The 243,793-nt window shown below is 38.4% G+C and overlaps 2 protein-coding genes across 29 annotated transcripts in view; one reads left to right on the forward strand and one right to left on the reverse strand.

The window, feature by feature from the left end:
• RIF1 (replication timing regulatory factor 1) overlaps positions 1-10,748 on the forward strand; it is a 71,578-nt gene extending 60,830 nt beyond the window's left edge. For 2 of the 4 annotated variants that reach the window (XM_030325237.2, XM_030325239.2), the window contains exons 30-36: positions 1-664; positions 2,538-2,681; positions 2,995-3,072; positions 3,161-3,276; positions 4,365-4,518; positions 6,088-6,196; positions 6,673-10,748. The exon at positions 1-664 is cut by the window's left edge and continues 2,579 nt beyond it. In XM_030325237.2, the coding sequence (XP_030181097.1) occupies positions 1-664; positions 2,538-2,681; positions 2,995-3,072; positions 3,161-3,276; positions 4,365-4,518; positions 6,088-6,196; positions 6,673-6,887 (1,480 nt within the window). In that variant the 3' untranslated portion in view covers positions 6,888-10,748. The remainder of the gene's footprint in view (positions 665-2,537; positions 2,682-2,994; positions 3,073-3,160; positions 3,277-4,364; positions 4,519-6,087; positions 6,197-6,672) is intronic. The other 2 variants (XR_003970827.2, XM_030325240.2) reach the window with 2 other exon arrangements.
• A 10,483-nt stretch (positions 10,749-21,231) lies between these two features.
• On the reverse strand, positions 21,232-240,863 carry NEB (nebulin). 25 transcript variants are annotated; one of them, XM_030325694.1, is made up of 166 exons: positions 240,783-240,863; positions 240,078-240,162; positions 239,487-239,552; positions 235,836-235,877; positions 233,959-234,180; positions 231,835-231,942; positions 231,254-231,358; positions 230,447-230,551; positions 229,671-229,775; positions 224,401-224,505; positions 217,899-218,003; positions 217,161-217,268; positions 214,545-214,661; positions 212,576-212,680; positions 212,382-212,489; positions 212,180-212,284; positions 211,684-211,782; positions 210,524-210,628; positions 209,442-209,549; positions 209,243-209,356; positions 207,739-207,840; positions 207,530-207,637; positions 207,336-207,440; positions 206,237-206,335; positions 205,113-205,217; positions 204,462-204,569; positions 204,263-204,376; positions 201,384-201,581; positions 199,624-199,731; positions 198,045-198,143; positions 197,163-197,267; positions 196,967-197,074; positions 195,290-195,601; positions 194,984-195,190; positions 186,629-186,733; positions 185,825-185,932; positions 183,705-184,016; positions 182,398-182,604; positions 180,493-180,597; positions 179,306-179,413; positions 177,837-178,148; positions 177,063-177,269; positions 176,497-176,601; positions 176,235-176,342; positions 175,278-175,589; positions 173,935-174,141; positions 172,220-172,324; positions 171,112-171,219; positions 169,313-169,624; positions 168,966-169,172; positions 168,179-168,283; positions 167,091-167,198; positions 161,693-162,004; positions 161,302-161,505; positions 157,743-157,847; positions 156,213-156,320; positions 155,549-155,860; positions 154,905-155,108; positions 154,266-154,370; positions 154,072-154,179; positions 152,758-153,069; positions 152,264-152,467; positions 151,704-151,808; positions 148,672-148,779; positions 146,745-147,056; positions 144,103-144,306; positions 143,686-143,790; positions 142,055-142,162; positions 140,548-140,859; positions 139,677-139,880; positions 138,862-138,966; positions 134,163-134,270; positions 132,756-133,067; positions 131,207-131,410; positions 130,636-130,740; positions 129,568-129,675; positions 127,990-128,301; positions 125,788-125,991; positions 124,130-124,234; positions 123,881-123,988; positions 123,179-123,490; positions 122,257-122,460; positions 120,828-120,932; positions 114,954-115,061; positions 113,277-113,588; positions 112,273-112,476; positions 111,436-111,540; positions 110,737-110,844; positions 109,385-109,696; positions 106,452-106,655; positions 105,978-106,082; positions 101,797-101,901; positions 101,385-101,696; positions 100,593-100,697; positions 99,927-100,025; positions 99,630-99,731; positions 99,384-99,491; positions 98,658-98,969; positions 96,969-97,073; positions 96,772-96,876; positions 96,286-96,393; positions 95,385-95,492; positions 95,171-95,284; positions 94,557-94,754; positions 94,070-94,174; positions 93,271-93,375; positions 93,069-93,173; positions 89,817-89,924; positions 87,757-87,870; positions 87,262-87,459; positions 86,848-86,952; positions 85,873-85,977; positions 84,120-84,227; positions 82,630-82,737; positions 81,327-81,434; positions 80,673-80,777; positions 80,469-80,573; positions 79,728-79,826; positions 79,259-79,369; positions 70,657-70,761; positions 69,922-70,026; positions 69,554-69,658; positions 67,102-67,206; positions 66,834-66,938; positions 66,111-66,215; positions 64,982-65,086; positions 63,568-63,672; positions 62,840-62,944; positions 61,050-61,154; positions 60,561-60,668; positions 58,426-58,530; positions 56,478-56,582; positions 55,975-56,079; positions 55,206-55,310; positions 55,006-55,116; positions 54,186-54,296; positions 53,841-53,942; positions 53,627-53,731; positions 52,866-52,976; positions 52,021-52,125; positions 51,373-51,477; positions 49,885-49,989; positions 48,535-48,645; positions 48,008-48,118; positions 46,806-46,919; positions 45,957-46,061; positions 42,772-42,876; positions 42,125-42,229; positions 41,376-41,468; positions 40,037-40,129; positions 37,792-37,884; positions 37,209-37,301; positions 36,135-36,227; positions 34,338-34,430; positions 33,288-33,380; positions 32,635-32,727; positions 31,986-32,078; positions 30,144-30,236; positions 29,752-29,844; positions 29,331-29,423; positions 28,177-28,284; positions 27,887-28,070; positions 27,491-27,583; positions 26,429-26,593; positions 26,005-26,111; positions 21,232-22,004 (listed from the first exon to the last, which is right to left on the reverse strand). In XM_030325694.1, the coding sequence occupies exons 3-166, from the start codon at positions 239,520-239,522 to the stop codon at positions 21,831-21,833; spliced, it is 22,704 nt and encodes a 7,567-aa protein (XP_030181554.1). In that variant the 5' UTR covers positions 239,523-239,552; positions 240,078-240,162; positions 240,783-240,863; the 3' UTR covers positions 21,232-21,830. The 25 variants fall into 25 exon arrangements, with proteins under 25 accessions (XP_030181554.1, XP_030181529.1, XP_030181530.1 ...); XM_030325669.1 differs by lacking the exon at positions 62,840-62,944 and having other exon boundaries at positions 239,487-239,545; XM_030325670.1 differs by lacking the exon at positions 63,568-63,672.
• Between the last annotated feature and the right edge of the window lie 2,930 nt (positions 240,864-243,793).

The raw sequence follows: 243,793 nt of genomic DNA on the forward strand, positions 1-243,793 counted from the left end.
TGTAAAAGTGAGTGCTCAGGCAGAGATACCTGAACAAACAGCAGTTGGGGAATTAGATGAAGGAAGTGATGAATCTAGTCCAAACTCATCTGAAGAAATGAATGCTAAAATGGAAAATTATGAAGAGACAGTGATTAGTGAGGTAAATGCTGAAGCTGACCAAGTCAGTGAAACAGAGGATGGGGACTTGACTACTAAAATATCTACTAAGCTTGTACAGGCCAATACAAAGACATTGACTATGGGAATCGACAGCTTTGTTTACAATACACTTGAGATGAGTATTGAAGAAGGAAAGGTGGACTCTAATAAAACTGAAGCAAATATTGAACTTAGTAAGTCTGAAGAAACATTAGATGACAATCAAATGGTAGAAGGGAATGATGAAATTTTACAAGAAGTTCCCCCTACTTCAGAGAAAGTGGAGGAAACCTCACAGTCTCTGACATCCGAAACAGCCATCTCCGAACTAATAACAGAAGACAATAATGCATCTCCTCAAAAATTAAGGGAACTTGATCCTTTACTTCTATCAGCAAATGGCAGTCCTAGTGGCATGCAGACACGCTGTGTCTGGTCTCCTTTGGCTTCTCCATCCACCAGCATTTTAAAGAGAGGATTAAAAAGACCACATGAAGATGAGATATCGTCACCTGTTCACAAGGTAGGGGAATTGAGGTTGAATATTAATTAGCCCATATTTACTTTGAGTATTTTGGTCATACAGTGACACCTGTTGAATGACAGAATATTCGACCACTTATTTTGAATGTTTACCAAGGTGCCTAGGGAAAAGGGTAGGCAGAAGGAAAAGTGTTGATAAAAGGGGACTTAGATCTGTCTTTACTTGAGGACACTGAAGATTTTCAGCCATGTACATTTTTCACCTTTTGCAGAATTGGTGAGGATTTCTCATGATAGTTTTTTTGTTTGTTTTGTTCATAACATGAGGAAGCATTTAGAATGGTGGTAAAACAGCTTTAGTTAGCATTTACTGTGTGGTAGGACATTGTATGGTCTGTTTCACATTGAAGTGTTTATATAAACTCATTTCCAGACCTTACAACGAAAAAGTCTCAGGCTGTGCCTTTATCAGTTTCTGGATGGGATTGCATTTCTAATTTTATTTCCCCATCTTCACTAAAGTCACTTTTGTGAAAATCGATTATCTATGTATCTGATTTAGCTCCTGACCCTATAACTTACACATAGTTTGTTGATTGAATAAACTAAAAAAGGAAAAGTTACACGTGCTTACATAGCTGAGCTTGTCCTCTGCTTAGCAAAGGAGTTCTGAAAAGGTATGATGTGAGCATTCTTTAACTTTAAAATTGAATCTGCCATTTACTGCAGAATACGTGTGTTTATATATACAAACAAGACCTAAGATATACTTAATTTTGTCTTTAGCAAGGACATTGTGAAGACTTGTCAAATACACCAAAAATTCTTACACTGACAGTTCAGTTTTTTGGTTTTGTTTGGCTTTGCTTTTATTTTGAGGCTGTGTGTGTGTGTGTGTGTGTGTGTGTGTGTGTGTGTGTTTTGTAAGTATCTTAAGTTTAATTAAATTGTCCATAGAAGTCTTTGAAAAGCATGAAGATAGAATGCTTTTTCTTCAGTATAATTTATTTTTCTTCTGTATATATATTTTAGATTGGTGATAAAAGTTAACTAGTCATGTTTTGCTTGATAGTACCTCATATTTAATTTTTATGTAGGCAACAGTAAGACATTGTAGTTTCCTATAGCAAATACATACAGAATCTGCCCACTCTTGGGAATCAAGACCAGGAGACATATATATATATATATAGCTTCCTCACGTTATGAGCAAAACAAAAAAACTATCATGAGACATCCTCACCTATATATATATATATAGGTGAGGATGTCTCATGATAGTTTTTTTGTTTTGCTCATAACGTGAGGAAGCTATATATATATATATAATATATATATGTAGTTAATGGCATAAATGCTCTATTGTGTATTTATATCAAATAGCTGAATGAATGAACACATAAGAGTTTAGTAGAAGCTAAAATGACTTCATGCTGGGACTAAGAAAGACACAAATTGCCACTCAGTTGCTGTGATTCTGGTATCCTCAAAGAGTTTAGAGCAGAGGTTAGTAAGATGCACCAGAGCCCAGTTAGTACCATTTCTACCTCTTTACCTTATTTTTTTTAAGTTACTGTAGTAAGCCTACAAAGTGAGTAGAATTTGACGATACAATTTCAACTGCTGCATACAATTTCATTGTTTCTGCCACTGTCCCTGTTTCAGTCTTTGTTGGTATATATTATGTAGAGACCATTTAGAACATGGATAATTGGAATGATCTGTGGTATTAAGTAATATCTATGAAAGCAGCCATTAGGAAGAACTACAGCAATGTGCAGTTGGCTTCTACTGAAGTAAATTAAGCTTCTAAACCCACATTCTATTTCAGGGAGGCCTGATAATGAGAATTTATGGTGTGAATTTTTTTTAACTTTAATTATGTTAAATAAAAACATGACCTGTGTTTTCAGGTTCGCCGTGTCTCCTTTGCAGATCCAATATACCAAGCAGGATTGGCAGATGACATTGATAGGCGATGCTCTATCGTTAGATCCCATTCTTCAAATAATTCTCCCACAGTAAAAAGTGTTAAAACTTCACTTACACAATCTAAGGTAAGCTGTAGGCTTTGAAATATGCATATATGTATGCAGGCATAGGAATGAGTTAAGTATAATTTGTCTTAAAAATAGTAAAGAACAAAACTTCTTCGGTTTGGATGTATTGTTTTGTCTGTGACATGGTAAGCAAACACGAAGAATGGGAAGAGACAGTAAGACAGCAAGTAATTGATTAGGTAATAGTCGATTACATTTTTTCATTTTCTCAAAATTTTAGGAAATTACTGCAATCTAAGTAATGAAATTATAAAATTAGAGTTTCTAGGGTTCTGAGTGAGTTTTTTTTTCTCTTCTTTCTTCTGTCTAGCATAATGCCACTTCAACCAAAGGATTTCTGTCCTCAGGATCACGTAGCCCTAAATTTAAGAGCTCAAAGAAGTGTTTAGTAAGAAGTGCTTTAGTTTTCATGCAACTTTATTTTTCATGTTCAGTCAGGTGACCTCTGTTTAACGGCTTTTGAAATTTATTCTAAGATTACAGAAATGGCTAAAGAACCTGTGCCATGTCCAGCAGAAAGTGTTTACCCAGCTTTGGTGAACTGTGTGGCTCCAGTTGATATCATTTTACCTCAGATTACATCAAATATATGGTAAGGAGTTATTTATACTGGTCTAATACTTCAAGATGCCACTTGTTTAAGAGGAAAAGTTAAATGAGGTTCTCCTATTTAGAACTGATTTACATGCACTTTCACACATTTTATTTTAAAAATAAAAATTTATCTGGGAAGATGAGGCAGGGCAATAAGAGAAGCATCTATCATAATTAAGTAATGGCTAAGATAATTGTGCTCAATATTTGCCAGGTGCTATGCTGAACTCTTTGCATATGTTCTTATTTAATCCTAATTATAAATCCCATAAGGAGTATATTTATTATTTTCCACTTTATAAGATGAAGTTTATAAAAGTTAATCAACCAAAGTCAGGTAGCCATTAAATCATAATGTAGGTGAAATCTGACTGACACACATTGGGTTTAGTCTCTGTCCACTGCTATTGCTTAAGCTGGACAAACATGTCAAATTCAAATTTTGTTTTAACTTAAATGTACATGGGGCTATCCTCAGAGTGGGTTAAGTGTGCCTGTATAAATGCAGTTATGATTGAGCATAAGTCAGGAAATTCAACTGGATAGGCCATCACAAATAGAATAACTATAGAGTTGCCTGGGTGGTTTAGTCAGTTAAGTGTCTGACTTTGGCTTATGTCATGATCTCAAGGTTCTTGGGTTAGAGCCCCACATCAGGCTCTGTGCTGACAGCTCAGAGCCTGGAGCCTACTTCAGCTTCTGTGTGTGTGTGTGTGTGTGTGTGTGTGTGTGTGTGTGTCTCTCTCTCTCTCTCTCTCTCTCTCTCTCTCTCTCTCTCTGCCCCTTCCCCACTTGAGCTCTGTCTCTCAAAAATAAACAAACTTTGGGGCGCCTGGGTGGCTCAGTCTGTTAAGCATCCGACTTCAGCTCAGGTCATGATCTCATGGTTCATGAGGTCAAGCTTTGCATTGGGCTCTGCACTAACAATGCAGAGCCTGCTTGGGATTCTCTCTCCCTCTGTCTCTTTCCCTTCCCCCACTCGTGCTCTTTCAGAATAAATAAGTAAACTTTAAAAGATAAGTAAACATTAAAAAATAGCTATAAAACTATATGATGACACTTCTCCTTTTTCTCTTACCTCTTTAGGGCAAGAGGACTGGGACAGCTCATTAGAGCTAAGAATATAAAAACAATTGGTGATTTGAGTACTCTTACAGCATCTGAAATAAAAACTCTTCCTATCCGTTCTCCAAAAGTGTCCAATGTAAAAAAGGCTCTCAGAGTTTATCATGAGCAACAGGTAAACTTCAATGTTAATAAATCATGTATAGATAAATGATTTAGCAATACAATTACAGAAGTTTGTACTGTTGCTTAAAAACTCATTTTATGCCACCCCCCCCCCCCCGCCCCCAGGTAAGAGTAACTTAGAAGGTCACTTTATAATTTTATAGACAGAGTTGGCTTCTTGAGTTTGGATACTATCTTTGTGTAATGCATCTCTTTCTTCTTCAGTTCTCCTACCCCCTTGTCTCATTCGTTTCCACCAAATTCGTGATTGTGGTTCTGTGGCTGCTATTCCTAAAACCTGGTCGTTCAAATCTAAACATTATAATAAAAATCTTGCAAATTTGTAGTCAACAGTACTTTGGTCTTGATATCCAAGACAACTGGGACTAATTTTTCTTGCTCTTATCAACTTTTTGCACATATTTTGGCTTATAGACATTTTTGAAGATTCTCCACCCCCCCCCCACCCGCCCGTAAAAATATATACAGAAGATTCTGTATATTATTTCAGAAGGATTTAGATTGTACTGAAACCCATTCAGAGACCCTTTATGTGTCCATTGAGATTATGCAAAATTGTGAATAAATGGGGGGGGGGAGATGTTAAGATTGAAAAACCAGTGTTTATGTTAGAATTTCTGAGACTGCACCTTACTACTGAAGACTTCTATTTTCTTGAAAGTCTTTGATTTAAAGATTATTTGTGATCTTTAAAAACCTGTTAAAAAAAACAAACAAAGACTATATTAGTAATTTTCAGTCTCAAAAATCAGGAGCTCAGTGTCTGAAGTACACTCAGTGGTCTGTGGGCCCTGAGATTTGTCTCTGAAAATTAACATTTTTTAAAAGCGGTTTTATTGAAATACATTGATCTACTGTAAGGCCCATCCAGAGCACACAATTGATTTTTAGTATATTCACAGAGTTACACAGTTGTCACCATGATCTAATTTTAGAGCATGTATTACCTCCCCAGAATGAAATTCTGTATAGCCCTTAGCAGTCACTCCTCATTCTCCCCCCCCCCCCCCCCCCGATTTTTTTTCTCTATAGACTTGCCTGTTGTGGGCATTTCACAAAACTGGGTTCATGAAACCTGTGGTCTTTTGTGACTGGCTTCCTTGAGCATAATGTTTTCAAAGTTCACATGTATCAGTATTTCATTCTTCTTTATGGCTAAATAATATTCTATTGTATGAAAATATAAAATATTCATATAAATTCTGTATATTATTTAAAGTTTAGAAATCTCTTCCTTGGGTTTTCTTTTCCCATGCTTCTAAACTTGGGAAATATAATGTAATTTTCTTGGCTATCATGGATTTCTCTTAAGTCCATTAGAAAATATGAATTCCTAATCAGCTCTTTGAGAAAACACTTTGTAATCCTGTTTTTTGTGTCGTTAGTAGAACATAGTTTCTTAGTATCATTAGCTAAGTTAATAGTCCTGTGATAGGCTGGGAAACATACTGTGTCAGATTTTTTTTCCAGCTTTAGTGTTTTTTAGTCGTTTTAAAAACAACTTTCCAATTTGTTGATTTTGTTTTTTTTTTTTTACTGGCCTGAATGTATAATCAAGGTAAAGTCTCGTGGACTAGAAGAGATACCAGTTTTTGATATTTCTGAAAAAACAATAAATGGAATACAAACTAAATCTCTCCCTTCTGATGAAGAAAGACTTGCCTCAGGTATATTTTAACAAAGTGGGACAATTTTATTTATAGGACCAGCTAACTTGAAGAAATATTGTTATGGTTCTAGTTTTAATTTGACCATGCTCTGTTAATTTGACCAGTTTTTGTGTTGTTGTTGTGCTAGTGGCCAAGTGCATGAGAAAGTAACTGATTTGACTTCAAGTATGCCTAGTTGTTTTTATCTAATTGTTAACTGCTATTCCATCAAGGTCTTAAATAGGGATATAAACTAAAAATTGTGTTTCAGTTACGCTGTTAATAAAAATGAAATTGCCTGACCATTTCTTTAATGGCACAGAACAAACTATGGTAGATATTTCTGTTGGCCTTTTCCTTTTGAGGAGCAGGGATACAGCCTGCACTCCCAACTTAAATCCTAGGTACTTAAACTTTGTATTAACGTAAAAAGAGATATATACAACTTAATTTTTATCTCGGATAAATTGTGCTTTTTTTCTTTTTCTTTTTAGATTTAATTGATCCTGTTGCTTTAGAAACTTCATTACCTAAAAATCTTATGGCACAGATTAGTGCACTTGCTGTTCAACTGGATTCAGAAGATCTCCATAATTATTCAGGAAGCCAGCTGTTTGAAATGCATGAGAAACTTGGTAGCATGGCAAACTCAATAATAAAAAATTTGCAGTCACGCTGGAGGTCACCAGCCCATGAAAATTCCATTTAGTATCTTAAGAGAAAATTGAAGGTTTTTTGTTTTTTTTAACATCACTGGATTTTTTTGATTCATAAAATAAGTTCTGAAATACAGCACAGTTTCAGTCTGACTGTTTGCAAAGTTGATATTTCAAACCCTGAAGGGCTGTGACTTATTACGTAAGTTCAGTTTGTGAGTTCATATGTAAAATTTTTGTTCATACAACATTTTCTTGGCTGCTATGCATAGCTTTTTGAAAAATTTAAATACCTTGCTGAAACCTGAAAAGCAAAAACTAGAAACAAAAGCATTTTATTTTACACGTCTTAAACTCCTGGATATTCTGATGAAATGTTCATGTAAAATACGTTATTTTAAGTAAAATTGAACATTTCTATTTGAATTTTTGCTGAACTGGTAAAACTGTTTATACTTCTTTTTTTTTTTTTTTTAATTTATATTTGTTGTGCCTGAGGTTTAAGAAATTTGTTCTTTGTAGAACACCTCAAAGGAGATGCAGAAGAATTGAAATGTTTTTTCGCAGATGTCAATTTTGGACACATTTCAAAAAAAATCCCAAAAGTTGCAACTTTTGGGGTTAATATATTAAAGCCGAATTTACTAAAATTCCATTCATTTGCATTAGCAAATATTTGTGCAACAGCATTGGTGAAAATTTAGTCGTTTGAGACCTACCCCATTCATTTTAAAATGCATGACTATTTGTACATTATGTATAGATTTAAATGTTTTTAATTTATAAATTTCAGCCTTTGTTAATGGCATGAATTTTTCTGCAGCTACTTGTGAATACCTTTGTTTAATAGAAACCTATTTTGTATATATTAAATGCTGAGAGATCAGTATGGACAGTTAGAAGTGATTTGTGGGCTTGCTGCAGATGATTGTAGGATTCTGTATCTACAAATACAAATAGTTTTGTACTTAGTAGTGTTAGTAAAAACATGAGTTTATTTTCTAAAGTAACCAGAATGAGTTATAGAGATGAGAAAGTGTTACATAAGAACTTTGCTATTCATACCTATACTTTTTTTTTTTTGTTTTTGGAAGGAGGGTGTCCACCACTAGAAAACGTGCTTCATCACATTTCTTTTTAATGGAGAGTTAGTATGACTATTTTTGTTACAACTTGGACTATAAGAAATCTAGACTTTATCTGCTCTTTTCACCTACACCTAAAGCAAACTTGGAAGAAATTTGAAATTGTTCTTTTGAAATATGTATGTTTTGCCTAGTTTAAAAGAATAGGGTGTATATAATTAAAACGTTTGTAAATTTTACCATCTAGTATTAGTGCCTGACTTCCCACATTTGTTTCGTCTCTTCACAGTGAGAATATCTCATTTGCTCTCTGAATAGAATGAGTGAGTGACCTCAGTTTCATCCTTTATTCAGAACTTAACCAGATTGAAAAGGCACACATTATTCAGCAAGTTACAGCAAGTTTAATCCTTGTGTCTAGTTAATTCTTATAATACTCAGAAGGGGACCACCAGTCCGCCAGCAAAGTTGGTGTCAATTTCGTAATTATAAAATAGTAGTTTATATCGTCTCTCTTTTCCCAGATTCTTTTTTATAGTAAAGAGCACGTAAGTTTTTTTAGTTAACAGATGTTAAGAAGGTGTGTGTGTATGTGTTTGTTTGGAGAGTTAAAATTGGCTTATATCTTACTGTGTCTTAATGTTTGTGTTAACTGGTTGGTGAAATGAGTTCTAGGGAACATGAACAGTATAGCAGAAAATGTGACTAAAATGATTATCATTTACTTAAATCACTGAATTTGATACAAGCACAGCTATTAATTTGCAAATGTTATAGTTGCACAAGGATGTATTTTAAAATGTTATTTGAAGGCAGAAACCAGTTTGCTAAATCTTCATTCCTGATATAGTTGTAAGTGTATATTTGAGGCATCTTAATTTTATTATTCTTGCCTTAAATGTTTCTGCACATTTTCCCCTGAATGATTCCTGAATAGCAAAAAGTATTAACACTCCTTGATCAGTTTCAGTGTGTTGTTTCACTATTAAAATAACATCAGTTTTCCAGCTATTTTCTAAGGGTTAATATAACAAATGGCAAATATTAGTAAGAGAATCTAAATGTGATTTCTTATTTTATGCATTTATGAAAAGAATCTGGTTGCTTGCAGAAGCATAGTACAATTTATGTTCCAAATGGACTTTGTATAGTGGATTTAAATTTTCAGCATTGCAGTGAACCCATTCTCAAAATGCTGTGACATTTGAACAAGTTTGAAAGCCATTGTTGAATGATATGGAGCTTTTGTTCTAATTCCATATTGTCTAAGATGAATCGGGTTTTACACCTTGAAAGTAGTCAGGGATTCTGTTATATTTTTAAGAACCATAAAAATGTCAAGCAATTTGGATTATGTTTTGCCGAAAATAAAAGTGGCAGGGCAAGAAACAAAATTAGGGGAAAAATGGGAGAGGGGTGTGTGTGTGTGTGTGTGTGTGTGTGTGTGTGTAAAATTTACAGTTAGCATTTTTCTAAAAAGTTAAAAATTTTTTTAATTAAAATAATTAAAAATAAGTGCCGTTTAGAAAACCTTTCTTGGAATTTAACAGAAAATGTGAGTTAAAGGGGTCACACTTTCCCTTAATGCCATTCTTTCCAACTTGACTTTACAACCCAGTAAGAAGGGCCTAGTTTCCGTCTTACATTCTTTGTTATTGATTTTCAGGGAGATACTTTGCAGCTGGGCTAGGAGGTCATAAAATAGCAGCTATTGACAGTATTACGATTTTGGTGGAGGGGAGAGAGCTGTTTGCTCAATAGCACAACCCATGTCTGTTTTATTCCTAAGCCATCAGAAAGGTTATGTACATTGTATACAAACATTAAAGTTTTGACTTTTAACAGTGCTTCTCAAATTTGGCCTGTATGTATGAAAATGCAGATTATGATTCAGCAGTTCTGGGCTTGAGGCCTGATAGTTCATGGCCAAAAATTTCCACATGATCCATACAAATGCTCATGTCTGTGGGTAGGCCTAAGATGCTACAGGCTGCGAATTAGGTGATAATAACTCAAGCAGGTTTAAATCCCAGGAATTGTTGCTACAAAAGATAAAGGTTAGTATTTTTTAAAATAATTTTTTTTCAGATTTATGTTTGGGGGTACAGACTGGTCTTGAAGCCTTCAAATTAAAGTTCAAAGTTTTTTCAAGAGTTAAAGGTAGAATTTTGCCTCATTTGGAGCCTTTTTTAAATATGGAAGATTTACGGTATTGGAGAGATTTATGTTTTTAAGTAGGCAGTTCTATATTTCATATTGTAAAGAACCTTACTAAGTAGATTAGACGATTTGAACCTTTTTCATTAGTGTATGTGGATTATTTTCTCATTTTTCTAATATAAAAGTAAAATTTCAAATATTAGGAATGTATTTAGTCTCTAAATCTTGCCTTCTAAGTTATGGGGCTTCATATTTTACTAATAAACATTGAAAACAGACTACCCTTAATTAAGATTAACTTGGCAGTAAAGTTAGCAGTACCAAAATAAGTCCTAAAAGATGTGAGTTGTCATTTTACTAAAGACTTCTGGTTACTTTGCCATTACATTGTTGACAGTTTGTGTCATCTTAAAATGGTGCTTGAAAAACAAATAATTTTACCCAAAAAATGAGTTTCTCCGGGCATTGTTATGTTGTGTTTCCCTAACATATTTTAAATGCTTTTTGTGTGGATTGCACTCCTTCAGAGCACTTAAGAAAATGTAGCCAGAAGTTAGGTAATGGGTTTTTTTAATTGATTTATCAAAATTTGTTGATATTTTTTTTTTTGTTTGTTTAATCTGTAAAATAAATCTGGGCTTCGGTTTGCGATGGTCCAGTTGATGATAATGTCTGTTATATGCCAGCCTTTATATATTGCTTTTTTTTTTTTTAAGTTTTTTTAAATGTTCATTTATTTTTGAGAGAGAGAGAGCACAAGCAGGGAAGGGCAGAGAGAGAGACACACACAGAATCCAAAGTAGGCTCCAGGCTCTGTCAGCACAGAGCCCGATGTGGGGCTCGAACTCATGAACTCTGAGATCGTGACCTAAGCCAAAGTCAGACACTTAACTGAGCCACCCAGGTGCCCCTGTATATTGCTTTTTGAAAGTATGTATTAAAATCTGAGTCATGAGGATTTGAAGATCCTTAGATATTTAAGAGTAGAATTGAGTATTCACTCAGTTCTTTAATAGAATGTTAAATTTTATAACATGATCTTAACCATTTTTTTCTTTAAATACCAAAGAATATTTAAAACCAAACATGAAGTGCCAAGCTGTAAATGCTTACTTTCTTGAAGTATACCATTAGAAGAAAAGATAATCTCTCCCTTTACCTGAGAGTATAAGATTGAAGGCAATATTTTAAATCGATATCACATGGAATAAGAGAAGTATATAGCCTTTTAGTATAGGAACAGTCCTATATACTTTGAAAATAGCTGGTAGTTATCCTATATCCTATACATATAGTACCAGAACTGGTACTAATAAATACCCTGAATAATTGTTTGAGATCTACATTATTTATGGGTTACTCATCTGGCTCGGTCACTGGTAGAGCATGCAACTCCTAAGCTCAGGGTTGTGGGTTCGAGACCTATGTTGGGTGTACAGATAACTTAAACATAAAATCTTAAAATATATATATATATATATATATATATATATATATATATGTTATCTAATATTCTGCCCCCCCCAAAACAGTAAATAAAACGACTTCCAACAATAGGCAGAATCATTCCTTAAATGAATAAATTGGGTATAACTAGAAGTTCACTTTCAAAATAAAGTCATGGAATGGAAAATGGAATATTGTGTAATAGCTGTTTCGATAATTGAGTAATTAGATGTCTAAAGAAATTTTTATTTTTGTAGAATGGGAATTTTCTAAAAGAAGAATGAAATTAACAAAGAATTTGAGTATAGAAACTGAAAGATGTCAGTCCTAACCTAGTAAGTTTTTATGAACAGGTCAAAAAACTATAGCCTGCCACCTGTTTTTTATACTTCCTGAGAGGTAGGAATAGTTTGTACATTTTCTAAAAGGTTGGAAAAGAAAAAAGTAATATTTTGTGACACATGAAAGATGAAATTAAAATTTCAGTGCCAGTAATAAGGTTTTATTGGGACACAGCCATGTTTATCTACATACTGTCTTTGGCTGCCTTCCTGCTGCAACAGTAGATTGGAGTAATGTGACAGACTATATGGCCTATTAACACCTAATGTTCACATATTTGGCCCTTTTGCATAAAGTTTACTGTTCCCTGGTACAAAGGGTATGTTTGTTCATACATGGCATGTAAGTCCATTTGGTCATTTGCTTCTAAATGGCAAAATGGGGATCTTGCTTCCTTAAATCCTTAATTTATTGTTGTTACTTAGATTTTACAAAAATGTGTTCTCCTGATTCCACTTATATCTTAACAATATTGCTCAAATACATATATACTAGGAGGTACTGGTACTTTTTATGTATACTTTTTTCCTCCTACTTAAACTCAAATTATAGTTCTGTGTTTGCCATGGATGTTGAGGGGCGTTGATGTGAGGGAAAGGCATCTGACATTCATTGGTTCTGTCATTCCTGTGAAATAAATTGGGAGTTTAGGGAGTTTGCTTTCTGTGTTGGTGAGGAATTAATGCTTTCGATCTATCTTAACACTACCTCCTGTGGATAGACTTGACTAAATGCACTTAGACTGAGAGAAGCCAAATCAGTCATTTATTAGCCTATGATAATTTTTGTTCCCACCACTTGATAAACTCGAAGAGAACTTAGTTTTACATTGAAAATATTTATATTTGATGAGTCAAATGACTTAAGTTGAAATTTCACAGAAGTACCTGTTCATCACTCAATTAACTGCACTAGTATTTGAGAAATAAGGATGTAGTCAGTATTATTTGTGTAATGCTTTATACAGTGTTTGAAGCAGGTAGACCAATATTAAAAGTTTATTTTCAGGTTCATTATGATCGGATTCAAGGAGGGAGAATCTCTGTCTTACCCACCATAAAACTTTTCATGATCTATTGAGAGCTGTTATCACTTGCCAATTGAAACTGGATATTGAAACATTTTTAAAGAAATGCACTTTAATCTGAAATAAAACTATAAAAGCAATTCTGGCACTGTTTTTGTTTTGTTTTTGCTTTGAAGTTCATAAGATTAGCATAATCAACATGCATAAAGTGAACACTGTCCCTCCAGAAACACATGAGCTATTCATATTTTATGGCCTATTGTAGCCTTAGAAGAGGTTCTTTTTCTTGTCCTAGTTTTATAGGTTTCACACTTCTAGATAACATAGCTATATTAAAATTGAATAGACTTAATGATACTGAAAAATACTGTATTAGTTTACTATGGCTGCTATAACAAAGAGCCACAAACGGAGTGGCTTAAACAACAGAAATTTATTGTCTCAGTTGTGGAAGCTCGAAGCCTTGAGACCAGTTGTTGGCAGGGTTGGTTTTTTGTAAGGGCTGTGAGGAAGACCTCCATGCTTCTCTAGCTTCTGGTGCTTTCCTAGCAATATTTGGACTGGCATGTAGAAGCTTTGCTCTGATCTCCACTTTCATCTTCACCTGGTGTTCTCCATGTGTGTGTATTTGTTGAGACTTCTTTTATAGACATCAGTTCTGTTGGTTCTGAGCTCACTTCATTTTAACTACTGACTTTTGCAGGGACCCTAGTCACAAATAAGGTCACATTCTGAGGCACTAGGGGTTAGGAGTTGTGGAAACCTGAAGAACCCATAACGTGAATTTCACAAGAGTAGCCCTGAATAATAGTACCATGAGCACTGGTCATCAGGGGAACTGTGTGACTCCAGTATAACTTCATTCATCAGTTCCTCTCTTTATTATAGTTTCTTGAGGATGGTATGAACAGCTAGTCACTGAGGATCTTTGCAGCCTTAGGTCTTCACATTTGTGTAATTTGTAGGTGTCTGTACAAAGGACTTCCCTGGTATCACTGTACTGACAAAAATGGGGGTCTAGCCTTTCAAACAGGAGGCTAGAAATAGAAAGTTGGATGAGCAGGAAAGTTTGAACCCTGGATGTGGATTGTCTGTTTTAAGGTGTATCCATTGTGATTGTTTTAAGATGTGATTAATAGGATTCACTTTAAGGTAATGGAAGGAGGGCATTGGTAGGGTAGAGACAGAACAAGATTAGTCATGAATGGAAAACTTTTGAGGCTAGGAAGTGAGTATAGTTGGATTCTCTACTTTTGTATGTTTGGAAAATTTTCCAAGCTTTTAAATAAAAGCCCTAGAGTTAGGTTAAAATTGTTTATCTAATAGCAACTGCAAAGTGTGCTTTGGCAGTCTTAAAAAGTGAAATTTCAGAACTAAAACATTTATTATAACTGAGACAGCCTATACTTTGTTCTGGAAGTTGGAAAACCATGCACAATGGTACTGCTGTCATTTAACCTGGATTTTATCGCAGTTAAAATGAAGATTGAAGATGGGAGGAGAGAGTGGCTGTCTCGCCCACCATTACACTTTTAAGGCATGGCCTGCTTTTTTCACAGGACTCTTAAGTTTCATGAGGACACCAACTGTCTCTGGCTCATCACTCAAACCCCTGCATGCAGTGTGATCTCTGATCATTTCCACATGTGTGCATTCTGCACTGGTGTTCACTCTACTAGTGTGTGCCTACTGTGGGTTTCCTCAAGAGACAAGAAGCTTTGGGACAGCAGTTGAACGCCTTTCGCATGTGCTGTCAGCCCACAGCTGTGGATTAGAAAGATACCCTGCAGTTAGGATTCAATCCCATAGCTATTTACGTTTTTATAAGTTTAACTTTTAGCTTTGCTGTAGTGAATTTATTACCTATTTCTAAATTTAAATTAGTGTTTAAGGATATATATTTGTATATCAGGGGAGGCCAACTGCCTACTTTTCATTGTAGTTAGCCCTTCTCAGGCCACATTTCCCCTAAGTGGAGGAGCCAGAGGGAGACTACTCATGTTTAAAGCTTCCTCATTGTATGGGGTGCCTGGGTGGCTCAGTTGGTTAAGCATCTGACTCTTGATTTCAGCTCAGCTCATAATCTCAAGGTTTGTGAGATCAAGTCCCACATTGGGCTCTGTGCTGTCCGCTAGACACAGCACACAGAGTCTGCTAGAGATTCTCTCTCTGCCCCTCTCCTAGCTCTTTGTCTTGCTCTGTCTCAAAAATAAGTGAATATTAAAAAAAAATAAAGCTTCCTCATTTTCCATGAGCTCCCTGCGTAGACACCATTTTCCATGGTGCTCCCCCAACACCATGCAGTGCAAAAACAAGGAAGCAAGTTGTATTATTAAGCAAATAATAATAAGTTGGTATTGAAAGTAAGTTATATGAAGTTTTTTTTAGCTTTAAATTACAGTATAGTTAACATAGTGTTATGTTAGTTTCAGGTGAATAATATAGTGATTTAACAGTTCTGTACATTACTCTGTGCTCATCATGATAAATGGACCCTTAATCCCTTTTACTTCACTTAGCATTTTACCATATATATATATATATATATATATATATATATACACACACACACACCCCATATCTGCTTTATCCATTCATCTACCAATGGACAGTTGTACTCTTTTCCATAATTTTGCTACTGTAAATAATGCTGCATTAAATAGAGATGCACTTATCTTTTCAAATTAGCGTTTTCATATTCTTTGGATAAGTACCCAGTAGTGTAAATACTGGATCATAGAGTAGTTCTATTTTTAACGTTTTGAGGAACCTCCACACTGTTTTCCACAACACTTTGGCTACAATAGTTTGATTTCCCACCAGCAGTGTACAGGGGTTCCTTTTCCTCCACATCCTTGCCGATGTTTATTGTTTCTTGTGTTTTTGATTGTAGTCATTCTGAGAGGTGTGAGGTGATCTCTCATTGTAGTTATTTACTTAATTATATTTAATTTTGGAGAGGGAGAGAGGGCAGAGGGGGAGAGTGAAGATCTTAAACAGGCTTCATGCTGTGTGCGAGGTTCAGTCCCAGATGACCCTGGGATCGTGACCTGAGCCAAAATCAAGAATTGGGCACTCAACTGACTGAGCCACCCAGGTGCCCTTCTCATGGTAGTTTTGATTTGCATTTCCCTGATGGTCTGTGATGTTGAGCATTTTTTCATGTGTCTGTTGGCCATCTGTGTCTTCTTTGGAGCTACATCTGTTCACGTCTTCCTATTTTAATTTGGATTGGTTTTCTTTGGTATTGTATAAATTCTTGATATATTTTGGGCATTAGCCCTTTATCAGATATGTCATTTACAGGTATCTCTCCTATTCAGTAGGCTGTTTTTTTTTTTAGTTCTGTTGTTGCTGCCTTCCCTGTGCAGAAGCTTTTTATTTTGATGTAGTCCTGATAGTTTATTTTTGCTTTTGTTTCCCTTGCCACAGGAGACATATCTAGAAAAACGCTGCAATGGTCAATGTCAGAGATATTACTGTGTGTGCTCTGTTCTAGGAGTTTGCTTCACATCTCACATTTAGTCCTTTATTTATTTATTTTTTTAACGTTTATTTATTTTTGAGACAGAGACAGAGCATGAACAGGGGAGGGGCAGAGAGAGAAGGAGACACAGAATCTGAAACAGGCTCCAGGCTCTGAGCTGTCAGCACAGAGCCCGACGCGGGGCTCGAACTCATGGACCGTGAGATCATGACCTGAGCCGAAGTCGGACGCTTACCCGACCAAGCCACCCAGGCGCCCCCCACATTTAGTCCTTTAATCCATTTTGGTTTTTTATTTATTTATTTATTTATTTTTGTATGGTGTAAGAAAGTGATCCACTTGTATTCCTCTGCATGTAACTGTCTAGTTACCCAACACCATGTGTTGAAGAGACCATCTTTTTCTCATTGCATAGTCTTGCCTCTTTTGTCAAAGATTAATGGGTCATATATAATTGTGTGTTTGTTTATGGGCTTTCTATCCTCTTCCATTGATCTGTGTGTCTGTTTTGTGCAAGTGCCATACTGTTTTGTTAACTACAGCTCTGTGTATATTTTGATATCAGAGATTGTGTCACCTTCAGTTTTACTCTTTTCCAATATTGCTTTGGCTATTTCGGATCTTTTGTGGTTCCATACAAATTCTAAGATTATTCTACTTCTGTGAAAAATGGTGTTAGGATTTTGATAGGGATTGCATTAACTCTGTAAATTGCTATGGATAGCATGGACATTTTAACGTTATTTGTTCTTCCAATCCATGTGCATGGAATATCTCTCCATTTGTTTGTGTTGTCTTCAATTTCTTTCATCAGTGTTTAATACATTTTGGACTACTGGTCTTTCACCTCCCTTGTGTGAAGTTTATTCCTAGGTAGTTTATTATTTTGTGCAATTGTAAATGGGAGTGTTTCCTTAATTTCTCTTTGTACCTCATTATTAGTGTATAGAAATACAATGGATTTCTGTATATTAATTTTGTATACTGCAACCTTACTGAATTCATTTAGCAGTTCTGGAAGTTTTTTGGTGGAGTCTTTAGGGCTTTCTATGTATAGTATTCATGTCCTCTCCAGATAGTTGAAGTTTTACTTCTTCCTTGCCAATTTGGATGCCCTTTATTTCTTTCTCTTCTTTGATTGCTGTGGCTATGACTTCTAGTACTATGTTGAATGAAGGTGGTGAGAGTGGACATCCTTGTCTTATTCCTGACATTAGGGGAAACACTCTCAATTTTTCACCATTGAGTATGATATACGCTGTGGGTTTTTCAGATATGGTCTTTATTATGTTGAGGTATGTTTCCTTTATTTTGTTGAGGGTTTTTATCATGAATGAATGCTGTACTTTGTCAGATGCTTTTTCTTCATCTATTGAAATGATCATGTGGGGGCGTCTGGGTGGCTCAGTCTGTTGGGTGTCCAACTTTGGCTCAGGTCATGATCTCATAGCTCATGAGTTCAAGCCCCGTGTCAGGCTCTGTGCTGACAGCTCAGAGCCTGGATCCTGCTTTGGATTCTGTGTGTGTGTCTTTCTCTCTGCCCCTCCCCTGCTCACACTCTGTCTCTCCTTCAAAAATAAATAAAATATCCTCTTGATGTAATATGTCATGTTGATTGACTTGTGAATATTGAACCACCCTTGTATTCCATGAATAAATCCCACTTGATCGTGGTAAATGGTTTTTTAATTTTTTTTTAATGTTTTATTTATTTTTGAGACAGAGAGAGACAGAGCATGAACAGGGGAGGGGCAGAGAGAGAGAGGGAGACACAGAATCCGAAGCAGGCTCCAGGCTCTGAGCTGTCAGCACAGAGCCAGATGCGGGGCTCAAACTCACAAACCGTGAGATCATGACCTGAGCCGAAGTCGGACACTTAACTCACTGAGCCACCCAGGCGCCCCAGTGATTTTTTTTAATGTATTATTTGATTTGGTTTGGTAATATTTTGTTGAGGCTTTTTGCATCTGTGTTCATCAGAGATATTGGCATGTAGTCTTTTTATTTTTGCTTTCAGTGTCTGTCTAGTTTTGGAATCAGGGTAATGCTGGCCTCATAGAATGAACCTGGAAGTTTCTTTCTCTTTTTGGAATAGTTTGAGGAGAATAGGTATTAACCTAACCTTCAAAATGTTTGGTAGAATTCACCTGTGAAACCATGTAGTCCTGGACTTTTGTTTCTTGGGATCTTTTTAAATTACTGATTAAATTTCATTGCTGGTGTTAAGTCTTTTCAAGTTTTCAAGTTTTCTGTTTCTTCCTGATTCAGCATTGGGAGGTTATATGTTTCTAATAATTTATCCAAATCTTCTAGGTTGTCCAATTTGTTGGCATATAATTTTTTCATAATATTCTCTTATAATCCTTTGTATTTTTGTGGTGTTGGTTATTTCTCCAGTTTAATTTCTGCTTTTGAGTCCTCTGTCTTTTTTTGTTGATGAATCTGACTAAAGGTTTACCAGTTTTGTTGATCTTTTCAAAGTACCAGCTCCTGGTTTCAGTAATCTGTTCTATCTTCTTAGTTTCTATTTTATTTCTCCTCCAATCTTTATTATTTCTTTCTTTCTCCTGGTTTGGGGTTTTATTTGTTCTTTCTTTTCTAGCTCCTTTAGGTGTAAGGTTAGATTGATTGTTTATTTGAGATTTTTCTTGCTACTTGAGATAAGCCTATATTGCTATAAACTTCTTAGAACAGCTTTTGCTGTGTCCTAAAGATTTTGGACCCTTGTGTTTTCATTTTCCTTTGTATCTATGTAATTTTTTTTCTCTTTGATTTCTTGGTTGATGCATTCATTGTTTAGTAGCATGTTATTTAACCTCTATGTATTTGTGTTTTTTCCAGATTTTTTTCTTATGGTTGATTTATAGTTTCATAGTGTTGCGGTAGGAGAAGATGCATGGTAATATTTTGATCTTTTGAATTTGTTGAGACTTGTTTTGTGGCCTAATATGTGATCTCTTCTAGAGAATGTTCATGTGCACTTGAATGTGTCTTCTGTTTTAGGATAGACTGTTCTGAATATATCTGTTAGATCGATCTGGTCCATTGTCTCATACAGAGTCACTGTTTCCTTGTTGATTTTGTTTGGATGATCTATCCATTGATGTAAGTGGGGTGTTTAAGTCCCCTACTATTACTGTATTACTGTCAATTCCTTCATGTCTTTTATTAGCTGCTTTATGTATTTGGCTACTTCCCAATTTACAATTGTTATATCTTTTAAAAAAGTTTATTTATGTAAGTAATCTCTACACCCAACATGAGGCTCAAAGGTGCCCCCAATTGGTATATCTTTTTGTTGGATTGTCCCTTTTATGATTATATAGTGTCCTTCTTTGTCTTTGTTTTAGTGTTTTTTGTCCTACGTAAGTATTGCTACCTCAGCTTTCTTTTCACTTCCATTTGCATATAGGCGGCATCAAGATGGATCTTGCTTTTTTATCCATTCCATCATCACTTTATGTCTTTAGATTGGAACATTTACTCCATTTACATTCAAAGTAATTATTGGTAGGTATGTACTTAATTGCTTTTTTGTTACTTGTTTTATGGTTGTTTTGTAGTTCTTCTCTGTTCCAGTCTTCTCCTCTTTCCTTCTCTCATGGTTTGCTGGCTTTCTTTAGTGATGTAGTTGGACTCCTTTCTCTCTTTTTTAAAGGTTTATTTTTGAGAGAGAGCGCAAGCTGGGGAGGGGAAGAGAGAGGGGAACAGAGGATCTGAAGCAGGCTCTTTGCTGATAGCAGTGAGCCCAGTGCAGGCTCAAACTCATGAGCTGTGAGATCATGAACTGAGGTGAAGGCAGACACTCAACCAACTGAGGCACCCAGGTACCCCTGGATTCCTTTCTCTTTATTTTTTGTGTATCTATTACTGGTTTTTGATTTGTGGTTACCATTAAGTTCACATATAACATGTCTTTTGCACCTAGCAGTCTATGTTAAGTTGACCATTAAGTTTGAACCCGTTCTTTGGTTCTTGCCCTCCCCTCCCCGACATTTTGGGTATAATGGTGTCATACTTTACATTCTTTATGAATTTCTTGACTGATTTTTATGCTTAGTTTTACTGCTTTTGTGTTTCAAGTTTTCTTATATTATGGCCTTTCCTTTCCAAAGAGTCCCCTTTAATATGTCTTGTAGGACTGATTTTGTGATCATGAATTACTTTTGTTTTGAAACTCTGTCTCCTATTCTGAATGACAACCTTGCTGGATAGAATATTCTTGGCTGCAGGTGCTTATCTCTCAGCAGTTTGAATTATGTTATGCCACTCCTTTCTGGCCTGTGGAGTTTCAACTGAAAAATCCCCTGATAGCCTTACGGAGTTACTCTTGTATGTAACTTTTTATTTTGTTGCTTTTAAAATCTCTGTTAGTAATTTTGCCATTTTAATTACTGTTTTTTGGTATGGAACTCCATGACGTTGATTTTGTTGAGACTTCTATGCCTCCTGGATCTGAATTTTATTTCCTTCCTTAGGTTTGGGAAGTTTTCAGCTTTTATTTCTTCAAATAAATTTCCTGCCCCCTTTTCCGAGATTGCCAAGGGCATATTGGAGGGGGCAGGTCAACAGGAAATAGTGGCACAGCAAGTCCCACCACTACTGAGTTCCTGGTTGTCACCTGCTGATCCCATAGCTGTTTCTAAAATGTTATCAGCTGAGCCATAAGGGAAGCTTACTGAACACAGTATAGATCTGAGAAAGCCTATGCTTGTGCATTTTTAACAGTACATTTTTTTAAGTTTGTTTTTTTTTTTTTTTGGTGAAGTCTAATGTAATGGATTTGCTTTATTGAAATTTTTTATTTGTAGATCTTAAAACTATTAAAAAATAAGTCATCACATCAGTGGTGTTTATTGCAGAATTATAGACTTTATTAGTTACTAGCTTATCAACAGTTTATATCAACTGTCACCTTTATAACTTCAGAACTGGAATAGAATTAAAAGCATCAGCATTCGGTAAGCAAGAAAAGGGGAGTATTTCTGCCATTTTTTCCTTAATGTGTTTAACATGTTCAGAATCCTGGTATTAAATGTTAAACATTTTCATAATGGAGAAAGACTCTGGGTTGATACAGCAATAACATTGCATAGACTTTTAAAATGCCTATTCTATAATTAAACTTAATCCTATGGAAAATTTGCTAATGACAGTTTTAAAAATAATGAACCTATGGGTTTAATGTTGTCTCTTAAGTTTTATATCCAAGTCCAGAAAATAATGAAGTAAATCTAGTTTAATAATTGAACAGATTGGTGATATTAACATTTGTTTTCCTTGAAGAATTACTGAAGTTCATATAGAAACAAATTAAGGGATGGTATAACTATTAGTCATATTGACACAAAAAGATCATGAGGCAGCTTGAGTAACAGTGGAGTGTCTGAACGGAAATACTGACTAGAGGTTCTGCAGGTCCTCCAGACAGGTGCGATACTTGAAATGCTTAAATAGCCTCCACGTAGTTGGCTGGCAGCATGCCGGTCCTGCCGGTCCTCTGCACAGTGCCATACATCCAACCTTCATCAATCGCCTGAACATTTACAATAGCATCTCCGTCTCTGAAGGACACCTCATCTGCATCAGCAGCCATATAGTCGTACATGGCACGGAAGATTTTCTATTTGTGAAGATGAAAAAAGGTAAAAAAAAAAGATACATATTAGATTTGCAACAAGTACCCTAAACACCTAGTTTTAAGGTCTCTTACAACTTACTTCACAAATTTAAGTTGCACAAAATAGAATGAGCAACTACCACCAAGAAAGTAAAAAGACTAAAATAGGAGAAAATATTTGCAAATCATCTATCTGGTAAGGAATTACCGTCCAGAAAATATAAAGAACTATAATTCAATACTGATAAAAGGTGGGGGGAAGGGCAAAAGATCTGAATTCTCCAAAGGAGATGTACAAACAGCCTGTAAGCTCCTGAAAAAAATGTTCAAACCTTAGTAGTCATCAGGGAGAACCACAATGAAATACCACTTCACACACATGAGAATGGTGATACTCAATAACCAGTTTAGGGGAAGATACGGAGAAATTTGAACCCATATAAACTGCTGGTGAGAATGTAAAATGGTACAACCACTCCGAATAGAGTTTTGGAAGTTTCTCCCATCTTAAATACAGAGTTAGCATATTCCGGTCCTACGTAGGTAAATATGTCCACATAATAACTTCTACATCTGCCACTGATAGCAGCCCAAAAGTGGAACTAACCCAAATGCCTACCAACTGATGAATGAAGAATGAAAAGGTGAGATTTTCATACAATGGAATATTATTTGTTGATAAAAGGAAATGAATTATTGCTGTATGATACAACTAGATGAACTAAGACCATTAAGTTAAAAGAATCTAGTGGGGCGCCTGGGTGGCGCAGTCGGTTAAGCGTCTGACTTCGGCCAGGTCACGATCTCGCGGTCCGTGAGTTCGAGCCCCGCGTCGGGCTCTGGGCTGATGGCTCAGAGCCTGGAGCCTGTTTCCGATTCTGTGTCTCCCTCTCTCTCTGCCCCTCCCCCGTTCATGCTCTGTCTCTCTCTGTCCCAAAAATAAATAAACGTTGAAAAAAAAAAATTAAAAAAAAAAAAAGAATCTAGTCACAAAAGATCACATATTGTGTGATTTCGTTTACATGAAATGTCTTGAATAGGCAAGTAGAAACAAAGTACATTAGTGGATCACTTAGGATTGGATGGTGGGGGATGGGGAGTGACTGTTGATGGGTACAGGGTTTTTTTAGGGTGATGAAATATTAGGAAATTAGATTATGGTAGTGGTTGAAAATCACTGGGCCTGTACACTTCAAATGATGAACTTAATAGTATGTTAATATATTCATAAAATTGTATGAAAAAAGAATGTTTTATATATAGCCTTTTTTTCCCTTTTGAGGAAGTCAATCTTGTGTTTTGGAGAAGAAAAATTTGAAAAACCATAGCAATATTGCATGTATCTCTCACTTTCGGAATTTGGGAGCATGTTAGTAGTAAAAGTTGCTACAAGCTATCCTCCACATGTTAAAAAAACAAACAAAAAAACCTGTAACGTGGGAGGGGAAAATGGGGAATTAAAATCAACAAGCATAGAGTTTTAGTTAAGCAAGATGAATAAGCTCTAGAGATCTGTTGTTCTGGAGATCTCTAGAGATCTGCACACACAGCCTTGAACCTATAGTGAATAAGAATGTACTGAACACCTAAAAATGTGGTAAGAAGGGGGGGCTCCTGGGTGGCTCAATCAGCTCAGCATCTGTCTCTTGATTTCAGCCCAAGTCACTTTCTGAGAGAGAGGGACAGAAGGGAGGATCTGAAGCAAGCTCCATGTTGACAGAGAACCTGATGGGGGCTTGAACCCATGAACTGTGAGATCTGACCTGAGCCGAAGTCAGATGCTTAACTGACTGAGCCACCTAGACACCAGCACCACCCCCCCCCCCCAAATTTTTAAATGTGGTAAGAAGGTAGAGCTCATGTTAAATGTTCTTAGAATAGCAAAGTAAGATTTTTAAAAACTAACAATTTGGAGATAAAAACAAAGATTGAAAGTGCCCAAATTTTCTTGATAGGAACAGGCACTAATTAGTAATTAGTATATAACCTACATATTTTTTCCTAGCATCCTGAAATATACATACATATATTCATATTCAGCGATAGGTTTCCCCTTTCCCGCTGTATAAGTAGAACAATACTATAATACTTACTGTTCTTTCCATTTAATACAGCTTTGAGGTCTTTCCATATTTTAGTAATATCACAAATTAGCCAGGTCTATACCTTTGGTCTTTTTTCTTACACTAATCCCCAAATGTTTGTCTTCAGGCAAGTATTTTAGAAAAAAAAAAAAAAAAGCTTTTAAAGGTGAAAGGTCAAATGGTATGTGCATGTTAATTTTTTTTATTCACTACCATAATGTTCTAATATGCTACTTTATTTTAATTTGCATATTCCTGGTTAGCAATCATGGTGAACATCTTTTTTGTTGGGTGTTTTATTTCTTCTGCTGTAAGTTGTTTATTCATTTGCGTACAGGTCTTTCTTATTTTGACTGGAAGGGGAATAATTTGTCAATGAATTTTTGAGTGTTATGCTTTTTAGATATAAATCTTTTTGTTATGTATGCTACAAATATTTCTTCCAGTTTGACATGTTTCTTTTTGTTACAGAAACAAAGTTTTATGGTTAAATATATGTGGTCTTTTCTTACACATTCCTAGGTTCTAGAACTTGCTGAGGAAGGTCTTCCCCTGTCCCCAGTATTATAAAAGTAGTCTCCGCTTTTCTATAGTATTTTACAATTTTGATTTTTTTTCCCCCCTGCTAATCTGTAATTCTTTAAGGGTCCATTTCTGGACCTCATCTATTTTCACATCTATTCCCATGCTAAGATCCATATTTAATGACAATTTTATAGTATGTGTTGCTCTTATTTGGTTAATAAGTTCCTATTGTCACTTTCAAAATTTACTTGATTATTCTTGCATCTTTACGCTTTCAAATAAATTTTAGGATTAATATACAAAATGGTTTAAAATTCCTCTAGGATTTTGACTCGAGTTGCCTTGAATTTATGTATTTATTTCAGGAAAAATGACAACTTTACAAGATTCCCTTCCTGAAATATAATGGGTCTCAATACTTAGATCTTTATGGCTTTTAGTAAAGATAGTTTCTTCATATAAATATTTTTATTTCAACCCTAAAGAATTGATGTTTTTGTGATATTACGAATGAGTCCAGGGTTTTAAACTAACAGTTTTTTAAGTAATCTGGTGAACTGTAAACATGATTTGACTTATCTCTTCTTCAATGGATATTAACAAGGGAAATCTAAGATAATGACGTGTTTATATGTGTGACATGGGCACACATACGTATATTCTTCAAGAATGAGGGGCGCCTGGGTGGCTCAGTCGGTTAAGTGTCCGACTTCAGCTCAGGTCACGATCTCCGTGAGTTCAAGCCCCGCGTCGGGCTCTGGGCTGATGGCTCAGAGCCTGGGGCCTGCTTCCGATTCTGTGTCTCCCTCTCTCTCTGCCCCTCCCCTGTTCATGCTCTGTCTTTGTCTCAAAAATAAATAAACGTTAAAAAAAAATTAAAAAGAATGATTCCAAGCAGCAAATACAGTAAGATAGTGGGTAGGACCAATGAGCCCCAAATGATCATTTGCTTTAGTTTGTTCTAAATCACTGAATAATTCTTTTTAATTAATTTGAGTTTGGTAATGAAAGGTTTCTGATATTACTGGTAACATGAGATGTGTATTAAAAGCATTACATGGAAGGAAAAATAAGATAAAAACAGGGAAGGAAACCCTAAGACAGTCTCTTAACTACAGAGAACAAACTGAGGGGTGATGGAGAGGAGGTGGGCATATAATGGGTTAAATGAGTGATGGGCATTAAGGAGGGTACTTGTGATGAGCCCTGGGTGTTGTATATAAGTGGTGAATCACTAAAGTCTATTCCTGAGACCAATATTACACTATATGTTAATTAACTAGAATTTAAAACTTGGAATTAAAAAAAAAAAAAAAGACCAGAATAGCGATAATCATTATTGCACATATGAAAAGATAAGAATGATTTCAGTAAGCTCCTGATTGCTTACTTACCCCCGCGGTAGATGGGTGAGATGGGATAGAGGATACCGTTGTCTGTTGGGTGGCAACTGAAGACGATCGCTGTTGTGGGAGTTCCGTGGTTTTCGCATGTTTGTAAGCTACACGGTAGGGGGAAAGTAGTTTACGAGAAGAAATGGTGGCTAGACGTCATTTAATCAGTGTCAAACAGTGGAGCAGGGTTCTCTTTTCCCCTAACTTAAAAAGAACGATTTCCAAGAAAGGAGGCTCTCATAAAAGTTAATGAATGAAACATCTGGTTTCATGTGCTTCTCCACAGTTCTAGGCTTTTCTCATCATTAGAAATGATTTTTAAAAATCCAGATTTAAAAAAAAATTTTTAACTGAAAGCATCTGCCCTAGTAACCCAGTCAGCGGGCGGGCCGCGACTGTCCAGGGCAGGGCCACCCACTTGTACCTGTGGAGGTGGCCGAGAAGAAGACGCCGCCGTCGCTGTAGGTGGAGAGGCGCTGGTCGGCCGCTTCCGAGTGCTCTGACTTGTCCTCGCCGCCGCCGCTGACGCCGCTGACGCTCAGCGCGCTGGCCGACCGCGACTGCTCCCGGCTCCGGCGCTGCGCTTGCGCTGGGGGGCGGGGGAGCAGGCGTGAAACTTACGCGGTAGCAAAGCCTGACTGTAGTGAATCTTAGTTCGGTGGGGTGGGGGATTTGCGAAGCGTGGTTTTCGGTAGACTACCACGGATTAAATCCTCGAAACCCTTGTACATCATGTGGTTGTCATCCTCATTTTCCACATGACAGCTGAAGTGACTTACCAAAGGGCGCGTGGCTGCTAAACGGTACAGCCACGCTTCAAATCTCAGCCTGTCCTGGCCCACAACCCCTTCCCTGCACCCTGTCCGTTTTCCTGGCTCATCAAAATTCACAAACTCCACATTAAACTCCTCCAGAAAGCTCTCCCTCACTTCCAAATTAATTTAGGTCCCTTTCTCTGAGTTCCTACAATTTGTGTGCAGACCTTTAAAACTGCACGTGTCAGGGTGTAACCACTGATTTACTTGTCTCTCCATCAGGAGAATAGAGTGTAAATCCTTTAAGGACAAGCACTATGTATTATTCTACATTTTAACATGAACAGAAGACACAAAGGCATGTGGCCTGTCTTGTTAATAATCTTCCTGGATGACATAAGAATGTTCAGAAAGTTGCCAAACGTCAAATTCATTCTCTTCCCAGTGCCTATGTATTTTTTTCCATTATGTCTCCAATAGAAAGATGTACTACCTTTTTTTTTTCTTTAGAAACAAAATGATAATACTGGGGCCTAAGGAGATTTACATGGAGGCAGTGAGGCAATCTTTCCCTGATATAAATTTTCGTAGAAAATGATGTTGTCCCACCGGTCAGGGAGGTGTTTCTCTGCAGAATGACAACTGAGAACACTGAAGACCCTTGAGTTTCCTTGAGGTCACCGATACTAGCCCACTAAATGGTGACATTTATGTCATAAGCTATAACATACCATTAATCATGTGTAAGCTTCGTGATTGTATATTGTCTTCTGCTGGATCATAGTCAAAAACTGAGCCCGGATTAGTACGCCAGACACGTAAACCTAAGATTGAGCAAAATTAAGGATCAGAACAGATGTTTTTGGATGACTCCTGGTATCTTGGAAAGCAAAGCATGAGCTTAATTAACCACAGGACCACTAACACCAATTTAGCTTAGTTCTCAGAGGAGAACAAAGCAGAAGAAAGAAGGGAGATCAGCTTTGCAAGCCGTGAAATCAGTTTTCTTTTACAACTAGTGAAAACAGACTGAGGTCCCTTTATCCTTTGCCTTCCTATGGGTAATTCCACTCCTGTTCTTCTACCCCCTCAGTTTAGAGTTGATTTTCCTTGTAGGCCTCATATACCTGTAATAGTCTCCTGATCCTGGTCATTCCGTTTTTGTTCCATTTCTACCACTTTTCTCTGAATACCTCGGTAGTTAATGTCACTGAAGTCCTGTGTGTTCTTCTTTACTCGTTCAGTGATAGGGTCCGTCACCACTGGTGTGAAGCAACCCTTGTGTTTCTCAAAGTCTTCATGATATTTCACCTGAAATTTCATTAATTCACTTTGTAAAAATATGACGGTGTGATCATTTCCTTTTCCACCTGATCCAGCAGGCTGGCCCGTCAATCCTGAAGAATCCCAGACTCACCGTTGAGATGTGACGTTGGGTCTCCCGCACCCGTCTCATCTCTGGAGTGTCTAGGACATAGGCAGCTTTGCCTTGTATTTGTTTCCGGAAGCTATCAGAATAAAGAACCTGGTAGAGGAGAGACCATGAATTAAGTCCAGGTCATGGTACTGTTCTAATTCTGAAGTCTCAAAACTTTTCCAGCACATGGAGATAAAAGTAGCTGGGAAGGGAAGCTTGAATCAACTGAAAAGACCCAGTGATACCCTTGACTAACGGCTGAACAGATTAGCATGAGGACAAATAGGCAGGGCTCTCATCAGGAGAGAAAGGACAAGTTTTGTCTTTGAAAATGCAACTCTGATTTTCAAGGGAGACCGAGCACAGAATTTCAAAGAGGATCGGAAGAATTGGGTCTCTTGGATTTGTTGGGAATTGCAGCACCAGCAGACTGGATGGTATTTGGCACTAGGTGTGATTCTGACATTGAAAACAACTATCCTTTTAATTTTTTAAAAGTTGAATTAATGTATTATTTAATCTCTACCCCCAACACGGGGCTCGAGCTCATGACCCTGAGATCAAGAGTTGCATGCTCTTCTGACTGAGCCAACCAGGTGCCCCTAAACAACTGTCCTTCCAAACAAGTGATCATTTTCACAGGTTTATGTCCAGATTTCATAAACCCGTATGTTAACACAGAAATCAAGGTCCTCCAGACATGAAAAACCCAAAATACCAAAGCCAAAGAAGGCATCCACCTCAGAGTATTACCTGTTTCATAGAATACCTTAAAAATAAAGGAGAGCAGAAGATTGAGGCTGTTAGGAAGTCAATTTGTTACAGTTGGTTATGTAAGACTACCTAGTTGGTTATATAAGACTACCTTGGAGTAAAATAAAGGTAAGAGAAAACATTGGCAATTAACTTGTTATTTCTTAGTATGATCATTTGGAATTTAAAAGCACAGTTGTGTTAATTTTAATGTAAATTTTCAGTTGAATGAGAAGGTGCACATTTTTATGGTGTTAAAAATGTTATTTTCCAAGATGTTGCATTTCTTTTTTTTCATTTTAGTGTGCTTTCCAAGTGAATGAGAAAGGCGTGTTTCTATGATGTTAAAATGTTATTTTCCAAGTTGTTGCACTACTCCTGTGTTTAATCCTAGACAATACCGAGCTAATGTTTTCTTGGTTGCGCTTAGCTCGCTCCATCTCTGGAGTAACAGGTGTCGGAGTTGCTTTTCTCATATTCTCTTTGTATAATACCTAGAGGAGCCAAGAGAGCATCCAGACATCAGAAAGCAGAAAACCAGTTCTGAAAACCATCATCTAGCTTGTGTTACGGCTCAATTATATCACACTCTATAAGAAACGCATCAGGGAGATAAAGCCATTAAAATGTTATTGTATAAAGCCAGAGAAGAAGAAAGAATTAAATCAGTTTGAGCTGGAGGGGTTGGTTGGTTGTTTTTAAGTGGGTAAAGATGAACTTAAAACAAAAGTTCTGGGAAAAATGTGAGGTAAATTAGTGATATAACCATGATTGCCAGGCTTATTAAAAGGGTAACGATTTCTTTTTTCCTCTCCAAAATACCGAGCTAAAGTTTTCTTGATTGCGTTTGACTCTTTCCATCTCAGGAGTAAAGGGTGTAGGGGTCGCTTTCCCCAGGTTCTCTTTGTATAACACCTGTGAGATACAAAGTTGGACCCGAAAATCACCAAGAGGCAATATTCAGGCTATTAAATATAATGCGATTTGGGGAAGAAAACTCCAGGTTTAATCTACTACGTTAGTGAGAACGGCTCTCGAGAAGAAAGCTTAAAAAAAATAGTTAATGGCAATAATACATGTAGTAGGTCATTTACAGGAGATTCTAAAAAAACTGGCATTTTGCTGGTTTTTAACCTGGGATGGAGTTAGGAGCAGGCCAAACTGCAGGGGTTACTTTGCAAAGTTAAAAGCACTTTCGTTTCTCAAGACAATACCGAGCTAATGTTCTCTTGATTGCGTTTGACTCTCTGCATCTCTGGCGTGACAGGGGTTGGGGTGGCTTTCCCCACATTTTCTTTGTACAAAACCTACGTGGGTCCAATGGATCCAAAAAGCCAAAAAGAAAAAAAAAAGTTACAGTTACCAAAAGATTAAACGGAATAGATAATTTGTTATGAGGTTCAGGGTGTCAAACCATTTAGGCAACAAGGTTAGGCGGAAAGAGGTATGTTTCCAAAGGAAGCTGAGTATAGTTACAGCCAGACACACATTTCCAGGGTAGGCCCCTGCCCTGACATCCTGGCAGACCACCTGACAGAACTGCAGTGTGCCCCAAAAAGGATGAAAGACAGCCTTCATTTTCCTACTAGTCTATGAATTTCAAGCACCAGACAGATCATCTAGAAAGGACTGTAGGGGAATGTGCTTGAGTGACACCGAGAAGGCGGGGCCGGTCCCTACACAGGAGTGGGCGACTGCATGGTTGGTTGTGCAGCAACTCTGTATATAGACACATCCATACAATCCTGGGCCCACAAACAAGGATTTCTCCTACTCTTTTGTTCCCTGCTGTCATCCGTGCTCTGTCTCCTACTTTAGTTCACCAGCAAACTTCTCAGTAAGGAAAAATGTTCTCAGCGATTACATCATTAGCATCACCATAAATCCTTTACCTCAGTGTCTCCCTTCAGTGTCATTCATGGGGAATGGGTTTGGGAAATGATGTTCAAGAGAAGGAATTCTGTTCAAGTAATGGTTCTCAAAGTGGGGTTCCTGAATAGCAAGCTCAGCATCGCCTGAGCGCTTTGCTAGAATTGCAAATTTGCTGGCCTCACACCAGACCCAGAAAATGAGAAACTGTGGGGACAGGGCCCTACAATCTGATGTAACAAGTGCCCCGGGTGATTCTGATGCCCTGTGCTCAAGTACTGGAGAAACCCACACATAGCGCTGATGTGAGGGGTCGCAGGCTTCTTCCTTACACGAGCTAGTGTCCTCCCCATACGAATCCCAATCTCCGCTCCCCCACTCCACCAGTAATCACTAAACATATATAATATCACAGAGCACAGGCTTACAGGAAATGGTTTACTAAAGCTAACAGTTAAAGACCACGCTAAAGACAAAAAAAAAAAAAAATTAAAATTGGTAAAGCAAAAACAGTTCGAGTGACACTTTCCTTTTTAAGTAAATTGATAGTCATGTGCTGAAATCACTAGTGGATCTTAGTTTTTTCATTTCTATGAGCACAGTACCTCCAAACAATCACATGGGGATTTGAGATTGTTAGAACTCAGTTTTGTTGTTATCCAAGCAAACTAAAAGACAAGTGGTTGTTTTTTTTTTTAATATTTAAAAATATCCGATGGAATAGAAATGTCATTATCCTTGAAGAAGAGAATCAGGGGTTATTTCCCCAAGGTCTCTTTGTCTAAATCTGACAGGATAAATTAGAACCAAAAGTGATAGGTGCAAAAGCTGAAGAAGATCACAACTCCAATGTTCCAGAAAGAGCTCTCATACCTACCATGCCACCCCCCAAATTTCATGAGTGCATAAAACAAAGAGACCTTGAGGATAGTAGATAGAGAGTAAGTTTGGGGAGAGATGAGTGAAAGGATATTTTATTGGAAAATCTGTTACTTCCTGATATTAGAACTTTATGGATTAAAGCAATCTTGTTATTACAGGGTTAAAGCTAAGAGTAGCCTTCTAGGAAAGAAGGATACATGTGATAAACAAAATTCACAAAATTTAAGTTGTTTTTTAAAAGTAGGATTAATAAGTATTATTTTAAATCATTAAAGAAGTAGTTTTTGCTTTTCTTGCCAAAGTACCGAGCTAATATTTTCTTGATTGTGTTTGACTCTCTCCATCTCTGGAGTGACAGGTATAGGGGTTCCCTTGCCCATATTTTCTTTGTACAACACCTGTGTGATGAGAAAGCATCCAGAAAAAAAACAGCCGTCAGTAATATTTCATTGGTTTTAAGATTTTAAGGACGAGTTCAACTTCCTTGTTACCACATGACACAGGAGTTACAGGTTGACAATTTGCCACAAACTACTTTAATGGCAGCCAGTCTTGGGCTGGGGAAGAGGACTGTAGGGCAGCAAGGACCTCAGCTGCTGGGGAAAGGTTGTCAGTTATTCATGTTATTGTTCCATTTCTGTGAGCACACTGCCTCCCAATCACGTGGGGGTTTGAGATGGTTAGAACTCGGTTTTGTTGTTATCCAAGCAAATTAAAGACCAGTGGCTTAAACAAAAATATTTTAAAATATCAGATGGAATAGAAGTCAATTAACTAAAATTAAAAACTGAAGCCACAGTAACAAGGTAAAAATGCAAAAGTATGTCTTTTTGCTAAGTGAGGTATGTTAGAAACAAAGGAAGGGCAGTGGGTTTTTAAAAAGGAATAAATGTTAAATATCTATTTAATTATGAGGTTAAATGGCATCTTCTTTTCCCTTTCTTTCCAAAATACCGAGCTAAGGTTTTCTTGATTGTGTTTGACTCTCTCCATCTCTGGAGTGACAGGTATAGGGGTTCCCTTGCCCATATTTTCTTTGTACAACACCTGTGTGATGAGAAAGCATCCAGAAAAAACAGGCATCAGTAATATTTCATTGGTTTTTAAGATTCTTAAAGACAAGTTCAACTTCCTTGTTACCACATGACACAGGAGTTACAGGTTGACAATTTGCCACAAACTATTTTAATGGCAGCCATTCTTGGGCTGGGGAAGAGGACCGTAGGGCAGCAAGGACCTCAGCTGCTGGGGAAAGGTTGTCAGTTATTCCTGTTATTGTTCCATTTCTGTGAGCACACTGCCTCCCAATCACGTGGGGGTTTGAGATGGTTAGAACTCGGTTTTGTTGTTATCCAAGCAAACTAAAGACCAGTGTTTTTTTTTTTTAAATATTTTTTTAAATACCAGATGGAATAGAAGTCAATTAACTAAAATATAAAAAAAAATCCATAGTAGTAACATAAAAATGTAAAAGTATGTCTTTTTGCTAAGTGAGGTATATTAGAAACAAAGGAAGGGTAGTGGGTTTTAAAAAGGAATAAATGTTAAGTATCTATTTAATAATGAGGTTAAATGGCATCTTCTTTTTCCCTTTCTTTCCAAAATACCGAGCTAAGGTTTTCTTGATTGTGTTTGACTCTCTGCATCTCAGGGGTGATGGAGATTGGAATTCCAGTCCCCAGGTTCTCCTTGTATAGCACCTGTATGATAAGAAAGCATCCAGAACAAAAAGAGCAATCAACCACTTTCCCCCACTTGTGGAGAAGTGGGGAGTAGAAGGGCAAAGAGGAAGAGAATGAGTTAGAGGAAAGGAAACACCAGAAGCTTCTAGATCCAACCTGTACGAGCCTAGAGACATAAGTAAGGGAATGCAGGAAAGAGCAGCAAAAAGGAAGAGATAGGAAAGGAAAGTTTTGTTATTTTTGTTGTTTGAACAAATCCCCGTAGCACTGAGCAACAGAGTGCACCATGAAAGGGAAGGATTAGTGCCCCCAGTTTGTTATGAGGAAGAGAAAAAAAATTAAAAGGGTAAGAGACAAAAGGAGAACCCAGGAAGTTATTTTTGATTTGGAAATGTTATTAATAATCCACATAAGGGTATTTGGGTTTTAGAAACATTGTATATATGAAGATACCTACACAAACCTTCTTTTGTTGACTTTTCAAAAGAAGTCCAAGTATTTAATTTTTAGTTTGGGTGAACACATTGGGAGAATTACTTATTTTTAAAGCAAATGGAGAGCAATGACAAGATTCTAAAAAAGGAAACTTCAAAAAATCTGTACAAACACCAGTAGGGGCAGAGAAAGTTAGAACAGAAATGAGACCAACATTCTGATCTTTGCTAAATAAATTTTTATAAGCTTTACATTCAGATCAGATTTGCCAAAGCAGGATAAATGTGGGTGCTTAGACACTGAGAAGGTTATGTTTTTAAAGCCTGGGATAGAATACTGAACACTTTTTTGTTTTATAAGTCAAATGATTATATTAATACTTAACCAAAATGGGGAAATGAATTCATAGGAAATGGCAGCATTAAGTTGTGAACAAGACATGTCAAAGTTTTTATTGGGATAAGCTGATTAGATTAAAATTATAGCCATTAATTTTTGGTTTAAAAATAGTTAAAGGGATTTTTTTTTTCTTTTAAATACCGAACTAAAGTTTTCTTGATTGTGTTTGACTCTCTCCATCTCTGGAGTGATGGGAATTGGGATCCCTTTCCCGAGGTTTTCTTTATACAACACCTGTATGACACAAGAGAGCATCCAGAAAAAACAAAAGCAGTCAAAACAGCCCTTTCATCTGTCCTGTAGGGACCCTCGTACGAGACTACAGACACCAAACAGGAAAGACAAATTCACCAAGTCAACCTATCTCTTCAAATACAGATCTGGATGAGAACACGCTCCATATTTCCTTAGCTAACGTGCCAGTGTATTTGGTATTCAACTCAATATCAACTCATATTATACTGAATGTTTGTTCCTGTGTTGGGAATTAAGGAAAAAATTACAAATAATTTCATAAAGGCACTAAAGTGCTTAGTGTACAATAGAAAAATTATTTTTTAATTAGATTGACAAATACCTATTTTACCTACATAGAACATCTATTTTGCAGAATAATAGATATTTAAATCCCCAGGCCAAATTTATGCAATATAGCAAAATTGGTCTTTGTTGAGTAAATTCAAATTGTGGAGGTGGCCAAGTCAGAAAGGTAATGTTTTAATACATAGTACTATTTATTTCACACAGAATCTTGAAAGCTCTACGCACCACCGGACAATTTTGCCTAAATGCAACCTGTGTAAAAATGAACACAATGGTTATGTAGGAAAAAAAAATTGCCCAGTACTGTCAGGATCATTACGATCTCAGATATAAACAGTATACTTACTCTAACGTAGAAGAAAATAATTAAAATATAGTTTTGAAAATTAATGCAAACCTTAATTCTTCTAAAAGAAGAAATCATCATCATCATCATCATCATCATCATCATCCCCCCACAGGGAAAATAATGACTATAACATTCCAAAGGTAACATTAATTTACATTGACAATTTAACAAAATCGAAAGGTTGTTAGTGAATAGTAATTAAAAACAAAGGAAAACAAAACCAAAAGACACTGGGACCAAAGAAAGTTACTGATCTAATTATGTGGAAGAATAAAACTTTCTGAAAATATTTGACAATAAAAGCCACTTTGGATCAAACCTGCTCCCCCCAAAAAAAACTCCAGCTAAATTTTCCTGTTGACATTTGATTTTCTATCTCAGGCATAAGTGACTGTTAGGATCCTTATATAGCAGTTTCACAGACTATTACGGAATTTTTCAATAGCATTAATACAAGAAAAAATAACATTAAACATACATTTATGATTTGATTTGTATATTAAAAAAAATCAGAAGGTCTGGATCTGTATTCATGGAATAGCTTGTTCAGCACAAGTATCAAGATAAGATTGCTTTGGGTTCCAACACTGAGCTACTTTCTTTTTCTGTCCTGTGTTTATCCAGATAGGATCTAGGTTAAAGTAACCACTGCTCCCAAGCCAGAGCCACTAGTTCTGCATGTGGTCTCAAGTCCTATGTCTAGGACTTCTGCTAACCCAGAAGCATCAAATAACAAGAGTTCTGAGTAAATAAGAGCTATGGTGTTTGGGTTTTTTGGATATCAAGGAACTTCAAAAGTCCCAGCGGCAACATAAAAGTTGAAAAAAGAAGGAAAGGAACCAATTAAAAGTTTTAAGGGACTATTATAGAAGGTATAAAATGTTAGAATCAAATGGTAAGTAAAAGACGTGAAAACAGGATCCAATTGATGATATTAAAAAATGTTAAACTCATTATTTTAAAGGGACTAATAGTGAGAAGTTTGTTTTATAGAAAGTTGTTATTATTTTTAAAATATGGAATTAAAGGAGCTTTCTCCTGAATACCGAGCTAAAGTTTTCTTGATTGCGTTTGACTCGCTCCATCTCAGGAGTGACAGGAAGGGGGGTCCCCTTGCTCAAGTTCTCTTTGTACAAAATCTGTGTGCACAAAACCAACAATCACATCAGCATGGACCCATCTTTCAGGTAATTAACCTTCAAACTAGTCTCTAAAAGTATTTTTGTTTATTTTCATAATGGCATGAAATAGGCCTGACCAACTTTAAGAAATAGAACCAATCACTTTGACATTTCGTCACACACAGTAGGATGTCTGTCTCTAAGTGGCATTAATAGAGACACAGCTGCCAGGCTGCAGGCAGGAGTCACTAATATAGGTCTTCTCTCAAAGACAGAGGTATTAGGCCTGATCAAATAGTGTTCAAGTTCATTGAAATTAATATCCATAATGAGTTGTTGGTAATGCTAAAATAGGGAACAAGAGAGAGAGAGAGGTTGGGGGAATAAAATAAATATTAATAAGTATTAGAAGCTAAATAAACATTAGCTTTCAATAGTCCTTAAGCTATTCCAAAGTAAACCTCATTTATATCTGATGTGGTACACAAAGTAACTGAGCCACATTTCTGAGTTACTGTAAATTGTTCTGTCGTCTCATGAATGGAAATATTAAGAGTCACATTCTTCTACAAAAGGCTACAAACACAAAAAAATAACATCAAACAGAGCCAGAATAAGCACAAATAAAATTCTAATTAACACTGACCTTTTGAAAGGATGTTAGATTTTTACTTTTGACTTATGCCACAACAGTTAGAAACACTTATTGTTATTAAAGGAGGATTTGAGAGGGGAAAAACACAGAACACTGAATATTATGGGTTTTTAAGGAAGTGACCAATAGTTATGTTTTAGGGAAAACAGTTAAAAATTTCACACCAGAACTCAAGAAACTACTAAATTAGATTTGGGTTGAAAACTGAGGTAATATTTGGTATCATTATTTTCATTATATGAATTTAGTAATTTTACAGGGAGAAAAATCATATGTTTGTAATGTGTTAAAAATATTATTTTAAATAAGAATTAAGGGATTTTATTTATGCCCCTAAGAAATACCGAGCTAAAGTTCTCTTGATTGCGTTTGACTCTCTCCATCTCTGGAGTGATAGGTGTTGGGGTTCCTTTCCCCAGATTTTCTTTGTACAAAACCTGTGAGATACAAGAAAGCACCCAAAAGACATTCAAAACAGGCACAAAGATTAAGGAAGGGAGAAAATCAGGGGCAGGGAGTTGGTGTGAAGAGGGAATCTTTCGGTGAGTAATTAATTTAGTAAGGATAATGCTTTTCCTTTTTCTTCACCACTTTAATGATGAAGTCTACCATGCTAATTCTGGGGATGAAACAGTACATTGGTTATAGGAAATGAGTATAATGATGAGGGATCTGGTGTTAATTCTCCATACAGTAATTCAGACCTAAGTATCCACACTTGTCAGTCGCTAAAAATGTTAAAGTACCATCAGAAAAGTGAGTCACTATGTTTAAGTCCAGATGGTTTTGGTCAGGTAATAACACGCACACGCACACACAGGATTGTTAAGATGTTACTTTAAAAAAAAAAAAAAAAGGATAATGGGTTATTCTTGTAAATTTTTAAATGGGGAAATAGAGTTTCTTATTTGATATATTTGTAAATACCGAGCTAAAGTTCTCTTGATTGCGTTTGACTCTCTCAATCTCTGGAGTGACAGGGGTTGGAATGCCTGTTCCCAGGTTTTCTTTGTACATAACCTGTAGGAGATAATTAGCCAAAAAGGTAAAATGACCATGAATCCTTTAGATTATAGCCACATGTGTGGGCTGTGTGGTGGAAACCCCTAAAAATAATCTGCTTTCAGATAAGACACTCAAGGGATAAGCAAAAGAAACTCCACAAAATTTTATGTTCCCTCTTCAAAAGTAGTAATTTTACTACCTTGAAGACTACTTTACACACAAATGTGTAATTCAGTACACATTTTCTATAGTCAACACTTAATACAGTCCTAAAATTCATTAAAAACTGGTAATAAATTCAACAATGAGAAAAATCTAACCATTTCATGACATTTAGTATCAGTAGGTCCACAGTAGATTTGTACTTAATACATAGGTTATGTGGTTTAAAATCTTATAATCATGTGACACACTATTCTTTCAGGTTTATTGAGAATTTTGTTTTGTGTTTTCTACTGAAAATTCCTAGGCGGCACCTAGTCTGTAGGTGCCCTTAATATGACAAGATTTAAACAGTGTGTTTTTCAGAAATTCTTCCCTGGAAATTCCTACTGATGACTGTTGGATCATGTAAATTACTAGTTTTCAAACTGAGGGATGTCCCTATTTTTTAGGGGTCATATCAAAGGTCTGTAAATTTTAATGAAAAGAGTAAGGAACTTCTTGAGCCTCTGGCCTCCTTCTTTACCTTCTTCCCTCTTGATTAATGTTAAGAATTGTCAGCCTAAAGAAATGAATGAATTCTTTTTAAATAAATAGATCCTATGGTGTAGCTGAGCATGGGTGGGGTCAACATGAACAACGTGGGAGTTTGTGTCACAGATTAATTCTGAAAATACTGACAGACTAGTGGTGATATCTTTGTTTTGCTGAGAAACTTTTAGGGATCTTTAAAAATCTACCGTGTTAGACAAACTTGTGTCTCTTTACCCAGCAAGGCAGCAGACCTGGTCATGGACAACAGAACAAAACGTAACCAGAGAAAGACAGGAAGTTGTAATCAAAAGTGACTAAAGGAGTTTTCTTCAACTGGTGGCCACAAAAATCTGGATTGAAATTTGTACCATAAGGAAGCCAGAGTATAAGCAAAGAGTGAAAAGGGAGTGAGATCTAAATAGTATGAGCAGTTTGCAAGAGATATCAAGGGTCTCCTAATGGCAATGAGAGTTCAGTCCTCCAGAGACCAGCAGAACCTATAAGACCAAGGTCGTCACCTTTTATTGGCCATCAACTATTTCCCAAGCTCCACAGTGTCTCTTGCTAGTAGCCAGCTTTTGCTTAGAATCTGCTTACAGATGGGAAAGCTGAGGGAGTGAGCGTTTGTGCACGCGTGTGTACGTGCACACAGTGTTGGGAGGTGGGGAGGAGAGGCTAGGCTAGCCTGATAGAGGTCAGGAGAAACATATGCTTAACCTGATTATTTCAGGTGTGAGGGACCACCCCCATCCCTCACACCCTTCCCCCACAGATAGACACTATGCACAGGTGCCTGAAATTCCTATACAGAACATGCTTACTATATGTCATTGTGGGTAGATAAATGACAGCTGGCACCTTAGAGACACAATGCATTTGCAAGACAGCAGACGATACAGGGCAAGAGATCTTGAAAGGGAGAGGAGAAGGCTGCATAGACTTCACAAGTCTACCTAGAGTTTTCCTGGATGGGGGAGAATAACCTGAGGTGCATACTCACGCAAAGATATATATAAGAGGAACACAAAATCTTATATATATAATTTTATATATATATATTTTTATATTTTATATATTTATATATAAATATATATTTATATATATTTTATATAAAATTATGTATAATTTTATATATATAATACAATATATATGCAATTATATATATGTAATATTTTGTATTTTTATATTGATATCTTTTAACTCACTTGAAATCATTCTGATAATCTTATTACTGCTGGCACTTTTTACTTTAGAAACTGCAGGCATGATGATTAATCAAGAAGCCAAGTCCCTTCTGCTCCTTAATTATGTGAAGACAGAAGTTTCTTATCTAGGATGGAGGGAGGGAAATTCACACCCTCCTCAAGGCACGGGAAGCCCTTAGTAGGAGGAAGAAGGGATGACAGAAAGGTAGGTAGCTATTGGGAGGTGGCTGGTTGCACAAATGCATGCCCAACACACGGGCCATTACCGAGCTAATATGCTTCTGTGTCTCCTTGACACGTTTTACTTCAGGCAGGTCAGGGATTGGCGTTCCTTGTCCAATGGTTTCCTTATACTTCACCTGCAGATATAAAAATGGGAACATGTGATTGTGTTTGGTTAGTAGCTCCGCAGTTTGTAAAGTCACAATTTAAATAATACAAACTCTACACTTAGTGTGAACGGGGCCCCAATCTGATGCTGGGTCGGAGAACAATTATGGACAAGGACACTTGATCTCTTTCCTATCAATTAAGGGTGGGGTGAAGGAGGAGTCCATACTTAGACTGTAGCCCCTCATCTTTCCGTGCACTCCGATGTTCTTATGCCCAATAGTTCATTTGGCCAGGACAGATATATTCACATGTATGTATCTAGGAAGGTTGATTTTTTGACTTTAACATATTCTATTTTCTTACAAATGACAAACAGTCTCTCCTACACCAAACTTTAGTCAGGGTCCTCTGAATCCTCTTTCCAATCAGGCCTCAACTTTTGGACTTCCAAGTCTGTCTTTGTATTTGCCCAAATTTAGCAAGAATCCTTTAGCCAGAATCCCCCTACCCTTGGTATCTCATCACTCTTGTTATCTGACCAAATTCCTTAGCCCACCAGGCAAAGTCTGGTCCCCCTGGCCTGCTGCCAGCAAGAATCTGGTTAGGTAGGTTCAGCCAGAACCCTCCCTACCCCTGACGTTTTCTCTAAGTTTCTGTCCTCCCTCTGCCTCCTTACCCCCCTGCCCTGCTCCCACCCCCAAATATAAATCCTTTTCTTTAAAAAAAAAAAAAAAATTAATGTTTATTTAGTTTTGAGACAGAGAGAGACAGAGCACGAGCAGGGGAGGGGCAGAGAGGAGACACAGAATTCGAAGCAGGCTCCAGGTTCTGAGCTATCAGCACAGAATCTGACGCGAGGCTCGAACTCGTCAACCGCCAGATCATAACCGGAGCCAAAGTTGGGCGTTCAACCGACTGAGCCACCCAGGTGCCCCATAAATTCTTAGCTTTCCTTGCAGTGTTTGAAATTGAGCCCAGTTCTATACTCCGATCTCTTTCTCCTATTTTAACAGTCCAGACTAAAATCTGTTTTTACGTCTTGAACCAGCATCTAGCTCTGGTTTGCTCTGATACCAGCCTCTCCATCTCCTACGCATAACCTCCCCTCATGACACCTGCTCAGCACCGCACTGACTGTGCGACGGTGCTCAGCACAGGCACCCATTCCAGCAGCTCCTGGCGACAAAGGTTCTGAGGGCAGCTCAGCCCTCAAAGTAAATTATCAAAGGGAGGCAGAAGACACTGCAGGTGAGTTCACGGAGGCGTCCTTACCGAGCTAATGTGGTCCTGTGTTTGCTTCACTCTCATCATCTCAGGGGTCTTCCCGATTGCCGTTCCCGGAGAGACATCCTCTTTATATAAAACCTGGCCATTCACAATCAGGACAATGTTACACAGAGGAAAAGAAAGCCCAGCGATTCCTGGAGGAAGACTAGGAAACATGGCTTCTGTGAAAACAAAAGACCCTAGAGAATGTCCTTAGCAAGGTACCGGAGTATCTGACGATCTGACATCTGCATCAGCATCAGTAACTCCTACCATATATACAACACGGATAACTTTCCAGATCTTGAGGGCTCTTTTAAGATTACCGTACTGTATTAACACAGGATGAGAAAAACCAGAAAAATGTTGATTTAAAGAAAACCCTCCCATATGAAACACAAAATCCGTTAAAGAAGTGTGAAGTCAGTTATTCTGGGGAAGGAGAACAAAAGAAATCACAATGTCAAAAAGAAATCTATCTTCATGGAACAAGACAACACGTGTTACTCCTCTGGGATTAAAAAAATTAGGAAGAAAGAAAAGTTACTGTGTTAGCAGATTTAAGTTGTTATTTCAAATGGTCCCCGGCATGATGTTTTTAGAGCAAAGTATGGGAAATTCGATCAAATAACCGCTGGTATTAACTGGGGAGGTTAGATGTTAATTGTCTGAATCAACAAGAGGCTAGCATATTTCTACAGAGGAGAATGGAATTATTCGGTTAGCATTAAATGGAAAATAAATAGTAAATATACCGAGCTGAAATTCTTTTGATTTTCTTTAACACGCAGTATTTCTGGCGTGTCTTGAACAACTGTAATTTTTCCTTTACTGTTTTTAAGGTCACACTGGTATTGGAGCTATGAAGAAAGAGTAAACATCTTGTTAAGATCTCAACATCTTAAAATATATTTTAAATTGTCTATATTGTGTAAAGGAAGTTAAAATCCAAATTAAAAAAAATATGTATGCCACAATAATCATGGTCCGATAGCCAAAGGGAAATTCTTTAATAAGAATTTTATATAAAAAAATTTTAAAGACGCTAAAATTTGTAAAGTATCAAATTAAGTTTCTTAAAAATGCATCCCTTCCTGAATCGATTTTGAAAAAGACCAATGTCAGCACGAATGGAAGATGGAGACAGTTCACATGCAGTGGCAAGAAGCTACTAACACAGTAGCAGGTGGGTCTTTCACGTTATGATTTGGTACTGAAATATCAGGTAATCCCGGAGCAGAATGGAGCACACAGTTCCTGGGCCACTGGTGGGAGTTGTAAAGGGCCACCGCACAGCCCCACTGCAGGGGGATGGCCCAAGTGTGTAGGCCCAGAGGCATCCACAGTGCCGGCCTTATCCCAGGGATCAGTGGGCTGGGTCTTAGATTCAATAAAAACTTACAAGGCTGAAGTTCTTTTGGTTCTCCCGGACTCTCTGCATCTCTGGAGTGTCCAAAACAGTCTCATAATAGGACATGCACTTCTCTGCATCTTCCTTGTACTTTTTCTGAGAATAGATTCCAAGAAATAAGGATGGAGAACACCACAGGAATATGGGCCAATGGGACCTAAAACTGCCCTTCCTGCTCAGTCAGCAGAAGGAAAGTCCTTTGTAGGTTTTTGACTGTTCCTGGATATTAGGTTGTTCTAAAGCACGGCCCTCTCTGGTCAGTGAGTGCCATGCCTTTTCTTTCTGGGAGAGCTGAGGCTGGGCATCCAGTAAGACCCACTGTCACGGCAAAGATGGCAGAAGGAGGCCCTCACTGGCTGGCCCACCGAGGAAGGGGACAACAGGCTCCTGGCAATGGGGTGCCTACTGTGAACTGGATAGGAAACCAGCCAGGAGCCGGACTTCCACAGGCAGGGAGAGAAAAGCAGGAGGGTTAGGAGCCATCAACAGGCCTCTGTAAAGCTGGCCTTAGCTGGTGACAAGGAGATTTTTGCTGAGCTGATGTGTGGCTGGGGTTCCTGGCCACAGGATGCACCAGGCAGGCAGGACCAGCAGGGACTTCCAGAATGTGGCTCTGATGCTGCAGCACTGGGGGCTCTGCTAAACAGCATTACGACCAACTGACTGGCCAAGGCTCTGAGCTGGCCTTCACCTCTCTCAGGCTTTCCTGCCCCTGCCGAGCCTTTGGTTGGACACTGTGCCCACAGGTCTGCTCTTCTGCCAGATACCTATACAGTCAGTCCCTGCAACAGAACTGACTCACTTTGGTTAATCTTTGCAGCAGAACACATACTCTGCCTGAGAACCAGATTTTTCTTTTATTGCTTGTCACTAAGTCCTTTCACTTTTCTCTCCAGCTTTGTTTAGCTCCAGTTTCTCCCACTTTTCAGGGAAGTTTGGGTGTGGCAGAAAGGCTAGCTACTTTTGCAAGGGGATAAAACTATTCTTTGTACAGCTCTCTCGTCTAACTTGTACTACACACTCATTATGAATTACATTTATATGTTGAAAGATTTGATCTCAAAGATGATAGCTGTTTCAGTCAATAAGAGATTTCAGTTTAGATTTTTAACAGGAAGCCAGTTAAAACAAAGATTTCTGGAAGGAAAGAACAGTTCATCACATTCCCAGTTCAGGAAAAAGTAACCTGAATGAATTTTCTTAGTTATGCAAATGTAAGGCAAAGAGTTTTCTTTCTCCTGGGAAAGGGGTAAGACCAGTCCTTCTTTTTTCTTTTCTTTTTTTAACGTGTATTCATTTTTGAGAGTTAGAGTGCCAGCAAGTAGGGGAGGGGCAGAGAGAGAGGGAGATACAGAATCCAAAGCAGGCTCCAGGTTCTGAGCTGTCAACACAGAGCCGGATGTGGGTCTCGAACCCACGAACCGTGAGATCATGACCTAAGCCGAGGTCGGGCACTCAACCGACTGAGCCACCCAGGTGCCCTTTTCTTTTCCTCTTATTTTCTTAACATTGAGCAAAAGCTGCCTTAGCTGCTTGGCCAAGCTAGTGATGGTCACTAAGAGGGGTGATCAGTTTGTATTTGGAACTTGGGGGTGTTATGAGAGGCAAGAGTCCCAGATCCCTGGCATTAGGAAGTATTTAGTATATGGGGCACCTGGGTGGCTCAGTCAGCTGAGCGCCAGACTTTAGCTTGGCTCATGATCTCACAGTTTGGGGGATGAAGCCCCACATCAGGCTCTGTGCTAATGGCTCAGAGCCTGGAGCCTGCTTCAGATTCTGTCTCTCTCTCTCTCTCTCTCTCTCTCTGCCCCTCCCCCACTCGCACTCTGTCTCTCTCTCTCAAAAATAAACATTAAAAACAAAAATTTTAAAAAAAGTATTTACTATATTATCCTGAATTTGTGGGTCCATTTAGACTGTTTGCATTAACCCCCAAGTATGAGATTTAGAAGTTATAAAATATGTACTTTTCACTGGAAACCAAGAAGCAATTTTGTAGAAAGTACCAGCACTACTACATCACTGAAAGGTAAATACTAATTTAAATTGGGAGGGAAGTAACTTGTCTGGCCATATTTTATGCCTTGAGGAACTAGCAGAGGAAAGTCCCAGGAGAACAGAGTAAGTGATTTAATTCTTCCCTGGAAACGGCCTGCACTCTTGGGTTTTCTTGAAAGATCAGCAGTGTCAAAAGGCTCAAGGTTATACAGCTGGCAAGGCTCTCACAGCCCCAAGAATGCTGACCTCCCCCAATGAACACAACATGGTAGTTTGGGGCCCATATAATTTTGTTAATAAAATGATTCCCCACCCATCCCCAAAACAAAAGGTTTATTTCTCCCATTTGAATATATCTATTTCTTAAATAAACAATTCTCTAGTGATAACGATTTTTCATGTCTAATTTTACGATATAAAATCATATGTTGATAGTATAGGATTTAAATCCATAATTTCCCTGACGCAATTGGCCATTGAGAGATCACCTGTGACGACTGAAAAGAAACAAACAAATAAAAACAGATCTCCAGGGCCTACATCAGTCTTAGTAGCTTTAAAATTCCAGGGTGGGACTAGGAAAATTATATTCTCAGGTGTTTATAATGCATAGCCTAGTCAGGTCACGACAGCTTTATAACTCACTGCTCAGAAGACAAGCAAAAATTCTACCTTGTAGCTTCTTAAACAAATTGCAGATCCCTGATATCACTGAAAATGAAAACAAATGAGGGTATATCCTGGTCTATAAAAGACCTTCTACTTCCCTTCATTTCTGTTTGTGGGAAGATAGAGAGTTATCTCTCATGGGAAGAATTGGGGTTAGATTGCATGGTTGGTGTTGATGACCTATTTCAATCTGGTTAAGGAGACTGATAATCCAGATAGGGACTGTCTACTTTGTTTCTTCCAGATTTGCACATAAATTTTACATCCACATTATAGGAGATTTTACTTGTTAAAATACTGATTCATTAACATGGGTGGTACCATGTAAGAGTTTGTCAGCACCTTAAAGTTCCCTCCCATAATCTATTTTAATTTGGATACAGCAATCTCAACTTCTCTTTTGCTGGGCAAAACTGTGTTTTGAAAGAGGCTACTTAGGTACTCATGGAAAGACTTTTTTGTTCCTCACGCCTGGGGTCTATGAGTGATATTCCAATGAATGTCCTTACCTGGCTTGAAAGGTTCTTGACTTGCTGGGCATGAATGATCTCTGGAGTATCAACCACAGAAGTGAAATTGGCTTTTTCCATTTCTGCTGATTGCTTATACTTAATCTGCAACAGAGCACCCCAAAATTGGGTAAATGTTTACAATGTACATGTTTGTTGATTTTGTTTGATTACGAGGTGGTCAATATTTCTTTTCCAAAAGGATTCATTCATTTGAGATTCGATATTTTTTCCTATTGTGTTTATAGCTTTGTATGAAAGAGAGAGTCAGAAAGGTTGAGTCCTAGCTATTGAAAGACTTACTATGTAATTTGGCACAGGGGCTGGGGAGGGAAGAAGTAATGGGAAAGGAGCAAGATGATCAACACATAGTAAGGCATGGATTGTTTACATATAGAAGAGCTGGGAGCAGGACAAATAAGCAAAAGACAATGTGAGATGTCTAAAAACTACGTTTAAATTTAGGTCTTGAAAGGAGGAAAAGAAAGAACTCCCAAAATAGGCTAAACAAGGAATTCTTCGTGCTGAATGGGGGGAGAATTGCTGAACAAATATAACCAAGATGTCAGAATCTGCCCTAGCTCCAAGTTCCCCAAGTTCTACCCTTTGCTCTGAATGTCTTCTGTGGTTATAGACTCAGAAAGACAGACAAACCCTTTGCAGGCCTGGCATAGGGTTTCTGATTCTTATATTAGAATGGATTCCACCAGGCAGATGTTTAAAAATGCCACTATATACATATGACTGTTACTGACCAAGTAAGATAACAGAAGGACAATATGTGTTGTTGTAATCACAACTTTTTTTTTTTTTTTTTTTTCAAGATTGACCTGAAATAATGACACTGACCTGACTGGCAATATCAGTAGCATTCCTGGCCCTCATGAAGTCAGGAGTTTCATTGGCCATGGCATTCAGACCTCTTCCTTTGACTTCCAGCTCCAAGTCTCTCTTATATTCTTTCTGTAGTAGCATTAAAAAACAGTTACCTAACTTTCACGACTAGGTAGTAAATGTATAGCATGAAAATAAATCCACATAATATACCATTTCTGTTACTAGTGTTCACCTTCACCATTCCATGTGGTCAGAGGCAATAGTGACCACAGAAACCCAGAATAGGAATAGAATAGGAAACAGGAACAGAATAGGAAACTATTCTACTCACATCAACATGGAAGCCTTCCTTTTAAACACTTTTAGCATTCTCTACTTAGAAAATCGAAGTATAGGGGCACCTGGGGGGCTTAGTCAGTTAAGCATCGGACTCTTGATTTCAGCTCAGGTCATAATCTCAGTCATGAGGTCGAACCCCATGTTGGGCTCTGTGCTGAGCATGGAGCCTGCTTGGGACCCTCTCTTTCCCTCTCCCTTTACCCCTCCCTCGCACACACACACACACACACTCTCTCTCTCTCTCTCTCTCAAAACTAAATAAATAAAAAGACAACCAAAGTATAACAAAAATTTTAAATTTGGTCTGCTACATAACTAGTTTTGAACCTAGGTGCCCAACACTCCAATATGGTATTTTAATTTAAACAAGCTCACTATGGGTGCCTGGGTGGCTCAGTCAGTTGAGCAACTGACTTCAGCTCAGGTCATGATCTCACGGTTTGTGAGTTCGAGCCCAGCATCAGGCTCTGTGCTGACAGCTCAGAGCCTGGAGCCTGCTTCTGATTCTGTGTCTCCCTCTCTCGCTGCCCCTCCCCCACTCATGCTCTGTCTGTGTCTCAGGAGTAAATAAACATTAAAAATTTTTTTTTTAAACGAGCTCACCAAATGGATTGTGGTTAAATCAAATAGATCTATCTGTCTATCCATTTATCTATCAAATAGATATATAGATTATGATAGCCACTAGATACAAACTGTTATAATATCAACTCATCAGAAATTGAGATATCACTTATTTAATGGTTAATAACCATGTTAGATATGGAATTTGAAATTCAAAACTCCCTTTTTCTCTCTTCCTTTTTCAGCGTAACTTGGCTTGGAGGAAGAAGATGCTCTGTTAATTATATGCATGCAGTTGGCTATGGGCCTACCTCATTGAGGATCTGAGTGGCGTTCTTTGCTCTTAGCATGTCAGGTGTGTCTTCCATTTCACTGAGACCCTTCCCACGGATGCTTTCCTCTAGATCTTTCCTGTATTCTTTCTATATCACAAAATAAAAGCAACATCACTGACAAGAAAACCTGGATTGTTCCTCTTAAATAAAGAGCCAAAAAGAAAAAAAGAAAAAATACGCTTCCAATTTTAGATAGTTACAGTTTAGTGATTAAAGATATGCATAAAGACAGGGTATAAGCTTCATCGGTTAATACTAAATATCAGATAAGAAACTAGACATTAACAGGATGCTAAGGTAAGCATATTTTATTAGGTATTCAATTAAAAAATGAGAAGTATTAATGTGGGTAATAGATTAGATGGTAATACCAAACACATGTGAACCCAACTTGAAACCCGCGAAAGTTAGGTAGTGATGAACTTGCTAGAAGGAACATTGATGAGTGTCATTAGTGCAATTATTGGGATCAACAGGGAAAGAAAAGACCAAGTGGGCACTACCTCGCTGGCTATTTTGGTTGCATATTTGACATGTAATAAAGCTGGCGTGACCTCCAGGCCCGTCAGGTTTCTGCCTTTAATGGACTCTTCATAATCTTTCCTATATTCTTTCTAATGTGAGTAGGAAGGAAACACAAATTAAAAAAAGAATCTTTATCACAACTTATTTCTCAAACCTAGGAAGAAAAAAAGATTATAACATTGACCTTCTATGTATGGCCTTTTAACTGGATCGTGGTTTTGCTAACAGTCACACGTTTGAAATGAGTCTGATTATTCTGGAAATTCTTTGTCTACAGCAAGAGACTCAGCTGTTGAGAAGCCCTGTTGGGCTCCTTGTTCACTTGTCAAACGCTGTGACTCAGGCGGCCCCACTCCCTGCTTCACAATAGGGCAGGACAGCAGAAGGTCACATGCGCCATCAGACTCTGAATCCATTGTCATCTCTCCCCAGGCAACAAAAGATTTTACTTCTGAACTAGAAGTAAGTGAGGGGAAGATAACAATGCAGAGGAAGAAGAGCCTGAGGGCACCAAATGCAAATTTGGCCTTTTTAATTTTGATAGGATTTTAAATTTACAGAAAAGGTGCAAGACTAGTACAAGGAACTCCCACAAACCCTTTGCCCACATTCACTAATCATATGAAACTATGTTTAACTTTTGATTATTTGGCCTTCTATATACCAGAAAGCTCTGTAAAATGCTACTTTATTAACAACCATTTATCTTTATAGTTGGAGATATGCCCCATGGTGGGAGAGGTAAAATGCAATCCAAAATAAGTCTGTTTCCCAGTGAAAACAGACCTCCTAACATTCAAAATAAGATTCCATTCTTCTCTGCTATTGGTTAAAAAGGGAAAAAACAATGTTTTTTTTAGATGCTTCTGGTTACATTTCTAAAATAGGAAATATGGCATCTTGGCTTTTGCTGTTTTAATAAACATCTTGATCACTAATCTCTTGTTTGGTTGGGGTTTCCTATTAAGACAAGAGCAATCCAAAGCCAATGGTGGGTCTGTGCAGAGGGAAACTCTCATTTGTCAAAGAAAAATTCATATTACATTCAATATAATTTGTTTCAGAGTTAGGAGTAGTTTGCTATGCTCTAATGCTATGGAAATGAGGGTTGAAATAAAACATATACAATAAATGTTTACTATTCAGAATATTTGTTATAACCGAATCATAAGATTTCTGAGATGGAAAAATTTTAGTGACCACATGTCAATAAAATTTCCGTCATCTACAACTTTTGGAAAACAGAAGGCTGGACACATCTGAGGGCAGAGTTTGTTTTTAACAGCTTGATGTATGTTTGCTGTGTGGTGTGTTTTTGTAGAACTTACCCCACTTTGCATCTGTTGAGACTCTTTGGCGGTGATGTACGTTGGTGTTTCAAAGTCCAACATGGGCTTTCCTCGTTCCTTTTCGTACTTTTCTTTGTATTTCACCTAGTGATGAAAAGCCTTATTAGATATAACTCCTCTGATCAATTCACAGACAGAGGCCAGTTTAGGGATAGTTTGTAACTGATACATTAGTCCACCTGAGTGGCACCTCATTGCCACCCAAAACAGGTTCCTGTAGTGTTACAGATCTAGTACTTTTTGTTATTGCCTGGGAGAAAATACCATTACTGTCTGCAAGGCATAATAGGATTTATGTTCAATCCAAGGAGACAAAGAATCACTGCAGAAGAATTAGCTGAGAGAAATGTTGAGGAAGGAAATGCATGGGGAAAGCCACCCATAAGATGAAGGTTGGACAAGATCTGGTATGTGTAGATGTGAACATTTTAACCATAGCATCTAACCATATTTCTGAGAAATATCTCTAGATTTTCTTTCGTAAGGACTTTTATCAGAGACCTGGGGTCCTAATTTGATAGATAACACACACAACTTTATTTATATGTCAATAACTGGGTCGATCATAACTGGTCACATATTCAATGCAGTCAATATAAATTCATATAGAAATGAAAACTACTTTACATGTTGGATGACTTAATAAATTTGACCTTCACAAAAGACCCCTCTGAGCTATTTTACAAATACAATGTTCTCATCCTCATTACATGTGATTAGGAGTGGGGGCAGCCCATAGATATTCAGAAATTGAAAGTCAGAGAGACAGAGGCCCTTGTTCACAGAGCATCTTAATGGCAATGCTCAGTCTCAGCAATCTTGCTCAAAATAGAAAGCTGGGGATGCGGGCTGCTTCCCAGATGACACGAAGACACTTCCAGTAATTTAGCCCTCTTTGTGAATGCCCAACAAGAAACCTAAATAATGCCAACCTAAATAATTTGTGATATAGGAAGTCGTGTGACAACAAACTCCTTCTCTGAGTCCTTTCTTTTGAGAAACTTTATTTTACAAATTTTGCAATTTCTTAAATACCCTCAGATATTTCGGTGGTATATCTGATCAGGTCACTTCTCTGCTCAAAATCCTCCTCAGGCTCTCTATCATCATTGTAAGGCTTACATCCTTAGTGGGGGTGCAGACTTGTGAGGGCACAGTGGGGTTGGTGTGAGGGGTCCGTCCCCCTTGTAACATAATACGCATGCTTCCAGCCCCTGTCAGTAATCTGAATAACACACATTGCATACACCGGCACTGTGTCTCCAATACATGTCGATGCTCTTATTTAGAACATAAAGTTTTGTTTCAAAATGCCGCTAAATTCCAAGCCCCCTTATATCTTTGGGCAGTTTTCTCCAGCAATGGTTATTAAAACTGTAACTACCATTCTGAGGGGGAATCCATGAACATTTTTTGACACTGTGGCTGAACGAGCATCAGGACAGAAGGCGGTCTTGATTGACTTACTATACTCTGTAATTCTGTGGCCTCCTTTAGATGAAGCTGCTCCAGATTATCTGGTATTGTGTGGTAGTGGCCTTTACTCTTCTCATAATTCTTCTTGTACTGGTACTGAGGGGAAGGTGGCATAAAGGCACATTGAGAGAAAAACTGCTCAGCATTTCTGTTTTTCCTCTTTAGGTTAGACATTTATGCAGCAGCAGCATCAAGACCAAATTAAAACCAGCAAACAGTAAGTGGGCGGTTACGAAAACCTTTTAAAGGAGGAAGATCCACATTCTGTACTGCCAGTTAATACAGGATGGTAAATACTTTGGTTAAATGGCTTATTCAAAGTAGGTTTTAAAAGTGAAAAGTGAAAGAAATTATTCCAAACCATAATTCCATGTCCTTAGAAGGAGGGAAGGGCTTAGTTAATTGGGAAATAAAAGTTTAAATACTTGAAGAATAAAAGCATTTTTATATTCTGAGAGATGTTACAGTCAGTGGAGAATGGATAGACTAATGCTTAATTTGGAAGAATGCATTCAAACAACAGAAGAGTTTTCTAAATCTAGCATCTCAGGAGCAGAGAAGATGTGTGTGAGTTCAGCAAAGGAATTCAGCCACAAATGGGTGAAACATGCTGTTTCTGTAGCAAATGGCTGAGCTTACAGAACTGGCAAGCTGACTCGTATTCAGCACGTGATTCATTATCAGAGATTCCTTCATATCAGTCACAGGTTTGTGAAGTTTCTTCAGGTCAGCCTTATATTTAACCTGCAAGTCCAGGGGAAAGAAAGAAATCACATAAATAGGAAATGGAAAACAGTACTAATGGAAGCCATGCTACGATATCCCATATCCTGAAACAAGTGCTGGAGATGGTGATGAAAATAACACCCCTAGTTCACAGTAGCCAAATGGTGGCAACAACTCAAGCGTCCATCAACAGATGGGGAAGTAAAATGTGGTGTATACATACAACGGGATTATTATTTAGTCATAGGAAGAACTTCAGTTCTGACAAATGCTATGACATGGAGGAACCTAGAAAACATGGTAAGTGACATAAGCCAGACAAAAAAAGACAAATATTGTATGATTCCACTTATATAAAATTCTCTAATAGGCAAATTCATAGAGACAGAAAAGAGATTTATAGAGATTACCAGGGGCCTAGGGGGAGAGAGGAACGGAGAATTATTGCTTAATGGTTGTAGAATTTGTTCGGGGTGATGGAGATAACAGTGGTATGTGGACAACACTGTGAATGTAGTCAATGCCACTCAATTATACATCTTGTGTGTGTGTGTGTGTGTGTGTGTGTGTGTGTATTTATTTAAGTAATCTCTACACCCAGCGTGGGGCTTGAACTCATGACCCTGAGATCCAAGAGTCATATGCTTTTCTGACTGAGCCAGATAGGCGTCCCTCAATTGTACATCCGAAAATATTTAAAATGGAAAATTTCATGTTATATATTTTACCACAATTAAAAAAAAAACACACACACATACCTCACTTGCAAGATTGTTAGCATCTTTCATGACTTTGTAGAGCTGGCTGTCTTTTGGATTGTATTTTGGTGTTTTGCCCTTCTCTTTGTTGAAATTTTCTCGGTATTTAACCTAACAGGAAGTGCAAAACTCCAAATTATTTCTGAACATCAATTATTTTGAAAACTAAGAAATGGACGAAATATAAATACAAAAGAACATGTCCTATGTAAAGTGATCATACAACTTGTTATCCGAATAGGACACTTGGAAGCGTAAAGAAAAGCACAGCTAATAGTTATGTTCATCCGTTCATCCCCTAGTTCTTAGCCCAGTCATGAAATATACGGATGCTGAATGAAAGAATAAAGGTGGCTGCATCCGGGTGGGTTCTAGAAGTTCAAATGTCATTACTTGTGCCTGTTAAGTTCCCACAGTTGACCCAAGTATGAATCCCACCCTTGGGATGTAATCTTACTACCTGAGGAGAGGTGCCAGTAGGCCCTCACAATCGATGTTTCTCTTCCATGAAGATAGTTAAGCACACAAACATCTAGACACACCCACAAGTGGAAAAGTGGAGAATGAGAAAGGCCTGAGATGTTCGACACAAAGGAGAGAGAAGGTCCTTGGTACGCCTTCATGATACCACTTTTCCAAGCTCAGCACTTTTATCAAAGACTGAGGATCTCTTTTGTGGCTACTATTGCACTTTCATTCTGAGAACAACTTCCTCCCCCAGGTTTTTCACATGAGAGCTGCCACTCGCCCATCTGTATTACCTGGCTGCTCAGTTTGGCTGCCTTCTTGGCCATTTCAATGTCTGGGCGACCAAGCATGCTTAACCCATGGCTGCCTTCCTTACGGTGCTTGGCTCTGTATTCCACCTGAATCAAAGAAAACCAAGATGGGCGATACATTCTAGGGGGTGGGTGCCTTGTACTACTTGGTGGCAGTGACCTCTGGGGAGCAGGTACATTTTAACCACACCCTTACCTCACTGGCCTGTTTGGCTGCCTGCGTGGCCTTCTTGATGTCCGGCCGATCAGCCACTGTGGTGTAATGCAGGTTTTCCTTGGCATCTTTTTTGTAAGCAACCTTTGTTTGGAGAAAAAAGAGTGTTTACTCATTTGGGAGATATGCTACCTTTGAAAAAGTCCTCATTAAACACAAGGAAACTTTTTATTAAAACCAAGCCAATTTTTTAAGCTACCGTATTTTTTAAACTACCAGACAGAGAAAGTAGGGCTACCACTCACAGGAAACAGCTCAATATGCTCCAATTTAGGATCCACCGGCTCAACAGAACCCCTGAGAGTATAGAGGGGTAGGGGGACTTACATTACTCTGCTTCTTGGCCACTTCCATAGCATGTTTCACCTCTGGGGGCTCCAGCATGATGGAGTAGTTGGATTTCCCTTTCTCCTTGACAAACTTCTTCTTGTAATTTGTCTAAATAAAGACAGAATTATTTATGTGAGCAGAGGAGTCTGGGAACAGAACTGATTTACTTGAGGAACTGTGAGAAGACCTCTAGGAAAATCTGTGGCTTGCTATTTTGGCCTCAGTGTGGAACCTGGATCTCTGATCCATATTCTAGCTCTTCCCGGTCATTTCTGTCCTGGAACCCAACACTGGAAACACATAGCAATCTTTGGAGACCTGACTACAAGCCAATTAAGCTCTTTCATTTGCCATTTCTATCTTGGAAAAATACATGGAACCATATAGGGCTCTAAAAATATAACACCATGATTATTAAAGCATCACTGATAAGGACAAAGTGGGCAGAGATTACGGAGATACAAAGTGGTGATTTTACTTCTCTAAAATTGTTGAGCAGTTTAATGACTGGACAGGCCACTCTTAATCAGCAATGCTTCCACCTTTTATTAACGCTGGGTTACTAACATCTTATCCTGCAGATAACATGCCCTGTGGCAAAACCCACATTTTCTCTAGTTGCCATAATTGGAAACCTAATAAATATCAAGTCCTCCTTTGAAGCAGAATTGAAAATTCACAAATGGGCATCGATGGTAAGGGTGAAGCAACATAAAGGAAAGCCCTTGTAAGCAAAAAGGCAGCTTGTGCCGTATTTCCCTGGGTTCTACGGTAAAGTGGTATTGCTGTGCCAAGAGTTTTGGGGCTGGTCACTTACATCACTGACATTCTTGGTCACTTCCTTGACGTGAATAGTGTCCCTGGTCTCTGGCAGTGTTGTGTATGAGCCCTGGGCCAAGTGCTTCTTGACGTGGTCCTTGTACTTGTTCTGAGGGAATCCACAGAGAGCTTGTTAGAGTGTCTGCTTGGGGCGTTAGCCCAAGTCGGAAGGAGAACATATGGTTGCTAGAGGATTACCTCAGACACCAGATTGCTGACAGTCTTTGCCAGGAGGATCTGAGGAGTGTCAGGCACAGCATGGCAGGTTCCTCTTTCCTTGACATGTTTCTCTTTGTATTTCAGCTACAGGGGTGAAAAAATATTTCTTTAGTTAGTCTGGGTGTCCTGTATATATTTATTCAGTCCCCAAATCACTAGACAGAGCTGGGAAAACAGCACCACTGACACAGGATGAACATTAAACTCAATAAAAGATTCGATGTTTGGAAATCTTAGAAAATGTACAAAAGAGGTTCTTTCTCTCTTGCAAGTTGAGGCTTCAATAACAATCAAAATGGATTTCATGATGAATCTTTCTTTATACACCTAGCCTTAGTTCAAAGGACTTTCAAATATGTCATGTGATCTGCCCCCTGAATCCTGGGAGGCATTACTGTTTCTCCTTTACAGATGAGGAAACAGCAGCAGAGGAAGAATATGATCACACGAAAATGAATGTTTCCACATAGAATCCAGCCAGAACTTCAGTTCCCAATTCTTGCTGTGTGAATTATGTCGTGGTGCAGTATAAAACAAGAATGAACACCTGGATTTAGTGGTTTCCCTCTGCTGTGGCCCTACCCCGCCATGTGGCTGGTGTTCAAGGGGCAGGGTCGTATTTCAGGACTCACGCCTGAGCTCCTACACCAGCAGCCTTCTCTGTCGTTCCTTGGGTGTGGCTGGAGACTGTGCCACAGAGGACAGCCCCGAGTGAGGTGAGCCATCATGGAAGGCACCGGATACTTACGTCACTTTCTATTATAGAATTCCTCAGGGCCAAGACCATGTCTTTATCATCAGTGACAGAGAGCTTGCAACCCTTGAGGAACTCTCGGTCCAGCTTATATTCAAACTGAAACAGAAGAAAGGCAGAGGAAGAAGCGGGCATTTGATTAAATTTGTAAGGGATCCTCCTTTGAAGGGCACTATGACGACTTGCTGCTGGAATGGGGGCAGAGGCTTCCTGGCCCCTCACTGCATGCTGGGCTCCCCCTCTCCAGCCCCGTGGCCAGGACCAAGCCCTCCCAGCCTGCTCACCCCAGTTTCCAACCCCACCTGCAGGAGACCAGGCTCCACGGCAGCGGCTCTGCTTCCTGTACTTGCCTTCCACCCCTCACACTGCCCCTCCCCCCATCCTTACTGGATCTCAAGTGAACTAGGCTGACACCCGCAACAGTGGCTATTATGAGTAGTCTTTCATTTTTTCTGCCTCAGGCGTGTCATAGAGCCCAACCCTCTCTCCCATCTCACATCGCTCTGCTGCAGGGATGACTTGGCTGCCTGGATGAAGTCCGGTCGGTCAGGGGTCCACCTCCAGTGGGCTTTGTTGGCCTCATACAGTTTCTTGTAGTCCAGCTGTTTATAACAAGATGGAAATCAATCATTTTGGTCAGTGGACTGAATTCATAACCGCATGTGGCACAGAGGGACTCCTCTTGCATTTCAACAGACAACATTATCACTGTTCTTTATGCAAGAGAGAGCCCCAATTAACATTTCTGTACAATTTATGCAACTAGTCAGCCATTTAAAAGGTCATCTTGTGGGACCATTTGGTCTCAAAACAGGGGCTAAAAATTTTAAAGGCCTCCAGGTGAAATAATCCTAAATCTGCCAGTGCAGCTTTATCATCTTCAGAGTCAAGTACTGTTAATTTCTAGCTAAACTCAGGCTTGTCTTTTTAATTATTAAACTTATAGTATTTATTTCATGCCAGGCACCCTTCTAAGTGCTTCATAACTATGAACTCATTTTAATCTTTATAACAACTGCATGAAATTGACAGCTGAAGAACCGTGGAGAGGGCTAAACAACCTGCCCAAGGGGAGGCAGCTAGTAAATGGCAAAGCTGGGACTCGAACCTGCAGAGTCTGGTTTTGGAGACACTTGCACACTTGCTAGACTTTCATTTGAGCTGGGCAGCTGGTGGCCTGGGGCCAAATCTGAGGTACAGGTGCTACATAATTTAATTTTTCCTTGGAACAGCCCTCACTCTCAGGCACATTTCTTTCCTCACTCTTTTTCTTTTTAGTCAAGGTACCTTTTGCACATAATAAAATCTGCATGCTTTTGACATGAGGGTTGCTTTTGGTGCTATTCTATGAGGTTTCTCCCCATGTTATTATGAAATTTTTCAAATATACAACAGAGCTGCAAGAATCTGAGAGAATACCCACCCATCCATACATGCCTGGATTCTACAATGTACATTTTACTGCATTTGCTTTTTTACACACCCATCCTGCTACCTATCGCTCAATCCAACCTCGGGACACTTACAATACCTGCCAGCCCCTAAAGGTGTCTGCTGACCCTGATAAATATATGTTCCCTCTGGCACTAGTGGGCATTCATTGAGTTATTACGGTTTCATTATTTAACCATCTATATATCTTAAAAGTCAATACTCCTCTAAATGCACAAAAATGTTTCTGTGGTTGAGGCTTTAAGATGTCCCACCACAAAAAAAGTAAGGAGTCCGTGCAGGGAGATCTGAAAAGGAGAAAGGCCTAGGCCAACCTCTGACAGCCTCAAGTAACTGAAATGTGTGTGTGTGTGTGTGTGCATGTGTGTGTGTGTGTGTTTTCCAGAAGAAGCAGGTTCTAGGATTCAAGGCAGGAGGAGGATACAGAGGGTGGAGGGAATGAAAGATGCTGAAACACTTATTTCAGAATAAAATCTCCTATTCTTCAGCCACTTAGCACACAGGCTGAGGGGCGTGCCATCTGTCGTACAGGGTTAGGCCACCTGTGCTCTTCCCCGTCTCTTTTGTGACAACCAAAGGCAGCATTTAGATTCCAGCATCATTAATCACGCTGCTGGGGCCTAACTCTTTTTTTTTTTATTTATTTTTATTTATTTTTTTTTTCAACATTTATTTATTTTTTGGGACAGAGAGAGACAGAGCATGAACGGGGGAGGGGCAGAGAGAGAGGGAGACACAGAATCGGAAACAGGCTCCAGGCTCCGAGCCATCAGCCCAGAGCCCGACGCGGGGCTCGAACTCACGGACCGCGAGATCATGACCTGGCTGAAGTCGGACGCTTAACCGACTGCGCCACCCAGGCGCCCCTGGGGCCTAACTCTTGATCCAGACTCATTATAGCTCAGTCACCTGAAGAGATGTAAAAGGAGGTCATGTGTCCTGCAGAAGCTGGATAAATCCCTCATTAGACTTAGGGAAGTTTCTGGAACTTACATTGGTGTTGACCTTGTAGGCATCCTTGGCTGCTTTGATATGAACAGCATCTGGCACAATGGTGCAGTTGGACTTATTTCTTTGGTAAACTTCTTTGTATTTCAGCTGTGGGAGGAAACACAGTGACAAGGTTAATTTTTTTGGTGACCTAAGCATTTTTAAAAAATGACAAAAAATTAAAATCATGACTGTAATACATAATGCTTCTTAAGACAGAATAACCTGTTGTGAAGAAAGAATGTAGCCATGCACATTCCTGTCTCAGGTCTTAAAACTAGCTCCCCAGAATAGATGGAGTATGCTCACCAGGGTCACCGTAGGATTTATGTCCCCTAAACTTGGCTGAAAGGGCCATGTGTGTTTTCCTTTCCCCAAATCAGAAAATCCTGAGTTCAGCACATCTTGAAAACTGCTGATGGAAGAGAAAATCCCCCCACTAGCTTACCCAGATGTTGTTAGTCTTGCCTCCTTCTGTGCCCCCACACTTCTGGCTGTTACCTCATTGTGTTGTAATTATGTGCTTACCAGTCTATTCTTCCATTAAGTTGAACCCCTTGAGGACAAAGATTGTGCACCAGGTTTTGAAAAATGAAGGAACTGATGGGTGCTGTCCACTACCATAATTGCCAGAGCCACATCTAGCAAGTTGGGCGTGTGTGGGTTTGGATGGGAGAGAGAGAATGGGAAAGCTTAGCCTCTGTGGGCTCAACAGGTACTTGCCCATCCTGGGCCTGGTGTTTCTAGCTTCACCCACTTCTGCTCCTCTTAAATCCAGGCTCTGGGACACCCTTGGGGTCTTCCCACTACTTGTTGCAGAGGACTTTGGGTTTTAGTGTTCAGCCTGAAGTAAAACTGTTCTAAGGAAGCCCCTTATATCATATGATTCATGATATAAATCACGATCATCTGCCACTTTGCCATAGACCTAGTAAATCAGTATTTTTAGGGAAACATCCACATTTTTCATATCTCCGGTTATTGTTATAATCAGAAAGTTTGAGGGAATGGATACAGAAATGCTTCGTTTTTCTACAGTGAGAGGGAATGGACGGCTCCACACAGAGGATCTGATAAGTGTTTATGAACCAGTGATGTTCATGTTTGAAGTGCCAAAACTTATTTTCACATAAAAAACATTTTTAAAATGTTCTATACATTTCTGCCTTCATAAACAGTGCACTGGACGTAATTAACATTTTTCATGGCAACTCCGGGTCAGCAGTGTGAACACATTTATTTACCTACCAAAGAATGCCTGTGCACCAGCCATAGTCAAGGTTTTGGGGTAGGGATGAGCTATTCTACAGTTGCCTTTACTATTCTTTCTTGTGCCCATATAGCCATGGAGTTCTTTAAAAATTTTAATCTATTTTTTAAACTAAAATGGAGATAGCCTTCAACCACAGAATCTAGCTACATATCTGAAAATTTATTAATACAATTTCTCCTCAAATTCAGAGTGTTAGAATTTAATGGTTACCTTGTTCTTCTGTGTCAAGATAAAGCTTACAGAACATTAATAGCACACTGCGTTTATGGCATACTGCATTTTTCAAAATGGCTTCAACAATGCCACAACCCCTACCCGCACCCCCTCTGTGCTTCTCTGCAATGTGGTCGTGCCATTTGTTCATCCAAGGTGGCACTTATCTCTTCGTCCCTTGAATCTGGATATGCACCATGCCTAGCAAAATATGGTGAAAGTGACTCTGTCAATTCTAAGAGTAGCCCTTACCTGGTCTGGAAGTTTCTATCTCAGGCTCTTGGAACCCTTCTACTGTGCTTTGACATGTACAAACCATATGGAAAGGACACATACAAGGGTTCCTGTCTATGCAAGAGTCCAGCTCTTAGCCCATAGCCATCCTCAGCTGCCAGCTATGTGAGTGAGCCATCCTAGATGTCCTGGCCCACCTGGGCTTCAGCGGCCTGCCAACAGCACATGATGGAGAGGGTCCACTCATATGTGCCCAGTTAGTTCACAGAATCACGAGCAAAAAAAGACGATTCTTGTTTCAAGCCACTGAATTTTAGGATGATTGCTACACAGGAATAGGTAACTGGAAAAGGGTTTATTGTATCATGTTAGCAAGAGCCCAAGATAACAGGTGCTGCAAAGCCATTCTTGTACTTACATCACTGACTTCATCTTTGACCTTTCTGACATGCAGCAACATGGGTGTGTCGTGGATTGTGGTGTAGCCTCTGGGTTTGGCCTTGTTGTATTCCAATTTATAGAGTATCTGAAGGAGAAGTGAAAGCAGAAGGAGACAATATAGTACATCTTAATTTATAATACAATGTAATATAAAATATAGACACAATTTTTTTTTTGGATTTTTTTAGTGTACATAAGGGAAAGACAATTCTATAAACTCAACAGGTAATTTCATGCTTTCTGCTAAAGCTCCACTGCCTCTAAAACGGTGTGTCTGCCGATTTAGTTGAAATAATTCTTTATTACAAAAGAAGAGTTGTAAGCATACCAGGACATTTAACATCCCCGTCTCCCTCCCACTAAATGGCAGTAGAATCTTCCAGACGTTGTGACAATCAAAAACGTCTCTCCGTATTTGCAAATGCTCCCTGACTTTGAGAATCCATTCAGTGTTTCTTGCACTTACATCACTAATTTGTTTGTTGACTTTGGTAGTACGCAGGTGTTCTGGAGTATCCACAACTGAGGTAAATTTGTCCTTTGATTTTTCATAGTCTTTCTTGTACTTGATCTAAATTGTAGAAGAGAAGAACAAGTTAACTTGAAGTAGAATCAAGGGCTTTAAGGATCTAATTTTCTTCTTGAGAGAGTCCCACAGCAAATCGTAGGATTAATACATAAGTCACAGATGTGGGGAATGTGGGGCATGGTGTCATACTTTCTCTCTTAATCCTAAGAGAAATGTTTAATATAAGTCCATATTTGATAGTGACAGTGTAATGGAGTAGCAAATAATAAGTGACATTTTCTATATTTGCATACATGTGGAAACTCAGGCCCAGAGAGGTTAAAAGACTGAACTAAGGGACACATACAGAGTGAATCTCAGAGCCAGGACTGGACCCTTGTTCTCTGGACTCTGACAGGTAATGATTACTTACAATATGCTGCATCAAATATGTATAATGTCTTAAGGCATGTATCCATGTCAAAGATGAAACAGATATCAAATAAAAAAGGAGTATACATGGTATAAAGTAGTTATCATTTTTAAAAAGACACTCACTTTCGTAATTTCCAAGTCACGGGTTGTTTTCATGCACATAAGCTGTTTAAAGCAGTACAGATACAGAGAGCACAACAAAATTTCATGCACAACTATCTGCTGATCACATCAGGCAGGACACAGGAAAAAGTTCAGGCAAACAGGATTTTCTATGTAGACCTCATCCCCTTCATTTCACGTATTGATTTGGTGTCAAACGTAAGTGATAAAATGAGTTTCTAATACAAAAGACTGATTAAAAATTGTGTTTTTTGGGGGGAACAATGGCATTTTACTAACATTATATCTGGTAGTTAAGCAAAATTATCACTGTTTTTTGTTTTTTGTCTTTTGTTTCACTGCTTCAAATGTACCTCTCAGCATGTGATGGAAAAGTGGTGATGTGAGCTTCAACTGACCTTGTGGGAAGGCAATGTCACCAGAAACATCACTAACACGTGTGTGTGTGAGGACAGATATGTTGGAAATAACCTAGCAAATCAGCATCAAACGAGAGGCCATAAACGTGTGTAAGATTCAGAGAGCTGCCCTGCGGTCTTCATCCCTCCCAAATGGTACAGTTGTAGTGATCACTGAACAACAGGTATTAGATGATGAAAATATTATTCATATATTTTAGAAGCCATTGAATCTACTTAATTTCCTTAATCCATAAGGAACCCATTTCTTTTTTTTTTTAATTTTTTTTTTAAGTTTATTTATTTTTGAAACAGAGACAGAGCATGAACGGGGGAGGGTCAGAGAGAGAGGGAGACACAGAATCGGAAGCAGGCTCCAGGCTCTGAGCTGTTAGCACAGAGCCTGACGCGGGGCTCGAACTCACAGACCGCGAGATCGTGACCTGAGCTGAAGTTGGACGCTTAACCGACTGCGCCACCCAGGCGCCCCAGGAACCCATTTCTTGGGGAAAATATTTAAAAAATTGAAATTAAAGTTATACCAATTTAGAAATAAAGTTTAAAAAAGTCTCGTTAATCTTACTAGGAGTTACTAGATGATGTACAGATGATGGCTGCTGCATCATCACTCTTGGCCAAGCCAGAGTTCATTTATAAAGAGTGAATATTTATGCAGCTTAATCACACGAAACCAGTTTGGGCAGGGAGCCGGGGAAGGAAATCAAGGGAAGGGTAAAAGTGAATGCCTTCAAGGCCTCTCAATCTCTTCTTCACATCATTATCAAACATTACCTGGCTCCACATGAGTGTGTTGTAGAGGGCAGTCAACATATCTGGACGCAGAATTTCATTACATCCTTGTTTCAGAAGCATCTTGGCACTAGATTTATATTTTCTCTGTTCATGCAAAGAGCAGTGAAGCACAGAAGAGACTTATGAAGACAGAAAAGAACATGGCTCTATATCCCAATCACTTCTGAGTGAAGAGATGTAGGCACGCACACTTTATGTACTCAAATATACATGTGGGTGAAGACACTAAACCCATTATACTGCCAAGTAGAACGACCGCAATACTTGCAGTTGAGCATCCGCAGTCCTTGTGAATGGGAGGTAAGATAGCTCATCCCGCTAGCATTGCCTTACAGGAAAAGAAGACATTGTTGGAGTAGAAAACTCCACGACGATGTTCTGTCTTCTTTCCTTCCATGAATTTTTGTCTTTGTTTTTGCTTTTGCAACTCAATTTGCAGCTTACAATTAGACCCTCCAGAAAAATAAAGGTGAGGGGCCCCAGCTTTTCTTTTTATCTTCACCACAGCATATGTGAGGACACAGAGCATGGACTGGCACACTCAAATAGCTCATGGGCTCTTTGGGTGGCTAGACAGATATTTGAAACAGAACATCCCAATATCATAGGCAGAACCTATGACATCCTTGCAGCAGACGGAACGACATCTCATGAGAAATCTGGAGCACAGTCCTGCCTGGGCTGTCCAGCCAGCCCCATCACAGTACCTGACTTATCTGGTCGCCTGCGATCTTAGCCAGCAGATGTCTAGGCTCATCGACTACCAGGTGGTATTTATCTTTCCGCTGCTCATAGTCAGCTCTGTATTTTTTCTGCTCAAACATCATATCAAATTATAGCAAGAGTACAACTTCAAGGCTACACAGAAATGTCCCAAGATAAACACTCCAGAGAACCAGAAATAGGTCATTTCTAGAGGTGGGCTCCTAAGGCATCCAGGGTAGTAACAACATGGAGGCAAAGAGAGTCAAGTGAAGATCACCTAGAGAAGGGTGGGGCTTGGGATAGATATGACTGATGACACCAAAATTGGACTACCTTGTGCGTAAACATCTTCCATCTTTAAATATGATGCCATTAGCAATGTTAGGTTTTGTGGCATCTTAAGTGAGGCACTGATGAACTACAGGTTTACTATCTAAGGCTGTGAGAATCAAAAAAGCATATTCATGGGCAAATTCTACCAGTCTTCTAATGGTAGTGAATTTGATTATAAAAGAGACCCTAGAAATCTTTTGCAAATTATGAAAACAGAAAGAAAATATATCAGTACTGTCTTCCTAGGAAGCTATTGCAGTAATTCTTCAGTCATCTTGCCTGGAAATCTACTGAAAATAAACGATATCAAATTTAAAAATAACAGAAACAACACAAGATTCATATATTGAAATAAATATACTATTGGCTACATTTTCATTGTTGGATACATTTTACTAATTTTCTAAAATTGTTTTTTAATTTACATAAATCCATGGAAAATCCAAAGATAGGAAATTAAATATAAAGCCATCCAAACATAAGTTAATTCATAGCTTGCTCATTTTTGGCCATTTTAAGCTAAATTTAAATTATTGCTACAACAGTTCCAGAAAAGATTTGGGTGCAAATGGATACTTCTCTGCACCAATATGAGTAACAAATGGCACTACATCTGAATGCATGAATCACAACTATCCCTTTAGGGGTAGTTATTTCAACCACTGCCATTTCTGTGCCTTGGTAAGGGACTCCAAATGAACCTTGAGCTTCTGGGTCTCCCAATGCTCCACAATATCATTTTTAAAGGAGTTCAGCTGTTAGTCAACAAAATCCTTGACCTCCTCCCTCTTGTCACCTAAAGGGCTGTGCTGCCCTATGCTAGTGCGAACAGAGGCAATGATGGCTGTGGGACCCTTACACCACTCTGGACAGTCCCTTCACTTGTTTTATTTACTGGACAGTTTATTCCCTCTGCTTTTAGCAGAGCCCATCAGGTGGTGACATTATAAGAGCCCAAATCTTTATCTTGAATCGATATTTAAATGGACTTTCCTGTCATTTTATGTATTGGGCTTCAATCAAATAACTCTATAGACTTCTTAAGGGAACTGAATAGGTTGAACTGGATAATGTCATACATACCTCATTCATCAATTGAGTTGCATACTTGAAATGCTTATTGATTGGACAATCTGCCTCATACTTGAAATCTGACTTTGTCCTTTCAAACACCTCTTTATACTTATACTAGAGAAAACAGAACATGGTTACTTGATAGCAGGCTGTGATTACCTTAAGAACAAGACATGTCATTTATTTTATCATACAACTGAGACAATTTATTCAGTGGAGGCTAACAAGCAGTTACTGAACACTTACTTTGTCTCCTAAGGCAATGAAAAGTATACCCACATGGAAACCCTAAACACTAGCCCCACAAGACATACTTTATTGAATGGATGTCAAATCCATCTTCCATTCTAGGCAAAAATACAAATTAGTTTCTTCTTTGTTTCTATATATTATATTGATTATTATTTTATTTTGTTTTACTCCAGGTGAACTTGAGGGCATTTTTAATCCATTAATTTGAAATGATTTTCCAGTAATTAATCAGATAGTCATAATACTTTAAAGCAGAGGTGAGCTAACATCTAAATCACCATCTGCTTTGAAATGACCCCATGAACTAAAAATATTTTTTTAAAATAATTTTAGGGAATTATAACAAAGACTATGTGACAGAACGTGGTCCATAACATCTAAAATATTTACTATCTGGCACTTTTCAGAAAAATTTGTTGACTCCTATTTTAGAGTTTAGAGGAAGCTAGTCCAACTGCTTTATTTTGTAAATAGGAAAATGAGGACAGAAAAACCAAGTTATTTGCTTCAAGTCACACATCAGATTTGTGGATTAAAATAACCCCACTTTATATTTGCTAACATATCAACTATCAACTCTAACAAGGTAAGTCACTCAGAGACACAGTAATAGGGAGGGAATTCTGAAAGGGCCATGAGGAGTTATACTGAGATGACTTTTTATCAAATTCAAATAAATGATACAAATAAATGGCGACTACAGTCAGTGAAGTCAGTACGAAGAAACTTCCTAAGCAGAGTGAACAATTCACTATGCACTCTAGCTATAGGGTCTACAAACAGAACAGGGATGGACATATGAAAAGTTGTTTCTTCGGTACTAATTCTCTCTGTGGGCACTGGAATATGTTACATGCAGGTGGCTCTTATACTTGAGTAGACATACCTTGCTATAGAGAGTCTTGTTCTTTTCAGCCAGAGTGAAGTCAGGGGTATCATAGGCATAGCAACCAATGCCCTTAAGCCAGGTCAGATCTTCTTTATATTTTACCTGGGAGAAGAACATCATCAAAGAATTTTACGAACCTGTCTCCAAACAGCAGTAGGTTATGGTCAATACAGGTAGGCCAAATAGCAGCTCTGACTGCTGACGTATATTCAAGTATTAAGGCAATTATTTAACAGAAGTTTCTACTAATACTGATTTCTGCTCATTTTATGGTGTACTGTTCTACATGGAGATTTTATTTTTTAATACTAATTAAAGCAGTTCAAATTAAATGGGCATATTTTCCTAGAAAGTATATTACCTCAGCAGCTGTATTTTCAGAGAGAGAGCTGAAATTTCTTTCCAGATGAGCATTGTTATGTGTCTTCATTGATTCATGAAGTTGTTCATCAAAAGATCAAAAATACGCTATTTCTTAAATGAAGCATATCACTTCCAGTCATGTAATATGATTATTATGCAGGTAGGTTTATAAATTTGAATATAGATTTCTCTCTCCTAAGTTAAAGTTCAGTTATTTAGCAAGGAGTTTTAGGATTTAAACATCCATATAGAAGATCTAAAATCTAGCCAAGTGTTCAATTTTTATTCAGTGTTTAATTTTATAAGTCACATGGGAATATGAATTTATATGTAAAAACAGAAGATTTTAAAACTCACATCACTGACTGCATCAGTAACTGCCCGATGGTGGAAATGCTCTGGGCGATCAGGAATGGACCTCCAGATCCCCAACTGACTCATGTAGTTCTCCTTGTATTTCACCTATGGTAAAAGCACAAAGACAGCTATAAAGTCTTACCCAACTTTAATGTAAAAAAGTCTACTTTTCTCTAGAGAGTTTTAAGAAAGGAAGAATACTTAAAAAAAAAAAAAAAAAGATGGTAGATTACTAAGCCCAACACAAGTAGAAATAGTAGGGACATACTTTACTAATGTCATCTGTGACTTTGCGATGATAAACAATGTCCAGAGCATCCTTCACAGTGTGGTATTTTCCTTTGGTCTTTTGAAAGGTTTCTTTGTAGCGTAGCTGGAAAGAGAAAAAGCACACAGATTGTAAAACAAAACAAAACAAAACAAAACAAAAAACAAAAAAACTACCAAATTAAATAATTGAGTTCTTTTCAGCTTGAACTCTCTTGAGTCTTCTCTCTTGAATAAATTTAGGAGAGATTAAAAAGCTCATTTTCACATCCTGGAAGAGAAAAAGGACACTGGGAAAAAAAATTGGTGAAACCTGAATAGAGTATAGAATTTAGTTAATGATAACATATCAATATGAACTCATTGGTTGTGACAAATGTACAATGGTAATGTAAAGCATTAATTAACAAGGGAGAAAAATGGATGTAGGGTATATGGGAACTCTCTGTACTATCACTGCAACTTTTCTGTAAATCTAAAACTACTTAAGTTTATTTAAATCTGAAACAAACAAAAAGCTAATTTGGAGGAGGAAAAAAGAAAACAGCCTTGTTGAGCCCAAGACTTACTAATGTACGTGGAAAGAGGAGAAAGATTTAGTTTCTCTTAGTATTAAAATGCCTTCTCCATGAGGCAGTCTTAAAATTTTATTTTATAATCTTGATCTTTGTGGTATAATCTTGATCTTTGTGCTATATTATAATCTTGATCTGTCAACATCTCTTGACTTAAACCTAAGAATATCACACAAGATTCATCCCATTTACACAAGATGGGTACTTCTCTGAGTAGTCTGTTTTCAATCTCAAGTAAGTGTTTTCTTTTGCGGTAGCTGAGCAAATACGTAATTGAAGATGACTTTTCTCCTGACGTTGTAACTTTAGTTTTCAGATCTCATAAAATTGCTTAGCTCTACTTGTGCGGACAGCCACCTATACATAAGCCAAACTCAATGCCAGATACAACCCTGGTTACACTGGACTGTTTTAAAGGTTAGAGTTATCAGCATTGGTATGAGAAAGTTCTAGGGGTGGGCTGTCCATTTGGGGCATAATGTGCCCCGGGGGCCAATTTCACTGTATGACCACTCCCAGAGAGTGGTGATGTAGAGTGGGCTTGTTCAAATTCATATTCAACAGCTAACATTGAAGTGATAAAGATGAGGATGTCACAAGACGACTAAAAATACCCTAGGGGATAGATTTTGAGGGTAGTATATGACTTTCTTAGCTTATATTTTAAGCAAAATGTTCTGCCCCTGGACCCCTAGAGTGTAAAACCAGTGCCTTGGTATGTTGGTACGCTGCAGGGCTGAGCAACACCTAGGCCACTTCTATGGGCATTTTACCTTTAGTGAAGAGCATGCTAATTACTTTGGATGTTTTAGGAGGTGCTGGCATTAGATGCTCAGCCCATTTATCAGGCCATTGGATCTTGTGCAACTGTACACCAGGGGTGGGACCTGAGGTATCCCAAAGGGTCAGGAGCCAAGGGGCTAGTCCAGTTAGCAAACTCCTTTCAGCTCTAAATGAACTGAGATATTGTTTCAATTTGCTGTATCCTTTCACATTTCTGTTTAGAGATCACTGTAATGACTTTAAGATGCCTTGAAATCCTAGAGCAATATTCTTAAATTGAGGGCTTATAGGGTTGCTTGAGATTTTGCCTGAGTTTATGTCCCAATATGCCCAATCCTCCAGGATTCTGGTTCTGGTAATGGGTGCAATGAATTTGCAGATGGGCTCTGAGATACAAAACTGATAAGAACAGGTTACCTATGTTGAGCTGATTAATTTCCTATCTTTATTAACAGGTAATCCCATTACCATTAAAAGCTAGTCACGTCCTTGATCATGTGGCATGGGAAATGAAAATCTGTCCTAATTCTAATGAATGTGTCATTCTCATGACTTAGGTGGTCAAGAGAAGAAAGGGAACAAACGTTTTCTGAGTGTCAACTAAGAGCCCAGCACTGCACCAGGAATATTAGGTACATTACCTCGTTTTGTCTAATTATCCTCATTTCACATATAAGAAAACAGAGTCTCAGAGAAACTAAGTAAATAACATAGAGTCATACAGCGGGCAAGCGACAGCAACAGGATTTGAAACCATGTTTGGCTGATTCCAAGACCATGATGCTATGGATAAGTAACAATTAGTTGTCAAGTATCCCTGAAAATGCTACCAGAGAATTATTAGAAAAGGTCATAGTTTTGTCCAGAAGGGCAAGAAGAACAACGGGCTTTTAGCATCTCTCAGCATTATTCTTAAGTACTGTGCCTGACTGATACTAGTTATGCCCTTTTGTGGTTTCAGTGTTGTTGTTCTCATGACCCATGTTGTGGGCCAGGTCTTTGAAGTATGGATGACTGTAATATCGTCTGTTTCTTAGGTACGATGACCTGGGCTGTCCCTGTCATAACAGAAGAAAAGAAGAAAGGGATGCATACATCACTGGCATTCCAATAGGCCTTCTTGGCTCTGATGAGGATTGGCGTATCTGGAACGGGGGTGTACTTATCCTTCATCTTTTCATACTGAATCTTGTACTTGTTCTAAGACATAAAGATGGAAAAAAAGAGACAAATGTAAGTTCAAGTGTTTTTATCCTTCCCAGTTCATAACCACATCACAGATCCAGCCTAGACACATGCTGTTTCGGGCTCAATAAGAGAATAGCTTACCTTCCGTGTTTTAATGTTGCTGAGCACAATTATAGAAGTGTGCTCTCTGATCAGAGGCAGCAAGTGAAGGTTTTAAGGGAATACTTTTTTTTTTCTTTAACCCAGTGCGCTTTGGTGCCAAATTCCCAACTTACCTCACTGACCATGTCCTTTACATCTTTAGCGTGCTTCAAGGCTTTGGTCTGGTTTCCAGCATGGTGATGGGGTCTTTCTTTGGTGGCAAGTTCAACATACAGATACTAATCAGAGAATAGGGATCAGATGTGATAGAGATAAAACATTCATTATTTAGTATCCAGTTATTTTCACTCATTTCTACCCACTAAATGGGAGGGCCATGTCTACCTATTGTTGTCCTGGTTTTTTATTTATCATATATATTTCTGTTCTTTTATTTCTGTGTTTCACATTTGGAAATACGTGCACAACATGCTAGTTACCTAATACCCTTACTGTTGGGTGTGGCCCAATCTAAATCCCTGTGATAAAGAATGCCAAGGGGAGAATGAGAAGGTTCTGGCAAAGCCCTCAACACATTCTTTCCCCATTTTCATCTGAATGCATAAACTGTGGTTTCATTTGTCATGAACATCAGATAGGTCCTACTGAATGAATCAAGCAGTTTAGTCCATAGATCACTCATCCAATAACAAAAGTTGCATAGAACTTAGAAAAGTAGACATGGGATTACTTGTTTATGTAAAACACAACCACAGTTATGATGGCCCAAAAGAAAACTACTTCTTGAAGTTAAGGGCCATTAGGCTTTATCAAGGACAACCAAGTGTGAGGGGCTGCACTGACCTGGAGTGGTCAGCCACACATAACCACCCCCCGTGCTGCCAGCGCTGTAGGTTTATGAATCTTACCTGACTCTGAAGCTTCTGTCCTCGCTTGGCTCTTAAAAGATCAGGCGTATCAGGAACTGAGGTGAAGACAGACTTCTGCTTTTTGCCTGCAGCTCTGTACACCAGCTGGACATAAAGGTCATTACCGTTATTTCTGCTTCATTGACACATTATGTTCTCTGCTGAGAGATGCCTTTACTACCTACTTCATAAAGAAATCAGGGCCTGCCCCACTGCAACAATCTCAGTTTCTGCCCAATAAACCAATAATTTATTTACCTCCCTAGCCCTTTTCTTTTTCCCTCGTATCAAAATAAGACATTCTATAACCTGCTCGAGATTCAAGCCTCCTACTGTGTTCTTGGTCCTATGCTCGCCTGTTCCGTTCTAGAAGCCTGTGCTAGCAATTAATTATACCCTTCCCCTCTACACCTTCAACCTTCCTGTTTCTCCAGCCCTCCCCCTTCATCTGCTAACAAATTCCAGTCCCTTCCCTTTCACTAAGCCTTTTCCAATCTCTACTGATGACCTTGTTTCTGCCTTTCACAGCCAAGAAATACTACGTATTTCTTCTTTTTCTCTCTTTTGATTTATTTCTCAAGGCAACAGTTTGGCTTGCACCCAAACACGCCAATGAAGTCATTCTTATTAGGTCTACCAAAAACTTTACGACTGCCAAATACAGAAACAGTTCTCTGTAGCAACTAAAACTGCTCAGCAGTTTCATTCCCGAAAGTGTTCTTTTCTGCCTCCAGCATTCTAAGTGGCCTCCTATCTTTCAAGGCACTCCTTGGCTTCCTTCTATGGTTCTGCCCTAGCTGCCACTAGCTGGAGTCAGGGTTGGCCTCTTTCACCCTATGTATTTTCCATGCATAACCTCATTTGTATCTATGACCTCAATCATCAATTTGAGATTGAGGATTTCTAAATCTATATATCCATTATATTTCCTGAGCCAGACCCAAATTTTCAACAATGTCCTGAACTTACCATGTTCAATGTGGCATTCTTTATATTACCATCTCCAGCCCCAACCTGCTTCTTCACCTGTTTTCTCTACTTTGCTAAATGGCTCCTTGATCTATCATGTAGGACAGAAACTTGAGGAGTCATCTTAAACTTCTCCCTCATTCCCACAATAAATGGTCATGAATCCTGGGCTCCTAACTTTGTGATATCCTTTAAGTCTGATCCACTTTCTCCCTTCTCACAGCCAGTCCCCTAGTTCAGCCTCCTTTATCATTTCTTCTCTACACATCCTCAAGAGCCTCCTAAAACACCTTCCTAAGTCTCCCACTGGACCACTCCATATGGCTTATTCATCTTTCACAAATCTGAGAAGATTTTATTAATGCTCATAAATAATTCTTCAATGATTTTTTCATCAAGTCCAATATTAAGATAGAGCCCTGGAGTCTTTATAAGCTGGCTTCTATCCTATGTTTCCAGTCTCTTTTCCTAACATTCTTCTACACTTCCTTTGTGCTATTTGAAACTATTTCCAACTTCAAGAACTGATGATGGCCATTTTCATATACTGCCTTTTCTGCTTAGAATGTTCCCCCACTCTTATCTGCCTGGAAAGCTCCTAGAGTCCATACTGTCTTGATTATCCCTACAGGATATCATTTTCATATTGATGTTTGTTTCTTTTCACACATTATGAGCTCATGGAATGCAGGGGCTCAGCTCTATCTTTTTTTTTTTTTAATCACCATGTGTTTGGATAAAAGATCTGAAAGATAGTAGTCCTCTGATAAATGTTGAAGGAATTTAATATAATAAGGCAAACTGGGAAATAAATCTGGGACAAAAATTCAACTCTCCCATGCCATTTCTATAATTTTCTTTGTCCTTTCTTTCCCCTATACTTAGGTATGCATTGTTCATGCTTCTTGGGACAATATCCCTGCTTCCTAGTATTACAATGTATAAAAAGTCAAAAGTCTATACAACTCAAAGACAATTCAAAAGTCAAGAACTTGAACTTCCTTTGCCATCAAACTTTTTACTCAGACAATATTTATGAAATTTTCCTGATCCTAAAATATCCCAAAGTCCTTATTAAAACAGATTTATAGGTTCTACTGAAGATTTTCCAAATACAGAATAGTGGCTTGGATCAGTATTTTTTTTTAATTCAGTTTATTTAAACTATATATATATATATATATATATATATATATATATATATATACACACACACACTATTTAAACTATATATATATATACACACACACACACATATATACATATATATATACACATATATATACATATATACACACATATATATATATATACATATATACATATAATTTTTTTTTTAGATTCCACATATAAGAAAGGTCATATTGTATTTGTCTTTTTCTGAATTATTTCACTTGGCATAATGCCCTTGAGGTCCATTCAAGTTGTTGCAAATGACAAGATTTCATTCATTCCAATATTTGTGGCTACCAATTTCAGGACACCTCTTGGTCACTTGGCCCTGAAGGTCAGGGGAACTTGTGTTTCTGGTCCCATGGGACTGTTATAAGCAGGGTCACCCAGAAAGGAGCTCATAGCCTTTTTTGGGAGCCTAATCTTTGCAGCCAGGAGACACCTCTATACCATCTAGGTCTAGTGGCTGGTAGGGCCTACTCTTATTGGTCTCATAGGACTTTAACCAATGGAGAAAAAGTTCCTAAATAGCTACCATCCCCAGGCACAGCAAAAGACAACAGACCCAGGACCTCATTCTTTCAGTAAAGACTTGTTAGCTAATCATCATGACTACAGCTTGAGGGGCAGACTTCTAACTAAAAATGTATCTTGGAGCTGACTATAATCCTTTTCAGAGATCTTAGAGGGCATGTGCTACTTTATGCTCACCCTCCACTGTGCTTCAGAGCACCAGCATCTCCTGGAGGGAAACTTTTTACACAGCTGGTGCCTGGGTTTTGCAGCTGCCAAGCAGGGGACACCCCTTGACTGCCTAGCACTAGTAGCCCGGGGGGCTTGCATTCCTGGGTCCCACAGGACTATGACAATCAGAAAAACAGTTCTTGGTAGGCTACCACCCCAAGGGCACAGACTGAGGCATACTCCTAGTCTTTCTATGAAGAAGGCCTTTTTCCTTTTCCTGAATCTTTGGCCTGAGGGGTAGGTTTTAGGTTTGACACACACTTAGTAGCTTATAGAGCTGCTAACAAGGAACATAGGTTGTGGATGCCATATTGGTTCTCTACCTTTGCCTTGCTCCAGCTTGCTGGTTTCATTTAGAAAAAAATGTATATGCTTGTCTGGGGTCCCAGTTTCTATGACCACCAGCCAGGAGACAACTCCAGATTGTCTGGCTCTGGTGGCCAGCAGACTTTATGCTTGAAGTCCCTTAGGACTGTATGTATTTACATACATTTAAAAGTTGATGCCTGGGGGTCTGGCTTCCAAGCAGCTTAAATCTAGATGCTAAGATCCTTCCCTTTGGGACATTGGGTGGTGTTAGCACATCCTCAACTACTGGGAGCTATTAAAAAGATAATAGGCTACTTGCCCAAGCATGAAGGTTTGAGAGACAACCAAGAAATGAAACATGATTGAATAACAAGTTTCACTTCCAATATGAAGCCACTCCTTAAAGACTGGGAAAGGTAGTTGCTTCATTTATTGTATAGAAATTAACACAGTGAGTTGAACAAAATGAAGAAATAGAGAAATATATTTCAAATGAAAGAACAAGATAAAACTAAAAAAATAAAAACAAACCCAGAACAACTTAGTAAAATGGAAATAATTTACCTGATAAAGAGTTTAAATTAACAGTCATAAAGATGCTCACCAAATTGGAAAGAAGAATGAATGAACACAGTGGGAATATCAGCAAAAAGATGGAAAATATAAGAAAGTATCAAATAGAAGTCACAGAGCTGAAAAATATAATAACTGAACTGAAAAATATACTATAGGGGTTCAACAGCAGACTAGATAAAGCAGAAGAAAGAATCAGTCAATTCAAAGACAAGGCAGTGGAATTCACCTAATCAGAGCAGCAAAAAGAGAAAAGAATGAAAAAAACAAAGTGAAGATAGCCTTAGGGACTTGTGGGACAGCATCAAATGGACTAAAAGTTGCATCATAGGGCTTCCAGAAGGAGGAGAGAGAAATGGAAAGAAATCTTATTTGAAAAAATAATGGCTGACAACTTTCCTAACCTGGAGAAGAAAACAGACATCCAGATCTAGGAAGCTCAGAGAGTTCCAAATTAGAAGAACCCAAAGAAACCCACACCAAGACACATGATAATTAAAATGTCAAAAGTTAAAGACAAGAAGAAACTATTAAAAGCAAGAGAAAAACAACTTGTTACATACAATGGAACCCCCATAAGAGTATCAGCAGATTTGTCAGCAGAAACTTTGCAGACCAGAGGGAGTGCCACAATATATTTCAAGTGCTGAAAGAATACTTTACCTGGCAAAGTTATCATTCAGAAATGAAGGACAGACAGAGTTTTCTAGACAAGCAAAAGCTAAAGGAGTTCATCACCATTAAAAGCAGCCTTATAGGAAATGTTAAAGAGACTTCTTTAAACTGAAAATAAAGGGTGTTAATTAGTGATAAGAACACATGAAAAATAAATCTCAATGGAAAGGTAAATACATGGTAAATACAGTGAATTAATCATTTATAAAACTAGTATGAAGGTTAAAAGACAAAAGGAGTAAAAATAACTACAATTACAATTTGGGAAGGGATACACGTAACAAAAACATGTAAAATGTGACATCAAAAACATAAAACATGGGAAGTACTAATGTTGACCTTTACGATGAGATCAAACTTAAGTTGTCATCAACTTAAAATAGACTGCTATAAATATAAGTTGCTGTAAGTCGCCTCATGGTAATCATAAAGCAAAAACCTATAAGGAACACACAAAAGATGAAAAGAAAGAAAATAAGCATACTGTTAAAAGAAATCATCAAACCACAAAGGAACAAAGGAAGAGAGCAAGATGAGAAGAAAGAGAGAAGGAGGGACTATAAAAACAGCCAGAAAACAATTGATAAAATGTCAATAAGCACATACATATCAATAATTACTCTAAATGTAAATGGACCAAATTCTCCAATCAAAAGATATAGAGTGGCTGAATGGATTAAAAAACAAGACCTACTGGGGTGCCTGCATGGCTCAGCTGGTTAAGCATCTGACTCTTGATTTTTGCTCAGGGCATGATTTCATGGTCATGAGACTGAGCCACACATCTGGCTCCACATTCCCAGAGCAGAACCTGCTTGGGATTCTCCCTGTCTCCTCCTCTTTTTCTGCCCCTCCCTGCTTGTGCTCTCTCCCTCTCACTCTCTCTCAAAATAAATAAACTTTAAAATAAATAAATAAGATCTATCTATATGCTGCTTAATTTTATTTTTTAATTTTTTTTAAATTAATTTATTTTTTATTTATTTTTTAATTTTTTTGTGTGTGAGTTGAGTGTGTACACACACATGTGAGCAGGGGAGGTGCTCCCTGCTCAGCACAGAGCCTGGCATGCAGCTTGATCCCACCACCCTGGGATCATGACTTGAGCCGAAATCAAGAGTCAGATGCTTAACCAACTGAAGCATCCAGGTGCCCACAAGAGACTCACTTAATATGTAAGGACATACAGAGACTGAAAGTGAAGGGACAGAAGAAGATATGCCATGCAAATGGAAACCAAAAGAAAAGTGGATTAGCTATACTTACATGAGACAAAACAGACTTTAAAACAAAGACCAATAAGAAACAAAGATGAGCATTACATAACGATAAAGGGGCCAATAAGAAGATATAACATTTGTAAATATGCACCCAACACAGAAGCACCTAGATATATAAAGCATATATTAACATACCTAAACAGAGAGACAGCAATACAATAATATTTGGGGACTTTAATACCCACTTACTTCAATGCATAGATCATCCAGACAGAAAATAAATATGGAAACATTGGCTTTAAATGGTACAGTAGACCAGATGGATTTAACAGATATTTACAGAACATTCCATCCAAAAGCAACAGAATATACATTCTTCTCAAGTGCACATGGAACATTTTTCAAGATAGATTGCATGCTAGGCCACAAAACAAGTCTCAAATTTAAGGGGACTGAAATCATGTCAAGCATCTTTTCCAACCACAATGGAATAAAACTAAAAATTAATTACATGAAGAAATCTGGGAAATTCACATATACGTAGGGATTAAATAATATACTGAACAACAACAGATACAAAACAACAACTTTGACAATGGGTCAAAGAAGAAATCAAAAGAGAAATAAAAAAAAATATCTTGAGACAAATGAAAATGTAACATACCAAAACTTATGCATTTTTTAAGTTAATTTATCTATTTTGAGAGAGAGAGGGAGAGACAGAGAGAGAGGGAGAGAGAGAATCCCAAGCAAGTTCTGCACTATCAGCACAGAGCCCAACACAGGGCTTGATCCCATGAACCATGAGATCGTGACCTGAACAGAAATCAAGAGTTGACTGAGCCAACCAGGTGTCTCTGGGTGCAGTTGTAATCTGAAAGTTCATAACAATATATACCCACCTTAAGAAACAAGAAAAGTCTCAAATAAACAACCTAACTTTACACCTCAAGGAAATAAAAAAAAAAAAGAAGACTAAATGAAGGCCAAAGTTAGTGGAAAGAAGGAAATAAAGATCAGGGAAGAAATGAATAAAATACAAACTAAAAAAATAATGGAAAAGATCAGTGAAAGAGCTGGTTCTTTGAAAAGATAAACAAAATTGACAAATCTTTCACTAGACTCACGAAGAACTCAAAATCAGAAATGAAAGACAAGATGTTTTAACTGATATCATAGAAATACAAAGTATAAAGGAGACTACTATAAACAATTATGCACTAACAGATTGGACAATCTAGAAGAAATGGATAAATTCCTAGAAGCATACAACCTACCAACACTGAATCGTGATAAAATAGAAAATCTAAACAGACCAATTACTAGTAAGGATATTGAATCAATAATCAAAAACCTCCCAACTAACAAAAGTCCAAGATCAAAAGCATGCATGAATTCTGCATTGATGAATTCATTCTTCACTGATGAATTCTACCAGACATTCAAAGAATGAACACCAATCCTTCTCAAACTCTTTCAAAAATTGAAGAAGTGGGTCAATATTTTATCATTCCCACGTCATTCTTCTGGTGAGGCAAGTGTGGGAGGAAATGAACTACTGAAGAATATCTATTCTTTTTCCTCAGTGTTGATGCATAAGATGCAGAAAATCCCAATAGGAATTAGGAAAAGGAGAAATTAAAGTTTTAGATAATTCTGAATCCAAACAGCCAAGAGAAATAAAGGTATTTCAGAGATACCAATAAGCAGTTTAAGTTACCAAACTATGTTTTATTATGTGGTAGCTGGAGGACAGATGGGATACTTTAAAGCAGTGGTTTCCAACACTGACTGCATGTTAGAATCATTTTGGAGCAGCTAAAGGCATGCAGATGCCCAGACACAGACAATCAGAAAGTTTGCTGTGAGGCTGAGGAGTTAGAGCCCACTCAAGGGTAGTTTAGAAACATTTCCCAGGTTATCCTGATACTCTGCCAGGATGGAGAAGCACAACTTTGCTGAGACAGAAGAACGTAAGCATTCCTGGAAAAGTGCTCGTGCCGGGTGAAGTAACACAGGTAAGCTTTCAGGAAAGCAAATGCATTCAATGTAGCATTTGCAATAACTAAAGAATTAATCATCCTCTGTCTCTAGCTCACTAGGAGTGTAGGAAGCTGCACATCCCCTCCACTGAGGGCAACATTTGGTTTGCCAGGACATCTCAAGGTCTAAGAGCATAAGTGATTCCTAATTAGCAGCATCAGAACTATTGAGAATGGGGAGTCAACGAAGTGGCCTGACCGCTAACATGTGGCTTAGCTCGGTGAAGTCTGATGAGGCCACAAGACAAACTGAAAGTTGAATGAGAACAGCCAATTCATCTATAATAAGAAAAACCATTTACATTTGTGAAATGCCCTGATCTTTACAAAGCACATTTAGTCACTGGCAGCAAGGCACTATGGGATACACAACTAAATAAGATGGGGTCCAACCCTCACTGAACCAAGTATGCAGGTGAGAGTATGAGATATCTATGCACAACTGTTTATAATAAATCAGAAGTCTCAGTGCCAACCGAAAATGAAACAACATAGTAGTTTGGAATTTGTTGTGGGCAGCAGAGCAGGGAACCATATAAGACTTTTCAAATGGCAGTGCTGTGTTCAGAGTTTCTGATAGCAGGGATTAAAGAGATAGTTTTGAAATAAATTCCGTTTGGAGACTGCAACAATAGCATAAGACAGAAGACCTTTCTAATTTATAAAATCATGTGAACTCTCAGCAGCCCTAGTCACAGGTAGTCAAGTATCAACCGCCTCATCAAAAGGGGACAAAATCAGTTAATTGAGGCCAAATGAGGTCAGTTGACTTGCTTAGACATGATGGACATGTCTGTAATTAAAGGCAGAGTGGAGATTTTTTTGCCTAGTGTAGTTGCCTGAAAAACAGTCACCGGAAGAACAAGTCACTTATAGTGATAGGTTCAGCATCCTTACCTCACTCAGATGTGTCTTCAGTTCCTGTACTTTTCTGTATTCTGGAGTGTCAAGAACCACTTTGTATTTGTCTCGCATCTTCCTTGCTTTATCGGTGTACAGGTAATTAGACTTAGAGAAAAAAAACAATGGAAATACAAGTTAATTAGTCATTTAAGGAACTGCGTGTCGTGGTCATATAACTCTCTCTCAAATGCTGGTATGTGCAATGTGAGCAGGCCTTCCACGTGTCCTGGATGTCTTCCCGGGGAAGGAACAAAGATAACTGTCATTTAATTTAGTTCATCACCTCTTACAGAGGCACATGGCATCTTAAGCGGGTCATGACTTATTCAAATTGGTTAATGGTAAATTTACCCTTAAAAGTAGCTGCAGGCAAAGAGTCTTTCTGTCTAGGACCTTGAGGCTGGTAATGAGACATATGGAAGCTGTCCAGGGGTAGCCGTGTGTTGTGAAGATGTGCACTCACCCAGAGCTTGCGCAGGTGCCTGGAGCGGACCATGTCGGGAGTGTCATACAAGAAGCAGCCCAGTCCCTTGAGAATCTGCAAGTCCTCTTTATATTTAATCTGTGTCACAGAAACAGAAATATAGCAGGCTGTGAGTAAATGTAAACCAGGAACAAAGAAGATAGAGTAGTGACACTTTTTATATTGATATATCTTTCATTTTGGTTGAACGCATCTACCTGGTTGAAAACTCTTAGTTTGCGTGCACCCAAATGAATCACAGGTATTAAAATTTAATCTCTAATTCTGAGCTGAGGAGAGAACGGAGTATTATGTTATTATTATATTGATGGGAGAAAAGCATAGGCTGAATGGAGTGGCCTTTTAGGAGAAGGAAACATTTAAGGAGAAAAAAAAATGGTAGAAGGAAGTTGCTAAAAAGGGGAGAGTGGGGATGAGCAGGAGAAAGATAATATAAACAGGACCTAGGATCAGAGGTCATGTACGGTGAGGAGCTGGTAATGATTCAGTGTTGAATGCAGAATGGTGGTCAGCAATTTTTGTCATTCTCACGTGTTCCTCTTACTACTGTTTTCATAGCTGGAGAAATGTGTGGTCTTACTTCCACACAATTTTGCCTCCAAGTTGTATATTCAGTTTAGAAGTATTCAATGCAGAAGGCTGTTCAAAGACCAGTGGTGGCTTAAATGCAGACAGCCTCTTGGTAAGAGCCCGTCAGAAAGATCCCTAGGAGATGCTTACATCACTGGTGATGTCTCCCACGTAGCGGCAATGGATCACTTGGGGTGTGTATGGCAGTGAGATCATGTGGCCTTGCATCTTGAAGAAGTCTGATTTGTAGATCAACTAAAGAAAAACATACCCAGAAACACACATCAGAGACTGAATGGTTGACATTCCTGCCTGGGTTCCACAGCCTTTCCTCTCTCCTAAGAAAATACCCACCTCACTAACAGCCTCTTGTGTCTTCTTGACTTGGCGGATCTCAGGTGTGTCAGGAGTTGTATGAATCTTGTCTTTCAGTTTATGGTACAATTGTCGATACAGTCTCTACATTGGAGGAAAAACCATTCCAGTTATTTAGTGTAGGAAGATGAGGGCATCCATTGACTAATCAGCAAATATTTTACATAAAGAGCCGTGAGAGGGGTGATTAAGGACACAAAAAAGTGATTGGGATTAGGAAAAAAGAGAAAATGGTATTTATCGTATTTAGGTGAAGAATTTTGACCACCAAACCTTCCACATTCTATCAGATGATTGGATAGGATCAGATATACAAACCAATCATTTGTGTAGAAAACCAGGGTCATGAGTCAGACTAAAATGCAAATTTATTAAAGTTTTTTGTATATAAATGTCAAAAAAGGAATTAATTTGCATTATAATCTATAAATTGGATCTGTACAACGGCATCAGCAAATATAGGAAAATGTTGCCAATGGATACCAGTATCAAAATGGTAACTAAAAGGGCTCTCTTACTCCTTGCTGATGTGTGAATTTATAGCTAAAATATAATTAACTTTTAATGCATTTCAAACAAAGCCATGGTCTTTGAAACTCAGTCTTTCCCCAACAGAATCCGCATTCACAGTACCTCACTGGTAACATTGTTGGCCCTCCGGACATGGACAAATGGAACGTCATTGGGACCAAGTGTATATCCATTTGCCTTGATGTGTTCATAAACTTCTTTGTACTTGAACTGCAAAAGCAAAGTCAGAATGAGTTCACAGATGGGTAAGCACAGAGTAGCTTTATACTTCTCAAATAGAAAAGAGCGGTCATTTTCATTTGAAAATTACTCTCTAAGCATTAAGTATAAGGAAAAATCCTTGACAAAATTTCTATAGTAATTTGAATCTTGAAAATTATTTTGTTTGCTAATAAAGCCAGGTCCAGAAAGGAATAAAATTCAGTGTTGCCTAGATAAATCTGTTTATAGGCAGGAAAGAAAAATACAAGAAAAAACCCTGTATTTTTAGCCCTAGTACAGCTAGGAAATTAGAAAATGCAAAGAAGACATAAGAGACTACTTTTAACACTGATGAATGGCCTTACAGACTGACTTAAAAAATGACATGTTAGATTATTCAGTCTGTGACTCTGCTTTGGAAACCATATTTTTGGGCCCCTGGCTATTGGACCCTGCCCGGCCAGCAGGTTTGATTCCCAGGACTCTAAAGGGCAACATGGAAGAGACGGCTTATTCTTCAACTGATGGTTGATTTGTGTGTATGGTATGCAGGCCAGAGTCACAGACATAGCTAACACTTCCCTAGGCTTTGCCATAGGGTAAATGCATCACATTCCAATGTGGAACTTTTAAATCCAGGGAAGGTTAGTGTCAGTGACATGTGGGCAAGCTACAAGTGGTGAGAGCCTATTTACCCCTCTGAGCTTTTTTTTTAAGCGAGCACAGAAGGTAAGCAGTGGGGCAAGTATCAGAGCCAGCAGCAAAGCAAGAAGTCCTTTCTTTTCCAAAGGAATACACAGTGATGTTGTATCTTGAAGGTAATACCTTTGCCACACATCAGCAGTGCATGTACAAACTTCCATTACTGGTATATGGCTTGGAATAGTTCAGGATTCTTCTGTGCTAAAGCCAACAGAAGTAGACATATCCTAACAGCCATAAACCATGAGCTGAAGTAACTGACTCATGCAGATGCAATCCCACAAAAGCCCTATGCTAACCCACTGGGTTACACAGATACTGCTAAAGCAGGAGCAAGCCAATTCCATAGCAACCCTAGAAAACACACTGTCTCCCCTTCTCTAGACCCATCATTATATCACGTTGAGCATTCAGAGTATGACTAAGGGCATTAGGTAGGCTATTAATGAATATTAGTGCTCCCACCACCTTCAGACCCCATCTTAATGAGGAGACCACTCACATAACTGCTCATATATCGGGTGTCCTTGATGTGTTTGAAGTGAGAGGTGTCCACGGGAAGCCTATATCCAGTAGGCAGGGTGCGCCGGCCAGCTCCTCGGTATAGACCCTGCAGGAATGAGGAAGAGTAGGTAAATGACATCTACATGAAATAACTGATCTAAGTTAAACAAGTCACATGCAGTACACAATAGATTTTCAATTAGATACTTAATGTTCTTACAATCACCAAACTGATTTCAGGAAGAAATTAAGTAAGTTCTAAGAGTCAGGAAATGAATTAAGTCACTCTTAACTTTTGCTTTTGAAAAGAAGAGTGATGAGTGAAGGGGCTTATAGAAAATAATAATTCTCTGTTTTTGAATTTATGCCCCATTAGTTGCATGACAATCTAGCAAGAAAATGGGAAAAGTAGAGAAAACAGGCAGTCAGTGCTGCTTCTGTCATTAACCCCACTCTTAGATGCTATTCATATCACCAGCAATCCCTGAGACAGTCATAATTATAAGGCACATCTTTGGAATCCCATCCCCACCATAAACGTGGCATCTTGAAGTCAGGCTGTGAAGAGGTCAAGATACTCCTATCCCTAGTAGAAAAGGGAAAGGAGTTTCTCTGACTGTGACCTTTTAAATAGTCTGTCTTGGGGTGCCTGGGTGGCTCAGTAAGTTGAACATCCTATTCTTGGTTTTGGCTCAGGTCATGATCCTAGGGTTGTGGGATTGAGCCCTACATCAGGCTCTGCACTGAGTGTGGAGTCTGCTTGAAATTCTCTCTCTCTCTCTCTCTCTCTCTCTCTCTCTCTCTCTCTGCCCCTCTACCCCTCTATCCCACTTATGCTCGCTCTCTAATAAAAAACTATAAATAAAAATAAATAAATAAATAAATAAATAAATAAATAAATACACAAGTCTGTCTTTAAAGGGAGCTACAGGAGTAGGAGCAGTGTTTGAAATGTTAAAAACTAAATTACTTTTAACATTCAATATAGGAGAGTAACATTAAAGGGTGAGACAAACGTAGCATCACACCAGGTAATACAGAATAGGGATATTAAATATATGAGTGGAATCCAGTTTCTCTTCTGAATTCCAACAGCAATTTCTAGCTCTAGCTCTTAAGTGAAGTCTTTTATGATTATGTGTCTTGCCTTCGTCACCTTGGTTTTAAGTTTTTTAGGCAGAGAGAGTAAGTTGGCTTTCTTCATTGTATCTTGTAAATATTGCTCCAGAAAGTACCCATTGCTTGCTTGGTATAAGGACCTTGCCAGCCAAGAGGAAGACAGACTATGTACTATTTTGGTTTTTTCTTTGTTTTGCTTTTTAACTCATGTGAATGGAACAGCATTTATAAATGACAAGGTCAGGCTGAGATATATGCCCAAGCCTTCTAGATACATGCCCAAGTGGCTTCTAGAGAGGCCAGTGGCCTGGCCCTTTAGGTTGCATCTTGGACTTCTGCTGGGCCCTGTATTGGGTTCTAACTACTCACCTCACTCTGGAGCTTGTATGCATGGAGAGCCCGATCCAGATCCACAGTTTTCGTCGTTGGAGCCACTTTGCCTCTGACACTGTGCACATAGTCATGGTGGTAAACAGCCTGTGTGCAGAGAGGAGAAGGGTCAGCTGATTCAGACTGCAGCAGCCTTGTTGGAAAGAAGTAAATGGAAACCCAAGTCTCTCTTAAAAAATGAGAAAAAGCTAGCCTGCTTCCCTCTGCCTAGGGGACTGTATCTGATCTATTATTGTGTCTTATTAATAGGATCACAACCAGTGTGTGCTCCCCACACTGAGAGAGAAGTAGAACAGATGGCTCAGGCTTAGGAAGAGGAAGAGTGGGTATTTTACCACTATAAGTTTCAAAATAATAGGGTTTTTTCCCTTTGCATTTTTTCTTTTTCTTTCTTTTTTTAAATTTAAATCCAAGTTAGTTAACATATAGTGCAATAATGATTTCAGGAGTAGAATTTAGTGATTCATCACTTACATATAACACCCAGTGCTCATCCCAACAAGTGCCCTCCTTAATGCCCATCGCCCCTTTAGCCCATCCCTCCACCCAATGCCCCTCCAGCAACCCTCAGTTTGTTCTCTGTGTTTAAGAGTCTCTTATAACTTGCCTCCATCTCTGTTTTTATCTTATTTTTGCCTTCCTTCCTCTATGTTCACCTGTTTTGTTTCCTAAATCCCACATTTGAGTGAAATCTTATGATATTTCTCTTTCTCTGACTTATTTTGTTTAGCATAATACATTCTAGTGCCATCTCCATTGTTGTAAATGGCAAGATTTCATTCTCTTTGATCACTGAGTCATATTACATTGTATATATGTACTACGTATTCTTCACCCATTCATTAGTTGATAGCCATTTGGGCTCTTTCCATAATTTGGTTATTGTTAATAGTGCTGCTATAAACATTGGGGTACATCTGCCCCTATGAATCAGCACTCCTGTATCCTTTGGTAAATACCTAGTAGTGCAATTGCTGGATCATAGGATGGTTCTATTTTTAATTTTTTGAGGAACCTCCACACTGTTTTCCAGAGTGGCTGCACCAGTTTGCATTCCCACCAACAGCGCAAAAGAGATCCTCTCTTTCCACATCCTCGCCAACATCTTATGTTTCCTGAATTGTTAATGTTAGCCATTCTGACAGGTGTGAGGGAGTCAAAAGAATAGGTTTTAACATTCTAACTCACTGGTGGGATTTGACATTTACTTATTGACCTGGGAGGTTAGTTGAAGATAAGAAAGTACAGCTTTGTGCTGGGTTCATCTGCTGTTTTTCAGGCGTAATGGATATACGTGGTGTACACATAAGGATGCCGAGGCTCAGAGGGATTAGGGCTTTTCCCAAGCCTCACGAAGGATGTGTGGTAGTGACTGTCCACATTTCTGACTTCAGAGTTTTCTCCCTCCTCACCCTAGTGTCATTTGCTCTAATTTATTAGAATTCTTAGACAGTGAGACAGAGCTGTTGCTCTTGACACAAGGATACAAGAAGTAACTTTGGACACTCTAAAACACCAAGTATTTAGTAGGCTTAGATCCCTTACAACTCCTCACTGGGAACTGATTGAACACATCAGGTTTCAGAGAACAAGAGCAGAGCTGTAAGTACTTTCTAAGGTACTAACTCTGGTTTCCCAGTTAGAAAAGACCACTTTTTTTTTTTTTTTGCCACTTCTGCTTGAGTGGCAGTCTGTCTTTACTACTGTCCACACTACTTCCCCGTGCACCTACATCACTTAGTTGTTTCCCACTTTTGACAGCCTGCACATAGAGTGGAGTATCAGTGACCAACTTGTAGTCATTCCTCGTCTTCTGCGCATGAGCTTTGTACTTGATCTGTCAAGAGAAGAAAATAAACCTGTGTTAGACCATTCACTGTATCAGAAATTGCTGGTTTTCACAGAGGGTTTGATTGCTTTTAACTTTTTTCCCCCAAGTTTATTTATTTTGAGCAAGCAAGAGAGAGAGAGAGAGAGCACAAGTTGGGGAGGGGTGGAGAGAGAGGGAGAGAGAAAGAATCCCAAGGAGGCTCCACACTGTCAGTGCAGAGCCTGATGTGGGGCTCGAACTCACAAACCACAAGATCATGACCTGAGCAGAAGTTGGACACTTAAATGACTGAGCCACCCAGGTGCCCCAATGTTTAATTTCATTAGCACTTATTCAACTGACCAGGATGCATTTGAATTTTATGACAGTCTGTGTAATCAATGTTTATAGTCCTATAGAGCTTCCAGAGCCTTCTAGCAGGCTTGACAGCTGCTCTTCTAGGAACATTGGAGCTTTTTAACTAAAATCTTGATTACACTGTTAATTTGCCTAGCAAATCCTCTTTTTATAAATAGATCCTGTCTATAGCACCACAAACTCCTAACAAATGAGATTTTCCTAATATGCAAATCATGTGCTCAATATTTGAAATAGTCCAAATGTAGAGAGAAGAAAAGAGCCAGGGGTCCCTTCTCCACAAGAAGAGAGTGGGACAGCTTGACTGCAGTGTTTCATTGGAAAGCTACAGGCATTCCTGTGCAATGGCCATTCTCTGCTCCTTAGCATCTTTCTCCAGCTCAGCCATCCTCAACACCACTTACGACATACCTGGTCTGTGACAATGTCCATAACTCTCCCCCGACTTATACTATGTAGAAAAGGAAACATACTTTAAAAAAAAAGCCAAAAAACAAAAAAAAAACAAGGCAAACTCACATCATTACGTAGATCATAAGCATGTTTGGCATGAAGAATTTCAGGAGTGTCCCAGATGTAGCAGCCAATGCCTTTTAGCCAGTTGAGGTCATCTTTGTATACAATCTAAAGGATTGCAGCAGACAGAGGAATCAGACCAAAAAAAAAAAAAAAAAAAAAAAAAAACTGATCATAACTTTAAAACCCTCTGGACCCAGGATGACTTTATGGAGTGAAAATCAAAAGGCATTACGCTGTGAGGCTGAGGGTACCATGGAAACATGGGCACACAGAGCCCTGCTTCCAGGGACAGACCCATAGGTATGTAGGAAAGCGATAGTGGAAGAAGGCTGAGGGGAAGCAACAGGGAGTCTGCTTCTCCTCAGGATGGGATGTGGAGCCAGGGAAGGGGACCTTCAAAAGCAATGGGCTTACGTCGCTGATCTGATCTGTGACTTTTCTGACGTGGCTGTTGACTTGCAAGTCAGGGTGGCAAATCCACTCATGGAGGTGTAGGCGGTAATCAATCTCACTGACTTTCTTCTGAGAATCCTTAGCAGTAACCATCTCCACCATGTCAGGCACGATGTGGATTTTCATCTTGTTCTTTTCATAAACTGATTTGTATAGGCGCTATGAAGATAAAATAACATGCCAATTATACAGGAAATTGTGCAAGGTATCCTGGCAATACGTGCCTTTCTTATATACCAGAGAAGTCAGGGTAACCAACTTACAGCAATCAGGTGGGATCTGGAATTTTCTGACACTTCCTACAGATCCATGGGGGTGGGGGAAGCAGAAATAACACTTCCCTTCTTCACATATGCACAGTCAGTGCCATGTGCATTAATAGGAAATGTTCTGATCTATGATAGATGGCTATATTACTTGGCTTTGATTTGAAGGAAGGTCTTTGGGATTACTTACATCAATGTTAAACTTGCCGACTCTGAGACACCGTGCTGTATTTGGATCATCTTCAACGCTTTTTGGTAAAGTATAAAGAGCTTTGAATTTTTCATATTCTTCTCGATATTTGATCTACAGAGAGAAAGTACAAAGGGAAAAAAAGTTTTGGAAAGTAATGGATTTATATTGCTAAAGAGTACGGGACATAGTAGGAAGGGCCCAACCCTGAGATCCAGCCAACGTGGGGTCACCACTTCTCTGGGCTCGTCTCCTCATCTTTGCATAGAGGTGGACATACAGCACTAGTGCCTGCCACAGGGTGACCCTGAGAATTACATAAAACTATATCTGACAGTACTCTGTAAACTGCAGAGAGGTATAAACTTTTAGTTACTGTTTTAAAAATGCCCATACCGGGATGCCTGGGTGGCTCAGTTGGTTAAGTGTCTGACTCTTGATTTCAGCTGAGGCCATGATCTCATGGTTTGTGAGTTCAGTCACCATGTCGGGCTCTGCTCTGACAGCACAGGGACTGCTCCGGATTCTCTCTCTTTCTCTCTCTGCCCCTCCCCCACTCACATGCATGCATGCACATGTGCTCTCTCTCTCAAAATGAGTAAACGTCAAAAAAAAAATAAAATAAAATATAAAAATGCCTGTACCAATACTTCTGCTACTACAATTAATTCATTTTAAAGATTATGTAATTTTTAAATAATCTCTTTCATGATACTTGGATTTTCTCAACCATGAACGAAAGATGAAAAATGTGCTCAGTTCTTTGTTTTTAGTAATTGACAAGCCTGATGCTTAAGAGACATAGTCCTTGAATTTCAGTTTTTATGAGGTTTCCCAAAAATACACTGTAACCAGTTTCTATGGGAAAACCAACTTTTAATTCTTAAGACATATTGCCTATGAATTAATGCTCCATGATTACATGAACTAGGAGGTAAGGCCCTTACAGAAATGAAGATCCAATCTCCTAGCACATGATAAAATTTCTCTCATAACTCAAAGGCCCACAACTTAGTAAAACAAAAACAAAAACAAAACAAAAAAAGGAAGATGGATTATTTGTGTAAAAATTGCAGTGAAGCCATTTGCTGACTGGAAACCAACAAAAATTCCCAACAGAATTTTCCAGAACATTAATTCACATGCTTCTTACATCTAAACCATTCCTCAGTTATAAAGAAGATAGTATTCAAAGGCACCTTTTTTTTTTTTTAAGCTACTGTTGAAATCTTTCTTTTAAGGGATTAATTTCTCTGTGTCCCACCTTGTTCCAAAAACAAGTTGCTGAAAATTCTGCTTCTATAACTTTTTTTATGACTAAAGGAGCAAATATCTGCTGAGCTTTTCAATTCTATCTACAAAACCTCTCTTTCTAAATGAAGTTTGCTCCTTTGGGTTAGTCTGTTTGCAGTCTTCCAAACAGACTTGGGTCTGAGAAAATCACATATATTCGTTTTTCTTTCAGGTAAAAATTAAATTCCATATATTATCTAACAAAGTCCTTTCCTAATTACACATCTCTAGGTCCCATGAGAAGGTAGTGAAATCAATTTACTGGGTCATTAGCACTTAAATGAATAGAACAGAATTGAAATGATCAGAGTGCATTGTTTTTAGTGTAGCACTATGCTCTCTTCTGTAAAATATTTATGTCAGAAGGAACTGTAACTGTAAACTTCAGATGTGTGTGTGTCTGTGTGTGTGCGCACGTGTGTGTATGTATTTGCATGCTGGCTTGCAATATCAAATCAATTTCTCACTGTGGGTCATGGTTAAAAAAAAAAAGGTATGAGAAATAATGATCTAAAATGCTATGTAAAATGTTCACAATTAAGTGGTAAAAGTCTCTAGAAGAGGCTTACTTAAGTTTTAAGAACACTTTAGGCATAAAGGGTTCAAAAGACTAAAGATCTAAATAGATCATGTAATTTAGGATTTTCTTTTACAATATACATAACATACAACATAATCCATATGACACAACCAGAAAGATTCTAGGTGCAGAGAACTGGGGAAGGCAGATGGTGGGGGGAAGGCTATCACATTTGTATTTGACTTACATTGCTGGCCAGATGCTTCTGGTTCTTGGCATGTGTCAGGGACATAGTGCTGGTAGGCAGGATATAGCTGGTGGCTTTCACTCTATCCCAGGCCTCCTTGTACAGGTTCTGTAGGGGTTAAAAATCATCTTGTGAATACAGAAGGATGCATTCTTGTTGGCTCTTGAGGAGGGGATCTTTCCTGTATTTGTCCTTCTCAGAGACTCCTTACCAACCTCTAGATCTTCACCTTCACAAGGATCCACGTACCCCTACATGAATAACAGGTCTAATGCCATGACTATAATTTCACAGTCCATTATTTTGTTCTCTACCATAGTACTTATCACAGTTTGGCAGTTATCATGGGGTGATAAAGAACTTTTCTACATCTTGAATGCAGTGGTGGACATGTGACTATGCATTTGTAAAGCGATAGTATTATACATCACAAAGAGTGAAATTTACATAAATTAAAACAAAATTTTTGATGCTATATTCATTCTCCATCAGTCTAGGAATTCCTGGAGGATGAAAACCATTAACTTAAAATCTATTTATCCTTTCCTACTTTTTGGTAGCTGAGAGCCCCCAAAATATTTCCACTCCTAGGTATTTATTCACTCAAGGGAAATGAAAACTTACCTCTACACAAAAACCTATACACAAATGTATACAGCAGCTTTATTCACAATTGTCAAAAACTAGAAAGACTCAGATGTCCTTTAAGCCTGGGTGGATAAACAAATTGTGGTACATCCATGGAATGGTATTAAAAGAATAAACTACCAGTTTATATAGCAATGTGTGTAGTACATAAATGCATTTTGCTAAAAGAAGCCAGACCTGATGGCTACATAATTCTTAATTCCATTTACATAACATTCTGCAAAAAGGTTAAAAAAAATTTTTTTTCTTTTAACAAGTGCAGAAAATGCCTCTGTGGATGTCAAGGGAGAAAAGAGGGGAAGCAAGAGGGAAATTTTGAGGTGATACAGAAGTTTTCTGTATCTTGACTGTGGTGGTGAATACATGACTCCATGCCTTGCTAAAAGCCATAGTACTACATACCACAAAGAGTAATTTACAGTATGTAAATTAAAACACAGAAGCAACCAGAATGGGGGACAGGACTAAAATAGGGTAAAAAGTCTAACAAATAAATCTAATTGTGTTACAAATGTGTAACAAACTACACTGGAGGAAGTGAGAAAGAAAACTAATTTATTTTGGAAAATGGTATTTTGTCTGTAACCAAAATAACCACACAAGATACTGTACTCTAGTTATTAAATTTGTTTCCCACAGGAATATGGGTTAGCAGTTGTGAAAACATTTTATGTGCCTGTAAGAGTTGAACAAATAAGTACATGTATTGTAGGTCATGAGAGTTGGGCTTTCTGGAAAAATTTTAAAAAAGACAAACACAAGTTGGAAAAATAAGAAAAGGTAGAAGGCTAGAATGAACTCTGTGGTGTAGAGTTATATTGGAGACATCCGTAGGAACTCATGTTTTAAAACACAGATATGGTTAGGTAAGTATAGAATACAGATATGTATGCATATGTGGGTTAGTATACATATATTTCTAAGCTCTGTCCCCATAGGAGTCCTAGCAGCAAATGAGCACACCTAGTATTTTGATCTTGGTTTTGAAATGCCATTCTCTAATAAATAAACTAGGGCTCCTTAGAGAGGTGGGTCTAGAACAGGGGAAATACAAGATGAGCATGTTGTGGTGCCAGAAAGTAAGGAAGTGCTGGAAAACAATGATGGAGTATGTCAAGGCCTTATAGGAGACACCTTGAAAGAGCCCCCAGTGGTCAAAGGTAAAATAATTAGAGCAAGAAAATAAATAACATTATAGACTACATCCTATGGAATAAAATAAATATCCATGAGTCCATACTGATACAAATAAAAGAAACAAATGGTAGGAAGGAAGAGTTGTTTCTTACAGAATTCCAACTAATAAATGTAGAAAGGATGAAGGAAACAGAAAATCACTAACAGGCATATTCCATAGCAATAATTGTTTCAGGCAAGATCCATCAATAGATGCTAAAATATGTGAGAGAAAGTTTGAGGAAAGACAGGATACGTGCATAGTTCCAAGTATCTCCTCCATGATATTTCTTCATAACAAAGGGGAAAAGAGTAACCTTACAGTGGAAAAGCTCAGCAGACAGTGACCTAGCCAAGTTACCAAGGTCAACATCACCAGTTATTGATGTCATGTGCCACCTGCCATGATGCACTGAGAGAAGCACATCACTTTTGTGTTATGCTCGCCAGAACTGCACATTATTGATCTAATCATGAGAAGTCATCATGTAAAACCAAATTGAGGGACATTCTACAAAACAACTGGTCAGTATTCTTCAAAAGCGTCACAATCAGAAAAAGACAAGGACGAACTGAGAAATGATCAGATTGGAGGAGGCTAAAGAGTCACGACAACTAAATGCAATGTGGGATGATGGACTGGCATCTGAAACAGAAAAGCACACTAGTGGGAAAACCCTGGTGAAAAGTGGATGAAGTCTGTAATCAACACTGCAACAATGTTAATATTTTAGTTTTGATAATTGTATTACAGAGAAAAATATGCTGGAATTCTCTGTACTATTTGTGCAACTTTTTTGTAAATCTAAAATTATTTCAAAATGAAGTTTAGGGACGCTTGGGTGGCTCAGTTGGTTGAGAGTCCGGCTTCGGCTCAGGTCATGATCTCACGGTCAGTGAGTTCGAGCCCTGCGTCGGGCTCTGTGTTGGCAGCTCAGAGCCTGGAGCCTGCTTCGGATTCTGTGTCCCCCTCTCTCTCTGCCCCTCCCCCACTCATGCTCTGTCTCTCTCTGTCTCAGAAATAAACATTAAAAAAAATTTTTTTTTAAATGAAATTTAAAAAATGCTTGTTGAATTAACCAGTTCAGGGGAGGAAAAAGAATGTGTTTGCAGGCTGTAAGCTACTGGCCACCAGAGAAGTCAGGTAAGGACAAGTCCAGGGTCAATGTAGCATAACTTGAACTGCACTTGCCTGCAATAAGGAAGGAGCTCCTAAATTTGTGTCAACTGCATGAAATGGTGCAATATTTAAAGTGGGGCTTATTTAATTGTAACTAGGACTACTGATGAGATAGAGTAGGAATTTGAAGGTTCATGAAAAAAAACTGGAAAAACTTTTGGGGGTAAGGTGTCTATCCCAACTATTCCCTTATTGTCTCTAAAGGAGAAAAAGAGAACTCAAATACAAAGATGAGAAAAAGAACTCACACTGCTATAAAGATTCTTCAGGTTCTTGGTTCTGTCGTAATCCACTGTTTCTAGAACTGTCGTATATTTGTCCTTAATCTGATGATAATTTTCTTTATATTTCACCTACACACAAAAAAGATGAGTTATTCTTTTCTGCTGTTTGAAAATACATAAAGACAGTAATGGCTTGTCCTGGAAGAGTAGTACAAGGAAGACGCACCTCACTGGCATTAATGCCGCTTTGAAGGGCAGTCACGTAAAGTGGTGTATCTGTGACCAGGTTATAATTCTGTAGATTATCTTTACCTGCTGCCGTGTATTGTAGCTGTAAAGAAAAACAAGTGAGCAGAAATGGTAAAATTTCAGCTTTCACAGTTTGTGCCAATTTAGATGAGCCTTTATTTCTGGGTTTCTGCTTTCATACTAACAAAGAGGCTGTCATTCTATATTCCTGCCAACATCGTTTGGCTGTCAAAACTAATAGTTTGTCTTCACCAACAGTGGAGTTTGGCTCTTTGCCAGGTCCTCTTCTTTTTGCCTTTTCCATGCATGTACCCCAACCCTGACTACAGTCTCACAGCCTCGACCTTCCATTAACCTGCCCTATCAGAGCCCAAACATATGCTGGACAATTTTCCAGATACCTACTTTTTACTTCAGAACTTATCTACTTAAGGTCATAGCATGCATTTGCATCTTACTCTCTGCAAGTTAACCTCATCAACTTCAGGACAGATGCTTGAGAGTTAGTTCACTAGGAAACACCTCCCAGGTAACTTTTTCTTATAAACATCAAATGCTTAAGCCATAGGAGATACTAAAACTGAGAAGGTCCAACACAAGAGGAGGTCACCAGGAGAGGTTCTACTGGGCAGGGATCCTTTGGTTTCCTTGGATCATGCACTGTTAAAGCAGATTTCTCTGCCTGGGCACAGGGATGGCCTAGTTGTCACCCACGGAGAGCATTACAAAGTCCACGGATTCAGAGAGAGCCAGTCCTTCTAGGAAGATGCGCGCACCTGACTCTGGAGATCATAGGCTTTCTTGGCATGGAGGATCTGAGGTGTATCCCAAACGTAGCATCCAATGCCTTTCAGCCAGTTCAAGTCATCCTTATACACATTCTGCAAGAAAGAAGGGGTGATGAAAAGTGGCAAGTGCTAACTGAACTTAGAATTGCATTTTGATAATTTCCTATCAGCTGTTGGCTGTGCTCAGTGGTCATAGAGTGGGCCTCTCAACAGCTGGAGGTCGTTAATGCCCCGACCTAAAGAAACTCAGGAGGAGAGCAACAGCTAAATCAAATCTGGTATAAAAACAGATTAAATATCTAACATAGGTGTCACAGGACTCAGAGGGGACTCTTACACCAAAAAGTGGTTACCTGTGCCACCATGTTTAAAAAAAAAAAACCAGCCATAATACAGGGACAATTAGAGCATTGAAGGCCTAGGCAGGGTTGGGTGAAGCCTGTAACCAAGTCAAGCTTCAGAAAGGACATCATACATCACTCAAGATCTCTTGGGCATTTCGGGCCCGTATAACGTTGGGTTCCTCCGGAAGAGATGTCCACTGGTGGAAGTAGTGTCGATACTCCAGGTCACTGAGGATGTACTGGCATTTTTTAGCCAGCACGTGATTCATCATATCGTTGGGGATATGAACATTGGCTTTGGTGTCCTCATAATCTCTTCTGTAGTTCAACTAAAGAATAATATTTTTTAAAGACAAAAAGAAGAAAGGAATTAAAGTGTGAATTATTCAGATTGATCTCTCTTAGAGTCTAATCTCTACCATAGATCAGTACCTTTAGAATAAACAAAGATTAAAAAAATTATACTTTAATATATTCTTCTTTTTCAGTTTCCCATACTTTCATAATAGAGGGGTAAATAGTTACCTTGTCGTTTTCTCCTTTTTCCAAACAGCTACCTCACTGTGTGTTTGGTAGTGGAGGAGGAAGGAAGGGGAGGAGGCCCATAGCTATCAAAGGTACACAAGGCTAACTGGCAGGGGTGGGAACTCATTCCTCACACCCCATGCCCCTCTCAACCAAAGAACAGGCAGACTAATAGTACACTTAAGGGTACAAATCCTCCACTAAGGTGAGTTTTGCTTACCGCACTCCTCATCTTTTGGAAATCCAGACAGTGAACCACACCAGGGAACTCACTGATTTCTTTTCCAGCCAGATAATGACCCTTCTGCTTCTCATATGTCTCTTTGTATTTAAGCTGTGAAGTAGGTACAACATTGAGAATCACTGGGATTTTCTAACCAGCTTCCCAATCAAGAAAGACTCTGAAACCTATGAGAGGAAACAGTACTACTGACCTCACTGTTCACGTAGTCGGCATGCTTAGCTCCAACAATGGGAATATAGCGTTCATCCAAGGTATAGCCATAGGCCTTGGTTCCTTCCCATGCCCCTTTATACAGTATCTAGAACGAAGAAATGTGTGTCAACAAGTTTGTATTCAACTTCCTTTAGATATTGCTAAAAAGAAAATGGTAAAACCAAGGTAAAATATTTATGTTTAAAGGCAAAGCTTACGTCTTTATTTAGAGCCATGATCATGTCTACCTAAGAACAGGGCAGAGTCTTCTGGCTTATTGCAAATTAAATCTACAGACACTGAGACATTTTATAACAGAGTTTAACTAAGTTCTAATAAAAGTGAAAAATAAATTTTCACATAGGGAGAGAATCACCAAAGATTGCTTTCCATTGGGCATACAACATACACACTACATACACACAATCATCATTTAAATTAGCTGAATTAAAATTTGGAGGTCAAGTCTTCCATTTGTTGGCTACAGATATTTATACATGATTGTTAAAGAAGGACCAGCCTTTCCTCTCTTTTCCCTGTTGATAGATGCTCAGTCCTATGTGCACCTAGAGCTGGTACAGCACTTGTGACATTATTATCTATTTCTTTGGATGTCTGTCCCTCTCATTTGCATGGGCTTGTGAAGGAAGGACTTGTCTTTATTGAGCTTTAGCTCCTTAGTGCCTCCTACTGTCCCTGGCACATCACAGGAGCTCAAAAATACTGGCTGAACAGATACTACTTCTAATAAACCAGACTAGTTATTTCTAATAAACAAGACTACATACAATAAAAATAATAGATCTTATATGTTCAGTTGTTCACAAAATCAGCCAAGGATATGAATACTGACAAGAGCTTAAAATTAAGAACTGAGTTGTAAATTGCATAAAACTTACGGTACTATAGAGTTTTCCCATGTCTTTGGAGTGGGTGATATGTGGTGTATCTGGAGAAAATGTATACTTGCCCTTTATTTCTTTATTAAATGTTTCTTTATACTTTATCTAAGGAGAAAACAAGACAAAACAAAACAAAGCCTTTAGTTACTGTAAATGTGTATTTAAAGTTTCATGGGTTCTACCTAGCAAGATAATAATCAGTCTACATTTAGAGGTTAAAACTAACCAACTGGTTGAATTTCAGCTCATTTTTAGCTAATATAGCAGAAAAATTTGGACAAGAATACAGATATTATCCAAAAGTGAGTAGAGTATACATTCTACTAGTGACTTTTCAGACATTCCCACCAAAGATGATCTTACAGTTTCCCACCCCAATGTTCATTTTCTTACAAGCAGTTATCTGGAGTTATGCAAATGCATTCAATGGTGGACAGCTAACTCCCCAGTCCATGTACCTCATTATACACAAAGCAAACTTACATCACTTTGATTGACTGAATTAATCTTTGCCAAAACAATCTCTGGAGTATCCTCTACACTTTTAAAGTTAGGATAGTTGTCAAGAGCATCTTTCTTATATTTTATCTGCAAGGAAACAGAGATGATTAAGGCTGGGTACCTATCCCCACACAGCAGGCAAGGGAGTCAGGCATTAGGTGAGAAAAGGCTCTGTGTACCTGATTCACCATTTCCTGGTTCTTAGTAACCCTCACATAGTCCACAGAATCCAGGGGGATCCAGCCAATGCCACGGAGCCACTCCAGGTCAGCTTTGTACACATTCTGAGAGCAGGAAGAGAGACAATGCAGGTATAAATGACTCAGACATAGGATTACAGACAGCACATCAGAAACAACTTTTTCAGGAGCTTTTAAGGATTTATGTCTCATGGCTCTTGTCTCATTGATTCCATCATGATTTCATCTGCTTACCTGGGGAATATTTCTTGAGCCTGTTACTATGAGTGAGGTGCTGTGTTAGGTGCTTTGAGGGATAAGTATAGAAAGGAATCTAGTGTAAACAGAAGTCATTTACAAGGTGAAGGGTGGTAAGTGCTGTAAGAGCAGAAACATTCAAGTGCTGTGGGAATTACGACCAGGAAGCCATTATTTTCAGCAGTGAGCCTAAGGAAAGGTTTTACCAAGGAGAGTGTAATTTTAGATGGACTTGTATTTGGTATTTAGAAATATGTGGGACATTTACACTATACAAAGGAAATTACACAAGTAAGTGCTCGTGTATTATAGAGTAGGGGGACACATCCCTCTGGCCAAGCCTAGCTCTCCTCTCCCCCACCCAGTGCCTGGATTCTCTTGGGCCACCTCATACCAAAGGAGCTGCTAATCTGGTTAAAGGTCCACAATAGTCACTCTGTTGTAGCAACAATGAGGTGGGATGTTCAAATTCGGCACCTGTGCTACAGGTGGTCCTTCACTTCTTGATTCTGATTTGGTAATGAGAATATCAGGCAGGGTTAGCTCCAGGGTATACCCAAGCATCACTTCAATGCGCTGTGTTTCTATTCCTTTTTTTTTTTTTAATTTTTTTTCAACGTTTATTTATTTCTGGGACAGAGAGAGACAGAGCATGAACGGGGGAGGGGCAGAGAGAGAGGGAGACACAGAATCGGAAACAGGCTCCAGGCTCTGAGCAGTCAGCACAGAGCCCGACGCGGGGCTCGAACTCACGGACCGCGAGATCGTGACCTGGCTGAAGTCGGACACTTAACCGACTGCGCCACCCAGGCCGCTGTGTTTCTATTCCTTACAGACTGTTGGTGGTAGCTAGAGGTCTTGACTCAGGCTTCGGTGTCAGATGGCCTATGTCACGTATTCTCTACCCTAGCATTACCAAAGCTGCGCATGAGGGATTCTGGGCCCTCCTGTGCCTCATTAGTACTTTGTTTCCTTTTTGTTTTGATTCTTTGCAAGCAAGTCCTTCATAAATGCCTGAAGGAGTGAAATGCTCACAAAGCAAGAATGGGGTGTTCCCAGGTCCTTGATTACACGATCATCCAATATTGTTAAAATCCCAACTCACTCTCCAGTCTCACCCCAAGCCAATTGTTATTCTAAATCAACTGATAACTTTTCAGGCAGATGTGAGATGTTGCTGATGGCAAAGATGATACAAAAACAAATTTTTTTATTTGACTTTGAAAGTTATTCAGAAATGCATAGTCAAGGCAAAGCTGTCAATCACTGCCCACGGTCTTTCTCTACTTCATATCCAGCCTTATTTCCCTTCTGGGAACAAACTCAATATTTATGGCTCAAAGTTTCCAAGACTGGTGCATCCAGAGTGCTGCTTATAATTCTCAGAGTACACCATATATTTCTAGATAATTAAGAAACAAAATCACTTACATCACTCTGTAGGTCATAGGCCTTCCTTGCCTGGATAACATCATTTTGATCAGGATGACATATCCATTGGTGCAGGTAATTACGGTAATCAATATCACTGACAAGTTCCTGCCCATGCTTGGCGGCCAACACCGACACCATGTCAGCAGGTATATTGATTTTGGCCTTTGTTTTATGATAGTCTTCTTTGTATAGTCTGTCATTCTGAATCTGGCCTGCGTGCTCAAACCAAACCAGTTTAGGATCATCTCTCATCGTTGGAACACCAACATAATGACCTCTTTGCTTTACATGTTCAGCTTTGTATTTTAGCTGGTAGGAGAGAAAATAGAGATTCCATCAGTTATGACAAGCACTCAAGGCAAAGGGGGCTGGAAACATCAGCATTCAGCCCCTCAGCCTTTTGTCAACTGCCTCACTGAGACTAAATAACAAAAAGCAGTGAAATAAATAGATATGAAGAAACAGCAATTTAAAAATAGAAAAAAAATATTTGTTTTCTAATTCTGCCTATATTTTATTTGAAAGCTTAGAGATTTTAAGGAAGTGGGGGAATAGAAAAAACAATAAAGCATGCAAACAACAGCTTTTAAAGAAGCCAAAAACAAACTCCCAAAGCCTACAGGAAGGACTAGAAGGGAGCAGATACTCCAACCATCCCTAAGCCCGGCCAGGCCTGCTAAGCCAAGGAACACTCCGACGTGCACTCACATAAGGATAAATTACCTCGCTCTGAACATCACTAGAGTGATGGGCATGGACAAATGGCACCGCATCTGGAGGCAAAATGTAACCTGTAGCTTTTTGCCTCTCCCAACCTTCCTTGTAGAGATACTAAAAGACAGAGAGCCACAACAGAAGCTTAAGTAAGGAGTCACAATGAGGGATTGGTCATGTACATACATCTCCCACAGTTATATTATGGTCCTTTGTCTCCACACAAAGTACCAGGCATCTGGCTAAAATCCATACCTGGTCCAGAATCCGGGCTGCCTCCTGGGCAGTGTGCAGCAAGGGGGTTTCTGTGAGGGTGTACTTTGATTTGGTATCATTCCAATCTTTCCGGTATTTAATCTGGAAATGAGAGGCAAGAGGGTAAGTTACTTGATGTTAAGAAAATATAATGTCGTCCAAGCAAATGCAAGCATCATCTCAATGACTACAATCTGTATCTCAGACAATGATTGCATGCTGAGCTTAAGTAGGTGGAAAGCTTTGGAAATGACATTTCACGACTGGGCAATTTTAGAACGACAGCCATGTACTTACATCATTTAGGATCTCACCACTTTGTTTTGCAGTCACATAATCAACTCTGTCATCCACAGGAGTAAAGTTGAGAGTTTCTATTTTCGTGCGGTATTTTTTCTATGGGAAAGAAAATATCTTTCAAACAGTTGTAGTTTCTGGTCCTGTCTGAGCTGAGAAAGAGATACTAGACTTAAGGGTCCTTCTCTACTAGAAGTGTAGAGTGCCATATTTGAATGGCACCTTCTTGGCAATTTGGCCTTTTTTCGGAGTCTTTTATTTTTTAACAACTGAGTGGTTTCTCACACCTCCCACAGATTTTTAAAGTAGCAGGTTTGCTTAGTTATCAAAGTCATGTAATACAATACTCTGTGTATCATGATACTCAATATGTTTTTTTTCAACTGTGTAAACTTCTCCCAAGTGCGGTGTCATTGCTGACAAAAGAAGTTTTCCATTTACACAATTCTAAGCATCAGTGAGTGTACTGGACATTATATTATGGATGTGGCCCCATGATGAGATAGGGACAGTAGAGGATTGTTTTGGGACAAGATATTTCTGGCTTAAATGACAGCAATTGCAGTTATTAACATTGCTGATGGGGCATGACTTCATTTTGGCTTGTGTAATTTTGTCCAGTCTCCCAGGAAATGCACTAAATGGCCAGGTAAAATCTTGGAATACCTCACTGAAGATATCTGCAGCATGTTTGGCATGATTGACAGAAACGGAATCAGTCGGCATCCACCCGATCCCACGTAACCATTCCAAGTCAGCCTTGTAGACAGCCTGTGGGAACAGAGCCATGTGATTTCAGCAACTCTGGTCATATGGTCCTATTTATTCTATCTATTGATTTGATGGAAAAATACAATATAAAGATGACATACTCAAGCAGCTGGGAAGGTAACATAAGTAAATTCATTGGGAGGTCAGGAGGTATGAAAAACGGGGAGACATTTTTCCATTTAAAGGGGGTTAACCTCAATTCGGCTCCAGTTATTGTTGCTAGGGCGTAATGCATGTCCAGGAATTTGTTCTCCGATTTTTCTAAAGAAGTAGGGAATCCTAGATTTGTACTCCAAATTTCCTGATTTAAAAAACCTTGGCAACTTAATTCAAGATTTTTAAACACTATATCAACTGAAAAAAAGCCTACCTGTGCCTACATCCTTTCCACAGACTGCCAACGTTGTACCTTTGTTGCTACATAAATTCCATAAATAATATTTTCACAGTAGTTGTCTTTATACAGTCACAGTTAAGATTTATAGTCACACAACCATATATTCCTTAATACAAAATCTACATCTTTCACAGCTTTGATGATTTTTGACACCATACTATATCATGTAACTAAAACCAAATTCTTGGCTGTATAAAGACAGGAAGCAGTGATATAAAATTTAATGGCAAACTTTCTGGGAGTCATGAAAAAATGAGAAAAGAGCTCATGCTAAAATGTAGCCCACTCACATCGCTTTGCAGTTGGTAGGCTTTCTTGGCCTGAATCACATCGTTCTGGTCAGGCATGCACGTCCACTCGTGTAGGTAATTGCGATAATCAATGTCGCTGACCAGAGTCTGGCATTTTTTAGAGTGCAAGATGGAAAGCATGTCTGCAGGGCTTTGGAACTTAGTCTTCCATTTGGCCCAGTGCAGCCGGTACTCTCTTTCATTCTGAATCTTGCCAGCGATGAGGGCCCACCGGATCTTGTTGTCATCTCTGGCTGTGAGGGTACCCACGTAGTGTCCCTTCTGCTTCTCATGGTCAAGCTTGTATTTATACTGGAGATGGAAAAACAAAGCAGATGGGTCACAGTATGTGCTCTTGATGCACCTAGGATGTTTGCTTAAAAACTGAGAAGTTAAACAAGGCCACACTTACGTCACTGGCAATCTCCCTGGAGGCCTTGGCAGCCTGGATAGGGATGGCATCCAGCCGCACATCGCAGCTCATCTTCATTTCATCCCAACCTTCGCGGTAAATTTTCTGAAGAGGAGAAAAAAATAAGGTATCATTTTGGATTCAAATGTACCAATAACTTCAGCGGCTCAAGTAGAATTAATATCAGAGCAGTACAGTTTTGAAGTCCCAGAATAGGTTGAAAAGAGGATAGGTAAAAGAATAATTCCGCACCACGCTACTGGAATACGAAATTGTGTATGGAGTCCAAAGATCTGGGCTTGACAAGAGTTGTTTCTTTTTAATTTAAATCATGGCCTCTATGTAGTTATTCATAGTTTATATAATAGTGTTTAGATGCTTCTTTTTTTTTTTTTTTTTTTTTTTTTTTTTTTTTTAGATGCTTCTTGTATCAGTAGCACTGGGATAAGGTTATGGTCAGACTTAATGAGAAATTACTGGGTTTCTTTAAGTTAATAATTCCAATTTATTTAATTTTAAAATTCAACTCAATTCTGTCATCTTCAGAATTATACACTTTTTATATTTGTGGGGAGGTTTTCCCCAGGATGGTTTCTTAGATTTTTTTCATGTAGTTGATGATGCATATTGTTTGGGAAAGTTAGATATTCCTTCTGAAGCACAATTGTATGTTAATAGCCATTAAAATTTTTTTTTCATGTTTATTCATTTTTTAGAGAGAGAGGAGGGGAAGGGGCAGAGGGAGAGGGAGACACAGAACTCGAAACAGGCTCCAGGCTCCATGCTGTCAGCACAGAGTCTGATGAGGGGCTTGAACCCATGAACCGTGAGATCATAACCTGAACCGAAGTCAGGGGCTTAACCGACTGAGCCATGCAGGTGCCCCAATAGCCATTTTTAAAATGCAGTGTGTTTTTATTTATACACAGAAATTAAGGTAGTGATTTACAGATAACTTTTCAAATATATGTTCATATTTAAATGGACACACTCTGTGTTGATGATGTAAGACTCGAAAGTAACAGTAATTTAGGGGCGCCTGGGTGGCTCAGTTAGTTGAGTGTCTGACTTTGTCTCAAATCATGATCTCACGATTCGTGGGTTCAAGCCCCGCATTGGGCTCTGTGCTGATAGCTCGGAGCCTGGACCCTGCTTCAGATCCTATGTCTCCCTCTGTCTCTGCTCCTCCCCTGCTCGCGCTCTCTCTCACTGTCTCAAAAATAAACAAACATTAAAAAACAAGAAGTAACAGTAATCTAAATGTATAATTCAGAAATCATACCAATCAATGTGGAAGCTTTAAAAGTGCAGAAAGATGAATTTCAATTATTGACAGTTTCACGGGCTTTGCATATCTGAAATATGAGTGTAGACAAGTTTTGTATGAATTTTCATTCAAGTTTTTGTATGAATTTTGGGTAGGCCTATTTAACAATTGACTTTTATTTTTAGACAAAATAAAAGTGTTCTCCACATTTAAATGTAGAGTGTTCTCCCACATTTAAATGGAGACTATTTAATGCAAACTCGTCATGTTATTTAGAATTTGTTTTTATTTTATTACATATGTTATACTGTTTTTAATTATGTATTAAATTTTTGTTTATTTGTTCAAATATATTTTTTATTTGAGTTAAAAAAAAAATCAGGGTTTGAGACCAAAACTTCGTCTACTAACTTTGAGACACGGATCAATTCCTCATCACTTTAAGTCTCAACTTTCCCATCAGATAAAAACAAAATAGCACTATATATTTTATTCATGTGATTAGATTAAATGAGTTAATTTAACATGGATTTGCTGGTTACCTAGAAAATTATATACAAATATCTTGAAAAAGTTGTGCTCTCCAAATGATACAAACAGTTTTAAGTAGTGACTTTTATCAAGATTATAGTAATAGTGACACCATGTTTTAAAAAAATGTACCTTTTGGTTAGCATTCACATGGGAGGTTTGATTTCCTCCAAAGCACAAGCCATTCTCATTAATGTCTTTTTACTTTTAATTTTAGAGAGAGAGTAAGAAAGTGTGTACAATCAGGGGTGAGGGGCAGAGGGGGAGCGAGAGAGAATCTTAAACAGGCTTAACATTCAACACAGAGCTCATTGCGGGGCTCGATCCAATGACACTGGGATTATGACCTGAGTGGAAATCAAGAATCAGATACTCAACTGACTGAGCCACACATGCGTCCTTCATTAATGTCTTAATATCGAATATCTAAATATCTGAAGTTTGTAACTTTTGGTATAGTTTCAAATACTACTCTTGCTTACATCGAGATATCAGCTGTAGGATTCTGATATTTCCAGCTAAGAAATATATCATACAAAAAAGAGCACATGAGACTTTCCCTGATTGTCCAGCCAAAGGTGCCTCTGGATGGAAAAGAAGAGGCTGAGGACTTTGTTCATACTGCAGTTTGGTGATGAGAAAGCACTGCACCATAATACTATTTTTGTCTGAAAAAAATGTATTAACGCCCTAAAATTTCATTTTCTTCCCATCTCTTGGAAAAAACTAGCTCCCAAGTGGCCCATTATAATAGAATTGATGGTGTGGTTTGGCATGTGGTGAGGAATCTTTTCTGGGCAGGTTCCTTCTCTCACAAAGATTTATTATTTTTTGAAAAATGTCAAGTTCCAAACCATGGTGAATGACATTAAGGTAGTATACTTCTTCTAAGGTCATACTTTTTCTACTCACAAGAAAGCTCTATGATCCATGAAGACAGTACCTTTCTTGAGATTTCTTAAAGTATGTAGCTAGCCACTGAATTCTCTCATTTTATTAATTATACTCTTTAGTTTATTCTCTTCCTTTTTCCAGCCATAATGATTTATCCTGTAGGTAATGATAATTTTGCCTTTTTAAACTCAATATTTATCTCTTACTCTTATGTAATTATTTTGGCTTGAATGAGCTTACTCACTTAGCTAGAAATTCCAGCAAACATTAAATAATGGTGATGTCAATGAGCATCCTTGTTTCATTCCTAGCTTGAATGAGAAACTTAACTTACTGAGAATGAGTCTGGCTTTGATTTGAGATTTATTCTTTTAGTCACATCAAGAAGATAGTCATTTAACCTTATTTTATTAGGATTTTATTTTTAAAAATAATGGATATTAGATTTTGTCATATGCCTTTTCAAATCTATTAAAATAAAGATGTGATTTTCTCTTTTGTTCAGACACATTATTAGGTTTCTGAATATGGAACCCTCCTGGCATTCCTGAATGAACCCTAATTATTTTTTCTCATATCATATTCACATACTATTAAACTTTATTTGTTAACATTTAAGATTTTCTTCACTATTGGTTTACAGTTTTCATTTGAGGAACTATCTTTGACAAGTTTTGGAAATTGTGATGGCTTTCCTTCTTTCATTGGGCTCTATTATAGTTTGATTATTTCTTAAAGGTCTGAAAGAATTCTATGAAATCATCTGGATGACCCTGACATCTGAGAGGAGGGAGGAGAGTCTTTAATAATCCTCTTAATTTCTTGTTATATGTTTTTTTTTCCCCTTGGGCTCATTTTGGTAATTTATGATTTCCTAGAAAATCCCCTACAGATCCAGGCTTTAAAATTAGTATGTATAAAGTTTTGCAAGAATTCTTATAATTATTTTGTTCATCTGACTGTTGTTAATTCCCCTTTCTTGGTCATGTGTCTCTTCATTCTTCTTTAAACTTTCTGGTCCTTATTACCTTCTCCCTTTCTGTCATGTTGACACTGGCTCACCAGTAACTGGCCTTGCTGGGTGACTCAGAGCCAAGGATCTGCTCCTTTCCTCACTTTTTTTTTTTAAGTTTATTTTTTATTATGAGAGAGAGAGAGACAGAGAGAATGCAAACTGGGGGAGGGGCAGAGAGAGAGGAGAGAGAGAGAATTCCAAGCAGCTCCACGCTGTCAGTGTCAGCTAGATGTGGGGCTCAAACCCACGAACTGTAAGATCATGACCTGAGCCAAAATCGAGAGTCAGAGGCTTAACCAACTGAGCCTCTCAGGTGCCCCCTGCTCCTTTCCTGGTCAAGGACTTATGTTAAGGAGTCTTCCCCATCCCCACCCAGTCAATCTTTTCTCCCCTGGCTATGAAGAGTTCCCTGGGGATATCATAGCACCAGCTGGTGAACTTATAAACAAAAAGGGAGTCTGTGGAGGTACTTACATTGCTCACATTAAGAGCATTGGCTCTAGCAAGATTAATTTCTGGAGTATCCGGCATTATGTGGACTGAAGTTTTATCCTTGTCCCAAACTTCTCTGTACTTTGGCTATGGAAAGACCCAACAATAACAAAATTACTTTGCAACTTGTAATTTTGTGAGTTCCAGGGCACAACTTTCAACTTTTCTGATCTAAAATCTTTTCATATTAAGGAAAAAAAACTTCCAAAAGTCTTTCATATAAGTTACTCAAATTTAATATGAAATTGGTAATGGTACCAATTCATGATTACCTTTTATTAGTACTTTGAGTTTTTGTTTAAAGTTTATGAACAATAATAAAACAGCCCTATCAACATTATGGATTAAAATCTTTGCTATCATCAACATCATTATCATACAAACAGATTGCCAAGTTAATTATTTATCATTTATGAGCATGATTTAATTTTAACACAGAGGGGAAAAGTGACTTACAATACTAATATTTTCAGCATTTGACTTAGCAAGGACAACTTCGGGTGTATCGACAATACTTGTGTACTTGAGTTTCACCACAGGTGTCCGATAGACACTGTCTCGTAGGATCTCCTGGGCATTTTTGACTCTCAACACTTCAGGAGACCCTTCGGGCATCCAGCCGATGCCACGTAGCCACTCCAAGTCAGCCTTGTAGATGGCCTGGGAAAGAAAACAAAGTTAAGTAGAGGCAGTGTTTTTTTAATTGTGGTAAAGTAAGAAAGCAGTTTTAGGTTATATTTTACCTTCCACAAACAATAATTAAAAATGAGCATTGACAGACATAATTCCTCAAATGCACAGCAGTGTTCTGTTCTGGTTTGTTTTTTTGTAGCAGGGGCACTTTACACACTCTTAAAAAAGCAGAATGATGCAGAAGGAGCTCTCTGTCTGCGGGATGCATGGAAGATTTTGAGTTATATTTAAGTAACATCATACCAGCTCAGGTGGGCTTTAAAGCAATAATAATGGGCTATCCAGTAAGTTCTCCACACAGCAGCTGGAATGATCGTCATAAAGTTTACAAATCAAATCTGATGCACCACATGCATCCTATGGCTTCCCATTGGTCTTAGGACAAAGATCAAAGTCTTAACATGGACTAGAAGATGATGATAATCTAGCACCAGTCCTTACCAATTCTTCCAGTCTCATCTTATATGTGCTTCCCTTTAACCTATGCATTATGACCCCAATGGACTTTTGGTTTCTTGTTTGTATACAGACCCCTTTGCATATGGTGGTCATTCTGCAGAGCCAACTCCTACTCTCCCTTTATATTCCCACTCACTCAGTACTTCCTTGGTAAGTTTTCCTCCTCACTTTTTCATAGCACCATGGATCACTCTTTCTCAGCCATCTGATTTTTTTCTATTGATATTCTGTAGTTCACATCTGTTTCTTTGTTATCAGTATGAACTCCCTAATGTCTGGAACTTTGTCTTGTTTCTTCCTCTTCATTCACTGTTGTATCTTTAGTGCTTAGCACAGTACTTGGCACATGGTGTATTTTAAAGGGATAATTAAGGATTCAGTCCCACTGTGGTAAATAAGAAGTTCCCCAAAAAATTAAAAATAGAAATATCATATGATCCAGCAATTCTACTACTGGGTGTTTACCCAAAGAAAATGAAAATGCAAATTCAAAGACCTACGTGCACCCCTATATTTACTGCAGCATTATCGACAATAGCCAAGGTATGGAAGCGATCAATAGATGGATTGATAACAAAGGTGTGGTAGGTGTGTGTGTGTGTGTGTGTGTGTGTGTGTGTATGCATATGCATGTACACATGAAATTTTACTCAGGACAGAAAAAAAACCATGGTCTTGCCATTTGTGACAACACATATGGACCTATTATGTTAAGTGAAATAAGTCAGACTGGGAAAGACAAATACGCCATGATTTTACTTACATGTAGAATCTAAACAAATGAATAAATAAGCAAACAAACAAAAAGCAGAAAGAGACCAATCAATACAAAAAACAAAAAAAACCCCTAATGTTTTCAAGAAGGGAGGAAGGTGGGGGGATGGGTAAAAGGGGAATGGGAGACACAGGCTTCCAGTTATGGAATGAATAAGTCATAGGGATAAAAGGTACAGGATAGGGAATATAGTCAATGGTACTGAAATAGTGTTGTATGGTAACAGATCATAGCCACACTTCTGGTGAGTGTAGACTTGTTGAATCACTATGCTGTACCTCTAAAACTAATGTGACTTTATGTGTCAAGTATACTTCAATAAAAAAAAATAAAGGAATTCAATCCCTGGTTCCACAATTTTGATCTCAGTTGTTTTTTCTTTCTTCCATTTCCAAGATAGCACCTCCCTTTGAATTGGGATTTGCATTTTCTTGGTTATTCAAACCTGTTTTTTCAGCTATAGATAAGTGGTTAACCAGAAAAAATTGCTCTATGTTAAGCACCGGTTATTAATTTCATAAAAAAATCATTCTGTTTTTCAGAAATGGTATTTTAATAACCAGTTAATAGGATACAAATATCAGCATAAAAAAGGTAGTAAGAGGAGTGAAAATGCAGTAAAATTTCTATCTTAATGAAGAAGGACATTGTATATTTTAGTGTGTAAAGTATGATGGATACCCAAAATTCAGAAGGATTCTCAAAAAGGATTACATATAGATTTTGAAGTTTGCCTTCCTCATCCTTTAGGAACTTGATTCATATGCATTCCATTATATGCTAATGTTATTCAGGTTAATGGAGAGACTGAATTTCTCTAGAAACTGGCCTAAATCGACCAGTTGGCAATTCATTTCAAGTGATGGATACACTTTTCTATAACAAATTCATTCATCATGAAAGCATCCCTTGAAGCTTATGGGAATCAAGTTCAAATAATTTAAAGAAGGCATTCATTCTACATAAGAAATTAATACCCTAATGGAATCCATGATTTCTAAAAGATTGGATGAGCAGAAAATATGAATCGAAAAATACTTTAAGTAGACTAATGAAACACCATATTGTGAAGAACACTGAATTAAGGAATCTAATGAGTTTGGAATACACTGCTAACCTTTAAAATTAATTTCAAGGAAGTAGCCCTGTCATTCAATGAAGGACCATAGGAATTCTTATGTTTAGGAACTACAGACACAGCATATATTAAGGAATCTATGGAAAAAATCTGGTAGCACCACTAAAAGAAAGAAAGAAAAAACACTTTCTGAATAAGACCAGCAGTAAGGAAGGCAATCAGTAAACTTGGTAAGATGTTAAAGAGATGCTCATGTAAGGAGAGTTGCATTTTCCTGAGTCCTAGGAGGAATGACCAGGCAAAGCTCTGGAAGGTTTTCTCCCTGGGAAACAGCTCATTCCTCAGGCACCTCAGTTGGTACTCTGTGCACAAGCAACAACTTACATCACTCTGCAGGTCGTAGGCTTTCCTGGCTTGGATCACATCATTCTGGTCGGGAAAGCAAGACCAGTGGTGCAGGTAATGGCGGTAATCCACATCACTTGCTAATGCCTGGCCTTCTTTGGCAGCACTGATGGACACCATGTCTGCCGGGATGGAGATCTTGGCCTTGTTGTCATTGTAGGCCTTTTTGTACAGCCTGTCATTCTGCATCTTTAACACTTTTGCTGCCCAAACCAGTTTAGGGTCTTCTTTGGCAGTGCGACATCCAATATAATGACCTTTCTGTTTCTCATAAGTAGTTTTGTATAGATACTGGTGTATGTGAACAGAAGAAAGAAGAATTATTTTTCCAAACTCACTTTTTCTAAACAGCCTGCTCAAAATAACTCTATCTCCCTTAGATGAGCCTTTTATGGGCCCTGTTTTTAAGTCCATACTGTAAGTTTTATGATTCTTAACACATTGCTTTGTCTATGTCTACATGCATGAAAACATTGTGAGCACCTCGAAGGCAAGAACTGTGCTTCTGGATTATTCCCAATATAGGCTTATGTGGTGTTTCCCAAACTTCAGTCACTGTCTACTGCCTTCACAGGCGTTTTGCCACAATCAAGTACTATCAGTACTTCATACTTTAGTCTATCAACTAGATTCTTTGTTTAAATAAATTTAAAGTGTGAACTTTAAAATATTTTTGTTCTAAAATTTATCATTCTATGTAAATGGGGAAAATCAATACTTTTCTAGCACACATTAAATCATAACTTTTTAAAAATGCTTATCCATCAACTGCATAAAATTATTACAGGAACAACTTATGTATGCTGCACTTCAAGAGACAACAGAATTCTGGGGCTCCTGGGTGGCTCAGTCAGTTGAGCCTCGAACTTCGGGCTCAGGTCATGATCTCACAGTTTGTGAGCTAGAGCCCTACATTGGGCTTGCTGCTGTCAGCACACAGCCCACTTCAGATCCTCTGTCCCCCTCTCTTTCTGCCCCTCCCCTGCTTGCATTCTCTCAAAAATAAACATTAAAAAAAACCCTCAGAATTACTTTTATCCATTGAATTTTTATAACTGCTTGTAAATTAAATAATATTGACAAGATGCTGAAAAGAAAATAAAAATCTGTTCTCAAACATAAGAAGAGCCAAGCCCTGATGCAAAAGCATCACCAAACTGTTGTAAAAGTTATTCCTGAATTTGAGATGTTACAACAAGACACTAATCACGATGATCTCTATTCTACTTAAGTATAATTCCTTCGCAAATAAGTTAAAGATTAGACAAGTATTAATTTCTTGTGTGTTGTCTGTTAGCGTTGGTTAAGTCTGTGAAAGGAGTAGCTCTTACATCACTGGCGATATCCCTGGAAGCTCTGGCGTGCTGAATTGGAATGGCATCTTCTCGCAGGTCATAACCCGTCATCTTGACGTCTTCCCACGCTTGCTTATATTGCTTCTGCAAATGGAGATTGCAATGCCACAGTTAATCTGAAGAGGGAGCCACTGAGTCAGCATTACTGATGTGTTTAAGAGAATATGTTAAGTTACGCTGAAAATTAGTCTCCCCTTAAGATTTATAAAATAGGCTGGTTTCATACTGAAATTAAGTGCCAGTAGATTTTTAATGAAATTAATTAAAATTCATTTTTTTTAAAGAAAGTAATTTAGGAGACAGTAAATCATGTGCAAATGAGAAAATATATATATATCATTTTGCTTTAAGAGGAAAAATCAATGATGGGCCACTACAAAGAGAACCAAATATTACTATACTTGCATGTATATGTTTTTATGTTGTTTTTGGTGAAACTAGTGCATTTTTCCTTCCAAAAAAGATAAGGACACACATCTCTATTTATAAACACATGCATACACATACGAGTGCATTTGCATGTGTGTGTGCACACAGAGCACTTATCGTTAAAGACTAGAAATAAAAGGAATGGTAGGGAAATGCCTTTTGCTTAACTCCCTCTGGAGCGTATCAATTTAAGTTTCAGTTAGGCCAAAAATATTGTGTAAAGCAAATGGATGTATAGTTCCTTACATCACTGATCTGCATGGCATTGATTTTGGACTGCAGCATCACTGGAGTGTCAGCCGGCACATTCACATTTGCCTTCTCTCTTTCCCAGGCATCACGATACAATGGCTGGTAAAAATGAAAAACAAAGGGTGGGTGATAAGTAAATAAGTCCATTACTACGTGAATAAATTATAGGTACAATTAAAGGTTCTCCTTGGATGTTCTCAGGTAAAAACATAGATCACATTTTGTTTTCATTGCGTTTTTATTTAAAAGTTGCCAGTAGTGACTTCAACAAGAATATATTCTTGTGTGATATGATATAAATGGAAAATGAGTCAGAAACCTGGTAGTAAAATGATCCTTTCCCATTAATTCACATGTAATTACCAGGCAGGTAAACCCACAATGCAGGTAACTATGAAAATCCACATTGCTAATCAAGTTCTGGCTTTCTTGGCCCAAATAACTATGATAATATCTAATATTGGGGCCACCCCCCTGGACTTTTCAACTTACCTCATGATTAAAAATAAAAAGGTGGCAGTGATCATGGTATTGACTGGTGGACTTGTATTACAAGCAAGACCTCAAAATGTATTCAAAGTGTGTTATCAGAGTCTGTGGGGGTATGAAGATGTCTACCACACTTATGTTAACCAAAGAGTTATCTAAATAAATGAAATGTGGATACTGTTAATTGATCGACTATATGAAATTCTATCTGGATACATAAATGTTCAAGGTTCTAATGCTGGCATTAGCAATTTAAAGTTCACAATTAGAGACTTCTAATTAATTAAAGTTCACAATTGAGACGTCTCCACTATGTCTGAATGTATCATCAGCCCGGCTTACCTCACTGATTTGTACAGCATTGATCTTTGCCTGGATGACTTCAGGGGTATCAACAATGCTGGTAAATTTGAGGGCCTCAGGCCTTATACGATACAGCCTCTCATTCAGGAGATTCTGGGCATTCTTCACTCTCATCACTTCCACAGAACCCTCTGGCAACCATCCTATACCCTTCATCCATTCCAGGTCTGATTTGTACACGTTCTACATGAAGGAGAGAACCACAGAAGGCAGAAGAGTCAAATCTTCCCACAAGAACACAATGCCAGTGGGCCACACACTACCTCTAATCAGCTGGGTGGCCAATCCCATGAAACAGAAGGATCAACATTAATTGTTAATATTTGGTGTTACATCCCGGGCACACACTTCTGGGAGAAGTTCACCATATCCTACAGGAATTGGAACAGGACTGACAAATGACACTTGTAGAATGACAGATAGCAATGGCACTTGATTTTGTTTTTATAGAAGGTTGAGCTTCTGTGCTCACCATTTGAAATCTGCCATTTTGGTACTACTAGAATAACATCTGTAGGAATTTGGGAGAAAAAGGTCTTTAGATGCATATATAATGAGGAAAAAATATATACTTTTACTTATATACACCTCTCTCTCTATAAATATAAATATATATATACATATTTTTCCTATATGTGTCAGAGGAACTTAAAATCTAACATTTCCTTAAGTTCACATTTGTTTCTGAAATTTAGATATCTGATTGTACAACTGTAATGGGTTGAAACAACTGGGACTGAAATTTTCTATCTAATTACATAGAAAGAGAGGGTGATTTTTTTTTTTGTCTTAATAGGGCCTTGCTACATGAAAAGGAATCCTCTGTAAGATAGAGAATGTTCAAAATAACTCTACTACCATGAAAGGTACAGATTAAGTTAGGCTCTATTAGGATTACCACTTAAATTATGTCCCTAGGGAACACACTGTGATGATATACAGAGACAAATATCTCCCCAAGAGTCTGCTGATAATATACGCACATCGCTCTGCAGTTCGTAGGCCTTCTTAGCCTGGATCACATCATTCTGATCTGGCAAACATGTCCACTGGTGCAGATAATTGCGATAATCAACATCGCTAACCAGGACCTGGCATTTCTTGGCCTGAACAATCGACATCATGTCCAATGGTGTATTGTGAATTCCTTTAGACTTCTCATAAGCTTTCTTGTATTCTCTGTCACTCTGGATCTTGGCAGCATGTATAGACCAGACCAATTTGGGGTCATCTTGTAGGGTGCGGAAACCCACATGGTGGCCCAATTGCTTACGGTATCCTTCTTTGTATTTGTACTAAAGTTGTGAAAAAACAGACAAAAAAAATATGAAAATAATGTAGTAAGAGGACTTTTCATTAAATGTTTTCAGAATATTTTCCCTGCCTTAATGTAAATTGGCTCAACATCGGCAGTCATTACATATTTCAGTAAGGAAATAGGGCTATTTTTGGCAGTTTCATAGAGAATATGAGTAAATCAGGAGGGAAGTAGCATGGTGAATGAGAGTAATTACAAAAAATTATAGCTAACATTTACCGAGCAATTACTAAATGCCCAATACTATTATGAGTGCTTCAAATGTATAGGTTGATTCTTGTGAAATTGCTGAATTTTTTAGTTAAAATAGTTGAGTAGTAGCAACTATCATCTCAATCTTCACAACATCTCTGTGAAGTGGATACTATTATTATCACACATTTCAGATGTGGAATATAAGGTTTCCTGGAAAGTGGGATGTTAAGTCAGATCGTCCCCCAAGAGCACTGAGAGTACCTCAGTAGGAAAAAGTCATTTGTGTGATTTTGGAGACAGATAAAGCAAAAGGTGCATATTTCAGGAATGGAAAGCAAGGTCATTGGTGTGAATCAGATGACAACAAAAGGCCTGTAGGCAAGAGTTTCCATCTTGTCCACACTTGTCCTAAGTTTCTTAGGACTAGAGTAAGATAGCATCTGTTTCTTTTCTATATTTGGATAACATAGAAAAATTTGGATAAAAGGGAGAGAAAGAGAACTGGGAATAAGGCAGATACTATAGATTGGCTATTGTGTTTAGAGTTAAAATTGAAAAATAAGAAGGAACAGGTAGATATGGGAGATAAAAAATAGAGCACAACCCAGAGAAAGAGCACAGGGTTGCTTAAAGATTTGGAGCTGGGAGTGGGGGTAAGGGGCTTGGTAGGATAATTATTTTAAGTTTTTAAATTACTATTAAATAAATTTCACAAGGTTACTGAGAGCATTATACATAAACCTTCAGTATAAAATCTTATATATAAGGTGCGATTTCAGTCTTAAGTCTCATGTGAAACTTTCACCTGTTATCTACATTTATAGATAATGTCATAAATATTTGGGGGATAAAATGATACTGGTCAACAATCAGATGTAATGAATTCTCCCAAGAATTCTGCATAGTCTCTTTGTGTTATTTTACATCCACTCAGAAACAACTTAGAAATCATTTATACATATACCTCATCTATACTAACCTTAATGTGCTTCATTCCATTTTAATGGTTTTAAATAGGGTAAGTCTTTAGTGCAAAAAAAAAAAATGCAATTGTTTGCATAGATTTTTTAAACCCCCCAAATTCTTGAAAAATACTCTCCCTATTTGTTGTAAGAAGAAAAAAAACCACAAGGAAATAAAACCGTACCTCACTGGCAATATCCCTGGAGGCTTTGGCCTGTTTGATTTCAATGGCGTCTGCTCTTAAGTCATAGCCTTTCTGTTTGGCCTCATTCCAGTCTTTTTGGTAAAGATTCTATTGAGGATAAACACAGGTTTGTTTACAAGAATTGAAAATAAGTGAATATATTCGAAGTACTCAAAATAAGATTCGTAAGACATAATGTAAATAAAGACAGCATAAGACAAAACATTTCTTTTTTTTAATTTTATTTTATTTTTATTATTTATTTATTTTTTTTAAATATGAAATTTATTGTCAAATTGGTTTCCATACAACACCCAGTGCTCATCCCAACCGGTGTCCTCCTCAATACCCATCGCCCACCCTCCCCTCCCTCCCACCCCCATCAACCCTCAGTTTGTTCTCAGTTTTTAAGAGTCCCTTATGTTTTGGCTCCCTCCCTCTCTAACCTCTTTTTTTTTTTTTCCTTCCCCTCCCCCATGGTCTTCTGTTAAGTTTCTTAGGATCCACATAAGAGTGAAAACATACGGTATCTGTCTTTCTCTGTATGACTTATTTCACTTAGCATAACACTCTCCAGTTCCATCCACATTGCTACAAAAGGCCAGGTTTCATTCTTTCTCATTGCCACGTAATATTCCATTGTGTATATAAACCACAATTTCTTTATCCATTTATCAGTTGATGGACATTTAGGCTCTTTCCATAATTTGGCTATTGTTGAAAGTGCTGCTATAAACATTGGGGTACAAGTGCCTCTATGCATCAGCACTCCCGCATCCCTTGGGTAAATTCCTAGCAGTGCTATTGCTGGGTCATAGGGTAGATCTATTTTTTTTTTTTATATATCTATGAAATTTATTGACAAATTGGTTTCCATACAACACCCAGTGCTCATCCCAAAAGGTGCCCTCCTCAATACCCATCACCCACCCTCCCCTCCCTCCCACCCCCCATCAACCCTCAGTTTGTTCTCAGTTTTTAACAGTCTCTTATGCTTTGGCTCTCTCCCACTCTAACCTCTTTTTTTTTTTTCCCTTCCCCTCCCCCATGCATTCCTGTTGAGTTTCTCAGGATCCACATAAGAGTGAAACCATATGGTATCTGTCTTTCTCTGTATGGCTTATTTCACTTAGCATTACACTCTCCAGTTCCATCCACGTTGCTACAAAAGGCCATATTTCATTTTTTCTCATTGCTACGTAGTATTCCTGATGCATAGGGGCACTTGTACCCCAATGTTCATAGCAGCACTGTCAACAATAGCCAAATTATGGAAAGAGCCTAAATGTCCATCAACTGATGAATGGATAAAGAAATTGTGGTTTATATACACAATGGGTAGATCTATTTTTAATTTTTTCAGGAACCTCCACACTGTTTTCCAGAGTGGCTGCACCAGTTTGCATTCCCACCAACAATGCAAGAGGGTTCCCGTTTCTTCACATCCTCTCCAGCATCTATAGTCTCCTGATTTCTTCATTTTGGCCACTCTGACTGGCGTGAGGTGATATCTGAGTGTGGTTTTGATTTGTATTTCCCTGATGAGGAGCGACGTTGAGCATCTTTTCATGTGCCTGTTGGCCATCTGGATGTCTTCTTTGGAAAAGTGTCTATTCATGTCTTCTGCTCACTTCTTCACTGGGTTATTTGTTTTTTGGGTGTGGAGTTTGGTGAGCTCTTTATAGATTTTGGATACTAGCCCTTTGTCCGATATGTCATTTGCAAATATCTTTTCCCATTCCGTTGGTTGCCTTTTAGTTTTGTTGATTGTTTCCTTTGCAGTGCAGAAGCTTTTTATCTTCATGAGAGCCCAATAGTTCATTTTTGCTTTTAATTCCCTTGCCTTTGGGGATGTGTCAAGTAAGAAATTGCTGCGGCTGAGGTCAGAGAGGATTTTCCCTGCTTTCTCCTGTAAGGTTTTGATGGTTTCCTTTCTCTTATTCAGGTCCTTCATCCATTTTGAGTTTATTTTTGTGAATGGTGTGAGAAAGTGGTCTAGTTTTATTCTTCTCCATGTTGCTGTCCAGTTCTCCCAGCACCATTTGTTAAAGAGATTGTCTTTCTTCCACTGGATATTCTTTCCTGCTTTGTTGAAGATTAGTTGGCCATACTTTTGTGGATCTAATTCTGGGGTTTCTATTCTATTCCATTGGTCTATGTGTCTGTTTTTGTGCCAATACCATGCTGTCTTGATGATGACAGCTTTGTAGTAGAGGCTAAAGTCTGGGATTGTGATGCCTCCTGCTTTGGTCTTCTTCCTCAAAATTACTTTGGCTGTTCGGGGCCTTCTGTGGTTTGATACAAATTTTAGGATTGCTTGTTCTAGCTTCGAGAAGAATGCTGGTGCAATTTTGATTGGGATTGCCTTGAATGTGTTGATAGCTTTGGGCAGTATTTACATTTTAACAATATTTATTCTTCCAATCCATGAGCACGGAATGGTTTTCCATTTCTTTATATCTTCTTCAATTTCCTTCATAAGCTTTCTATAGTTTTCAGCATCCAGATCTTTTACATTTTTGGTTAGGTTTATTCCTAGGTATTTTATGCTTCTTGGTGCAATTGTGAATGGATCAGTTTCTTTATTTGTCTTTCTGTTGGTTCATTATTAGCGTATAAGAATACAACTGATTTCTGTACATTGATTTTGTATCCTGTAACTTTGCTGAATTCATGTATCAGTTCTAGCAGACTTTTGGTGGAGTCTATTGAGTTTTCCATGTATAATATCCTATCATCTGCAAAAAGTGAAAGCTTGACTTCATCATCGCCAATTTTGATGCTTTCGATTTCCTTTTGTTGTCTGATTGCTGATGCTAGCACTTCCAACACTATGTTAAACAACAGCAGTGAGAGTGGACATCCCTGTCATGTTCCTGATCTCAGGGAGAAAACTCTCAGTTTTCCCCCATTGAGGATGATATTAGCTGTGGGCTTTTCATAAATGGCTTTTACGACATTTAGTATGTTCCTTCTTTTTTTTTTTTTTTTTTAAATTTTTTTTTTCAATGTTTATTTATTTTTGGGACAGAGAGAGACAGAGCATGAACGGGGGAGGGGCAGAGTGAGAGGGAGACACAGAATCGGAAACAGGCTCCAGGCTCCGAGCCATCAGCCCGGAGCCTGATGCGGGGCACGAACTCACGGACTGCGAGATCGTGACCTGGCTGAAGTCGGACGCTTAACCGACTGCGCCACCCAGGCGCCCCATAAGTATGTTCCTTCTATCCCGACTTTCTCGAGGGTTTTTATTAAGATGCTGAATTTTGTCAAATGCTTTATCTGCATCGATTGATAGGATTGTATGGTTCTTATCTTTTCTTTTATTAATGTGATGTATCACATTGATTGATTTGCTAATATTGAACCAGCCCTGCAGCCCAGGAATGAATCCCACTTGATCATGGTGTATAATTCTTTTTATATGCTGTTGAATTCGATTTGCTAGTATCTTATTGAGAATTTTTGCATCCATATTCATCAGGGATATTGGCCTATAGTTCTCTTTTTTTGCTGGGTCTCTGTCTGGTTTAGGAACCAAAGTAATGCTGGCTTCATAGTATGAGTCTGGAAGTTTTCCTTCCCTTTCTGTTTTTTGGAACAGCTTGATAAGGATAGGTATTATCTCTGCTTTAAATGTCTGGTAGAATTCCCCTGGGAAGCCATCTGGCCCTGGACTCTTATTTGTTGGGAGATTTTTGATAACTGATTCAATTTCTTCACTGGTTATGGGTCTGTTCAAGTTTTCTATTTCTTCCTGTTTGAGTTTTGGAAGTGTGCGGGTGCTTAGGAATCTGTCCATTTCTTCTAGGTTGTCCAGTTTGTTGGCATATAAATCTTCATAGTATTCCCTGATAATTGTTTGTATTTCTGAGGGATTGGTTGTAATAATTCCATTTTCATTCATGATTTTATCTATTTGGGTCATCTCCCTTTTCTTTTTGAGAAGCCTAGCTAGAGGTTTATCAATTTTGTTTATTTTTTCAAAAAACCAACTCTTGGTTTCGTTGATCTGCTCTACAGTTTTTTTAGATTCTATATTGTTTATTTCTGCTCTGATCTTTATTATTTCTCTTCTTCTGCTGGATTTAGGCTGTCTTTGCTGTTCTGCTTCTATTTCCTTTAGGTGTGCTGTTAGATTTTGTATTTGGGAGTTTTCCTGTTTCTTGAGATAGGCCTGGATTGCAATGTATTTTCCTCTCAGGACTGCCTTTGCTGCGTCCCAAAGCGCTTAGATTGTTGTATTTTCATTTTCATTTGTCTCCATATATTTTTCAATTTCTTCTCTAATTGCCTGGTTGACCCATTCATTCTTTAGTAGGGTGTTCTTTAACCTCCATGCTTTTGGAGGTTTTCCAGACTTTTTCGTGCAGTTGATTTCAAGTTTCATAGCACTGTGGTCTGAAAGTATGCATGGTATGATCTCAATTCTTTTATACTTATGAAGGGCTGTTTTGTGACCCAGTATATGATCGATCTTGGAGAATGTTCCATGTGCACTCGAGAAGAAAGTATATTCTGTTGCTTTGGGATGCAGAGTTCTAAATATATCTGTCAAGTCCATCTGATCCAATGTATCATTCAGGGCCCTTGTTTCTTTATTGATCATGTGTCTAGATGATCTATCCATTGTTGTAAGTGGAGTATTAAAGTTCCCTGCAATTACCACATTCTTATCAATAAAGTTGCTTATGTTTGTGATTGTTTTATATATTTGGGGACTCCCATATTCAGCTCATAGACATTTATAATTGTTAGCTCTTCCTGATGGATAGACCCTGTAATTATTATGTAATGCCCTTCTGCATCTCTTGTTACAGCCTTTAATTTAAAGTCTAGTTTGTCTGATATAAGTATGGCTACTCCAGCTTTCTTTTGAGTTCCACTAGCATGATAGATAGTTCTCCATCCCCCTCACTTTCAATCTGAAGGTGTCCTCAGGTCTAAAATGAGTCTCTTGTAGACAGCAAGTCGATGGGTCTGGTTTTTTTTATCCATTCTGATACCCTATGTCTTTTGGTTGGAGCATTTAGTCCATTTACATTCAGTGTTATTATAGAAAGATATGGGTTTAGAGTCATTGTGATGTCTAAAACAGACATTTCTGAATTCTTCTGGTGGTTGGCCATTTACTTTATGGAGTGTAGGATACTTCTGACTAAAATTTTAAAGCTAAACATCTAGGTCTACTAACTTTGAATATTTGTCTTCATCACAATACGGTACACATCTGAAAATACCCACCACGCAATACATGAAAACTAAGAACCAACTGTGAAGCTAGAAAACCTTCATCAAGGTATCATGTAAGACCTGGTAAGACTTTTCTCCCCTAATATTTCCCTTTGACTTTTCAGAGGTCCCTGCTAAAGGGATGGGACATAGATATTTAAGCACATCTTGTTCTTTGGGTATAATTAAAAAATTATCTTTTGGCTTTTCTAATGGCTTTGAAATATCAAGCAAGAAAGTTCTGGATCAATAAAAAAAAACTATAAAGACAAAAGAGACTATTACCTCATTCTCCCTCATGTAAGAGAAATTTAACTAGGAAATTTCATTCTTCTCGATTAATATACGATGAGACTGAGCTATGGACATTGGATATAGCACAATGCTTTTAACGTTGAAAGGAGGAATCCAGTAGGATTCAGATATCCCAACTCTTGTAGTCCTGGGACCCACCCCTGTATTTAACATTTAAAAGAGAGAATTGCCATTCATAATGCATTGGGAATGGTACTAAAGAGAAAATGTCTAGCACCAAAAACTGTACACATTTCTAAGATAGGTAATTTGTCCATTATGCCACACTCCACACACTGACATATACTGTCCTATAAAGACATTTACACTTCATATTTATGCTCTTACATTGCTGATTTGCAGGGCATTAATATGAGCCTGCAGCATGACTGGCATGTCAGAAGGAATGGTGATGTTGGTTTTATCTCTATTCCATGCTTCTTGATATAGTTTCTGTGGAGAGAAGGGAAGTATTAATTTAATACAGTGATAAAAAGTAGATATCTGAAACATTAAGCCTTAAAAACCTGGAAAAATGTTTTTAATGTTTATGATGGTTAATTTTATGTGTTAACTTAGCTAGGCCACAGTACCCAGATATTTGGTCAGACTTTTTTTTTTAATGTTTGTTTATTTTTGAGAGAGAGAGAGAGAGAGAGATAGAGAGAGAGAGACAAAGCATAAGCTGAAGAGGGGCAGAGAGAGAGAGGGAGACACAGAATCTGCAGCAGGCTCTGAGAGGTCAGCACAGAGCCTGATGTGGGGCTCAATCCCACAAACCATGAGATCATGACCTGAGCTGAAGTCGGTCACTTAACTGACTGAGCCGCCCAGGCACCCCTGGTCAGACTTTTTATAGATGTTTCTGTGAAGATATTTTTTTTTTTAGAAGAGATTAACATTTTTATCAGTAGACTTTGGTAGAGTACCCTCTGTAATGTGGATGGGGCTTGTCCAATCAGCTGAAGCCATTAATAGAAAAAAGACTGACGTCCGCAGAGCAAGAAGGAAATCTGTCAGCAGACTACCTTTGTACTTGAACTGCAACTCTTCCCTAGGTCTCCAGCCTATTCTGCAGACCATAGATTTGCCAGCCTCCATAATCATATGGCCCAATTCCATAAAATAAATCTCTCTTCGTGTGTGTGTGTGTGTGTGTGTGTGTGTATGTGTGTATGTGTGTATACACAGATATAGGCTACAGAACTATCTACATCTCTCTCATAAACATATATGCACACATATATACATATATCTATACCTATACATATCTATATCTCCTATTGGCTCTGATTCTCTGGAGAACCATGGCTAATACAATGTTATACCATTTAAAATGCAGCATTATACTACAGATTTTTTTTAATGTTTATTATTTTTTGAGAAAGAGAGAGCATGAGTAGGGGGGGACAGAGAGAGAGAGAGAGAGGGGGCAGAGGATCCAGAGTGGGTTCTGTGCTGACAGCAGAGAGCCTGATGTGGGGCTGGAACTCACAAACTGTGAGTTCATGACCAGAGCCGAAGTCAGGTGCTTAAATGACTGAGCCCCCTGGGCACCCCAATATGCTACAGGCTTTAGTATTTGATAGGTGTTAAAGAAATATTTATTCTAATTTGCATCTATCTTTACCAAACTAGTCTTTACCAAACTAGCAGATTCTTAGAGTTGCTCTTGTTAGTAAGTCTTCCAAGAGGAACAGGCCACTTGCTCTGTTTGGGTGGCATCATCTGAAAACAGTCCCACAAAAGGAATGCTTGGTAACAGGATGGTTCTTACCTCACTTATTTGCAGAGAATTGGCTTTGGCCAGGACAACATCTGGAGTGTCAGCAATGCTAGTGAATTTCAAGGCTTCTGGCCGTGTTTTATAAAGTCTTTCATTCACCAGGTCTTGAGCATTCCTCACCCTCTTCATTTCTACCGAGCCTTCTGGCATCCAGCCGATGCCACGTAGCCACTCCAGATCTGACTTATATACACTCTACAAAGATGTTAGGCAGAAATTAGGTTCCACGGTTAGACACACCATCTCATAATTGAAAAATAAAGTACATGGGATTGAGGGGTTGATGAGCATAGTAGATGGTATTCAAAAAAAGTAGGATCTGAGATTTATAGGACTCCAGGGTTTTAATATCAATGATAGAGTAATTTGTAAAAGCAGAATTATATACACTAGCTGTGAAGAGGAATAAAATCGTAATGCTGAGTTTCATGATAATTATTTGATATTTCCAAAAAATTATAGAACTGAAAAAATTTTTAAAGGAAATTTTGTTGAATCTCATTCCGTTTTAATCCTGTAATAACTGACTGAAGGAAATTTTGTTTAATGTTTTAGATATAGCACAATAGTGGTAATTATTTCAAAAATATTCAGATAATTTATGTTTATCTGCAATATATTTTCATTGCCAGAAAGTATAAATGACATGAAGAAAACAGTCTGGAACCTAGGTCACAGAATAAAAGACCTGGCGTAAGTAGGGCTCTTCATCTATACTCTTTGATTCCTATGACATAACTCCTGAAGATGGATTATGTATTAAACAATGTGAGTGGTGTTCTCCTGGGGCTGTGCAGTGCACACTCTATGACTCTATCTGTCCATGGTGGGGTCTACCCATAGGGGCACTGCCTGGACAATTAATAAAGCTAAGTCCTCTCCTTCCATCTTTCCCAAAGTTTGTGTTACGTACATCACTCTGCAGTTCATAGGCCTTCTTTGCTTGGATAATGTCGTTTTGATCAGGTAAACATGTCCAGTGATGCAGGTAATTTCGATAATCAATGTCACTGACCAAAGTCTGACATTGCTTGGCCATCACGATGCCTAACATGTCCACTGGGCTGGAGAACTTGGTCTTCCACTTTTGGAATTCCTTTTTGTACTCCCTTTCACTTTGAATCTTCCCTGCATGTATGGCACACATAATCCTGGGGTCATCTTCTATGCTCTGGGCTCCAATGTGGTGGCCCTTTTGTCTCTCATATGCTTCTTTGTATTTGTACTACAATGAAAGAAATATCAGTTTAGAAACCAAGTTTGAAGACCGTATACACGCTGACTACAGAAAACATGAACATCCGCAAGCAAACGGATAAGAATTTCATATTGCAAACATTTTGGCATCTCTGAATAATTTTAAATTCTTTACACTATCATAAGCAAAAGTGTAGTATATTCATATACCTTCATTGGTGAAGCCCTTCCCTGAGCAACTCTAGCTACAACTCCAAACTGTACTATTCTTCTCTGTGACAACAAACAGAAAACGTCTTACAAAGTAAGAAGCAGGAGTGGGGATATGTGTGGAAACAATTGCGAAATGTGGCCCACCAGCAGCACAGTGGCTGTTCAGCAATGTGAGTCCAGAGGGGGTAAGATGGAGGGCACTTACATCACTGGCAATGTCCCTTGAGGCCTTGGCCCTTTTGATGGAAATAGCATCAGCCCTCAGATCATAGTCCTTCATCTTTGATTCATCCCATCCCTTGGTGTAAAGTTTCTGGGTGGAGGATGATACACAACAGAAAAAGAAAATTGTTTCAGGAAGTTAATAGGTCAATTCCAGACAGGAAAGTGTAAGGTGGAAAAGTATTTTGAGGAATCCTAGAAAGGCTTAAAAGACAACCAGGAAACCTCTTACTTGGCTAATATTGGCAGAGTTGCTCTTGGCCAGTAGGATTTCTGGGGTGTCCGGCATCACGTGGATGGAGGATTTGTCAGCATTCCAAGCCTCTGTATATAAATGCTATGGGGGAAAAGGAGTAAGAACCTCTGTTAGTGCCCATGTATTACAGTTGTTTTCAAATTTGACACATTTTACTGTAGAAAAGCATTTTTAAGGCTATTTGGAGGCGAGGGAAGCAAAAGGGTAGTGGGGAGAGTGAAAAATGACAATATTTAAACTGCCATATGACAGCTTCATAGCTAATATGAAGCTATATAGTGGTCTTAATTATTAATTTTTTTTTCTGTGAATCTCACCCTTACTCATATGACCTCCAAGGATGGAGCCTGCCTATAGAATTATGATGCAGCAGAAAGCCATTAACACAGAGTTAATCCCCAATTCAAGCCCAACTCCACTATGTCCAAGCTGTGTAATCTTGTGAAAGGTACATAATGCCTCATATTCCTCATTTCTAAGAGCTGGATAATCATATTTTTACGGAGTGCTTTTTGGTGTTTTTTAAACCTACTATTTTTTTTTAAGTTTATTTATTTATTTTGAGACAGAGAGAGAGCTGGGGAGGAGCAGAGACAGAGGGAGAGAGAGAGAATCCAAAGCAGGCTCCTCACTGTCGGGAACTGTGAGATCATGACCTGAGCTGAAATCAAAAGTCAGATGCTTAACCAACTGAGACACCTAGGTGCCCTTACTAGGTGCGTTTTGAAGATTAACCATAACATATGTAAAGTGTCTGAGTCATAGTAGGCACTCAAAAGATTTTACGGTGTTTCCTATTGTTATTATTACTGTGGTTGCTGTGATGGGTATGGTATAAAATAGAATTCCTGGAGTTTTAGTACTTCAAGCTTTGGAGTTCACTGAGAGTCAATTTCATATTCTGCACTGAGCACCCAATCTCACTACCCTGAATGTCTGGAAGATGTCCAGGCAAGTGTGGAAGAATTCAGGTACATTAAATTCAACCTAAAATGTGCACATTAAAGACCCATCCATTGGATAAAGAATGATCCCAGTATCAATAAATAGATTGCTAGACCTCTGAAAAAAAAAAGTGATTATTTATCTTACGTAATGATACTGAAACAGCAGTAGCAGCTCACTTCTCAAAGAGGTTCTCACTTCCACAATCTAATACGGAAGGGCAAACCAAGCAACTATTTTGAGTTGTTCACATTCAAAGAGTCAATGTGGTGCTGCTATAAACACTGTGTTTCCCAGACTTCAGAACAACATGCTAAAAGGCCATATATTCCTTGCAGGATAGACAAAGACAAGTCAATGGTTTGAGTCCGCTGTGCCTAGGAGAATGTACAGGGCAAAGTAATGTATGTGTGGATGTCTCCAGGTCACTGCTCAAACGAATGTGTCCATTACTCCAGAGAAATTACCCCAGGCTCTGCTTCCTCATGCACACAGAGAATTAGGGGACACAGTGTTGAGAAGAACATGAAGGTCCAACTAGAAATCAAGCAGATGCTCTGTTGAAGACGGGCATGAGAATCAGGCCCATTACATCCCCCTTCTCTGGAAACTCTTTAGGGCATTTCTCACTTTATGAGCCAAATCCATGGAAGGTATGACTCAGGAAATGGAAACAATTGCATACTCACTTTGCTCATCGTCAGGGCATTATTCTTTGCCAGGACAATCTCTGGGGTGTCTGTAATGCATGTGAATTTGAGCTGGTCTGCAGGCTGGCGGTACTTCCTTTCACTCAGGATTTCTCCAGCTCTTTTCACCTTCTCGACTTCTACAGAGCCAATGGGCACCCATCCAATGCCTCTCAGCCACTCGAGATCAGACTTATAAATAGCCTGAAAATGAAATAATGTCAAATATTTATAGAAGTTACCTAGACAGCCTGGTGTCAGATCTTGAGTTAACATATACAGATAATGTATAATTCTGAATCTTACTTATATGAATTTCTGGGAAGACCCACAGGATTGACTTACTTTGGTGTAGAATGGCTAGCCAAACACTTTGTCCCTGAAGGCAGCTAATGTTTTCTAGTTTAAAGACTCATAAAATCTGTGCTCACTTTGGTAGCACATATACTACCAAACCATTTTAAGGAAATTAGTGACTGCCCCCTGATAGAAAGTATTTATTCTCTGATTTGATTGCCTGTACCTCCTTGTGCATCAGTAATACTCTGTTAGAATACAGCTTGTTCCTGTCCCATTGGGCAGTGGCCTTCACAACCAGCCATATAACATAAAGATGAACACTACTGGTTGACTACATGTTGAATTAATGTGTTTTCTGGGGACAACAAAAAGGGCATCATTTGATTCTATATACATGCTTCTAAACAAAGAGTACACGTATTTTTACTCTTGTTTATCTTATCCTCAATTCCCTTTCTTGTGTTATAGTTCAAGAAGATATTTTATCCGTCTTTAATTTTTCTTCTTTGAATTTAAGTAATTGGCTAAAGGAGCATTTTTCTCATAAGTAAAGGTAACAATTCTTTTTGTTTGTATGGCTCTTTGGGAAATTTCCTTTTTACAATGCCACTATTTTTATCAGTCTTTCAAAAGTGACAGTTGTCAGAGCCTGATCAAAAAAACAAGGAGCTACTATACCAATGAGGTAGCACTTGAGTCCCAAGGACAATCTACTGGCTGACAACAAAAGTGCCTCACGTATTTCTAGAGAGCTATTGTTTTCAGCTTCTTAGAAAAATTGTCTCAATTTGTACAATTCATTCTTAAACTTCCTTGCACAAATAACAGAACATTATCAGAAAAATGATAATACAATCAATTCATTTGGAAAATTAGGTTGTATTAAACCAGCGATTCTGAACCTGGCATCAATGTACTTGAATAGAAAAACATACTATCTTTATTTTTATTAAACTCTAATTGAAATACAATATTTATTTTGATTATAAATATAGGCTATAGATCATAATAGCATTAATACTATATAAGACTTTGTCAGCAATAAAAATCACAAATATTTTCATATCCTATTACAGTTGTTGCAGACATCTTGAGATATTTATGCTCCTTCTTTGAAATTAAACTAGTTCTTATACCCAGTGCTACATTTTTTAAGTCTTGAAAATCATGTCTATTCACTACATCATAGATTGTGTTAAATATATATGTTTTTTATTTGAGAGAGAGAGAGAGAGCGAGCGAGCGAGCGCATAAATCTCAAGCAGGCTCTATGCTCAGTGCAGAGCCAGACATGGGGCTTGATCCCACGACCCAGGGATCACAACCTGAGTGGAAATCAAAGAGTCAGACACTCAACGGACTAAGCCACTCAGGTACCCAAAGTTTAATATTTTCATAACCATATTTCAATGTGATCAGTTTCTTCTGAAACATACATATGTTGCATTTTATGCATTTCATGACATTGCCTTGAGAAGTTGTCCATAGGTCTCACAGGATGCCAAAAGATTCCATGGCATAAAAAAAAAGTTAGAACTCCTTTAAAAAATCTTTTAAATGTGCTGATGGGTCAGCACCAAGGAAGTAATCTGTCACATGGACCTTCCCTACCCCCCAAAGGAAAAAAAAGGTAATTAACCTAATTTGACCTCCTTCCCTTTCCCCTAAGGGAAGGTGACCTTGTCTGAAACAATCCTTTCCATTCTTTTGCTAATAACCTCCTTACCTTTATCCTCCTCCCTATAAAAACCTTTTTTTTTTTTTTTCCTTACAACTCTGGAGTTACCCTCTACTTGCTGGATGGATTGCTGCCCCATTAATGAATTGTTTAATAAAGGCATTTAGATTCAAGTTAAAATCAACAAAAATAAACACATGCTGATGAATATTAGGCCCACTCACATCACTCTGAAGGTCATATGCCTTCCGAGCCTGTATGACGTCGTTTTGATCAGGCAGACAGATCCATTCATGTAGAGGATGTTTGTAGTCTATGTCGCTTACAAGGACCTGACACTTCTTGGCCAACACCAATCCCAGCATGTCCACTGGGCTGCTGAATTTGGTCTTCCACTTCTCAAAGTCCTTCTTGTACTCCCTGTCACTTTGGATCTTGGCCACATGGATGGACCACATTATCTTGGGGTCATCCTCAACATTTCGAGCCCCAATGTGATGGCCAAGCTGTTTGCGGTAGCCTTCCTTGTACTTGTACTAAAAAAAGAAAAAAGATATGAGTTTGATAAGAACATCTCATTTATATAACATTTTATAGTTTCATACACACATTATTTCTTTTGATTTTTCCTTTCACTAGTGTGAGAGAGAAAGGCTAATATTATCAACCCCATTTTATAAAGTAGAAACCTGAAACCTAGAGGAATTTTAGCTGATTTGCTCACGATCACAAGTAGCTGACATTCAAGTAGAGAGCTTCTAGTTCTTAATATTTTTCCATTCTATTAAACTATATTACCTACTTCACATTTGATTGCTTAACAAGGAAATGTAAAACATCTTGTACATTCTAAAAAAACATCTGCTTAAAGATGTGGCTTTTTCCTAAAAATGTATTAAGAATATTTTAGAATCTATCTTTTAGAATTTATACTGAATGTCCTGATCAAGAGAATGGGCTACATTTAGATGATCTCACCAGAAAATATCTTCCTGTTAGGTCACTGAACTTTCACCATGAAAGAGTCATGCCTTGGGTTACTGTTCCATACTTTTAGAATTCAAGAACAACATGTTATGATTCATCTTATCATAAGATGATCATAGTGTGGACTTTTCCAGCTGTTTTACAGCCAGAGAATGTTTTGATAATAGAAGGAATGAAGCCTAAGTCTAAGGCATGGAGCCCTCCCAGAAGAAGGAAAGCCTGGATTTGGGTCCTCAGGAGTCATGGTACAGAATAAGGGTGCCAGATACTCTCAGGAGATGTTTCGCATGAGAAGGAAAAGCTACAGAGAAGAGAACAAGCTTCTCTTCTCAATTTGTTCTTACAACCGTTAGGGGCATCTTCAGAGTTACATCTCACTAAAAGTTACAAAGGATGAAACAAAACTCTAAAACACATCTGTCATCTAGTCTTCCTTTGATGCCAGAATGGATGGAAGTAGCAGGAAAGAACTCACATTTATATTGACTGATGTACATGTTCTTTCAATGTCTTCTACAAACATCCACAGCATTTGCTGCTCAACTTCTAAGGCTCAAAAATATGAACCCATTTTTAGGGTCTATAAAACCCTCATTTTACAAGAAAATACCTCTAACCCCAACTGATTAACAGGTATCATCATGGACACATCATCTTGTGGTTTGCTTTGTTTTTATTGGCAACTTTGTACATGGTGGAATTACCAAATGAAATTGAGACTTGTAGGGACAACCAAAATTCTGGCAAGAAAAATTATAAAAGCTGCCATTTGGGAAAATCTCTAAGAAATGCCTCTTCCAAAAACATCAACTTACATCGCTAGCGATATCTCTTGAGGCCTTGGCTGCCTGGATTGGGATGGCATCCAAACGCAAATCATAGCCTTCCTTCCTGGACTCTTCCAAAGCAAGTTTATAGAGTTTCTGTAGAAAAGAAAGTCATTAATCATTATTCCTTTCATTAAAAAATAAAGCAGGTTATTATTAAATTTTCCCTGTCCTCATTTAAACTATAGAAAGAAATCCATAAAATCAAATATTAGGTGGGTTTCTACAAAATTGCTTTGTAGGTGCCTAAGGATTTTAAGGCACATGTTCTAAACTTGGAGGTTTTATTAATTGGTAAGTTTAAAACACACACACATGCACACACACAAATTATCTTGGGGGGAGATCAGCCTGTGGTTGCCAAAATTTTGTTTTACCGAACAAGAATATGTAAAAAAAAAACAACACTATTTACTATCACCATTATAATACAAAAGAAAACCATGTTAATACTAAACAAGGAGAAAGAATAAGGACATTATCTTCAAATTGAATATATTTGAATGTATGAAAAACTCAACGTGTTATATATATTTTTTATCATTTTGCTATGGACTATCATCACAGACCATGATCAATATGTAGAGCAGGGTTTCAAATAATCACCCTGATGAAAATACTAGTCCTGAGAGAGATGCCTAGAAAAATACTTGCAAAGAATTTGCTTAAAGGGTAATGCTTAAAGGGTAACCAGAGCATTACTGAAACAGCAGAATACCAGAGGGCATGACACCTCATTGGGTTCCAACAGTGCCTCCTAAATAGCTGTTTAATCAAATAATGGCTTGATACCCACACTGACCTGTAGGAGAAGACATCAGGAGTGTAATTCCCATTGAAATATTTCTCCATAAGCATTCCATTCCCTGCTACCCTGTTGCTACAAGGCTGGCTACTTTGTGGACCTACCACACAGCCCGAAATTGAAGCAAGAGAGAACTCTATTCTACTGACGTTACTTTGGAGTGTGTATAAGTCAAACCATGTCACTTAGGAAACCGTTACAATAGTTCATTTTTGCCTTTCTGTTCATTATATGATCAATAGTTTACTCACATCACTGTAGTTTATTCGGTTGAGTTTGGCTAGCATGATTTCTGGTGTATCTGGCATGACATGGATTGTTTTCTTATCATTGTCCCAGGCTTCAGTATATAAGCGCTATGAAGAAAGAAATTAGAAAAATTATTTTGGCATTCAAAGATGCTTTTCTTTTGATATGTGTCAGTCACCTCTCCTCTATACGAAGTAGAAATAAAATTACTTAAGTTGCATAAATTCCTACTTTTCATGTAGATAAATTACTATTTCCCAGAGTATTTAGCTTACTAGTTTACTATTTCATTGACTTGGTTGTTACTGTTCCTTATTAAAATTCTTTAGCAGTTCTGAAAAGTATAAATGGGTTGCAGTATTTAAAATATGTAATTATGAAATAATTACAGTGCATAGTATTTTTAACAGCTTAATATTTTGAAGTATTAAGTAACTATGGTATTATAATGGAAAAATCATTTACAAAGGTATCATAAATCCTATAGGAATTATAGGAATGCTGTAACATGTCAGAATTTTTACCTTTTTCGATGGTAATTCCTCTACCTAACAGTGAGGAATAAAAACTCACCTTACTCATGTTTATAGCATTGCTCTTTGCCAGCACCTGCTCTGGAGTGTCAGTTATGCTGGTAAATTTCAGGGTCTCCGGATGCTGACGGTAGATATTATCACTCAGTATCTCTGCGGCCCTCTTGGCTCTAACCACCTCCACGGAACCAATCGGAACCCAGCCAATGCCTTTCAACCATTCAAGGTCTGACTTATATAAATTCTGCAAATGAACAGATAGGAAACACATTTACTAATTAGAATTTTAGATTCATAGTCACAAAATGCCTATTAGGGAAATACAAAGTATTTGTGAACAAATAAAGCTCCCAGCATAGCTGATCACTCATTTAAAAGTATTATTGAATCCTGAGAATATTTTTTCCCCCTGAGCATTTTTTGGTACAGAGGATTATACCAATATGATAAAAGAACTTTTGTAAAATGTAGAAGACACCTGTCCTTGAGGGTAGTACACGATTTTTACACAGAAGTAGAGCTTCTCCAGCTCTGAAAAACGTGCTCTAACTGGGTGTTGTATGTAAGTGATGAACCACAGGAATCTACCCCAAAAACCAAGAGCACACTTCTCACACTGTATGTTAGCCAATTTGACAATAAATTACATTAAATAAAAAAAAATAAAAAAGAAAAATGTGCTCTAATAGCTCCCAGTAAGACCCCACACTCAGACCAATGCTGCTGCAGTCACAAAAACTCTTTTGCCTTTTTTAAAGGAAAAGAGGTGAAATTTAACTACAGTAATGAGTTTCAGCATATAGTAATGTTAACCTTTGCAAATCACGCTCTCACATTTTTAAAATGGAGATATAATTGACATGTGATATATTAGTTTCAAGTGTACCACATAATGATTTAGTATATATATAGACTGTAAAATGATCACAATAAGTCAACATCTATCACTACACATAGCTGCACTTCTGATGTGTAAAAAGAACTTTAAAAAAAATCTTTATTTCCGCCTTCAAAATCACAAAATATCAATTGTGTAATGTGGTGTTGTAAAGATAATATATATTTCTCTATTCATTTTATTTTACTATCACTAGTACATGGTAACTGTTAACAAGAATTAGACGATTGGTTTTGAAAAAGACAGTAATATATTAGTATTTCCCTGTCAGTAGGTAGAAAAAATGAAATGTTTGTTAAAATGATTTAGTATAATATACTTCTGTTCCCACTTTTTCCACCTCCCTCCATGCCAACATGTATTTCTCTCTCTTTAAGCCAAAAATATGCAGCTATATACTTCTGAGGACTAAGTTTCACCTAACTCATGCAAAGGAAGCCTGAATTACTAGGAAGAAATGTACCTATATATATAATTGATAATATATATTTTATTTCCTGTTTTACATATGACTTTGGGGGGAGAAAAACTGTGAAATAAACTGTAGTACTTCCAATAGGAAACTCTTTTTAAACATTTAATGGTATATTGTTTAAAATATACAAATAAATTCCAGTCTCCTGGCACTAGTCAGAATTTAAGGACATGTTTCAGATCTTTTAACATCAGAACCAGCATCAGGGATACTCACATCACTCTGGAGGTCATAAGCTTTCCGAGCCTGGATGATGTCATTCTGGTCCGGCAGGCAGGTCCATTCATGCAGAGGATGTTTATAGTCCACGTCACTGACTAAGGTCTGACATTTCTTGGCCAGAACGATACCAAGCATGTCCACTGGGCTGCTGTATCTGGTCTTGTATTTCTCAAATTCTTTCTTGTACTCTCGGTCACTCTGCACTTTGGCGATGTGGAGAGACCACATTATCTTGGGGTCATCGTGTACTGCTCGGGCACCAATGTGGTGACCCAACTGCTTACGGTAAGCTTCTTTGTATTTGTACTGAAAGAGAAACCAGTAAATAAGGAGGGAGCACCAAGGGCTATTTCCTGTCATTCTTTTTGTGATGAGGCTTTTCTATGAAATCCTTAAGACGCTAGGGTACATTCAACATGTGCTGAGATGCTACACATTGGAAAACGCTTACTTCCAATGAAAAGGATGTTGTGCTCATTTGCACATTTCTACAGAATAATTCCACAATGATCACTTTATATGATGCTAAAAATCTTTTTTGATAAAAAGAGACTAAAAAGTGAACTTTGAGTGAGTTCAATTGTAGTGATAAACAGTGTCTCAGAAGTTGGTCATATGGGTGGACTCAACTGAGATTTTCCTAATCTTTTTTCTAGGGCATTCTGAGAAATAATTTTCCTCTGCACAAATAGTCTGGGAGCAGTAGTTTAAAAATGGGTGAATTTTGTTGTTTGATAGGTTTAGAGTTTCAGTTTTGCAAAATGAAAAAGTTCTGGAAGTCTGTTGCTCAATAGTGCGAATACACTTAACATTGCTGAACTATGTACTTGAAAATGGTTAAGACAGTAAATTTTATATGTTTTTAAACCATGATTAAAAAGAAAAGCCTATAAAAATGGACAATTTCTACTATTCAGATTAATATTTAAGTTGTCCAGGAATCTGGTATCTTCACTTTTAAGGTAAAGGAATATGCAGACATATCTTTTTTGCTATCCTATGTCCTTCCTCGAATCAGGAGGGAGAACTCCATTAAATCCCGCTCCTTTCCTGGCATCTTTGTCTTGAGTGTATCCTGAGGAGAGCTCATGAGGTTTTATGAGCTACTAGCTCAACATATGTCCATCTAGCCTTAATGAAGGTACCCAATCTTATTAAACAAAGACCAAAGGACAGGAATCAAAGGAACTACATTCCAGTTCAGACTTTGTCTCAATGATGCTTGTGATCTTGGGCAGGTTACCTACTGTCTCAAACCCTAATTTATTCGCCTGTACAGTGAAGGCAGTTAAGGTGGAAGACTACAGATCCATGGATGATGACTATAGAGACATCCATCTGTGTTTCCCTGCAGAGGGCTGGCCTGTTGGTAGCAAAGGGAAGGACTTGTTCAGCTCTTACATCACTGGCAATGTCTCGGGAGGCCTTGGCAGCCACAATGGGAATGGCATCACTTCTCAAGTCATAGCCTTCTTTCTTGGCTTCTTCCATGGCCTGGCGATAGAAGTTCTGAGGAAAGAAGTAGCAACATTCATTCATTCATTCGTTCATATATATATATATATATATATATATATATATATATATATATCTTATTTATTTTGAGAGAGAGAGAGAGAGAGAGAGAGAGAGAGAGAGAGAGCGCGAGCGCACAAGCAGGGGAAGGGCAGAGAGAGGGGAGAGAGAGAATCCCAAGCAGGCTCCATTCTGTCAGTGCTGAGCCTGACACAGGGCTTGATCTCACAAACAGTGAGATTACCGACCTGAGCTGAAATCAAGAGTCAGACACTTAACTGACTACCTACCCAGGTGTCCCAGAAATAGTAGCTTTTAGATGTAATACTTTCACTCTAAAAATGTATTTTTGTCCAAAGAAGACTGCTTTGGATGCAGAATTAACTGCACTAATATGTTCAGCTTTAAATCTTAAACACACACACACACACACACACACACACACACACCCCTCTTTCTTTTACATTCTATTTATCCAAGCTATTTAAGCTGAGATTTTACATCTGGCAGGCTTTAACACTGCAAGTTCTCTTTACACAAATCCTTACAGCTTTTAGACATGAAATCAATAGCTTTCAAATGTGTTGGATTGTTCAGCCCTTGCTCTTCTCATCAAACAGCCAAGAAGTGTTGATTTAACTCCAAATTTGAGTTAGGGACAATTTTACTAGCAAAGAATATGATTACATAACAATACACAACACCACCTTAAATATGTATGTGTCTACAACCAAATAGTGCTGAACTAAGGATAATCTGTTCCTGAATGGCTTTGTTAATATTGATTTGCTCCATAATTAATTTTTTATTTAAAAATTTTAATTATAAATTGTTAATTTATTAGTTAAAAACACAAAACTAATTAAAATATATTTGATAATTTATTCTGTAAATTGGAAAAACACCCACTATTCAGTTTCTACGATAGGATAGATACACATAGAAGGTGGAATGCAGGTGCTGTGGGAACACAGTTTGAGAACCAGTACATTAAACAAATCATCTATACTAGAAGTCTTCATTCAGCATTTTTTGCTTGTGAGCCACCCACAAGAATTTGACCAAATCCTATATACTGTTAAGATAAATTTAAAATAATTGCTAATATTGTTTTTTAATTAATCAATAATAAAGTATGCATTGTGATAATTTTTAAACATAAAAAGTAAAAATTTATTGGATCTCTTAATGTTACTTTTGTGATTTATAGGAAATCACAGTACCTTGATTGAAAACCTTAAAAACGGTTTTGGTGGATATTAATGAATTAAATTGTTTGGCAGATTTTTTGTTTTTTTTAAATACACTCAGGCATGTACCACATTAACTGCTGGAACAGGTATGCTTTCTTTTTTTCCTCTTTTTAGAAATAAAATCTTTAAAAAATCTTATCTGGTCAAATATTTTAATGTATGTTTTAATATTTAAAAATGTATATTTTCCTTATTTTGAAAAACTTCAAACCTACAGAAAAGTTTTAAGAATAGTACAATGGGGGCGCCTGGGTGGCTCAGTCGGTTAAGCGTCCGACTTCGGCTCAGGTCACGATCTCGCGGTCCGTTAGTTCGAGCCCCGCGTAGGGCTCTGGGCTGATGGCTCAGAGCCTGGAGCCTGCTTCCGATTCTGTGTCTCCCTCTCTCTCTGACCCTCCCCCGTTCATGCTCTGTCTCTCTCTGTCCCAAAAATAAATAAAACGTTAAAAAAAATTAAAAAAAAAAAAAGAATAGTACAATGAACACCCAGCTACCCAATTATTAGCACTTTTGCCATATTTATTTTCTCTTTCTCTTTTATGTGTGTATGTTTGGCATGTATATTTGTTTTTTTAAATCTTATTTTCAATTATAAGAACCAATTAAGAGTAAATTGTAGACATCATGGCTTTCACTTTTAAATATTTAAAGCATATATTGCCTAAGAAAAAGGTCACTTTTATACAACCACAATATATTTATTAAATTTGGGAAATTTGATATTGACACAATACTCTTATCTAATAGACAGTGAATATTCAAATTCCACCAACTGTCCCAGTAGTGTCCTTTATAGCAATATTGTTTGTCTACCTAGAATCCAACTCAGGAGCACGAGTGGCATTTGACTGTTCTCGCAGATTTTTAGGCCTTTAATCTGTGCTTTTTGTTTGAAAGTTAAAGAAGAGTGGCTAAGAAAGAGGAAGTGGACACCACTGAGGGCAGGGCCCCTCAGGCAGGTAATTAGAAGAGTAGGGAAGGGAAGCCCTCCCTGTTAAAGTGATTTGTTTATAACACGGCAAGCCAGAGTACCCACTGGAAAGACTTTGTGTTACCTCAAGGACACCTGAAGTTGGAAGGTAGCTCATCTTTATACCCCAAAACAGAGACATAGTTCTTAAAGTGGTCTATGATGGACTAATTTAATCTTTAATTTCAGTTTCCTCCCTTTCCTCTTTTAAGAGAGTTACTGCTTCAGAGCAAGTAGATGCAGAACCTGTAGATAGTTCTGGAAAAGGATTTAGAAATTGCTTATGGTTTTAAGGGCAAAACAACAATGACCTACAATTCTTTAGGGCTTTATCTTTCTTCCTACTCTATAATGTTCAGTATTTTGTCACTGTTGAGGCTGCATGAAGACAAAATTTTAAATGTAAGGAAAAATTTTAAACATGTGGCAGAAATAGTGAAAACAAATTGCTTCATCATTACCCCCCATTCTCATGTTAGATTGAATTAAAAATATTGGAATAATGTCTGAATTTTAAATATGATGCAGAGATATTTAATTTTTAAATGACTTGGGTCTTAGAAGGAACTTATTACATGTTTTTAATGTAGATTATCAATACATGACAAATTACATTCTTCCCAAGATTTTACAAGGAAAAGCTGAAACAAAAATAAGAATAAACTGGATACATTTAAGCTAAAATCCCAAGGGCATTTGATCTTCTTAAAAAATTCTAAAATGTTTATTTCATAACTGGAGAGTCAAATAGTTTGCCTATTATATTTTTCCTTTGAGGACTCTGTCCTTCTGCAGAAGTGGAAAAAATGTGTTTAAATCATCTCATGTCTTTAGGCCAAACAAATTGATTTATTTCATTCTTTCAACATTTGAAAAAGATGCAGGGCTTCAAAGAAGATAACGCTTTTGGTTACCATCAAGACTATGTTTTAAAGCTTGTTTGGTAAGTAATTTACCCAAGAGAACTGGAACAGGTAAATGAGAATTTGAGAGAAAAAAAAAGATGTGGTTGCTTTGTTTTGTTTACATTTATTGAGTACGGAATGAAGGTACCAATTGGGTTGAGAAAAAATTCAAGTGAGCCATTATGAAATCTAATCTTCAGAAGACAGTCCTTAGGCAATTAACATGATCATGCCATTTTAAAGAAAATGAACCCAGCTGAAAATTGCAGAAATAAAAGCCTAATTTCCTCTCAGCAGCTAAAAAACAAAAACAAAAACAAAAACAAAAACAAAAACAAAAAAACACCTACCTCATCTGACCTCATTTTAACAAAAGGCAGAGGCTTAAAAGCGTCATTACAGTTTGGGGTAGAAACTAACTTCATCTGTCTGGGGTGAGACAGACCTCTTGGGAAAAGCTCAACGAACAGAGAAGCTCTGTGGCCAAGAGAAAAATTGTTCTTTCAAAAAATGACTGAAGCCAAGACCAAGCAAATACTTATGATCAGGCTTGTCCTTCTTTAGGGCTGATTATAAATAAAAGTAGTCAATACAGATAAAAGAATGAAGATGGTCAAGTCTTGAAAATGGGTGCTTAATTTTCCAGTGTTCTCAAACTGAAGAAAAGTCTCCCCCCGCCCTTTTTTTTTTAAACGAAGACACACAAACGTGTGAGAAAACAATCTCTTCTTGAATAAACCAGTAATTGTTGATTTTGGCAAGTACAACTGGGCAAGAAGCTGTCCCTGCAGCAGTATTTCTGGACTGCAAAGATATGTGATGACACGTTTAGTGAGGCTGGAGACAACACATAAAAAAATATATTTTATTGTCTTCAGGCAATTTTGAAATGGATGGACTTGAGGATTCTCATTTCAGTTCTTGTAAATAAAGCTCAAGTTATTTTGAGTATATTAAATAAATCTAATTTGCATGGTAACAGGAAGAAGTTAAAGTTTACTAAGCAACTATTTGTGCCAGGCCCTACGTTGGGCATATTATATATACTACCTTATTCAGCCACCAAGAAAATTCCTCAAGATAGGTATTTTTATCCCATTTTCGCAGGTGAGGTAACTGAAGAAAAACTCACAGAATACTGAAGTGTTAATCTGATACATAGCAATCATTATTTTTTAATTAAAATTATAATGAATTTCAATCATTAATAGTTGACTTTGATAGTTTTCTTTCTCCTCCTGAGATGCAGATATTTTTGTATTTATCTATTTCTGTATCATTTTATGTATCTACTTTTTGAAAAATGGCACATATATTCAGGGTAAGGTGACGGGCATAAAAAATCAAAACTAAGCCAACTGGTGCACATGAGAATTAAATCCATAATTCTAACGTTTTTACTACATCAACAAAAAATCAATGTGGTCAGACCAAGAAAACAAAACAAATGGTCTTACCTCACTGTAATTTATTTTATTTTGTCTTGCCAACATAATTTCAGGTGTATCAGGCATGATGTGAATTTGGGTCTTGTCTTTGTCCCAGGCTTCTGTGTATAAGCGCTGTGAATGATCAACAGGTTAATGAATGATAAAAACAATGTAAATAAGAGTTTCTAATTTAGAGTTCATGACAAAGTTGGAAGCCAGGCTCCTCCCTATCTATGCTGTGTACTTTATACCAACACTCCAAATCTCTTTGCTATTACAAGATATTTATTGCAACTAAATGGAAACATAGACTAAGATATGAAAAGAAAACCTGTGTGTGTGTTTTGTTACACTATCACCTCCAATTATAAGCAAGTATTTTCCAAGCATACATACCATATGCACTGTGGTTACATTAAATCCTTCCCATGGTTTTGTTTGTTGTTTGTCTGTTAATGGCAAATGTAACTGGATATGCCATTTCCAGATTTCTTTTTGATGAATGTTATGGAGATTCGCATTGACTTGCTAGTTTTGTACTCACTTAGATAAATACCCAATGGGAAAGAAACCTTATATCAAACCATGTATTACTCTCATTGACTTCAAACAAACTGAACACCAAACACCTGTCCTATTCTTAGCTCTGGCTCTTTCACAAGAGATGTCAAAGCAGAAATTCCCACATACATTTTTGGAATCCTAACGTAACTGAATAGAAAATGCAACTAAACCACTAAAGACAATATGGCAATTGTAAAACAATTAAAAGACTAAATTAACCATAGATATTCTCAAGGGCATATGGTTCTACTTTAGTTTCCCCCAAACTGGGGACTCACCTTGTTCATATTGATGGCATTGTTCTTGGCCAGCACCTGTTCCAAGGAATCAGGCACACTGGTAAATTTCAGCGTGTCTGGAGGCTGGCGGTAGATGTTGTCACTCAGTATCTCTGCAGCTCTCTTGCACTTGACCACATCCACAGACCCAATAGGGACCCAGCCAATACCTCTCAGCCACTGGAGATCTGATTTGTAAATGTTCTGGTGAGATCAAACACAAAAGCAAGTCTTAGTTAAGCTGTAATGACAGTTGATTTTAAAAATGAAAGAAAAAGACTGAAAAATTTGGGGTGCCTGGATGGCTCAGTCAGAGAAGCACATGACTCTTGATTTCAGGGTCATGAGTTTGAGCCCCATGTTGGGTATAAAGATTACTTAAAAATTAAAAAAAAAATTCTTAAAAAAGGCTGAAAAACTTTAATAGCTAAACATCATGTCTATGTCTTTTTCAAACATGAAGCCCAGGGGCACCTGGATGGTTTAGTTGGTTAAGCAACTGACTCTTGATTTCAGTTCAGGTCATGATCTCACTGTTTGTAAATTTGAGCCCGGCATCAGGCTCTGCACTGACAACACAGAGCCTGCTTGGGATTTTCTCTCTCTCTCTCTCTCTGTCCCTCCCCTGCTCTCTCTCTCAAAATAAATAAATAAACATTAAAAATATAAAATATGAAGCCAAATTAGATACACTTTCATGGGATCGTGTTCTCTCTAAAAGAAAAGCAAAGCACAGTGAATGAGAGGTGGAGAGAAAAAATGTTATTACTTCTGAGGGCTCTAACTAATCCTAGACCATTATCTATGTATCACTGTGTATTACCATCGTAAGCATGGTCACTGGTGGTATACAACGGGTCTTAGTACTCACATCACTCTGGAGGTCATAGGCCCGCCGAGCATGGATGACGTCGTTCTGGTCAGGCAGACACGTCCACTCGTGCAGGTAGTTCTTATAGTCCACATCACTGACTAAGGTCTGGCACTTCTTGGCCAGGACCACCCCCAACATGTCCACTGGGCTGCTGAACTTGGTCTTCCACTTCTCAAAGTCCTTCTTATATTCCCTGTCACTCTGGATCTTGGCCACATGCATGGACCACATCATCTTGGGGTCATCTTTGATGTCTCGGGCTCCGATGTGGTGGCCTAGTTGCTTGCGATAACCATCTTTATATTTGTACTGAAAAGTAGTCATTTAAAAGGCAAACATGTTAGAAAGGGCTAAAATCTTGGTGATTTAAAACATCATTATTTTAAATTTGGAACCATCTGAATACCAACTTGTTTCCTTATCCTAAACTCTGACTTGACTTCACAATACTCTAATGGGAAGACAGGGCCAACTACATACTTCTAAGGTTTTGCAGACATTAAGTCCCTGGAAAAAAAAAAAAAAGGCAGCAACACCTCCAGAAAATCAACTGGAAGCATAAACTACCTTTTCTTTATCTTGGGCCAGTGAAATCACTAACCCAGAAATTTTACATTTGATTTTGAGAAGGCTACTTCCCAGGCCACAGGTATCATATTACCTCCTCTGCCCACCCCTCCCACCTCCCAAATCTAGCTCTGTTGACTTTTCACCGCACCACCTGACTCCCTAAAATGGGCTGGCTTGCATTTTCTATTCAGCATACCCTGCTCTGTTGGAGATCAAATTTGGCTGGGGTTTCTTGGGATTCTTCAAGTGAGAAAACAGATTATATAACTACAAGAAAGCATTTTAGTGGTGGTGATGGTGGTAAGTGCTGAATGGATATTTTCTCTTCATTTTAGGAAATAACATCACACAAATCCTAATGTATATGTATAATTCTTCATCGAAGGACTCACTTCTTTCAGAGAGAGCAAGAAAAGAAATGAGGATCACCATTTTACTGTTTTTGGTTGTCTTTGTTTTTCTGTTTTTGTTTAAAAAGAGCTCAAAAGGAATCACTTAAGGTAATTTTCCAAAGAAAGAGTTGGCAAAGATCCAGAGCAAGATTAAGGAAAGGTACATTTTCCTAGACCTGGCTGAACCAGGTCTTTTTCTGATATTGAGCCAACACATGTAACCAAATTATTATTTTTTTCTCTTCTGGCATTTTCTTATTTCTATAAGAAATATCTATAATTGTAGATATGAATAACTATAGATTCAAATTCAATTTTATATTAAAGTTTAGGACACCACCTCCACCTATGGGACCTGAATATTAAAGTTTTTGGAGTTAAAAATATAAAAGAGCTTTTTCCAGTGAAAAACATTTTTTTTTTCATTTAAAGCACAATATGTGTGCTTTAACTGGCACATAGATTCATCTCCCTGCTGTACTAATGATCATTTGGTCCCAATCCTATCCAGCCATGTACATACATGGAGTGTGGCTACTCACATCACTGACGATGTCCCTGGAGGCCTTGGCCGCCACGATCGGGATGGCATCACTTCGCAGGTCGTAGCCTTTCTTCTTTGCTTCTTCATTGGCGAGTTTATACAGAGTCTATAGAAAGAAAGTCAGAGTGAAAGTAAAAGGTTTGACAGCAACAATTTAGAGATTATTAAGTGACATTCCAAGTAATTTTAAAAAGGAGAGGGTCTGTAAACAACTAAATTTCCAGCAATTTTGAAAGTAAATAAATTATATCTTACTGAAAAAACCCCATACACATAGCTTTAGAAATCAATGAGATCAATGGATATTTACATCGATTGATATTTTAATCCATCATATATGTTAAAAATTAATATATAGCATGTAGTTTGTTATATTATGCATATCAACATATATTCATGTAATCTAGTGGTCTAGATCAATTTACAGACCTTATCTATATATACAGACCAATTTCACTTATCTATTTCTAAGTGAAAAAGTAATTGCAGAACAATGTTTAATATTGTTAGTTTACATATAAAATATATATACTTACATACTTTTATTCATTTCTTTATTGCTTAAAACATTTTCCACAATCATGTAATACTTTATAATGTTTAAAAAATAAAGGTGGAAAAAACTGAAGTACAATTTAAAACAGCTAACTGGACTATAATCATGACTTTAAGATTCTAAATTTTGTCTATATCATATTAGTAAAACATGTGCCTAAAGTAAATTGCATTTTACTTTAAAAAACCCCAGTGCTGTTAATAGAGAACACTTCTTTCCCACACCTGAAGCTTTCTTTCTATAGAAGAAGCTCAATTATTTTTCTCTGACCTTTCTCCTTTCTCTGCCCCTTTACTCTCTGCCTGTGAATCACGGACTTATCGATTTATTTAACTAGCAGGGATGGGACGACTAGACACTTCCCACTCAGCTCAGACCCGCTCCCTCTGGGACTAAGCCCAGCTCCTTCTGTCTCTCTGGGCTCTAAGTCCTAAGACCTTACCCCTGAGGGGAGTGTAGCTAATTGCCCTTCTCTAGTGTGGCCTCTGACCAAATGGGAACCTAATTCTGAGGTTCAGTTAGGCTCATTTAGTTCTCATCCAAATGTATCCTTGAACTTAACTTTGGTTGTAAAAAATGTGAGATTTCAACTTCTATTCATACTCCTTTGTTTTACCTCTCAGTTGTACTGAGGATCCAGGTAGGTAAAAGTTACATATTATCAGAGGTCCCCTTGGGCAGATTGCCAGATTTAGCAAATAAAAAGATAGCAAGCCCAGTTGGACTTGTATTTTAGGTAAATGACAAATAGTGTTTCAGTGGAAATATTGGGTCACTAGTTTATCTGGCTATCCTACCCCCTTGGAGATGCAGAAAATACTACTCAGTCCCCTTGGCCCACACCAGCAATGGCTATAAACTAAAAATGCAACTTCAGTTTGCCCACGGAATCCTATAGCAGATAATATTCAACCTAGAAATAAAAGGCTAGATGGGCTGAGTGTTCACGTCACAGAGCCACAGGCACCATGATTGCTGTGGCACAGCAGCAACCTCCATAGAAGCAAGTACAGGAAAGCCAACAGTGGCAACAATAAAACATGTGGGGCCGCACCACAGGAGTTTGCCCTAACCTGGCTGTAGTTGAGCTGGTTCTGCCGTGCCAACGTGATCTCCGGGGTATCAGGCATTATATGAACTTGACTCTTGTCTTTGTCCCAGGCCTCTGTGTATAAACGCTGCCAAAGAAGATGTTGATAGAATACTATTTGAAATGGGAATTATAAAAAGTTAAGCATGATTATTATTAATCTAATTAGGAAAAACAAACCGAACTTGGATACAAGGTATTAAATTGGAGGTTTGAGTCTTAACACTAGTGACCAAAGTTAAAATTGGGAATAACAGAAATTAGAGGATTTCGAGTATATAATTTAGGAGACAAATATGACCCTACACACACTTCAATGGATAATTTTAACTGCACTAGTCGTTAGAGTATGATAGCATCTTTTGGCATCTTAGAGAAGCTTGAGGTAGCTGGGGCTCACCTTGTTCATATTGATGGCATTGTTCTTGGCCAGCACCTGTTCCAGGGAATCAGGCACACTGGTAAATTTCAGCGTGTCTGGAGGCTGGCGGTAAATGTTGTCACTCAGGATCTCCGCAGCTCTCTTGCACTTCACCACATCCACAGACCCAATGGGGACCCAGCCAATACCTCTCAGCCACTGGAGATCTGATTTGTAAATGTTCTGTAAAGACGAAAATGGAAGAAACTCTTCAGCAAGGCTTAAAAGATTTATGGTAAAAATACCAATGCAATCAGTAATAACGTACAATACTGGTAGTTGTCTTTTCGTGGAAAATAAGGTCATTGTGTTAGACAGACTAAAGGAGGCACTATGTTCAAAAATGACCCAGAAACATCTCCTAGCCATAACAAAAAGTGATCATATATTTCTGGTGGTAAGGACAGGACTGATCCAAATTACTGTCAGTTCAGTGAATGTTATTATAATGCCCATGTGTACAGGAAAACAATGCCAACCCAGAGTGGGAGAAACCACAGATACGTCCAACAATAGCCTACCAGTAAATAAAGGTGAGGCCTAGTCAAATGAAATTCTCTGCAGCTACTAAAAGTCTTATTTTAAAGGATATTGATGACTTGTACAAAGGTACTTAATATAACATTACACGAAGGAAAACATAACACAACGTATGTGGATAAATTACATGAGCAGGAGTGGGCTTTTTCAGTGGTTAAATTATGTTGGATTTCATTGCCTTCTATGTATTTTTTCTTATATTTCAAAATATCTGTAGAGCGCTTTAGAAATAAACAACAAAAAAAGAATATATAATAATGATGTAGAGCCCCTGATACATTGAGGCAGAAATTCATGGCTTTAACACTGTCCGAGGCTCAGGGCAATTGTTGATCATTTCATTGGTCCAAGGCCCCAGATTCTTTCCACCAAGTTCTCAGGACAAGAAGGTGGACTTCTTGGGGTGCCTGGGTGGCTCAGTTGATTAAACATCCAACTTTGACTCAGGTCATGATCTCACAGCTTGTGCGTTTGAGCCCTGCATCGGGCTCTCTGCTGTCAGCATGGAGTACACTTTGGATCCCCTGTCCCCCTCTCTCTCTTCCCCTGCCCCACTCATTTTCTTTCTCTCTCTAAAAAATAAACATTAAAAATTTTTAAAAAAAGAAGATGGACTTCTTTCCAGAGTTGTCTTTCCATACCTTTGTCTCTTGATTTGTTGTTTTTAAAAAAAAATCTGTGTTCTTTTTAAGTTTATTTATTTTTCGGGGGGGGGGAGGGGCAGAGAGAGAGGGAGACAGAGAATCCCAAGCATTCTCTGAGCTCACAGCACAGAGCCCAATGTGGGGCTTGAACTCCTGAATCGTGAGATCATGACCTGAGCTTTAATCAAGAGCTAGTATCTTAACTGACTGAGCCACCCAAGCATCCCTCTCTCAATTTATTTTACATCATTTCTCTGCTAAGGATTTTTGTTAACCCATTAAGTATTAACTACTTCACAGCAAAGGAATTGGACCTTTGCCCAACTCATTTGAAGGATTTTACCCATAACAGCAACTAAGAAAATACAGACTGATATTTTGCAGTCTACACAAAAAGCCTATTGGAATTGGCCTAATGGATTACTATGTGGATTGCCCCCTAAATAACAACAGCAAGAATGAAAGCAATAACATTGTATACCTCTGGAGTGCTTTTTAACTTTCCAATGACTGTTAACTTTCAAATAACCATTAAGGCCCCATCACAGTGTGGGGGAAATTGATTTTGAAGAGGCACTCAACAAATAGATGTAAGCAGTCTGTCAATGCTGTCAACTCCATGGGTGGCATTAACCATTTTAACTCATGTGCAGGCAAAGCTTTTCTTTTCAGACACAATTGCAAAACACAGGGTTCTGTATGTCAAAAACTACAGAACAGATGTGGGCATTTTCACAGGTGGGCTGTACAGTTTTTAGTAATGGCCAATTAATTTTAAAAATTAATTTAATTAAAATAATTAAACATAGATATAAAATAAATTAAAAATTAACTTTATTTTCCAAAATCCTCTAATGCTTAAAGAATCCCTTCAAACATTTGTAAACTATGTGCTGTAGGAAACGTGCTTTTCACACCCAGATTTGATATTAAAAGCAGCAGCACTAGCTACCATGTGACCCCTCTACAGAGAGCTGTGCTAAGAGAAGAAAATGTCAGTGAACTGATCCAATAGCTTACAAATACAGCAACTTCTTTTGTTTCATAATAATAACAATTAGCACCGTAACAGGCATTAGAATTCTACTAATTATAACCTTATCTGGTTTGCAAAGAAGCTAAAAAAATTGAGTATTTTTTTTTAATAAAAATGTGTTGTTTCTACCCCCTTAAAAGAATAAAAGAAAATGTCTCCACCTGGTGGACTCTGAACATTGCTTAATTCCAGTTTTGTTTTTAAAAGACCAAATCCAGTTTGTAAACTTCCCTTCCTTATAAAGCCTATTAAATGTACACATAATAAAGCAATAAAACTATACACTGATTCAAATCTCATTCACTGATCAATAAGTCCTAGCTTAAGTATACCAATGGGTTGCATATAAAGGATAACTTTTATATAGCTGAACACAGCTCTTTTATAGATGCTGTACTCACGTCACTCTGGAGGTCATAGGCCCGCCGAGCATGGATGACGTCGTTCTGGTCAGGCAGGCACGTCCACTCGTGCAGGTAGTTCTTATAGTCCACATCACTGACTAAGGTCTGGCACTTCTTGGCCAGGACCACCCCCAACATGTCCACTGGGCTGCTGAACTTGGTCTTCCACTTCTCAAAGTCCTTCTTATATTCCCTGTCACTCTGGATCTTGGCCACATGCATGGACCACATCATCTTGGGGTCATCTTTGATGTCTCGGGCTCCGATGTGGTGGCCTAGTTGCTTGCGATAACCATCTTTGTATTTGTACTGAGACAAAAACACACAAATGAGGTTTTTATCATAAGCCCTTGAAGGTCAAAAGTCTGTACAAAATCACCTTGCTTACGTCAAAATTATAAGTTGACTTTTTCTAATAAGCACTAACTCAAGCACTATCCTGACCTTTATGCTTGAAGCTTATAGAGCTAAGAAAATAGATGGAATCTGTATAATTGCAGTGCATATTCAAAATCACCTATGGCTTGGTAATAAGGAATAATTCTTGAGGCAGGTAGTGCTCATAGGGGGAAAGGCCATTTGAATAAGGGAACTTGGAGAAATGAATTTTAGGCACTAAAAGTATGTCAGGAAAGAGTAGCACTTGGTAACATGGTGTGCATAATAAGTCATAGAATGGGTACCTGGTTCCTAGAAGGATGAAGTACTCTATGTCAAGGACCTAGTTTAGTATTAGTATACTAGTTACTTACTATACTATCATAAAGTAATAGTATACCATTAGTGTACTAATATAATACTAGTATTATTATACTAGTAAAGCTGATATAGCAGTCCAACTGGTTAGAGCATGCTCCAGAAAATGCATGGGTTCTACCCCCGCATGGGCCAAGAATGTTTTTACTATTCCAAGTCCAATGATGTTGTCCTGGGATCTGAGCCAGTTATTCAAAACACATGCCTCTAGTCTCAAAGATAACTAAGTAAGAAAGTATAGATGGGTCAGCAGGAGGCGATATGGTACAACAGGAAGTAATGAGGTTGTCTGGAGTTTCAACTCCACCACCTACAAGGAGTTTGATTTTAGACAAGTGGCTTAAGCAACCCACAAAACAGGGATAATGACAATACTTACATCACAGGATAGTTATGAAGTGTAAGTAAGATAATGCATGTCAAGCTCTTTGCATAGAATTCTCAACACTTCCTAGTTATTCCTGTTATTATGGTTGACATAAATCCATTTGTGGGGGCAGTCCAACATACATACGCTAAAGGGAGTCACTAACACAACATCATGGGCAGCGAATTATCATATTCCAAAATAGTGGGCCTTGATATTTAGAGCAGTGGTCTGTTCCTCAAGAATCTTCTGAGGCACCATGAAAGGTTGATGGTTTTATTCAACCTGTGCTAGACAGCCAGGAGCTGTTATTAAGGGTGCAAGCTTGGGCTAGTAATCACCTCTGGTATAGATCAACTGCCTTCTTTTTCAATCTTAGAAGGGTGAATTATAAAGTCAAGTGTCATATGAATTTTGTGAATATTATATATTAAAATGTTATACAAAGACAGGACCTGATTCTCACTGGGAGTACTTAAGTTTATGAGTTATACTTTCTATAAGCACGGCGTTAATTTTTAGATCTCCAAGCTTGCAGCTGTACTCTAATAATTTCCATGAATGGATCTTTCTCTGATTTTGGTGGGTCAGTTTTCATTGAACATACTGTATCCTAAAAATTATAAACTGCTTTTTGAACATCGAATTTTTCACTTCCTTCAAAACTAGGTTTTTGAAAAAGCCCATATAAATACATTAGGACATATTTCCAAAGGGTGAGGAAAGTTCTTTTTGAAGATTTAGTTCAGTATAAGTGTCACTTCAGACTGATTATATACTTGGGGCAACACTGAAACTCACATCACTGGCGATGTCCCTGGAGGCCTTGGCCGCCACAATTGGGATGGCATCACTTCGCAGGTCATAGCCTTTCTTCTTTGCTTCTTCATGGGCGAGTTTATACAGACTCTAAATTTGGGCAAAAAAATATATAATTATACATCAGTTAGATGTTGACTTTCATATCCAAAAACTGACAGGGGCCTAAAATAATTCACTAAGTTCTACACAGCTAGGTGCCTATAATAATCTTATTCTGAGAGGTCTAAGCCTTTGCATTGTTTGCTAAAGACTTAAAAATGATACGTAAATAGAACACTGCAGCTTTGTTTTGTATTTTAAAACTTATCTTGAGTTAACGAAACATAAATATTACCCACTGTTTCAAAATTTTTTGTTACAACCACGAATCAGGTTTTTTTTTAAGTTTATTTATTTTGAGAGAGACAGAGACAGCATGAGTCAGTGAGGGGCAGAGAGAGAGGGAGAAGAGAATCTCATGCAGGCTCTGCAGTCAGCATGGAGCTCGATGTGGGGCTTGAAGTTATGAAACCATGAAACCATGAAATCATGACCTGAGCTGAAGTCAAGAGTCTGATGCTTAACCGACTGAGCCACCCAGGTACCCCCTCAGGAATCAGTTTTGAAGAGATCTAAAAAATTAAGCTGAAACTCATGGGCTTAAGGTGGCAAAATGTGGATAAGAGGCAAAGACTTGATCATGGAAATTAATTCACTCTACACCTATTCTGCCCCAACTGTGTGCTGTGAATGTGCTGGGTGCTTGGGAATCAAAGATGAGTATGAGGCCTCTCCCATCATCAGGGTTGCAGGGGGAAGTTATGGAAAGACTGATAACCCACAGAGGAGGCTACCAATAGAGGTGATTTAACCATATTATTAGCAAAGAGCTCCAGGAAGGAGTAATTAATCCTAAATTAAGAATCAGGAAAGTTCCTGCAGTGGGATTGATCTTTGCATTGGACCTTGAGTGATGAGTATGATTTCAGTAGACTGGAATGGGAGTCAGGGGCAGAGGGAGTTGCATGAATCAAAGCACAAGGAAGTGATGGTGCAGGGGTGTCAAAGGAAGGGGGGGGGGGAGCAGTGCCAGGGACAAGTACAAGAGAGGACTGAGAAGAATCTGGAGTTGGACTGAAGGCTTGGTGCTAAAATAAGTTTGTGCTTAATTCCACAGGAAATAGGAAACCATCAATAAACTTTGAGGGAGAGTGACATAATCAAATCTGCGTTTTGTCTTCCTATCCTCAATGAGATAAAAATTACAAAAGAATCGAACTAAGCCGAGAGAGAAAAGCCCAAGAAAGCAGATCAGGCAGGTTAGGCATTCAGTTCAGGGCGTTCTCCCTGGGTCTCTTCTAACCAACAGCACACTACAGCATCTCTGAACTTTCGCAGCAAAGACAGAGTCCAGAATTCCAGAAATGCTGAGTGGCTAGTTACAGAGGCTCTTTGTCTCCTGAGATTCTAACACATGCAATATATGCTTTCCTGTAACAGTACAGGACTTATATCATAGGTTTTGCTAAAAAATTCACTCCTTTTTGCTTTGCAAGTAGGACTGGATGTTTTTCGTTTCTGGTGACAATTGAGAGTTAGTTACGTAAGTGCTAAAATTATAGTTTGCACTCCCCAAAATAAAATGAATTAAGAGGGTGGCTCATCTAGCTAAATCCTCTAACTGATGTCATGCAGAAGAGTAATACATTGTTGACTTATGTTTTCAAATAAACAACATTTTCTTTGCTGGTAGCACAAAGCTGGGAGAAATAACTCATACATCAGCTGACAGAAAAATCAGATTCACAACAATCTCCACGGGCTTAAACCAATAGGCTTAATCTAAGAAGAAGAAATTGCACAGAGATAAATGTTAATCTTTGAACTGATTTTCAACTGAATTTAAGTTGCCAAATGTGTAAATTCAGGCTAGAGGAAACCTAGCTTAAGCCCATGCAATTGTCTTAGGGTTTCAGTCGATCCCAAGTTCCATGTGCCCTGGCAGTGATATTGCTGCCAATGTGCCCTGAGGCACAGGGCGCAGAAATGGAGGCCAAATGTCCGTAAGAGGCAATATGATGTCAACTATATTCTATACTTGCAGGATTTTGTTTGGTTTGGAGGGTCACATTCTAGCAGGAGTGTCATGTGAGGAATGCCCAGGAGCTGTGGATGTTTGGATGAGAAAGAGAACTTGGGGTGAGGTGGCGGGGGAGTCACCAGAGTAGCTATCCTCATCTCCATAGAGTTGGCAGAGATTGGTTTTGCACAGCCTCAGAAGACTACAGAAGTCAGCAGAGAGAAATCTTTGACTCAGTACATTACAAGCATCTTCTAATGGAATTTTTCAGAATGAACGGGCTGATTCAGGAGATAAATTCCTTGTCACTAACAACACTTAAGCAAAGGCAGGATGACAACCTGTTGGGTGGGGACTCTCGTAGAAGAGGAGCTGACCTCTTGGGTTAAACATCTGTGGTTCGGACATGAAGGTACATGGCCCCATGCTCACAGAGGGTGGAAAGGAAATGGACTCGCTGATATATGCCCTGGCAGATCCCCTGTTTCTGTTTTTTTCTCTCAGTATTATTTGATAATACTGTAATTTTAGTTCCTGACTTAATTTTAAACATTAAAAATCTTAAATTTTGACTTTAAACCACAATATGGAAAAAGGAAATCATATATGGAAGATAGATATAGCACAGTGATACAGCATTAGGAGGAGATAAATGTACAATCTATTGGTAATTTCCCAATTTAAACAAATTAATAAAAGAAAAAGTTTTGATTATTCTTATGGTTACTGCTTAAATCATTAGTTCTTATTATTGTCACTTTGTAAGGGATCATTTGCATTACTTGAAGTTTGATGTTTAGGATGAGGATTCAAAAATGCAGGAGTTGCTATTCACACCAAGCAAGAAAAAAGATTCTTTATACAATTGTTATTTAGTATTACATCACCTTGGATAGATTTACTGAAATCAGAAATCGCATGCAAACTTCATAGAATTAGTATCTGCTCCTACCTCACTGTAGTTGATTTTGTTCATCCTTGCCAACATAATTTCTGGTGTGTCTGGCATGATGTGGATCTGGGTCTTGTCTTTGTCCCAGGCTTCCGTGTATAAACGCTATCAAAGAAAATATGTAATGTCATCAGGAAAAAAATTCAGTGTGTAGTTAATAAGAATTTCAGGGGCACAAGAACTTTATAAACAAAAATAACAAAAAGGTTATACATTTTATACACATTATGTATGGTAGATACATCTTCAAGTAATCAGTTCATAGAACAGATGTTTGAGTGCCTTATGATAATCTGAAATGTATGTTAACAAAAGGAAATTGAGAATATCTTTTATGCAAAGATGATCTTCCATAAAAATGTCTTTTTCTCAAAACCATAAATTACTGAAGTAAATACTAAATATAAATGACACATATATCAGATAAATAGATACAGATGGATAGATAGATAGATAGTCTTTTGTTGATAAATGCTTTCTTTCTTTTCTTGATTATATTTCTTTTTCTTCAATTTTGCTGTCAGGAGTCCTGCCTTGGTTCTCTGAATTTGAAGCCTCACCTTGTTCATGGTAATGGCATTATTCTTGGCTAACACTTGTTCCAAAGAATCAGTCACACTGGTAAATTTGAATCTGTCTGGAGGCTGGCGATAGACTTTATCACTCAAAATTTCAGATGCCCTTTTGCATTTTTCGACATCCAAAGAGCCAATAGGAACCCAGCCGATGCCTCTCAGCCATTGGAGATCCGACTTGTACATATTCTGTTGACACAAAATAATCAGTAAAATTTTATCTTTGCATTGGGAAAATATTTTCATCTAAACGATATGAAATAAAGAATACTCTTGAAAATTCAGTTTAATGGACAGGCAGCATATCAGACAATACTCCTTTTTGGTCTGGAAGGTTAAATAATTAATACTCACAAGGAAAGAAGAAATGCTATTCCTGCCTTGCAGGAGCTTGGTTCCACCTATTGCTACCTTCTCCAAGGGGTGTTAATTCACTGATTTCCTACCTTTGCACATCATTATGATTCTTAGATACTAACATCACTCTGGAGGTCATAGGCCCGCCGAGCGTGGATGACATCATTCTGGTCAGGCAGGCATGTCCACTCGTGCAGGTAGTTCTTATAGTCTATGTCACTGACTAAGGTCTGGCACTTCTTGGCCAGGACCACCCCCAACATGTCCACTGGGCTGCTGAACTTGGTCTTCCACTTCTCAAAGTCCTTCTTGTACTCCCTGTCACTCTGGATCTTGGCCACATGCATGGACCACATCATCTTGGGGTCATCATGTATTGCTCGGGCACCAATGTGATGGCCAAGCTGCTTACGATAGCCTTCTTTGTACTTGAACTAGAAGAAGAAATACAGACAGTCAACTATTTTAGCTTTTAGTAAAAAGCAATTAGTAGGCCCCAATTTTCCTGTTCATTAAAAATATAATGATTTCCTCTTGAACATATACATACATGCACTTTGTAAACCGTTTAGAAAATAAAGAATACATATATGTACACAAAAAAAGAAAACAAAGACATTATTCTACCATTCAGTGAAAACCATTATAAAACTGCTTTTTGTAGTGTGTGTGTGTGTGTGGGTGGGTGGGTGTATTACAGACAGTAAAATTGAATAGGAGTCATATTGTATATACCTGCTTTTTTCATTTATTGCATAAGCATTCCTCTGTGTCATTAAATATTCTCTACAAACATGAATTTTAATGGCAGCAGGTATTACATTATGTTGGTATATGTTAATACTTTTAACCTTTCTCTGATTATTGAATACTTATTTTTAAATTATGATGGTTACCTTCCCGTATTTTGGAAATAAATATTTTTGACTTTATAGACTAATGAAATAGAAGGATAAACATTTCTAGAAACATGAGCCAAGCCATCACTTAAAATAAATATTGGCAACCAGTCACTGGACACAGAAGTAAACATATGGTACGTGTGGATGGACTATGAATAATGTGTCCCATTCCCTCAGCCCTTGTAGGTTCACTGGTTCATAAGGCATGTGTTTTTTATCTGAAGGAATCCTACAATGAGTTCAATTGTATATAAGAATATATCAGGTGGAAAAGCCCAAAGGATGTCTAACTATAGTCAAGTATCTAATGCTTTAATTCAGCAGGAAATGGACAATATTTTGAAATGCATCTATGGACTCAATCATACCTTTGTGTTGACAATTTCACTACCATTATTAAAAACTATTTACTTAGAAAAAAGACTGTTAGCAAGAACTTTAACCTCATAGCTTACTTGCCCTACCATATAACCAGGAGAGAGAAAGCAATCTTTGAGCCAAAGCCAAGGCAAAGAAATTTTCAGGTGCACTTACTTCACTTGCAATGTCTCTGGAGGCCTTGGCTGCCCTGATGGGAATGGCATCCAATCGCATATCATAGCCTTTCCTCTTGGCTTCTTCTAGGCCAAGTTTATATAGTTTCTGAGAAAGACATAGATCATCATAGGTTTGATTCGTAAAGTGCAGTATAAGCAAAATACATCACGTACCATGAATATATTACTTACCTCACTATAATTTATTTTGTTTTGTTTAGCTAGTAAAACTTCAGGGGTATCTGGCATAATGTGGACAGTGGTTTTATCTTTATCCCAAGCTTCTGTATAGAGGCGCTAAAACAAACAAAAAAGATGTGACTAGTACAGGCTAGTAATGAATAGATACATTAAAAAAAATCTCGTTCTTAATGAGAGTAAAGACAGTCTACTCTGTGAGTTGGTATTTTAGAAAAAAAAAATTTTTAATGTTTAATTATTGAGAGAGAGAGAGAATGAGTGGGGAAGGGGCAGAGAGAGAAGGAAAGGGAGAATTCCAAGCAGGCTCTGCACTGTCATCAGAGAGCTTGACACGGGGCTCGAACCAACACATGGTGAGATCATGATATTGACCTGAACTGAAATTAAGAATCAGATGTTTAACCAACTGAGCCACCTGGGCACCCCTGTATTTGTGACACCTTTAGGCCTAGATGTCTCATATCAGTAAGAAGCATACAGCACTTAAATACCACTTTAATATGAAGCAAAAGAATTAAATATGGTTTTCCTTTTATAGAAACAGATTACCATGTTTACACACACACACACACACACACACACACACACACACACACACTAATACCCCCTTCAAGTGAAGAAAAGACTTACATGGTTCATGGTAATAGCATTGTTTTTTGCCAAAACCATTGGGATGGAGTCCATAAGGCTAGAAAACTTGAATTTATCTGGATGCTGGCGGTAAACATGATCACTCAAAATCTGGGAAGCTCTCTTGTTCTTCTCATCCTCAAGAGAACCACTGGGTAACCAGCCAATGCCTCTTAGCCACTGAAGGTCAGCCTTGTACAAATTCTGAAATTATAAGTGACAAACCAGTAAAGCATAATTATATGCTCCTAAAGAAATAAAATTATGTATTATATTTTACTATACATTTTCATGCTTGAATTCTTGGGACATTTATAAATTTTGGTATGTCTTATGAATCGATGGAATATTCAGATTAGAAGCATATTTTAGAAAACATCTAAAATGGCAGCACAAAAAGAATGATCCAAATTTTCTAGATCAACATATCAGAGTCTTTAACCAAAGCAATGGGGGCTCTGCCAGCTCTTTCTCTGTGGGGTAATGGTGCCTCCAGATGTTTAGGGATTGGATAGGGTGTGGGCATTAATCTAGGGATATAGAACTCAGTTGTGTAAATTCAACTCCCCTTACTTTAGGGAAAATTTGATTCTTAGGAAAGCGGCCACGGTTTTTAGTTGGTCAAAGGAAAATCTTGGACTCACATCACTCTGGAGGTCATAGGCCTGCCGAGCATGGGTGACATCATTCTGGTCAGGCAGGCATGTCCACTGATGTAGGTAATTCTTATAGTCCACATCGCTGACCAAGGTCTGGCACTTCTTGGCCAGCACCAAGCCCAGCATGTCCACTGGGCTGCTGAACTTGGTCTTCCACTTCTCAAAGTCCTTCTTGTATTCTCTGTCACTCTGGATCTTGGCCACGTGCATGGACCACATCATCTTAGGGTCATCTTTGATGTCCCGGGCTCCGATGTGGTGGCCAAGTTGCTTGCGAAAGCCTTCCTTGTACTTGTACTAAAGGAAAAAGATAGGTCTTGAACCTTTCAAGATGAACTTATGTTGCAATTACAAAGCACATTAACTCCCAATATTTCACAAAGCCTAGAGAACCACAGGTTTAAGTTTTTTGATGAGAAATATTAAACGCTAACTCACGCTACAAGTTTCATTTATAATAAACTTCACACAAATTCCAGCTACAAATACCTTGAGTTTATTTTCATCCCACCCTACCACTCTGGGATCATTTTACTCTGCTTTAATTTGTTACTCCTTGGAAGATTCTGTTCAATTTAAAATTAAAGTGAGAATGCTTTAAAGTGATAAATTGCAATCAAATCAGTATAAACAGGGGATAAAGTCTTACTTCACTGGCAATCTCTCGAGATGCTTTTGCTGCTTTGATTGGTATGGCATCAAGGGGAAGATCGTAACCTCTTTTCTTCAACTCCTCATAACCCATTCGGTAGAGTTTCTGTTAAGAGATGAAAACCACTTTGAGAAAAACTGTTTTCCATAAACAACTATAGCAGAATGAATGCAACATGCTAAATATTTTAAGAATCCCCAACAATAGTATCTGCTCTAGAATACGCCAATGTAATTGGAAATTATGCCCATTGATTGCTACAGATCCTATTTTAAACTTTAAAGCTCTTCAATTACCCAGATCAACAAAATTAAATCTCAGCTCTTCCCAAATACTTCAGTGTATGAGGCAGAAGCAAATTGATAGAGAAAGGAAATAAAACATCATTTAGGTGCCATTTTCCAATTACCTTGGAGTGTTTCATTAGAAGTTTTTGTTAGAAAAGAGCAATGCTTTTAGTGGGGAAAAATTACGCCTGATGGGCTCTCTCTTTCATGTAGCTATGACATTGTAAGATATAGTCTATTTTACAACATAGGGCTGCCCGTAGCAGGATCCGCATCTGTAGGTAGGAAACAAAATCCTTCATAATTTTTTAAATCTAAGATTTTGGGGAGGAAACTTTAAATGTTGAATTTAAAAAGTATAAGTGAAACAATTTGTTTCTCCAGATTTGTTACATAATGAAACAAGTGAGAATTTAATGCATTTTATCCGGAAACCAGATTGTTTAAAATGCCTATTGATCTTGGAATGTGTTTATATTTCAGTGATCTGTGGCATTATTCTAAAACATTATTTAACGTTAAAGTCTTTCTATTAGAGTTTAGAATTTGTCTTTAAAATATTTAATTTTTACACCTACAGATTTCTGGAGATCATGCTATGATGATGATAAAAATAAAAATAGAATTCTCCTACATGGTTTTTTAATGCTTGTTCATTTGAAATTTCATGTATGTTGGGACTATACTAGCTAAACACTGCAGGCCCAATACCAACAACACAAATTGTCTCTGACTCTGAGAAATACCTGTCCACATATGGGAGAGCAATATAAACCATTACATTATGATGATATGTGTAATAAAGGACTACAAGGAACAGAGAGCACACACCCTCAACTCTGCCTGAGACAGGGAGTACCAATTAGATATTCAAGTTAAAAGCCACTAAATAAGAAATCTAAGTCACTTGTAGTTTATTAATTAAAATGATTCAGACATTCAAATTTACTTCCATATAAATTCAATGCCTTAGAAGCAATTAAAACTAGCTTTCTGGGGGCGCCTGGGTGGTTCAGTAGGTTAAGTGTCCAACTTCGGCTCAGGGCATGATCTCACGGTTCATGGGTTCGTGCCCCACGTTGGACTCTGTGCTGACAGCTCAGAGCCTGCTTTGCATTCTGGGTCTTCCTCTCTCTCTGCCCCTCCCCCACTCATTCTCGCTCACTCTCTGAGAAATAAAATAAATATTAAAAAATTAAAATGATCTTTCTGGAAATACATGCTGAATTTGGAAACTTACATCACTTGTATTGATTAAGTTTGCTTTAGCCAGAATAATGTCAGGTGTATCAGGCATGATGTGGATTTGAGTCTTGTCCTTGTCCCAAGCTTCTCTGTAAAGTCTCTAAAATGTGAAATAAGAGATTTTCAGCAGTTTTGTTAGATTAGTCAATGACATCGTTAACTTTAAACAGGATTACTAAATTCATCTGAATTAAGCATTTTAACTGACAGCATAAGCAGAAAATAGGTACAGTATTTTTTGATTTGTCTGGGGAATAACTGCCTTTCAAAATATAAAGTATGGATTACCTTTTCAAATTTACAAATAACCCTGCCCATTAGAAATCAACCCAAGTAATCAGAGTCTTTGCCAAGATCGTCAAATAAAGCAGAAATTCTCCATCTGATTATAAAAGTCTCCTTCGATGTTTAATTGGGAAATAGCCCTTCCCTTCTCAAAAGATGATGTATTCAAGGTATATCTAGAAATTAGGGAATTGCATTCTCTATGTTTTATTATTTATGGTTATACCTTATAATAATCTGGGGGGATTAGGATCCCAAAAGAATTTGGTATGGAATTTATCCAAAATCTCTTACATGTCCCAGAGCCATCCTCTTTCCTCAACAGAAGACAAGGGAACTCAAACAAAAATCTCATTGATTTACTAACACAAGGGAGTAAAATTTTGATGAAAAACAGGATGCCTACATTGTCAGAGAAATCTCCCCCAAGATACTTATCAATTCCAGAAGATAAAATGGTAATTTGACAGTGGAGAAACCTCGTAACACCATTTTAACCAAATGACCAAAATTAAAATGATCAGTAATGAGACAGACTGGTATCTTGTATCACTGGATATGACACATGGAGGAAGATACCACATGTGTTGTCCTGCTAAGTACAAAGCATGAATGTAATCATGAGGAAACAAAAAACAGACCCAAATGAGGGAGATTCTACAAAATGACTGGCCCATGCTCTTCTCCAATGTCAGGGATTTAGAAGGCAAAGGAATAGTGAGGAGCCAGTCCAGATGACAGGACACTACAGATAGCACAAGCAAATTTAGTGTGTGATCTTGGATTGAACCCTGGGTCAGAAAATAGTTCTTATTTTGTGTAAAGGACATTCGTGGTAAAATTGAATAAGTTCTATAGACTAGTATTGTTTCAACATTAATTTCCTGATTTTGATCGTCGCACTGTAGTTAGGTGAGAGAAATGTTCTTGTTTTCAGGAAATGCACACTGAAATAGTTAGGGATAGAGAGGCATCATAAAGCAACTTACATATTTATGAAAGAAAAATAAGGAGGGAAAGTGGGGGGGGGACGCAAATGTGATAAATGCTAACAATTGGAGAACTGGGGTGAAGATACATATATATACATAATTATATTTATATTCATATTTATGTATTTACTATATATATGTTATTTGTACTATTTTTGCAACTTTTCTGTATACTTGAAATTATTGCAATATACACAATTTTAGAACTCTCACTGGTTTTTTGGACTTGCCAATTTCCCCTTGAGGCATGCAGCGTGGGGTACAGGAGCTGGTACTTTTCTCCTTCCGGAACATGCTTACTACATAGTCCAGAGAAGCTGATTAAGATCTTCAGGACCAAAACAAAGCAAGGCTTGTGAATTTGCACATACGCTTATCCTGGTTATGCGCTAACCTTTCCGATTAAGACCAGAGATTCTCAGCCTTAGCACTACTGGTATTGTATACTGGAGGATTCCTGGTTGCAGGGGTGCTGTTCTGTACATTTCTGGAATGTTTAGCAGCATCCCTGACTTCTATCCACTAGATGCCAGTAGCATGCCACCCTCAAGTTGTGACAACGGCAATGGTCTCTAGGTATTGCCAAATGTCCCCTGTGGGACAAAAATATACCTGGCTGAGAACCACTAAACGGGACCATTTCCTCAATGGCATGTGTCACTTTCACCACAACCCCTGCCCTGATCCCTGAAAAACAGAGAAAATGCTAATATTTGTTTATACTGAGATAGAAGTATGGGTCTATTCAAAAGGACAGATAGTAGGCTCAATGATCAAGTGGCCCTCTTCTGAGGCCTGAGGGGATCAGTGTCTTAGCCTTCCTACAACCAGGGCACACTGTTGAAGAGGTCTGTTGTGAGACATTAATGTTGATAAACTTCATGACTGAGGGTTTTTCTCTTGGCCACCTTATTAGTTCAGAGCTCTATAAACAGCTCTGCTTCATGGAGAGAAAGAAACTTGGATTCCAAAAGGGGAGATGTTTTACATAAATCTGTTGCTTTATTAGCTTGCTGGATTCAAGTTGCCATCATAGGGGCGCCTGGGTGGCTCAGTCGGTTAAGCGTCCGACTTCAGCTCAGGTCACGATCTCGCGGTCCGTGAGTTCGAGCCCCGCGTCAGGCTCTGGGCTGATGGCTCAGAGCCTGGAGCCTGCTTCCGATTCTGTGTCTCCCTCTCTCTCTGCCCCTCCCCCATTCATGCTCTGTCTCTCTCTGTCCCCAAAATAAATAAATGTTAAAAAAAAAAAGTTGCCATCATAAAAACAGAGAGAAGAGATGAAAACTTGAATATTTATAATAAAACTAACAGGTTAGCATTTATTATAGATTTGGGGTGTAAACACTGTGAGTCTGTGAGGGGGTGATTGGGAAAAGAGCAGCTACAATTTATCAAATGCTTATTATAAACTAGTTATGAGTTTTATATAAACACTTATATGATATGTGTAAAATATATAGATATTGTAAGTACTCAGATTCTTCTAAGACCCAATTATTATATATAAATAAAAATTTTCTTATCAGTTCCAGAATCTCAGTGCACATAATTCAACTTTCTGTAATTTTCAGAGTTATGCTTCTCAATGAACAATGATGAGTAATCTTTCCCCTTCTTGGCATAGAATTACTCTACACTACTATCTTTCACTTATTTTATTCAATAAATATTGAGAGTTACATGCTAGACACTGGTGTCAGTGCTGGCGAAGGAAATAACTTGAAGATGGGATACACACACATATGATATGTATACATATATGGATATGTGTATGCATATGTATATGTGTATGTCTTCTTTACTTGTCTTGATTCGGCTTAACAAGATGCATTATAATCACCTGGCAGAAAATACACTCTTTTTAACAGTTCTACTTCGTTTGTGCAAAGTACTCAATATACTGCCCTCTCAACACTCTGTCCCAACAACAACACAAAATCTAGGTCTTTAATGCATTCAAATTTCAAAGAAAAAAAGTATGTTCAATAGTTTTCTCATTTTCATAATGGATGGATGGATGGATAAATAGAGAAAAGGCAAGTAAATAAGAAAGAAAGCTTTAGGTGACAAAAATTGGTACTAACTCATTTTACATGATCCAGTACAGGGTAGTTGATAATTCAAATGAAGCAACCAAGTATTAAACATTATGCTATGTTGTGCCACGCGGTATGCTATGCTATGCTAGTCTACTAATTAATTAAGCAAATGTTACTGAGCTCCTACCAGGTATCAGGTACTATAAATTTTCCTATTTATTTCTAAAGAGTTACTCACATCACTCCTATTTTTGGCATTTGTCTTTGCCAGAACTATGTCCATGGCATCAGGAATGCTGGTGAACTTGTTTCTGTCTGGAGGCTGACGGTATTTCTTCTCACTGATGATTTCTGAAGCCCGTTTGTTCTTTTCTGCCTCCAAAGAACCCAGGGGACTCCATCCTATGCCTCTCAGCCACTCAAGGTCAGACTTATACAGATTCTGTGAAAATACAAGGCACTCTATCAAAACCCCATCCTCATCTGGACCTACAATTCAAGTGATTCTATGTATTACAAACAGATGCACTTTAGATATTCAACAATAATTCCTCTTTTTACTCTCTGTCTCTGACTAAATAGCTACTCAAATGGCAACATATAAGCTATTGAATTAAAAACAAACTGACCTCACTCTGTAGTTGATAAACTTTTTTAGCTTGAATAACATCGTTCTGGTCAGGCAGGCACGTCCACTGATGCAGGTGATTCCTGTAGTCCACATCACTGACTAAGGCCTGGCATTTCTTGGCCAGCACCACTCCTAACATGTCCACTGGGCTGCTGAACTTGGTCTTCCACTTCTCAAAGTCCTTCTTGTATTCTCTTTCACTCTGCATCTTGGCTACATTCATGGACAATACAAGCTTAGGATCATCTTGCAGGCTCCGGAATCCAATATGGTGGCCAAGTTGTTTGCGGTAGCCTTGTTTGTATTTAAACTGAAATCAAAGGAAACGGTTCTTTTATTAGCATAAACAGAGGTCAAGTGAAGCTCAACAATTTGAGCTTAAAAACTCAATTTGCTTTATTTGCATGTTTATTTTCCAAAACTGAAGTGAGAAAAGCGATGTCCATGTTAACTTAGCAAGAAATATGAAAACTGACCTAGAGGCTTCTAAAAAAAAATGCAACATAGTTCATTACCAAGAGAGGTTAAGATAAAAAATTCATTCTAACTAAGGGCAAAAATATATGCCATGATATGCTAGACATTGTGTATATTGACCTCAGGGTAATATTTGTGATAAACAAAGGTAAAGCTCTTGTGATAGCTTTATGGAAATGATGGAAAGGTATGGGCTGAATGGCAGAAAAACAAGGAAGGTTCAGGATTTTATGAACAAGCCTAATAGCATAGATTAATTTATTAAGCAGTAGGATTTTTGGTGGTTTGCCATATGGTTATGTCCTATAAACTTGTCCTGTTCAGGATCCATATCTTCATGCACATGTAGCTAAAAATAGCTAAATATATTAGATTAGAAAGAAAACTCCACAAGACCTCAACATATTGCTAAGATGTGTCAAAATGAATTACATAAATTTAAGAAAAGTGAAATCCAGTATTTAGATCAATTGGGAAAAACCTGCATTAATGCTGGATGACAGTAGTAATAGTGACAATAATATGACAGTAATGATAGCATTTACTTGATGCTAGATGCCCAGCACACATTACATTTCATGGAGTTAGGTTCTACTCTCTTGGGTTCTACCCAGCTTCATGGTTATGTATATTAAAAACACTCAGAAATTTAAGTTGACTATAAGCTTGATATGGGCAATCTTATAAAATTTCTTATAAAAGTAATGTCATGGATTCTGTAGGGGCACAGATAAAAGCAGGTCAGAAACTCATTTACTGTGGGTATTCCTGGGTGGCTCAGTTGGTTAAGCTTCTGACTTCAGCTCAGGTCATGATCTCACAGTTCAGGAGTTCAAGCCCCATGTCGGGCTCTGTGCTGACAGCTCAGAGCCTGGAACCTGCTTCAGATTCTGTGTCTCCCTCTCTCTCTGCCCCTCCTCTGCTTGCACTCTGTCTCTCTCTCTTCCCAAAATAAATATTTTTAAAAATTTTATTTTAAAAAATTAAAAAAGAAGAAAAAAGCTCATTTACTCTGACCTGACCTCTTATAACAAGAAAACAACACTACATTTTGGGGCCCAATCTTGAGAGGGGTAATGAAAAAAAATATAATAAATCACAGGTAGAGTGAAGGACTTTTAAAGAATATTGAATATTCAGAATATTGTAGGACTTATAACTCTTAAACCAAAGGAGAATAAGAAACTTGTAATATGAAGAGATATCAGGTGGCAGAGGAAATAAGTTCCTTTGTGATGTTCCAGAACACAAAACTAGAGTTGGTTGATAACTTATTCAAGTTGAAAATAGGGAACTATATAATAAAAATTAGAGATGCTCTAACAAGGAAATGACCTGCCCTGAAGGACAAAATTCTTATATGTATATGTATCCATAGACCAGACGGCCATCTTTTGGAGATGGAGAGAAGGCAGGACACTGAGTAGGAGACTGAATTAAATAGCCTTCATGTTATCCTCTAACCAAAATCTATGATTCTAATTTATTAAATTAAGTATGCATAAAAATAGCTCTAATTTCCTTAAATTTTATAGAATATGAAAACCATTTGAAACTGAGAGGAGATATAATCTCTACAATGGGGGGAAAATTCACTTAAAGTTAATTTTAGGGGAAGATTTCAAAAGATTACCTAAGAAATTAGGTCCTATCAAATGTGTAGTGAGAAAATCACTGATGCTATTTCTTCAGTTTCTAAATCATCACCTAATGGGGAGTACATAACATTAAATGTTCCTGGGGGAACATTCAAGCATCATTATTGCTGTAGGTTCATCAGTATATCGATTCATTTAAATAAGGAATTGACCCGCAAGCCAATAAGTAATAATAAATCATCTAATTAATTTCTAACATTTCTGGAATGCCACAAATCAACTGATTTAAAGAGAGTCACTGGGTGTTACATGTAAGTGATAAATCACTAATTTCTACACCTGAAACCAGTTTTACCATATATGGTAACCAACTAGAATTTAAATAAAAACTTGAAAAAAGTAAACAGAATTTGCCCTTATATTCTTTTTTTTTTTTTTTTTTTTTTTTTTTTACGTTTATTTATTTTTGAGACAGAGAGAGACAGAGCATGAACGGGGGAGGGGCAGAGAGAGAGGGAGACACAGAATCGGAAGCAGGCTCCAGGCTCTGGGCCATCCGCCCAGAGCCCGACGCGGGGCTCGAACTCCCGGACCGCGAGATCGTGACCTGGCTGAAGTCGGACGCTTAACCGACTGAGCCACCCAGGCGCCCCTGCCCTTCTATTCTTAGAATTCATGGTGCTGTCTTTAGACATACTTTCTCCAGCCCAAATCCTTGTTTTGTTTTAAAGATTTTAAGAGGTAGTTCTTCCCTCTGAAATTCCAAATTTCTCTGGATTTTTTGAGGCTAATTCTTAGAATTAACATAATGACATGTTTATCTATACACAGAATATCTAAGTCAAATATTTATAAACACTTAATTAGTCAATAGGAATTACACCTAATTTATTTACCAAATTAACTACCTTTTCAATCATAACCAAAAGTGGCCTTGGAGAACAAATACCCAACAGAAAGTTAAGCCCTCTGGACCTTAAACCTAAATTCCTGAAACTTCCTGAATTTTCTATGCCCCTAGCTATTTTAGAATTATTTACATGCAAGAATGGGTTAAATAAAAATAACTGGCAGCTAATTTTTAAATATGTGCATATAAAAATTTATCAACATCAGGTTGTTGAGTTTGATTTATTAACTGGCACTTTGGATTTGTCTAAAATAGACAAATAGAAAACAGGAAATTGTTTTCAGGCAAGCAGGGGAAAACTGAAATCTCTGGTTTCTTTGTAATGTCTACAAACATAGCATCTTAGGATAATGGCTCTTTTTTTTTTTTTTCAATATATGAAATTTATTGTCAAATTGGTTTCCATACAACACCCAGTGCTCATCCCAAAAGGTGCCCTCCTCAATACCCATCACCCACCTTCCCCTCCCTCCCACCCCCATCAACCCTCAGTTTGTTCTCAGTTTTTAACAGTCTCTTATGCTTTGGCTCTCTCCCACTCCAACCTCTTTTTTTTTTCCTTCCCTACCCCCCCCATGGGTTCCTGTTAAGTTTCTCAGGATCCACATAAGAGTGAAACCATATGGTATCTGTCTTTCTCTGTATGGCTTATTTCACTTAGCATCACACTCTCCAGTTCCATCCATGTTGCTACAAAGGGCCGTATTTCGTTCTTTCTCATTGCCCTGTAGTACTCCATTGTGTATATAAACCACAATTTCTTTATCCGTTCATCAGTTGATGGACATTTAGGCTCTTTCCACAATTTGGCTATTGTTGAGAGTGCTGCTATAAACATTGGGGTACAAGTGCCCCTATGCATCAGTACTCCCGTATCCCTTGGGTAAATTCCTAGCAGTGCTATTGCTGGGTCATAGGGTAGGTCTATTTTTAATTTTCTGAGGAACCTCCACACTGTTTTCCAGAGTGGCTGCACCAATTTGCATTCCCACCAACAGTGCAAGAGGGTTCCCGTTTCTCCACATCCTCGCCAGCATCTATAGTCTCCTGATTTGTTCATTTTGGCCACTCTGACTGGCATGAGGTGATATCTGAGTGTGCTTTTGATTTGTATTTCCCTGATAAGGAGCGACGTTGAGCATCTTTTCATGTGCCTGTTGGCCATCCGGATGTCTTCTCTAGAGAAGTGTCTATTCATGTTTTCTGCCCATTTCTTCACTGGGTTATTTGTTTTTCGGGCGTGGAGTTTGGTGAGCTCTTTATAGATTTTGGATACTAGCTCTTTGTCCGATATGTCATTTGCAAATATCTTTTCCCATACCGTTGGTTGCCTTTTAGTTTTGTTAGTTGTTTCCCTTGCTGTGCAGAAGCTTTTTATCTTCATAAGGTCCCAGTAATTCATTTTTGCTTTTAATTCCCTTGCCTTTGGGGATGTGTCGAGTAAGAGATTGCTACAGCTGAGGTCAGAGAGGTCTTTTCCTGCTTTTTCCTCTAGGGTTTTGATGGTTTCCTGTCTCACATTCAGGTCCTTTATCCATTTTTGTGAATGGTGTGAGAAAGTGGTCTAGTTTCAACCTTCTGCATGTTGCTGTCCAGTTCTCCCAGCACCATTGTTAAAGAGACTGTCTTTTTTCCATTGGATGTTCTTTCGTGCTTTGTCAAAGATGAGTTGGCCATATGTTTGTGGGTCTAGTTCTGGGGTTTCTACTCTATTCCATTGGTCTATGTGTCTGTTTTTGTGCCAATACCATGCTGTCTTGATGATGACAGCTTTGTAGTAGAGGCTAAAGTCTGGGATTGTGATGCCTCCTGCTTTTGGTCTTCTTCTTCAAAATTACTTTGGCTATTCGGGGCCTTTTGTGGTTCCATATGAATTTTAGGATTGCTTGTTCTAGTTTCGAGAAGAATGCTGGTGCAATTTTGATTGGGATTGCATTGAATGTGTAGATAGCTTTGGGTAGTATTGACATTTTGACAATATTTATTCTTCCAATCCATGAGCAGGGAATGTCTTTCCATTTCTTTATATCTTCTTCAATTACCTTCATAAGCTTTCTATAGTTTTCAGCATGCAGATCTTTTACATCTTTGGTTAGATTTATTCCTAGGTATTTTATGCTTCTTGGTGCAATTGTGAATGGGATAAGTTTCTTTATTTGTCTTTCTGTTGCTTCATTGTTAGTGTGATAATGGCTCTTATAGGTCCTCTGACTCAACCTCTATTCAAGAAACCCTTTCTTTGATACTGGATCAGTAAGAAAGAAAAGTGAATTTTTGGTAAACTGAGAGGATAGGAGAAGATGAAGAAATAGTATTACATTTTGAAAGGTAAGGCCCATCTGTAAAAATAGTTACCAGCATTAAGGTACCTGATTCAGATAACATATCATAAAAGCCAAACAAGTACTTACATCGCTAACGATGTCTCTTGAAGCTTTGGCCATCTGCACAGAAATTGCATCAACTGGGAGATCATATCCTTTCTTCAAAGCTTCTTCCCATCCAAGTTTATAGAGTTTCTGGAAATTAAATAATTTAGCATTATTCAGTATATACTAAAACCCCAATGAATTACTGAATAACAGTTTACCTAGAGTAGACGTCAGATTCTATCATCTCCCTTATCTCTAAAGATATGGATAAAAACAAATGAAGCTGTTTTTATGAAGCACTGACTTAGCATTACAGGATTTTGCTTCAATTTTCTGACTCTGAGAATACACTCAGTTATGAGATACATATACAATTTTAGAGTTGCTTTTCTGTTCAGACACAATATGGGCATATCAAGTATATTAGGTACTTTCCTCCTGCTGTTAAGTACAGTCTGGGCTCACTATTTGAATCACAGATGTGAAAAAAATTGGTAACCAAAAAAAGGTAACAAAATTTTGATTATCTAAGTGATAAAAGTAGTAGATACTGAAAAGCCTTTTATGAGGCACAATAAATGAATTCATCTTTATGCATGAAATTTATTGAATAGATGCAAGGGGGTTAAAACTGGATAATAATAAAAATAGTTGTAAGTCATCCAGACCTAGTGTGTGTTCAACACAGGTACTGTGTGGAGACCCTTCCATGGAAATTTCTCATTCGGTCTTCACAGCAATTTAATTTAATGTCATAAGCATTATTATGGAATTTTAGGAATGAGGAAACTAAGGCTTAGACCCAATGTTATATAATTCATAAAAGCCAAAACCCAAAGCAGGTCTGTCTGATGCAATTTTTTTCTTTCAACAATTATTTATTGATTTCCTACTCTGTGCCAAGTACAAGGAGTACGGAGATAAATCACACGGGCACAGTGCCTCTCTCCATGGAGCAAAAGAGTCACGGCTAAAGCCCTTCCTTTTAACTGCCATATTTTGCAGCATCTCTAGTTAGCCAGTGTGAGTCATTCATTTCCATTCCTTCTGCATTTACATCAATTATTTACCATTACATCATTTAATAAGTTTAATTAGTTTTAAGCCAAATTTTTATATAACTTTACCTGGCTATACATAGCTTGATTCTGCTTGGCTTGTAAAATATCTGGTGTATCTGGCATCACATGAATCTTGGTTTTATCTTTGTTCCAGTCAATGGTATATAAGTGCTAGGAAGTTAGGGGGGAAAAAAGACATTTGAAATTTGAATAGCTTTTTAGGACCCACAGGAAAGAAAAAAACTTAACAGAGCATTTGAATGCACTCAATTTGAATTAGATTAATTTTAGTAACTAAAGTCGCTTATGATTCAGAAAAGACACTAAAAACAAATTCAGATTTTTTAAAAATAATATTGTAGGTCTATCTTCTAGAATGGATTAAAAATACTTAACATATAATAATTTTAAAAAACAAATGATTTGTAACTCAATAAGATTCAGGGGAAATGGGGCACCTGAGTGGTTCAGTCAGTTAAGTGTCCACCTCTTGATTTCAGCTCAGGTCCTGATCTCACAGTTGTGAGATTGAGCCCCACGTCAGGCTCTGTACTGGATGTGGAGCCTACTTAAGACTGACTCTCTCTCTCTCTTTCCCTCTGCCCTCTGCACTTGCGCTCATGCACTCTCTCACCCTCTCTCTCTCTCTCTCTCTCTCATAAAAACCCAAAACCAAACAGGGGAAATAAGAAGTCGGCAGAAGAAAATGATATAGGGACATGCTCTGGAACTGTTTGTCACTGCCCAGAAGTGGTGGACTCCAACCAAATTTCCCAAACAAGAACCAGAGGCTGCTAGCCCTGCCTTCCTGGGAGCTGTATGGAAGGACCTGAATAGAAGGATGGCTGCCTACCTTGTTCATGGTATGTGCATTCTGCTTGGCTAGAACCATGTCCATAGAGTCAGTCAGTTTCTTAAACTGGAAGTTGCTAGGATGCTGGCGGTATTTCTGATCGCTGGCATATTCAGTTGCTTTCTTGGCCTTCTCCACTTCTAGGGAACCAGCTGGACTCCAGCCAAGCCCTTTGTACCACTCATTGTAGTCCTGCTTATATTCATTCTATAAAGAAAAGAGACAAATTCTCCTTCACCTTATCAATTACTTTACCTTTGTCAGTTTAGACACAAAAGTATAGAAGACTGTGATCTCCATTCCTGGGCTAGGAATCCAACCATCACCCAGAAAGAAGAGAGACTTACATCACTCTGTATGCGATTCATATTCCTGGTCAGCTCGATGCTCATGGCATCTGGAAGGAGGACATACTTGTGAATCAAGTGCTTGTAGTTGGTGTTGGTGATGTTGGCTTGGGCATCCTTGGCAGCTGTGACACTGAGCATGTCAGCAGGAGTGTGATAGCTGGTCTTTGTCTTCTCATAGTTTTTCTTATACTCTCGATCAGACTGCATCTTAGCCACTTGCATGGAATGGACCAACTTGGGATCATCCTCAAGACTACGGAAACCAACCATTTTCCCCCTTTCCTTTTCATAATTGTATTTGTATTTATACTGTGAAAAAATTAGAATATTTGTTACAGCAGTTCTTTTGACTAGAAGCATTCTAGTGTCAATATTCTGTATGTCGTAAAAAGTGATACTTGTGTAGAGTTCTACAGTTTATAAAACACATTTTTCACATTTATTTGTGTAACTTGCTACTCACAACTACATGTCGTGAGGTAGATTACAAAGTTATTATTACTGCCCCAATGTTACAGGTGAGTAAGCTGAGACCCAGGGAGGTGAGTGGCTTGCTAAGGTCACTAAGTATTAGAACCCAGAGCCTGTGATGATATACCACACTGCCTTCCACACATACTCTGTTGTTAGTGTCAAAGAGAACTTCAGTAGGGCAAATGAGTGAAAAGAGCAGAATGTTCTAAGCAGTTTAATGCTGCCCTAAGAAATCATCAGCCAGCCTTTTACGGTTGAGAATAGGCTTAGTTATGGGATATCGTTTTAGAGTAGCTTTGTATTTGTAGAACTCCTTTTCCCTTAAGACTGGCATAATGGGGATGAAGTTTTATTTACCACTCAACTTCTTTCTACAGAGAGAGGATCCTGATACATGGAAAGTTTTTATTCTGCCTGTCTCTTGTGAGTTTGAGTGTGTGAGTTAGGGGGCAGGAGCTCGGGGAGCCAAATTAGTCCAGCATAATAGAGGGAAAAGAATTTGGAGATTTCAGGACAATGTAGTAGTGGCATCAGTATGGGCAGGTAGGAAAGATGAAGAGCAAGTATGTAAAATGAGAGAGAAAGTGTCATTGCAGGAGTGGCTAAGGAAAGAGTGCTCTGAAATGTGCTCTTCCCATTACCCCCAAATAACTCAGTGCTCACTGTGAGCAGATTTCTTGTGGAAACAACCAAATGAAAGAACTGAATTTCCCACAGGTGATGTGTTATGGCAATGGTGTGTTGGCACACCAGCGATTGGAGGGATAAAAGCCCTCATCTGCAGTGTTTGTCAATTTCTGTGGTGTAAATACTCCCACCATGGCTGATGTCAGGCTACCAAGAATTTAACAACTGGGTTGCAAAATTTCTCATTATTTAATAATCAGTTGTCATGAGTCCAAAATATCAGCACCCCTAGTATACCACACAATGAGACATCCTGTTAGGAGGACAGTTCCTAACAGGCAGGAAGCAAGAACAATCCAAGTCTTTCTGCAGGAAAGCTTGGTGAAGGGCTTTGGATTTCTACAGGCCATAGCCTTGGGGATGAAGTTCAAAGAAAATTCACCTAGATCTCATAAGCTGGGGAGCACAAAGATATGTGGTCATAATGTGGTTAGCATTCTGTTTTTTTCAGAAATACCAGAGACAAGAAAAGAGCAAACCTAAGAGGTACTCATTGAATAGGAGGCCATTGTTAGTAGGCATGCTTTGTTCCCCCCATATTTTATCCATTGAGTGTTTCCAAAACTCAGCCCTTATTATTTTGGTAAATTAGAAAACAAAACAAAACAAAGGTGAGTGTTTTCCTGCAGACTTACATCACTTGCAATATCTCTTGAGGCTTTGGCAGCTTTGATAGGAATTGCATCAGTTCTGAGATCATAGCCTTTCTTTTTAGATTCTTCCAAAGAAAGTTTGTAGAGTTTCTGTAAAGAGAGGCAAGGGAATAATTTTCTTCTAAATAGAAAAGCCTGGGCTTATTTTAAAAGAGTAAACACTAGTGCTGTGGCATCATTTTTATTTTTAAGCAGAATGCTTCCTTGGTGGTTCAATGGCTAAATGTTCTTACAAATAACAAAATTGTGTTTGGAAAAAGTCTATTACAAACCCAAACTTATCTTCAAGAAACCATCAGAAAAACAGCTAATGATCTCTTAGGTTGTAAATATGCTTTTTAAAACCGCTAAAGCCCAGCAGATTCTAATTGATAACGTTTTTATCAATTAAGAGTCAAGGAAAGACTACGAAACAACCATTCTCTTAGATCAAAAGAAAACTTCACTGTTTTGCAAGTGACACTTTTATTTATGTAATTGTGTGGATTTTACGATCCAAAAAGGAGTCATCAATCCTAAATCCTTACGGAATTCAAAGAGAAGAAAAAACACTGGTAGGATTGGAGATTTTCTAGCAACTATGGTTAGGTTGAGAAAGGAAGTGAAATAAAACACCTACGCATTTTCTAACACTAAGTGTGGAACATTCCTTGTTATGGAGCTTGCTCCAAATTCTTCAAAATGTTCATCTTCCCTTTCCATTTAACTTTCCCTGAGACCCCCCCCCCCCCTCTTTAGGACCATCTCAAAGGCTTGGTAGAGAGACTACAGGAACTGAGCCCTAGGATTTTCACTTCCTTTTTCTCTTCTGGGAGAGGGAGGGGGCAAGCCCTTCTCTTCCTGCCAGGTCTCTTAGTTTGAGGAGGCATACCCGCCCCCCCAAACAAAATCCAAGTGCCCTTCAGATTCCTAACTGCTGGGCCCAAGTCTCATTGACAGGCCTGCTCCAACTCTTAGCAAAGCAAGGTTAGAAAGAGAAAGATTGTCATTTGTGGATTCCTCTTATTTTCAAAACATTCATTCTTCATAGTTGAGACATTACTTTATTTGTTTATACTGGTTCAAATAAACCAGGGGGGATTACACTTACATCACTCATATTAATTGCATTTGCCTTTGCCAAAATAATCTGGGGGATATCAGGCATAATATGGACTTTGGTCTTATCAGCCTCCCATGCTTGTTTGTAGAGATGCTGGAAAATTTAAAAAAGAAAAAAAAGGAAAAAAGGAAAGTTAGTATTTACAAATCTTAAAATATGCTCATTTAATATATATATATATACACATACATATGTATATATGTATATGTATATACACACATCAATATTTTAAGTATTTTTATTAACTCGATTTTATTTTTTTATGGAAAAAATACTCATTCAAACAAGACAGTAGAGATTATGTAAGATGGAAAGTAAAATGATGCCAAGATGAGAATCATAGAAATAGCAAACGCTACACTGAGAGATATCTTGGTGGTCATCAGTTGAATCCTTTTGTTGCAGATTTGAGGAAATTATGGCCCAGAGAAGCAATGTACCTTGCCTAAAGACACACAGCAGGTCTGGGCTATAATTTCCCCAACTTTGCAATAAGAGGATGAAGATTCTTACTTTAGCATCATTATTCTGAAATGGTTAATAAATCATTAATGCTGAAAAAGAAATGAAAGGTTTATGTGAGCTTGTGAGAGTTTAAATACTAAATCTTAAAAGAGGCACTGAGATTTGTGCCTTGTCTTTTAGGCAAGTCCCTATCAAAGGCAACGGTCATCTTGACCAATCAGTTTTCTTTCTCAGAAGACTCCAAGGGATTTACTCAGAGACTTAGCATAATACAGCTCTCTCTAGTACAAGTAGAACCATAGTTTTATGCAACTGTTTAATGTTAAAGTCCAAATAGTTTTTTTTTCTCTTTTGCTAATCAATGGCATTTCAAATCGTGATCCACAACAATGCTGTTGCAATTATTTTATTATTTGTAACTTAGAGAAGTACCAGGCTGATGCGTTTGTTGGTCCCGATATTTATTATGGCTAACAAATTTTTAAAAATACAGTAAGCCTTTTCTAAAGGGTGGAATAATTAATGATCCAAGGGACTACTGATGGGAGAACAATTGCTCTCATGATTTGCCCACAGAAGGTCTCGGCTCCGAATGCTGCCATAGCCACATAATCTAAGAGTCTTCTTCAATTCCACTGAAGCAGCTAGGAAACAGGGTGGGCTGCAATACCCAGTTGTTATCAGGCAAACAATGTGCTGATTCAGTGTCATGAACTTCTACTCAACTTCATCTTAGACAAACAAGATTTTGTTACAAAATGTGCATGAAAAGAAACAATTCATATTTATTTTGTTATGTCTGTTGGGAAAACTGGTTCACTAAACATTTGGGAGGCCATGAATTAGGACTGACTTCTATCATTTTTTTTAACCACAAGTCCCCCCTTTTAAAAAATTTTTTATGTTTATTTATTTTTGAGAGAGACAGAGCATGAGCAGGGAAGGAGCAGAGAGAGAGGGAGACACAGAATCTGAAACAGTCTCCAGGCTCTGTCTGAGCTGTCAGCACAGACCCCAACTTGGGGCTCAAACTCATGAACCTGAGATCATGACCTGAGCTGAAGTTGAATGTTTAGCCAACTGAGCCTCCCAGGCGCCCCAACCACAAGTTCCTTTTGCGAAGTTGAATAAACATTCATTGTGATGCCCTAAAACTATTAGCAAAACCCATAGGTCAAATGTAAGAATGCCTGGCTTTTTCCCAGTGCTTAGGAACTATCACATTACGAATGACTTACTTCATTCATAATTTTTGCATTATTCTGGGCCAGAACCATGTTCATTGAGTCCATCAAAGTGGAATACTTCAAAGTGTCCGGGTGCTGGCGGTACTTCTTTTCACTGATAATCTCCATGGCTTTCTTGTTTTTCTCAGCTTCTAGGGAGCCCAGAGGGAGCCATCCAATGCCCTTCATGAAGTCAACATAGTCAGCTTTGTACTGATTCTGCAAAAGAGGAAAGGTTCATGGATGAGGAGAAACCCAAACTTCCAAGGACTATGAGTGGGTGTTTAATATTCCCTAAGTGTTCAACCAACAGCATAACAAACTTCGACTCTTTTTGTCCCCAAACAGTATCTTTTCACATTTTCTTGCACGAACAATTAAAAACAAGCAGTAGTATCTTTGTGATTTATTTTCCGCAATGCCTTCATTAAAGAAAAAATGCTAAGAAATACCAACTAAACTACTACATGACTATTCTCTCAAGAAAAGGAATGATGCTGGCCTTTCTTACAAAAATTCCCAAGTTCCCTTGGTTGACTGAGGACTCACTGGGACCCCGGTTCTCTCTTTCATTGTAAGTTTTGCTCACCCACCACTGTTACAACTCTCTCAGGTATGCCAGAAACCTCACTGGTACTCTGTGCAAATTTTTTGGTCCCCCCCCCCCCACCAATTCTGATATTGTCCTCTACAACTCTGCCATGGTTGGTTTTATATGAGCACTTAATTGCCAGGGGTGGGGTACATAATAGCTCAGCTCAAATATTCCCAAAAAGAAACACATGCTTGGTGTGGCCTGCCTTTGGTTTGTAATTTAAATTCCCTTCTCACAGCCACCAAATAAATGGCCTCTCTAGCTGAATTCTGTTCCTTCCTCACATTCATTCCAGGAGCTGCCTCAGCCCTCACCTCCTCAATGTTTCATCAGCAAGTTGCAAAGTTGGAAGGAGTGGAATGAAAGCTGGTTAGGAGTGAGGGGCAGGAGCTACCAAGTAATCTGACTTTCTGCCTTTCCCCTTACTTCTGTATCAGGAGCCATTTATGCTTCTGACTCTCTTTGCTAGACAGGTTTCCTTCAGCATGCTCTCTGCAACAAAATTTCATTTGCGATTGCTGGATCCAGCATTCAACAATCCTCACAGCAAGAATAGTGGAAAATAAGACTTTAGTTTCTAGAATTTATCCCCTTTTGTTAAAAGAAATAAATTCAATCTAAGTTAAAAATATATATATAAACAATCTGGTGGGAAATTACACATGAATTTCTTTCAGGATTTTCATAATGATTTAGGGTCATTAATGATCCACTTATTATCCAGAGTAAATGTTCTACAAATGATATGGCTGTCACATACATCACTTTGAATCTGCATCATATTTTTGGCCAGTTCAAAGCCCATGGCGTCGGGAAGCATGTTATAGGTATGGATCACATTTCTGTAGTTGGTGTTGGTGGCTGCTTCCTGAGACTTCTTGGCTGCCACCACACTGAACATGTCCACCGGGGTGTGGAAAGAGGTCTTGGATTGCTCATACGCCTTCTTATATTCCCGATCTGACTGCATCTTGGCCACCTGCATGAAGTGCACCAATTTGGGGTCGTCCTCTAGGCTCCGGAAGCCAATGTGTTTCCCTTTGGCTTGTTCATAGGCTTGCTTGTATTTGTACTGCAGATGGGAAAGAAAGCATGGTGATGAAGTTAGTGAAGGAAAGAGAACAAAATGTAATTCATTAGACGCCATGAGATTTGTCATAGGTGTACAGTTTTAGAGCTACTGTACGATTAGAGAGAAGCTCATGGGGGCCGTGAACAAAATCTTTTTACTTCAAATTTCTTGCCAGACTTGACTCCATGGAAAGAAAATGATCTCAGAATTAATCAAAGAGATGCATAAGTAAGTTGTTTTAGGATGCTTTAGAAAGCAGCTTTCCTCACTCAGGTGTCTAATCAGAAAAGGCTACAGGCACAATTTCTCCTGGTGCATCTTTAATTCAGGAAAGAGCCAGATCATGGGTCTCTTGGGTAGAATGTGTAGATTGCATCCCTACATTCACCCAGAATTGCCTATAAATGATCTGAATACTCTAAAAGCAACTTGTCTTAACATGACCTAGTTACTTTTTACATCAAATAATGAACAAATGATTAGAGGGTACTTGGACTGGGTGAAGGAAAGTGTCTTGTGTGTTCCATGGATGATAATCCCACCAACACTAGGTAGAGTTGACTGCAGCTCTTGAATATGCACAGGAACTTGGCTCATTTGTGTCTCATTTGCTGAGCCTAAAGAAAGCCCAGTGGAAGTACTTACATCACTGGCAATGTCTCTACAGGCTTTTGCAGCCTTTATTGGAATGGCATCAGGCCTCAGGTCATATCCTTTCTTCTTCTCCTCTTCCCAGCCAGCTTTGTACAGTTTCTAAATGACAAAATAGAATAACACCTGCAGCTTGTTATTTGGGTTCGAATGGGAATCCTGATTTTGAAGCAGTTGGTATGTAAAAGAGAGGCATCCCATAAATATTAGTTCCCTCCAACCTTCTCTCCCACTTTGTTGCTGTCAATCTACTTACATCACTCATGGTGATTTGGTTTATTCTGGAAAGCAAAATGTCAGGAGTGTCTGGCATGACGTGAATGGTGGTCTTGTCTTTGTTCCACTTTTCAGTGTAGAGCCTCTGCAACAAGAGGGACAGGCACATGACTGTAAGGCAGGACAAGTTTGTGAAAGTGCTATCAGGAGAAACAGACTCACATCTCCATGATAGAAGAAATTAAATCTGATATTGGGAAATGGATAAAATGGCAAGAAGATGGGGTGATGAGACTGAACACACGAGGGAAAAACCTATCAAAGAAGGGAGTCTCCTTCCACTGAAACGACACATGCCATGTAGCCTCAACCTCACACCACATGGAGTTTTGCAGTTCTGTCACACCCTCTGAGTAGTGCACACAGATGGTCTGAGGATCAGTGTATGTGACAGCTCTCCAGACATGATGAAAGTTACAGAATTCCCCCTCCCACCACCACCAAGACCATCACAAAGATTAAAAATGCTGATGAAGATTATAGTAGCACCGCCAGGCTCATGACTTGAGTGCTGGCTCGGAATGAGGCCAGCAGTTGGGTTCTTACCTTATCCATATTCAGTTTGTTGCTTTTGTTAAGTGCTTGTTCCATTGTGTCCATGGCATAGGTGAACTTCAGCTTCTCAGGATGCTGGCGATACTTCTTCTCACTAAGAATCTCTCCTGCTTTCTTCGCCTTCTCCACCTCCAGTGACTCTATTGGGACCCAGCCGATCCCTTTCATCCAGTTGGTGAAGTCGGATTTATATAGATTCTTTACAATGAAAAAGGACATTTTCATTTCAGAAACAGAGCGTGAGTTTCTTTGGCTAGATAATTTACTCATTATCAAAAAGAAAAAAAAAAGAGGGAAAAGAGAGTAACCTACTTTTTATTCCCTGCCATCTTTTGGAAAAGAAACCAAATTACAAAGTGATTGAATTCATGGTGATTTTGAACAGGAAAACCTGACCCAATAATTCCTTTTTAAATTTAACTTTCTTGGAGGAAAAGGTAGAAGAATTTTACACTGGAAAGACAGTATATTGCACTAATTTGAACCTCTTAGCTTTTCACAGAATATATCTTATACTGTGTCTAACACACACACACACACACACACACACACACACACACTAACTAAAACAAAAATGTTAAAGCTATATATAGTTCACATGAGTGAAATTCTAAAACTCCAAATTCTGGAGAGGATCCCTAATTATAGTGAGTCCGGCCAGGTTTAAGATGAAGTAAATGGAATTGCCAATTTCTTGTTTGTCCCTCCCATCGGCTAGAAACGGATAACTAATTCTATGCCCACAATGTGTTGACTGTTACGTACATCGCTTTGGATCTGCATTGCATTCCTGGAATGCTCCACATTCAAGGCATCAGGCAGCAGAGTGTAGCTGTGGAAGGGTTGTCTGTAGTTGGTGTTGGTAACAGCCTCCTGAGATTTCTTGGCTGCTGTCACGCTGAACATGTCCAAGGGTGTGTGATACCTGGTCTTGCTGGCTTCATAGCCCTTTTTGTACTCACGATCTGACTGCATTTTGGCTACATTCATGTAATGAACCAGTTTAGGATCATCCTGAAGACTGAGAAATCCAATTTGCCTGCCTTTGGCTTTCTCATAAGCCTCTTTATACTTGAACTATATTAAACAGAAAGACAAACAGACAGAAGGTTGATAGGGTCAATTATAGGAAATACTAAAGTGTTATACTGAATTTACGTAACAAATTAAGCAATAGCCAAATTTGGACTGAATGCAGGTAACATCTAAGTTTTTTAGTATTTTTAAATAAATAACTAGGAAAGTATTTCTAATGGAGGGTCTTGAGATTTGCTCTGGGGATAATTAAGAATGGGGTAATTTGTGGTTTACATCTAGATTATTTATAAGTAGATTCTTTGAGTATTCTCAAAGGTTCCTGAAAAGTTTAGTAAGGATTTGGTGTATATATATTTTTTAATAATCAATTCCAAAAAGAACTGCATTATTTTATAAAGTACTTGTGTAATCCTGAGTAAATTTCAGCAGAGCTCTTATACAAATTAGTGTATTCAACTCCAAATGAATTTTTACTCTACCAAGTTATTATATCAATTCATATAGAAAATATAACTTAATTTATAAAAAGCAAATAAGTAGGTAAGCAACTAAAATCCTCTCATTTAAATCTATAATTCTTCCTGGTTTTCCATATTTTATCAGTTTTAAAATTTTTTTTAATGTTTATTTTTTGAGAGAGAGACAGAGACAGAGAGAGTGCGAGCAGGGGAGGGCAGAGAGAGAGGGAGACACAGAATCCGAAACAAGCTCCAGGCTCTGACCTGTTAGCACAGAGCCTGATGCAGGTCTCGAACCCACAGACCATGAGATTATGACCTGAGCCAAAGTCGGATGCTTAACCAACTAAGCCACCCAGGTGCCCCTATATTTTATCATATTTTTTCTTTGTGAAAATTATGTTAAAAAATTTTATTCTTTTAAAATACTTGGAGACTTTTTTTGATTTAGTGACATTTTAGTATGCCAAAGTTTTTTTCTTGAAAAAAAATTCAAATAAAAAGCAGTTTCCAACTTCAATGAGAGTACCAAACATTTTTCAGTTTAAAAAATTTTCTTTTTGTATTGAATTTCTAAAGATTTTAAAGCAAAGTAATATAATTCATTGGCACTTAGGATGTTAGGAAATATTTTAATACTATAATATTTTATTTCCTAATTTACCTCATATATCCTCATATACCATGTAAAGGTTTTAAAAATAGAAGAAGAGTTTTCTACTTTCAGATTAGACTTACATCACTAGCAATATTTCTTGAACTTTTTGCAGCAACAATTGGAATGGCATCTGGTCTCAAATCATAGCCCTTAGCAAGAGTTTTCTTCCAGTCTGCTTTATAATGAGACTTGAAAAAAGGAAAGAGTATTTTATTATTTTATTATTCTACTTGAATATATTTCTACATTTTCAAACTTTTCTATAATAAGCATGTAATACTTTAATTTTCTTGTATTTTTTATAATGAAGCAATTTAATCTTATAGAAAGGTATGAAAACTAAAATAAAAAATTCAGATATAGTACCATCCAGATTTAATTAATGCTTAAATATTACTTACAAAAGCAGAAAAAAAATTAAATAAACCAAAAGTATAGAAATGAGTACCAAAAAATTTTATTTGGAGACAAAAGAGCCTAGAATGTTAGGAAGAATGACTAAGACATCTTTTAAGAAATGAACAATTTTATCCAGGTTTGATTATATTTTTAAGTTAGAATTTACCAACTTTTTTTTTAAAGCAAAAGGAAACAACTCATAATAGTGAATTTAAACATCACCACCAATTATATATCTAGACTACCCAAGAGGCTATTTATATGCAAAAAAGAGTTTCTAAAGAAAATTAATAATAAACTTTTATACAAGTTTTAATGACTGAAACAAAAATTAGACAAAGCAATACTTGTGCTTATTACAGACTATTCATTACTGTTGAATGATTTAAAAATTGGCCCCCATACATGGAGGGCAAGGTGAGACCGAACAAAGAGGGAGACCACTGCAGATTGGTAGGTGACAGGTTTAATAAACAAGGGAACTTACACACAAGGCTTGTCGTGGGCGGCCATGAGACAAGTAGATCTCCTCACCTGCCCACCACAATCTTTAAAGTTTATACAGAGGCCTTAACTGGGTTCAGTCACGTATGCCAGTCAGATGGTCCCAACAACATATTGCTCTATCAAGGCTGCATCCTTGAAAATGTCTCCTACTGTGGGAATGGTGGGCAGAATGGACATTCCAAGGACAGGGGAGGGGGTGAGGAGCCTCAGGTTTAACCAGCAGTCATGTTTTCACAATGACTTTCCAACAGAGACTCAAAAGGTCCATACTCCTTAAAATTCTCACTGCTAGAATTATACAGAACTGGAAAGAGGAGGCCCATGTTAGCAATATTAGACTGGCACCAGGCCAAATACTCACATCACTCATGTTCAAGGCGTTGACCTTGGCCTGAATAAACTGAGGCAATTCAGGGTCCATAGTGTACTTATGCTTCCGTTTCTCTCCCTCTATTTTGTAGTTCAACTAAAAACAAAGGAGGCAGCATGCAAATGTAATTAGTTAACATAATGTAAGTTTCATCAAGCACACACTCCTTTAAAAAGGAAGGTTATCATTCATGTTTTGCCATATGCAAGTCAAATACCTGTACTATGAAATGGCAGGATGTTAGCAGACCTATCCATTTGCTTATTCCACCAATATTTACTGGACAGCACTATGGGCTAGGTAGGGGGGATAGGTTTCTGCGTGTAAATTGTTGAAAAAGGCAGACATGTCTTCTTGAAGGTTATAGTGCAGTAGAGGAGACAGAGAATAAAAATGTAAACTGTAAGAGCTAGAGTGTATGATGTGTTGTAAATAGAATAACTTTAGGAAAGAAACAAGGACGGTCAGCAAAGGCTCTCTAAGCAGGTGACATTTATGCCCAGACGAAGAAAGGGGAGGAGTCCAGGCCAAAGCAGAGCTCTCAAGTCTGGAAAGGGCACGGCTAGAGTAAGGGACTGAAGGCAGCTGTGTCACAGGGCTAGAATGTGCTGAGGGAGTCTGGCAGACTTCAACAGGATGGGGAACATGGCCACAGAACTGAGGGCCTTTTCAGCCAAGGTAACAAGTTTAGATGTTCGAGGAGCAGTTACTAAGAAGTTTAAAGTGTAAGAGGGATGTGATTTATATTTTAAGATAGCTCTTCTGGTGGTCATGGGTGACCCCAGACAGGGAGTCCAGATACCATGCAGGTGTCCATGAGAGATATGGAAGCCCAAACTAGGACTGTGGGCAGCTGGAAGACAGAAAAGTGCTCCATAGGACGCTGGGAGAGATTTAGGAGGCTAGCTCAGCAGATGCATTGATGGAGGGATCACACAGGGAGAGATCAGTAATAACATCCAGGTTTCTGGCTTGAGTAACTGGGTAGATGTTGATGGCATTTATTGGGATGGGGAAGACAATTAGTGAGTGTGCAGTTCTCCTAGCTCACTGGAAAAACACAGTGAGTCTCTCACTCGGTACAAAAGAAATCAAAAGAATTTACACGTTTATTGCCACTAAAAAAGAATTAATCTCAAAATATCCACGGTAACGTGAAAGCAGAGACTGGCCTGAGAAAATCCACAGATAATCCTCAGATCTGAGCCAAGCAAAGCATTCCCCACCTTCTAATATCTGGGGCTAAGAATACACATCTTTGCTTTTTACTTACTGTTCTCCTTCTGGTGGAGGTATTTTAACAGAACTTGAAATTATCAAGTGAGATGAAGCACCAAACATTGTGATTAGGCTCTACCAATAAGGGTCTACCAATAGACCTGGGCTCTACCAATAGACCTGGGCTCAGAAATGAGACTCAGCTGACTCTGAAAGTAAACTGCTTACCTCCTCCCCAGAGGCCTCTCTTGGGATTGCTTTTCAGAACACAGAGCTCTTATGCAAGAGGATTAGGACATTGCGCCTTCTCCCCGTGTAGCCAGGTAGAACGGTTGCAACTCAGAGCAATAAATAGCTTGGTTTACCATTCAGATGGAATCACAGATGATAAGAGTAATCATTTTATTTCATTTCATGTGTATAATGATAGGGGTCTGCTTACAAATAGTACATATTCTCTATATTTGGAAAATAAAGCAACTTTGGAAAATCCTCCTTCTCCCTTCCCCTGTTCTCTTTATGTTCAAGTTCCAAGTTGCTTCAAAAGTGAAACCTTCCTATTCTACCCTGAAAGCAGTTGATATGCTAACACAGATGCACCTTCAAGTGTTGGATTAAAGAAGGATGGTGGAGTGGGTGTTATTCATGGACAAACCCTTTTGAAGGGAAACTACTTACATCGCTTAGTTGCTTTGTGTTCTTCTGAGCCAAAACCATGCCCATGGAATCAGGCACACTTGTGAACTTGATGGTATCCGGGTGCTGTCGATACTTCCTCTCATTTAAAGCATCACCTGCTTTCCTGACCTTCTCAACCTCTAGAGAACCAATAGGGATCCATCCAATGCCTTTGAAGAAGTTGTTATACTCGTCTTTATATACATTCTGTAAAAGAGTAATCTCATATGAGGAGATATCCAACAGAATACTCAAAAGATGTCTCTGGAACCTTCAATTCTATCCAAAGGAAATGAATAGCAACACTTTCAGCACGCTCATGTCTATAAAGAAGCTTTTCACTATGTCTGCCACTGAGCTTCTTACCCAGAATTTGGTAATAAGAAAAAGCAGTCTGTTGTTAGAGTGCATTATACAGTGCAGAGAGAATCTAGGCCACATATTTCCATGGGTAATACTAAAAAAAAAATTTCTCTTTCAACAATAAATTGGGCTTTCTTTTTGATTTCACTGAAAACCCCACCACTTTGAATTTCACCCATACTGCCCACCTAGGCTATTCCTGATCTCAGCTGGGGAGAGACACCTTTATTGAGCAACTATAAATGAATACCGTATCTTCCCTTACAGAGGATGATTCTTACAGAAATCTGGTTCCTGCAGAAGGAAATGCCCTGAATATTAAACACCCTCCCTATGCAGCTCTCCATGAATCATGCTGCAATCACAAAGCCTTCCTGGTTCATTTTAGATGACTCATTACATAGATTAACATGCATGAGAGTGCGATTTTTAGTTAAAAAAAGAAAAAAAAACTTTTCTGGGATCAGAAGAATAAAGAATATCGGCACTTAAGCAGCAACCATTTCCTCTTGTTGAGAATCAAGGTGGTTTATATACTCAGTGGAATAAGTTTTACCTTTGATCCATAATAAAGACAATGTCAATGACTTCAATAGGAGCACAGAAAGCCAGCAAAAACATAGCTTGTCTACCATGCATTTGTTAGTCTTCCAATAATGATTGTTTATTATATATATATTTTTTTCTTTTGAGACAGAGAGAGAGAGAGAGAGAGAATCCCAAACAGGCACCATGCCAAACTGGACTTGGGGCTCAATTTCATGACTATGGATCATGACCTGAGCCAAAATCAAGAGTTGGACACTTAGCTGACTGAGCCATCCAGGTGCCCTGAAAAATGCACTTTTCAAATATCACTGTATTGTGAAGTCAACTAAAATGGGAGGAAATGATTGTCGCTCAAGCACCAACATTTCTGGGTCTGTTATGTTATACATACTTACATCACTCTGAATTTGATTCACATTCCTGGTATGCTCAAGACTCATGGCATCGGGTAGGTATGTGTAATGATGTATCGGCTGTTTGTAGTTGACGTTGGTGACAACATCCTGGGCCATCTTTGCAGCAGTAATACTAACCATGTCCCCAGGGGTATGGTAGCTGGTTTTGGTGTTTTCATAGTTCTTCTTGTATTCACGATCTGACTGCAACTTTGCCACGTTCATATAATGGACCAGCTTGGGATCATCCTGGAGGCTTCTAAAACCCACATGCTTTCCCTTTGACTTCTCATAAGCTTCCTTGTATTTATACTGCAAAGGCAAAATTTGGTTAGCAAAGTCCTAGGCATTGATAGGTATAGCAAGTATATTCATACACAAAGGCACTTAGAACATTGTGACTTCCTGGGAGATTGTACAAGAAGTGCAAACCATACCCACCCACCCCCATTTGCCTCCAGAAAGTTCAGACTGAAAACATTTATATCCAATACTGCTGGGTTACAAGTGGGTAGCATGATAAATTCAAGCCCCGTTTCTTTCTTTGCTATAAATCCTACAAATGCATTTGCGTATAGAACTTTACGTAAAGCCAATTGAATTTGCATGCTTAGTATAAACAAGACACATTCAAAATATAAGGCCAATACCTCTTGGTTTCCTAGGGATGTGAATTTTCCCAAGCCAATATATTATCACCATCATAGAATGTTATCATACATCACAGAATATTAGAAATTAAGAAAATCTTCCATTTGCTGTTCCCATTGGCCAAGTGATATGTATGTAACAGATGCAGAAGAAACTCTAAAGGATTCCATGTGCAAGTTCACACTCAGTTTTTCTTGGGGTAGGGGTGGAAAACATTATTTTGTTGTCTCAGGCTGACCAAATAAAATAAAAACCCTCTTCTTTCTAGGTGGCATCAATTTAGATGCTTGGGCAGGGAGCTGGGCCTTCTCCACCCATTTCTCAGCAGCTACTTTCCAAGTTCACTGCTGAAGCAGCTGCAGAGGAATTAAAGAACTGCAGTAAGGGCAGGAATGGCTGTGAGCTTTCCCCATCAGTAAAGACCTAACTACAAAAGCTCTGCAGCCCATGGTATCTCACTGCTGGAACTGGCGATGGGATGTAGATGAGTCGTACTGTATATAACAGGTCAAAACCTTAATTTTTAGGTAAAAGAATGCAAATCCACCTAAACTCTGCAGATACCCTGCTCTTGTCACATATGCACTGATTTATAAACAAGAGTTTAGCAGGCAATTGGATTATCAAGACATTTCATTTCTAGGCATGTTAGACAAAGCTCTGTGCAAGCTCTAAAAAAAATAAAAATAAAAATAAAAAAATAAAAAAGATAATGTCGTACTTTAGACTTTCACTTTGTCCTTAAACTAGAAATTTATTTCATAACAGTGTGCAAATCTTTGACGAACACATTTTCAGTGGCATCCCTACAAGGAATGTTGTAGAATTCTTACACCGTTAGCTCCCAAGTGGTCTGTACACATGGGTGGTTTCTTTCTCCTCTTTTCCTAAACTGCGATTGTAGCCTCCAAAATAGTATGTGACAGTGAAGTCTACAGGGCATGCTTGCTTGTTGAAATTTTTGAGTTTCAATGACGGGAAGAAATGTAAGTGTATACTTTTCCTATTACAGATGAAATGGGCATCAATTTACATAAGCCAAAATTATATTCTAGAAAAATGGGCCTTTTAACCATTTGGTTTATAAGATCTTTACATTTTATATAACATCTTTGCAATCTTCTTAATACAATTATAATGCAGGCAGTCATCTGAATTTAATGTGTTAGTGTCAGTTAGGGTGTTCTCACTGAAAATAAATGTGGGCTGTCAGGGTAATGTGTCAGTAAAGGTAATTTGGGCTATGAATCGGGGAGAAAGTGGCTTTCAGATTTATGACAGCTCTACCAAGTGGGGTCAACTGAAAAGAATCACAGAATGTTGAAAAAGTGACAGGTTTTCAAAACAATATTTTGTGGAGAATTTGAATGTCATTAATTCAACATACTGTTTTATCATTTAGACAAGCACACATTTGATTACCGCTTAAAAAGGCAATCACCCACATTTCACCTAAAATTTTTACTCACATCGCTGGCAATGTTTCTGGATGCTTTGGCTGCAGTGATGGGAATAGCGTCACCCAGCACATTGTTGCCCTTGGCTATTAAATCATGCCAGTCCCGTTTATAACAGACCTGGGATATAGAAGGAAAAAGGATGTCAGCATGCTGTGTATTAATCAGCTAAAGTGATTCCTCAGTTGCTGGGATTGTTTCATTCTTTTCCAGCTATACAGTAAAGGAATCTCCTATCGCATATTCTGTTTTAGGAAGTCACGTTAGCAAAATATCACACTTTGTGTAGCATGAAATTATAGGACTCTGCACCAATTACTCACCCAAACTTGGTTTGGCTACATACTGAAGCAGAATACTGAGAAACTGGAGTGGATCTAGAATAAAGATTCTGGAAACCATGGTATGTGAGGACCAACTGCAGAAAATGAAGTTGTCTAGTCTTATGAAAGGAAGGTCAAGGGAAGACCAAGTGGTTAGCTTTAGAAACTTCAGTATTACTGTAATAAAAGGATTTCATTTTTTCCTATGTTTCTGCAGGATAATAACTTTCTCTATTTGCAAAACTAGGAAAAATAAGTTGAAATTTTAGAGGAACAGATGTTGGGCTCCACGTAAGGGAAAATGGTATATTCTTGTGAGTTTTCTTGCCCTGGAAAAGGCTGACTCAGGCAGAGAGCCATCATCAGGAGATAGGCTTCATACGGGGTGTGTAGGAAATTGACCTAAATAATTATCAAGGCCCCATTCTACTCTAAAATTCTATTATTTTACCATCATGTCTGGATTTCACACACCATCAAAAACCCTACTTACATCACTTATATTGTAAGCGTTGCACTTGGCCTGGAGAAACTGAGGAAGATCAGGACTCATAGTGTATTTATGCTTCACATCTTCTCCTTTAGCTTTGTATAAGATCTGCAACACACAATCACAAAAATAAAATGCATTAAAGATAGCACAAAAATGGAAAAGGCTTTAATTGCACACTTAGCACAGTCCACCATGATTCCTATTGTTCAAAATCATGAAAGGTATTTTCCTATTTTTAAAAAACTCAAACATTTTGTCTTTAGAAAGATCCCAAAGCTTTGTGTATTAAAATAGAGAGAAAAGAGGCGCAGGAAGATGGCGGCGTAGGAGGACGCTGGGCTCACCGCGCGTCCTGCTGATCACTTAGATTCCACCTACACCTGCCTAAATAACCCAGAAAACCGCCAGAGGATTAGCAGAACGGAGTCACCGGACCCAAGTGCAGACGAGAGGCCCATGGAAGAGGGTAGGAAGGGCGGCGAGGCGGTGCGCGCTCCACGGACTGGCGGGAGGGAGCCGGGGCGGAGGGGCGGCTCGCCAGCCAAGCAGAGCCCTCGAGTCCGGCTTGCAAAAGCGGAGGGGCCTGACGGACTGTGTTCCAACAGCAAGCGCGACTTAGCGTCTGGGAGGTCATAAGTTAACAGCTCTGCTCGGAAAGTGGGAAGGCTGGAGGACAAAGGGAGGGTGAGCTGCGGAGCCCCCGGACGACAGAGCTCAGTTTGGCGGGGAACAAAGGCGCTCGCCAGCGCCATCTCCCCCGCCCATCCCCCAGCCAAAATCCCAAAGGGAACCGGTTCCGGCCAGGGAAATTGCTCGCTCCGCGCAAACACCCAACTCTGTGCTTCTGCGGAGCCAAACCTCCGGCAGCGGATCTGACTCCCTCCGGCTGCCACAGGGCCCCTCCTGAAGTGGCTCACCTAAGGAGAAGCGAGCTAAGCCTGCCCCCCCTCCCGCCGTGCACCTTGCCTTCCCACCCCAGCTAATACGCCAGATCCCCAGCACCACAAGCCTGGCAGTGTGCAAGTAGCCCAGACGGGCCACGCCACCCCACAGGGAATCCCACCCCTAGGAGAGGGGAAGAGAAGGCACACACCAGTCTGACTGTGGCCCCAGCGGTGGGCTGGGGGCAGACATCAGGACTGACTGCGGCCCCGCCCACCAACTCCAGTTATACACCACAGCACAGGGGAAGTGCCCTGCAGGTCCTCACCACACCAGGGACTATCCAAAATGACCAAGCGGAAGAATTCCCCTCAGAAGAATCTCCAGGAAATAACAACAGCTAATGAGCTGATCAAAAAGGATTTAAATAATATAACAAAGTGAATTTAGAATAATAGTCATAAAATTAATCGCTGGGCTGGAAAACAGTATACAGGACAGCAGAGAATCTCTTGCTACAGAGATCAAGGGACTAAGGAACAGTCACGAGGAGCTGAAAACGCTTTGAATGAAATGCAAAACAAAATGCAAACCACCACAGCTCGGATGGAAGAGGCAGAGGAGAGAATAGGTGAACTAGAAGATAAAGTTATGGAAAAAGAGGAAGCTGAGAAAAAGAGAGATAAAAAAATCCAGGAGTATGAGGGGAAAATTAGAGAACTAAGTGATACACTAAAAAGAAATAATATACGCATAATTGGTATTCCAGAGGAGGAAGAGAGAGGGAAAGGTGCTGAAGGGGTACTTGAAGAAATAATAGCTGAGAACTTCCCTGAACTGGGGAAGGAAAAAGGCATTGAAATCCAAGAGGCACAGAGAACTCCCTTCAGACGTAACTTGAATCGATCTTCTGCACGACATATCATAGTGAAACTGGCAAAATACAAGGATAAAGAGAAAATTCTGAAAGCAGCAAGGGGTAAACGTGCCCTCACATATAAAGGGAGACCTATAAGACTCGTGACTGATCTCTCTTTTGAAACTTGGCAGGCCAGAAAGAATTGGCACGAGATTTTCAGGGTGCTAGACAGCAAAAATATGCAGCCGAGAATCCTTTATCCAGCAAGTCTGTCATTTAGAATAGAAGGAGAGATAAAGGTCTTCCCAAACAAAAACTGAAGGAATTTGTCACCACTAAACCAGCCCTACAAGAGATCCTAAGGGGGACCCTGTGAGACAAAGTACCAGAGACATCACTACAAGCATAAAACATACAGACATCACAATGACTCTAAACCCGTATCTTTCTATAATAACACTGAATGTAAACGGATTAAATGCGCCAACCAAAAGACATAGGGTATCAGAATGGATAAAAAAACAAGACCCATCTATTTGCTGTCTACAAGAGACTCATTTTAGACCTGAGGACACCTTTAGATTCAGAGTGAGGGGATGGAGAACTATTTATCATGCTACTGGAAGCCAAAAGAAAGCTGGAGTAGCCATACTTATATCAGACAAACTAGACTTTAAATTAAAGGCTGTAACAAGAGATGAAGAAGGACATTATATAATAGTTACAGGGTCTATCCATCAGGAAGAGCTAACAATTATAAATGTCTATGCACCGAATACCGGAGCCCCCAAGTATATAAAACAATTACTCATAAACAGAAGCAACCTTATTGATAAGAATGTGGTAATTGCAGGGGACTTTAACACCCCACTTACAGAAATGGATAGATCATCTAGACACACAGTCAATAAAGAAACAAGGGCCCTGAATGAGACATTGGATCAAATGGACTTGACAGATATATTTAGAACTCTGCATCCCAAAGCAACAGAATATACTTTCTTCTCGAGTGCACATGGAACATTCTCCAAGATAGATCATATACTGGGTCACAAAACAGCCCTTCATAAGTTTACAAGAATTGAAATTATACCATGCATACTTTCAGACCACAATGCTATGAAGCTTGAAATCAACCACAGGGAAAAGTCTGGAAAACCTCCAAAAGCGTGGAGGTTAAAGAACACCCTACTAACGAATGAGTGGGTCAACCAGGCAATTAGAGAAGAAATCAAAAAATATATGGAAACAAACGAAAATGAAAATACAACAATCCAAACGCTTTGGGACGCAGCGAAGGCAGTCCTGAGAGGAAAATACATTGCAATCCAGGCCTATCTCAAGAAACAAGAAAAATCCCAAATACAAAATCTAACAGCACACCTAAAGGAAATAGAAGCAGAACAGCAAAGGCAGCCTAAACCCAGCAGAAGAAGAGAAATAATAAAGATCAGAGCAGAAATAAACAATATAGAATCTAAAAAAACTGTAGAGCAGATCAACGAAACCAAGAGTTGGTTTTTTGAAAAAATAAACAAAATTGACAAACCTCTAGCCAGGCTTCTCAAAAAGAAAAGGGAGATGACCCAAATAGATAAAATCATGAATGAAAATGGAATTATTACAACCAATCCCTCAGAGATACAAACAATTATCAGGGAATACTATGAAAAATTATATGCCAACAAATTGGACAACCTGGAAGAAATGGACACATTCCTGAACACCCACACTCTTCCAAAACTCAATCAGGAGGAAATAGAAAGCTTGAACAGACCCATAACCAGAGAAGAAATTGAATCGGTTATCAAAAATCTCCCAACAAATAAGAGTCCAGGACCAGATGGCTTCCCAGGGGAGTTCTACCAGACGTTTAAAGCAGAGATAATACCTATCCTTCTCAAGCTATTCCAAGAAATAGAAAGGGAAGGAAAACTTCCAGACTCATTCTATGAAGCCAGTATTACTTTGATTCCTAAACCAGACAGAGACCCAGTAAAAAAAGAGAACTACAGGCCAATATCCCTGATGAATATGGATGCAAAAATTCTCAATAAGATACTAGCAAATCGAATTCAACAGCATATAAAAAGAATTATTCACCATGATCAAGTGGGATTCATTCCTGGGATGCAGGGCTGGTTCAACATTCGCAAATCAATCAACGTGATCCATCACATTAACAAAAAAAAAGAGAAGAACCATATGATCCTGTCAATCGATGCAGAAAAGGCCTTTGACAAAATCCAGCACCCTTTCTTAATAAAAACCCTTGAGAAAGTCGGGATAGAAGGAACATACTTAAAGATCATAAAAGCCATTTATGAAAAGCCCACAGCTAACATCATCCTCAACGGGGAAAAACTGAGAGCTTTTTCCCTGAGATCAGGAACACGACAGGGATGCCCACTCTCACCGCTGTTGTTTAACATAGTGCTGGAAGTTCTAGCATCAGCAATCAGACAACAAAAGGAAATCAAAGGCATCCAAATTGGCAAAGATGAAGTCAAGCTTTCGCTTTTTGCAGACGACATGATATTATACATGGAAAATCCGATAGACTCCACCAAAAGTCTGCTAGAACTGATACATGAATTCAGCAAAGTTGCAGGATACAAAATCAATGTCCAGAAATCAGTTGCATTCTTATACACTAACAATGAAGCAACAGAAAGACAAATAAAGAAAATGATCCCATTCACAATTGCACCAAGAAGCATAAAATACCTAGGAATAAATCTAACCAAAGATGTAAAGGATCTGTATGCTGAAAACTATAGAAAGCTTATGAAGGTAATTGAAGAAGACTTAAAGAAATGGAAAGACATTCCCTGCTCATGGATTGGAAAAATAAATATTGTCAAAATGTCAATACTACCCAAAGCTATCTACACATTCAATGCAATCCCAATCAAAATTGCACCAGCATTCTTCTCGAAATTAGAACAAGCAATCCTAAAATTCATATGGAACCACAAAAGGCCCCGAATAGCCAAAGGAATTTTGAAGAAGAAGACCAAAGCAGGAGGCATCACAATCCCAGACTTTAGCCTCTACTACAAAGCTGTCATCATCAAGACAGCATGGTATTGGCACAAAAACAGACACACAGACCAATGGAATAGAATAGAAACCCCAGAACTAGACCCACAAACGTATGGCCAACTCATCTTTGACAAAGCAGGAAAGAACATCCAATGGAAAAAAGACAGCCTCTTTAACAAATGGTGCTGGGAGAACTGGACAGCAACATGCAGAAGGTTGAAACTAGACCACTTTCTCACACCATTTACAAAAATAAACTCAAAATGGATAAAGGACCTAAATGTGAGACAGGAAACCATCAAAACCTTAGAGGAGAAAGCAGGAAAAGATCTCTCTGACCTCAGCCGTAGCAATCTCTTACTCGACACATCCCCAAAGGCAAGGGAATTAAAAGCAAAAGTGAATTACTGGGACCTTATGAAGATAAAAAGCTTCTGCACAGCAAAGGAAACAACCAACAAAACTAAAAGGCAACCAACGGAATGGGAAAAGATATTTGCAAATGACATATCGGACAAAGGGCTAGTATCTAAAATCTATAAAGAGCTCACCAAACTCCACACCCGAAAAACAAATAACCCAGTGAAGAAATGGGCAGAAAACATGAATAGACACTTCTCTAAAGAAGACATCCAGATGGCCAACAGGCACATGAAAAGATGTTCGGCGTCGCTCCTTATCAGGGAAATACAAATCAAAACCACACTCAGGTATCACCTCACGCCAGTCAGAGTGGCCCAAATGAACAAATCAGGAGACTATAGATGCTGGAGAGGATGTGGAGAAACGGGAACCCTCTTGCACTGTTGGTGGGAATGCAAACTGATGCAGCCGCTCTGGAAAGCAGTGTGGAGGTTCCTCAGAAAATTAAAAATAGACCTACCCTATGACCCAGCAATAGCACTGCTAGGAATTTATCCAAGGGATACAGGAGTACTGATGCATAGGGGCACTTGTACCCCAATGTTCATAGCAGCACTCTCAACAATAGCCAAATTATGGAAAGAGCCTAAATGTCCATCAACTGATGAATGGATAAAGAAATTGTGGTTTATATACACAATGGAATACTATGTGGCAATGAGAAAAAATGAAATATGGCCCTTTGTAGCAACGTGGATGGAACTGGAGAGTGTAATGCTAAGTGAAATAAGCCATACAGAGAAAGACAGATACCATATGGTTTCACTCTTATGTGGATCCTGAGAAACTTAACAGGAACCCATGGGGGGGGTAGGGAAGGAAAAAAAAAAGAGGTTGGAGTGGGAGAGAGCCAAAGCATAAGAGACTGTTAAAAACTGAGAACAAACTGAGGGTTGATGGGGGGTGGGAGGGAGGGGAGGGTGGGTGATGGGTATTGAGGAGGGCACCTTTTGGGATGAGCACTGGGTGTTGTATGGAAACCAATTTGTCAATAAATTTCATAAAAAAATAAAATAAAAAAAAAATAAAAAAAAATAAAAAAAAAAAAAAAAAAATAAAATAGAGAGAAAAATAGAAAACAGGAATCTTTGACTGAGATGAATATAAGTTCAAATGTGAAACCCTATTATGAATAAACAGGATTCACCCAAGCCAGAAACGTTCAGTGTTTGCTAGTGGCATTAAAATTTCTTAAGGTCTTAGGGGCGCCTGGGTGGCGCAGTCGGTTAAGCGTCCGACTTCAGCCAGGTCAAGATCTCGCAGTCCGTGAGTTCGAGCCCCGCGTCAGGCTCTGGGCTGATGGCTCAGAGCCTGGAGCCTGTTTCCGATTCTGTGTCTCCCTCTCTCTCTGCCCCTCCCCCGTTCATGCTCTGTCTCTCTCTGTCCCAAAAATAAATAAACGTTGAAAAAAAAAATTTTTTTAAATTTCTTAAGGTCTTAGAAAATGGCAGTTAGAATGAGTCTTTCACTTCTGCTAAAAACTTTCCAATTATAATTGCAGCGGTAAAACCACATAGTAATTTCTTCAGTATATGAAGGCACTTATACATAAACCCAGTGTACTCAAAAGGTTTACCATTTCATATTTACCATACTTTATCGTTTTACAGATGTCTGAAAGACATCTAAGTGCATGGTATAGAACTTGTATCCTCCTCTTGGTAATAGAAAAGAAATTGCTTAATTTCTAAAACTAAAACCCAACTGAAATCACAAGTAGATTACCTATCTCGACTATCATTAATCCTATAAATCCCTAGGCACGCCTATGTACAACATCACATATAAACCGGTATGCATTTATCATAAATAAAGTCTAAAGTGGCTGATATCTATTTGAACCTTCAAATACTAAATAATTCATTCCAGAAATCCAAGAGCTATCTTTACTTCCTCACTGCCTGTAGAAACCATAGCTAAGCTTTCACAGCATTCACAGAATCTCATCAGTTCTACCTTCCACACATCTCCTTTCCCATTGCTACTGCTTTAGTTGAAGCCCAAATGAGCCTTCTGTTAGATTTCTGTCAGAGCTTTTAATCCACCTCCTTACCTCCAATCTCTCCCCTCAACAATGCAATCTCAGCACTTGTCAGAGCTATCTTTTAGAACACAAGTCTGATAATGCAACTCCAAGGATTAAGATCTTCAATACCTCCCATTACCCACCCCACAATGTCCAGAGTATAAATTAGGACACAAGACCCTCAATGATTAAATAACAATCCCAAACCCTTCATTGTCCTTCCACTCATTACCTCTTGACGGTCATTCTGTTTTTTTCTTTTGCCAAGAATGCACCCTTCCCTTATTTGCCAGGGAAGCCTTGGCAGGCAGTTACCTCTTCCCTTATATTTATTTGGCACATACCTCTCCTGTAGCATTCACCTCTCAGTAGGACAATGCTCTGGTTTCGTCCATGTCATTTTATACTCCTATCTTATATCTTTGTCATATCCTATATCTCACTAATCTTTGTCTATGTCATCTTTATACCCTCAACATATAATACAATGCCTGGCACAGGGAAGGTATTAAAAAACATTCATTCAATGAATAAATTAATGCTTTTGATATCCCTTTAATTCTTCTATCTAACTTTCCTTTGGATCTCACTTTAGCCAGATCATATACATTGTTCGTGGACAGGCAGACAAACAATATACTAATCTCTAAGACCTAAGGTTTTGAAAGTCTCTATTATATTTATATATGATGAATTCTGAGATGCAAAATCATATACCCATGTGAGTTACTTCCCTGTGTTAGTATTTTACATATGAAAAGCAAATATAAGCAACTTAATATAGAATTGAATATGATATATTTGCCAAAGTGTCTGGGACTTAAGCTTAAGTTTTGTGTGTATGTGCACACAGGCACACACGTGTAGTACTACAGAACTTGGTCATCATGACAAATTTATCCAATAGCAGTATTTCAAAGGAAGCTAAAAAGGAGGTTTTAAAAAGGAAAGTAAATAGCAAGATAGAAGAAAATGAAAATATTAGTGCCCAAACTAAAAAGAATTTTAATTTTTAAATAAAAGGAAAATTATTGGCTCAGAAGAATAAAAAGATTGAGCGGCTGTTTATTTTGTTAAAGCCTCCCTCTGTTCTTTGCCCCCTTTCTTTCATTGTACTTACATCACTGATTTGTTTTGTGTTCTGTTTTGCCTGGACCATAACTGGGGAGTCCACAATGCTCGTAAATTTGAGCGTGTCTGGATGTTGTCTGTACTTCTTTTCGTTCAGGGCGTCACCCGCCTTCTTAACTTTTTCTACATCCAGACTGCCAATAGGTATCCAGCCTATGCCTTTCATCCAGGTGTTGTAGTCTTCCTTGTAGGCGTTCTACAGCAATGGGAAAGAAGAGGAGTAAGTGCCCCGAGTGGTAGAATCTCACACAGGTTCTGACCTCAGAGGGGGACTGTCTGGTGGAGTGTCACTTACATCGCTCTGTATGTGCATCATGTTTTTAGACAACTCCAGGTCCATGGCGTCAGGCAGGTAGGTGTAATGATGGAGAGAATGCTTGTAGTTGACATTGCTGGCAACGTCCTGAGCCTTCTTAGCTGCCACAACGTTGAACATATCATGGGGCGTGTTGTATTTCGTCTTTGTCTTCTCATAGTCTTTTTTATACTCCCGGTCTGACTGCATCTTGGCCACATTCATATAGTGAACCAGTTTAGGATCATCTTGGAGACTTTGGAAGCCAACCATTTTCCCTTTGGCTTTTTCATAATCTTTTTTGTACTGAACCTATTGGAAACAAAAGTGGGCATATTTTAAAATGTAGTTATGAAGATTTTACTGAACAATGAGACCATGATTTAAAGCAATGGAGCTCCCCAGAAATTACTTCAATAACCAAACAATTAGATATTCGTTTGTATACAGTTTGAAATGTAGCCTGGTAAAATTAAAATGTTATATCGAGCCCATTTGATTGTCTATAGCTACTTCTGCCACCCAAGAGAGGTTGGGATGGGGGGTGTTAACCATAATTCACGTCAGTGACGAGATAGAATTATAGTAGCAGAATTTTAATGAGTCTTTGGATATCCAAAGAGAGATCCAGAACCAGTTGTATGTAAACACGAATCAGCTCTGAATAAGAAGGTGAGAAGAAGTGAACTTGCTTGGGGAGATCCGGGAAGAAGCATGGGAAACTGAGAAGCAGAGACGTGAAGGAAGGATTGTATGTATGTGTCGGGGTGGGGAGTAGCTGGAGGAGTACCCACAGAGAAAGGGGGTGGGTAAGAAATTTTGGATGGCAGGGCTTTTAGGATACAGATATTTATTATTCAATTGTAACTTATTTACATTGGTGCAAAGTCAACTTCATTTCAAACAATCAGTGAGGTTGTGCTTGGGACCTAAGGGGAATCCAAAACAGGGGACTGTGTTCCATCTCTGGATCATGCAGACCAGAAAGAGAAGTGAATCTAGAGTAGGGGAGCCCAGGTGAGCCAGAGCAAAACCATCACGTGCAAGCCAGGAGCTGGAGTTATGAAAAGACAATAAACCTCAGAATATCTGCAGCAAGCTGAGGGGGAGGGTACTCCATCAGCTCTAGGTCAAATGATAGGGGCTTGAGTCAATTTGATTTAACTCTCAAAGAGGAAAGTAACTAGTTCACAGCTGGGTGAAAGTAAGATGAGGAAAAGAAACAAAGACTAACAAAATTCCTAACTTTCATGAGCCTGATAATTACTGTGAAACTTGGGGCCAATTCATCCATCTCTGGAAGCAATGAAGTAAAAAGAAGTAAGGCAAAGAGGGAATTCATATAAATTAAGCAAGTTTTGAGATAAAATCTTACTACCAGGAGGCTATAAGGATTTAAACAGTGAGCGACTTATTTCCACGAGAGAAATAACGTGAATCTGTAGCAATACGGAAGAGACCTTTAACTTGGGGTGTTTGATGAGAACTGGCCAGTAAAGATTCTACAAATCCTAACCCCCAGGAAAACTCAAGTCTATTTAGGGAATTTCCCCTTCTCAATAGTTTTAAGAAGGGCTTGCTTCCAATTAGGGACAACAGACATGGTGACTTGGGGATAACAAGTCCACCCTGCCCACACTTTCTAGTTACACACAGGTGACCAACGGCTCGACTTACATCACTCGCCGCCTGCCTGGCAGCTTTGGCAGCTTTGATGGGAATCGCGTCCGATCTCAGGTCATATCCCTTCTTGCTCAAATCTTTCAAGTCTGTTTTGTACATACTCTGAAAGAAAAAAAGTCATCTGAATACAACTCAGGCCACATTTAGAGAGGGCTTCACATGCAGTCAGCAGCTGAGCTCATGTGCACACCTCACTGATATTGTAGGCATTAACTTTAGCCTGGATGAACTGGGGCAGATCTGCTGGCAGACTGTATTTGTGAAGCCTTTCTTCTCCTTTGGCTTTGTAGGCAACCTGAAAGAGGGAAAAAGTGCATAAACAAACAAAGTAGGGAAGAGGGGTTAAATGACACAGGAAAATAACTTCAGAGTGATCGTGTGGCACAGAGTTGCTTTTTATGAAAGACATTCCCTGTGTCACCCCCACATTCACCCGCAAAGATCTGTAGGCCTTCAAAGTCTCATATGCAATGTACAGGGTCCCCTATCTTGGTGCCTGTTCGGCCCTGGCAAAGGTCCTTAGGTATGCCCGAGGAACCTCTGGATTTTGTTAGGGGCACCTCATGGAAGTTAGCCCAGGGAGGTGACCTGATAAAAATGTTAACCTGCAGACACTTTGGTCAGCACAGAAGAGGCTAACTGGGTAAGATACACAAACCATATATATTATACCTGTGGGTTACCGATGGGACTTAGGGGTAGTTTATATGATGTTTGTCTTAGCTCTGACTTACAATGTGACTCCTCCATAAGATGTATTGCCTATATTCATTTTCCTGGTCTTTTCTAGAAATAGGTTTGTAGTGTTTTTTGTCGTCAAGAGAAGTCCCTCTTACCTTCTCCTTGGACGGCAATGTTAAATGGCTGAAAGGACAGTGAACCCAGTATACATAATACTCTAAAGATATGAATTAGGTATGCTTTATTAATGAAAGGCTGAGAGAATTACAGTTGCTCACAAAACTGAGTCTCTTCAGAATGCATAATAATTACAGGTAATCAGTATAGTAGGAATACAAATGTACTTGTATTAATTAATATTTTTTAAAATAGAGATAGGATTAATACTTACATCACTTCTCTGAGCCTGGTTGATTTTAGACTGTACTATAATCGGAGCATCTTCAATCGAGGTAAACTTGAGAGTGTCTGGATGTTGGCGGTATTTTTTCTGTTTGGTGAATTTAAAAAAGAAAAACAATAATTTTACTCTCACTGAAGGCTAATATATAAAAAATCCTTGAAATTTATTTTGGAGAGACGAGGATTTTTCCTGATTTTAAATGTAAACAGATTCTTGGTTGGCTTGGGGGAAAAGATGAATACAATACAAAAGCCAGTGTTTTAAAAATTGGCTTAATTTTGGATTGTCTGGGGCAGTACAGCCCAATACAACTTTCAGGAACCAGACTTTGTTTCTTGCTTATGAAATGAAAAATGAAATGAAAGAGGGTATTCTCAGCTAAACAGAACCCAGAAACACCACAAAGTTTTCTAAAGGATTACCAGAAAAGCACACAAGGAAATCTGGATTGTCTTTGCCTGTCACTAACAGGTTCTCAAGTTCCTGTCACTCCAACGGAGGTAGAGAAGTAAAGAAGCTCTCTGGCTGAGGGAGGAGGAACAGAAGAATTAGGGTAACAGTGAGTGGTTCCTGTAGGAGAGGGAGGACTTTTGTTCTGCAGCCCCCGTGTGCTTAGTACACAGGTTGTCACTAAAGTGCTGAGGAGCCACAGGAGAGATGATGTTGGAAGGTGTTCTCATCGGAAGCTGGCAACTGCTAGCTACATTCCTATATTCTACTCCATCTAGTCTCCCGGTCATCTTCCTTTGTGCATATTATACATCCCACTTCTGTGTACAAAGTAGCACCACCCAGCTTCAGACTTCTGAAAACTACCAACCTAGAACTTTTTTGAAAAAATCTGATAAAATGTTGCTCACCAAAAGCAAGCAAAAGCACAGAACAGAAACTTGAGTGGGAAGAAAACCCTCACTCAGCACCTCTATTCCTTCTTTATTTGGCTACCCTCCCTGATGATGGATTTGCCTGACAGCAATGGGAATGTTCCACTGTTAGACAACCAAACTGCAATATAGCTATACAAAGGAATACTACTCAGTAATACAGAAAATATTGCAGACCCATGCAAAAACATGGTGCTAAGTGAAAAAAAGTCTAATACAAAAGAAATTTCTAGAAAAGCAAAACTATAGAGACAGAAGGCAAATCTATGGTTGCCTGGCGTTGAAGATGGAAGCAGGAATTTTTCAAGGAAACTTTGGTATACCACAAGCATTTTAAAATTCAATTATGGTGATGACTGTGCAACTATACAAACTTATTAAAACTTGTCAAGGTGTGCACTTCAAATAGGTGAATTTTATGGTACGCAAATCATACCTTGATAAAGTTGTTTAAAAATATTTTTATCATGAATGGTTAACATAAATGATTCTGGTGACATAAAGGGGTATGCTTATCTACCTGGATAATTCATGCATGTGGTACGTTGTTTTTTGTTTTTTTTTTTTAATCTCAGCAACAATTACTAGAGAATGAAGCAGTAAAGAAGGTGCTTGCGTGGTTTTGGGGGCTTTAACATAGCACGTTCCCAACTCTCTCTCTGTAGCACATAGGACGGCTTTACCTCATTCAGGATGTCTGAAGCTCTCTTTGCCTTTTCCATTTCCAAGGACCCAAAAGGTACCCAGCCACAGCCTTTCATCCAGCTGTTGTAGTCGGCTTTGTATTCAACCTACAACACCAAGAGAAAGGTTACTGTTCTTTGCTCAGCATCATCCTTACTCATAAAACCATTAACATTTTACCCAAAAGGATGTTTTTAGGATTTCTGAAAAGCTTCTTCCTCTGTACATTAAGGTTATTTAAAAAATTTCCTTCGTGAGAGATTTTAACAGCCCTTAGGTTATCACTGCTCTTCTAGCTGGCATATATTCCATTTGATCCTTATTTCCAAGTGAAGGGAAGTTTATGGAACTCAAGTTCCAAACTGGACAAATGCTACCCTGCAAGCTGTATTTCAAAGAAGAAATAAAATTGTTATATTTAGATAATCAAATGTGAAATGTTTGCTCGCTAGAACTCTAAGTCAAATTAGGGCTGAAGGCCACACTGAAGATGGATAATTTCGCTCATTTTCTAATTAGATAAGATTTGATAGTAGTTAATTTGCAATATGTGTTTGCACACTTTGCCCTTCATATGTAATGGTTAGTTTAGGAGTGTTTCTGCACTGATTAACAATGCACATTAAAATAGTCACACTCATTAATTTGTTTATAGAAGGTCATTATCATTTGGAATTACTCCTATTTTGGGGACAGTTACGCGATGTTATTAAAATAATAGGCCACTCTTATTGTCTGGCTATAGGAGGTACCTAAAACTCACATTCTAGATACAAAATTCAAATTGCTGTTTAGTGTGGGCCTTTTTAATTGGAATAAAAAAAAATCAAGAAACTATTTGTTTCCTGCCTTTGAGAGGCTTACAATCTACTTAGGAGAAAGAAACATAGCAAAATTAAAGAGCTAAATAAGCTAATAATGCATAAAGTAAGATTGTTAGTAATGGGAATTTCAAATTGTACAGTTGCTGTAAAAAATAGTAGAGTGGTTCCTCAAAAAATTAAAAATAGAATTACCATGTGACCTAGCAACTCCATTTCTGAATGAATACTCAAAAGAATTGAGAGCAGGGTCTCAAATAAATATTTGTCACCTACATTCATAGAACCATTATTCGCAGTAGCCAAAAGTTGGAAGCAAACCAAATGTCCACTGGAAGATAAATGGATAAACAAAACTTGGTATATACATATAATGGAATATTATTCAGCCTCAAGAAGGAAGGAAATTCTGACACATGCTGCAACATGAATGAATGTTGAGGACATGACATTAAGTGAATTAAGCCAGTAACAAAAAGACAAATACCAAGTGACTCTACATGTATGAGGTCTATAGAGTAGTCCAGCTCAAAGAAACAAAAAGTAGACAAGATAGCTACCTATATAAAAAAAATTGTTGATAATAATGAAGGAGATCTTTGTGACAATGGTGATGATAACAGTGAATGTTTACTGAGACTTCACCAGGGCCTGACACTAAGCTAGGTATTTCGCATGAATTCAAATTCTCAAAACAATTCTTTTATTCTAGTTTTACAAGGAAGGGATATAGTGATGGGTTCATGCTAGAGTCACGTCTCTCTAACTCTGAAGGGCATGGTCTCATAGAACCACAAAGGTCATCTTCCCATCACATACTTGCTACATACAGAAGACAATGCAGACACTTCAGAGAATTGTCAAAAACATGACTTCACTTAAAGATTACTTCAGTTTCTACCTTAGAAAGAGGGAATAGAGAAAAACTGATTACTCACATCACTCTGTAGTGCATAAGCCTTCTTGGCAAGATCCACGTTGATGCTATCGGGCGGGTAGCTGTAATTGTGTAAGATGTGCTTATAGTCCACATCACTGGCAATTTCCTGAGATTTCTTAGCTTGAGTGACTTGGAGCATATCAAGAGGTGCAGTGTAGATGGTTTTTGACTTCTCATAGTCTTTACGATATTCACGCTGTGAATAGGAAATTTCCATTTATTACTGCAGATCTTCAATGGATTTCCAGAAAAGCACAGAAATCGCTCATAAACAACAAACACGAGTTAGAGAAACACATTCAAACATCTGAGTACTTATTTTTTCCTATAATTTGTTCATATGTTACACATTACTGAATGCTTTCCCCCCCCAAAAAAAAAAATCATACATGGACAGATTTTCTCAAATCTCTTTTTAGCTCAAAGAGCAATGTCAGACATTAGGAGCCCACAGCTTCTGCTTCAACCAGGTATTACTTTATTTTAAAACAGGGGTTTTCAAGGACTTTTAACAAGAATTATTTTTACCAAAGCCATCTCAACTTTGAATTGTTTTCGAATAAGGAAGTATTTTTTAATTGATGAGAATTCTATGACAATCATTTCATACTTCTGATTATATAAAATAACTATTTCATGAATAGTGCTGTACACTTGACTGCTTGGCTTTTCTAACATCATCTTTAAATGGTTACTGATTTTTCAACCTGACTATGCTTCTGACAGTAGATAAGCTCCACTGAGAATCCCAAATGTTTTTCATACCAAGCTTAATTTTGGTAACAATTTAAAAGAAGCTTCAGATTGCAGCAGTAATAAGACCTCAGAGGAGAAAAGTTTGTGAAACTGAGCCATTAAAGTAACCTTGGCACTTATTACAGTGTTCTCATAAACCAAATGCCTTGACTGGGCCTCAGAAGGCGCTTTCATTGGCTGGTTTTCTGGAATGTTAGGGTGCTAATTAGGTCAAAGCCCCAGCTTTATCATGTCCATTCACTAATTACCTTAAGAGAAAAATTCTGACCCAGTGCCTCTAGGAAAATTCTAAACCCATTATATCTCCCCATAATCACGTAAGCATTAAAGACAGTGACCTAGGCTAGTAAGTATAAATATGCCTTATAAGTCTTCTGTAGAAATTCCTTTTGCAAATGATCTGATCTTTTAGCTTTCTTAGGGAATACGATCTTCTTTCTAAATATTTTGTGGGCAGTTACTTTTACTGAATAAACTTATCACTTAATTATAAAACCTAGACTTTGGTTTATAAAAATAAAATATGGAAATTTTCTGACAGTATGCATGAACACTGAAAAACTGATAAAGCAATGTCACAACAGGATTAGAGTGGGGAAGTGTTTTTGACTAAATTGTCTTGACTCTTTTGTTCATGCTCATACCAGTTCACACATATCTGCGTCTATAAAATGCTGTCAAAGGTCCAAATGGCTTTAAAAGATTCTCTTTAAAAGCTATGCACATTCTGTATCTGCAGCCTAGCATTTAGCCTGGATATTCTGTGAGAATGATTCATCGTTGGCTATCTCTTTTGGTTGCCGATGTCAATTACCACATATTTTATGAACACTTACTTTGTGCTTAGTGTTCTAATGGGTTCTGTGATAAGATGAAAAACAAAAGATAAAGATACATGTGCTGTTAACAGGCAGCTATAAACTTTTGAGTTGAGAAGGGATAAGGATCTAGGGAAGAGCGCAGTATTATGTATGTGAGCACTGTATACTGACATAATTCAGTGTGAAGTTATTAGAGAAAATTACTGAATATGATGTTTTAAAGTGTTATACAACTATACAGCAAATGCGAAATGAAGCAAAGAAGGTATATATAGATCATTATATGAATACACGGTTGAAATGAAAGTAAATGATACAAACATCCTTCTATTTAATTATGAAAAATAATATTTGCAAGCTATTTTGAAATTCTTACTCTAAAGGAATTCTCTAAACATTTTGTAAGCAGTATACACTGCAATTTGTAATAGATGTTTTCTTCTCTGCAGTAAGAATTTTAATCAAAAGATGAGACTTGGACCATAGGGAAGCCTTAGGGAATTCATAAATTCTCTGAAATTCAGACAGAAGGCATGAAGAAAAAGTTCATCTATCTAGAAGAATGATCCAAGACTTCTATCAGATTCTCAAGGTGGTCTAGAATCAATGGAGTATTTTTCTTGAACCTATGCCAATACTAATTACTAAAGTTAACAAACAACAATAGTAAGATTTTTATCTGTGATACATGATTTTCTTCCAATATATAGACAGTTTTAAAACCATCATTTTAAAGGTTATTTTTCAATCAGGAGAAAATATGAAAATATCTACTGATGTTTTCCAAAAAGTTTTGAGAATTAAAATCAATATTCTATTAAATATTAAAGCATATATTTTTCACAGTGTAATGGACATCAAGTATAAATCAGTAATTTCCCTCCTTAAATTGAAAGGTACAAGAATCTGGGAAATAATTCTACTTCCAAAATTTCTCCTCAGCAATTTGTTGTGAACATGACAGAGCCCATGGATATGGAATCTTTTTAATATTTTTAAAATGTTTATTTTTGAGAGAGCATGAGCAGGGGAGGGGCAGAGAGAGAGAGAGAGAGAGAGAGAGAGAGAGAGAGAGAGACGGAATCGAAAGCAGGCTCCAGGCTCTGAGCTGTCAGCACAGAGCCCAATGTAGGGCTTGAACCTACAAACCACGAATCATGACCCAAGCCTAAGTTGGATGCTCAACTGACTGAGCCACCCAGGTGCCCCTGGATATGGAATCCTTTTACATGCTACCACCCTTGGGCATGTTAACAGGGATGTTATCTTGAAAACAAGACAGATTCACAAAGACACTCACATCACTCTGGTTTTTGGCCGTCTTCAAAGAGTGCAGCATCTTGGGATCGTCATGAATGCTGAGGGCTCCAATCATTTTCCCTTTGTTTTTCTCATAGTCTTTCTTGTACATCACCTGTAAAGACATCACACATGCCAGAGCCCACCCATCGGGAAATGTCAGTGAGGGCGCCCTGCCCAGGTGCCCAGGCCACACTCACATCACTGGCGATCCTGCTGTTGGCTTTGGCTGCCAGCAGGGGAATGGCGTCCACTTTGATGTCAAACTTCTTTGCTTTGCTCTTCTCCCAGTCTTGCTTATAGACATTCTGGACAGAAAAATTTCAGCAGAGGAGTTGTAAGAATGAATCTAACACAGATTCATCCAGTAAAAGAAACAGATTGAAAATTTGTATATATAGACTTATTTCACCTACAAATACCATATTTACAAAATGATAGTTAATTATTCATTAATCTGTCATCCAGCTTCTCCCCTATACTCTTTTTAACATTCTGTGAACTTTCTAAAGATTCTGCTACTCTGATGTATAAAGGACAATGTATAATGACAACCATTTTGAGAAAGTGAAATGCAACATTTATAGGACAGATCTTTCAAAACTCTAGAGATTAGCAGGGGCGTAATTCAGAGGATGTTTCTGATGGTAACAGAGAATGTGAGAAATGAAAAAAGGATAGCTAAGTAAGAGCCTTCTGAACATTTAGGCCTTAAAACTCCACTTACACTCTGGAAACAATCTCCATAGTTGTTTAGTTGCTGAACTCCTAATCTGGTTTTTTACAACACCCATCACATCTCCTCTTTGCAGGTACATGCAATGATAGATTTCTGTGCCTTTGGTACTTACGTCACTCAAATTATAGGCATTGACTCTGTGTTGGATAAACTGTGGAGCATCTGCTGGTACGTTGCACTTGAATTTCTCACTTTCATGTTTTGCTTTGTAATTCAGCTGGAAAACAAGATATCCAAACAGTTTAGGATCAGAATTTCCTTGAGGGCATATAGAGGAGTGTTGATATATATGGCTAAGTACTCCTACGCTTTTCAGAAAAAAAATGCCTCAAAGAGGTAGTCCATCCAATCAAAGTCCATTACAGAACCTTGACCCTCACTCCCTCTTTCAGGATTGGGATGGAATCCAGTTTGCACTGTCATTTTGTAAATGCTATCACAACGTATGTATGGGAAACTCATTGTCTAAAGTTTTAGGCTGTGCCTTCAGGACACGAACACTCAATCTATTAAATTCTGTGATCTTCTACTCAAAGTGTGGTCTACCAACAGCAGCAGCATCACCTACAAGCTTGTTAGAGAGTCAACATATCCCTCCAGACCTACTGAATCAGAATATTTTTGCAGGGTCACTGGGTGATCCACGTGAAAGTGAATGTTTCAGAAGCACTGCTGTTCTTGCCCTGTTCTTCACATGGCTGGACTTCTGCTTTAGATCTTCCTTGACCACCCAATTTGAAGTGTCCCCCCACTCACCCCCCCTCACATCACTCTGTTTGAATTGTCTCATGACCCCATATTAGTTTTCTTATTACTGCCAGATGTCTTTCTTGTTTCTGTGCTTTTTATCTTCTTATAAAGTCTTAGCAAACTCAAGAATGGAGAATGCTTGCCTTTTTACCTACACAGATAGATGCTCTTGTTGTTTTTCTCTTTAAGTTGCCATCAAGTCTTAGTCTGTGTTATTTTGGGTATGTGACACATCCTAATGAGCAAATTCCCCACTGAAAATTGGTGACTTATTGAAGAAATATTCGTTATTTTTATTTTTAACACCATCTTTCATGAGGCTACAATTCAATCTGGCGGCTTCATTTGCATTTTATTAAACCAATCTTGAAAAATGACACCGTTGGGATGACAGATGAGACCATGAAGATTAAGCAAGAAAATGCTTCCATTTCAAAGAAACACAGCATTCCAGGTCACTCACACTTGCACAAACAGGGCACTTACGTCGCTAAGCTGTTTTGTGTTGAGCTGGGCTTGCAGCAGTACAGGAGTATCAGTGACGGCTGTGAATTTAGTCTTATCTGGGTGAACTTTGTATGTATGCTAGAAAAAAAGGTTCTTGAATGAAATTTCATAATGTATCTTTATATTCTTGTTCATATACATGCTAACATATAAAAAATTTCCAGTCAAACGTAGAGTTTATTTCCTAAAAACTTGGTTGATATGTTTTCACTTCTTCTCTCTCTCTCTCTCTCTCCTGAAGTTGCCTCTAAACTGGCCTCCCTGCTGCAATTTAGCAACCAGATTAATCTTCCTCCTATTGAAGCCTTACAATGGCTCTCCATTGCACATGCCTTCACTCTAAATTGTACCCTGGCTGATGAACCCTACTCTACAGAATCCACCCCCAACTTCATCTGCTACCATTTCACCTCTTCCTACTGTCCCTCCCTCCAGTACACTTCAGCCACCTCATCCTTTCAATTCCTTGTTCTTTGCTTAGACTGTTTTTCCAGTTGCTCTCACCTTGATCTTGGCCTGGCTGCACTTTCCTGCCTTAGATCCTCCTTGAGCACCTGGTCTATGGTGCCCATCCAGTCTCTCTCTCCCACATCATCCTATTTTAATTCTATAGCATCATTCTACATGGGTTGTTTTACCATTGTCTGATATCTTTTTTAAGTTTCTGTGCTCTTTATTTTCTGCCTCTCCCGGTAAAATGCATGCTTCCCAAGAGGCAGCCCATCTTGTCCCCTCTTCTCCCCCAGCACCAAGGACAGTGTCTGACACAAGCTAGCTCCTCATGTAAATTTGTTAAATGAATGAACACCTATGTCTCATAAATCTCCCTATTTTCCCTTACTCCCCAAACCATGTATATATAAACTAGTGGACATAAAGATTTCTAAAACCCAAGATATTTTCATAACAAATAGTTTTCTTCACAGTAATTTTTGTGCTCTCCAATTCCACCCCAAATTTAAAATTTAACATCTCCTGCTAATCACTAGATGTTAGCATTGAAACTCCTGCTAAAATTACCACTAGATGGCACAAGAATCCCAAACCCAATTTTAAGAATTCAGGGCAGCTGACTTACATCTTTGCACTGGTCTAGCTTCTTAATTGCTTCATACTCTTGCGTTATTGTCTGAGGGAAATAACATTTCCCTTTATCTTCTTCATATTCTGCTTTGTAATTTTTCTAGAATAAGAAAGAACAAAAATGGGTCATGGTTATTATTGCCCCCAAATAACATCACTGAGAGGCATGGATATTTGTCTTCAACTTACGTCACTGTTTTGTGCTGAAACTTTCATGCAGTGTATTTGATATGGGTCCTCGGAGCTGCCTACATAATGTCCCAAAACATTCTGTACATATGAATCTTTGTATTTAGCCTGAAAGAGAAAACATATTGACAAATATGTCAATTACATATGTTATTTGTCAAATGGTAAAAAAGCCCCGAAACCCCAGGGGTAACCATGGCCTTTCGAACCTCACTGAAGTTCTTCAGCAGAGTGTCAAGTTGATATTTGGGGGTCTCACAGTAGTTCATGCTCTTTGCTTTTGTCTTCTCATAGTTTTCTTTGTATAATCTCTGTCAAAGGAAAAAGAAAAACAATGATAAAAAATATGTATCTCATGATATAAAAGCCATTCTCATCATTGCTATACTTAACCAAAAAGGCAAATTTTGTATTTTTCAGTATTTTCCATGAAGCAAAAAAAGTAGAATGAATATGGTAGAGGCTCATGTCTTGTATAATCTAGGCTGCTAGTAACTATATATATGCTTATATTATTTATCCTAACATTTCTCCACCAGAATAAACTAGAATATACCAATGCTGCTCTCTAAACAATTTTTTGTCTTAAAATAATTCTTTCCAGGGGCACCTGGGTGGCTCAGTTGGTTAGGCAACTGACCAGCTCAGGTCATGATCTCCCGGTTTGTGGGTTCGAGCCTCGCATCGGACTCTGTGCTGATAGCTCAGAGCCTGGAGCCTGCTTCGGATTCTGTGTCTTCCCCCCCTCTCTCTACCCCTCCCCTGCTCACGCTCTGTGACTCTCTGTCTCTCAATAATAAATAAATGTTAAAAAAAATTTTTAAATAATTCTTTCCATTTGAATGTGTTTGAAGGAAAATGGATTTTTTAAATAGCGCAAAATTAGGTAAAAGGTAGAAGGTGGACCTTAGATACTCAGGCACAGTCCTAGGAAAGTATTCAGTTCAGCACTCGATGAAAATACATTTTATAACACCTTTGGAAGTTGGATTTTCTCATTGAAATCTAATATTTTTCTTTATAGTAATAATGCACAAAAAGATTTTTTTCCATTTTGTTGTAGGTAGCACGTATTTCTACACATTCTCAATTCTCCCAGATAGAAATCCAAAAATATACTCAATAAAAATAAAAACATTTATAAATGATACAGAATAGGGAGTTTTTCCTTTATGCCATGAATTAGAGAGGCAATTTTTGTAAAGAGTTTTATTTTGGATATTTTAGTCTTTAAAATGAGATCAATATTTTATAAAATTTTTATTTTATAAAATAAAATACTTTGTTCTTGAGGTTATGCTTCATCTAGTTTTCCTACTTTGTCTTTAGCCTGATTTTCTCACTTCTTTCCTTTAATTTTTTCTGTATGTATTTTTGCAAAGCACCTTAGATCAGATCATGACAGAATAAATATGTACTTATGGGTACTGAGATATTAAGCCCATTTCTAGAAAAACAATAAAGAAAATGCTATTGCTAGTATCTTTTCCCCTTAAGAAAACAGGGCATTAAAAAGATTAAGGAAACATTTACAATATTCACTGGTATCTCAAAGTACAGAATGAAGAGCTTAATCATCTTTTACCACTGGGTTTTCGTGTTTGATTTATCTTGAATCTGAGATTTCACTTGGGCTAACATCCCACCCAAAGTTATATTAAACTGTAAGTACAACCACATCTGAAAATGAGGGTGATTCACAAAGACACTCACATCACTCTGGTTTTTGGCCGTCTTCAAAGAGTGCAGCATCTTGGGATCGTCATGAATGCTGAGGGCTCCAATCATTTTCCCTTTGTTTTTCTCATAGTCTTTCTTGTACATCACCTGTAAAGACATCACACATGCCAGAGCCCACCCATCGGGAAATGTCAGTGAGGGCGTCCTGCCCAGGTGCCCAGGCCACACTCACATCGCTGGCGATCCTGCTGTTGGCTTTGGCTGCCAGCAGGGGAATGGCGTCCACTTTGATGTCAAACTTCTTTGCTTTGCTCTTCTCCCAGTCTTGCTTATAGACATTCTGGACAGAAAAATTTTAACAAAGGAATTGGTAAAAATGACATGCATGTTATAACACTTTAAAGACAAAGGAATATCTCAGTACTCTTAGTATGAATGAAATAAATGGATCATTTTCATTGTTCAGAAAATCGTGCATATTTTAGGTATTTCTCCTCAAGCTAAAGCTTCGAATTTTCCAAGATCAAGATTTTTTGCTCTTCATTAGAATCATTCATCAAATTAACCTAATTCTAGTTACCATACTAATATTTGATCCTAACATGGAGTATTTCACAGAGTGGCACAAATATTCTATAGTTAATTTACTTTTTAGGATCTAAAGATAACACTTTAGTTTGATCTCAAAGTCCTTTGAAAAGATTATTTCCTGAATCATTACAATACTCATTGATGCTGGATAATCTTAGCACTTATTTACAGAATTGTTGAAGAAATTGAGATCTCCCCTACAAGGCGAATTTGACTTTTCTATAAAATTAAGTTTTGAAAATGAAAAATAGCAACAGACACCTGGTCTTATGCCTTCTGAATACACTATATCTTAGTGCAAGTTCTCTTACATGTAGAAATAAGCACCATTTGTGTAAAAATAGGGACATTAAACCTCTGAGGAGTAAATAAAATGAAATTATATCTAAAAAATGAGGTCCTGGATGAAAATTATTGCACAGTATAAATGAATGTGTGTCTAAAAGATCTAACATTATCATTTGCAATTAAACATACATGAGTGATGGCATTTTGAGGGTTGATTAAAACATATTAAGATTGTCTAATTGTATGAAGCTACTAACAATGTTGCCACCCACATTTATAAGGGGAGTTCAAAGATATGTGGGCAGAGGCATAGGAACATGAAACAAATGTTAAATATTCTTCCCATCTTTAATGAAATGTTTTTTCAGTGAAGCAATCCAGAAATAAAAACACAGGTTGTCAGGATATTCCATAGCATAGCACACAGGAACTTACATCACTCAGGTTATAGGCATTGACTTTGTGTTGGATGAAGGCAGGAGTATCTGGAGGTATGTGGCACTTGAACTTTTCGTTTTCATGTTTCGCTTTGTAGTTCAGCTGAGAGAGAGAGAGAGAGAGAGAGAGAGAGAGAGATAGAAAGGGACAGAGAGACAGGCAATAAGGGATACAATTAGTTCTGAAGAAGAATTGTTCCAAAATACAAAAATTTTGTGTGGTACATTTCATAAAATAAAATGTAAAGTATGTTTTGATAAATAACAACTGACAATGTTGTTAAGATCAAGAGAGAAGTCTAGAGCTAGGGTAGGCCTCCATTGACAACCTGTGTGCTGAACACATGATGGCTAATGTTGGTTACCATGGTAGAACTGTCCTGGAAGGAGGTGGCTCTTTCATATATGCTTCGTCTCCATGCATATCACAATCAGCCCCAGAATCAGTAGATCCTGAGAGTCACAGCCCTTTCTTTCTTTTTATTGTCAATGCTCATGTATTGGAGAACTTACATCTCCTCACATCCATTACAGTTTGTTAATACTCTTATCTGAAGACTTTATTTCTGGATATAAATCTACTGGGATTACTTTTATTATTTTATTTTGTTTTAACACAAGCTTGGAGGTTCATGCTTAAAACTCATGTGATAAAATTTATCTCAAAGACTCCATTTTCTAAAAACTTATTTGAGAGAGAGAAATTCCCTGTATTGAATATCTGCTCTGGGTCAGGGTATTTACTATGCACATATCTCCTTTTATTTACTCTTCAAAACAACCACAAATTATAAAAGGGAAATATGAGGCAAACTGAAGTTAAACGATTTGCCTGTGATGTCAGGTCATAAATGACAGAGGTACAATTTGAATCAAGTTTTGTCTGACTCAAAAACTCATGGTCTTTTCCAGTGTGGTAAGCTACATTAGTTTCCCTTATAGAACCATTTCGCTATAATTGTTATCCATCCAAGAAGATGCAAGGCAACTAAATAAGGAACTATTTTAAGTGATTACAAATATATACAAGTTAAATTTGCTAAAACTGAAATAGTCTTTTTTTTTTTTGTAAATGTGGCAAGTCACTGGATTTTATATATGGAGTTGTGAGATGTTATCCCTCATAATTGGATTTCTTGAACATTTAGATGAACTTACATCACTCAGTTGTTTGGAATTGACTTGGGCTTGCACCAGAACGGGAGAGTCCGTGACTTGAGTGAATTTTGTCTTATCTGGATGGACTTTGTAGGTGTGCTGTGGAGCAAAAAAGGAATAGTTTCAGCAGTCAAATCCAAGTTGACCTGTAGACCAAGCAAGCAGAAGCATTGCCCAAAACAAAAGAAACTTGTAGTTAATAAAACACATGGTTCTTTTCTCATTAGACTGCAGTGTCTTTGAGAGATGCCTTCACACTGTACAAGAAACTTTCTCATTCTTCACATTTCTGATAACTCTTCTTGGGGGAAATGAACTAGAATTGGCTCTTGAAATGTATTGGTGACCACAGGAGAAAACAGTTTACTACCAAATAAGTTTTGTTTCTTATAATTTCCTTGCCTGCATGTACTTGAAAAGTGTTAAAATTTTAACTATCTCTTGACCACTGAGGCTATGGAGGTCAGGACGTTCAAAGTTCATGCTACGGACTTACATCTTTACATTGATCTAGTTTCTTGATTGCTTCATATTCTTGAGTTATGGTCTGGGGGAAGAAGCCCTTGCCTCTGTCTTCTTCATATTCTGCTTTGTAGTTTTTCTATGAGGAAAAGACATCAGACATAAGGATGCAACCATTTTATTCATGCCCTAAAGATGTGTTCATTGGAAAGCTAAACAATGGTCTTACAACTTACATCACTGTTTTGAGCTGAGACTTTCATGCAGTGTGTGTGATATGGATCCTCAAAGCTGCCTACATAATGTCCCAAAACATTCTTTACGTAGGAATCTTTGTACTTAGTCTGAAAGACAAAACATATTTCATGTATTGATTGGGGGGAATAATGGATCTTTTCTTAACACAGGAAGTAACCACGGGATTGCTTACGTCACTAGTGAAGTTCTGCAGAACCGTATCAAGTTGAAATTTGGGGGTTTCGCAGTAATTTATGCTCTTTGCCTTAGTCTTTTCATAGTTTTCTTTGTATAGTTTCTGTCAAAGAAAAAAAAATCTGTTAAAATAGATTCCTGTCACTCCTACACTGATTATAACACTTGTATTTCCCAACACTAAACAAAAGAAGCAGAAAAAAGATATCGCCTGTCAACTGTCTTAAAAACGGATAATCAAACGTTGGGGTGTTGTGAATAAGTTTCTTCTATTAGTAATTACTGTAAAGCTTAGGCTTTTAACATTCACCAAAAAAAAAAAAAAATCAAGAAACCAGAATGCTGCCTCAGACCAAGCCCTTAGTTGTGGAGTTTGGGTGTATTTTGGAACTCCTACTTCCTCTATGCCCCAACTCACACACGTCCCTCACTGACAGTGCCACAACAGAGAGGACTATTCTGAGCAGCAGTGATTTTTTTTTTTTTAACAAACATGCATGAAAAAGTTTAGTATACGTTGAGAAAGTCTCTCTTCCTCCTTCTACCAAGGGAAAATGCCTTATTATACAGATAATATATCTTAAAATTAAGGTATATACAAGAACTTGGATCATGAACCTGCTCACTCTTCTCTGCTAGGATTTAAATTTAGCTCTAACAGTAACAACTGTTGGATTTTATTTTATTTTTTTAACATTTACCCATTTTTGAGAGACAAACAGAGACAGAGTATGAGTGGGGGAAGGGCAGAGAGAGAGGGAGACACAGAATCTGAAGCAGGCTCCAGGCTCTAAGCTGTCAGCACCGAGCCCAACGCAGGGCTCAAACTCACGAACTGTGAGATCATGACCTGAGCTGAAGTTGGACTCAACCGACTAAGCCACCCAGGTGTCCCTACAACTATTGGATTTTAAAGGCACACTGATAAAGTGGGCTATTGTCACTTTCTCATGTTGGGTTTTAAAATTGTAAATGGTGCAATTCAGTTTTTATATTTTTATATTGCTCTCTTTATCAACAAAGTAGATTTGGACCTGTGCTTTTATATGCTTGATAAAGATGATCTTCATTTAGGAAACAGGAGACAGGCTTTGCATTAATTTCCCAACAGAGCTATGTGGACAGACCCACTGACACCTTCTCACCTGCCACTCCACTCACCCCATTCCTCAATCACATGTATGCATCTCTACAGTGCTGACTGAATTCAAGGGACAAAGAAAAGATAACTAACCTGCAAAGAGAACCATGTTTCATCCTCAAATATTAGGAAAGCTTAACACAATGTAACTCTAAGGGAAAAACTCAACTGATCACATGTTCAGTCTCTTATATAGTCAAAGTGGTTTTGGGCTGTTAGTCTCTTAATATGCCAGTTCTCACTTATCTATTTTAAATGTAATTGGATTGGTCAGGCTTTTATTTCCACAAGTAGAAATTCCTGTGAAGACTTAGGGAGCCATCTTTTAAGTCATGCTGTCTGCAAATGATGGTTTCTAGAGCCAGCATCTGCACAGAAAATGGTGGTGGTGAGGGGGAAAAGCTGTGAAACACAGGACACTGATCTTCTCCCAGTGGCTCGAAGAACACAAGGGCAGGGTACACACACAACCTGATCCCTCTCTCTTGCCCCCCTCCCCTCCCTTTCAAAGTCTCCTCCTGTCTGTGTCAAAATCACATGTATCTCCTACAACCTGCTCTTTGTTCATATAGAAGCACCAGGGCCTATAAGCAAACGAAGATTTCTCTGCCATTGAACTAAATCCACAGAACCCCCAAAATGGACATACATCATACTCAGAGGCATTTATGTCTTCCTGCGGTTAAACAGTTTCAGGGAAACTGCTACACTAGAATCATAAAGTATTTGCAAAGTTATATTTGCATTTAGCCATTATAGAAGGAGAGAAATTTCACCTCTCTGGCAGCTAAGGTGGAAAAACACTTTTTGACAAGAATGTACTTACATCACTCAGGGCATTTCCTGCTGCCTTCAGCTGCTTGAGCAGTGGGTTCTCTGAAGCAGGAAGTACATTATAATCTGCTTTTCCTTTATTCTTTTCATAGTCTTCTTTGTATTTTACCTGTAGGAGCGAAATAAAGTGATAAAGTAACTCTCTGGGTTATTTTTGCTCTTGTCTCTATTATGGATATTACGACATAGTTCCACAAATCAACTTTCTAGAAAAGTGACAGCTTGACATTTTACAAACAAAATACTCATAGTAACTCATAACAGTAGCAGAGGAACTGCATAAATTTCCAGGATAACTTCCTGCCATTCATTTATTCATTCAAAAACATCCATAAGGTATCAATTACGTGCTGGCTCTGAGACAGGTGCAAGGAAGAATAACATATAGTCCCTGCCCTCAAAGACAGAGATAGCCACACAAATAATGACAATGCATCATGTCCCAGACACTTACTGCTCCACAACCCTCATTGAGCTCTTAGCCTCTGGCTGCCTAACTTCCAACGTATTTTTAAAGAAAGCAAGCCTCAAGCATCATCAATCTACCCTTTAATGCCTCATCTATGACTGTGTGTAAGCATGTGTGTATTTAATGTACATGCAGAAGGAGGAGGAAGGGGCTGGAGGCTGGATGAAGGATGACAACCTCTCCTTTTCTTTCTGCCCCTCCTGCTTTACACCTTTAATTCCAGCTTTAGCAGAAGCTTTAAACAAGGGCTCAGAAGCCCCTGTCTGGAGCATGTCCAAAGGGAGAAGAACAAGAAATGGATCCTATTTCTTGATCCACAGTGCCAGCCATTTATTCCAGCAATAACTATAGAATATAGGAACATTCAAAGAATCCTAGATAAGCTACTAACATTTGAGAACCTTGAAAAACAGACATAACCAGCTTGGTATCCAAAGGCAGGAGATACACAACTGAAACACAGGTGCACTATCCCCTGTAGCACACAAAGAAGACTCATAGGGAATACACTACAGGAATGAAAGACATAACCTTTCTCTAGTATAGAATTATGTGCTTCATTGAAAAATGGAAACAACCAGAAAAGGAGTTCACCACACCCTCCTATCTTCCTATCTGTATCTGGGATATGTGGTCTCCTCTCCTGTTTATGGATGAATTGTCAAGACCCATGGCAAAGTTACCCCTCTTGTTAAGCACCAGAACGCTTCCCTTTTCACCTACTCAAGGGCATTACTTCAGCCACTCTTCCCTCCTCAGACATCATCACGTTTTCCCCCCACACTGGATTTTTTTTCCATCAGCATAGAAACATGGTGTCTTTGTCTCCAATCTTAAAAGAACCCCCTCTTCATCCACATATCCTTCAGCTACTACCCCATTTTCTTCTTTTCCTTTCAGGAAAATACTTTTAAAAACTTGAGTATACTTACACTTTTCTATTTCTCTCTTCTCATCCACTCATGAGCCCTCTCTAAGCAGACTCAACCAAATTGCTCTTGTTAAGTTCACCAGAGACCACCTATTGGTAAATCCACTTCAGAAACATTTGACACAACTGATCACTCTCTTCACTCACTTCCCACTTTCTCTTGACTCTATTCCTACCTCACCTCGATGATGTGTTCACATGGAGATACTCCAGAGTTCAGTTCTCAGAGCTTTGGGTCTACACTTGCTCCCTCGATAGCCTCTAGTCTTATGACGTTAAATACTATCCATCTACTGATGACTCCCAAATTTATATAATCCTTCTGGATGCCTCCCCAGAAACTTCAGACTCATACAATCAACTGTCCACTTAATATTTCCACTTGGATGTCTAAAAGACATCTCAAATCTTACATGTTGAAAACTGAGCTCATGTCTTCCCTGCAAAAATAATCATTCACTCTTTCCACATTCTTCTCTATCTTGATAAAGGGAAATCCCATCTATCTGGTTGCTTAGACCCAAACTTTCCTCACATATCCCACATCCAACCCAACAGCAAACTAGGTCAGCTCTACCTTTCAAAGTACATCTCATCACTTGCCTTGCCCCGTTCCTGATCCAAAACATCACTATTTTGCACCTGAATCCTGAAATAGCTTCCTAGATGATATGATCTTCCTGCTTTCACTGCTCCAGCAGAGCCAAGACCAGGGTTTGAATCAAGTCTGATTGGCTTTGAAGTTTATGCTTTTTCTAGTGCTTTAGAATGCTAAGGACTCTATTTACCAAAGTCTACTCTATAGAGTATATGCATATCCATGAATTTGTCTATCTTGTCTGTGACTAGATTTTCACCAATTAGTAGGAAAATAAGAAAAATAATGGTAATGGTGAGTGTGGGAGTGTCCATATTCATATAAGGTCGCCAGTTGTCTTTTCTTGGGGGATCCTCCTATCTGAGAGGATAGCCTTTCTACTTGCAGGTATCAAAAGGTCATTTATGAAATATTAAAGATGGTTATTTAGTATTGTTAATGGTCACACACAGCCAAGTTTTTCAAAAATTGGTAGCCCTATTATAACCCCAGAATATTTCTTTTGTTGTTCCCCAAGAATGCTTTTTTCCCCATTATATACAAAAGCAAGAGTTATAGGAAATTCACCCACACTACGACCATCATGACAAATGAGAGCATCCCCTCATACCTTGCTAGCTGCCACCCCAGCTTGTTTATTCACTTTGTACTCTGGTGTTTCGGTCTGCATGAAGTAGATCTGGTCTTTCATACTCTCAAAGTCTTCTTGGTATTTCCTCTGTAAGACATTACACATACTGGAGAACTGCTGTGGGCATAGACTGTGCACAGGTTTCACATGGGAGGACAGGGGCTGGTGGGAGAGGTTGCACAAAGCCGCTCCTCTTGGCTTACACAAGTCAGGTTACAATGAGAGAATGCAGTGCCATCACAAAAACAATTAGCAACTTAACAGAGATTTGGAGCAATTATAATAGGCTGAAAACCAGCCTTCAAGAAGGAGCTCTAAAAGGCCAGGGGCAGAGAACTTAAGAGAAAAGAGAGTGTTTTTCAGTGAAGAAAATCAGGGAAGAAACTAATCAGTTTCATAAATGTACTGTTTGGGCTCCCCAGGCAAAGAATAAATTTAAAAGGGCCCCCTTAACCTGTACTCACTTTGAAACTGTATTGTTCATATGAAAATTGAGGCATGAATAATGGAATCTGATCAAAGCAGTATTTCTCAAAAGGAAAGAGAGAGAGGGGAATTTCTTTCTTGATAGGAAGTCTATACAGATCTTACCCCCATGAAGGGGTACCCGGACTCTAATGTTCTGGTACCACTTTAGATGCAGCTGAGGGTCTGAAGTCATAAAAGAAAGGGTCACACTTTCAACCTAAGAACATCTGGTCATTCCTTCCTACTTACTGTGCTGATATTATCAGCATTCATTCTGGCGGTTGCAATTTCAAAGCAAGGTGTCTCACTCCATTTGCCTTTGACTTTATTTTCATAGTCTTCCTTGTATTTGTTCTAGGAGAAAAAAAAGATGAAATATAGAAAATATAGAAATTGACAAATAGGATAGAAAACTAAGTGGTAATGGGCAGCTTAAAAAAAATTTTTTTTAACTTAAAACATATCTTGACTATGGTCCTTAAGTTCTTAATAGATGTCTTCAAATGTTCCAGGATAGTATCAATTTACCCAACAAAAAAGTTGGGCGAGAGGGTAGAGGTGATAACTGACCACCTTCCTGTTGAGTCTGGGAACTTAGTTCATTCAAAACTTATAGATGTTCCCTGATGTTTGAGGGAGGAGACTCAGGAGCATCCTCCACTTATATTTCAGAGTTATAATAAAACCACTCAACCCACATTTCCATGCCAGATGAAATTAGCCATAAATTTCTGAGATTTACCAAAACTTCTAATTATCCAGAAAGGAATGCCACCACAAAATTTGGCTTGAAGGCTAATGAATAACACTTTCCAATTTAGACTTGAAGAAATTTTAATGAGAACTCGTAAGTAATTCAAAAATTGCCCCATCTTATTCACAAACACCATTCCACCTGAACCCCAGGCTGTGAGCAGCCTTGAGAGGAATTATGTCTTCTTTATGTTTATATCCTTGGAATCTAACACAAAATGCATCACACAAAAGTGACCTCATAAATGCATGTCCAACAAAACTAAACTGAACTAAGCCCATGATATGTGGCTTCAAACTGCCTTGGCCTAGAGTGTTCTTAAAATAAAATTAGGGGCACCTGGGTGGCTCAGTCAGTTAAGCGTCTGGCTTTGGCTCAGGTCATGATCTCACGGTTTGGGAGTTCAAGCCCTACATCAGGCTCTGTGCTGACAGCTCAGAGCCTGGAGCCTGCTTCAGAGTCTGCATCTCCCTCTCTCTCTGCCCCTTCCCCACTCATGCTCCATCTCTCTCTCTCTCAAATAAATAAACATTTAAAAAATATATATGTTTAAAATAAAATTCAACCAGTCAATCCCAAACCTGGGCATATGAGCCAGAGCTGGGTTATAACAATTTCCCCTTCTTGGCTCATAGAAATGTGTTAACAACCAGTGAGTCTCAAAGTGTCTGCATGCCTACACCCCCACTTCACTCTTCAGGAAAAAAGAAAGTGATTTTCTGGTATACCTTCAACAGAACCAGTACCAAGGATGAGTGATATGCAAAGCCAGTGAGTGTGAGTTAAAGGATGCTCAGCCCTCTCTCAAATGCCTTTATCCATTCTTCTCAAGAGGCTAATACGCTAAATGCTAGCCAAGTGTTTTTCATAACTATAAATTTTAGATTCCTGGGATGGAGTTCAGAAGCTCTGGGCCCAAGACTAAAGTCCGTCATTACCAAAGATGTGGCTTAGCCTCTCCAAGTTTCAGGGTTCTTAACCACAGCACCGGCAATAATAATTCCATCCACAGAGGACTGTTGAAAAGTTTACATAAGTTTATACCCTGAAGAGTCCTTTGCAAACTCTTCAGTGCTAAACAAATGTACGGTATAATAATTATAACAATAATGTTGCCAACATTGCTAGCATAACAGAGTAAGAAACTCTGGAGAAAATTCTGTGTGTGTGTCTGTGTATGCACACACATGTGTATTCTTCAGTGAAAATCTTTGTTGAGATAGTATTTACATTTAAGTGTCAATTTGCCTACTCTCTTCTTTGGAAGCTTTAAAAAATTGAAGTCAACTCTTTAGTCAGTCAAAACTGACTGAATTCAATTGGTCAAAATGGATTTTTTGATTTGCTGATTGCCTATAGAAGTATTTCTAATCTTTTTGGCGAATAGACCTCTTCAGAAATCTGAGAAAGCTATAAAATGCCCATAAACACAACTTCAGAGGTTCTTGATGTATACACACCCCAGGTTAAGACCTCCAAATCCACATTTTTGGTGGAATACTGCCCTTTCTCTGCTTGCTGGCAAAGGAAGAGACCTTTAAGATTAGGGGATAGGGGCAATTGGACTTTGTGATAGGATTTAAAATTGAGAAGGCAGCAGATTCTCTTAACGAGATCCAAAAGTTGGGTTATTGTGAAGAAATAATTAGAATCACATATGTAGATTTGTTAAGAAAATTAAAATTCTGACATTAAGAGATGGATGTCTGATTTTTTAAAAGATATTAAAACAAGATGAAAAATAAGAGTACAAGACCATCCAGCACCCTCACCCAAAGTCCTTCCCCACTTCTTCCTCTTCATAAACCAGTCACCATAGAGTTGGATCTCTCACAATCCACTCCTGAGTATTCCCAAGTCTGGGAAGATTTTCATTGTAAGGAAAGAGGCTGGGGCTTGTTATCTATTGAGGAAGTTATGGCCTTCCCCTCCATCTATAGGTAGGAGAGGAGTTAAAAGGCTGAAGGCCTGCAACTTGAGGAATGAGAAGGAGAGTGAGGTATGTGTCTATGTGGTACCCCTCTGTCAACCAAGTGGTCTTATTCTATGAGTCTGGCAGCAAGGCCTGAGTACTTATGTGGTACACAGAGATTGTTAGCCGTACCAGGGTCCAACATCCAACTTTTCCCCCAACCCCACTCTAATTCTTCTGTCCAACTCTGTCATAGGTAAAGCCAATCAATGGAAACCTGGCAGCAAGAATCGATTTAATATTCTCTAAGATTCTGTGTTCACTTAACAGAGGAAAGTACATTGAGTCAATTACAAGCTATGAAACACCTTCTGTGGGCAAGAGAGTAACTGCATGTTGATAGATGTAGTAAAATTGCTTCCCCATAGTCCTTCCTCCCCAGCAATGAACTGAGAGTGCTTCCATTGGGCCACAAATTGGACACACTAATGTCCTACTTAAACACATGGTTTCATTTTCTACTTTCCCTATCTGCATCTGTGGTTTTGATGTGGTTATCAAACGGAAGGAATACAAAGCCAGTTTAGTTAATCACACTTCACTCTTTTTCTATGAGTAGCTAAATACTGGGACTTCTGACAGTTTCATTCGAAGACAAGTTATCCTCTCAGAATTGTGGAGGGGTTCCCAACTGGTATTTTCATTGCCTACAGCGGGCCCAGGGATGCTTTCCTTACTCAACCCAATCTCTTCTGTTGATATCAATGGAGATCTCCCCCTAATTCTTTATTATAGAGGACTTTCCATGGTTTTAGAAGATCACAGTTTGGTATCTTCATGCTGTGTAACAGTATTTCCTGAAAGATATTTTTTAAAAAACATCCTAGTGAAATAGTATATATCGGTCACTGCCTCCAGTTCCTAGCACAGAAGTCCTAAACCTTGTAATCTCCTGAGTGATAGGGTTGTCTTTTGTTTCAATGAGACAACTCCTGGATAGATTTATGATGGGGGCTGGTCATGAGAAAGACCAAGCCATGATTAGAAGCTTGGAACTTTCCACCTCACCCTTCATTTTCTGAGGAGGGGAGAGGGGCTGGAGACGGAGTTAATAATCAGTTAGGCCTATGGGATGAAACCTCCATAAAAATCCACGAAGGACACAATTCATACAGCTTCCATTTTGGTAAGCACATCCACACGCTGGAAGAGTAGTACACCCCAGCTCCACAGAGACAGAAGGTCCTGCGCTTGGGACCCTTCGGGACCTCACCCCAGGTTCCTTTTTATCTTGGTTGTTCATCGGTGTCCTTTATCATGTAATAAACATAAAAAAGGGTTTCCCTGAGCTCTGTGAGCCAATTATTAGCAAATTATTAAACTTGAGGAGGGGGTCATGGGAACCCGAATTTATAGTCCAAAGTATGGGAGGTCCAGACTTATGACTAGTGTCTGAGATAGGGGTAGTCTCATGGGTCTGGGCCCTTAACCTGTGAGATCTGAGCTAACTCCAAGAAGATAATGTCAGAATTGAACTGAATTATAGGACACCAATTTAGCGTCAGAGAATTTGTTTGGTGTGGTAAAAAACCCATTTGGTGGCAGAAGTACGCATAGAGAGTAGAGGAAACAGAGCTTTTCCTTTCAACTCTACGTCCCTGAACTGGAAATTCTAACCTGAAATCTCACATTTCTCCCTTTACGAATCTGGAAAGAAGCAGAGAAGCAAGCACAGAGGAACTAAAGGGACTTGCCAATGTTGCATTCAGGACCCCACTTTCAGCTGGCTGTAGTGTGCATAGTGTCCTCACCTGGAAGGCTTGCTTAATGAACAACCCTGCCTGCCTGTCCGTCTGTGTTAGGGCTACGAAATGCAGCTGAGCCAGGATGAGTGCTGGTATTGGAGCTGGTGCCTTTGGCCAAAGACAAAGGTAAGGGAATTGATTCTGACAGGTACAGTAAGGAAAGCTGGTAAACAGAATATAATCAATATATAAGCAATATAAATCGTTACAGATATACGATCATTATATTAATGTATGAAATAAAGGCTATAAGACAAAGGGATGTATTGGGAGACACAGACAAGGAAATGCTGAATTTAAATACATAAGAGTGAGTACATAAGGAGATTTAATCTATTTTGGAAAGAAAGGAAATGATGATACTGAAACATGCATCAGAGCCCATGACCATGGGGAATACTTCAAGAGAAAAGAGGTAGGTCCCACAGCAAAATCACCTCTTTCTCCTCCACCTGCAGCCCCACTCCTCTCTTATTGGATGGTTTGTTGTTGGATGGACTGCTACAGATCACAAGCATTTCTTCTTAAAGTGAGTGTTATTTTGAATTAAGCAGCCATTAAGAACTTGGTATTTGGGGAAGACTGGGATAAACAGCCAAATACGGTGACTTTCATCCTCCCCCATTCTCCCTTGGCCTTGTTATTCCACAAGGGCAAATCCAGCCCCGGTGAGGTTTTCAAGTGTCTAATGATGCCACCGTATCCGGCTGGAGTGGCACAGTCCAACAGGCATATAATGCAAGCTGCCAGTGTAATTTTAGATTTTCTAGTAGCCAATTTTTAAAACGTAAAAAGGAACAGGTGGGAAATTAATTTTAATAATATATCTTTACTTAACAAATAGGTCCAAAAATATTATTTCAACCTGTAATCAGTATAAAAATAATGAATGAGCTATTTTACGTTCATTTGGTCATACTAAGTGTTCCCAGTGTATATTTCACACAGAGAAGACCCTCAGTTTATACAATCACATTTCAAATGCTCAATAGTCACATGTGGATGATGGCTACTATATTGACGAGTGCACTTCTAGATTGGTATGTCTAAATTAGTGGAGACTGGAGCAGTGTGAAAGTGATTTATTTTTTATCACATTCAAGTACCCACACTGCACACTCAAGGTAAAAGCATGTTGCAATAGTAAGATAGCTTTTAAAATATGTTTTAAATAAAAATTAAAAATAAATTTTTCTTTACAAATAACCACTTGAAAGGAGCTTTTTCTTTTTCTTCAAAAAAAGGTCCATCACCCTTGTTTTCCATCACCCTTGTTTCCCAATCTTATTTAAATATCAACACTTTCAGTAGGCCAGCTCTTTATGGACAGTTCTAAAGTTCATTTCCGCTTAGCCCTGGGCAAATGTCAGGGTCATGGCATTCCTATTAGTGAAAAGTTACTGTACTTAGCAGATTCTCCAAATAGCCTCTGGTTATACAGTTAGTAGTCTGCAATATCAGACACTAAAAACATCATTGAATAGACTTCATCATCCATAACTTTTCTTCCTTCTTCTTCACTAGAGACATCCTTTCCCGCAAAATACCTAAACAAAATGGAAACCTTGAGGTTCCATCAAAATTCAAGCAGAAGACCAAACTGGGACTCAACTCCACAGAGGGCCAAGAAAAAAGTATTTAAAATCAGCAGTATCCCAGGAGAAAGTGGCCTGATTTGAACCAATTTAAAATAGGAATTTAGCATGGGTCTGGTCACCAGTTGGACATCTGTCTCTCTGCATTGTCTGTCAGGCCTGCATTCCTCAGACCTAGCTTACCAGGCTAAATATAGACAGACTAAGCTGTTTGCCTGAGCTTTAAAAGTTATGAGGTGCACTGCCCATGGCTGTCAAACTAATGGCTATGTCTGAGAGATCACGCATGCATTCTTATTTTCTCCATGTCTGACTGATAGCTATAAAACTGTACACTCAATTAAAACAATCAGATCCTCCAAAGAAAACGTGCGGGGACTCAGTTCTTTGTTAGTATCACTCCTGCAAGTCAAAATGTTAAATGACATCAGGGCACAGGTTCTGTTTTCAAAATGCGGCTTTCACATTTCCTCATCACGGAGCCATTAAGCTGGCTAAACATTTATTAACATGGTTCCATGATGTTCATGGATGTAATGTTTTTGCCGCCGACTTTTCAGAGTCATATTGCAAAAACACCCTCACAGTGTTGGCATTGGGTCTTTAAATCCCCCTTACTTACTTTCTCTGATGTTTGAGATTATTAAGTCAGAGTTTTCAAGGGAGGCCAGTCCTATGTACTTACCTTGCTCACTTGATTGGTCACTTTCTTTGCAAACTCTATATCTGGAGGATCCGGCAGAGATGTGAATTGAGATTGCTGTTCAGCATGACCTTTTTTGTAGGCGATCTGACAAAATAAAAGACAGGGACGCTCATGAGCCACAGAAAATTATTCTATTTCCCATGTTCCATTTGTTGGCAATTTTGAAAAAGACTATGTATTCATCTGTATTTGAAGTCTTAAACTTTAGTCTATCACGTAACAGTAACTTATCCTTGCAGATGCTACACGCCCTTGCTCTCAGTATTACCAGCAATTCCTATTTCGTTAAGTCTTTCCTCTTCAAGATTATTAATCCTAGATCTGTTTCCTTCCATTTGTATCCATGCCATGATTTGCAGTTGAAATTATTCTGTTAACTGGCATTCTCAACTCCCAATCTCTTGTCTTTACATCAGCTACCATACCCCTAGCTCTGGATCAACTCAACTACACACTTCCTCTAATCTTATATCCAGGATGATGAGTGACACTGAAGAAAATCACACAACTCTATTGATTGGATAATGATAATGTGATAAACATGATTAAAAGGGCCACTGAAGAAGGTACAGAAGTGGGAGAGGGGGCCTCTTGAACCTAAGCCCTTAGTTTGAAGTCAGGGTGCCTACCTAGTGATACGTGCTTATGAACAACAGCTTGCTTGGGGCTCTGTGCCCGATACTCTGAGTTTATGGTATCCAATTGCCACTTTGCCTTCAATGAAGCTTGAAAACCCCATTATGCATCTCTGGTCAGCCTCTACTTTCAGTGGCTAGTGTAAAACCCCAAGAATGTCTTTAGGCCCCCAGTCAACTCTCAGCTTCCTCTCTCATAAAGGGAGGCTATACATATGCTTAGCTTTCCCTGTACTCATCCCTCCCTCCCACCTGCTACATGGTTCAGAGAATCAACCCTTGTAGGACAGGAGTCCTGTACTCAGACAGCTGATCCCTCCAGTAGCCCTCTGGACCTAGATGCATCCATTGCCCCTTCTCTTTCTTGACAGCTTCAACTGCTCCCTCTTCATTAGTTCCTTTCAGCCTGTGAAAGGCCTCTCTTGTCTTAAAATAAGTATCATGTCTATTAATCATGCAGCCCCTTCACTCTTTCCCTCCTTTTTTCCTCCACTACTAACTACTTAGACCTTTTCTTTCACCAATCTTGATCCCTGCCCCCACAATGCTATTTGTAGGTCCCCCACAAGAACTATTTGTATTATGCCCCCACAAGAACTATTTGTAGGTCCCCAGACCCACAAAAACCTCTTATGCCTCTGAACCTTGTACCTGCTGTTCCCTTTTCCCTGGAATGCCCCAGCTCCACACTCTCCCCATGTGCCTGCAAGCTGCTGCTCATTCTCCACGTCACAGTCTCCCCTCCCTAACCTGAGGACCTTTTCCTGGGATCTCACTCAACTTGGCCCTTACTTCCTTTAAAGGAATTATCAGATGACACTGTGATTGGTTGCTTACACATCTGTCCCACCTTGGACTATGAGCTCTGGGATGATGGAAAACATACCTGCTCATCTGTGAACACTTGCGGCTTACACGGAGACTGACTAGAGCGAAGGTTCAATGATTGATTTCTGAATGTGTGTTTTATACACTGTGGCCATTGGGGGAAATCACAAAAGGAGATTTATTATCCCAACTCTTCTCCTACTCACTTGTGAGACTTCTACAAATTATTTCTCCTTCCATGTGGCAGTATTCTTATTTACGACATAAAGAGGTTGGATAGTTCCAAGGTCCCAGTCATCTCCTTCATGGTTTAACCAAGTCTAGCTATGTCTTAGCTTAATAATGTCTACCTACTGCCTATAACAAAAGCTTTTATGAACATTAAATCAACAGGGATACAAAAGAGCAATTTTAAAATGTACTTATATTAATTCTACTGCTCAATCTTTTTTGTTGTTGTTGTTGTTAAGTAGTGAAGACTTTATTTTAGGCATAGGGCAATTGGTATTTTCCATGGCTGGCTAAGTCCTCAGAGAGTATGCAACATCCTATCAAGAAAAATGCTTACTAACTATGACATTCTGTCAAGAATTTTCAGAGAAATCAGATCTGGAAGTCCTAACTTCTCAGGAACCTTATTCAGAATTCTGTATAGTTAGAATTCTGCACTCTGGTCAGCTTAAGGACTCTCTTGGGGTTTGCAAAGTATTTTGTCTCTTAGATAACAAGAAAAACATAGTAAGTAGGGTTCAGAGAAAGTGGAAGAAGGTGCAGGAGAGGGAGAGAAAGCCTCTGAATCCAAGCCCTTAGTCTGAAATCTACATGCCTATCCAGTTGTATGTTCTGTGAACAACAGTTTGCTTGGGGTTCTGTGCCCAATAACTGTAGAAGTTTATGGTACTGACAACATTATTAATAGGCATGTTGGTAATCTGATACTTAGTGCATAGTTAATCTGCAAAACATAAAAAAATAAAAAATAAAGGCCATACCTTAACTGCCAAGTTTTTCTAAGGATGGGAAGATTTTACTTCATTGTTATATATTCTCCATTATGTACTCTGTTGAGAGATCTCAAAATACGTGGCCAATTTTAACTGTTCAAAGTCCATAGCACTGGAGTGGCATGAGGTGTCCCTTCATCTCTCCATTTTATGGGTAAAGGGAGACATTTGGAGATTAAGTGTCTTCTTGGAAACCTCTTCCTAGGCTTACATGACATGGCAGTTCCTGGTTGTCCTTCAACTTCTCTGTTCGTGGCTGGCTCCTTTACAGATGTCCTAAGTGTGGTGTCCTCCAAAACTCTGCCCTTGGCCATACACTGTTCTGCCTCCCTCATACATGGTCACGCCTGCAGCTGTCACTTTTATTCTGATGACTCTCAAATGTTAATCTCTTTCCTACTCTCACACCTATGCAACAGTATGAAATTTCTAATTTATCTATAAAATGTCTTGATCTGAATGTTCCATTATCTCAACTCCATTTCTTTTTCCACGAATGCATATTTACCACTTGTACCCCTATATACCCAGACTACCAGTCTTTCACACTAACTCCTCTATGGCTCCTTTATTTCTTTCATCTCCAATATCCAATGTCTTTAACACTTTTACAATACTTACTACCTTCAGATTCCGTTCTTCTTCTCCTTTGTCCCTGTCATCCCTTCAATTCTTCTGTATTACTTAAAATAGCCTTCTTAAAATTATCACAATTTTTCTAGTGTCAATGCACTGTATTGTCTATAAAATTTTTCCATTTGCTACTTTTAGCATATTGTTTTCCCCACCAAAATCATATGATACCTCTTATTGAATACATATCATGTCAAAGCTATTTTGCCTGATTTTCAAGGTCCTGCTGCCAGTTTCTTAAACATGGCCTCCTAACTAGGCACACACAGCATTCACTTTATTTGCCCTCTCTAGACTTATTTCACTTCTGTCCCTTTGTTCAAGTGCTCGCTCTACTTGAAAAGCCTTTCCTGTTCATCACTGCCCATTCCCTTTGGATTACCACTTCCACATGGCCTTTGCTAACTGTTTGCATGTGCCCTGTCTTTCAGCAAGTATTAGACTATAGAATTTGCTTTCTATATAAATATAAAAATATAAAATTAAAAAAATCAAAAAAATTTTCATGTTATTTAATATATAACACTTTCATGTTATCAGCCTGATTATAAATTCTCAAGGAAAAGGATATGAAAACTTCTTATACTTTTCTATCCTGCTAGGTATGCATGCATAATGGACTTTCAACACATAACTATTAACGTTTATTTATTTTTGAGACAGAGATAGAGCATGAATGGGGGAGGGTCAGAGAGAGAGGGAGACACAGAATCTGAAACAGGCTCCAGGCTCTGAGCTGTCAGCACAGAGCCTGACGCGGGGCTCGAACTCACAGACCGCGAGATCATGACCTGAGCCGAAGTCGGCCGCTTAACCGACTGAGCCACCCAGGCGCCCCTCAACACATAACTATTGATCACTTGATAAAGGTTACACAACAGTATTGTAGATTTATGAGATACAGAACCGAAAAGCTAAGTTAAAAGAGAAGCAAGAGGTCCCCACACATCAAAATGGGTACTGTGTACTAGACGGCCTTAAATTTTGGTTATGGCTTCATTAGTTCCTAACTTACTCTATGGAAAGATAGGAGTATTTCTATGCTATATTTTAACCAATTATATGCAAATGGAGATAGAAATATATCCACTAAATTTGCAAATGATATCAAGTGAGAGGCAATAAAAAATTAGACCTCAAAAGCTGGAGATGCCATCAAATGAATATGCATAATTCCAGTACAGGGCAAGATAGGATCCTAAGATCCACTGGAAGTAAATCATAGTAATTTTCAACTGACTTGTTGAAAATTTCAACTGACTTACATTCACAGTGCATAAGAGGTTCCGGGGGCTTAGTTGACAACTGAATGAAAAACAACTTGTTAAATAATAAAACGGTGCTCTCCTGAAGACTAGAGTAGTAGTCTTTTCAATACGGCAGCTAACAAATCCAGGGGTCAAGAAATAAAGAACCTCAAAACAAGGGAAAGTGCTAGAATCGAGTGGGGCTCTCTGCTGCTGCCACTGCTTTCAACCTAAGGACTAAAACTATTAGGCTCTTTAGTTCCTCTAATAAACTGTTTTCAAAGTCTAAAATACTAAAATTCTGGCCAGGGGACTGCTGACTTTTTACTAACTCTGAAATATCCTCCATGTACACCCAATGGCAAGAGCTTTTTGCGAACTACACAAACATGTTTGGACAAGTATGTCAGTCCACGTAGAAAAAGGGGGACAGACCACAATTCAGCCTTCATAATTAGGATAGTTCAATAACATTTTTCACTTCATATGTTTGGGAAAGTGGCTATGATCTCAATAGGTTTTTAAAAATGCCCCTGTGACGTCACAGAAAAACTTCAACTCCAGCCAAGGGGACAGAGGGCACATGCTGCAGTGGAAAGAACACTGGTCTTGAGATCACAAGACCAGGCCTCTAATCTGGGCTTTGCCACTAATGACCTATGTGGTCTTAGACTCAGGTTCTTCACCTATGAAAAAACAAGATTGGACTAAATTATACCTAATATAAGTTATAAAATCCAATTTAAGTAGACATCATAAATTATAATGATTCTAGATGTATTCATCTGCAATAATGACATTTAGTCTTTTCGAAAGAAGAACTGCAATGAACATGTGGCCAGAAGACAATCTGAGGTCTTCTGATTCCACCCCGCCAATGAGGTTGACTGTATTTTACTTACATCACTGAGGGCTTTCTGGGCTTGGGCAACCCTCCTCAGCTCTGGACTATCATTGTATGGGTAAAACAAGCTCTTGTCAGCTTCCCAGTCTTCAGTGTACAGTTTCTAAATCAGGAAAGAGTGAAAAGTTATGAGAAAGTGAGCTCACACTTACAAGAAATATACAATTTTGAATTCATCCATCAATAGCAAAAAGAGCCAAGGGCAAGGTGAGATCAAAGGTAAATAGAATCCACAGATAACCTGCCCCTTTCCACCCAGAGTCATATTTATTAATAGCTCGTCCTGCTTTCCTCGCAAATCTTATTTTCAGAAGAGTAAATGTGTCTGATTTGGTTTCTTCTCTGGGACTTCACTTGCTTCCTGCAACAAGTACTAATCCAAGTGTAAGGAGCCAGGAGGCACTTAGCATAGTTTCTGTCAGAAAATAAACATTGAGTAAGAGTGGTGGCCAGAAATACCCAAAGTGTAGCCCAGGGTCTATACTTTGTGGGTCTCTCAGAGCCAGTTCCCCGGTGCATCTTCGTTCTCCCCATGTGTTCCTTCATCAGGGTTGCTCAGGCTCCCACCAGTTCCCTCTCCTCTCCTCTACTCCACAGCTTTCTTCTCAGTTCCCCCTTGCCAACACCTACCCCTGCAACCTGCATGGCTCAAGGATACTCACAAAAAGACTGTGGAACTGCATTCCCGATTATCAAAAGTACTGGGTATTCCTCTAAATTACACATTGGAAGGACATAGGAAGACAGAAGTCATGACAGAGCAGAAGCTCTTACCTTACTGAACATGGCTGTGTTCTTAACTGCCTGGACAAGTTCAGGGGCATCAGGGGGAAGCAGGTACTTATCCTTGGTGTCTTCCCAGTTCTGCTTGTATAAAACCTAGACAGAAAGAGCAGAGGATGTGTGGTTGATGTCTCCCCCAAGGGCATGAGGGTTTAGAGAACACAGTGTTGTGAAGTCTTTCATTATCAAAGTGTCCTCACACAAGAGGCTGCCCTTGTGCCTTTGTGTTTTACTAGCATCAATTGTGAAAACATTGACCATGTCAACATCCCATAATACTTTTCCTGCATTAGTAAGCTTTTACTTGAAAAGTCTGATTTTTTTTTTAACTAAATCATGATTATGATTCTCTATAGATTCCTTTTAAAGGCTGCAATCTTACTGGTCATTGGCTCAATTTGGATAGTAAACGTGTTTCTTTTGACTTACGTGTTATTTTTTAAATGTTTTTAATTAGTTGCCTACATTTGAAATTTGAGCATTTCGCATAAAAATAAAGCTCCCTAGCCTCTTTAAAAATAAATCAGAGACTTTGGGGACATCGGGACTGCACTCTGTATAGCAGCTGCCTGGAGCTGAGTTGCAGGGCATATGCTCTCCAATCCACCATAGGTCCTATGGCCACTTCAGTCATCTGTGCAGCCTTCCTGACATGTGTGGATACCAGAGCTCATGAGGTCCCTGGATTTAAGTGAGACTGGTGAGCAGGATCAGGCCTGTCCAGTTTTCTCCTCTAAGGCCAGGTAGAGGTAATCTACGTGCTACTTAGCATCCCAGCCATCCATAACATGACCTCACCTTACTGACTTGCTGCGACACTTTCTTTGCATGTTCAATGTCCTTTGCTTTTTCGTCTACGTGACAGATAGTTTTAGCAACATCGCCATCCATTCGATACTTAACCTGCAGAAATAATATACAGAGTTCATGACAGGCATGCACATGTGAGTATACTAAAGGGTATCTTCTAACAAAAGGGCATTAACCCAATGACTCAACGTCTGCACCACAAAGCAGACTTTCCACATTTTAGGTAGAAAACCGTGATCTCCAAAAATCTGCAGAGTCCCTGCATTTATTGCATATCTGCTTTCCTGGCTGAATTTCAGCCTCCCTGCTCTCCTACATGGAAGACCACAGTGAATTCGAATTTACCATCTCGTATCTCTTAAGCTAACTTGCTAAGCCAAGCTTTTAGAGGTCTCTTGGGGTTCACGTTTAGAGCAACATAATCTATAGCCAATACTTCCTCTAGATTTCTGGACTGGCTCACAGCAATTCGACTGCTCATTTTCTCTACACCAATTAAAGCCCTCAATTCCCAGTGATGGGCATGTTTTTGACATGTCTGTCTCCTTTCTTTTAGCAATGCAGCCCACCTCACTGAGTTGATCTTGTACTTTCTTGATTCGACGAAGTTCTGGGGTATCGGATGTGATGGCGTATGGCTGTCCTTTAGCTTTCTCATACTTCTCCTTGTATTTATTCTGAAAAGAGTATCAGATATTAGCCTAAAACCTGATAAGACAGCAGCAGAAATTTCAGGCAATGTATTTATCCCCAATAGATTAAAAAAAATCCTGCAAATTCTAACAATTATCAGTTATAACAGCTTTTTGTCCCCTACCCTGATTCTCAGCAAAAACTAAAATAGATTTGTTAATTGCTCTTCCTAAACACAGTTGGATACTTGAGACAGTAGAAATTTTATTACAGACTATTGTCTTGGAAATGCCAAAATGATTCTCTCAATGTTTTTATTGCACACATAAATGCACACATAAAAAGCCAGAACCTCAATAATTTTAGCAAATATAGAAATTATCTGAAAAGATTTGATTGCTAATACAATGCAAAAATATTCCATTCAGGAGTTCAATCTCAGTGGTTCAGATAGCTGAGACACCAGCTGAATTAATGGAAAGTCTGAATTATGGAGTATTTTGAAAAGGAATGCAATTTTGTTATTTCTGGTAAATATACAGAGTTCTCACTTTAATAACAACGTGTATAATTTATCATTATTAATGCTTCAATAGTACTCTTGAATGTAGTCAGCAATCTAAATTATACTCTTGATTTTATCAGTAACCATTTAAAAAACACTATAAACCTTCGACAACATTTTCTTCAAGCTAGCAGAAGTTCTAGGATATTAGTGTCAGAATTTGAGACTTTATGGCAACAAACTGACAAAAAAATTTCTATTTTTGCTGAATACCACAAGGATAAAGGAGGCAAAATAATCTTGTTTTTACAGATCAAAGTCTTAGAAAACTAGGTTTTAATTTTTTTTTTTTTTGAACGTTTATTTATTTTTTTGGGGACAGAGAGAGACAGAGCATGAGCGGGGGAGGGGCAGAGAGAGAGGGAGACACAGAATCGGAAACAGGCTCCAGGCTCTGAGCCATCAGCCCAGAGCCTGATGCGGGGCTCGAACTCACGGACCGCGAGATCGTGACCTGGCTGAAGTCGGACGCTTAACCGACTGCGCCACCCAGGCGCCCCAGAAAACTAGGTTTTAGATCGAGACTCTGAACTAGAAATTTACCAAATAGTCCCCAGGAGTTAACACTAAACCAGACATAAATATTTACTGACCAATCGCAACAGGATGCTTTTGACATAAGCATTTAGTCCTATATAATCCAATGTTCCCCTGAGCTGCTTTTCGTTTTTTTACAGCTGCTGGAGGCTATGTCACCTAGTGAGACCTCAGCCCACAAGGGCAATCAATAAATGAGATCCAATCTGCTTCCAGTCAATGTAACTTGTTACAGTCTAACCGTACATGGAAAGTTAAGGACCAGGGACCTTCAACAGCAGTGATTCTGGACTAAGGCTGCACATTAGAGCCACCTGGGCCGCTTTTAAAAATCTTTATGCACAGGTCCCAACCGCGGATAAAACCAGAACAGCCTGGGTATCCATAATTCTAAACCTCCCAGAGGATCCCAATGTGCGGCCACAGTTAAAATCCACTGTTCTGGGGTATAGTCGAACATTCCAATCCTCATTTCAGAGGAGTTCTTACTCTGATCCTGGTGTTCTGAACTACACATTCTTCTTCGCTATACAACTCTTAAAGATCGTTTTACATATTGTTAACTAGTCTACTTTAGGGGCATCCTGCTCAGGCATAGTTTTAATTAGACGTTATTTAGCTTCTTTGAACTGATTTCAACTGAATATATTCAGGACTTCATTATTCTAGATTGGCTAACAAATTGTGATTAAATACCAATAAATGCTGTACGATTGGCCTTCTGCTTATTTTGTGGGAATAATTTCAGAAAGGATGTTTTCCCTGATACTGCAATGGTGCAAATGAATTAGAGGAAAGGAAAATTAAAGAGTCACAAGAGCTTATATTTCTGCAGAATAAGTTGTTGTCTTATAGGAGGTTGAGAAACAAAATCCAGCTAGCATCCAAAACAGAGTTGGTAGAGATCAGTAATTTCTCACTAATAAAGCCAGATTAGCAGAAATGGTTTGAAACTTACAGGGCTAAAGAGATCCTGCATTTTCTGACTGTGTACAATGTAGGGCGTCATGAACTTAGAAGAATCCAATTTCTTCCGGATAACCCTCTTCCTCTCCACTGGCTTGGCTGGTACTGGCTGTGCCGATACTGGCTGTACCAGTGACGGTTTGGAAGTTTCTGATTGCTCATAGTCAGATGTGATTGTCCTTGTTGTCGTAGTTTCATAGACTTTTGTTATTGTCTGAAAATATGACATGCAGTTCAACATTGTTATGTAAGTAAAAACCGTGATATCACGATCTTGTATATACACATTATTCTGACCTCGAGTCAGACTTACATTCCTAGTGTTATTCCTACATATTTAAAGCCAGTCAAAGCAGGAAATCATACACTTGGTCCATATGAAGGTACATCACGTTACATAAATCTGAATGCTGACTGTCCAAGATGGCGTGGAACAAAAAGTTTACTCCTTAGTAATTTGCTACAGGGCCTTAACATTCCATTTGTAGAAAAGAACCCAAACCCCTTAAGGTTGGATGAAAATCAGAAATACAGTATTCTTAACCATTTAAAATCTTAAATCGTCTAGGTAAAGTAAAAGCAAACGTGGGATCAAAGAACAAAAGATAAGATGATCAAATAAAGCTCAAATTCTTGATTTTATATTCACTTGCAAATGAGTCTAAGAAGTTGGTTGCTTGTTCCCCAGGTCTTTAGGCATTCTCCCCTGCAGTCTAACACAAAGAATAATGAATTCCAAAGAATGAATCACATCAGTATTACAAGTGATTACCATTCTTTTGGTTTAGTCAGTTAATTAATCTGAATCGGAGTGCCATTTACACCAATAAATGCTTAGGTGGACACGGATAACGATGACCACATAAGGGGGTAATTATCCTTACAACAGTCCTATGCATGCGGTAGGTGGGAAATGACTGTTTCTTACAACAGGCTGTATAGTGGAAGAAACTAAGGCCCAAAGTTTGGGTGTGGTCCAAGGTTAAAAATACTGGATGTAAGAAAAGAAGGTAAGCAGACAAGTCTTCAATCCATCTCACAGCATGATTTCCTTCACAGCTAATATCATCTGTACCAAATGATGAAGAGAAACTTAAGTAACAAGGAAATTGTACCTCTACGACAACTTCCCCTAGTGTTGTCAGATCATTGCTAATAGGTAGCTTTCTGCCATTACTGATGTACGGTTGATGGTGAGAAATGAACCAGTTCACAGCATCTACAAATGTTAGGTTTCACGCAATCACAGGCTCTTGGAGCAGGCTCCAGGGATAGCCATCCCTGTTTGTCACAATCAAGAAAAACCGCTCTATTCAGAAAATAAAGCGTGAGTGAGGGATTTCACCTTAGAAAAAAAGTTCCACCTTGGAATATCTATGGGAATGGCTTTCTTAGAATTCCTAATGTGCTAAAATCTAAGTGGCACTTCACTGCATCATCAGGGACGTAGGCTTCGCGGTGCTGTCCCTGTTGGCAGAGATGGTGCCCCACAAGTTACAACTCTATATAATAAAACAGCTGGTTCCCATGCAAATCGTATGTCCAAGGCTATGTGATTGCTGCAGTCATAGAGTGGTGATGGCCATTGATATTGCTTTAATGAGCACCACCTACACCAAAAATACTACATGAACAATGGGGGAATGATCCCCAATCACTTTGGATACGTTCAATAGCAAGAACAGGGACGTATTCTGTCAAACAAGTAGCATTCATTCTTGTATCATCTGCTGCTGGGCACACGTAGGTGAGGGATTCTTCTCAGATTCTCCCTTTGCCAGCTCCTGTAGCCCTGGAGGTCTGTGAGAGGGGAAGGCTCTACCTGCTTTAATCAGCATGCAGTTCATGCAGACACAGGTTGGGTCTTACCTCTCCTGGCACCTCTTCATAGACTGTCTCTTCTGTGTAGTACTATAAATAGAGCACAAAGGAATTATCATGAGAACAAAGCAGAAATCACCTCTCCTCTGCCTCAGCTGAACCACTGGATTATTTCACTAGCTCAGCCAGTGTGCACTATCTGTGGGAAGCAAGTACACAAGGGAGCGTCTTCATATTTTGGGACCCATTTTAGCTTTGTGAAACTTCAGGGGAGTTAAAGTGAATGCTACCAGACAAGGCAAGGAGATGCAGGGTGATGAGAAAGGTGTCTGAGGCTGATTATTTATTAGGGGCAGTTATTTAACTTGAGACAAGGTAAGACTTTTTCTTACAGTACCCAGGGCAGAATTTGCAGAAAAAATATACTAACAATATCCTGAGTATGTGGGTTGGGCAGAAAAAAAAAAAAAAAAAAAAACTTGCCATAACTATTTGTGACTAACAATAAAACGAAACAGAAACCTCAATGTGAATAACATTTTTAACTGGATTGTATCATGGAAATAATAGACCCGAAAGCATATACACATCTCGATTATCCGTACACCCTCCTGATTACTAAGGAATGAAAGTTTCTTCCAGAGTGCGGGGTGTATCCTTTCATAGCACAATGGTCTTGAAAGGATGCAAATGTGAAAATTTACAAATGCCAAGGGGAGAGTGAAAACATGCAAAGATTTCTCAGCACAAGATGTGGGAAAGTTAGGCTGCAGTTTGTAGCTGACGGCTGCGAGGTGCCTGCAGCCTGGATTTGAAATCAAACCTACTTTTGTTCTACTTCTGACATCACTGGCAATAAATAGATGCTGATGGGAACTGGCTGACATTTTGTTTCAGATGCGTAAGGGGAGTGGAATCTTTCCCCCAGCCTCACCCAGCAAGAAGCAAAGCCTCAGGCCGAGGCACAAAGGAAAGGGATAAAAAGGAAACATTTGGCTCATTTTCTCAATCAACAAAACGTATAACATTTTATGCTTCCTTTTTCTTTTCCCTGCCACCAAAACATACTCAGGGAGAGGGTAAAACACTGACTTCTTAATTTCCCTCAGTTGGCCTCTGTTCTTTTGCCCCTTGGTTCAGTGAGCGCTCATCAAGTTATTTAACCATTGTCAATAGGCCGCAGGCTCTATTTCGTCTGCAGGAAGATAGGAGAAAATTTACCTAATGTCACCTACTCTTGGGCTTTCTTTGCTCCTGTACTATTTCTTTAGTTTAAAATCTAATTCTGTCAGTGTGTCCTTACACAGAGCGACAGAAACCACAAACTCCGAAAGGACAGAGAATTTCTCTTTTATATGCCTGTGCCTTCGTCACACGGGAAATATCATTTGGACATTTTAGGGAATACTGTTTAATGCTGATCCACACACAGCCATGCCTGTGGCCACACAAAACATCAGTGACTCGAGAAGAAATTTTAAACTAAAATGAATGATTCACAACTATTTTGGATTTTCTGAGCCCCCAAGCAAAAGCAGATCTTTGGGAGCTATCCAACTTTACCTTTGCTGGACTCTCACCATTAGTAAATGTATCTCAGAAAGAAGCTTATAAAAAAAGTAATGTTACCCAAATAGTTGGCATTAACATATATGCCAAATCTCACTTTTTTTAGAGCTGTGCCACTAATTAGATAGTACATCCTTGCTTCTTGTCCTTTCTATCCAAGTTAAAAAAAATTTTTTTTAATGTTTATTTATTTTTGAGACAGAGAGAGACAGAGCATGAACGGGGGAGGGTCAGAGAGAGAGGGAGACACAGAATCCGAAGCAGGCTCTAGGCACTGAGCTGTCAGCACAGAGCCCGACGTGGGGCTCGAACCCACGGACTGTGAGATCATGACCTGAGCCGAAGTCCGACGCTTAACCGACTGAGCCACCAAGGCGCCCCAAATCCAAGTTTAAGTTTGAATAGAGATGGATAGCACAATTTTATTTAGATGTCCAAGGTCCCCAGAAGATATATTTTTAAAGCTAGCTCTTGTTTTTGAACTCTTCCCTGACCATCTTCTCAAATTTACCACCATCCCGTTCTTCATGGCATCTTTTCTGAGGTCAGAGAGCCCTTGGTTGAACACTCTCTGGCAGGAAGTCTATCCATTTAGCAACTGCTGGTCAGACCCAGAAGCAGTACTAGGAACAAAATGGCAAGGATGAGATGCCTAAAAATAAAAATAGTCCCCTCCGTTTTTATGACATCTAGTTAAATCAATCAAGTCTAGCACTGAGGATAACTTCCAGTGACCAATGAATACAATTATTTTAAGAAAAACAAGGGATTTTTTTTTAAGTTGGAGGCTAAAAATTATCACTGGTATTACCACCATAGGGAAGACAATTTAACGTATAATTGTGTCAATGTTTTAATAGACATTATTCTGATCCATAGGGACATATGTAAAACAATAACACCAGTGATAATACTGAACACTGAGAATGTAGCCTTTGGCACTTAAGCCAGAGAGGTGGAAAGTTCTACTGTAGGAGATTCATTCTGTGTTTTTTTTCCCTAGATCCTTCAATAATAAAAGCAATTTTATTTGTAGAATAACAAATTTTTCTTCATCTAAACATAAACTGGCCGCTAAAATAATCTTCCAAAGACAAATTTTGGCACTTTAATTTGGAATTTGGTTCTGGGTAGCTCTTAATTTCATTCTGATGAAGAAGCACAGATTTTCAAAACTACCTCCAAGTATCATCGGCACTCGGAGATTTTCATATGTTTAGATCATCATTAATTATGAAGTATCAAGCACTTTCAGATTCAATGGCAATATATTTATATGGATTATAGCCCCTAAGCCTTTAGGTTTTATTTCTAGAATGTAAAGCTGAAGGCAAGAGCTGGTGAAGAAAAACCATAACGTGATTTTAAAATTTTTATAAAACAAACAATTACCAGCTTTGTAAAATGTGTCAGATGTCCAGAGGAAGTTTTTTAAGATGTCCACTTCGGTCTTTGCTTTCCTCCCCCCCACCCCCAAATTTAAAAGCAAAAGCTAGTCTCATTCCCTTAGGTAAATATAATAGGATTGGTCAGAAAGCTGACCCCGATTGACATCCTGATTGGCTCCAAATGTCACTAGTACGGCAAATTTCTATTTACAGGTATGTGTGCACATTTACATATATATATGTATATATAGTCTCACATATGTGTATAATCTCATATATCTTATTCTGAACATTGAATCCATATCACCCTATAGAGGATCAGCTGGTTGAAGCAAAGAGCAAATAGCTCTTTTTTCCCTATTGCTCTGCAGAAACTAAAAAATAGAGTTCAGTTTTTGGAACTTTCTCTTCATCTCCTCTGTCCCTTTGATCAGGAGAGTTGGCAGGTGGGAAAGAAGGAGTTTTAGAAGACAAATTAAAACCCTCCTTTCCCCCACACCATGTTTTTTCTGAGAGTTTAAAGAAAAGCACAAGTGGGAAACAGTGATATTTCTTTTCAATTCTAAATCCCACATAATTATAGTGAAACCGAACATAAAATATTCCTTTCTCATGCTTTAATAATGCGTCTTTGTGAAGTTATAATAGACAATGTATTTTTCAAGTGATTAATTCACCTACACAGCTTTGATTGTCGCTACATAAAACACTTGGCTGTCAGAGTCAGGTGTTTTAGTCTTACCTCCACGACCTCCTCATATTCTTCGTCATCGGCCATTTTCCCAGAGTAGTAGCGGCACCCTACAAACTTGCCATATTCCAAAAAATAGAAACACATTAGAATCTCTCCCTAGGACTGAAATCATAACATTACAAAAACAGAATTTAAGACTTCTCCAGCCTACATACCCATAGATTTTTGGAGGCTAAGCAAGATATTTAAATACAGGTCTAAACAACTGAGGCTTCAAATTACTCTCTCTTGATTCCCTCAGGAACGTGGTAAGTACTGGTACTTCTAGCTACGGGATCAATTGAGTTCATTGTAAAACTTGCAAAAGGAAGTTGAGGGAAGAAAGCGAGAGGGTTTGGATTCAAAGAAACAGAGTATTTCTATTTCTAAATACTTGCCGAAAGACATTTTCAAGCAAAAGCGTTAGTGAGAGGGAGGTCAGCTTGGCTCCCAGAAATTAGAATTTTCCCCCAGCATCAAAATTCTAAGAGGGCTGCTTTTGGTCCCCACGCCGCTCTAATACATGGTAGCATTCTAGCCTACGCTTGAAATTAGAACACAGAAAAACAAATCAACCGTTTTAGAAAAACAAATAGAAACCTCAAGGCAATGGGGTTATTTCTCCCCCGAACACCATTGGCTTCTATGGATTTTTCTCTTCTGTTTCTGTAGCTCTTCCTCAAACCTGAAAAATAGGAAATGTTTAAAGCACTGATTGAAGTATATGTAAGATTGTGGGTCTTTGGCCCAAGCTTCTAATTCAGGAACTAACGAAAGGATCTCCCAAGGCCTTCTTAGTTTGACGCCAGAGAGTGGGACTCTCCTGATAAAAGTGGATGATGACTTGGAGCAGCTGTCCCTTCGCCCAAAGATATTTGCCATGTAAACCAATACCCCGCCATGGCTGGTTTTGTTAAGCTGGCGAAACTGCCACTCCTTCTGAGGCAAATGAAGCCCAGTAGAACAGGATAAATATAGGAATGCAGAACATAGATCCTTTTTCATCCTAATATATTTAGAAAAAAAAAAATCAAAGGCAAAACATTTTTAAAAATTTTTCTGTTTGGACGAGAAAGCCAACTCAGTCAAGCAGTAAGCTGGTTAGTAGAGGACTTGACTCTAATCACACACCACATGGCAGATGTAAGTAGGGCCTGAGTAGGGCAATAGGGTCACAAGCTCTTCTAGTCACACTTTCATCACTAACTTCCCCAGTTATGACCCCAAACTTTGGAAAATACTTAACGGAAACTGCAGAACATCTCCAGAAAGAATATGTCAGAAAAAGCCATAAACTGGCCTTACCTTTACTCTATCAAATCAATTTCCTCAGCAGCAAAGCCTCTCCCAACTCTCCCCTCCTGAGAACCCCAGGCAAGAGCGAGCTTGGTGCCTGGGCTCCCAATTATCACGTGGCAACAGCAGCCAATCAGACCCTGAGTCGCTCGAATTTCAGAAGCTAAATATACTGAGTGATCTTCTAAAAACCACCTGTTCATCAATTCCACTAAAGGATAAAGGGTAATAAATTGCTTGCTTAGAACTATTCAAATGTAATGGAATTTTACCTAAGTTCCAGCATATGGAGTTCAAATTTAGGTTTAATCTCTTATTTTCTGCAACCCTATTTAATACCATATTCACGTAAAAAAAATTAGGATAAAATAAGCATGTCTTGGAGGGGCTGTGACCCTTCTGTAGCTGCTTTCTTCATGTCATTTGTCCCCTTTTGTACAGCTCACCAGGTGAGCTACAGGTAAGTTTCAGGAGTCAATGTGAAAGAAATAAAGGAATAAAATTCATGAAACAACAAGTTGGCGAAACAATGTTTAAAGTCATGATAAAATGAAATGACAGGTGAAAATATTTGATGTGACCCTAGATAACCACAGGGTGTATTTAGAGAGCATAGGCCCCATCATTTTTCTGTTACTAAACCAGAGGGGGGTGCCAAGACCATACTCATTTTCTTCTCCCTTCTTAAGTAGTGCCAGGTGCTGGGAATGAAGAGCCTCTCTCATATGTAACTGGGTTTCTGATTTTCCTTTTTGTCAGGTGGCTTCTAGAGGCAAAGTGTGAATGCAAGCACAAAAGTGTTCAATTTCCAAACACAATTGCAGGTAAAATCAAAATCAGTAAATTAGTAGGAGAAGCTAATGCTCTCTTAGGTAAGTCAGAGTGTATGACATTGAGTTTGTAAAAATTACCTAACAATTTTCTATCTAAAGACAATTTTCACAGATTTAAACTCCCTCTACTCCTCTGTACCAAGGCAAAAACCCTGTGGGTCACTCGTGTCTTGACATGGATTTGGGATTAAACATATTGTAATAGCTCTTTTTTAGCTGTTAGTAAGTATTCTCACATTTCAAACATATGTACCTCTCCCCTCCCCCTTCTGTGATTCATATGGCGGTAAATAAAATTGACACATCATTTTATCATTTAACTGATTATACCTTGTTCGTTTTCTATGTTTTCACAGGTTCTATGACCAAGTGACATGCGTGTAACGTGAGATCACTCCGCCAGCAGATGTAAACTACAATTGACTTACTATTCGTTATGTGTTTTAAAAGATGGTGTTAAATTGAAAAATAATACAGGCCCATTTTTTAAAACACATAGCACAAAATCATATAAGTAAAAAAGAAAAAAAAAAGCATAGACATTCTAATGCTAATCTGGAACTACGTCCCCTGGGTATGGAAGAGCTGCTCTATTTTTCTGCCCTATCTATGGCCTACTCTGTGGAAGAAGAATAAATTGACACCTGGTTTACTGGTAGGAAGCTCTTATAATATGCCTTGCATATCCTAAGTGCTCCATGGATGTTAACTATTATTATTTCTAAATTATTATTAGCATTTAAAAAAATTTTTTTAACGTTTATTTATTTTTGACAGAGAGAGACAGAGACAGAGCATGAGTGAGGGAGGGGCAGAGAGAGAGGGAGACACAGAATCCAAATCAGGCTCCAGCCTCTGAGCTGTCAGCACAGAGCCTGATGTGGGGCTTGAACTCACAGCCAGAGAGATCGTGACCTGAGCTGAAATCGGACGCTCAACCAACTGAGCCACCCAGGCACCCCAACATTTTTACACATTTTATTGGAGTCTTCATGCTTTACTCTGTATTAGACTGAAATATTGTGATGCTTATGAAATCAGGCGATAGTTGGTCTAAGAATTTATGAATCAATAGGAGTTTGACTATCAACTTGTATAATGGACTGCAAAGCAAGGCATGGTGCAGTTAGGTGCCAAGAGCAGACTTTCAGATGATGCATTCCTAAATACCAAAGTATAGACGAATCATGACTGCGGACCAGAAGAGACTTGATGGAGCAGGTGGCATTGTAACAGTTTATTCTGTAACTGTCCTACAGTTTATTCTGTTTTATTAATTATGTTAATCCAATCATATCTGCACATCATTTGAGAATCACATAGTTTTGCGAGGCTCGTTCCTAAATCGGTTCCCTGGTCCTCTATTTTTCCCTCTCTGGAGACAATCGTTTTAACTCTTTTAGCCAAATCTTTTGTTATTTTTCTCTACGCATTTAACAAAGTGTCTAGATTGCTCTCTTCTGATTTTTTTTTTTTTTTTTTTTTTTTTTTTTTTTTTTTTGGTCAGAAGCATTATCTGTTAGGTTTCTACTTTGGAAGGTGAAGCTTTAGCTCTCTTCCACACGAACGCCCACCCTTACCAGACACAAGCCTCCTCTCAGCCCTGCAACCTCCCAATTAAGTTCTACTTATGGAATTCAGAATTCAATGTTTATATTATTATGATTAGCAAAGTTTATTCACAAAGGAGCCCCATATATTATGATTCTTTTCCTTCTCCTGCACAAGAGTTAGTTTTTCTGGGAATTGGTATTTCTCCCCACCCTCTTTTCCCTTGGCTTAATTCTTTCTTCTAGACAAGCAGTATTCAATAGGACTTTCTGCAATGATGGGAACATCCTATCCCAGCCCCATCCAGTATGGTAGCCACTAGCTTCACATTCAAAATGTGACTCTGACTGCAGAACTGAGTTGTTATATTTTTTCTTTAATTTAAACTTAGCCACATGTGGCTGGTGGCTGAGGTGTTGACCAGCGCAACTCTAGAGATAGATCACTAACTACTTCAAACTTTACGTCTAAATCTGCTGTCAGTACTTTCAGTGACCTCAAGTAACATTCCATAATTGTATCCATTTCATCCTAGACTTCAGGGAGCCTTCTGTTCAACCTGCACTAATTTCCTCTGTAGCTGGTCCTGGGTTCTCATCTTGATCCCCCTTCCCTGTCATTCTGGGGATTATGTAG

Source organism: Lynx canadensis, chromosome C1 (assembly GCF_007474595.2).
Source record: "Lynx canadensis isolate LIC74 chromosome C1, mLynCan4.pri.v2, whole genome shotgun sequence".
Classification (NCBI taxonomy): Eukaryota; Metazoa; Chordata; class Mammalia; order Carnivora; family Felidae; genus Lynx; species Lynx canadensis.

Coding starts and splice junctions, on each gene's coding strand:
- NEB (XM_030325694.1), bottom strand. CDS start 239,522: ATGGCCGATGACGAAGAATATGAGGAGGTCGTGGAG. Junction 93,376..94,069: donor CCTATGATCTCCAGAGTCAG/GTGCGCGCATCT, acceptor TTTTCTTTACAG/CTACAATACACGGCAGCAGG. Junction 84,228..85,872: donor GTGGGAAACAACTAAGTGAT/GTAGGTGCACGG, acceptor CTCTGCACACAG/GCTGTTTACCACCATGACTA.